Consider the following 288,358-nt stretch of genomic DNA (forward strand, 5'->3'; position numbering starts at 1 on the left):
TTTTTTCAACTTTTTTCAGTTTTACCCCCGTGGGATATATATTCTACCCACACACATTTGGAACTCTACTGGCATACCCTCACACATATTATTCCCTCATTTAGTGGATATTTTCACAAAAAAGTGAAATTTTCAAAAATTCTGAAAATTGGCTGAAAACGACTAAATATGAAGGATTCATCGGGCAAATCGCTCTGGAACTGAAACCGGAACGCTCACTGACATTTCCCCTATCTGAAAGTCTGATAAACGCCAGAAAAATGACTAAGTACAAAAAAATTTTTTTTTCAACTTTTTTCAATTTTACCCCCGTGGGATATATATTCTACCCACACACATTTGGAACTCTACTGGCATACCCTCACACATATTATTCCCTCATTTAGTGGATATTTTCACAAAAAAGTGAAAATTTCAAAAATTCAGAAAATTGGCTGAAAACGACTAAATATGAAGGATTCATTGGGCGAATCGCTCTGGAACTGAAATCGGAATGCTCAATGACATATACCCTATCTGAGTCTTGTAAACGCTGAAAAAATGACTAAGTCCAAAAAAAAAATCTTTTCAACTTTTTTCAATTTTACCCCTGTGGGATATATATTCTACCCACACACATTTGGAACTCTCCTGGCGTACCCTCACACATATTATTCCCTTATTTAGTGGATATTTTCACAAAAAAGTGAAATTTTCAAAAATTCAGAAAATTGGCTGAAAACGACTAAATATGAAGGATTCATCGGGCGAATCGCTCTGGAATTGAAATCGGAACGCTCACTGACATTTCCCCTATCTGAAAGTCTGATAAACGCCAGAAAAATGACTAAGTACAAAAAAAATTTTTTTTCAACTTTTTTCAGTTTTACCCCCGTGGGATATATATTCTACCCACACACATTTGGAACTCTACTGGCATACCCTCACACATATTATTCCCTCATTTAGTGGATATTTTCACAAAAAAGTGAAATTTTCAAAAATTCTGAAAATTGGCTGAAAACGACTAAATATGAAGGATTCATCGGGCAAATCGCTCTGGAACTGAAACCGGAACGCTCACTGACATTTCCCCTATCTGAAAGTCTGATAAACGCCAGAAAAATGACTAAGTACAAAAAAATTTTTTTTTCAACTTTTTTCAATTTTACCCCCGTGGGATATATATTCTACCCACACACATTTGGAACTCTACTGGCATACCCTCACACATATTATTCCCTCATTTAGTGGATATTTTCACAAAAAAGTGAAAATTTCAAAAATTCAGAAAATTGGCTGAAAACGACTAAATATGAAGGATTCATTGGGCGAATCGCTCTGGAACTGAAATCGGAATGCTCAATGACATATACCCTATCTGAGTCTTGTAAACGCTGAAAAAATGACTAAGTCCAAAAAAAAAATCTTTTCAACTTTTTTCAATTTTACCCCTGTGGGATATATATTCTACCCACACACATTTGGAACTCTCCTGGCGTACCCTCACACATATTATTCCCTTATTTAGTGGATATTTTCACAAAAAAGTGAAATTTTCAAAAATTCAGAAAATTGGCTGAAAACGACTAAATATGAAGGATTCATCGGGCGAATCGCTCTGGAATTGAAATCGGAACGCTCACTGACATTTCCCCTATCTGAAAGTCTGATAAACGCCAGAAAAATGACTAAGTACAAAAAAAATTTTTTTTCAACTTTTTTCAATTTTACCCCCATGGGATATATATTCTACCCACACACATTTGGAACTCTCCTGGCTTACCCTCACACATATTATTCCCTCATTTAGTGGATATTTTCACAAAAAAGTGAAATTTTCAAAAATTCTGAAAATTGGCTGAAAACGACTAAATATGAAGGATTCATCGGGCGAATCGCTCTGGAACTGAAATCGGAATGCTCACTGACATTTCCCCTATCTGAAAGTCTGATAAACGCCAGAAAAATGACTAAGTACAAAAAAAATTTTTTTTCAACTTTTTTCAGTTTTACCCCCGTGGGATATATATTCTACCCACACACATTTGGAACTCTACTGGCATACCCTCACACATATTATTCCCTCATTTAGTGGATATTTTCACAAAAAAGTGAAATTTTCAAAAATTCTGAAAATTGGCTGAAAACGACTAAATATGAAGGATTCATCGGGCGAATCGCTCTGGAACTGAAATCGGAATGCTCACTGACATTTCCCCTATCTGAAAGTCTGATAAACGCCGAAAAAATGACTAAGTCCAAAAAAAAAAATCTTTTCAACTTTTTTCAATTTTACCCCCGTGGGATATATATTCTACCCACACACATTTGGAACTCTCCTGTGGTACCCTCACACATATTATTCCCTTATTTAGTGGATATTTTCACAAAAAAGTGAAATTTTCAAAAATTCTGAAAATTGGCTGAAAACGACTAAATATGAAGGATTCATCAGGCGAATCGCTCTGGAACTGAAATCGGAACGCTCACTGACATTTCCCCTATCTGAAAGTCTGATAAACGCCGGAAAAATGACTAAGTACAAAAAAAAAATTTTTTCAACTTTTTTTAATTTTACCCCTGTGGGATATATATTCTACCCACACACATTTGGAACTCTACTGGCGTACCCTCACACATATTATTCCCTCATTTAGTGGATATTTTCACAAAAAAGTGACATTTTCAAAAATTCAGAAAATTGGCTGAAAACGACTAAATATGAAGGATTCATCGGGCGAATCGCTCTGGAACTGAAATCGGAATGCTCACTGACATTTCCCCTATCTGAAAGTCTGATAAACGCCAGAAAAATGACTAAGTACAAAAAAAAATTTTTTTCAACTTTTTTCAATTTTACCCCCATGGGATATATATTCTACCCACACACATTTGGAACTCTCCTGGCTTACCCTCACACATATTATTCCCTCATTTAGTGGATATTTTCACAAAAAAGTGAAATTTTCAAAAATTCAGAAAATTGGCTGAAAACGACTAAATATGAAGGATTCATCGGGCGAATCGCTCTGGAACTGAAATCGGAATGCTCACTGACATTTCCCCTATCTGAAAATCTGATAAACGCCGAAAAAATGACTAAGTCCAAAAAAAAAATCTTTTCAACTTTTTTCAATTTTACCCCCGTGGGATATATATTCTACCCACACACATTTGGAATTCTCCTGTGGTACCCTCACACATATTATTCCCTCATTTAGTGGATATTTTCACAAAAATTGAAATTTTCAAAAATTCAGAAAATTGGCTGAAAACGACTAAATATGAAGGACTCATCGGTCGAATCGCTCTGGAACTGAAATCTGAACGCTCACTGACATTTCCCCTATCTGAAAGTCTGATAAACGCCGGAAAACTGACTAAGTAGAAAAAAAATTTTTTTTCAACTTTTTTCAATTTTACCCCCGTGGGATATATATTCTACCCACACACATTTGGAACTCTCCTGGCGTACCCTCACACATATTATTCCCTCATTTAGTGGATATTTTCACAAAAAAGTGAAATTTTCAAAAATTCAGAAAATTGGCTGAAAACGACTAAATATGAAGGATTCATCGGGCGAATCGCTCTGGAACTGAAATTGGAACGCTCACTGACATTTCCCCTATCTGAAAGTCTTGTAAACGCCGAAAAAATGACTAAGTCCAAAAAAAAATTTTTTTCAACTTTTTTCAATTTTACCCCCATGGGATATATATTCTACCCACACACATTTGGAACTCTCCTGGCGTACCCTCACACATATTATTCCCTCATTTAGTGGATATTTTCACAAAAAAGTGAAATTTTCAAAAATTCAGAAAATTGGCTGAAAACGACTAAATATGAAGGATTCATCGGGCGAATCGCTCTGGAACTGAAATCGGAACGCTCACTGACATTTCCCCTATCTGAAAGTCTTGTAAACGCTGAAAAAATGACTAAGTCCAAAAAAAAATTTTTTTCAACTTTTTTCAATTTTACCCCCATGGGATATATATTCTACCCACACACATTTGGAACTCTCCTGGTGTACCCTCACACATATTATTCCCTAATTTAGTGGATATTTTCACAAAAAAGTGAAATTTTCAAAAATTCTGAAAATTGGCTGAAAACGACTAAATATGAAGGATTCATCGGGCGAATCGCTCTGGAACTGAAATCGGAATGCTCACTGACATTTCCCCTATCTGAAAGTCTGATAAACGCCAGAAAAATGACTAAGTACAAAAAAATTTTTTTTTCAACTTTTTTCAATTTTACCCCCGTGGGATATATATTCTACCCACACACATTTGGAACTCTACTGGCATACCCTCACACATATTATTCCCTCATTTAGTGGTTATTTTCACAAAAAAGTGAAATTTTCAAAAATTCAGAAAATTGGCTGAAAACGACTAAATATGAAGGATTCATCGGGCGAATCGCTCTGGAACTGAAATCGGAACGCTCAATGACATTTCCCCTATCTGAAAGTCTTGTAAACTCTGAAAAAATGACTAAGTCCAAAAAAAAAATCTTTTCAACTTTTTTCAATTTTACCCCCGTGGGATATATATTCTACCCACACACATTTGTAACTCTCCTGTGGTACCCTCACACATATTATTCCCTTATTTAGTGGATATTTTCACAAAAAAGTGAAATTTTCAAAAATTCAGAAAATTGGCTGAAAACGACTAAATATGAAGGACTCATCGGTCGAATCGCTCTGGAACTGAAAACTGAACGCTCACTGACATTTCCCCTATCTGAAAGTCTGATAAACGCCGGAAAACTGACTAAGTAGAAAAAAAATTTTTTTTCAACTTTTTTCAATTTTACCCCCGTGGGATATATATTCTACCCACACACATTTGGAACTCTCCTGGCGTACCCTCACACATATTATTCCCTCATTTAGTGGATGTTTTCACAAAAAAGTGAAATTTTCAAAAATTCAGAAAATTGGCTGAAAACGACTAAATATGAAGGATTCATCGGGCGAATCGCTCTGGAACTGAAATTGGAACGCTCACTGACATTTCCCCTATCTGAAAGTCTTGTAAACGCCGAAAAAATGACTAAGTCCAAAAAAAAATTTTTTTCAACTTTTTTCAATTTTACCCCCATGGGATATATATTCTACCCACACACATTTGGAACTCTCCTGGCGTACCCTCACACATATTATTCCCTCATTTAGTGGATATTTTCACAAAAAAGTGAAATTTTCAAAAATTCAGAAAATTGGCTGAAAACGACTAAATATGAAGGATTCATCGGGCGAATCGCTCTGGAACTGAAATCGGAACGCTCACTGACATTTCCCCTATCTGAAAGTCTTGTAAACGCTGAAAAAATGACTAAGTCCAAAAAAAAAATCTTTTCAACTTTTTTCAATTTTACCCCCGTGGGATATATATTCTACCCACACACATTTGTAACTCTCCTGTGGTACCCTCACACATATTATTCCCTTATTTAGTGGATATTTTCACAAAAAAGTGAAATTTTCAAAAATTCTGAAAATTGGCTGAAAACGACTAAATATGAAGGATTCATCGGGCGAATCGCTCTGGAACTGAAATCGGAATGCTCACTGACATTTCCCCTATCTGAAAGTCTGATAAACGCCGGAAAACTGACTAAGTACAAAAAAAATTTTTTTTCAACTTTTTTCAATTTTACCCCCGTGGGATATATATTCTACCCACACACATTTGGAACTCTCCTGGTGTACCCTCACACATATTATTCCCTTATTTAGTGAATATTTTCACAAAAAAGTGAAATTTTAAAAAATTCTGAAAATTGGCTGAAAACGACTAAATATGAAGGATTCATCAGGCGAATCGCTCTGGAACTGAAATCGGAACGCTCACTGACATTTCCCCTGTCTGAAAGTCTGATAAACGCCGGAAAAATGACTAAGTCCAAAAAAAAATTTTTTTCAACTTTTTTCAATTTTACCCCCATGGGATATATATTCTACCCACACACATTTGGAACTCTCCTGGCTTACCCTCACACACATTATTCCCTCATTTAGTGGATATTTTCACAAAAAAGTGAAATTTTCAAAAATTCAGAAAATTGGCTGAAAACGACTAAATATGAAGGATTCATCGGGCGAATCGCTCTGGAACTGAAATCGGAATGCTCACTGACATTTCTTCTATCTGAAAGTCTGATAAACGCCAGAAAAATGACTAAGTACAAAAAAAAATTTTTTTCAACTTTTTTCAATTTTACCCCCGTGGGATATATATTCTACCCACACACATTTGGAACTCTCCTGGCGTACCCTCACACATATTATTCCCTTATTTAGTGGATATTTTCTCAAAAAAGTGAAATTTTCAAAAATTCAGAAAATTGGCTGAAAACGACTAAATATGAAGGATTCATCGGGCAAATCGCTCTGGAATTGAAATCGGAACGCTCACTGACATTTCCCCTATGTGAAAATCTGATAAACGCCGAAAAAATGACTAAGTCCAAAAAAAAAATCTTTTCAACTTTTTTCAATTTTACCCCCATGGGATATATATTCTACCCACACACATTTGTAACTCTCCTGTGGTACCCTCACACATATTATTCCCTTATTTAGTGGATATTTTCACAAAAAAGTGAAATTTTCAAAAATTCTGAAAATTGGCTGAAAACGACTAAATATGAAGGACTCATCGGTCGAATCGCTCTGGAACTGAAATCGGAATGCTCACTGACATTTCCCCTCTCTGAAAGTCTGATAAACGCCGGAAAAATGACTAAGTCCAAAAAAAATTTTTTTTCAACTTTTTTCAATTTTACCCCCATGGGATATATATTCTACCCACACACATTTGGAACTCTCCTGGCGTACCCTCACACATATTATTCCTTCATTTAGTGGATATTTTCACAAAAAAGTGAAATTTTCAAAAATTCAGAAAATTGGCTGAAAACGACTAAATATGAAGGATTCATCGGGTGAATCACTCTGGAACTGAAATCGGAACGCTCACTGACATTTCCCCTATCTGAAAATCTGATAAACGCCGAAAAAATGACTAAGTCCAAAAAAAAAATCTTTTCAACTTTTTTCAATTTTACCCCCGTGGGATATATATTCTACCCACACACATTTGTAACTCTCCTGTGGTACCCTCACACATATTATTCCCTTATTTAGTGGATATTTTCACAAAAAAGTGAAATTTTCAAAAATTCAGAAAATTGGCTGAAAACGACTAAATATGAAGGATTCATCGGGCGAATCGCTCTGGAACTGAAATCGGAATGCTCACTGACATTTCCCCTATGTGAAAGTCTTGTAAACGCCGAAAAAATGACTAAGTCCAAAAAAAAATTTTTTTCAACTTTTTTCAATTTTACCCCCATGGGATATATATTCTACCCACACACATTTGGAACTCTACTGGCATACCCTCACACATATTATTCCCTCATTTAGTGGATATTTTCACAAAAAAGTGAAAATTTCAAAAATTCAGAAAATTGGCTGAAAACGACTAAATATGAAGGATTCATTGGGCGAATCGCTCTGGAACTGAAATCGGAACGCTCAATGACATTTCCCCTATCTGAAAGTCTTGTAAACTCTGAAAAAATGACTAAGTCCAAAAAAAAATCTTTTCAACTTTTTTCAATTTTACCCCTGTGGGATATATATTCTACCCACACACATTTGGAACTCTCCTGGCGTACCCTCACACATATTATTCCCTTATTTAGTGGATATTTTCACAAAAAAGTGAAATTTTCAAAAATTCAGAAAATTGGCTGAAAACGACTAAATATGAAGGATTCATCGGGCGAATCGCTCTGGAACTGAAATCGGAATGCTCACTGACATTTCTTCTATCTGAAAGTCTGATAAACGCCAGAAAAATGACTAAGTACAAAAAAATTTTTTTTTCAACTTTTTTCAATTTTACCCCCGTGGGATATATATTCTACCCACACACATTTGGAACTCTCCTGGCGTACCCTCACACATATTATTCCCTTATTTAGTGGATATTTTCACAAAAAAGTGAAATTTTCAAAAATTCAGAAAATTGGCTGAAAACGACTAAATATGAAGGATTCATCGGGCAAATCGCTCTGGAATTGAAATCGGAACGCTCACTGACATTTCCCCTATCTGAAAATCTGATAAACGCCGAAAAAATGACTAAGTCCAAAAAAAAAATCTTTTCAAGTTTTTTCAATTTTACCCCCGTGAGATATATATTCTATCCACACACATTTGGAACTCTCCTGTGGTACCCTCACACATATTATTCCCTTATTTAGTGGATATTTTCACAAAAAATTGAAATTTTCAAAAATTCTGAAAATTGGCTGAAAACGACTAAATATGAAGGATTCATCAGGCGAATCGCTCTGGAACTGAAATCGGAACGCTCACTGACATTTCCCCTATCTGAAAATCTGATAAACGCCGAAAAAATGACTAAGTTCAAAAAAAAAAATCTTTTCAACTTTTTTCAATTTTACCCCCGTGGGATATATATTCTACCCACACACATTTGGAACTCTCCTGTGGTACCCTCACACATATTATTCCCTTATTTAGTGGATATTTTCACAAAAAAGTGAAATTTTCAAAAATTCTGAAAATTGGCTGAAAACGACTAAATATGAAGGATTCATCGGGCGAATCGCTCTGGAACTGAAATCGGAACGCTCACCGACATTTCCCCTATCTGAAAATCTGATAAACGCCGAAAAAATGACTAAGTCCAAAAAAAAAATCTTTTCAACTTTTTTCAATTTTACCCCCGTGGGATATAAATTCTACCCACACACATTTGGAACTCTCCTGTGGTACCCTCACACATATTATTCCCTTATTTAGTGGATATTTTCACAAAAAAATGAAATTTTCAAAAATTCAGAAAATTGGCTGAAAACGACTAAATATGAAGGATTCATCAGGCGAATCGCTCTGGAACTGAAATCGGAACGCTCACTGACATTTCCCCTATCTGAAAGTCTGATAAACGCCGGAAAAATGACTAGGTACAAAAAATTTTTTTTTTCAACTTTTTTCAATTTTACCCCCGTGGGATATATATTCTACCCACACACATTTGGAACTCTACTGGCATACCCTCACACATATTATTCCCTCATTTAGTGGATATTTTCACAAAAAAATGAAAATTTCAAAAATTCAGAAAATTGGCTGAAAACGACTAAATATGAAGGATTCATCGGGCGAATCGCTCTGGAACTGAAATCGGAATGCTCACTGACATTTCCCCTATCTAAAAGTCTGATAAACGCCAGAAAAATGACTAAGTCCAAAAAAAAAATTTTTTCAACTTTTTTCAATTTTACCCCCGTGGGATATATATCCTACCCACACACATTTGGAATTCTCCTGTGGTACCCTCACACATATTATTCCCTCATTTAGTGGATATTTTCACAAAAAAATGAAAATTTCAAAAATTCAGAAAATTGGCTGAAAACGACTAAATATGAAGGATTCATCGGGCGATTCGCTCTGGAACTGAAATCGGAACGCTCACTGACAATTCCCCTATCTGAAAGTCTTGTAAACGCTGAAAAAATGACTAAGTCCAAAAAAAAATCTTTTCAACTTTTTTCAATTTTACCCCCGTGGGATATATATTCTACCCACACACATTTGGAACTCTCCTGTGGTACCCTCACACATATTATTCCCTTATTTAGTGGATATTTTCACAAAAAAGTGAAATTTTCAAAAATTCAGAAAATTGGCTGAAAATGACTAAATATGAAGGATTCATCGGGCAAATCGCTCTGGAACTGAAATCGGAACGCTCACTGACATTTCCCCTATCTGAAAATCTGATAAACGCCGAAAAAATGACTAAGTTCAAAAAAAAAAATCTTTTCAACTTTTTTCAATTTTACCCCCGTGGGATATATATTCTACCCACACACATTTGGAACTCTCCTGTGGTACCCTCACACATATTATTCCCTTATTTAGTGGATATTTTCACAAAAAAGTGAAATTTTCAAAAATTCTGAAAATTGGCTGAAAACGACTAAATATGAAGGATTCATCGGGCGAATCGCTCTGGAACTGAAATCGGAACGCTCAACGACATTTCCCCTATCTGAAAATCTGATAAACGCCGAAAAAATGACTAAGTCCAAAAAAAAAATCTTTTCAACTTTTTTCAATTTTACCCCCGTGGGATATAAATTCTACCCACACACATTTGGAACTCTCCTGTGGTACCCTCACACATATTATTCCCTTATTTAGTGGATATTTTCACAAAAAAGTGAAATTTTCAAAAATTCAGAAAATTGGCTGAAAACGACTAAATATGAAGGATTCATCAGGCGAATCGCTCTGGAACTGAAATCGGAACGCTCACTGACATTTCCCCTATCTGAAAGTCTTGTAAACGCTGAAAAAATGACTAAGCACAAAAAAAAATTTTTTTCTACTTTTTTCAATTTTACCCCCGTGGGATATATATTCTACCCACACACATTTGGAATTCTCCTGTGGTACCCTCACACATATTATTCCCTCATTTAGTGGATATTTTCACAAAAAAGTGAAATTTTCAAAAATTCTGAAAATTGGCTGAAAACGACTAAATATGAAGGATTCATCGGGCGAATCGCTCTGGAACTGAAATCGGAATGCTCACTGACATTTCCCCTATCTGAAAGTCTGATAAACGCCGAAAAAATGACTAAGTCCAAAAAAAAAATCTTTTCAACTTATTTCAATTTTACCCCCGTGGGATATATATTCTACCCACACACATTTGTAAATCTCCTGTGGTACCCTCACACATATTATTCCCTTATTTAGTGGATATTTTCACAAAAAAGTGAAATTTTCAAAAATTCTGAAAATTGGCTGAAAACGACTAAATATGAAGGATTCATCAGGCGAATCGCTCTGGAACTGAAATCGGAACGCTCACTGACATTTCCCCTATCTGAAAGTCTGATAAACGCCGGAAAACTGACTAAGTAGAAAAAAAAAAATTTTTTCAACTTTTTTCAATTTTACCCCCGTGGGATATATATTCTACCCACACACATTTGGAACTCTACTGGCATACCCTCACACATATTATTCCCTCATTTAGTGGATATTTTCACAAAAAACTGAAAATTTCAAAAATTCAGAAAATTGGCTGAAAACGACTAAATATGAAGGATTCATCGGGCGAATCGCTCTGGAACTGAAATCGGAATGCTCACTGACATTTCCCCTATCTGAAAGTCTGATAAACGCCAGAAAAATGACTAAGTACAAAAAAATTTTTTTTTTAACTTTTTTCAATTTTACCCCCGTGGGATATATATTCTACCCACACACATTTGGAACTCTACTGGCATACCCTCACACATATTATTCCCTCATTTAGTGGATATTTTCACAAAAAACTGAAAATTTCAAAAATTCAGAAAATTGGCTGAAAACGACTAAATATGAAGGATTCATCGGGCGAATCGCTCTGGAACTGAAATCGGAGTGCTCACTGACATTTCCCCTATCTGAAAGTCTGATAAACGCCAGAAAAATGAATAAGTCCAAAAAAAAATTTTTTTCAACTTTTTTCAATTTTACCCCCGTGGGATATATATTCTACCCACACACATTTGGAACTCTACTGGCATACCCTCACACATATTATTCCCTCATTTAGTGGATATTTTCACAAAAAACTGAAAATTTCAAAAATTCAGAAAATTGGCTGAAAACGACTAAATATGAAGGATTCATCGGGCGAATCGCTCTGGAACTGAAATCGGAATGCTCACTGACATTTCCCCTATCTGAAAGTCTGATAAACGCCAGAAAAATGACTAAGTACAAAAAAATTTTTTTTTCAACTTTTTTCAATTTTACCCCCGTGGGATATATATTCTACCCACACACATTTGTAAATCTCCTGTGGTACCCTCACACATATTATTCCCTTATTTAGTGGATATTTTCACAAAAAAGTGAAATTTTCAAAAATTCAGAAAATTGGCTGAAAACGACTAAATATGAAGGATTCATCGGGCGAATCGCTCTGGAATTGAAATCGGAACGCTCACTGACATTTCCCCTATCTGAAAATCTGATAAACGCCGAAAAAATGACTAAGTCCAAAAAAAAAATCTTTTCAACTTTTTTCAATTTTACCCCCGTGGGATATATATTCTACCCACACACATTTGTAACTCTCCTGTTTTACCCTCACACATATTATTCCCTTATTTAGTGGATATTTTCACAAAAAAGTGAAATTTTCAAAAATTCAGAAAATTGGCTGAAAACGACTAAATATGAAGGATTCATCAGGCGAATCGCTCTGGAACTGAAATCGGAACGCTCACTGACATTTCCCCTGTCTGAAAGTCTGATAACCGCCGGAAAACTGACTAAGTACAAAAAAAAATTTTTTTCAACTTTTTTCAATTTTACCCCCGTGGGATATATATTCTACCCACACACATTTGGAACTCTCCTGGCGTACCCTCACACATATTATTCCCTCATTTAGTGGATATTTTCACAAAAAAGTGAAATTTTCAAAAATTCAGAAAATTGGCTGAAAACGACTAAATATGAAGGATTCATCGGGCGAATCGCTCTGGAACTGAAATCGGAATGCTCACTGACATTTCCCCTATCTGAAAGTCTGATAAACGCCAGAAAAATGACTAAGTCCAAAAAAAAATTTTTTTCAACTTTTTTCAATTTTACCCCCGTGGGATATATATTCCACCCACACACATTTGGAATTCTCCTGTGGTACCCTCACACATATTATTCCCTCATTTAGTGGATATTTTCACAAAAATTTAAATTTTCAAAAATTCAGAAAATTGGCTGAAAACGACTAAATATGAAGGACTCATCGGTCGAATCACTCTGGAACTGAAATCGGAATGCTCACTGACATTTCCCCTCTCTTAAAGTCTGATAAACGCCTGAAAAATGACTAAGTCCAAAAAAAAAATTTTTTTCAACTTTTTTCAATTTTACCCCCATGGGATATATATTCTACCCACACACATTTGGAACTCTCCTGGCTTACCCTCACACATATTATTCCCTCATTTAGTGGATATTTTCACAAAAAAGTGAAATTTTCAAAAATTCTGAAAATTGGCTGAAAACGACTAAATATGAAGGATTCATCGGGCGAATCGCTCTGGAATTGAAATCGCAACGCTCACTGACATTTCCCCTATCTGAAAATCTGATAAACGCCGAAAAAATGACTAAGTCCAAAAAAAAAATCTTTTCAACTTTTTTCAATTTTACCCCCGTGGGATATATATTCTACCCACACACATTTGTAACTCTCCTGTGGTACCCTCACACATATTATTCCCTTATTTAGTGGATATTTTCACAAAAAAGTGAAATTTTCAAAAATTCTGAAAATTGGCTGAAAACGACTAAATATGAAGGATTCATCAGGCGAATCGCTCTGGAACTGAAATCGGAACGCTCACTGACATTTCCCCTGTCTGAAAGTCTGGTAAACGCCGGAAAACTAAGTACAAAAAAAAATTTTTTTCAACTTTTTTCAATTTTACCCCCGTGGGATATATATTCTACCCACACACATTTGGAACTCTCCTGGCGTACCCTCACACATATTATTCCCTCATTTAGTGGATATTTTCACAAAAAAGTGAAATTTTCAAAAATTCAGAAAATTGGCTGAAAACGACTAAATATGAAGGATTCATCGGGCGAATCGCTCTGGAACTGAAATCGGAATGCTCACTGACATTTCCCCTATCTGAAAGTCTGATAAACGCCAGAAAAATGACTAAGTACAAAAATTTTTTTTTTTTAACTTTTTTCAATTTTACCCCCGTGGGATATATATTCTACCCACACACATTTGGAACTCTACTGGCATACCCTCACACATATTATTCCCTCATTTAGTGGATATTTTCACAAAAAACTGAAAATTTCAAAAATTCAGAAAATTGGCTGAAAACGACTAAATATGAAGGATTCATCGGGCGAATCGCTCTGGAACTGAAATCGGAATGCTCACTGACATTTCCCCTATCTGAAAGTCTGATAAACGCCAGAAAAATGAATAAGTCCAAAAAAAAATTTTTTTCAACTTTTTTCAATTTTACCCCCGTGGGATATATATTCTACCCACACACATTTGGAACTCTACTGGCATACCCTCACACATATTATTCCCTCATTTAGTGGATATTTTCACAAAAAACTGAAAATTTCAAAAATTCAGAAAATTGGCTGAAAACGACTAAATATGAAGGATTCATCGGGCGAATCGCTCTGGAACTGAAATCGGAATGCTCACTGACATTTCCCCTATCTGAAAGTCTGATAAACGCCAGAAAAATGACTAAGTACAAAAAAAAATTTTTTTCAACTTTTTTCAATTTTACCCCCGTGGGATATATATTCTACCCACACACATTTGGAAGTCTCCTGGCGTACCCTCACACATATTATTCCCTCATTTAGTGGATATTTTCACAAAAAAGTGAAATTTTCAAAAATTCAGAAAATTGGCTGAAAACGACTAAATATGAAGGATTCATCGGGCGAATCGCTCTGGAACTGAAATCGGAATGCTCACTGACATTTCCCCTATCTGAAAGTCTGATAAACGCCAGAAAAATGACTAAGTACAAAAAAAATTTTTTTTCAACTTTTTTCAATTTTACCCCCGTGGGATATATATTCTACCCACACACATTTGTAACTCTACTGGCATACCCTCACACATATTATTCCCTCATTTAGTGGATATTTTCACAAAAAAGTGAAAATTTCAAAAATTCAGAAAATTGGCTGAAAACGACTAAATATGAAGGATTCATTGGGCGAATCGCTCTGGAACTGAAATCGGAACGCTCAATGACATTTCCCCTATCTGAAAGTCTTGTAAACTCTGAAAAAATGACTAAGTCCAAAAAAAAAATCTTTTCAACTTTTTTCAATTTTACCCCTGTGGGATATATATTCTACCCACACACATTTGGAACTCTCCTGGGGAACCCTCACACATATTATTCCCTTATTTAGTGGATATTTTCACAAAAAAGTGAAATTTTCAAAAATTCAGAAAATTGGCTGAAAACGACTAAATATGAAGGATTCATCGGGCGAATCGCTCTGGAACTGAAATCGGAATGCTCACTGACATTTCTTCTATCTGAAAGTCTGATAAACGCCAGAAAAATGACTAAGTACAAAAAAAATTTTTTTTCAACTTTTTTCAATTTTACCCCCGTGGGATATATATTCTACCCACACACATTTGGAACTCTCCTGGCATACCCTCACACATATTATTCCCTTATTTAGTGGATATTTTCACAAAAAAGTGAAATTTTCAAAAATTCTGAAAATTGGCTGAAAACGACTAAATATGAAGGATTCATCGGGCGAATCGCTCTGGAACTGAAATCGGAACGCTCAATGACATTTCCCCTATCTGAAAGTCTTGTAAACTCTGAAAAAATGACTAAGTCCAAAAAAAAAATCTTTTCAACTTTTTTCAATTTTACCCCTGTGGGATATATATTCTACCCACACACATTTGGAACTCTCCTGGCGTACCCTCACACATATTATTCCCTTATTTAGTGGATATTTTCACAAAAAAGTGAAATTTTCAAAAATTCAGAAAATTGGCTGAAAACGACTAAATATGAAGGATTCATCGGGCGAATCGCTCTGGAACTGAAATCGGAATGCTCACTGACATTTCTTCTATCTGAAAGTCTGATAAACGCCAGAAAAATGACTAAGTACAAAAAAAATTTTTTTTCAACTTTTTTCAATTTTACCCCCGTGGGATATATATTCTACCCACACACATTTGGAACTCTCCTGGCGTACCCTCACACATATTATTCCCTTATTTAGTGGATATTTTCACAAAAAAGTGAAATTTTCAAAAATTCAGAAAATTGGCTGAAAACGACTAAATATGAAGGATTCATCGGGCAAATCGCTCTGGAATTGAAATCGGAACGCTCACTGACATTTCCCCTATCTGAAAATCTGATAAACGCCGAAAAAATGACTAAGTCCAAAAAAAAAATCTTTTCAACTTTTTTCAATTTTACCCCCGTGGGATATATATTCTACCCACACACATTTGTAACTCTCCTGTGGTACCCTCACACATATTATTCCCTTATTTAGTGGATATTTTCACAAAAAAGTGAAATTTTCAAAAATTCTGAAAATTGGCTGAAAACGACTAAATATGAAAGATTCATCGGGCGAATCGCTCTGGAACTGAAATCGGAACGCTCACTGACATTTCCCCTGTCTGAAAGTCTGATCAACGCCGGAAAACTGACTAAGTACAAAAAAAATTTTTTTTCAACTTTTTTCAGTTTTATCCCCGTGGGATATATATTCTACCCACACACATTTGGAACTCTACTGGCATACCCTCACACATATTATTCCCTCATTTAGTGGATATTTTCACAAAAAACTGAAAATTTCAAAAATTCAGAAAATTGGCTGAAAACGACTAAATATGAAGGATTCATCAGGCGAATCGCTCTGGAACTGAAATCGGAACGCTCACTGACATTTCCCCTATCTGAAAATCTGATAAACGCCGAAAAAATGACTAAGTTCAAAAAAAAAAATCTTTTCAACTTTTTTCAATTTTACCCCCGTGGGATATATATTCTACCCACACACATTTGGAATTCTCCTGTGGTACCCTCACACATATTATTCCCTCATTTAGTGGATATTTTCACAAAAAATTGAAATTTTCAAAAATTCAGAAAATTGGCTGAAAACGACTAAATATGAAGGACTCATCGGTCGAATCACTCTGGAACTGAAATCGGAATGCTCACTGAAATTTCCCCTCTCTTAAAGTCTGATAAACGCCGGAAAAATGACTAAGTGCAAAAAAAAATTTTTTTCAACTTTTTTCAATTTTACCCCCGTGGGATATATATCCTACCCACACACATTTGGAACTCTACTGGCATACCCTCACACATATTATTCCCTTATTTAGTGGATATTTTCACAAAAAAGTGAAATTTTCAAAAATTCAGAAAATTGGCTGAAAACGACTAAATATGAAGGATTCATCGGGCAAATCGCTCTGGAACTGAAATCGGAACGCTCACTGACATTTCCCCTATCTGAAAATCTGATAAACGCCGAAAAAATGACTAAGTTCAAAAAAAAAAATCTTTTCAACTTTTTTCAATTTTACCCCCGTGGGATATATATTCTACCCACACACATTTGGAACTCTCCTGTGGTACCCTCACACATATTATTCCCTTATTTAGTGGATATTTTCACAAAAAAGTGAAATTTTCAAAAATTCTGAAAATTGGCTGAAAACGACTAAATATGAAGGATTCATTGGGCGAATCGCTCTGGAACTGAAATCGGAACGCTCAACGACATTTCCCCTATCTGAAAATCTGATAAACGCCGAAAAAATGACTAAGTCCAAAAAAAAAATCTTTTCAACTTTTTTCAATTTTACCCCCGTGGGATATAAATTCTACCCACACACATTTGGAACTCTCCTGTGGTACCCTCACACATATTATTCCCTTATTTAGTGGATATTTTCACAAAAAAGTGAAATTTTCAAAAATTCAGAAAATTGGCTGAAAACGACTAAATATGAAGGATTCATCAGGCGAATCGCTCTGGAACTGAAATCGGAACGCTCACTGACATTTCCCCTATCTGAAAGTCTTGTAAACGCTGAAAAAATGACTAAGCACAAAAAAAAATTTTTTTCTACTTTTTTCAATTTTACCCCCGTGGGATATATATTCTACCCACACACATTTGGAATTCTCCTGTGGTACCCTCACACATATTATTCCCTCATTTAGTGGATATTTTCACAAAAATTGAAATTTTCAAAAATTCAGAAAATTGGCTGAAAACGAATAAATATGAAGGATTCATCGGGCGAATCGCTCTGGAACTGAAATCGGAATGCTCACTGACATTTCCCCTATCTGAAAGTCTGATAAACGCCGAAAAAATGACTAAGTCCAAAAAAAAAATCTTTTCAACTTATTTCAATTTTACCCCCGTGGGATATATATTCTACCCACACACATTTGTAAATCTCCTGTGGTACCCTCACACATATTATTCCCTTATTTAGTGGATATTTTCACAAAAATTTAAATTTTCAAAAATTCAGAAAATTGGCTGAAAACGACTAAATATGAAGGACTCATCGGTCGAATCACTCTGGAACTGAAATCGGAATGCTCACTGACATTTCCCCTCTCTTAAAGTCTGATAAACGCCTGAAAAATGACTAAGTCCAAAAAAAAAATTTTTTTCAACTTTTTTCAATTTTACCCCCATGGGATATATATTCTACCCACACACATTTGGAACTCTCCTGGCTTACCCTCACACATATTATTCCCTCATTTAGTGGATATTTTCACAAAAAAGTGAAATTTTCAAAAATTCTGAAAATTGGCTGAAAACGACTAAATATGAAGGATTCATCGGGCGAATCGCTCTGGAATTGAAATCGCAACGCTCACTGACATTTCCCCTATCTGAAAATCTGATAAACGCCGAAAAAATGACTAAGTCCAAAAAAAAAATCTTTTCAACTTTTTTCAATTTTACCCCCGTGGGATATATATTCTACCCACACACATTTGTAACTCTCCTGTGGTACCCTCACACATATTATTCCCTTATTTAGTGGATATTTTCACAAAAAAGTGAAATTTTCAAAAATTCTGAAAATTGGCTGAAAACGACTAAATATGAAGGATTCATCAGGCGAATCGCTCTGGAACTGAAATCGGAACGCTCACTGACATTTCCCCTGTCTGAAAGTCTGGTAAACGCCGGAAAACTAAGTACAAAAAAAAATTTTTTTCAACTTTTTTCAATTTTACCCCCGTGGGATATATATTCTACCCACACACATTTGGAACTCTCCTGGCGTACCCTCACACATATTATTCCCTCATTTAGTGGATATTTTCACAAAAAAGTGAAATTTTCAAAAATTCAGAAAATTGGCTGAAAACGACTAAATATGAAGGATTCATCGGGCGAATCGCTCTGGAACTGAAATCGGAATGCTCACTGACATTTCCCCTATCTGAAAGTCTGATAAACGCCAGAAAAATGACTAAGTACAAAAATTTTTTTTTTTTAACTTTTTTCAATTTTACCCCCGTGGGATATATATTCTACCCACACACATTTGGAACTCTACTGGCATACCCTCACACATATTATTCCCTCATTTAGTGGATATTTTCACAAAAAACTGAAAATTTCAAAAATTCAGAAAATTGGCTGAAAACGACTAAATATGAAGGATTCATCGGGCGAATCGCTCTGGAACTGAAATCGGAATGCTCACTGACATTTCCCCTATCTGAAAGTCTGATAAACGCCAGAAAAATGAATAAGTCCAAAAAAAAATTTTTTTCAACTTTTTTCAATTTTACCCCCGTGGGATATATATTCTACCCACACACATTTGGAACTCTACTGGCATACCCTCACACATATTATTCCCTCATTTAGTGGATATTTTCACAAAAAACTGAAAATTTCAAAAATTCAGAAAATTGGCTGAAAACGACTAAATATGAAGGATTCATCGGGCGAATCGCTCTGGAACTGAAATCGGAATGCTCACTGACATTTCCCCTATCTGAAAGTCTGATAAACGCCAGAAAAATGACTAAGTACAAAAAAAAATTTTTTTCAACTTTTTTCAATTTTACCCCCGTGGGATATATATTCTACCCACACACATTTGGAAGTCTCCTGGCGTACCCTCACACATATTATTCCCTCATTTAGTGGATATTTTCACAAAAAAGTGAAATTTTCAAAAATTCAGAAAATTGGCTGAAAACGACTAAATATGAAGGATTCATCGGGCGAATCGCTCTGGAACTGAAATCGGAATGCTCACTGACATTTCCCCTATCTGAAAGTCTGATAAACGCCAGAAAAATGACTAAGTACAAAAAAAATTTTTTTTCAACTTTTTTCAATTTTACCCCCGTGGGATATATATTCTACCCACACACATTTGTAACTCTACTGGCATACCCTCACACATATTATTCCCTCATTTAGTGGATATTTTCACAAAAAAGTGAAAATTTCAAAAATTCAGAAAATTGGCTGAAAACGACTAAATATGAAGGATTCATTGGGCGAATCGCTCTGGAACTGAAATCGGAACGCTCAATGACATTTCCCCTATCTGAAAGTCTTGTAAACTCTGAAAAAATGACTAAGTCCAAAAAAAAAATCTTTTCAACTTTTTTCAATTTTACCCCTGTGGGATATATATTCTACCCACACACATTTGGAACTCTCCTGGGGAACCCTCACACATATTATTCCCTTATTTAGTGGATATTTTCACAAAAAAGTGAAATTTTCAAAAATTCAGAAAATTGGCTGAAAACGACTAAATATGAAGGATTCATCGGGCGAATCGCTCTGGAACTGAAATCGGAATGCTCACTGACATTTCTTCTATCTGAAAGTCTGATAAACGCCAGAAAAATGACTAAGTACAAAAAAAATTTTTTTTCAACTTTTTTCAATTTTACCCCCGTGGGATATATATTCTACCCACACACATTTGGAACTCTCCTGGCGTACCCTCACACATATTATTCCCTTATTTAGTGGATATTTTCACAAAAAAGTGAAATTTTCAAAAATTCTGAAAATTGGCTGAAAACGACTAAATATGAAGGATTCATCGGGCGAATCGCTCTGGAACTGAAATCGGAACGCTCAATGACATTTCCCCTATCTGAAAGTCTTGTAAACTCTGAAAAAATGACTAAGTCCAAAAAAAAAATCTTTTCAACTTTTTTCAATTTTACCCCTGTGGGATATATATTCTACCCACACACATTTGGAACTCTCCTGGCGTACCCTCACACATATTATTCCCTTATTTAGTGGATATTTTCACAAAAAAGTGAAATTTTCAAAAATTCAGAAAATTGGCTGAAAACGACTAAATATGAAGGATTCATCGGGCGAATCGCTCTGGAACTGAAATCGGAATGCTCACTGACATTTCTTCTATCTGAAAGTCTGATAAACGCCAGAAAAATGACTAAGTACAAAAAAAATTTTTTTTCAACTTTTTTCAATTTTACCCCCGTGGGATATATATTCTACCCACACACATTTGGAACTCTCCTGGCGTACCCTCACACATATTATTCCCTTATTTAGTGGATATTTTCACAAAAAAGTGAAATTTTCAAAAATTCAGAAAATTGGCTGAAAACGACTAAATATGAAGGATTCATCGGGCAAATCGCTCTGGAATTGAAATCGGAACGCTCACTGACATTTCCCCTATCTGAAAATCTGATAAACGCCGAAAAAATGACTAAGTCCAAAAAAAAAATCTTTTCAACTTTTTTCAATTTTACCCCCGTGGGATATATATTCTACCCACACACATTTGTAACTCTCCTGTGGTACCCTCACACATATTATTCCCTTATTTAGTGGATATTTTCACAAAAAAGTGAAATTTTCAAAAATTCTGAAAATTGGCTGAAAACGACTAAATATGAAAGATTCATCGGGCGAATCGCTCTGGAACTGAAATCGGAACGCTCACTGACATTTCCCCTGTCTGAAAGTCTGATCAACGCCGGAAAACTGACTAAGTACAAAAAAAATTTTTTTTCAACTTTTTTCAGTTTTATCCCCGTGGGATATATATTCTACCCACACACATTTGGAACTCTACTGGCATACCCTCACACATATTATTCCCTCATTTAGTGGATATTTTCACAAAAAACTGAAAATTTCAAAAATTCAGAAAATTGGCTGAAAACGACTAAATATGAAGGATTCATCAGGCGAATCGCTCTGGAACTGAAATCGGAACGCTCACTGACATTTCCCCTATCTGAAAATCTGATAAACGCCGAAAAAATGACTAAGTTCAAAAAAAAAAATCTTTTCAACTTTTTTCAATTTTACCCCCGTGGGATATATATTCTACCCACACACATTTGGAATTCTCCTGTGGTACCCTCACACATATTATTCCCTCATTTAGTGGATATTTTCACAAAAATTGAAATTTTCAAAAATTCAGAAAATTGGCTGAAAACGACTAAATATGAAGGACTCATCGGTCGAATCACTCTGGAACTGAAATCGGAATGCTCACTGAAATTTCCCCTCTCTTAAAGTCTGATAAACGCCGGAAAAATGACTAAGTGCAAAAAAAAATTTTTTTCAACTTTTTTCAATTTTACCCCCGTGGGATATATATCCTACCCACACACATTTGGAACTCTACTGGCATACCCTCACACATATTATTCCCTTATTTAGTGGATATTTTCACAAAAAAGTGAAATTTTCAAAAATTCAGAAAATTGGCTGAAAACGACTAAATATGAAGGATTCATCGGGCAAATCGCTCTGGAACTGAAATCGGAACGCTCACTGACATTTCCCCTATCTGAAAATCTGATAAACGCCGAAAAAATGACTAAGTTCAAAAAAAAAAATCTTTTCAACTTTTTTCAATTTTACCCCCGTGGGATATATATTCTACCCACACACATTTGGAACTCTCCTGTGGTACCCTCACACATATTATTCCCTTATTTAGTGGATATTTTCACAAAAAAGTGAAATTTTCAAAAATTCTGAAAATTGGCTGAAAACGACTAAATATGAAGGATTCATTGGGCGAATCGCTCTGGAACTGAAATCGGAACGCTCAACGACATTTCCCCTATCTGAAAATCTGATAAACGCCGAAAAAATGACTAAGTCCAAAAAAAAAATCTTTTCAACTTTTTTCAATTTTACCCCCGTGGGATATAAATTCTACCCACACACATTTGGAACTCTCCTGTGGTACCCTCACACATATTATTCCCTTATTTAGTGGATATTTTCACAAAAAAGTGAAATTTTCAAAAATTCAGAAAATTGGCTGAAAACGACTAAATATGAAGGATTCATCAGGCGAATCGCTCTGGAACTGAAATCGGAACGCTCACTGACATTTCCCCTATCTGAAAGTCTTGTAAACGCTGAAAAAATGACTAAGCACAAAAAAAAATTTTTTTCTACTTTTTTCAATTTTACCCCCGTGGGATATATATTCTACCCACACACATTTGGAATTCTCCTGTGGTACCCTCACACATATTATTCCCTCATTTAGTGGATATTTTCACAAAAATTGAAATTTTCAAAAATTCAGAAAATTGGCTGAAAACGAATAAATATGAAGGATTCATCGGGCGAATCGCTCTGGAACTGAAATCGGAATGCTCACTGACATTTCCCCTATCTGAAAGTCTGATAAACGCCGAAAAAATGACTAAGTCCAAAAAAAAAATCTTTTCAACTTATTTCAATTTTACCCCCGTGGGATATATATTCTACCCACACACATTTGTAAATCTCCTGTGGTACCCTCACACATATTATTCCCTTATTTAGTGGATATTTTCACAAAAAAGTGAAATTTTCAAAAATTCTGAAAATTGGCTGAAAACGACTAAATATGAAGGATTCATCAGGCGAATCGCTCTGGAACTGAAATCGGAACGCTCACTGACATTTCCCTTATCTGAAAGTCTGATAAACGCCGGAAAACTGACTAAGTAGAAAAAAAAAATTTTTTCAACTTTTTTCAATTTTACCCCCGTGGGATATATATTCTACCCACACACATTTGGAACTCTACTGGCATACCCTCACACATATTATTCCCTCATTTAGTGGATATTTTCACAAAAAACTGAAAATTTCAAAAATTCAGAAAATTGGCTGAAAACGACTAAATATGAAGGATTCATCGGGCGAATCGCTCTGGAATTGAAATCGCAACGCTCACTGACATTTCCCCTATCTGAAAATCTGATAAACGCCGAAAAAATGACTAAGTCCAAAAAAAAAATCTTTTCAACTTTTTTCAATTTTACCCCCGTGGGATATATATTCTACCCACACACATTTGTAACTCTCCTGTGGTACCCTCACACATATTATTCCCTTATTTAGTGGATATTTTCACAAAAAAGTGAAATTTTCAAAAATTCTGAAAATTGGCTGAAAACGACTAAATATGAAGGATTCATCAGGCGAATCGCTCTGGAACTGAAATCGGAACGCTCACTGACATTTCCCCTGTCTGAAAGTCTGGTAAACGCCGGAAAACTAAGTACAAAAAAAAATTTTTTTCAACTTTTTTCAATTTTACCCCCGTGGGATATATATTCTACCCACACACATTTGGAACTCTCCTGGCGTACCCTCACACATATTATTCCCTCATTTAGTGGATATTTTCACAAAAAAGTGAAATTTTCAAAAATTCAGAAAATTGGCTGAAAACGACTAAATATGAAGGATTCATCGGGCGAATCGCTCTGGAACTGAAATCGGAATGCTCACTGACATTTCCCCTATCTGAAAGTCTGATAAACGCCAGAAAAATGACTAAGTACAAAAAAATTTTTTTTTTAACTTTTTTCAATTTTACCCCCGTGGGATATATATTCTACCCACACACATTTGGAACTCTACTGGCATACCCTCACACATATTATTCCCTCATTTAGTGGATATTTTCACAAAAAACTGAAAATTTCAAAAATTCAGAAAATTGGCTGAAAACGACTAAATATGAAGGATTCATCGGGCGAATCGCTCTGGAACTGAAATCGGAATGCTCACTGACATTTCCCCTATCTGAAAGTCTGATAAACGCCAGAAAAATGAATAAGTCCAAAAAAAAATTTTTTTCAACTTTTTTCAATTTTACCCCCGTGGGATATATATTCTACCCACACACATGTGGAACTCTACTGGCATACCCTCACACATATTATTCCCTCATTTAGTGGATATTTTCACAAAAAACTGAAAATTTCAAAAATTCAGAAAATTGGCTGAAAACGACTAAATATGAAGGATTCATCGGGCGAATCGCTCTGGAATTGAAATCGGAACGCTCACTGACATTTCCCCTATCTGAAAATCTGATAAACGCCGAAAAAATGACTAAGTCCAAAAAAAAAATCTTTTCAACTTTTTTCAATTTTACCCCCGTGGGATATATATTCTACCCACACACATTTGTAACTCTCCTGTGGTACCCTCACACATATTATTCCCTTATTTAGTGGATATTTTCACAAAAAAGTGAAATTTTCAAAAATTCTGAAAATTGGCTGAAAACGACTAAATATGAAGGATTCATCAGGCGAATCGCTCTGGAACTGAAATCGGAACGCTCACTGACATTTCCCCTGTCTGAAAGTCTGATAACCGCCGGAAAACTGACTAAGTACAAAAAAAAATTTTTTCAACTTTTTTCAATTTTACCCCCGTGGGATATATATTCTACCCACACACATTTGGAACTCTCCTGGCGTACCCTCACACATATTATTCCCTCATTTAGTGGATATTTTCACAAAAAAGTGAAATTTTCAAAAATTCAGAAAATTGGCTGAAAACGACTAAATATGAAGGATTCATCGGGCGAATCGCTCTGGAACTGAAATCGGAATGCTCACTGACATTTCCCCTATCTGAAAGTCTGATAAACACCAGAAAAATGACTAAGTACAAAAAAATTTTTTTTTCAACTTTTTTCAATTTTACCCCCTTGGGATATATATTCTACCCACACACATTTGGAACTCTACTGGCATACCCTCACACATATTATTCCCTCATTTAGTGGATATTTTCACAAAAAACTGAAAATTTCAAAATTTCAGAAAATTGGCTGAAAACGACTAAATATGAAGGATTCATCGGGCGAATCGCTCTGGAACTGAAATCGGAATGCTCACTGACATTTCCCCTATCTGAAAGTCTGATAAACGCCAGAAAAATGAATAAGTCCAAAAAAAAATTTTTTTCAACTTTTTTCAATTTTACCCCCGTGGGATATATATTCTACCCACACACATTTGGAGCTCTACTGGCATACCCTCACACATATTATTCCCTCATTTAGTGGATATTTTCACAAAAAAGTGAAATTTTCAAAAATTCAGAAAATTGGCTGAAAACGACTAAATATGAAGGATTCATCGGGCAAATCGCTCTGGAATTGAAATCGGAACGCTCACTGACATTTCCCCTATCTGAAAATCTGATAAACGCCGAAAAACTGACTAAGTACAAAAAAAAATTTTTTTCAACTTTTTTCAATTTTACCCCCGTGGGATATATATTCTACCCACACACATTTGGAACTCTCCTGGCATACCCTCACACATATTATTCCCTCATTTAGTGGATATTTTCACAAAAAAGTTAAATTTTCAAAAATTCAGAAAATTGGCTGAAAACGACTAAATATGAAGGATTCATCAGGCGAATCGCTCTGGAACTGAAATTGGAATGCTCACTGACATTTCCCCTATCTGAAAGTCTGATAAACGCCAGAAAAATGACTAAGTCCAAAAAAAAATTTTTTTTAACTTTTTTCAATTTTACCCCCGTGGGATATATATTCTACACACACACATTTGGAATTCTCCTGTGGTACCCTCACACATATTATTCCCTCATTTAGTGGATATTTTCACAAAAATTGAAATTTTCAAAAATTCAGAAAATTGGCTGAAAACGACTAAATATGAAGGACTCATCGGTCGAATCACTCTGGAACTGAAATCGGAATGCTCACTGACATTTCCCCTCTCTTAAAGTCTGATAAACGCCGGAAAAATGACTAAGTCCAAAAAAAAAATTTTTTTCAACTTTTTTCAATTTTACCCCCATGGGATATATATTCTACCCACAACCATTTGGAACTCTCCTGGCTTATCCTCACACATATTATTCCCTCATTTAGTGGATATTTTCACAAAAAAGTGAAATTTTCAAAAATTCTGAAAATTGGCTGAAAACGACTAAATATGAAGGTTTCATCGGGCGAATCGCTCTGGAACTGAAATCGGAATGCTCACTGACATTTCTTCTATCTGAAAGTCTGATAAACGCCAGAAAAATGACTAAGTCCAAAAAAAATTTTTTTTCAACTTTTTTCAATTTTACCCCCGTGGGATATATATTCTACCCACACACATTTGGAATTCTCCTGTGGTACCCTCACACATATTATTCCCTCATTTAGTGGATATTTTCACAAAAATTGAAATTTTCAAAAATTCAGAAAATTGGCTGAAAACGACTAAATATGAAGGACTCATCGGTCGAATCACTCTGGAACTGAAATCGGAATGCTCACTGACATTTCCCCTCTCTTAAAGTCTGATAAACGCCGGAAAAATGACTAAGTCCAAAAAAAAAATTTTTTCAACTTTTTTTAATTTTACCCCCATGGGATATATATTCTACCCACACACATTTGGAACTCTCCTGGCTTACCCTCACACATATTATTCCCTCATTTAGTGGACATTTTCACAAAAAAGTGAAATTTTCAAAAATTCTGAAAATTGGCTGAAAACGACTAAATATGAAGGATTCATCGGGCGAATCGCTCTGGAACTGAAATCGGAATGCTCACTGACATTTCTTCTATCTAAAAGTCTGATAAACGCCAGAAAAATTACTAAGTACAAAAAAAATTTTTTTTCAACTTTTTTCAATTTTACCCCCGTGGGATATATATTCTACCCACACACATTTAGAACTCTACTGGCATACCCTTACACATATTATTCCCTCATTTAGTGGATATTTTCACAAAAAACTGAAAATTTAAAAAATTCAGAATATTGGCTGAAAACGACTAAATATGAAGGATTCATCGGGCGAATCGCTCTGGAACTGAAATCGGAATGCTCACTGACATTTCCCTTATCTGAAAGTCTTGTAAACGCTGAAAAAATGACTAAGCACAAAAAAAAAATTTTTTCAACTTTTTTCAATTTTACCCCCGTGGGATATATATTCTACCCACACACATTTGGAATTCTCCTGTGGTACCCTCACACATATTATTCCCTCATTTAGTGGATATTTTCACAAAAAACTGAAAATTTCAAAAATTCAGAAAATTGGCTGAAAACGACTAAATATGAAGGATTCATCAGGCGAATCGCTCTGGAATTGAAATCGGAACGCTCACTGACATTTCCCCTATCTGAAAATCTGATAAACGCCGAAAAAATGACTAAGTCCAAAAAAAAAATCTTTTCAACTTTTTTCAATTTTACCCCCGTGGGATATATATTCTACCCACACACATTTGTAACTCTCCTGTGGTACCCTCACACATATTATTCCCTTATTTAGTGGATATTTTCACAAAAAAGTGAAATTTTCAAAAATTCTGAAAATTGGCTGAAAACGACTAAATGTGAAGGATTCATCAGGCGAATCGCTCTGGAACTGAAATCGGAACGCTCACTGACATTTCCCCTATCTGAAAGTCTGATAAACGCCGGAAAACTGACTAAGTCCAAAAAAATTTTTTTTCAACTTTTTTCAATTTTACCCCCGTGGGATATATATTCTACCCACACACATTTGGAACTCTACTGGCATACCCTCACACATATTATTCCCTCATTTAGTGGATATTTTCACAAAAAAGTTAAATTTTCAAAAATTCAGAAAATTGGCTGAAAACGACTAAATATGAAGGATTCATTGGGCGAATCGCTCTGGAACTGAAATCGGAATGCTCACTGACATTTCCCCTGTCTGAAAGTCTGATAAACGCCAGAAAAATGACTAACTACAAAAAAATTTTTTTTTCAACTTTTTTCAATTTTACCCCCGTGGGATATATATTCTACCCACACACATTTGGAACTCTACTGGCATACCCTCACACATATTATTCCCTCATTTAGTGGATATTTTCACAAAAAACTGAAAATTTCAAAAATTCAGAAAATTGGCTGAAAACGACTAAATATGAAGGATTCATCGGGCGAATCGCTCTGGAACTGAAATCGGAATGCTCACTGACATTTCCCTTATCTGAAAGTCTTGTAAACGCTGAAAAAATGACTAAGCACAAAAAAAAAATTTTTTCAACTTTTTTCAATTTTACCCCCGTGGGATATATATTCTACCCACACACATTTGGAATTCTCCTGTGGTACCCTCACACATATTATTCCCTCATTTAGTGGATATTTTCACAAAAAACTGAAAATTTCAAAAATTCAGAAAAATGGCTGAAAACGACTAAATATGAAGCATTCATCGGGCGAATCGCTCTGGAATTGAAATCGGAACGCTCACTGACATTTCCCCTATCTGAAAATCTGATAAACGCCGAAAAAATGACTAAGTCCAAAAAAAAAATCTTTTCAACTTTTTTCAATTTTACCCCCGTGGGATATATATTCTACCCACACACATTTGGAACTCTCCAGTGGTACCCTCACACATATTATTCCCTTATTTAGTGGATATTTTCACAAAAAAGTGAAATTTTCAAAAATTCTGAAAATTGGCTGAAAACGACTAAATATGAAGGATTCATCAGGCAAATCGCTCTGGAACTGAAATCGGAACGCTCACTGACATTTCCCCTATCTGAAAGTCTGATAAACGCCGGAAAACTGACTAAGTACAAATAAAATTTTTTTTCAACTTTTTTCAATTTTACCCCCGTGGGATATATATTCTACCCACACACATTTGGAACTCTACTGGCATACCCTCACACATATTATTCCCTCATTTAGTGGATATTTTCACAAAAAAGTGAAAATTTCAAAAATTCAGAAAATTGGCTGAAAACAACTAAATATGAAGGATTCATCGGGCGAATCGCTCTGGAACTGAAATCGGAACGCTCACTGACATTTCCCCTATCTGAAAGTCTTGTAAACGCTGAAAAAATGACTAAGTCCAAAAAAAAAATCTTTTCAACTTTTTTCAATTTTACCCCTGTGGGATATATATTCTACCCACACACATTTGGAACTCTACTGGCATACCCTCACACATATTATTCCCTCATTTAGTGGATATTTTCACAAAAAATTGAAAATTTCAAAAATTCTGAAAATTGGCTGAAAACGACTACATATGAAGGATTCATCGGGCGAATCGCTCTGGAACTGAAATCGGAACCCTCACTGACATTTCCCCTATCTGAAAGTCTTGTAAACGCTGAAAAAATGACTAAGTCCAAAAAAAAAATCTTTTCAACTTTTTTCAATTTTACCCCTGTGGGATATATATTCTACCCACACACATTTGGAACTCTCCTGGCGTACCCTCACACATAATATTCCCTTATTTAGTGGATATTTTCACAAAAAAGTGAAATTTTCAAAAATTCAGAAAATTGGCTGAAAACGACTAAATATGAAGGATTCATCGGGCGAATCGCTCTGGAATTGAAATCGGAACGCTCACTGACATTTCCCCTATCTGAAAATCTGATAAACGCCGAAAAAATGACTAAGTCCAAAAAAAAAATCTTTTCAACTTTTTTCAATTTTACCCCCGTGGGATATATATTCTACCCACACACATTTGTAACTCTCCTGTGGTACCCTCACACATATTATTCCCTTATTTAGTGGATATTTTCACAAAAAAGTGAAATTTTCAAAAATTCTGAAAATTGGCTGAAAACGACTAAATATGAAGGATTCATCAGGCGAATCGCTCTGGAACTGAAATCGGAACGCTCACTGACATTTCCCCTGTCTGAAAGTCTGATAAACGCCGGAAAACTGACTAAGTACAAAAAAAATTTTTTTTCAACTTTTTTCAATTTTACCCCCGTGGGATATATATTCTACCCACACACATTTGGAACTCTCCTGGCGTACCCTCACACATATTATTCCCTCATTTAGTGGATATTTTCACAAAAAAGTGAAATTTTCAAAAATTCAGAAAATTGGCTGAAAACGACTAAATATGAAGGATTCATCGGGCGAATCGCTCTGGAACTGAATTCGGAATGCTCACTGACATTTCCCCTATCTGAAAGTCTGATAAACGCCAGAAAAATGACTAAGGCCAAAAAAAATTTTTTTTCAACTTTTTTCAATTTTACCCCCGTGGGATATATATTCTACCCACACACATTTGGAACTCTACTGGCATACCCTCACACATATTATTCCCTCATTTAGTGGATATTTTCACAAAAAACTGAAAATTTCAAAAATTCTGAAAATTGGCTGAAAACGACTACATATGAAGGATTCATCGGGCGAATCGCTCTGGAACTGAAATCGGAACCCTCACTGACATTTCCCCTCTCTGAAAGTCTTGTAAACGCTGAAAAAATGACTAAGTCCAAAAAAAAAATCTTTTCAACTTTTTTCAATTTTACACCTGTGGGATATATATTCTACCCACACACATTTGGAACTCTCCTGGCGTACCCTCACACATATTATTCCCTTATTTAGTGGATATTTTCACAAAAAAGTGAAATTTTCAAAAATTCAGAAAATTGGCTGAAAACGACTAAATATGAAGGATTCATCGGGCGAATCACTCTGGAATTGAAATCGGAACGCTCACTGACATTTCCCCTATCTGAAAATCTGATAAACGCCGAAAAAATGACTAAGTCCAAAAAAAAAATCTTTTCAACTTTTTTCAATTTTACCCCCGTGGGATATATATTCTACCCACACACATTTGAAACTCTCCTGTGGTACCCTCACACATATTATTCCCTTATTTAGTGGATATTTTCACAAAAAAGTGAAATTTTCAAAAATTCTGAAAATTGGCTGAAAACGACTAAATATGAAGGATTCATCAGGCGAATCGCTCTGGAACTGAAATCGGAACGCTCACTGACATTTCCCCTGTCTGAAAGTCTGATAAACGCCGGAAAACTGACTAAGTACAAAAAAATTTTTTTTTAAACTTTTTTCAATTTTACCCCCGTGGGATATATATTCTACCCACACACATTTGGAACTCTCCTGGCGTACCCTCACACATATTATTCCCTCATTTAGTGGATATTTTCACAAAAAAGTGAAATTTTCAAAAATTCAGAAAATTGGCTGAAAACGACTAAATATGAAGGATTCATCGGGCAAATCGCTCTGGAACTGAAATCGGAATGCTCACTGACATTTCCCCTATCTGAAAGTCTGATAAACGCCAGAAAAATGACTAAGTACAAAAAAATTTTTTTTTCAACTTTTTTCAATTTTACCCCCGTGGGATATATATTCTACCCACTCACATTTGGAACTCTACTGGCATACCCTCACACATATTATTCCCTCATTTAGTGGATATTTTCACAAAAATCTGAAAATTTCAAAAATTCAGAAAATTGGCTGAAAACGACTAAATATGAAGGATTCATCGGGCGAATCGCTCTGGAACTGAAATCGGAATGCTCACTGACATTTCCCTTATCTGAAAGTCTTGTAAACGCTGAAAAAATGACTAAGCACAAAAAAAAAATTTTTTCAACTTTTTTCAATTTTACCCCCGTGGGATATATATTCTACCCACACACATTTCGAATTCTCCTGTGGTACCCTCACACATATTATTCCCTCATTTAGTGGATATTTTCACAAAAAACTGAAAATTTCAAAAATTCAGTAAATTGGCTGAAAACGAATAAATATGAAGGATTCATCGGGCGAATCGCTCTGGAACTGAAATCGGAACGCTCAATGACATTTCCCCTATCTGAAAGTCTTGTAAACGCTGAAAAAATGACTAAGTCCAAAAAAAAAATCTTTTCAACTTTTTTCAATTTTACCCCCGTGGGATATATATTCTACCCACACACATTTGTAACTCTCCTGTGGTACCCTCACACATATTATTCCCTTATTTAGTGGATATTTTCACAAAAAAGTGAAATTTTCAAAAATTCTGAAAATTGGCTGAAAACGACTAAATATGAAGGATTCATCAGGCGAATCGCTCTGGAACTGAAATCGGAACGCTCACTGACATTTCCCCTGTCTGAAAGTCTGATAAACGCCGGAAAACTGACTAAGTACAAAAACATTTTTTTTTAAACTTTTTTCAATTTTACCCCCGTGGGATATATATTCTACCCACACACATTTGGAACTCTCCTGGCGTACCCTCACACATATTATTCCCTCATTTAGTGGATATTTTCACAAAAAAGTGAAATTTTCAAAAATTCAGAAAATTGGCTGAAAACGACTAAATATGAAGGATTCATCGGGCAAATCGCTCTGGAACTGAAATCGGAATGCTCACTGACATTTCCCCTATCTGAAAGTCTGATAAACGCCAGAAAAATGACTAAGTACAAAAAAATTTTTTTTTCAACTTTTTTCAATTTTACCCCCGTGGGATATATATTCTACCCACACACATTTGGAACTCTACTGGCATACCCTCACACATATTATTCCCTCATTTAGTGGATATTTTCACAAAAATCTGAAAATTTCAAAAATTCAGAAAATTGGCTGAAAACGACTAAATATGAAGGATTCATCGGGCGAATCGCTCTGGAACTGAAATCGGAATGCTCACTGACATTTCCCTTATCTGAAAGTCTTGTAAACGCTGAAAAAATGACTAAGCACAAAAAAAAAATTTTTTCAACTTTTTTCAATTTTACCCCCGTGGGATATATATTCTACCCACACACATTTCGAATTCTCCTGTGGTACCCTCACACATATTATTCCCTCATTTAGTGGATATTTTCACAAAAAACTGAAAATTTCAAAAATTCAGTAAATTGGCTGAAAACGAATAAATATGAAGGATTCATCGGGCGAATCGCTCTGGAACTGAAATCGGAACGCTCAATGACATTTCCCCTATCTGAAAGTCTTGTAAACGCTGAAAAAATGACTAAGTCCAAAAAAAAAATCTTTTCAACTTTTTTCAATTTTACCCCCGTGGGATATATATTCTACCCACACACATTTGTAACTCTCCTGTGGTACCCTCACACATATTATTCCCTTATTTAGTGGATATTTTCACAAAAAAGTGAAATTTTCAAAAATTCTGAAAATTGGCTGAAAACGACTAAATATGAAGGATTCATCAGACGAATCGCTCTGGAACTGAAATCGGAACGCTCACTGACATTTCCCCTGTCTGAAAGTCTGATAAACGCCGGAAAACTGACTAAGTACAAAAAAAATTTTTTTTCAACTTTTTTCAATTTTACCCCCGTGGGATATATATTCTACCCACACACATTTGGAACTCTCCTGGCATACCCTCACACATATTATTTCCTCGTTTAGTGGACATTTTCACAAAAAAGTGAAATTTTCAAAAATTCTGAAAATTGGCTGAAAATGACTAAATATGAAGGATTCATCGGGCGAATCACTCTGGAATTAAAATCGGAATGCTCACTGACATTTCCCCTATCTGAAAATCTGATAAACGCCGAAAAAATGACTAAGTAAAAAAAAAAAATATTTTCAACTTTTTTCAATTTTACCCCCGTGGGATATTTATTCTACCCACACACATTTGTAACTCTCCTGTGGTACCCTCACACATATTATTCCCTTATTTAGTGGATATTTTCACAAAAAAGTGAAATTTTCAAAAATTCTGAAAATTGGCAGAAAACGACTAAATATGAAGGATTTATCAGGCGAATCGCTCTGGAACTGAAATCGGAACGCTCACTGACATTTCCCCTATCTGAAAGTCTGATAAACGCCGGAAAACTGACTAAGTCCAAAAAAAATTTTTTTTCAACTTTTTTCAATTTTACCCCCGTGGGATATATATTCTACCCACACACATTTGGAACTCTACTGGCATACCCTCACACATATTATTCCCTCATTTAGTGGATATTTTCACAAAAAAGTGAAAATTTCAAAATTTCAGAAACTTGGCTGAAAACGACTAAATATGAAGGATTCATCGGGCGAATCGCTCTGGAACTGAAATCGGAACGCTCAATGACATTTCCCCTATCTGAAAGTCTTGTAAACGCTGAAAAAATGACTAAGTACAAAAAAAAAAATCTTTTCAACTTTTTTAAATTTTACCCCCGTGGGATATATATTCTACCCACACACATTTGGAACTTTCCTGGCGTACCCTCACACATATTATTCCCTTATTTAGTGGATATTTTCACAAAAAAGTGAAATTTTCAAAAATTCTGAAAATTGGCAGAAAACGACTAAATATGAAGGATTCATCGGGCAAATCGCTCTGGAACTGAAATCGGAATGCTCACTGACATTTCCCCTATCTGAAAGTCTGATAAACGCCAGAAAAATGACTAAGTCCAAAAAAAAATTTTTTTCAACTTTTTTCAATTTTACCCCCGTGGGATATATATTCTACCCACACACATTTGGAACTCTCCTGGCATACCCTCACACATATTATTTCCTCGTTTAGTGGACATTTTCACAAAAAAGTGAAATTTTCAAAAATTCTGAAAATTGGCTGAAAATGACTAAATATGAAGGATTCATCGGGCGAATCGCTCTGGAATTAAAATCGGAATGCTCACTGACATTTCCCCTATCTGAAAATCTGATAAACGCCGAAAAAATGACTAAGTAAAAAAAAAATATATTTTCAACTTTTTTCAATTTTACCCCCGTGGGATATATATTCTACCCACACACATTTGTAACTCTCCTGTGGTACCCTCACACATATTATTCCCTTATTTAGTGGATATTTTCACAAAAAAGTGAAATTTTCAAAAATTCTGAAAATTGGCAGAAAATGACTAAATATGAAGGATTTATCAGGCGAATCGCTCTGGAACTGAAATCGGAACGCTCACTGACATTTCCCCTATCTGAAAGTCTTGTAAACGCTGAAAAAATGACTAAGTACAAAAAAAAAATCTTTTCAACTTTTTTAAATTTTACCCCCGTGGGATATATATTCTACCCACACACATTTGGAACTTTCCTGGCGTACCCTCACACATATTATTCCCTTATTTAGTGGATATTTTCACAAAAAAGTGAAATTTTCAAAAATTCTGAAAATTGGCAGAAAACGACTAAATATGAAGGATTCATCGGGCAAATCGCTCTGGAACTGAAATCGGAATGCTCACTGACATTTCCCCTATCTGAAAGTCTGATAAACGCCAGAAAAATGACTAAGTACAAAAAAATTTTTTTTTCAACTTTTTTCAATTTTACCCCCGTGGGATATATATTCTACCCACACACATTTGGAACTCTACTGGCATACCCTCACACATATTATAACCTCATTTAGTGGATATTTTGACAAAAAAGTGAAAATTTCAAAAATTCTGAAAATTGGCTGAAAACGACTAAATATGAAAGATTCATTGGGCGAATCGCTCTGGAACTGAAATCGGAACGCTCAATGACATTTCCCCTATCTGAAAGTCTTGTAAACGCTGAAAAAATGACTAAGTCCAAAAAAAAAATCTTTTCAACTTTTTTCAATTTTACCCCCGTGGGATATATATTCTACCCACACACATTTGGAACTCTCCTGGCGTACCCTCACACATATTATTCCCTTATTTAGTGGATATTTTCACAAAAAAGTGAAATTTTCAAAAATTCTGAAAATTGGCTGAAAACGACTAAATATGAAGGATTCATCGGGCGAATCGCTCTGGAACTGAAATCGGAATGCTCACTGACATTTCCCCTATCTGAAAGTCTGATAAACGCCAGAAAAATGACTAAGTACCAAAAAATTTTTTTTCAACTTTTTTCAATTTTACCCCCGTGGGATATATATTCTACCCACACACATTTGGAACTCTACTGGCATACCCTCACACATATTATTCCCTCATTTAGTGGATATTTTCACAAAAAAGTGAAAATTTCAAAAATTCAGAAACTTGGCTGAAAACGACTAAATATGAAGGATTCATTGGGCGAATCGCTCTGGAATTAAAATCGGAATGCTCACTGACATTTCCCCTATCTGAAAATCTGATAAACGCCGAAAAAATGACTAAGTAAAAAAAATATATATTTTCAACTTTTTTCAATTTTACCCCCGTGGGATATATATTCTACCCACACACATTTGTAACTCTCCTGTGGTACCCTCACACATATTATTCCCTTATTTAGTGGATATTTTCACAAAAAAGTGAAATTTTCAAAAATTCTGAAAATTGGCAGAAAATGACTAAATATGAAGGATTTATCAGGCGAATCGCTCTGGAACTGAAATCGGAACGCTCACTGACATTTCCCCTATCTGAAAGTCTTGTAAACGCTGAAAAAATGACTAAGTCCAAAAAAAAAATCTTTTCAACTTTTTTCAATTTTACCCCCGTGGGATATATATTCTACCCACACACATTTGGAACTCTCCTGGCGTACCCTCACACATATTATTCCCTCATTTAGTGGATATTTTCACAAAAAACTGAAAATTTCAAAAATTCAGAAAATTGGCTGAAAACGACTAAATATGAAGGATTCATTGGGCGAATCGCTCTGGAACTGAAATCGGAATGCTCACTGACATTTCCCCTATCTGAAAGTCTGATAAACGCCAGAAAAATGACTAAGTCAAAAAAAAAATTTTTTTTTCAACTTTTTTCAATTTTACCCCCGTGGGATATATATTCTACCCACACACATTTGGAACTCTCCTGTGGTACCCTCACACATATTATTCCCTCATTTAGTGGATATTTTCACAAAAATTGAAATTTTCAAAAATTCTGAAAATTGTCTGAAAACTACTAAATATGAAGGACTCATCGGTCGAATCGCTCTGGAACTGAAATCGGAACGCTCACTGACATTTCCCCTATCTGAAAGTCTGATAAACGCCGAAAAATGACTAAGTACAAAAAAAAAATTTTTTCAACTTTTTTCAATTTTACCCCCGTGGGATATATATTCTACCCACACACATTTGGAACTCTCCTGGCGTACCCTCACACATATTATTCCCTTGTTTAGTGGACATTTTCACAAAAAAGTGAAATTTTCAAAAATTCTGAAAATTGGCTGAAAACGACTAAATATGAAGGATTCATCTGGCGAATCGCTCTGGAATTGAAATCGGAATGCTCACTGACATTTCCCCTATCTGAAAGTCTTGTAAACGCTGAAAAAATGACTAAGTCCAAAAAAAAAATCTTTTCAACTTTTTTCAATTTTACCCCCGTGGGATATATATTCTACCCACACACATTTGGAACTCTCCTGTGGTACCCTCACACATATTATTCCCTCATTTAGTGGATATTTTCACAAAAATTGAAATTTTCAAAAATTCTGAAAATTGTCTGAAAACTACTAAATATGAAGGACTCATCGGTCGAATCGCTCTGGAACTGAAATCGGAACGCTCACTGACATTTCCCCTATCTGAAAGTCTGATAAACGCCGAAAAAATGACTAAGTACAAAAAAAAAATTTTTTCAACTTTTTTCAATTTTACCCCCGTGGGATATATATTCTACCCACACACATTTGGAACTCTACTGGCATACCCTCACACATATTATTCCCTCATTTAGTGGATATTTTCACAAAAAACTGAAAATTTCAAAAATTCAGAAATTTGGCTGAAAACGACTAAATATGAAGGATTCATCGGGCGAATCGCTCTGGAACTGAAATCGTAACGCTCACTGACATTTCCCCTATCTGAAAGTCTTGTAAACGCTGAAAAAATGACTAAGTCCAAAAAAAAAATCTTTTCAACTTTTTTCAATTTTACCCCCGTGGGATATATATTCTACCCACACACATTTGGAACTCTCCTGTGGTACCCTCACACATATTATTCCCTCATTTAGTGGATATTTTCACAAAAATTGAAATTTTCAAAAATTCTGAAAATTGTCTGAAAACTACTAAATATGAAGGACTCATCGGTCGAATCGCTCTGGAACTGAAATCGGAACGCTCACTGACATTTCCCCTATCTGAAAGTCTGATAAACGCCGAAAAAATGACTAAGTACAAAAAAAAAATTTTTTCAACTTTTTTCAATTTTACCCCCGTGGGATATATATTCTACCCACACACATTTGGAACTCTACTGGCATACCCTCACACATATTATTCCCTCATTTAGTGGATATTTTCACAAAAAACTGAAAATTTCAAAAATTCAGAAATTTGGCTGAAAACGACTAAATATGAAGGATTCATCGGGCGAATCGCTCTGGAACTGAAATCGTAACGCTCACTGACATTTCCCCTATCTGAAAGTCTTGTAAACGCTGAAAAAATGACTAAGTCCAAAAAAAAAATCTTTTCAACTTTTTTCAATTTTACCCCCGTGGGATATATATTCTACCCACACACATTTGGAACTCTCCTGTGGTACCCTCACACATATTATTCCCTCATTTAGTGGATATTTTCACAAAAATTGAAATTTTCAAAAATTCTGAAAATTGTCTGAAAACTACTAAATATGAAGGACTCATCGGTCGAATCGCTCTGGAACTGAAATCGGAACGCTCACTGACATTTCCCCTATCTGAAAGTCTGATAAACGCCGAAAAAATGACTAAGTACAAAAAAAAAATTTTTTCAACTTTTTTCAATTTTACCCCCGTGGGATATATATTCTACCCACACACATTTGGAACTCTACTGGCATACCCTCACACATATTATTCCCTCATTTAGTGGATATTTTGACAAAAAAGTGAAAATTTCAAAAATTCAGAAAATTGGCTGAAAACGACTAAATATGAAGGATTCATTGGGCGAATCGCTCTGGAACTGAAATCGGAATGCTCACTGACATTTCCCCTATCTGAAAGTCTGATAAACGCTGAAAAAATGACTAAGTCCAAAAAAAAAATCTTTTCAACTTTTTTCAATTTTACCCCCGTGGGATATATATTCTACCCACACACATTTGGAACTCTCCTGTGGTACCCTCACACATATTATTCCCTCATTTAGTGGATATTTTCACAAAAATTGAAATTTTCAAAAATTCTGAAAATTGTCTGAAAACTACTAAATATGAAGGACTCATCGGTCGAATCGCTCTGGAACTGAAATCGGAACGCTCACTGACATTTCCCCTATCTGAAAGTCTGATAAACGCCGAAAAAATGACTAAGTACAAAAAAAAAATTTTTTCAACTTTTTTCAATTTTACCCCCGTGGGATATATATTCTACCCACACACATTTGGAACTCTACTGGCATACCCTCACACATATTATTCCCTCATTTAGTGGATATTTTGACAAAAAAGTGAAAATTTCAAAAATTCAGAAAATTGGCTGAAAACGACTAAATATGAAGGATTCATTGGGCGAATCGCTCTGGAACTGAAATCGGAATGCTCACTGACATTTCCCCTATCTGAAAGTCTTGTAAACGCTGAAAAAATGACTAAGTCCAAAAAAAAAATCTTTTCAACTTTTTTCAATTTTACCCCCTTGGGATATATATTCTACCCACACACATTTGGAACTCTACTGTCATACCCTCACACATATTATTCCCTCATTTAGTGGATATTTTCACAAAAAACTGAAAATTTCAAAAATTCAGAAAATTGGCTGAAAACGACTAAATATGAAGGATTCATTGGGCGAATCGCTCTGGAACTGAAATCGGAATGCTCACTGACATTTCCCCTATCTGAAAGTTTGATAAACGCCAGAAAAATGACTAAGTACAAAAAAAAAATTTTTTCAACTTTTTTCAATTTTACCCCCGTGGGATATATATTCTACCCACACACATTTGGAACTCTACTGGCATACCCTCACACATATTATTCCCTCATTTAGTGGATATTTTCACAAAAAAGTGAAATTTTCAAAAATTCAGAAAATTGGCTGAAAACGACTAAATATGAAGGATTCATCGGGCGAATCGCTCTGGAACTGAAATCGGAACGCTCACTGACATTTCCCCTATCTGAAAGTCTTGTAAACGCTGAAAAAATGACTAAGTCCAAAAAAAAAATCTTTTCAACTTTTTTCAATTTTACCCCCGTGGGATATATATTCTACCCACACACATTTGGAACTCTCCTGTGGTACTTCACACAAATTATTCCGTTATTTAGTGGATATTTTCACAAAAAAGTGAAATTTTCAAAAATTCAGAAAATTGGCTGAAAACGACAAAATAAGAAGGATTCATCAGGCGAATCGCTCTGGAACTGAAATCGGAACGCTCACTGACATTTCCCCTATCTGAAAGTCTTGTAAACGCTGAAAAAATGACTAAGTCCAAAAAAAAAATCTTTTCAACTTTTTTCAATTTTACCCCCTTGGGATATATATTCTACCCACACACATTTGGAACTCTACTGGCATACCCTCACACATATTATTCCCTCATTTAGTGGATATTTTCACAAAAAACTGAAAATTTCAAAAATTCAGAAAATTGGCTGAAAACGACTAAATATGAAGGATTCATTGGGCGAATCGCTCTGGAACTGAAATCGGAATGCTCACTGACATTTCCCCTATCTGAAAGTTTGATAAACGCCAGAAAAATGACTAAGTACAAAAAAAAAATTTTTTCAACTTTTTTCAATTTTACCCCCGTGGGATATATATTCTACCCACACACATTTGGAACTCTACTGGCATACCCTCACACATATTATTCCCTCATTTAGTGGATATTTTCACAAAAAAGTGAAATTTTCAAAAATTCAGAAAATTGGCTGAAAACGACTAAATATGAAGGATTCATCGGGCGAATCGCTCTGGAACTGAAATCGGAACGCTCACTGACATTTCCCCTATCTGAAAGTCTTGTAAACGCTGAAAAAATGACTAAGTCCAAAAAAAAAATTTTTCAACTTTTTTCAATTTTACCCCCGTGGGATATATATTCTACCCACACACATTTGGAACTCTCCTGTGGTACTTCACACAAATTATTCCGTTATTTAGTGGATATTTTCACAAAAAAGTGAAATTTTCAAAAATTCAGAAAATTGGCTGAAAACGACAAAATAAGAAGGATTCATCAGGCGAATCGCTCTGGAACTGAAATCGGAACGCTCACTGACATTTCCCCTATCTGAAAGTCTTGTAAACGCTGAAAAAATGACTAAGTCCAAAAAAAAAATCTTTTCAACTTTTTTCAATTTTACCCCCGTGGGATATATATTCTACCCACACACATTTGGAACTCTCCTGGCGTACCCTCACACATATTATTCCCTTGTTTAGTGGACATTTTCACAAAAAAGTGAAATTTTCAAAAATTCAGAAAATTGGCTGAAAACGACTAAATATGAAGGATTCATCTGGCGAATCGCTCTGGAATTGAAATCGGAATGCTCACTGACATTTCCCCTATCTGAAAGTCTGATAAACGCCGGAAAAATGACTAAGTCCAAAAAAAAATTTTTTTTCAACTTTTTTCAATTTTACCCCCGTGGGATATATATTCTACCAACACACATTTGGAACTCTCCTGGCGTACCCTCACACATATTATTCCCTCATTTAGTGGACATTTTCACAAAAAAGTGAAATTTTCAAAAATTCAGAAAATTGGCTGAAAACGACTAAATATGAAGGATTCATCGGGCGAATCGCTCTGGAACTGAAATCGGAACACTCACTGACATTTCCCCTATCTGAAAGTCTGATAAACGCCGGAAAAATGACTAAGTCCAAAAAAAAATTTTTTTAAACTTTTTTAAATTTTACCCCCGTGGGATATATATTCTACCCACACACATTTGGAACTCTCCTGTGGTACCCTCACACATATTATTCCCTTATTTAGTGGATATTTTCACAAAAAAGTGAAATTTTCAAAAATTCTGAAAATTGGCTGAAAATGACTAAATATGAAGGATTCATCGGGCGAATCGCTCTGGAACTGAAATCGGAATGGTCACTGACATTTCCCCTATCTGAAAGTCTGATAAACGCCAGAAAAATGACTAAGTCCAAAAAAAAATTTTTTTCAACTTTTTTCAATTTTACCCCCGTGGGATATATATTCTACCCACACACATTTGGAACTCTCCTGGCGTACCCTCACACATATTATTCCCTTGTTTAGTGGACATTTTCACAAAAAAGTGAAATTTTCAAAAATTCTGAAAATTGGCTGAAAACGACTAAATATGAAGCATTCATCGGGCGAATCGCTCTGGAACTGAAATCGGAACGCTCACTGACATTTCCCCTATCTGAAAGTCTGATAAACGCCGAAAAAATGACTAAGTGCAAAAAAAATTTTTTTTCAACTTTTTTCAATTTTACCCCCGTGGGATATATATTCTACCCACACACATTTGGAACTCTCCTGGCATACCCTCACACATATTATTCCCTCATTTAGTGGACATTTTCACAAAAAAGTGAAATTTTCAAAAATTCTGAAAATTGGCTGAAAACGACTAAATATGAAGGACTCATCGGTGGAATCGCTCTGGAACTGAAATCGGAACGCTCACTGACATTTCCCCTATCTAAAAGTCTGATAAACGCCGAAAAAATGACTAAGTACAAAAAAAAAATTTTTTCAACTTTTTTCAATTTTACCCCCGTGGGATATATATTCTACCCACACACATTTGGAACTCTACTGGCATACCCTCACACATATTATTCCCTCATTTAGTGGATATTTTCACAAAAAAGTGAAATTTTCAAAAATTCAGAAAATTGGCTGAAAACGACTAAATATGAAGGATTCATCGGGCGAATCGCTCTGGAACTGAAATCGGAATGCTCACTGACATTTCCCCTATCTGAAAGTCTTGTAAACGCTGAAAAAATGACTAAGTCCAAAAAAAAAATCTTTTCAACTTTTTTCAATTTTACCCCCTTGGAATATATATTCTACCCACACACATTTGGAACTCTCCTGTGGTACCCTCACACATTTAGTGTGATATTTAGTGTGATATTTAGTGGATATTTTCACAAAAAAGTGAAATTTTCAAAAATTCAGAAAATTGGCTGAAAACGACTAAATCAGAAGGATTCATCAGGCGAATCGCTCTGGAACTGAAATCGGAATGCTCACTGACATTTCCCCCATCTGAAAATCTGATAAACGCTGGAAAAATGACTAAGTCAAAAAAAAAAATTTTTTCAACTTTTTTCAATTTTACCCCCGTGGGATATATATTCTACCCACACACATTTGGAACTCTCCTGGCGTACCCTCACACATATTATTCCCTTATTTAGTGGATATTTTCACAAAAAAGTGAAATTTTCAAAAATTCTGAAAATTGGCTGAAAATGACTAAATATGAAGGATTCATCGGGCGAATCGCTCTGGAATTGAAATCGGAATGCTCACTGACATTTCCCCTATCTGAAAGTCTGATAAACGCCGGAAAAATGACTAAGTCCAAAAAAAAATTTTTTTCAACTTTTTTCAATTTTACCCCCGTGGGATATATATTCTACCCACACACATTTGGAACTCTACTGGCATACCCTCACACATATTATTCCCTTATTTAGTGGATATTTTCACAAAAAAGTGAAATTTTCAAAAATTCAGAAAATTGGCTGAAAACGACTAAATATGAAGGATTCATCGGGCGAATCGCTCTGGAACTGAAATCGGAACGCTCACTGACATTTCCCCTATCTGAAAGTCTTGTAAACGCTGAAAAAATGACTAAGTCCAAAAAAAAAATCTTTTCAACTTTTTTCAATTTTACCCCCTTGGAATATATATTCTACCCACACACATTTGGAACTCTCCTGTGGTACCCTCACACATATTATTCCCTTATTTAGTGGATATTTTCACAAAAAAGTGAAATTTTCAAAAATTCAGAAAATTGGCTGAAAACGACTAAATCAGAAGGATTCATCAGGCGAATCGCTCTGGAACTGAAATCGGAACGCTCACTGACATTTCCCCCATCTGAAAATCTGATAAACGCCGGAAAAATGAGTAAGTCCAAAAAAAAAAATTTTTCAACTTTTTTCAATTTTACCCCTGTGGGATATATATTCTACCCACACACATTTGGAACTCTCCTGGCGTACCCTCACACATATTATTCCCTCATTTAGTGGACATTTTCACAAAAAAGTGAAATTTTCAAAAATTCAGAAAATTGGCTGAAAACGACTAAATCAGAAGGATTCATCAGGCGAATCGCTCTGGAACTGAAATCGGAACGCTCACTGACATTTCCCCCATCTGAAAATCTGATAAACGCCGGAAAAATGAGTAAGTCCAAAAAAAAAATTTTTTCAACTTTTTTCAATTTTACCCCTGTGGGATATATATTCTACCCACACACATTTGGAACTCTCCTGGCGTACCCTCACACATATTATTCTCTCATTTAGTGGACATTTTCACAAAAAAGTGAAATTTTCAAAAATTCTGAAAATTGGCTGAAAACGACTAAATATGAAGGATTCATTGGGCGAATCGCTCTGGAACTGAAATCGGACGCTCACTGACATTTCCCCTCTCTGAAAGTCTGATAAACGCCAGAAAAATGACTAAGTACAAAAAAAAATTTTTTTCAAATTTTTTCAATTTTACCCCCGTGGGATATATATTCTACCCACACACATTTGGAACTCTACTGGCATACCCTCAAACATATTATTCCCTCATTTAGTGGATATTTTCACAAAAAAGTGAAATTTTCAAAAATTCAGAAAATTGGCTGAAAACGACTAAATATGAAGGATTCATCGAACGAATCGCTCTGGAACTGAAATCGGAACGCTCACTGACATTTCCCCTATCTGAAAGTCTGATAAATGCTGAAAAAATGACTAAGTGCAAAAAAAATTTTTTTCAACTTTTTTCAATTTTACCCCCGTGGGATATATATTCTACCCACACACATTTGGAACTCTCCTGGCGTACCCTCACACATATTATTCCCTTATTTAGTGGATATTTCACAAAAAAGTGAAATTTTCAAAAATTCAGAAAATTGGCTGAAAACGACTAAATATGAAGGATTCATCGGGCGAATCGCTCTGGAACTGAAATCGGAACGCTCACTGACATTTCCCCTATCTGAAAGTCTTGTAAACGTTGAAAAAATGACTAAGTCCAAAAAAAAAATCTTTTCAACTTTTTTCAATTTTACCCCCGTGGGATATATATTCTACCCACACACATTTGGAACTCTCCTGGCGTACCCTCACACATATTATTCCCTTGTTTAGTGGACATTTTCACAAAAAAGTGAAATTTTCAAAAATTCTGAAAATTGGCTGAAAACGACTAAATATGAAGGATTCATCGGGCGAATCGCTCTGGAACTGAAATCGGAACGCTCACTGACATTTCCCCTATCTGAAAGTCTGATAAACGCCGAAAAAATGACTAAGTGCAAAAAAAATTTTTTTTCAACTTTTTTCAATTTTACCCCCGTGGGATATATATTCTACCCACACACATTTGGAACTCTCCTGGCATACCCTCACACATATTATTCCCTCATTTAGTGGATATTTTCACAAAAAAGTGAAATTTTCAAAAATTCTGAAAATTGGCTGAAAACGACTAAATATGAAGGATTCATCGGGCGAATCGCTCTGGAACTGAAATCGGAATGCTCACTGACATTTCCCCTATCTGAAAGTCTGATAAATGCTGAAAAAATGACTAAGTGAAAAAAAATTTTTTTCAACTTTTTTCAATTTTACCCCCGTGGGATATATATTCTACCCACACACATTTGGAACTCTCCTGTGGTACCCTCACACATATTATTCCCTCATTTAGTGGATATTTTCACAAAAAAGTGAAATTTTCAAAAATTCAGAAAATTGGCTGAAAATGACTAAATATGAAGGATTCATCGGGCGAATCGCTCTGGAACTGAAATCGGAATCGTCACTGACATTTCCCCTATCTGAAAGTCTGATAAACGCCAGAAAAATGACTAAGTCCAAAAAAAAATTTTTTTCAACTTTTTTCAATTTTACCCCCGTGGGATATATATTCTACCCACTCACATTTGTAACTCTCCTGGCGTACCCTCACACATATTATTAACTTGTTTAGTGGACATTTTCACAAAAAAGTGAAATTTTCAAAAATTCTGAAAATTGGCTGAAAACGACTAAATATGAAGGATTCATCTGGCGAATCGCTCTGGAATTGAAATCGGAATGCTCACTGACATTTCCCCTATCTGAAAGTCTGATAAACGCCGGAAAAATGACTAAGTCCAAAAAAAATTTTTTTTCAACTTTTTTCAATTTTACCCACGTGGGATATATATTCTACCCACACACATTTGGAACTCTACTGGCATACCCTCACACATATTATTCCCTCATTTAGTGGATATTTTCACAAAAAACTGAAAATTTCAAAAATTCAGAAAATTGGCTGAAAACGACTAAATATGAAGGATTCATCGGGCGAATCGCTCTGGAACTCAAATCGGAACGCTCACTGACATTTCCCCTATCTGAAAGTCTTGTAAACGCTGAAAAAATGACTAAGTCCAAAAAAAATATCTTTTCAACTTTTTTCAATTTTACCCCCTTGGAATATATATTCTACCCACACACATTTGGAACTCTCCTGTGGTACCCTCACACATATTATTCCCTTATTTAGTGGATATTTTCACAAAAAAGTGAAATTTTCAAAAATTCAGAAAATTGGCTGAAAACGACTAAATCAGAAGGATTCATCAGGCGAATCGCTCTGGAACTGAAATCGGAACGCTCACTGACATTTCCCCCATCTGAAAATCTGATAAACGCCGGAAAAATGACTAAGTCCAAAAAAAAAATTTTTTCAACTTTTTTCAATTTTACCCCTGTGGGATATATATTCTACCCACACACATTTGGAACTCTCCTGGCGTACCCTCACACATATTATTCCCTCATTTAGTGGACATTTTCACAAAAAAGTGAAATTTTCAAAAATTCAGAAAATTGGCTGAAAACGACTAAATCAGAAGGATTCATCAGGCGAATCGCTCTGGAACTGAAATCGGAACGCTCACTGACATTTCCCCCATCTGAAAATCTGATAAACGCCGGAAAAATGAGTAAGTCCAAAAAAAAAATTTTTTCAACTTTTTTCAATTTTACCCCTGTGGGATATATATTCTACCCACACACATTTGGAACTCTCCTGGCGTACCCTCACACATATTATTCTCTCATTTAGTGGACATTTTCACAAAAAAGTGAAATTTTCAAAAATTCTGAAAATTGGCTGAAAACGACTAAATGTGAAGGATTCATTGGGCGAATCGCTCTGGAACTGAAATCAGAATGTTCACTTACATTTCCCCTATCTGAAAGTCTTGTAAACGCTGAAAAAATGACTAAGTCCAAAAAAAAGATATCTTTTCAACTTTTTAAAATTTTACCCCCGTGGGATATATATTCTACCCACACACATTTGGAACTCTCCTGGCGTACCCTCACACATATTATTCTCTCATTTAGTGGACATTTTCACAAAAAAGTGAAATTTTCAAAAATTCTGTAAATTGGCTGAAAACGACTAAATATGAAGGATTCATTGGGCGAATCGCTCTGGAACTGAAATCGGAACGCTCACTGACATTTCCCCTCTCTGAAAGTCTGATAAACGCCGGAAAAATGACTAAGCACAAAAAAAATTTTTTTTCAACTTCTTTCAATTTTACCCCCGTGGGATATATATTCTACCCACACACATTTGGAACTCTACTGGCATACCCTCACACATATTATTCCCTCATTTAGTGAATATTTTCACAAAAAAGTGACATTTTCAAAAATTCAGAAAATTGGCTGAAAACGACTAAATATGAAGGATTCATCGCGCGAATCGCTCTGGAACTGAAATCGGAATGTTCACTGACATTTCCCCTATCTGAAAGTCTTGTAAATGCTGAAAAAATGACTAAGTCCAAAAAAAAAATTTTTTCATATTTTTTCAATTTTACCCCCGTGGGATATATATTCTACCCACACACATTTGGAACTCTCCTGTGGTACCCTCACACATATTATTCCCTCATTTAGTGGATATTTTCACAAAAATTGAAATTTTCAAAAATTCTGAAAATTGGCTGAAAACGACTAAATATGAAGGACTCATCGGTTGAATCGCTCTGGAACTGAAATCGGAACGCTCACTGACATTTCCCCAACTGAAAGTCTGATAAACGCCGGAAAAAAGACTAAGTCCAAAAAAAAATTTTTTTCAACTTTTTTCAATTTTACCCCCGTGGGATATATATTTTACCCACACACATTTGGAACTCTCCTGGCGTACCCTCACACATTTTATTCCCTCATTTAGTGGATATTTTCACAAAAAAGTGACATTTTCAAAAATTCAGAAAATTGGCTGAAAACGACTAAATATGAAGGATTCATCGGGCGAATCGCTCTGGAACTGAAATCAGAATGTTCACTTACATTTCCCCTATCTGAAAGTCTTGTAAACGCTGAAAAAATGACTAAGTCCAAAAAAAAGATATCTTTTCAACTTTTTTAAATTTTACCCCCGTGGGATATATATTCTACCCACACACATTTGGAACTCTCCTGGCGTACCCTCACACATATTATTCTCTCATTTAGTGGACATTTTCACAAAAAAGTGAAATTTTCAAAAATTCTGAAAATTGGCTGAAAACGACTAAATATGAAGGATTCATTGGGCGAATCGCTCTGGAACTGAAATCGGAATGCTCACTGACATTTCCCCTCTCTGAAAGTCTGATAAACGCCGGAAAAATGACTAAGTACAAAAAAAATTTTTTTTCAATTTTACCCCCGTGGGATATATATTCTACCCACACACATTTGGAACTCTACTGGCATACCCTCACACATATTATTCCCTCATTTAGTGGATATTTTCACAAAAAAGTGAAATTTTCAAAAATTCAGAAAATTGGCCGAAAACGACTAAATATGAAGGATTCATCGGGCGAATCGCTCTGGAACTGAAATCGGATGCTCACTGACATTTCCCCTATCTGAAAGTCTGATAAACGCCGGAAAAATGACTAAGTACCAAAAAAAATTTTTTTCAACTTTTTTCAATTTTACCCCCGTGGGATATATATTCTACCCACACACATTTGGAACTCTACTGGCATACCCTCACACATATTATTCCCTCATTTAGTGGATATTTTCACAAAAAAGTGAAATTTTCAAAAACTCAGAAAATTGGCTGAAAACGACTAAATATGAAGGATTCATCGGGCGAATCGCTCTGGAACTGAAATCGGAATGTTCACTGACATTTCCCCTATCTGAAAGTCTTGTAAATGCTGAAAAAAGGATTAAGTCCAAAAAAAAAATCTTTTCAACTTTTTTCAATTTTACCCCCGTGGGATATATATTTTACCCACACACATTTGGAACTCACCTGGCGTACCCTCACACATTTTATTCCCTCATTTAGTGGATATTTTCACAAAAAAGTGACATTTTCAAAAATTCAGAAAATTGGCTGAAAACGACTAAATATGAAGGATTCATCGGGCGAATCGCTCTGGAACTGAAATCAGAATGTTCACTTACATTTCCCCTATCTGAAAGTCTTGTAAACGCTGAAAAAATGACTAAGTCCAAAAAAAAGATATCTTTTCAACTTTTTTAAATTTTACCCCCGTGGGATATATATTCTACCCACACACATTTGGAACTCTCCTGGCGTACCCTCACACATATTATTCTCTCATTTAGTGGACATTTTCACAAAAAAGTGAAATTTTCAAAAATTCTGAAAATTGGCTGAAAACGACTAAATATGAAGGATTCATTGGGCGAATCGCTCTGGAACTGAAATCGGAATGCTCACTGACATTTCCCCTCTCTGAAAGTCTGATAAACGCCGGAAAAATGACTAAGTACAAAAAAAATTTTTTTTCAATTTTACCCCCGTGGGATATATATTCTACCCACACACATTTGGAACTCTACTGGCATACCCTCACACATATTATTCCCTCATTTAGTGGATATTTTCACAAAAAAGTGAAATTTTCAAAAATTCAGAAAATTGGCCGAAAACGACTAAATATGAAGGATTCATCGGGCGAATCGCTCTGGAACTGAAATCGGATGCTCACTGACATTTCCCCTATCTGAAAGTCTGATAAACGCCGGAAAAATGACTAAGTACCAAAAAAAATTTTTTTCAACTTTTTTCAATTTTACCCCCGTGGGACATATATTCTACCCACACACATTTGGAACTCTACTGGCATACCCTCACACATATTATTCCCTCATTTAGTGGATATTTTCACAAAAAAGTGAAATTTTCAAAAACTCAGAAAATTGGCTGAAAACGACTAAATATGAAGGATTCATCGGGCGAATCGCTCTGGAACTGAAATCGGAATGTTCACTGACATTTCCCCTATCTGAAAGTCTTGTAAATGCTGAAAAAAGGATTAAGTCCAAAAAAAAAATCTTTTCAACTTTTTTCAATTTTACCCCCGTGGGATATATATTTTACCCACACACATTTGGAACTCACCTGGCGTACCCTCACACATTTTATTCCCTCAATTAGTGGATATTTTCACAAAAAAGTGACATTTTCAAAAATTCAGAAAATTGGCTGAAAACGACTAAATATGAAGGATTCATCGCGCGAATCGCTCTGGAACTGAAATCGGAATGTTCACTGACATTTCCCCTATCTGAAAGTCTTGTAAATGCTGAAAAAAGGACTAAGTCCAAAAAAAAAATCTTTTCAACTTTTTTCAATTTTACCCCCGTGGGATATATATTCTACCCACTCACATTTGGAACTCTCCTGTGGTACCCTCACACATATTATTCCCTCATTTAGTGGATATTTTCACAAAAATTGAAATTTTCAAAAATTCTGAAAATTGGCTGAAAACGACTAAATATGAAGGACTCATCGGTCGAATCGCTCTGGAACTGAAATCGGAATGCTCACTGACATTTCCCATATCTGAAAGTCTGATAAACGCCGGAAAAATGACTAAGTCCAAAAAAATTTTTTTTTCAACTTTTTTCAATTTTACCCCCGTGGGATATATATTCTACCCACACAAATTTGGAACTCTCCTGGCGTACCCTCACACATATTATTCTCTCATTTAGTGGACATTTTCACAAAAAAGTGAAATTTTCAAAAATTCTGAAAATTGGCTGAAAACGACTAAATATGAAGGATTCATTGGGCGAATCGCTCTGGAACTGAAATCGGAACGCTCACTGACATTTCCCCTCTCTGAAAGTCTGATAAACGCCAGAAAAATGACTAAGTACAAAAAAATTTTTTTTTCAACTTTTTTCAATTTTACCCCCATGGGATATATATTCTACCCACACACATTTGGAACTCTACTGGCTTACCCTCACACATATTATTCCCTCATTTAGTGGATATTTTCACAAAAAAGTGAATCGCTCTGGAACTGAAATTGGAATGTTCACTGACATTTCCCCTATCTGAAAGTCTTGTAAATGCTGAAAAAAGGATTAAGTCCAAAAAAAAAATCTTTTCAACTTTTTTCAATTTTACCCCCGTGGGATATATATTTTACCCACACACATTTGGAACTCACCTGGCGTACCCTCACACATTTTATTCCCTCATTTAGTGGATATTTTCAAAAAAAAGTGACATTTTCAAAAATTCAGAAAATTGGCTGAAAACGACTAAATATGAAGGATTCATCGCGCGAATCGCTCTGGAACTGAAATCGGAATGTTCACTGACATTTCCCCTATCTGAAAGTCTTGTAAATGCTGAAAAAAGGAATAAGTCCAAAAAAAAAATCTTTTCAACTTTTTTCAATTTTACCCCCGTGGGATATATATTCTACCCACTCACATTTGGAACTCTCCTGTGGTACCCTCACACATATTATTCCCTCATTTAGTGGATATTTTCACAAAAATTGAAATTTTCAAAAATTCTGAAAATTGGCTGAAAACGACTAAATATGAAGGACTCATCGGTCGAATCGCTCTGGAACTGAAATCGGAATGCTCACTGACATTTCCCCTATCTGAAAGTCTGATAAACGCCGGAAAAATGACAGTCCAAAAAAAATTTTTTTTCAACTTTTTTCAATTTTACCCCCGTGGGATATATATTCTACCCACACAAATTTGGAACTCTCCTGGCGTACCCTCACACATATTATTCTTTCATTTAGTGGACATTTTCACAAAAAAGTGAAATTTTCAAAAATTCTGAAAATTGGCTGAAAACGACTAAATATGAAGGATTCATTGGGCGAATCGCTCTGGAACTGAAATCGGAACGCTCACTGACATTTCCCCTATCTGAAAGTCTGATAAACGCCGGAAAAAAGACTAAGTCCAAAAAAAAATTTTTTTCAACTTTTTTCAATTTTACCTCCGTGGGATATATATTTTACCCACACACATTTGGAACTCTCCTGGCGTACCCTCACACATTTTATTCCCTCATTTAGTGGATATTTTCACAAAAAAGTGACATTTTCAAAAATTCAGAAAATTGGCTGAAAACAACTAAATATGAAGGATTCATCGGGGGAATCACTCTGGAACTGAAATCGGAACGCTCACTGACATTTCCCCTATCTGAAAGTCTGATAAACACCGTAAAAATGACTAAGTCCAAAAAAAATTTTTTTTCAACTTTTTTCAATTTTACCCCCGTGGGATATATATTCTACCCACACACATTTGGAACTCTCCTGGGGTACCCTCACACATATTATTCCCTCATTTAGTGGATATTTTCACAAAAAAGTGAAATTTTCAAAATTCTGAAAATTGGCTGAAAACGACTAAATATGAAGGATTCATCGGGCGAATCGCTCTGGAACTGAAATTGGAATGTTCAATGACATTTCCCCTATCTGAAAGTCTTGTAAACGCTGAAAAAATGACTAAGTCCAAAAAAAAAATCTTTTAAACTTTTTTCAATTTTACCCCCGTGGGATTTATGTTTTACCCACACACATTTGGAACTCTCCTGGCGTACCCTCACACATTTTATTCCCTCATTTAGTGGATATTTTCACAAAAAAGTGACATTTTCAAAAATTCTGAAAATTGGCTGAAAACGACTAAATATGAAGGATTCATCGCGCGAATCGCTCTGGAACTGAAATCGGAACGCTCACTGACATTTCCCCTATCTGAAAGTCTGATAAACGCCGGAAAAATGACTAAATACAAAAAAAATTTTTTTTCAACTTTTTTCAATTTTACCCCCGTGGGATATATATTCTACCCACACACATTTGGAACTCTACTGGCATACCCTCACACATATTATTCCCTCATTTAGTGGATATTTTCACAAAAAAGTGAAATTTTCAAAAATTCAGAAAATTGGCTGAAAACGACTAAATATGAAGGATTCATCAGGCGAATCGCTCTGGAACTGAAATCGGAACGCTCATTGACATTTCCCCTATCTGAAAGTCTGATAAACGCCGGAAAAATGACTAAGTCCAAAAAAAAATTTTTTTCTACTTTTTTCAATTTTACCCCCGTGGGATATATATTCTACCCAAACACATTTGGAACTCTACTGGCGTACCCTCACACATATTATTCCCTCATTTAGTGGATATTTTCACAAAAAAGTGAAATTTTCAAAAATTCAGAAAATTGGCTGAAAACGACTAAATATGAAGGATTCATCGGGCGAATCGCTCTGGAACTGAAATCGGAACGCTCACTGACATTTCCCCTATCTGAAAGTCTTGTAAACGCTGAAAAAATGACTAAGTCCAAAAAAAAAATCTTTTCAACTTTTTTCAATTTTACCCCCGTGGGATATATATTCTACCCACACACATTTGGAACTCTCCTGTGGTACCCTCACACATAACCAGGGGAGGAGTCCTGAGGAGATAATTTGCATATTCCCACTGCATTTTGGGGTAAGTGAAGAGTCTCCGCGAGTTCAAAGAACACTGGATTTTGGCTGTTGGAGCTGAAAAGAGGACATCGGTAAACCAGGGGAGGAGTCCTGAGGAGATAATTTGCATATTCCCTAACGGCGCGTGCATTTTGAAGCATTTTTCACTGTTTTCAGAACATTAACAGTAAGAACATGGAAGAGTCCAGGAGCCATTTGGTGAGCTGCATATCCTGCTACATGTTCACAGACTTGCCAGTGGAAAAGCCAAACTTCACATGCCAGAAATGCAAGCTTGTGTCCCTGTTGGAGGAAAAGTTGCGAAATCTAGAAGAGAGGTTAACTACCTTGAAAATCATTAAGGAAGGTGAAGAGTTCTTAGACAGAGCAGAATTATCTCTTCATGATTCAGAAAGAGAAGAAATTCGAACTGCACCTGACGAAACAGAGGAATGGAAGCATGTGACCCACAGAAGCAGGAGGATCGAGAGGCAGTCAGCACCCATACTGCTCAGGAACCAGTACCAGGCTCTCACGCAGGAGAACCTTGAAGAAATACAGCAAGATAAGACTTTGCCAGCAATGAATAACCTTGTAAGTCCTCAGAATCCTCCTGGATGGAGAAAGAAGAATGTTGTGAAGAAAAAACGAAGAGTGGTGGTCATGGGGGATTCCCTGTTAAGAGGAACAGAGGCCGCTATCTGCAGACCAGACATAACCTCAAGAGAAATGTGCTGTCTTCCTGGAGCAAAAATTAAAGATGTGTCTGACAGGATATCAAGACTCTTCAGACCTACAGATCACTACCCATTCCTGCTAATACATGTGGGGACAAATGACACCGCAAGAAAGGACCTGGAAACCATCTGCAGTGACTTTGAAGACTTAGGCAAGAAAGTGAAAGAATTGGGAGCGCAGGTGGTCTTCTCATCCATCCTCCCAGTGGATGACCATGGAACAATGAGGTGGAATAAGATTCTACAGGTGAACAACTGGCTACGTCGATGGTGCCGTCAACAAGGATTTGGATTTCTGGATCACGGGATGAATTACCTATACGATGGACTACTTGCTAGAGATGGGGTGCACCTTACGAAGACTGGAAAACATGTATTTGGAAGTCGCCTTGCTACACTCATCAGGAGAGCTTTAAACTAGAACAATGTGGGAAGGGAAGCAAAAGGCCAGAAAAAGCCATACAGCTGACAAATACTATTGAGATCTCTGCTACTGGAAGTGGAAAAAATCTAAATAAAAATATGGGAGGAAGAGAAACCAATCACAAACTAAAATGTTTTTATACAAATGCACAAAGCATGGGCAACAAACAAGGAGAATTGGAACTACTAATGCAGGAAAAGAAATATGATGTCATTGGAATCACTGAAACTTGGTGGGACGATACACATGATTGGAATAAAAGGCTAAAAGGATACAACTTATTTGCAAGAAACAGAATTGATAAACGAGGAGGAGGTGTCGCATTGTATGTTAGAAAAGCGTATATCTGCACAGAGATTGAAGCTTCAGAGACTGGGAGTTCTGTGGAAACTGTTTGGGTAAGAATACAAGGAGAGAACAACGGAAAGGACACCATTGTAGGCATTTACTACAGGCCACCTGGGCAAGCTGAAGATATGGATGAACTCTTTATGTATCAAATGACCAAGTTCTCCAAAAATTATGACGTAGTGGTCATGGGAGATTTCAACTATCCAGACATTTGTTGGGAATCTCTCTCAAGTAAAACTAACAGGTCAAGCAAATTCTTATCCTCTCTTGCTGACAACTTTATCTTCCAAAAGGTAGGGGAGAAAACAAGGGGATCTGCTACTTTGGATCTAATCCTTATAAACAGGGAGGAAATGGTTGAGGAGGTAAAGGTGGCTGGGACCCTAGGAGGCAGCGATCATGCTATTATAGAATTTTGGATAACTAGAGGAGGAAGACATGTGAAGACTCAAACTTCAAGGTTAGATTTTAGAAAGGCAGATTTTAAGAGACTCAGAAAGAGAATAGGAGGGATCCAATGGCTGGATGTCCTTAAGGACAAAAATGTCCAGGAAGGATGGGAAATTTTTAAAAATGAGATTCTCAAAGCACAATCGCTAACAATCCTGAAAAGTAGGAAGAATGGGAAGCATTTAAGGAAACCAGGATGGATGAACACAGAACTTAAACACATGCTAAAAAGAAAGAAAGAAATGTTTATTAAATGGAAAGAGGGAGGCATATCTAAAGAAGATTATAATGCAGTCTGCAGATCCTGCAGGGCACGTATCAGGTTAGCTAAAGCTGAAAATGAATTAAGGCTTGCAAGAGATGTCAAAAGCAATAAAAAAGGATTTTGGGGGTATGTCAAAAGTAAAAGAAAAGTCAAAGATGCTATAGGATTTTTACAGGATGAAAATGGAGAAATGGTAAGAGAGGATGTTGAGAAGGCCGAACTTTTTAATTCCTATTTTGCATCTGTTTTCTCTCAGAAAGAAAATGTAACATCAACTGATTTTCACTGTCCTTTTAAAGGAATAGAAGAATCCAAGTTATCTGTAAACAGAAAGATTGTGAGGGAATATTTAGCTAACATAAATGAGTTCAAGTCTCCAGGTCCAGATGAATTACACCCCAGAGTACTGAAGGAGATCGTAGAAGAAATTTTAGAACCACTCTCCATAATCTTTGAAAATTCTTGGAGAACAGGAGAAGTCCCAGAAGACTGGAGAAGAGCAAATGTTGTTCCTATCTTCAAAAAGGGGAAGAAGGTGGACCCAGGGAACTATAGGCCGGTGAGTTTGACTTCTATACCAGGAAAGATCTTTGAACAAATTATTAAACATCATGTATGTAAGTACCTGGATAAGAATGAAGTGATTAACCAGAGTCAGCATGGGTTTGTAACTAACAAGTCATGTCAGACTAACTTAATTTCCTTCTATGACAGAATCACTGACTGGGTGGATCAGGGAAATGCTGTAGATATAGTATATCTTGACTTCAGCAAAGCATTTGACAAAGTATCTCACACCATCCTTATTGAAAAAATGACCAAGTATGCAATGGACCAGGCAACTGTTAGGTGGATTCATAACTGGCTTAGTGATCGGACTCAAAGGGTGGTTGTAAATGGCTTCACATCCAGCTGGATGAATGTCTCAAGTGGGATACCACAGGGCTCTGTCCTGGGACCTGTATTGTTCAACATCTTCATCAATGATTTAGATGAAGGAATTGAGGGTAAACTGATTAAATTTGCTGATGACACAAAGCTAGGAGGGATAGCTAATACTAGAGAAGAGAGAGAGAGGATTCAAAAAGACCTAAATAAACTGGAGCAGTGGGCAGCAACCAACAGAATGGTTTTTAACAGGGGAAAATGCAAAGTACTACATCTGGGCAATAAAAATGAAAAAAGCATATACAGAATGGGAGGAATAGAGCTAAGCAACAGTACATGTGAAAAAGACTTAAGTATACTAATAGATCATAGACTGAACATGAGTCAACAGTGTGATGCAGCAGCAAAAAAGGCAAATACAATTCTGGGATGTATTAACAGAAGCATACAGTCTAGATCACGTGAAGTCATTATCGGTCTTTACTCCTCTTTGGTCAGACCTCATCTGGAATACTGTGTACAGTTTTGGGCACCACATTTTAAAAAAGACATAGACAAACTGGAACAAGTTCAGAGAAGAGCGACCAGAATGGTGACTGGTCTGCAAACCATGTCCTATGAGGAACGGTTGCAGGATTTGGGAATGTTTAGCTTGCAAAAAAGAAGACTGAGAGGAGACTTAATAGCTGTCTACAAATATGTCAAGGGCTGTCACATTGTAGAAGGATCATCTTTATTCTCATTTGCACAGGGAAAGACTAGAAGCAACAGGATGAAACTAAATGGAAGGAGACACAGATTAGATATTAGAAAAATCTTTTTGACAGTTAGGGTGATTAATGAGTGGAACAGGCTGCCACGAGAGGTGGTGAGTTCCCCTTCAATGGACGTCTTCAAACAGAGGCTGGACAGACATCTGTCTGAGATGATTTAGTGAATCCTGCTTTGAGCAGGGGGTTGGACCAGATGACCCAGGAGGTCCCTTCCAACTCTACCATTCTATGATTCTATGATTCTATATTATTCCCTCATTTAGTGGATATTTTCACAAAAATTGAAATTTTCAAAAATTCTGAAAATTGGCTGAAAACGACTAAATATGAAGGACTCATCGGTCGAATCGCTCTGGAACTGAAATCGGAACGCTCACTGACATTTCCCCTATCTGAAAGTCTGATAAACGCCGGAAAAAAGACTAAGTCCAAAAAAAAATGTTTTTCAACTTTTTTCAATTTTACCCCCGTGGGATATATATTTTACCCACACACATTTGGAACTCTCCTGGCGTACCCTCACACATTTTATTCCCTCATTTAGTGGATATTTTCACAAAAAAGTGACATTTTCAAAAATTCAGAAAATTGGCTGAAAACGACTAAATATGAAGGATTCATCGCGCGAATCGCTCTGGAACTGAAATCGGAACGCTCACTGACATTTCCCCTATCTGAAAGTCTGATAAACGCCGGAAAAATGACTAAGTACAAAAAAAATTTTTTTTCAACTTTTTTCAATTTTACCTTGTGGGATATATATTCTACCCACACACATTTGGAACTCTACTGGCATACCCTCACACATATTATTCCCTCATTTAGTGGATATTTTCACAAAAAAGTGAAATTTTCAAAAATTCAGAAAATTGGCTGAAAACGACTAAATATGAAGGATTCATCGGGCGAATCCCTCTGGAACTGAAATCGAAATGCTCACTGACATTTCCCCTATCTGAAAGTCTTGTAAACGCTGAAAAAATGACTAAGTCCAAAAAAAAAATCTTTTCAACTTTTTTCAATTTTACCCCCTTGGGATATATATTCTACCCACACACATTTGGAACTCTCCTGTGGTACTCTCACACATATTATTCCCTTATTTAGTGGATATTTTCACAAAAAAGTGAAATTTTCAAAAATTCAGAAAATTGGCTGAAAACGACTAAATATGAAGGATTCATCAGGCGAATCGCTCTGGAACTGAAATCGGAACGCACACTGACATTTCCCCTATCTGAAAGTCTGATAAACGCCGGAAAAATGACTAAGTCCAAAAAAAATTTTTTTTCAACTTTTTTCAATTTTACCCCCGTGGGATATATATTCTACCCAAACACATTTGGAACTCTACTGGCGTACCCTCACACATATTATTCCCTCATTTAGTGGATATTTTCACAAAAAAGTGAAATTTTCAAAACTTCGGAAAATTGGCTGAAAACGACTAAATATGAAGGATTCATCGGGCGAATCGCTCTGGAACTGAAATCGGATTGTTCACTGACATTTCCCCTATCTGAAAGTCTTGTAAATGCTGAAAAAAGGACTAAGTCCAAAAAAAAAATCTTTTCAACTTTTTTCAATTTTACCCCCGTGGGATATATATTTTACCCACTCACATTTGGAACTCTCCTGTGGTACCCTCACACATATTATTCCCTCATTTAGTGGATATTTTCACAAAAATTGAAATTTTCAAAAATTCTGAAAATTGGCTGAAAACGACTAAATATGAAGGACTCATCAGGCGAATCGCTCTGGAACTGAAATCGGAACGCTCACTGACATTTCCCCTATCTGAAAGTCTGATAAACAGTGAAAAAATGACTAAGTGCAAAAAAAAAATTTTTTTCAACTTTTTTCAATTTTACCCCCGTGGGATATATATTCTACCCACAAACATTTGGAACTCTCCTGGCATACGCTCACACATATTATTCCCTCATTTAGTGGACATTTTCACAAAAAAGTGAAATTTTCAAAAATTCAGAAAATTGGCTGAAAACGACTAAATATGAAGGATTCATCGGGCGAATCGCTCTGGAACTGAAATCAGAACGCTCACTGACATTTCCCCTATCTGAAAGTCTGATAAACGCCGGAAAAAAGACTAAGTCCAAAAAAAAATGTTTTTCAACTTTTTTCAATTTTACCCCCGTGGGATATATATTTTACCCACACACATTTGGAACTCTCCTGGCGTACCCTCACACATTTTATTCACTCATTTAGTGGATATTTTCACAAAAAAGTGACATTTTCAAAAATTCAGAAAATTGGCTGAAAACGACTAAATATGAAGGATTCATCGCGCGAATCGCTCTGGAACTGAAATCGGAACGCTCACTGACATTTCCCCTATCTGAAAGTCTTGTAAACGCTGAAAAAATGACTAAGTCCAAAAAAAAATCTTTTCAACTTTTTTCAATTTTACCCCCTTGGGATATATATTCTACCCACACACATTTGGAACTCTCCTGTGGTACCCTCACATATTATTCCCTTATTTAGTGGATATTTTCACAAAAAAGTGAAATTTTCAAAAATTCAGAAAATTGGCTGAAAACGACTAAATATGAAGGATTCATCAGGCGAATCGCTCTGGAACTGAAATCGGAACGCTCACTGACATTTCCCCTATCTGAAAGTCTGATAAACGCCGGAAAAATGACTAAGTCAAAAAAAAATTTTTTTTTCAACTTTTTTCAATTTTACCCCCGTGGGATATATATTCTACCCACACACATTTGGAACTCTCCTGGGGTACCCTCACACATATTATTCCCTCATTTAGTGGATATTTTCACAAAAAAGTGAAATTTTCAAAAATTCTGAAAATTGGCTGAAAACAACTAAATATGAAGGATTCATCGAGGGAATCACTCTGGAACTGAAATTGGAACGCTCACTGACATTTCCCCTATCTGAAAGTCTGATAAACGCCGGAAAAATGACTAAGTCCCCAAAAAAATTTTTTTAAACTTTTTTCAATTTTACCCCCGTGGGATATATATTCTACCCACACACATTTGGAACTCTCCTGGGGTACCCTCACACATATTATTCCCTCATTTAGTGGATATTTTCACAAAAAAGTGAAATTTTCAAAATTCTGAAAATTGGCTGAAAACGACTAAATATGAAGGATTCATCAGGCGAATCGCTCTGGAACTGAAATCGGAACGCACACTGACATTTCCCCTATCTGAAAGTCTGATAAACGCCGGAAAAATGACTAAGTCCAAAAAAAAATTTTTTTCAACTTTTTTCAATTTTACCCCCGTGGGATATATATTCTACCCAAACACATTTGGAACTCTACTGGCGTACCCTCACACATATTATTCCCTCATTTAGTGGATATTTTCACAAAAAAGTGAAATTTTCAAAACTTCGGAAAATTGGCTGAAAACGACTAAATATGAAGGATTCATCGGGCGAATCGCTCTGGAACTGAAATCGGATTGTTCACTGACATTTCCCCTATCTGAAAGTCTTGTAAATGCTGAAAAAAGGACTAAGTCCAAAAAAAAAATCTTTTCAACTTTTTTCAATTTTACCCCCGTGGGATATATATTTTACCCACTCACATTTGGAACTCTCCTGTGGTACCCTCACACATATTATTCCCTCATTTAGTGGATATTTTCACAAAAATTGAAATTTTCAAAAATTCTGAAAATTGGCTGAAAACGACTAAATATGAAGGACTCATCGGGCGAATCGCTCTGGAACTGAAATCGGAACGCTCACTGACATTTCCCCTATCTGAAAGTCTGATAAACAGTGAAAAAATGACTAAGTGCAAAAAAAAAATTTTTTTCAACTTTTTTCAATTTTACCCCCGTGGGATATATATTCTACCCACACACATTTGGAACTCTCCTGGCATACGCTCACACATATTACTCCCTCATTTAGTGGACATTTTCACAAAAAAGTGAAATTTTCAAAAATTCAGAAAATTGGCTGAAAACGACTAAATATGAAGGATTCATCGGGCGAATCGCTCTGGAACTGAAATCAGAACGCTCACTGACATTTCCCCAATCTGAAAGTCTGATAAACGCCGGAAAAAAGACTAAGTCCAAAAAAAAATGTTTTTCAACTTTTTTCAATTTTACCCCCGTGGGATATATATTTTACCCACACACATTTGGAACTCTCCTGGCGTACCCTCACACATTTTATTCACTCATTTAGTGGATATTTTCACAAAAAAGTGACATTTTCAAAAATTCAGAAAATTGGCTGAAAACGACTAAATATGAAGGATTCATCGGGCGAATCGCTCTGGAACTGAAATCGGAACGCTCACTGACATTTCCCCTATCTGAAAGTCTTGTAAACGCCGGAAAAAAGACTAAGTCCAAAAAAAAATGTTTTCAACTTTTTTCAATTTTACCCCCGTGGGATATATATTCTACCCACTCACATTTGGTACTCTCCTGTGGTACCCTCACACATATTATTCCCTCATTTAGTGGATATTTTCACAAAAATTGAAATTTTCAAAAATTTTGAAAATTGGCTGAAAACGACTAAATATGAAGGACTCATCGGGCGAATCGCTCTGGAACTGAAATCGGAACGCTCACTGACATTTCCCCTATCTGAAAGTCTGATAAACGCCAGAAAAATGACTAAGTCCCCAAAAAAATTTTTTTTCAACTTTTTTCAATTTTACCCCCGTGGGATATATATTCTACCCACACACATTTGGAACTCTCCTGGGGTACCCTCACACATATTATTCCCTCATTTAGTGGATATTTTCACAAAAAAGTGAAATTTTCAAAAATTCTGAAAATTGGCTGAAAACAACTAAATATGAAGGATTCATCGGGGGAATCACTCTGGAACTGAAATTTTAACGCTCACTGACATTTTCCCTATCTGAAAGTCTGATAAACGCCAGAAAATTGACTAAGTCCAAAAAAAATTTTTTTTCAACTTTTTTCAATTTTACCCCCGTGGGATATATATTCTACCCACACACATTTGGAACTCTACTGGCGTACCCTCACACATATTATTCCCTCATTTAGTGGATATTTTCACAAAAAAGTGAAATTTTCAAAAATTCAGAAAATTGGCTGAAAACGACTAAATATGAAGGATTCATCGGGCGAATCGCTCTGGAACTGAAATCGGAACGCTCACTGACATTTCCCCTATCTGAAAATCTGATAAACTCCGAAAAAATGACTAAGTCCAAAAAAAAAATCTTTTCAACTTTTTTCAATTTTACCCCCGTGGGATATATATTCTACCCACACACATTTGGAACTCTCCTGGCGTACCCTCACACATATTATTCCCTCATTTAGTGGATATTTTCACAAAAATTGAAATTTTCAAAAATTCTGAAAATTGGCTGAAAACGACTAAATATGAAGGACACATCGGTCGAATCGCTCTGGAACTGAAATCGGAACGCTCACTGACATTTCCCCTATCTGAAAGTCTGATAAACGCCGAAAAAATGACTAAGTCCAAAAAAAATTTTTTTTCAACTTTTTTCAATTTTACCCCCGTGGGATATATATTCTACCCACACACATTTGGAACTCTACTGGCATACCCTCACACATATTATTCCCTCATTTAGTGGATATTTTCACAAAAAAGTGAAATTTTCAAAAATTCAGAAAATTGGCTGAAAATGACTAAATATGAAGGATTCATCGGGCGAATCGCTCTGGAACTGAAATCGGAATGCTCACTGACATTTCCCCTATCTGAAAGTCTTGTAAATGCTGAAAAAAGGACTAAGTCCAAAAAAAAAATCTTTTCAACTTTTTTCAATTTTACCCCCGTGGGATATATATTCTACCCACACACATTTGGAACTCTCCTGGGGTACCCTCACACATATTATTCCCTCATTTAGTGGATATTTTCACAAAAAAGTGAAATTTTCAAAATTCTGAAAATTGGCTGAAAACGACTAAATATGAAGGATTCATCGGGCGAATCGCTCTGGAACTGAAATCGGAACGCTCACTGACATTTCCCCTATCTGAAAGTCTGATAAACGCCAGAAAAAAGACTAAGTCCCCAAAAAATTTTTTTTCAACTTTTTTCAATTTTACCCCCGTGGGATATATATTCTACCCACACACATTTGGAACTCTCCTGGGGTACCCTCACACATATTATTCCCTCATTTAGTGGATATTTTCACAAAAAAGTGAAATTTTCAAAAATTCTGTAAATTGGCTGAAAACAACTAAATATGAAGGATTCATTGGGGGAATCACTCTGGAACTGAAATTTTAACGCTCACTGACATTTCCCCTATCTGAAAGTCTGATAAACGCCAGAAAATTGACTAAGTCCCCAAAAAAATTTTTTTCAACTTTTTTCAATTTTACCCCCGTGGGATATATATTCTACCCAAACACATTTGGAACTCTACTGGCGTACCCTCACACATATTATTCCCTCATTTAGTGGATATTTTCACAAAAAAGTGAAATTTTCAAAACTTCGGAAAATTGGCTGAAAACGACTAAATATGAAGGATTCATCGGGCGAATCGCTCTGGAACTGAAATCGGATTGTTCACTGACATTTCCCCTATCTGAAAGTCTTGTAAATGCTGAAAAAAGGACTAAGTCCAAAAAAAAAATCTTTTCAACTTTTTTCAATTTTACCCCCGTGGGATATATATTCTACCCACACACATTTGGAACTCTCATGGGGTACCCTCACACATATTATTCCCACATTTAGTGGATATTTCACAAAAAAAGTGAAATTTTCAAAAATTCGGAAAATTGGCTGAAAACTACTAAATATGAAGGACTCATCGGGCGAATCGCTCTGGAACTGAAATCGGAAAGCTCACTGACATTTCCCCTATCTGAATGTCTGATAAATGCCAGAAAAATGACTAAGTCCAAAAAAATTTTTTTTTCAACTTTTTTAAATTTTACCCCCGTGGGATATATATTCTACCCACAGACATTTGGAACTCTCCTGGCGTACCCTCACACATATTATTCCTCATTTAGTGGATATTTTCAGAAAATAGTGAAATTTTCAAAAATTCGGAAAATTGGCTGAAAACGACTAAATATGAAGGACTCATCGGGCGAACCGCTCTGGAACTGAAATCAGAATGCTCACTGACATTTCCCCTATCTGAAAGTCTGAGAAACGCCGGAAAAATGACTAAGTAAAAAAAAAAAATTTTTTTTCAACTTTTTTCAATTTTACCCCCGTGGGATATATATTCTACCCACACACATGTGGAACTCTCCTGGGGTACCCGCACACATATTATTCCCTCATTTAGTGGATATTTTCACAAAAAAGTGAAATTTTCAAAAATTCAGAAAATTGGCTGAAAACGACTAAATATGAAGGAGTTATCGGGCAAATCACTCTGGAACTGAAATCGGAACGCTCACTGACATTTCCCCTAGCTGAAAGTCTGATAAACGCCGGAAAAATGACTAAGTCCAAAAAAAATTTTTTTTCAACTTTTTTCAATTTTACCCCCGTGGGATATATATTCTACCCACACACATTTGGAACTCTCCTGGGGTACCCTCACACATATTATTCCCTCATTTAGTGGATATTTTCACAAAAAAGTGAAATTTCCAGAAATTCAGAAAATTGGGTGAAAATGACTAAATATGAAGGACTCATCGGGCGAATCGCTCTGGAACTGAAATCGGAATGCTCACTGACATTTCCCCTATCTGAAAGTCTGACAAACGCTGAAAAAATGACTAAGTCCAAAAAAAAATTTTTTTCAACTTTTTTCAATTTTACCACTGTGGGATATATATTCTACCCACACACATTTGGAACTTTCCTGGGGTACCCTCACACATATTATTCCCTCATTTATTGGATCTTTTCACAAAAAAGTGAAATTTTCAAAAATTCAGAAAATTGGGTGAAAACGACTAAATATGAAGGACTCATCGGGCGAATCGCTCTGGAACTGAAATCGGAACACTCACTGACATTTCCCCTATCTGATAGTCTGATAAACGCCGGAAAAATGACTGTCTAAAAAAAATTTTTTTTAAACTTTTTTCAATTTAACCCCCGTGGGATATATATTCTACTCACACACATTTGGAACTCTCCTGGGGAACCCTCACACATATTATTCCCTCATTTAGCGGATATTTTCACAAAAAAGTGCAATTTTCAAAAATTCTGAAAATTGTCTGAAAACGACTAAATATGAAGGACTCATCGGGCGAATCGCTCTGGAACTGAAATCGGAACACTCACTGACATTTCCCCTATCTGAAAGTCTGATAAACGCCGGAAAAATGACTAAGTCCAAAAAAAAAATTTTTTCAACTTTTTTAAATTTTACCCCCGTGGGATATATATTCTAGACACACACATTTGGAACTCTCCTGGGGTACCCTCACACATATTATTCCCTCATTTATAGTGGATATTTTCACAAAAAAGTGAAATTTTCAAAAATTCGGAAAATTGGCTGAAAATGACTAAATATGAGGGACTCATCGGGCGAATCGCTCTGGAACTGAAATCGGAACGCTCACTGACATCTCCCCTATCTGAAAGTCTGATAAACGACGGAAAAATGACTAAGTCTAAAAAAAAATTTTTCAACTTTTTTCAATTTTACCCCCGTGGGATATATATTCTACCCACACCCATTTGGAACTCTCCTGGGATACCCTCACACATATTATTCCCTCATTTAGTGGATATTTTCACAAAAAAGTGAAATTTTCAAAAATTCTGAAAATTAGCTGAAAACAACTAAATATGAACGATTCATCAGGGGAATCGCTCTGGAACTGAAATCGGAACGCTCACTGACATTTCCCCTATCTGAAAGTCTGATAAACGCCGGAAAAATGACTGTCTAAAAAAAATTTTTTTAAAACTTTTTTCAATTTTACCCCCGTGGGATATATATTCTACCCACACCCATTTGGAACTCTCCTGGGGTACCTTCACACATATTATTCCCTCTTTTAGTGGATATTTTCACAAAAAAGTGAAATTTTCAAAAATTCTGAAAATTGGCTGAAAACGACTAAATATGAAGGATTCATAGGGCGAATCGCTCTGGAACTGAAATCGGAACGCTCACTGACATTTCCCCTATCTGAAAGTCTGATAAACGCCAGAAAAATTACTAAGTCCCCAAAAAAATTTTTTTTCACTTTTTTCAATTTTACCCCGTGGGATATATATTCTACCCACACACATTTGGAACTCTCCTGGCGTACTTTCACACATATTATTCCCTCTTTTAGTGGATATTTTCACAAAAAAGTGAAATTTTCAAAAATTCTGAAAATTGGGTGAAAACGACTAAATATGAAGGATTCATCGGGCGAATCGCTCTGGAACTGAAATCGGAACACTCACTGAAATTTCCCCTATCTGAAAGTCTGATAAAAGCTGAAAAAATGACTAAGTCCAAAAAAAAAATTATTTTCAACTTTTTTCAATTTTACCCCCATGGGATGTATATTCTACCCACACACATTTGGAACTCTCCTGGGGTACCCTCACACATATTATTCCCTCATTTAGTGGATATTTTCACAAAAAAGTGAAATTTTCAAAAATTCAGAAAATTGGCTGAAGACGACTAAATATGAAGGACTCATCGGGCAAATCGCTCTGGAACTGAAATCGGAACGCTCACTGACATTTCCCCTAACTGAAAGTCTGATAAACGCCGGAAAAATGACTAAGTCCAAAAAAAAAATTGTTTCAACTTTTTTCAATTTTACCCCCGTGGGATATATATTCTACCCACACCCATTTGGAACTCTCCTGGCGTACCTTCACACATATTATTCCCTCTTTTAGTGGATATTTTCACAAAAAAGTGAAATTTTCAAAAATTCTGAAAATTGGCTGAAAACGACTAAATATGAAGGATTCATAGGGCGAATGGCTCTGGAACTGAAATCGGAACGCTCACTGACATTTCCCGTATCTGAAAGTCTGATAAACGCCGGAAAAATGACTAAGTCCCCAAAAAAATTTTTTTCAACTTTTTTCAATTTTACCCCCGTGGGATATATATTCTACCCACACACATTTGGAACTCTCCTGGGGTACCCTCACACATATTATTCCCTCATTTAGTGGATATTTTCACAAAAAAGTGAAATTTTCAAAAATTCAGAAAATTGGCTGAAAACGACTAAATATGAAGGACTCATCAGCGAATCGCTCTGGAACTGAAATCGGAACGCTCACTGACATTTCCCCTATCTGAAAGTCTGATAAACGCCGGAAAAATGACTATGTCCAAAAAAAAAATTGTTTCAACTTTTTTCAATTTTACCCCCGTGGGATATATATTCTACCCACACCCATTTGGAACTCTCCTGGGGTACCCTCACACATATTATTTCCTCATTTATAGTGGATATTTTCACAAATAAGTGAAATTTTCAAAAATTCAGAAAATTGGGTGAAAACGACTAAATATGAAGGACTCATCGTGCGAATCGCTCTGGAACTGAAATCGGAATGCTCACTGACATTTCCCCTATCTGAAAGTCTGATAAACGCCGGAAAAATGACTAAGTCCAAAAAAAAATTTTTTTAAACTTTTTTCAATTTTACCCCCGTGGGATATACATTCTACCCACACACATTTGGAACTCTCCTAGGGTACCCTCACACATATTATTCCCTCATTTATAGTGGATATTTTCACAAAAAAGTGAAATTTTCAAAAATTCAGAAAATTGGGTGAAAACGACTAAATATGAAGGATTCATTGGGCGAATCGCTCTGGTACTGAAATCGGAACACTCACTGACATTTCCCCTATCTGAGTCTGATAAACGCTGAAAAAATGACTAAGTCTAAAAAAAAATTTTTTTAAACTTTTTTCAATTTTAGCCACGTTGGATATATATTCTACCCACACACATTTGGAACTCTCCTGGCGTACCCTCACACATATTATTCCCTCATTTAGTGGATATTTTCACAAAAAAGTGAAATTTTCAAAAATTCAGAAAATTGGCTGAAAACGACTAAATATGAAGGACTCATCGGGCGAATCGCTCTGGAACTGAAATCGAAACGCTCACTGACATTTCCCCTATCTGAAAGTCTGATAAACGCCAGAAAAATGACTAAGTCCCCCAAAAATTTTTTTTTAACTTTTTTCAATTGTACCCCCGTGGGATATCTATTCTACCCACACACATTTGGAACTCTCCTGGGGTACCCTCACACATATTATTCCCTCATTTAGTGGATATTTTCACAAAAAAGTGAAATATTCAAAAATTCAGAAAATTGCCTTAAAACGACTAAATATGAAGGACTCATCGGGCGAATCACTCTGGAACTGAAATCGGAACGCTCACTAAAATTTCCCCTATCTGAGAGTCTGGGAAACGCCGGAAAAAAGACTAAGTCCAAAAAAAAAATTGTTTTAACTTTTTTAAATTTTACCCCCGTGGGATATATTTTCTAGACACACACATTTGGAACTCTCCTGGGGTACCCTCACACATATTATTCCCTCATTTATTGTGGATATTTTCACAAAAAAGTGAAATTTTCAAAAATTCTGAAAATTGGGTGAAAACGACTAAATATGAAGGATTCATCGGGCAAATCGCTCTGGAACTGAAATCGGAATGCTCACTGAAATTTCCCCTATCTGAAAGTCTGACAAACGCTGAAAAAATGACTAAGTCCAAAAAAATAATTTTTTTCAACTTTTTTCAATTTTACCCGCATGGGATACATATTCTACCCACACACATTTGGAACTCTCCTGGGGTACCCTCACACATATTATTCCCTCATTTAGTGGATATTTTCACAAAAAAGTGAAATTTTCAAAAATTCAGAAAATTGGCTGAAAACGACTAAATATGAAGGACTCATCGGGCGAATCGCTCTGGAACTGAAATCGGAATGCTAACTGACATTTCCCCTATCTGAAAGTCTGATAAACGCTGTAAAAATGACTAATTCCAAAAAAAAAATTGTTTCAACTTTTTTAAATTTTACCCCCGTTGGATATATTTTCTAGACACACACATTTGGAACTCTCCTGGGGTACCCTCACACATATTATTCCCTCATTTAGTGGATATTTTCACAAAAAAGTGAAATTTTCAAAAATTCAGAAAATTGGCTGAAAACGACTAAATATGAAGGACTCATCGGGCAAATCACTCTGGAACTGAAATCGGAACGCTCACTAAAATTTCCCCTATCTGAAAGTCTGAGAAACGCCGGAAAAATGACTAAGTCCAAAAAAATAATTTTTTTCAACTTTTTTCAATTTTACCCCGTGGGATATATATTCTACCCACACACATTTTGAACTCTCCTGGCGTACCCTCACACATATTATTTGCTCTTTTAGTGGATATTTTCAAAAAAAAGTGAAATTTTAAAAAATTCTGAAAATTGGCTGAAAACGACTAAATATGAAGGATTCTTAGGGTGAATCGCTCTGGAACTGAAATCGGAACGCTCACTGACATTTCCACTATCTGAAAGTCTGACAAACGCTGAAAAAATGACTAAGTCCAAAAAAAAAGTTTCAACTTTTTTCAATTTTACCCCCGTGGGATATATATTCTACCCACACACATTTGGAACTCTCCTGGGGTACCCTCACACATATTATTCCCTCATTTAGTGGATATTTTCACAAAAAAGTGAAATTTTAAAAAATTCTGAAAATTAGCTGAAAATGACTAAATATGAAGGACTCATCGCGCGAATCACTCTGGAACTGAAATCTGAATGTTCACTGAAATTTCCCCTATCTGAAAGTCTGACAAACGCTGAAAAAATGACTAAGTCCAAAATAAATTTTTTTTAAACTTTTTTAAATTTTAGCTCCGTTGGATATAGATTCTACCCACAAACATTTGGAACTCTCCTGGGGTACCCTCACACATATTATTCCCTCATTTAGTGGATATTTTCACAAAAAAAGTGAAATTTTCAAAAATTCAGAAAATTGGCTGAAAACGACTAAATATGAAGGATTCATCGGGCGAATCGCTCTGGAACTGAAATCGGAACACTCACTGAAATTTCCCCTATCTGAAAGTCTGATAAACGCTGAAAAAATGACTAAGTCTAAAAAAAATTTGTTTAAACTTTTTTCAATTTTAGCCCCATTGGATATATATTCTACCCACACACATTTGGAACTCTCCTGGCGTACCCTCACACATATTATTCCCTCATTTAGTGGATATTTTCACAAAAAAGTGAAATTTTCAAAAATTCAGAAAATTGGCTGAAAACGACTAAATATGAAGGACTCATCGGGCGAATCGCTCTGGAACTGAAATCGGAACGGTCACTGACATTTCCCCTATTTGAAAGTCTGATAAACGCCGGAAAAATGACTAAGTCCAAAAAAAAATGCTTCAACTTTTTTCAATTTTCCCCCGTGGGATATATATTCTACCCACAAACATTTGGAACTCTCCTGGGGTACCCTCACACATATTATTCCCTCATTTAGTGGATATTTTCACAAAAAAGTGAAATTTTCAAAAATTCAGAAAATTGGCTGAAAACGACTAAATATGAAGGACTCATCAGGCGAAATGCTCTGGAACTGAAATCGGAATGCTCACTGAAATTTCCCCTATCTGAAAGTCTGATAAACGCTGAAAAAATGACTAAGTCTAAAAAAAAATTTGTTTAAACTTTTTTCAATTTTACCCCCGTGGGATATATATTCTACCCACACACATTTGGAACTTTCCTGGGGTACCCTCACGCATATTATTCTCTCATTTAGTGGATATTTTCACAAAAAAGTGAAATTTTCAAAAATTCTGAAAATTGGCTGAAAACGACTAAATATGAAGGACTCATCGGGCGAATCGCTCTGGAACTGAAATTGGAATGTTCACTGAAATTTCCCCTATCTGAAAGTCTGACAAACGCTGAAAAAATGACTAAGTCCAAAAAAAATTTTTTTTAAACTTTTTTCAATTTTAGCCCCGTGGGATATATATTCTACCCACACACATTTGGAACTCTCCTGGCGTACCCTCACACGTATTATTCCCTCATTTAGTGGATGTTTTCACAAAAAAGTTAAATTTTCAAAAATTCAGAAAATTGGCTGAAAACGACTAAATATGAAGGACTCATCGGGTGAATCGCTCTGGAACTGAAATCGGAATGCTCACTGAAATTTCTCCTATCTGAAAGTCTGACAAACGCTGAAAAAATGACTAAGTAGAAAAAAAAAATTTTTTTCAACTTTTTTCAATTTTACCCCGTGGGATATATATTCTACCCACACACATTTGGAACTTTCCTGGGGTACCCTCACCCATATTATTCCCTCATTTAGTGGATATTTTCACAAAAAAGTGAAATTTTCAAAAATTCAGAAAATTGGCTGAAAACGACTAAATATGAAGGACTCATGGGGCGAATCGCTCTGGAACTGAAATCGGAACGGTCACTGACATTTCCCCTATCTGAAAGTCTGATAAACGCCGGAAAAATGACTAAGTCCAAAAAAAAATTTTTTTCAACTTTTTTCAATTTTACCCACGTGGGATATAGATTCTACCCACACACATTTGGAACTCTCCTGGGGTACCCTCACACATATTATTCCCTCATTTAGTGGATATTTTCACAAAAAAGTGAAATTTTCAAAAATTCAGAAAATTGGCTGAAAACGACTAAATATGAAGGACTCATCGGGTGAATCGCTCTGGAACTGAAATCGGAATGCTCACTGAAATTTCCCCTATCTGAAAGTCTGACAAACGCTGAAAAAATGACTAAGTAGAAAAAAAATTTTTTTTCAACTTTTTTCAATTTTACCCAGTGGGATATATATTCTACCCACACACATTTGGAACTTTCCTGGGGTACCCTCACGCATATTATTCCCTCATTTAGTGGATATTTTCACAAAAAAGTGAAATTTTCAAAAATTCTGAAAATTGGCTGAAAACGACTAAATAGGAAGGATTCAGCGGGCGAATCGCTCTGGAACTGAAATCGGAACACTCACTGAAATTTCCCCTATCTGAAAGTCTGACAAACGCTGAAAAAATGACTAAGTCCAAAATAAATTTTTTTTAAACTTTTTTCAATTTTAGCCCCGTTGGATATATATTCTACCCACACATATTTGGAACTCTCCTGGCGTACCCTCACACATATTATTCCCTCATTTAGTGGATATTTTCACAAAAAAGTTAAATTTTCAAAAATTCAGAAAATTGGCTGTAAACGACTAAATATGAAGGAGTCATCGGGCGAATCGCTCTGGAACTGAAATCGGAACGCTCACTGACATTTCCCCTATCTCAAAGTCTAATAAACGCCGGAAAAATGACTAAGTCCAAAAAAAAATGCTTCAACTTTTTTCAATTTTACCCCCGTGGGATATATATTCTTATCACAAACATTTGGAACTCTCCTGGGGTACCCTCACACATATTATTCCCTCATTTAGTGGATATTTTCACAAAAAAAGTGAAATTTTCAAAAATTCAGAAAATTGGCTGAAAACGACTAAATATGAAGGATTCATCGGGCGAATCGCTCTGGAACTGAAATCGGAACACTCACTGAAATTTCCCCTATCTGAAAGTCTGATAAACGCTGAAAAAATGAGTAAGTCTAAAAAAAATTTGTTTAAACTTTTTTCAATTTTAGACCCATTGGATATATATTCTACCCACACACATTTGGAACTCTCCTGGCGTACCCTCACACATATTATTCCCTCATTTAGTGGATATTTTCACAAAAAAGTGAAATTTTCAAAAATTCAGAAAATTGGCTGAAAACGACTAAATATGAAGGACTCATCGGGCGAATCGCTCTGGAACTGAAATCGGAACGGTCACTGACATTTCCCCTATCTGAAAGTCTGATAAACGCCGGAAAAATGAATAAGTCCAAAAAAAAATTTTTTTCAACTTTTTTCAATTTTACCCCCGTGGGATATAGATTCTACCCACAAACATTTGGAACTCTCCTGGGGTACCCTCACACATATTATTCCCTCATTTAGTGGATATTTTCACAAAAAAAGTGAAATTTTCAAAAATTCAGAAAATTGGCTGAAAACGACTAAATATGAAGGATTCATCGGGCGAATCGCTCTGGAACTGAAATCGGAACACTCACTGAAATTTCCCCTATCTGAAAGTCTGATAAACGCTGAAAAAATGACTAAGTCTAAAAAAAATTTGTTTAAACTTTTTTCAATTTTAGCCCCATTGGATATATATTCTACCCACACACATTTGGAACTCTCCTGGCGTACCCTCACACATATTATTCCCTCATTTAGTGGATATTTTCACAAAAAAGTGAAATTTTCAAAAATTCAGAAAATTGGCTGAAAACGACTAAATATGAAGGACTCATCGGGCGAATCGCTCTGGAACTGAAATCGGAACGGTCACTGACATTTCCCCTATTTGAAAGTCTGATAAACGCCGGAAAAATGACTAAGTCCAAAAAAAAATGCTTCAACTTTTTTCAGTTTTACCCCCGTGGGATATATATTCTACCCACAAACATTTGGAACTCTCCTGGGGTACCCTCACACATATTATTCCCTCACTTAGTGGATATTTTCACAAAAAAAGTGAAATTTTCAAAAATTCAGAAAATTGGCTGAAAAAGACTAAATATGAAGGACTCATCGGGCGAATCGCTCTGGAACTGAAATCGGAATGCTCACTGAAATTTCCCCTATCTGAAAGTCTGACAAACGCTGAAAAAATGACTAAGTCCAAAAAAAAAATTTTTACAACTTTTTTAAATTTTACCCCCGTGGGATATATATTCTACACACACACATTTGGAACTCTCCTGGCGTACCCTCACACATATTATTCCCTCATTTAGTGGATATTTTCACAAAAAAGTGAAATTTTCAAAAATTCAGAAAATTGGCTGAAAACGACTAAATATGAAGGACTCATCGGGCGAATCGCTCTGGAACTGAAATCGGAACGCTCACTGACATTTCCCCTATCTCAAAGTCTGAAAAACGCCGGAAAAATGACTAAGTCCAAAAAAAAAATTTTTACAACTTTTTTAAATTTTACCCCCGTGGGATATATATTCTACACACACACATTTGGAACTCTCCTGGGGTACCCTCGCACATATTATTCCCTCATTTAGTGGATATTTTCACAAAAAAAGTGAAATTTTCAAAAATTCAGAAAATTGGCTGAAAACGACTAAATATGAAGGACTCATCGTGTGAATCGCTCTGGAACTGAAATCGGAATGCTCACTGAAATTTCCCCTATCTGAAAATCTGACAAACGCTGAAAAAATGACTAAGTAGAAAAAAAAAATTTTTTTCAACTTTTTTCAATTTTACCCCCGTGGGATATATATTCTATCCACACACATTTGGAACTTTCCTGGGGTACCCTCACACATATTATTCCCTCATTTAGTGGATATTTTCACAAAAAAGTGAAATTTTCAAAAATTCTGAAAATTGGCTGAAAACGACTAAATATGAAGGACTCATCGGGCGAATCGCTCTGGAACTGAAATTGGAATGTTCACTGAAATTTCCCCTATCTGAAAGTCTGACAAACGCTGAAAAAATGACTAAGTCCAAAAAAAATTTTTTTTAAACTTTTTTCAATTTTACCCCCATTGGATATATATTCTACCCACACACATTTGGAACTCTCCTGGCGTACCCTCACACATATTATTCCCTCATTTAGTGGATGTTTTCACAAAAAAGTTAAATTTTCAAAAATTCAGAAAATTGGCTGAAAACGACTAAATATGAAGGACTCATCGGGTGAATCGCTCTGGAACTGAAATCGGAATGCTCACTGAAATTTCCCCTATCTGAAAGTCTGACAAACGCCGGAAAAATGACTAAGTCCAAAAAAAAATTTTTTTCAACTTTTTTCAATTTTACCCCCGTGGGATATAGATTCTACCCACACACATTTGGAACTCTCCTGGGGTACCCTCACACATATTATTCCCTCATTTAGTGGATATTTTCACAAAAAAGTGAAATTTTCAAAAATTCAGAAAATTGGCTGAAAACGACTAAATATGAAGGACTCATCGGGCGAATCGCTCTGGAACTGAAATCGGAATGCTCACTGAAATTTCCCCTATCTGAAAGTCTGATAAACGCTGAAAAAATGACTAAGTCTAAAAAAAAATTTGTTTAAACTTTTTTCAATTTTACCCCCGTGGGATATATATTCTACCCACACACATTTGGAACTTTCCTGGGGTACCCTCACGCATATTATTCCCTCATTTAGTGGATATTTTCACAAAAAAGTGAAATTTTCAAAAATTCTGAAAATTGGCTGAAAACGACTAAATATGAAGGACTCATCGGGCGAATCGCTCTGGAACTGAAATTGGAATGTTCACTGAAATTTCCCCTATCTGAAAGTCTGACAAACGCTGAAAAAATGACTAAGTCCAAAAAAAATTTTTTTTAAACTTTTTTCAATTTTAGCCCCGTTGGATATATATTCTACCCACACACATTTGGAACTCTCCTGGCATACCCTCACACATATTATTCCCTCATTTAGTGGATGTTTTCACAAAAAAGTTAAATTTTCAAAAATTCAGAAAATTGGCTGAAAACGACTAAATATGAAGGACTCATCGGGCGAATCGCTCTGGAACTGAAATCGGAACGCTCACTGACATTTCCCCTATCTGAAAGTCTGATAAACGCCGGAAAAATGACTAAGTCCAAAAAAAAATTTTTTTCAACTTTTTTCAATTTTACCCCCGTGGGATATAGATTCTACCCACACACATTTGGAACTCTCCTGGGGTACCCTCACACATATTATTCCCTCATTTAGTGGATATTTTCACAAAAAAGTGAAATTTTCAAAAATTCAGAAAATTGGCTGAAAACGACTAAATATGAAGGACTCATCGGGCGAATCGCTCTGGAACTGAAATCGGAACACTCACTGAAATTTCCCCTATCTGAAAGTCTGATAAACGCTGAAAAAATGACTAAGTCTAAAAAAAATTTGTTTAAACTTTTTTCAATTTTAGCCCCGTTGGATATATATTCTACCCACACACATTTGGAACTCTCCTGGGGTACCCTCACACATATTATTCCCTCATTTAGTGGATATTTTCACAAAAAAAGTGAAATTTTCAAAAATTCAGAAAATTGGCTGAAAACGACTAAATATGAAGGACTCATCGGGCGAATCACTCTGGAACTGAAATCGGAACACTCACTGAAATTTCCCCTATCTGAAAGTCTGATAAACGCTGAAAAAATGACTAAGTCAAAAAAAAATTTTTTTTCAACTTTTTTCAATTTTACACCCGTGGGATATATATTCTACCCACACACATTTGGAACTCTCCTGGGGTACCCTCACACATATTATTCCCTCATTTAGTGGATATTTTCACAAAAAAGTGAAATTTTCAAAAATTCAGAAAATTGGCTGAAAACGACTAAATATGAAGGACTCATCGGGCGAATCGCTCTGGAACTGAAATCGGAACGGTCACTGACATTTCCCCTATCTGAAAGTCTGATAAACGCCGGAAAAATGACTAAGTCCAAAAAAAATTTTTTTTAAACTTTTTTCAATTTTAGCCCCGTTGGATATATATTCTACCCACACACATTTGGAACTCTCCTGGCGTACCCTCACACATATTATTCCCTCATTTAGTGGATGTTTTCACAAAAAAGTTAAATTTTCAAAAATTCAGAAAATTGGCTGAAAACGACTAAATATGAAGGACTCATTGGGCGAATCGCTCTGGAACTGAAATCGGAATGCTCACTGAAATTTCCCCTATCTGAAAGTCTGACAAACGCTGAAAAAATGACTAAGTAGAAAAAAAAATTTTTTTTAAACTTTTTTCAATTTTACCCCCGTGGGATATATATTCTACCCACACACATTTGGAACTTTCCTGGGGTACCCTCACACATATTATTCCCTCATTTAGTGGATATTTTCACAAAAAAGTGAAATTTTCAAAAATTCTGAAAATTGGCTGAAAACGACTAAATATGAAGGATTCATCGGGCGAATCGCTCTGGAACTGAAATCGGAACACTCACTGAAATTTCCCCTATCTGAAAGTCTGATAAACGCTGAAAAAATGACTAAGTCTAAAAAAAATTTGTTTAAACTTTTTTCAATTTTAGCCCCATTGGATATATATTCTACCCACACACATTTGGAACTCTCCTGGCGTACCCTCACACATATTATTCCCTCATTTAGTGGATATTTTCACAAAAAAGTGAAATTTTCAAAAATTCAGAAAATTGGCTGAAAACGACTAAATATGAAGGACTCATCGGGCGAATCGCTCTGGAACTGAAATCGGAACGGTCACTGACATTTCCCCTATCTGAAAGTCTGATAAACGCCGGAAAAATGAATAAGTCCAAAAAAAAATTTTTTTCAACTTTTTTCAATTTTACCCCCGTGGGATATAGATTCTACCCACACACATTTGGAACTTCCCTGGGGTACCCTCACCCATATTATTCCCTCATTTAGTGGATATTTTCACAAAAAAGTGAAATTTTCAAAAATTCAGAAAATTGGCTGAAAACGACTAAATATGAAGGATTCATCGGGCTAATCGCTCTGGAACTTAAATCGGAACACTCACTGAAATTTCTCCTATCTGCGTCTGATAAACGCTGAAAAAATGACTAAGTCTAAAAAAAAATTTTTTTAAACTTTTTTCAATTTTACCCCGTGGGATATAGATTCTACCCACACACATTTGGAACTCTCCTGGGGTACCCTCACACATATTATTCCCTCATTTAGTGGATATTTTCACAAAAAAGTGAAATTTTCAAAAATTCAGAAAATTGGCTGAAAACGACTAAATATGAAGGACTCATCGGGCGAATCGCTCTGGAACTGAAATCGGAATGCTCACTGAAATTTCCCCTATCTGAAAGTCTGATAAACGCTGAAAAAATGACTAAGTCTAAAAAAAAATTTGTTTAAACTTTTTTCAATTTTACCCCCGTGGGATATATATTCTACCCACACACATTTGGAACTTTCCTGGGGTACCCTCACGCATATTATTCCCTCATTTAGTGGATATTTTCACAAAAAAGTGAAATTTTCAAAAATTCTGAAAATTGGCTGAAAACGACTAAATATGAAGGACTCATCGGGCGAATCGCTCTGGAACTGAAATTGGAATGTTCACTGAAATTTCCCCTATCTGAAAGTCTGACAAACGCTGAAAAAATGACTAAGTCCAAAAAAAATTTTTTTTAAACTTTTTTCAATTTTAGCCCCGTTGGATATATATTCTACCCACACACATTTGGAACTCTCCTGGCATACCCTCACACATATTATTCCCTCATTTAGTGGATGTTTTCACAAAAAAGTTAAATTTTCAAAAATTCAGAAAATTGGCTGAAAACGACTAAATATGAAGGACTCATCGGGCGAATCGCTCTGGAACTGAAATCGGAACGCTCACTGACATTTCCCCTATCTGAAAGTCTGATAAACGCCGGAAAAATGACTAAGTCTAAAAAAAATTTGTTTAAACTTTTTTCAATTTTAGCCCCGTTGGATATATATTCTACCCACACACATTTGGAACTCTCCTGGGGTACCCTCACACATATTATTCCCTCATTTAGTGGATATTTTCACAAAAAAAGTGAAATTTTCAAAAATTCAGAAAATTGGCTGAAAACGACTAAATATGAAGGACTCATCGGGCGAATCACTCTGGAACTGAAATCGGAACACTCACTGAAATTTCCCCTATCTGAAAGTCTGATAAACGCTGAAAAAATGACTAAGTCAAAAAAAAATTTTTTTTCAACTTTTTTCAATTTTACACCCGTGGGATATATATTCTACCCACACACATTTGGAACTCTCCTGGGGTACCCTCACACATATTATTCCCTCATTTAGTGGATATTTTCACAAAAAAGTGAAATTTTCAAAAATTCTGAAAATTGGCTGAAAACGACTAAATATGAAGGACTCATCGGGCGAATCGCTCTGGAACTGAAATCGGAACGGTCACTGACATTTCCCCTATTTGAAAGTCTGATAAACACCGGAAAAATGACTAAGTCCAAAAAAAAATGTTTCAACTTTTTTCAATTTTACCCCCGTGGGATATATATTCTACCCACAAACATTTGGAACTCTCCTGGGGTACCCTCACACATATTATTCCCTCATTTAGTGGATATTTTCACAAAAAAAGTGAAATTTTCAAAAATTCAGAAAATTGGCTGAAAACGACTAAATATGAAGGACTCATCGGGCGAATCGCTCTGGAACTGAAATCGGAACACTCACTGAAATTTCCCCTATCTGAAAGTCTGATAAACGCTGAAAAAATGACTAAGTCTAAAAAAAATTTGTTTAAACTTTTTTCAATTTTAGCCCCATTGGATATATATTCTACCCACACACATTTGGAACTCTCCTGGCGTACCCTCACACATATTATTCCCTCATTTAGTGGATATTTTCACAAAAAAAGTGAAATTTTCAAAAATTCAGAAAATTGGCTGAAAACGACTAAATATGAAGGACTCATCGGGCGAATCGCTCTGGAACTGAAATCGGAATGCTCACTGAAATTTCCCCTATCTGAAAGTCTGACAAACGCTGCAAAAATGACTAAGTAGAAAAAAAAAAATTTTTTCAACTTTTTTCAATTTTACCCCGTGGGATATATATTCTACCCACACACATTTGGAACTTTCCTGGGGTACCCTCACCCATATTATTCCCTCATTTAGTGGATATTTTCACAAAAAAGTGAAATTTTCAAAAATTCAGAAAATTGGCTGAAAACGACTAAATATGAAGGACTCATCGGGCGAATCGCTCTGGAACTGAAATCGGAACGGTCACTGACATTTCCCCTATCTGAAAGTCTGATAAACGCCGGAAAAATGACTAAGTTCAAAAAAAATTTTTTTTAAACTTTTTTCAATTTTAGCCCCGTTGGATATATATTCTACCCACACACATTTGGAACTCTCCTGGCGTACCCTCACACATATTATTCCCTCATTAGTGGATGTTTTCACAAAAAAGTTAAATTTTCAAAAATTCAGAAAATTGGCTGAAAACGACTAAATATGAAGGACTCATTGGGCGAATCGCTCTGGAACTGAAATCGGAATGCTCACTGAAATTTCCCCTATCTGAAAGTCTGACAAACGCTGAAAAAATGACTAAGTAGAAAAAAAAATTTTTTTTAAACTTTTTTCAATTTTACCCCCGTGGGATATATATTCTACCCACACACATTTGGAACTTTCCTGGGGTACCCTCACACATATTATTCCCTCATTTAGTGGATATTTTCACAAAAAAGTGAAATTTTCAAAAATTCTGAAAATTGGCTGAAAACGACTAAATATGAAGGACTCATCGGGCGAATCGCTCTGGAACTGAAATCTGAATGTTCACTGAAATTTCCCCTATCTGAAAGTCTGACAAACGCTGAAAAAATGACTAAGTCCAAAATAAATTTTTTTTTAAACTTTTTTCAATTTTAGCCCCATTGGATATATATTCTACCCACACACATTTGGAACTCTCCTGGCGTACCCTCACACATATTATTCCCTCATTTAGTGGATATTTTCACAAAAAAGTTAAATTTTCAAAAATTCAGAAAATTGGCTGAAAACGACTAAATATGAAGGACTCATCGGGCGAATCGCTCTGGAACTGAAATCGGAACGGTCACTGACATTTCCCCTATTTGAAAGTCTGATAAACACCGGAAAAATGACTAAGTCCAAAAAAAAATGTTTCAACTTTTTTCAATTTTACCCCCGTGGGATATATATTCTACCCACAAACATTTGAAACTCTCCTGGGGTACCCTCACACATATTATTCCCTCATTTAGTGGATATTTTCACAAAAAAAGTGAAATTTTCAAAAATTCTGAAAATTGGCTGAAAACGACTAAATATGAAGGATTCATCGGGCGAATCGCTCTGGAACTGAAATCGGAACACTCACTGAAATTTCCCCTATCTGAAAGTCTGATAAACGCTGAAAAAATGACTAAGTCTAAAAAAAATTTGTTTAAACTTTTTTCAATTTTAGCCCCATTGGATATATATTCTACCCACACACATTTGGAACTCTCCTGGCGTACCCTCACACATATTATTCCCTCATTTAGTGGATATTTTCACAAAAAAGTGAAATTTTCAAAAATTCAGAAAATTGGCTGAAAACGACTAAATATGAAGGACTCATCGGGCGAATCGCTCTGGAACTGAAATCGGAACGGTCACTGACATTTCCCCTATCTGAAAGTCTGATAAACGCCGGAAAAATGAATAAGTCCAAAAAAAAATTTTTTTCAACTTTTTTCAATTTTACCCCCGTGGGATATAGATTCTACCCACACACATTTGGAACTTCCCTGGGGTACCCTCACCCATATTATTCCCTCATTTAGTGGATATTTTCACAAAAAAGTGAAATTTTCAAAAATTCAGAAAATTGGCTGAAAACGACTAAATATGAAGGATTCATCGGGCTAATCGCTCTGGAACTTAAATCGGAACACTCACTGAAATTTCTCCTATCTGCGTCTGATAAACGCTGAAAAAATGACTAAGTCTAAAAAAAAATTTTTTTAAACTTTTTTCAATTTTACCCCGTGGGATATAGATTCTACCCACACACATTTGGAACTCTCCTGGGGTACCCTCACACATATTATTCCCTCATTTAGTGGATATTTTCACAAAAAAGTGAAATTTTCAAAAATTCAGAAAATTGGCTGAAATCGACTAAATATGAAGGACTCATCGGGCGAATCGCTCTGGAACTGAAATCGGAATGCTCACTGAAATTTCCCCTATCTGAAAGTCTGACAAACGCTGAAAAAATGACTAAGTAGAAAAAAAAAATTTTTTTCATCTTTTTTCAATTTTACCCCGTGGGATATATATTCTACCCACACACATTTGGAACTTTCCTGGGGTACCCTCACCCATATTTTTCCCTCATTTAGTGGATATTTTCACAAAATAGTGAAATTTTCAAAAATTCTGAAAATTGGCTGAAAACGACTAAATATGAAGGATTCATCGGGCTAATCGCTCTGGAACTTAAATCGGAACACTCACTGAAATTTCTCCTATCTGAGTCTGATAAACGCTGAAAAAATGACTAAGTCTAAAAAAAAATTTTTTTAAACTTTTTTCAATTTTACCCCCGTGGGATATATATTTTACCCACACACATTTGGAACTCTCCTGGGGTACCCTCACACATATTATTCCCTCATTTAGTGGATATTTTCACAAAAAAGTGAAATTTTCAAAAATTCAGAAAATTGGCTGAAAACGACTAAATATGAAGGACTCATCGGGCGAATCGCTCTCGAACTGAAAACGGAACGCTCACTGACATTTCCCCTATCTGAAAGTCTGATAAACGCCGGAAAAATGACTAAGTCCAAAAAAAAATTTTTTTAAACTTTTTTCAATTTTACCCCCGCGGGATATATATTCTACCCACACACATTTGGAACTCTCCTGGGGTACCCGCACACATATTATTCCCTCATTTAGTGGATATTTTCACAAAAAAGTGAAATTTTCAAAAATTCAGAAAATTGGCTGAAAACGACTAAATATCATAGACTCAACGGGCAAATCGCTCTGGAACTGAAATCTGAACGCTCACTGACATTTACCCTATCTGAAAGTCTGATAAACGCTGAAAAAATGACTAAGTCTAAAAAAAATTTGTTTAAACTTTTTTCAATTTTAGCCCCGTTGGATATATATTCTACCCACACACATTTGGAACTCTCCTGGGGTACCCTCACACATATTATTCCCTCATTTAGTGGATATTTTCACAAAAAAAGTGAAATTTTCAAAAATTCAGAAAATTGGCTGAAAACGACTAAATATGAAGGACTCATTGGGCGAATCGCTCTGGAACTGAAATCGGAACGGTCACTGACATTTCCCCTATCTGAAAGTCTGACAAACGCTGAAAAAATGACTAAGTCTAAAAAAAAATTTTTTTAAACTTTTTTTCAATTTTACCCCCGTGGGATATATATTTTACCCACACACATTTGGAACTCTCCTCACACATATTATTCCCTCATTTAGTGGATATTTTCACAAAAAAGTGAAATTTTCAAAAATTCAGGAAATTGGCTGAAAACGACTAAATATGAAGGACTCATCGGGCGAATCGCTCTGGAACTGAAATCGGAACGGTCACTGACATTTCCCCTATCTGAAAGTCTGATAAACGCCGGAAAAATGAATAAGTCCAAAAAAAATTTTTTTTCAACTTTTTTCAATTTTACCCCCGTGGGATATAGATTCTACCCACACACATTTGGAACTCTCCTGGGGTACCCTCACACATATTATTCCCTCATTTAGTGGATATTTTCACAAAAAAAGTGAAATTTTCAAAAATTCAGAAAATTGGCTGAAAATGACTAAATATGAAGGACTCATCGGGCGAATCGCTCTGGAACTGAAATCGGAATGCTCACTAAAATTTCCCCTATCTGAAAGTCTGATAAACACCGGAAAAATGACTAAGTCCAAAAAAAAAATTTTTCAACTTTTTTCAATTTTACCCCCGTGGGATATAGATTCTACCCACACACATTTGGAACTCTCCTGGGGTACCCTCACACATATTATTCCCTCATTTAGTGGATATTTTCACAAAAAAGTGAAATTTTCAAAAATTCAGAAAATTGGCTGAAAACGACTAAATATGAAGGATTCATCGGGCTAATCGCTCTGGAACTTAAATCGGAACACTCACTGAAATTTCTCCTATCTGAGTCTGATAAACGCTGAAAAAATGACTAAGTCTAAAAAAAAATTTTTTTAAACTTTTTTCAATTTTACCCCCGTGGGATATAGATTCTACCCACACACATTTGGAACTCTCCTGGGGTACCCTCACACATATTATTCCCTCATTTAGTGGATATTTTCATAAAAAAGTGAAATTTTCAAAAATTCAGAAAATTGGCTGAAAACGACTAAATATGAAGGACTCATCGGGCGAATCGCTCTGGAACTGAAATCGGAATGCTCACTGAAATTTCCCCTATCTGAAAGTCTGACAAACGCTGAAAAAATGACTAAGTCTAAAAAAAAATTTTTTTCAACTTTTTTCAATTTTACCCCGTGGGATATATATTCTACCCACACACATTTGGAACTTTCCTGGGGTACCCTCACCCATATTATTCCCTCATTTAGTGGATATTTTCACAAAAAAGTGAAATTTTCAAAAATTCAGAAAATTGGCTGAAAACGACTAAATATGAAGGATTCATCAGGCTAATCGCTCTGGAACTTAAATCGGAACACTCACTGAAATTTCTCCTATCTGAGTCTGATAAACGCTGAAAAAATGACTAAGTCTAAAAAAAAATTTTTTTAAACTTTTTTTCAATTTTACCCCCGTGGGATATATATTTTACCCACACACATTTGGAACTCTCCTGGGGTACCCTCACACATATTATTCCCTCATTTAGTGGATATTTTCACAAAAAAGTGAAATTTTCAAAAATTCAGAAAATTGGCTGAAAACGACTAAATATGAAGGACTCATCGGGCGAATCGCTCTGGAACTGAAATCAGAACGCTCACTGACATTTACCCTATCTGAAAGTCTGATAAACACCGGAAAAATGACTAAGTCCAAAAAAAAAATTTTTACAACTTTTTTAAATTTTACCCCCGTGGGATATATATTCTACACACACACATTTGGAACTCTCCTGGGGTACCCTCACACATATTATTCCCTCATTTAGTGGATATTTTCACAAAAAAGGTGAAATTTTCAAAAATTCAGAAAATTGGCTGAAAACGACTAAATATGAACGATTCATCGGGCGAATCGCTCTGGAACTGAAATCGGAACACTCACTGAAATTTCCCCTATCTGAAAGGCTGATAAACGCTGAAAAAATGACTAAGTCTAAAAAAAATTTGTTTAAACTTTTTTCAATTTTAGCCCCGTTGGATATATATTCTACCCACACACATTTGGAACTCTCCTGGGGTACCCTCACACATATTATTCCCTCATTTAGTGGATATTTTCACAAAAAAGTGAAATTTTCAAAAATTCAGAAAATTGGCTGAAAACGACTAAATATCATAGAATCAACGGGCAAATCGCTCTGGAACTGAAATCTGAACGCTCACTGACATTTACCCTATCTGAAAGTCTGATAAACGCTGAAAAAATGACTAAGTCTAAAAAAAATTTGTTTAAACTTTTTTCAATTTTAGCCCCGTTGGATATAGATTCTACCCACACACATTTGGAACTCTTCTGGGGTACCCTCACACATATTATTCCCTCATTTAGTGGATATTTTCACAAAAAAAGTGAAATTTTCAAAAATTCAGAAAATTGGCTGAAAACGACTAAATATGAAGGACTCATCGGGCGAATCGCTCTGGAACTGAAATCGGAACGGTCACTGACATTTCCCCTATCTGAAAGTCTGACAAACGCTGAAAAAATGACTAAGTCTAAAAAAAAATTTTTTTCAACTTTTTTCAATTTTACCCCGTGGGATATATATTCTACCCACACACATTTGGAACTTTCCTGGGGTACCCTCACCCATATTATTCCCTCATTTAGTGGATATTTTCACAAAAAAGTGAAATTTTCAAAAATTCAGAAAATTGGCTGAAAACGACTAAATATGAAGGATTCATCAGGCTAATCGCTCTGGAACTTAAATCGGAACACTCACTGAAATTTCTCCTATCTGAGTCTGATAAACGCTGAAAAAATGACTAAGTCTAAAAAAAAATTTTTTTAAACTTTTTTTCAATTTTACCCCCGTGGGATATATATTTTACCCACACACATTTGGAACTCTCCTCACACATATTATTCCCTCATTTAGTGGATATTTTCACAAAAAAGTGAAATTTTCAAAAATTCAGAAAATTGGCTGAAAACGACTAAATATGAAGGATTCATCAGGCTAATCGCTCTGGAACTTAAATCGGAACACTCACTGAAATTTCTCCTATCTGAGTCTGATAAACGCTGAAAAAATGACTAAGTCTAAAAAAAAATTTTTTTTAACTTTTTTTCAATTTTACCCCCGTGGGATATATATTTTACCCACACACATTTGGAACTCTCCTGGGGTACCCTCACACATATTATTCCCTCATTTAGTGGATATTTTCACAAAAAAGTGAAATTTTCAAAAATTCAGAAAATTGGCTGAAAACGACTAAATATGAAGGACTCATCGGGCGAATCGCTCTGGAACTGAAATCAGAACGCTCACTGACATTTACCCTATCTGAAAGTCTGATAAACACCGGAAAAATGACTAAGTCCAAAAAAAAAATTTTTACAACTTTTTTAAATTTTACCCCCGTGGGATATATATTCTACACACACACATTTGGAACTCTCCTGGGGTACCCTCACACATATTATTCCCTCATTTAGTGGATATTTTCACAAAAAAAGTGAAATTTTCAAAAATTCAGAAAATTGGCTGAAAACGACTAAATATGAACGATTCATCGGGCGAATCGCTCTGGAACTGAAATCGGAACACTCACTGAAATTTCCCCTATCTGAAAGTCTGATAAACGCTGAAAAAATGACTAAGTCTAAAAAAAATTTGTTTAAACTTTTTTCAATTTTAGCCCCGTTGGATATATATTCTACCCACACACATTTGGAACTCTCCTGGGGTACCCTCACACATATTATTCCCTCATTTAGTGGATATTTTCACAAAAAAAGTGAAATTTTCAAAAATTCAGAAAATTGGCTGAAAACGATTAAATATGAAGGACTCATCGGGAGAATCGCTCTGGAAGTGAAAGCGGAACTGTCACTGACATTTCCCCTATCTGAAAGTCTGATAAACGCCGGAAAAATGACTAAGTCCAAAAAAAAATTTTTTTCAACTTTTTTCAATTTTACCCCCGCGGGATATATATTCTACCCACACACATTTGGAACTCTCCTGGGGTACCCGCACACATATTATTCCCTCATTTAGTGGATATTTTCACAAAAAAGTGAAATTTTCAAAAATTCAGAAAATTGGCTGAAAACGACTAAATATCATAGACTCAACGGGCAAATCGCTCTGGAACTGAAATCTGAACGCTCACTGACATTTACCCTATCTGAAAGTCTGATAAACGCTGAAAAAATGACTAAGTCTAAAAAAAATTTGTTTAAACTTTTTTCAATTTTAGCCCCGTTGGATATATATTCTACCCACACACATTTGGAACTCTCCTGGGGTACCCTCACACATATTATTCCCTCATTTAGTGGATATTTTCACAAAAAAAGTGAAATTTTCAAAAATTCAGAAAATTGGCTGAAAACGACTAAATATGAAGGACTCATCGGGCGAATCGCTCTGGAACTGAAATCGGAACGGTCACTGACATTTCCCCTATCTGAAAGTCTGATAAACGCCGGAAAAATGAATAAGTCCAAAAAAAAATTTTTTTCAACTTTTTTCAATTTTTACCCCCGTGGGATATAGATTCTACCCACACACATTTGGAACTCTCCTGGGGTACCCTCACACATATTATTCCCTCATTTAGTGGATATTTTCACAAAAAAAGTGAAATTTTCAAAAATTCAGAAAATTGGCTGAAAATGACTAAATATGAAGGACTCATCGGGCGAATCGCTCTGGAACTGAAATCGGAATGCTCACTAAAATTTCCCCTATCTGAAAGTCTGATAAACACCGGAAAAATGACTAAGTCCAAAAAAAAAATTTTTCAACTTTTTTCAATTTTACCCCCGTGGGATATATATTCTACCAACACACATTTGGAACTCTCCTGGCGTACCCTCACACATATTATTCCCTCATTTAGTGGATATTTTCACAAAAAATTGAAATTTTCAAAAATTCAGAAAATTGGCTGAAAACGACTAAATATGAAGGATTCATCGGGCTAATCGCTCTGGAACTTAAATCGGAACACTCACTGAAATTTCTCCTATCTGAGTCTGATAAACGCTGAAAAAATGACTAAGTCTAAAAAAAAATTTTTTTAAACTTTTTTCAATTTTACCCCCGTGGGATATAGATTCTACCCACACACATTTGGAACTCTCCTGGGGTACCCTCACACATATTATTCCCTCATTTAGTGGATATTTTCATAAAAAAGTGAAATTTTCAAAAATTCAGAAAATTGGCTGAAAACGACTAAATATGAAGGACTCATCGGGCGAATCGCTCTGGAACTGAAATCGGAATGCTCACTGAAATTTCCCCTATCTGAAAGTCTGACAAACGCTGAAAAAATGACTAAGTCTAAAAAAAAAATTTTTTCAACTTTTTTCAATTTTACCCCGTGGGATATATATTCTACCCACACACATTTGGAACTTTCCTGGGGTACCCTCACCCATATTATTCCCTCATTTAGTGGATATTTTCACAAAAAAGTGAAATTTTCAAAAATTCAGAAAATTGGCTGAAAACGACTAAATATGAAGGATTCATCAGGCTAATCGCTCTGGAACTTAAATCGGAACACTCACTGAAATTTCTCCTATCTGAGTCTGATAAACGCTGAAAAAATGACTAAGTCTAAAAAAAAATTTTTTTAAACTTTTTTTCAATTTTACCCCCGTGGGATATATATTTTACCCACACACATTTGGAACTCTCCTGGGGTACCCTCACACATATTATTCCCTCATTTAGTGGATATTTTCACAAAAAAGTGAAATTTTCAAAAATTCAGAAAATTGGCTGAAAACGACTAAATATGAAGGACTCATCGGGCGAATCGCTCTGGAACTGAAATCAGAACGCTCACTGACATTTACCCTATCTGAAAGTCTGATAAACACCGGAAAAATGACTAAGTCCAAAAAAAAAATTTTTACAACTTTTTTAAATTTTACCCCCGTGGGATATATATTCTACACACACACATTTGGAACTCTCCTGGGGTACCCTCACACATATTATTCCCTCATTTAGTGGATATTTTCACAAAAAAAGTGAAATTTTCAAAAATTCAGAAAATTGGCTGAAAACGACTAAATATGAACGATTCATCGGGCGAATCGCTCTGGAACTGAAATCGGAACACTCACTGAAATTTCCCCTATCTGAAAGTCTGATAAACGCTGAAAAAATGACTAAGTCTAAAAAAAATTTGTTTAAACTTTTTTCAATTTTAGCCCCGTTGGATATATATTCTACCCACACACATTTGGAACTCTCCTGGGGTACCCTCACACATATTATTCCCTCATTTAGTGGATATTTTCACAAAAAAAGTGAAATTTTCAAAAATTCAGAAAATTGGCTGAAAACGATTAAATATGAAGGACTCATCGGGAGAATCGCTCTGGAAGTGAAAGCGGAACTGTCACTGACATTTCCCCTATCTGAAAGTCTGATAAACGCCGGAAAAATGACTAAGTCCAAAAAAAAATTTTTTTCAACTTTTTTCAATTTTACCCCCGCGGGATATATATTCTACCCACACACATTTGGAACTCTCCTGGGGTACCCGCACACATATTATTCCCTCATTTAGTGGATATTTTCACAAAAAAGTGAAATTTTCAAAAATTCAGAAAATTGGCTGAAAACGACTAAATATCATAGACTCAACGGGCAAATCGCTCTGGAACTGAAATCTGAACGCTCACTGACATTTACCCTATCTGAAAGTCTGATAAACGCTGAAAAAATGACTAAGTCTAAAAAAAATTTGTTTAAACTTTTTTCAATTTTAGCCCCGTTGGATATATATTCTACCCACACACATTTGGAACTCTCCTGGGGTACCCTCACACATATTATTCCCTCATTTAGTGGATATTTTCACAAAAAAAGTGAAATTTTCAAAAATTCAGAAAATTGGCTGAAAACGACTAAATATGAAGGACTCATCGGGCGAATCGCTCTGGAACTGAAATCGGAACGGTCACTGACATTTCCCCTATCTGAAAGTCTGATAAACGCCGGAAAAATGAATAAGTCCAAAAAAAAATTTTTTTCAACTTTTTTCAATTTTTACCCCCGTGGGATATAGATTCTACCCACACACATTTGGAACTCTCCTGGGGTACCCTCACACATATTATTCCCTCATTTAGTGGATATTTTCACAAAAAAAGTGAAATTTTCAAAAATTCAGAAAATTGGCTGAAAATGACTAAATATGAAGGACTCATCGGGCGAATCGCTCTGGAACTGAAATCGGAATGCTCACTAAAATTTCCCCTATCTGAAAGTCTGATAAACACCGGAAAAATGACTAAGTCCAAAAAAAAAATTTTTCAACTTTTTTCAATTTTACCCCCGTGGGATATATATTCTACCAACACACATTTGGAACTCTCCTGGCGTACCCTCACACATATTATTCCCTCATTTAGTGGATATTTTCACAAAAAAGTGAAATTTTCAAAAATTCAGAAAATTGGCTGAAAACGACTAAATATGAAGGATTCATCGGGCTAATCGCTCTGGAACTTAAATCGGAACACTCACTGAAATTTCTCCTATCTGAGTCTGATAAACGCTGAAAAAATGACTAAGTCTAAAAAAAAATTTTTTTAAACTTTTTTCAATTTTACCCCCGTGGGATATAGATTCTACCCACACACATTTGGAACTCTCCTGGGGTACCCTCACACATATTATTCCCTCATTTAGTGGATATTTTCATAAAAAAGTGAAATTTTCAAAAATTCAGAAAATTGGCTGAAAACGACTAAATATGAAGGACTCATCGGGCGAATCGCTCTGGAACTGAAATCGGAATGCTCACTGAAATTTCCCCTATCTGAAAGTCTGACAAACGCTGAAAAAATGACTAAGTCTAAAAAAAAAATTTTTTCAACTTTTTTCAATTTTACCCCGTGGGATATATATTCTACCCACACACATTTGGAACTTTCCTGGGGTACCCTCACCCATATTATTCCCTCATTTAGTGGATATTTTCACAAAAAAGTGAAATTTTCAAAAATTCAGAAAATTGGCTGAAAACGACTAAATATGAAGGATTCATCAGGCTAATCGCTCTGGAACTTAAATCGGAACACTCACTGAAATTTCTCCTATCTGAGTCTGATAAACGCTGAAAAAATGACTAAGTCTAAAAAAAAATTTTTTTAAACTTTTTTTCAATTTTACCCCCGTGGGATATATATTTTACCCACACACATTTGGAACTCTCCTGGGGTACCCTCACACATATTATTCCCTCATTTAGTGGATATTTTCACAAAAAAGTGAAATTTTCAAAAATTCAGAAAATTGGCTGAAAACGACTAAATATGAAGGACTCATCGGGCGAATCGCTCTGGAACTGAAATCAGAACGCTCACTGACATTTACCCTATCTGAAAGTCTGATAAACACCGGAAAAATGACTAAGTCCAAAAAAAAAATTTTTACAACTTTTTTAAATTTTACCCCCGTGGGATATATATTCTACACACACACATTTGGAACTCTCCTGGGGTACCCTCACACATATTATTCCCTCATTTAGTGGATATTTTCACAAAAAAAGTGAAATTTTCAAAAATTCAGAAAATTGGCTGAAAACGACTAAATATGAACGATTCATCGGGCGAATCGCTCTGGAACTGAAATCGGAACACTCACTGAAATTTCCCCTATCTGAAAGTCTGATAAACGCTGAAAAAATGACTAAGTCTAAAAAAAATTTGTTTAAACTTTTTTCAATTTTAGCCCCGTTGGATATATATTCTACCCACACACATTTGGAACTCTCCTGGGGTACCCTCACACATATTATTCCCTCATTTAGTGGAAATTTTCACAAAAAAAGTGAAATTTTCAAAAATTCAGAAAATTGGCTGAAAACGACTAAATATGAAGGACTCATCGGGCGAATCGCTCTGGAACTGAAAGCGGAACTGTCACTGACATTTCCCCTATCTGAAAGTCTGATAAACGCCGGAAAAATGACTAAGTCCCAAAAAAAAAATTTTTCAACTTTTTTCAATTTTACCCCCGTGGGATATAGATTCTACCCACACACATTTGGAACTCTCCTGGGGTACCCTCACACATATTATTCCCTCATTTAGTGGATATTTTCACAAAAAAGTGAAATTTTCAAAAATTCAGAAAATTGGCTGAAAACGACTAAATATGAAGGACTCATTGGGCGAATCGCTGTGGAACTGAAATCGGAATGCTCACTGAAATTTCCCCTATCTGAAAGTCTGACAAACGCTGAAAAAATGACTAAGTAGAAAAAAAAAAATTTTTTCAACTTTTTTCAATTTTACCCCCGTGGGATATATATTCTACACACACACATTTGGAACGCTCCTGGGGTACCCTCACACATATTATTCCCTCATTTAGTGGATATTTTCACAAAAAAAGTGAAATTTTCAAAAATTCAGAAAATTGGCTGAAAACGAATAAATATGAACGATTCATCGGGCGAATCGCTCTGGAACTGAAATCGGAACACTCACTGAAATTTCCCCTATCTGAAAGCCTGATCAACGCTGAAAAAATGACTAAGTCTAAAAAAAATTGGTTTAAACTTTTTTCAATTTTAGCCCCGTTGGATATATATTCTACCCACACACATTTGGAACTCTCCTGGCGTACCCTCACACATATTATTCCCTCATTTAGTGGATATTTTCACAAAAAAGTTAAATTTTCAAAAATTCAGAAAATTGGCTGAAAACGACTAAATATGAAGGACTCATCGGGCGAATCGCTCTGGAACTGAAATCGGAACGCTCACTGACATTTCCCCTATCTGAAAGTCTGATAAACGCTGGAAAAATGACTAAGTCCAAAAAAAAATTTTTTTCAACTTTTTTCAATTTTACCCCCGTGGGATATAGATTCTACCCACACACATTTGGAACTCTCCTGGGGTACCCTCACACATATTATTCCCTCATTTAGTGGATATTTTCACAAAAAAGTGAAATTTTCAAAAATTCAGAAAATTGGCTGAAAACGACTAAATATGAAGGACTCATAGGGCGAATCGCTCTGGAACTGAAATCGGAACACTCACTGAAATTTCCCCTATCTGAAAGTCTGATAAACGCTGAAAAAATGACTAAGTCCAAAAAAAATTTTTTTTAAACTTTTTTCAATTTTACCCCCGTGGGATATATATTCGACCCACACACATTTGGAACTTTCCTGGGGTACCCTCACACATATTATTCCCTCATTTAGTGGATATTTTCACAAAAAAGTGAAATTTTCAAAAATTCTGAAAATTGGCTGAAAACGACTAAGTATGAAAGACTCATCGGGCAAATCGCTCTGGAACTGAAATCGGAACGCTCACTGACATTTACCCTATCTGAAAGTCTGATAAACACCGGAAAAATGACTAAGTCCAAAAAAAAATTTTTTTCAACTTTTTTCAATTGTACCCCCGTGGGATATATATTCTACCCACACACATTTGGAACTCTCCTGGGGTACCCTCACACATATTATTCCCTCATTTAGTGGATATTTTCACAAAAAAGTGAAATTTTCAAAAATTCAGAAAATTGTCTGAAAACGACTAAATATGTAGGACTCATCGGGCGAATCGCTCTGGAACTGAAATCGGAATGCTCACTGACATTTACCCTATCTGAAAGTCTGATAAACGCCAGAAAAATGACTAAGTCCAAAAAAAAAATTTTTTCAACTTTTTTCAATTTTACCCCCGTGGGATATATATTCTACCCACACACATTTGGAACTCTCCTGGGGTACCCTCACACATGTTATTCCCTCATTTAGTGGATATTTTCACAAAAAAGTGAAATTTTCAAAAATTTAGAAAGTTGGCTGAAAACGACTAAATATGAAGGATTCATCGGGCGAATCGCTCTGGAACTGAAATCGGAACACTCACTGAAATTTCCCCTATCTGATAGTCTGATAAATGCTGAAAAAATGACTAAGTCCAAAAAAAAAATTTTTTTAAACTTTTTTCAATTGTACCCCCGTGGGATATATATTCTACCCACACACATTTGGAACTCTCCTGGGGTACCCTCACACATATTATTCCCTCATTTAGTGGATATTTTCACAAAAAAGTGAAATTTTCAAAAATTCAGAAAATTGTCTGAAAACGACTAAATATGTAGGACTCATCGGGCGAATCGCTCTGGAACTGAAATCGGAACACTCACTGACATTTCCCCTATCTGAAAGTCTGATAAACGCCGGAAAAATGACTAAGTCCAAAAAAAAATTTTTCAACTTTTTTCAATTTTACCCCCGTGGGATATATATTCTACCCACACACATTTGGAACTCTCCTGGCGTACCCTCACACATATTATTCCCTCATTTAGTGGATATTTTCACAAAAAAGTGAAATTTTCAAAAATTCAGAAAATTGGCTGAAAACGACTAAATATGAAGGACTCATCGGGTGAATCGCTCTGGAACTGAAATCGGAATGCTCACTGACATTTCCCCTATCTGAAAGTCTGAAAAACGCCAGAAAAATGACTAAGTCCAAAAAAAAAATTTTTTTAAACTTTTTTCAATTTTACCCCCGTGGGATATATATTCTACCCACACACATTTGGAACTCCCTGGGGTACCCTCACACATATTATTCCCTCATTTAGTGGATATTTTCACAAAAAAGTGAAATTTTTCAAAAATGTAGAAAGTTGGCTGAAAATGACTAAATATGAAGGACTCATCGGGCGAATCGCTCTGGAACTGAAATCGGAACGCTCACTGACATTTCCCCTATCTGAAAGTCTGATAAAAGCCGGAAAAATGACTAAGTCCAAAAAAAAATTTTTTTCAACTTTTTTCAATTGTACCCCCGTGGGATATATATTCTACCCACACACATTTGGAACTCTCCTGGGGTACCCTCACACATATTATTCCCTCATTTAGTGGATATTTTCACAAAAAAGTGAAATTTTCAAAAATTCAGAAAATTGTCTGAAAACGACTAAATATGTAGGACTCATCGGGCGAATCGCTCTGGAACTGAAATCGGAATGCTCACTGACATTTACCCTATCTGAAAGTCTGATAAACGCCAGAAAAATGACTAAGTCCAAAAAAAAATTTTTTTCAACTTTTTTCAATTTTACCCCCGTGGGATATATATTCTACCCACACACATTTGGAACTCTCCTGGGGTACCCTCACACATATTATTCCCTCATTTAGTGGATATTTTCACAAAAAAGTGAAATTTTCAAAAATTCAGAAAATTGTCTGAAAACGACTAAATATGTAGGACTCATCGCTCTGGAACTGAAATCGGAATGCTCACTGACATTTACCCTATCTGAAAGTCTGATAAACGCCAGAAAAATGACAAAGTCCAAAAAAAAAATTTTTTTAAACTTTTTTCAATTTTACCCCCGTGGGATATATATTCTACCCACACACATTTGGAACTCCCTGGGGTACCCTCACACATATTATTCCCTCATTTAGTGGATATTTTCACAAAAAAGTGAAATTTTCAAAAATGTAGAAAGTTGGCTGAAAATGACTAAATATGAAGGACTCATCGGGCGAATCGCTCTGGAACTGAAATCGGAACGCTCACTGACATTTCCCCTATCTGAAAGTCTGATAAAAGCCGGAAAAATGACTAAGTCCAAAAAAAAATTTTTTTCAACTTTTTTCAATTGTACCCCCGTGGGATATATATTCTACCCACACACATTTGGAACTCTCCTGGCGTACCCTCACGCATATTATTCCCTCATTTAGTGAATATTTTCACAAAAAAATGAAATTTTCAAAAATTCTGAAAATTGTCTGAAAACGACTAAATATGTAGGACTCATCGGGCGAATCGCTCTGGAACTGAAATCGGAATGCTCACTGACATTTACCCTATCTGAAAGTCTGATAAACGCCAGAAAAATGACTAAGTCCAAAAAAAAAATTTTTTCAACTTTTTTCAATTTTACCCCCGTGGGATATATATTCTACCCACACACATTTGGAACTCTCCTGGGGTACCCTCACACATGTTATTCCCTCATTTAGTGGATATTTTCACAAAAAAGTGAAATTTTCAAAAATTTAGAAAGTTGGCTGAAAACGACTAAATATGAAGGATTCATCGGGCGAATCGCTCTGGAACTGAAATCGGAACACTCACTAAAATTTCCCCTATCTGAAAGTCTGATAAATGCTGAAAAAATGACTAAGTCTAAAAAAAAATTTTTTTCAATTTTTTTCAATTTTAGCCCCGTTGGATATATCTTCTACCCACACACATTTGGAACTCTCCTGGCGTACCCTCACACATATTATTCCCTCATTTAGTGGATATTTTCACAAAAAAGTGAAATTTTCAAAAATTCAGAAAATTGGCTGAAAACGACTAAATATGAAGGACTCATCGGGCGAATTGCTCTGGAACTGCAATCGGAACGGTCACTGACATTTCCCCTATCTGAAAGTCTGATAAACGCCGGAAAAATGACTAAGTCCAAAAAAAAATTTTTTTCAACTTTTTTCAATTTTACCCCCGTGGGATATATATTCTACCCACACACATTTGGAACTCTCCTGGGGTACCCTCACACATATTATTCCCTCATTTAGTGGATATTTTCACAAAAAAGTGAAATTTTCAAAAATTCAGAAAATTGGCTGAAAACGACTAAATATGAAGGACTCATCGGGCGAATCGCTCTGGAACTGAAATCGGAATGCTCACTGACATTTCCCCTATCTGAAAGTCTGATAAACGCCAGAAAAATGACTAAGTCCAAAAAAAAAATTTTTTTAAACTTTTTTCAATTTTACCCCCGTGGGATATATATTCTACCCACACACATTTGGAACTCTCCTGGGGTACCCTCACACATATTATTCCCTCATTTAGTGGATATTTTCACAAAAAAGTGAAATTTTCAAAAATTCTGAAAATTGGCTGAAAACGACTAAGTATGAAGGACTCATTGGGCGAATCGCTCTGGAACTGAAATCGGAACGCTCACTGACATTTCCCCTATCTAAAAGTCTGATAAACGCCGGAAAAATGACTAAGTCCAAAAAAAAAATTTTTACAACTTTTTTAAATTTTACCCCCGTGGGATATATATTCTACCCACACACATTTGGAACTCTCCTGGCGTACCCTCACGCATATTATTCCCTCATTTAGTGAATATTTTCACAAAAAAAGTGAAATTTTCAAAAATTCTGAAAATTGGCTGAAAACGACTAAATATGAAGGACTCATCGGGCGAATCGCTCTGGAACTGAAATCGGAACGCTCACTGACATTTCCCCTATCTGAAAGTCTGATAAACGCCGGAAGAATGACTAAGTCCAAAAAAAAATTTTTCAACTTTTTTCAATTTTACCCCCGTGGGATATATATTCTACCCACACACATTTGGAACTCTCCTGGTGTACCCTCACACATATTATTCCCTCATTTAGTGGATATTTTCACAAAAAAGTGAAATTTTCAAAAATTCTGAAAATTGGCTGAAAACGACTAAGTATGAAGGACTCATCGGGCGAATCGCTCTGGAACTGAAATCGGAACGCTCACTGACATTTCCCATATCTGAAAGTCTGATAAACGCCGGAAAAATGACTAAGTCCAAAAAAAAAATTTTTACAACTTTTTTAAATTTTACCCCCGTGGGATATATATTCTACCCACACACATTTGGAACTCTCCTGGCGTACCCTCACGCATATTATTCCCTCATTTAGTGAATATTTTCACAAAAAAAGTGAAATTTTCAAAAATTCTGAAAATTGGCTGAAAACGACTAAATATGAAGGACTCATCAGGTGAATCGCTCTGGAACTGAAATCGGAACGCTCACTGACATTTCCGCTATCTGAAAGTCTGATAAACGCCGGAAAAATGACTGAGACTAAAAAAAATGTTTTTAAAATTTTTTTCAATTTTAGCCCCGTTGGATATATATTCTACCCACACACATTTGGAACTCTCCTGGCGTACCCTCACACATATTATTCCCTCATTTAGTGGATATTCTCACAAAAAAGTGAAATTTTCAAAAATTCAGAAAATTGGCTGAAAACGACTAAATATGAAGGACTCATCGGGCGAATCGCTCTGGAACTGAAATCGGAACGCTCACTGACATTTCCCCTATCTGAAAGTCTGATAAACGCCGGAAAAATGACTAAGTCCAAAAAAAAATTTTTTCAACTTTTTTCAATTTTACCCCAGTGATATATATATTCTACCCACACACATTTCGAACTCTCCTGGGGTACCCTCACACATGTTATTCCCTCATTTAGTGGATATTTTCACAAAAAAGTGAAATTTTCAAAAATTTAGAAAGTTGGCTGAAAACGACTAAATATGAAGGATTCATCGGGCGAATCGCTCTGGAACTGAAATCGGAACACTCACTGAAATTTCCCCTATCTGAAAGTCTGATAAATGCTGAAAAAATGACTAAGTCTAAAAAAAAATTTTTTTCAATTTTTTTCAATTTTAGCCCCGTTGGATATATCTTCTACCCACACACATTTGGAACTCTCCTGGCGTACCCTCACACATATTATTCCCTCATTTAGTGAATATTTTCACAAAAAAAGTGAAATTTTCAAAAATTCTGAAAATTGGCTGAAAACGACTAAATATGAAGGACTCATCGGGCGAATCGCTCTGGAACTGAAATCGGAACGCTCACTGACATTTCCCCTATCTGAAAGTCTGATAAACGCCGGAAAAATGACTAAGTCCAAAAAAAAAATTTTTACAACTTTTTTAAATTTTACCCCCGTGGGATATATATTCTACCCACACACATTTGGAACTCCCTGGGGTACCCTCACGCATATTATTCCCTCATTTAGTGGATATTTTCACAAAAAAGTGAAATTTTCAAAAATGTAGAAAGTTGGCTGAAAACGACTAAATATGAAGGACTCATCGGGCGAATCGCTCTGGAACTGAAATCGGAACGCTCACTGACATTTCCCCTATCTGAAAGTCTGATAAACGCCGGAAAAATGACTGAGACTAAAAAAAATGTTTTTAAAATTTTTTTCAATTTTAGCCCCGTTGGATATATATTCTACCCACACATATTTGGAACTCTCCTGGCGTACCCTCACACATATTATTCCCTCATTTAGTGGATATTTTCACAAAAAAGTGAAATTTTCAAAAATTCAGAAAATTGGCTGAAAACGACTAAATATGAAGGACTCATCGGGCGAATCGCTCTGGAACTGAAATCGGAACGCTCACTGACATTTCCCCTATCTGAAAGTCTGATAAACGCCGGAAAAATGACTAAGTCCAAAAAAAAAATTTTTTCAACTTTTTTCAATTTTACCCCAGTGGGATATATATTCTACCCACACACATTTGGAACTCTCCTGGGGTACCCTCACACATATTATTCCCTCATTTAGTGGATATTTTCACAAAAAAAGTGAAATTTTCAAAAATTCTGAAAATTGGCTGAAAACGACTAAATATGAAGGACTCATCGGGCAAATCGCTCTGGAACTGAAATCGGAACGCTCACTGACATTTCCGCTATCTGAAAGTCTGATAAACGCCGGAAAAATGACTACGTCCAAAAAAAAAATTTTTACAACTTTTTTAAATTTTACCCCCGTGGGATATATATTCTACACACACACATTTGGAACTTTCCTGGGGTACCCTCACACATATTATTCCCTCATTTAGTGGATATTTTCACAAAAAAAGTGAAATTTTCAAAAATACAGAAGATTGGCTGAAAACGACTAAATATGAAGGATTCATCGGGCGAATCGCTCTGGAACTGAAATCGGAACACTCACTGAAATTTCCCCTATCTGAAAGTCTGATAAACGCTGAAAAAATGACTAAGTCTAAAAAAAATTTTTTTTAAACTTTTTTCAATTTTACCCCCGTGGGATATATATTCTACCCACACACATTTGGAACTCTCCTGGCGTACCCTCACACATATTATTCCCTCATTTAGTGGATATTTTCACAAAAAAGTGAAATTTTCAAAAATTCAGAAAATTGGCTGAAAACGACTAAATATGAAGGACTCATCGGGCGAATCGCTCTGGAACTGAAATCGGAACGCTCACTGACATTTCCCCTATCTCAAAGTCTGATAAACGCCGGAAAAATGACTAAGTCCAAAAAAAAATGTTTCAACTTTTTTCAATTTTACCCCCGTGGGATATATATTCTACCCACACACATTTGGAACTCTCCTGGGGTACCCTCACACATATTATTCCCTCATTTAGTGGATATTTTCAAAAAAAAGTGAAATTTTTAAAATTCTGAAAATTGGCTGAAAATGACTAAATATGAAGGACTCATCGGGCGAATCGCTCTGGAACTGAAATCGGAACACGCACTGAAATTTCCCCTATCTGAAAGTCTGATAAACGCTGAAAAAATGACTAAGTCTAAAAGAAAATTTTTTTCAATGTTTTTCAATTTTAGCCCCGTTGGATATATATTCTACCCACACACATTTGGAACTCTCCTGGCGTACCCTCACACATATTATTCCCTCATTTAGTGGATATTTACACAAAAAAGTGAAATTTTCAAAAATTTAGAAAATTGGCAGAAAACGACTAAATATGAAGGACTCATCGGGCGAATCGCTCTGGAACTGAAATCGGAATGCTCACTGACATTTCCCCTATCTGAAAGTCTGATAAACGCCGGAAAAATGACTAAATCCAAAGAAAAAAATTTTTCAACTTTTTTCAATTTTACCCCCGTGGGATATGTATTCTACCCACACACATTTGGAACTCTCCTGGGGTACCCTCACACATATTATTCCCTCATTTAGTGGATATTTTCACAAAAAAGTGAAATTTTCAAAAATTCAGAAAATTGGCTGAAAACGACTAAATATGAAGGACTCATCGGGCGAATGGCTCTGGAACTGAAATCGGAATGCTCACTGAAATTTCCCCTATCTGAAAGTCTGACAAACGCTGAAAAAATGACTGAGTCCAAAAAAAAAATTTTTTAAACTTTTTTCAATTTTAGCCCCGTGGGATATATATTCTACCCACACACATTTGGAACTCTCCTGGCGTACCCTCACTCATATTATTCCCTCATTTAGTGGATATTTACACAAAAAAGTGAAATTTTCAAAAATTTACAAAATTGGCAGAAAACGACTAAATATGAAGGACTCATCGGGCGAATCGCTCTGGAACTGAAATCGGAATGCTCACTGACATTTCCCCTATCTGAAAGTCTGATAAACGCCGGAAAAATGACTAAGTCCAAAAAAAATTTTTTTTCAACTTTTTTCAATTTTACCCCCGTGGGATATATATTCTACCCACACACATTTGGAACTCTCCTGGGGTACCCTCACACATATTATTTCCTCATTTAGTGGATATTTTCACAAAAAAGTGAAATTTTCAAAAATTCAGAAAATTGGCTGAAAACGACTAAATATGAAGGACTCATCGGACGAATCGCTCTGGAACTGAAATCGGAATGCTCACTGAAATTTCTCCTATCTGAAAGTCTGACAAACGCTGAAAAAATGACTAAGTCCAAAAAAAATTTTTTTTCAACTTTTTTCAATTTTACCCCCGTGGGATATATATTCTAACCACACACATTTGGAACTCTCCTGGGGTACCCTCACACATGTTATTCCCTCATTTAGTGGATATTTTCACAAAAAAGTGAAATTTTCAAAAATTTAGAAAGTTGGCTGAAAACGCCTAAATATGAAGGATTCATCGGGCGAATCGCTCTGGAACTGAAATCGGAACACTCACTGAAATTTCCCCTATCTGAAAGTCTGATAAACGCTGAAAAAATGACAGTCTAAAAAAAATTTGTTTAAACTTTTTTCAATTTTAGCCCCGTTGGATATATATTCTACCCACACACATTTGGAACTCTCCTGGCGTACCCTCACACATATTATTCCCTCATTTAGTGGATATTTTCACAAAAAAGTGAAATTTTCAAAAATTCTGAAAATTGGCCGAAAACGACTAAATATGAAGGACTCATCGGGCGAATCTCTCTGGAACTGAAATCGGAACGCTGACTGACATTTCCCCTATCTGAAAGTCTGATATACGCCGGAAAAATGACTAAGTCCAAAAAAAAAATTTTTACAACTTTTTTAAATTTTACCCCCGTGGGATATATCTTCTACCCACACACATTTGGAACTCTCCTGGCGTACCCTCACACATATTATTCCCTCATTTAGTGGATATTTTCACAAAAAAGTGAAATTTTCAAAAATTCAGAAAATTGGCTGAAAACGACTAAATATGAAGGACTCATCGGGCGAATCGCTCTGGAACTGAAATCGGAACGGTCACTGACATTTCCCCTATCTGAAAGTCTGATAAACGCCGGAAAAATGACTAAGTTCAAAAAAAAATTTTTTTCAACTTTTTTCAATTTTACTCCCGTGGGATATATATTCTACCCACACACATTTGGAACTTTCCTGGGGTACCCTCACACATATTATTCCCTCATTTAGTGGATATTTTCACTAAAAAGTGAAATTTTCAAAAATTCAGGAAATTGGCTGAAAATGACTAAATATGAAGGACTCATCGGGCGAATCGCTCTGGAACTGAAATCGGAATGCTCACTGAAACTTCCCCTATCTGAAAGTCTGACAAACGCTGAAAAAATGACTGAGTCCAAAAAAAAATTTTTTTAAACTTTTTACAATTTTAGCCCCGTTGGATATATATTCTACCCACACACATTTGGAACTCTCCTGGCGTACCCTCACACATATTATTCCCTCATTTAGTGGATATTTACACAAAAAAGTGAAATTTTCAAAAATTTAGAAAATTGGCAGAAAACGACTAAATATGAAGAACTCATCGGGCGAATCGCTCTGGAACTGAAATCGGAACGCTCACTGACATTTCCCCTATCTGAAAGTCTGATAAACGCCGGAAAAATGACTAAATCCAAAGAAAAAAATTTTTCAACTTTTTTCAATTTTACCCCCGTGGGATATGTATTCTACCCACACACATTTGGAACTCTCCTGGGGTACCCTCACACATATTATTCCCTCATTTAGTGGATATTTTCACAAAAAAAGTGAAATTTTCAAAAATTCTGAAAATTGTCTGAAAACGACTAAATATGAAGGACTCATCGGGCGAATCGCTCTGGAACTGAAATCGGAACGCTCACTGACATTTCCGCTATCTGAAAGTCTGATAAACGCCGGAAAAATGACAGAGACTAAAAAAAATGTTTTTAAAATTTTTTTCAATTTTAGCCCCGTTGGATATATATTCTACCCACACACATTTGGAACTCTCCTGGCGTACTCTCACACATATTATTCCCTCATTTAGTGGATATTTTCACAAAAAAGTGAAATTTTCAAAAATTCTGAAAATTGGCTGAAAACGACTAAATATGAAGGACTCATCGGGCGAATCGCTCTGGAACTGAAATCGGAACGCTCACTGACATTTCCCCTATCTGAAAGTCTGATAAACGCCGGAAAAATGACTGAGACTAAAAAAAATGTTTTTAAAATTTTTTTCAATTTTAGCCCCGTTGGATATATATTCTACCCACACACATTTGGAACTCTCCTGGCGTACCCTCACACATAATATTCCCTCATTTAGTGGATATATTCACAAAAAAGTGAAATTTTCAAAAATGTAGAAAGTTGGCTGAAAACGACAAAATATGAAGGACTCATCGGGCGAATCGCTCTGGAACTGAAATCGGAACGCTCACTGACATTTCCCCTATCTGAAAGTCTGATAAAAGCCGGAAAAATGACTAAGTCCAAAAAAAAGAATTTTTACAACTTTTTTAAATTTTACCCCCGTGGGATATATATTCTACACACACACATTTGGAACTCTCCTGGGGTACCCTCACACATATTATTCCCTCATTTAGTGGATATTTTCACAAAAAAGTGAAATTTTCAAAAATTCAGAAAATTGGCTGAAAACGACTAAATATGAAGGATTCATAGGGCGAATCGCCCTGGAACTGAAATTGGAACACTCACTGAAATTTCCCCTATCTGAAAGTCTGATAAACGCTGAAAAAATGACTAAGTCTAAAAGAAAATTTTTTTCAATGTTTTTCAATTTTAGCCCCGTTGGATATATATTCTACCCACACACATTTGGAACTCTCCTGGCGTACCCTCACACATATTATTCCCTCATTTAGTGGATATTTTCACAAAAAAGTGAAATTTTCAAAAATTCTGAAAATTGGCCGAAAACGACTAAATATGAAGGACTCATCGGGCGAATCTCTCTGGAACTGAAATCGGAACGCTGACTGACATTTCCCCTATCTGAAAGTCTGATATACGCCGGAAAAATGACTAAGTCCAAAAAAAAAATTTTTACAACTTTTTTAAATTTTACCCCGTGGGATATATATTCTACACACACACATTTGGAACTCTCCTGGTGTACCCTCACACATATTATTCCCTCATTTAGTGGATATTTTCACAAAAAAGTGAAATTTTCAAAAATTCAGAAAATTGGCTGAAAACGACTAAATATGAAGGACTCATCGGGCGAATCGCTCTGGAACTGAAATCGGAACGGTCACTGACATTTCCCCTATCTGAAAGTCTGATAAACGCCGGAAAAATGACTAAGTCCAAAAAAAAATTTTTTTCAACTTTTTTCAATTTTACCCCCGTGGGATATATATTCTACCCACACACATTTGGAACTCTCCTGGGGTACCCTCACACATATTATTCCCTCATTTAGTGGATATTTTCACAAAAAAAGTGAAATTTTCAAAAATTCTGAAAATTGTCTGAAAACGACTAAATATGAAGGACTCATCGGGCGAATCGCTCTGGAACTGAAATCGGAACGCTCACTGACATTTCCGCTATCTGAAAGTCTGATAAACGCCGGAAAAATGACAGAGACTAAAAAAAATGTTTTTAAAATTTTTTTCAATTTTAGCCCCGTTGGATATATATTCTACCCACACACATTTGGAACTCTCCTGGCGTACTCTCACACATATTATTCCCTCATTTAGTGGATATTTTCACAAAAAAGTGAAATTTTCAAAAATTCTGAAAATTGGCTGAAAACGACTAAATATGAAGGACTCATCGGGCGAATCGCTCTGGAACTGAAATCGGAACGCTCACTGACATTTCCCCTATCTGAAAGTCTGATAAACGCCGGAAAAATGACTGAGACTAAAAAAAATGTTTTTAAAATTTTTTTCAATTTTAGCCCCGTTGGATATATATTCCACCCACACACATTTGGAACTCTCCTGGCGTACCCTCACACATATTATTCCCTCATTTAGTGGATATTTTCACAAAAAAGTGAAATTTTCAAAAATTCTGAAAATTGGCTGAAAACGACTAAATATGAAGGACTCATCGGGCGAATCGCTGTGGAACTGAAATCGGAACGCTCACTGACATTTCCCCTATCTGAAAGTCTGATAAACGCCGGAAAAATGACTAAGTCCAAAAAAAAAAATTTTTACAACTTTTTTAAATTTTGCCCCCGTGGGATATATATTCTACCCACACACATTTGGAACTCTCCTGGCGTACACTCACACATATTATTCCCTCATTTACTGGATATTTTCACAAAAAAGTGAAATTTCCAAAAATTCAGAAAATTGGCTGAAAACGACTAAATATGAAGGATTCATAGGGAGAATCGCTCTGGAACTGAAATCGGAACGCTCACTGACATTTCTCCTATCTGAAAGTCTGATAAACGCTGAAAAAATGACTAAGTCCAAAAAAAAATTTTTTCAACTTTTTTCAATTTTACCCCCGTGGGATATATATTCTACCCACACACATTTGGAACTCTCCTGGCGTACCCTCACGCATATTATTCCCTCATTTAGTGGATATTTTCACAAAAAAGTGAAATTTTCAAAAATTCAGAAAGTTGGCTGAAAACGACTAAATATGAAGGATTCATCGGGCGAATCGCTCTGGAACTGAAATCGGAACACTCACTGAAATTTCCCCTATCTGAAAGTCTGATAAACGCTGAAAAAATGACTAAGTCTAAAAAAAAATTTGTTTAAACTTTTTTCAATTTTAGCCCCGTTGGATATATATTCTACCCACACACATTTAGAACTCTCCTGGCGTACCCTCACACATATTATTCCCTCATTTAGTGGATATTTTCACAAAAAAGTGAAATTTTCAAAAATTCAGAAAATTGGCTGAAAACGACTAAATATGAAGGACTCATCGGGCGAATCGCTCTGGAACTGAAATCGGAACGCTCACTGACATTTCCCCTATCTGAAAGTCTGATAAACGCCGGAAAAATGACTAAGTCCAAAAAAAAAAAAATTTTTCAACTTTTTTCAATTTTACCCCCGTGGGATATATATTCTACCCACACACATTTGGAACTCTCCGGGGGTACCCTCACACATATTATTCCCTCATTTAGTGGATATTTTCACAAAAGAGTGAAATTTTCAAAAATTCAGAAAATTGGCTGAAAACGACTAAATATGAAGGATTCATAGGGCGAATCGCTCTGGAACTGAAATTGGAACACTCACTGAAATTTCCCCTATCTGAAAGTCTGATAAACGCTGAAAAAATGACTAAGTCTAAAAAAAAATTTTTTTTAATTTTTTTCAATTTTAGCCCCGTTGGATATATATTCTACCCACACACATTTGGAACTCTCCTGGCGTACCCTCACACATATTATTCCCTCATTTAGTGGATATTTTCACAAAAAAGTGAAATTTTCAAAAATTCAGAAAATTGGCTGAAAACGACTAAATATGAAGGACTCCTCAGGCAAATCGCTCTGGAACTGAAATCGGAACGCTCACTGACATTTCCCCTATCTGAAAGTCTGATAAACGCCGGAAAAATGACTAAGTCCAAAAAAAATAATTTTTACAACTTTTTTAAATTTTGCCCCCGTGGGATATATATTCTACCCACACACATTTGGAACTCTCCTGGCGTACCCTCACGCATATTATTCCCTCATTTAGTGGATATTTTCACAAAAAAGTGAAAATTTCAAAAATTCAGAAAGTTGGCTGAAAACGACTAAATATGAAGGACTCATCAGGCGAATCGCTCTGGAACTGAAATCGGAATGCTCACTGACATTTCCCCTATCTGAAAGTCTGATAAACACCAGAAAAATGACTAAGTCCAAAAAAAAAATTTTTTTAAACTTTTTTCAATTTTACCCCGTGGGATATATATTCTACCCACACACATTTGGAACTCCCTGGGGTACCCTCACACATATTATTCCCTCATTTAGTGGATATTTTCACAAAAAAGTGAAATTTTCAAAAATTCAGAAAGTTGGCTGAAAACGACTAAATATGAAGGACTCATCGGGCGAATCGCTCTGGAACTGAAATCGGAATGCTCACTGACATTTCCCCTATCTGAAAGTCTGATAAACGCCAGAAAAATGACTAAGTCCAAAAAAAAAATTTTTTTAAACTTTTTTCAATTTTACCCCGTGGGATATATATTCTACCCACACACATTTGGAACTCCCTGGGGTACCCTCACACATATTATTCCCTCATTTAGTGGATATTTTCACAAAAAAGTGAAATTTTCAAAAATGTAGAAAGTTGGCTGAAAACGACTAAATATGAAGGACTCATCGGGCGAATCGCTCTGGAACTGAAATCGGAACGCTCACTGACATTTCCCCTATCTGAAAGTCTGATAAAAGCCGGAAAAATGACTAAGTCCAAAAAAAAAATTTTTACAATATTTTTAAATTTTACCCCCGTGGGATATATATTCTACACACACACATTTGGAACTCTCCTGGGGTACCCTCACACATATTATTCCCTCATTTAGTGGATATTTTCACAAAAAAGTGAAATTTTCAAAAATTCAGAAAATTGGCTGAAAACGACTAAATATGAAGGATTCATAGGGCGAATCGCTCTGGAACTGAAATTGGAACACTCACTGAAATTTCCCCTATCTGAAAGTCTGATAAACGCTGAAAAAATGACTGAGACTAAAAAAAATGTTTTTAAATTTTTTTTCAATTTTAGCCCTTTGGATATATATTCCACCCACACACATTTGGAACTCTCCTGGCGTACCCTCACACATATTATTCCCTCATTTAGTGGATATTTTCACAAAAAAGTGAAATTTTCAAAAATTCTGAAAATTGGCTGAAAACGACTAAATATGAAGGACTCATCGGGCGAATCGCTGTGGAACTGAAATCGGAACGCTCACTGACATTTCCCCTATCTGAAAGTCTGATAAACGCCGGAAAAATGACTAAGTCCAAAAAAAAAAATTTTTACAACTTTTTTAAATTTTGCCCCCGTGGGATATATATTCTACCCACACACATTTGGAACTCTCCTGGCGTACACTCACACATATTATTCCCTCATTTACTGGATATTTTCACAAAAAAGTGAAATTTCCAAAAATTCAGAAAATTGGCTGAAAACGACTAAATATGAAGGATTCATAGGGAGAATCGCTCTGGAACTGAAATCGGAATGCTCACTGACATTTCTCCTATCTGAAAGTCTGATAAACGCTGAAAAAATGACTAAGTCCAAAAAAAAATTTTTTCAACTTTTTTCAATTTTACCCCCGTGGGATATATATTCTACCCACACACATTTGGAACTCTCCTGGCGTACCCTCACGCATATTATTCCCTCATTTAGTGGATATTTTCACAAAAAAGTGAAATTTTCAAAAATTCAGAAAGTTGGCTGAAAACGACTAAATATGAAGGATTCATCGGGCGAATCGCTCTGGAACTGAAATCGGAACACTCACTGAAATTTCCCCTATCTGAAAGTCTGATAAACGCTGAAAAAATGACTAAGTCTAAAAAAAAATTTGTTTAAACTTTTTTCAATTTTAGCCCCGTTGGATATATATTCTACCCACACACATTTAGAACTCTCCTGGCGTACCCTCACACATATTATTCCCTCATTTAGTGGATATTTTCACAAAAAAGTGAAATTTTCAAAAATTCAGAAAATTGGCTGAAAACGACTAAATATGAAGGACTCATCGGGCGAATCGCTCTGGAACTGAAATCGGAACGCTCACTGACATTTCCCCTATCTGAAAGTCTGATAAACGCCGGAAAAATGACTAAGTCCAAAAAAAAAAAAATTTTTCAACTTTTTTCAATTTTACCCCCGTGGGATATATATTCTACCCACACACATTTGGAACTCTCCGGGGGTACCCTCACACATATTATTCCCTCATTTAGTGGATATTTTCACAAAAGAGTGAAATTTTCAAAAATTCAGAAAATTGGCTGAAAACGACTAAATATGAAGGATTCATAGGGCGAATCGCTCTGGAACTGAAATTGGAACACTCACTGAAATTTCCCCTATCTGAAAGTCTGATAAACGCTGAAAAAATGACTGAGTCTAAAAAAAAATTTTTTTTAATTTTTTTCAATTTTAGCCCCGTTGGATATATATTCTACCCACACACATTTGGAACTCTCCTGGCGTACCCTCACACATATTATTCCCTCATTTAGTGGATATTTTCACAAAAAAGTGAAATTTTCAAAAATTCAGAAAATTGGCTGAAAACGACTAAATATGAAGGACTCATCGGGCGAATCGCTCTGGAACTGAAATCGGAATGCTCACTGACATTTCCCCTATCTGAAAGTCTGATAAACACCAGAAAAATGACTAAGTCCAAAAAAAAAATTTTTTTAAACTTTTTTCAATTTTACCCCGTGGGATATATATTCTACCCACACACATTTGGAACTCCCTGGGGTACCCTCACACATATTATTCCCTCATTTAGTGGATATTTTCACAAAAAAGTGAAATTTTCAAAAATGTAGAAAGTTGGCTGAAAACGACTAAATATGAAGGACTCATCGGGCGAATCGCTCTGGAACTGAAATCGGAACGCTCACTGACATTTCCCCTATCTGAAAGTCTGATAAAAGCCGGAAAAATGACTAAGTCCAAAAAAAAAATTTTTACAATATTTTTAAATTTTACCCCCGTGGGATATATATTCTACACACACACATTTGGAACTCTCCTGGGGTACCCTCACACATATTATTCCCTCATTTAGTGGATATTTTCACAAAAAAGTGAAATTTTCAAAAATTCAGAAAATTGGCTGAAAACGACTAAATATGAAGGATTCATAGGGCGAATCGCTCTGGAACTGAAATTGGAACACTCACTGAAATTTCCCCTATCTGAAAGTCTGATAAACGCTGAAAAAATGACTGAGACTAAAAAAAATGTTTTTAAATTTTTTTTCAATTTTAGCCCTTTGGATATATATTCCACCCACACACATTTGGAACTCTCCTGGCGTACCCTCACACATATTATTCCCTCATTTAGTGGATATTTTCACAAAAAAGTGAAATTTTCAAAAATTCTGAAAATTGGCTGAAAACGACTAAATATGAAGGACTCATCGGGCGAATCGCTGTGGAACTGAAATCGGAACGCTCACTGACATTTCCCCTATCTGAAAGTCTGATAAACGCCGGAAAAATGACTAAGTCCAAAAAAAAAAATTTTTACAACTTTTTTAAATTTTGCCCCCGTGGGATATATATTCTACCCACACACATTTGGAACTCTCCTGGCGTACACTCACACATATTATTCCCTCATTTACTGGATATTTTCACAAAAAAGTGAAATTTCCAAAAATTCAGAAAATTGGCTGAAAACGACTAAATATGAAGGATTCATAGGGAGAATCGCTCTGGAACTGAAATCGGAACGCTCACTGACATTTCTCCTATCTGAAAGTCTGATAAACGCTGAAAAAATGACTAAGTCCAAAAAAAAATTTTTTCAACTTTTTTCAATTTTACCCCCGTGGGATATATATTCTACCCACACACATTTGGAACTCTCCTGGCGTACCCTCACGCATATTATTCCCTCATTTAGTGGATATTTTCACAAAAAAGTGAAATTTTCAAAAATTCAGAAAGTTGGCTGAAAACGACTAAATATGAAGGATTCATCGGGCGAATCGCTCTGGAACTGAAATCGGAACACTCACTGAAATTTCCCCTATCTGAAAGTCTGATAAACGCTGAAAAAATGACTAAGTCTAAAAAAAAATTTGTTTAAACTTTTTTCAATTTTAGCCCCGTTGGATATATATTCTACCCACACACATTTAGAACTCTCCTGGCGTACCCTCACACATATTATTCCCTCATTTAGTGGATATTTTCACAAAAAAGTGAAATTTTCAAAAATTCAGAAAATTGGCTGAAAACGACTAAATATGAAGGACTCATCGGGCGAATCGCTCTGGAACTGAAATCGGAACGCTCACTGACATTTCCCCTATCTGAAAGTCTGATAAACGCCGGAAAAATGACTAAGTCCAAAAAAAAAAAAATTTTTCAACTTTTTTCAATTTTACCCCCGTGGGATATATATTCTACCCACACACATTTGGAACTCTCCGGGGGTACCCTCACACATATTATTCCCTCATTTAGTGGATATTTTCACAAAAGAGTGAAATTTTCAAAAATTCAGAAAATTGGCTGAAAACGACTAAATATGAAGGATTCATAGGGCGAATCGCTCTGGAACTGAAATTGGAACACTCACTGAAATTTCCCCTATCTGAAAGTCTGATAAACGCTGAAAAAATGACTAAGTCTAAAAAAAAATTTTTTTTAATTTTTTTCAATTTTAGCCCCGTTGGATATATATTCTACCCACACACATTTGGAACTCTCCTGGCGTACCCTCACACATATTATTCCCTCATTTAGTGGATATTTTCACAAAAAAGTGAAATTTTCAAAAATTCAGAAAATTGGCTGAAAACGACTAAATATGAAGGACTCCTCAGGCAAATCGCTCTGGAACTGAAATCGGAACGCTCACTGATATTTACCCTATCTGAAAGTCTGATAAACGCCGGAAAAATGACAGTCCAAAAAAAATTTTTTTTTAACTTTTTTCAATTTTACCCTCGTGGGATATATATTCTACCCACACACATTTGGAACTCTCCTAGCGTACCCTCACACATAATATTCCCTCATTTAGTGGATATTTTCACAAAAAAGTGAAATTTTCAAAAATTCAGAAAATTGGCTGAAAACGACTAAATATGAAGGATTCATCAGGCGAATCGCTCTGGAACTGAAATCGGAACACTCACTGACATTTCCCCTATCTGAAAGTCTGATAAACGCCGGAAAAATGACTAAGTCCAAAAAAAAATTTTTTTCAACTTTTTTCAATTTTACCACCGTGGGATATATATTCTACCCACACACATTTGGAACTCTCCTGGCGTACCCTCACACATATTATTCCCTCATTTAGTGGATATTTTCACAAAAAAGTGAAATTTTCAAAAATTCTGAAAATTGGCTGAAAACGACTAAATATGAAGGATTCATCGGGCGAATCGCTCTGGAACTGAAATCGGAATGCTCACTGACATTTCCCCTATCTGAAAGTCTGATAAACGCCGGAAAAATGACTAAGTCCAAAAAAAAATTTTTTTCAACTTTTTTCAATTTTACCACCGTGGGATATATATTCTACCCACACACATTTGGAACTCTCCTGGCATACCCTCACACATATTATTCCCTCATTTAGTGGATATTTTCACAAAAAAGTGAAATTTTCAAAAATTCAGAAAATTGGCTGAAAACGACTAAATATGAAGGATTCATCAGGCGAATCGCTCTCGAACTGAAATCGGAACGCTCACTGACATTTCCCCTATCTGAAAGTCTGATAAACGCCGGAAAAATGACTAAGTCCAAAAAAAAAAAAATTTTTCAACTTTTTTCAATTTTACCCCCGTGGGATATATATTCTACCCACACACATTTGGAACTCTCCGGGGGTACCCTCACACATATTATTCCCTCATTTAGTGGATATTTTCACAAAAGAGTGAAATTTTCAAAAATTCAGAAAATTGGCTGAAAACGACTAAATATGAAGGATTCATAGGGCGAATCGCTCTGGAACTGAAATTGGAACACTCACTGAAATTTCCCCTATCTGAAAGTCTGATAAACGCTGAAAAAATGACTAAGTCTATAAAAAAAAATTTTTTTTAATTTTTTTCAATTTTAGCCCCGTTGGATATATATTCTACCCACACACATTTGGAACTCTCTTGGCGTACCCTCACACATATTATTCCCTCATTTAGTGGATATTTTCACAAAAAAGTGAAATTTTCAAAAATTCAGAAAATTGGCTGAAAACGACTAAATATGAAGGACTCCTCAGGCAAATCGCTCTGGAACTGAAATCGGAACGCTCACTGATATTTACCCTATCTGAAAGTCTGATAAACGCCGGAAAAATGACTAAGTCCAAAAAAAAATGTTTCAACTTTTTTCAATTTTACCCCCGTGGGATATATATTCTACCCACACACATTTGGAACTCTCCTGGGGTACCCTCACACATATTATTCCCTCATTTAGTGGATATTTTCACAAAAAAAGTGAAATTTTCAAAAATTCAGAAAATTGGCTGAAAACGACTAAATATGAAGGATTCATCGGGCGAATCGCTCTGGAACTGAAATCGGAACACTCACTGAAATTTCGCCTATCTGAAAGTCTGATAAACGCTGAAAAAATGACTAAGTCTAAAAAAAAATTTGTTTAAACTTTTTCAATTTTAGCCCCGTTGGATATATATTCTACCCACACACATTTAGAACTCTCCTGGCGTACCCTCACACATATTATTCCCTCATTTAGTGGATATTTTCACAAAAAAGTGAAATTTTCAAAAATTCAGAAAATTGGCTGAAAACGACTAAATATGAAGGACTCATCGGGCGAATCGCTCTGGAACTGAAATCGGAACGCTCACTGACATTTCCCCTATCTGAAAGTCTGATAAACGCCGGAAAAATGACTAAGTCCAAAAAAAAAAATTTTTAGAACTTTTTTAAATTTTGCCCCCGTGGGATATATATTCTACACACACACATTTGGAACTCTCCTGGGGTACCCTCACACATATTATTCCCTCATTTAGTGGATATTTTCACAAAAAAGTGAAATTTTCAAAAATTCAGAAAATTGGCTGAAAACGACTAAATATGAAGGATTCATAGGGCGAATCGCTCTGGAACTGAAATCGGAACACTCACTGAAAGTTACCCTATCTGAAAGTCTGATAAACGCTGAAAAAATGACTAAGTCTAAAAAAAAATTTTTTTAAATTTTTTTTCAATTTTAGCCCCGTTGGATACATATTCTACCCACACACATTTGGAACTCTCGTGGCGTACACTCACACATATTATTCCCTCATTTACTGGATATTTTCACAAAAAAGTGAAATTTTCAAAAATTCAGAAAATTGGCTGAAAGCGACTAAATATGAAGGATTCATCGGGCGAATCGCTCTGGAACTGAAATCGGAACGCTCACTGACATTTCTCCTATCTGAAAGTCTGATAAACGCTGAAAAAATGACTAAGTCCCAAAAAAAATTTTTTCAACTTTTTTCAATTTTACCCCCGTGGGATATATATTCTACCCACACACATTTGGAACTCTCCTGGCGTACCCTCACACATATTATTCCCTCATTTAGTGGATATTTTCACAAAAAAGTGAAATTTTAAAAAATTCAGAAAATTGACTGAAAACGACTAAATATGAAGGACTCATCGGGCGAATCGCTCTGGAACTGAAATCGGAACGCTCACTGACATTTCCCCTATCTGAAAGTCTGATAAAAGCCGGAAAAATGACTAAGTCCAAAAAAAAAATTTTTACAATATTTTTAAATTTTACCCCCGTGGGATATATATTCTACACACACACATTTGGAACTCTCCTGGGGTACCCTCACACATATTATTCCCTCATTTAGTGGATATTTTCACAAAAAAGTGAAATTTTCAAAAATTCAGAAAATTGGCTGAAAACGACTAAATATGAAGGATTCATAGGGCGAATCGCTCTGGAACTGAAATTGGAACACTCACTGAAATTTCCCCTATCTGAAAGTCTGATAAACGCTGAAAAAATGACTGAGACTAAAAAAAATGTTTTTAAATTTTTTTTCAATTTTAGCCCTTTGGATATATATTCCACCCACACACATTTGGAACTCTCCTGGCGTACCCTCACACATATTATTCCCTCATTTAGTGGATATTTTCACAAAAAAGTGAAATTTTCAAAAATTCTGAAAATTGGCTGAAAACGACTAAATATGAAGGACTCATCGGGCGAATCGCTGTGGAACTGAAATCGGAACGCTCACTGACATTTCCCCTATCTGAAAGTCTGATAAACGCCGGAAAAATGACTAAGTCCAAAAAAAAAAATTTTTACAACTTTTTTAAATTTTGCCCCCGTGGGATATATATTCTACCCACACACATTTGGAACTCTCCTGGCGTACACTCACACATATTATTCCTTCATTTAGTGGATATTTTCATAAAAGAGTGAAATTTTCAAAAATTCAGAAAATTGGCTGAAAACGACTAAATATGAAGGATTCATAGGGCGAATCGCTCTGGAACTGAAATTGGAACACTCACTGAAATTTCCCCTATCTGAAAGTCTGATAAACGCTGAAAAAATTACTAAGTCTAAAAAAAAATTTTTTTTAATTTTTTTCAATTTTAGCCCCGTTGGATATATATTCTACCCACACACATTTGGAACTCTCCTGGCGTACCCTCACACATATTATTCCCTCATTTAGTGGATATTTTCACAAAAAAGTGAAATTTTCAAAAATTCAGAAAATTGGCTGAAAACGACTAAATATGAAGGACTCCTCAGGCAAATCGCTCTGGAACTGAAATCGGAACGCTCACTGATATTTACCCTATCTGAAAGTCTGATAAACGCCGGAAAAATGACTAAGTCCAAAAAAAATTTTTTTTTAACTTTTTTCAATTTTACCCTCGTGGGATATATATTCTACCCACACACATTTGGAACTCTCCTAGCGTACCCTCACACATATTATTCCCTCATTTAGTGGATATTTTCACAAAAAAGTGAAATTTTCAAAAATTCAGAAAATTGGCTGAAAACGACTAAATATGAAGGATTCATCAGGCGAATCGCTCTGGAACTGAAATCGGAACACTCACTGACATTTCCCCTATCTGAAAGTCTGATAAACGCCGGAAAAATGACTAAGTCCAAAAAAAAATTTTTTTCAACTTTTTTCAATTTTACCACCGTGGGATATATATTCTACCCACACACATTTGGAACTCTCCTGGGGTACCCTCACACATATTATTCCCTCATTTAGTGGATATTTTCACAAAAAAAGTGAAATTTTCAAAAATTCAGAAAATTGGCTGAAAACGACTAAATATGAAGGATTCATCGGGCGAATCGCTCTGGAACTGAAATCGGAACACTCACTGAAATTTCGCCTATCTGAAAGTCTGATAAACGCTGAAAAAATGACTAAGTCTAAAAAAAAATTTGTTTAAACTTTTTTCAATTTTAGCCCCGTTGGATATATATTCTACCCACACACATTTAGAACTCTCCTGGCGTACCCTCACACATATTATTCCCTCATTTAGTGGATATTTTCACAAAAAAGTGAAATTTTCAAAAATTCAGAAAATTGGCTGAAAACGACTAAATATGAAGGACTCATCGGGCGAATCGCTCTGGAACTGAAATCGGAACGCTCACTGACATTTCCCCTATCTGAAAGTCTGATAAACGCCGGAAAAATGACTAAGTCCAAAAAAAAAAATTTTTACAACTTTTTTAAATTTTGCCCCCGTGGGATATATATTCTACACACACACATTTGGAACTCTCCTGGGGTACCCTCACACATATTATTCCCTCATTTAGTGGATATTTTCACAAAAAAGTGAAATTTTCAAAAATTCAGAAAATTGGCTGAAAACGACTAAATATGAAGGATTCATAGGGCGAATCGCTCTGGAACTGAAATCGGAACACTCACTGAAAGTTAACCTATCTGAAAGTCTGATAAACGCTGAAAAAATGACTAAGTCTAAAAAAAAATTTTTTAAAATTTTTTTTCAATTTTAGCCCCGTTGGATATATATTCTACCCACACACATTTGGAACTCTCCTGGCGTACACTCACACATATTATTCCCTCATTTAGTGGATATTTTCACAAAAAAGTGAAATTTTCAAAAATTCAGAAAATTGGCTGAAAACGACTAAATATGAAGGATTCATCGGGCGAATCGCTCTGGAACTGAAATCGGAACGCTCACTGACATTTCCCCTATCTGAAAGTCTGATAAACGCCGGAAAAATGACTAAGTCCAAAAAAAAAAAATTTTTCAACTTTTTTCAATTTTACCCCCGTGGGATATATATTCTACCCACACACATTTGGAACTCTCCGGGGGTACCCTCACACATATTATTCCCTCATTTAGTGGATATTTTCACAAAAGAGTGAAATTTTCAAAAATTCAGAAAATAGGCTGAAAATGACTAAATATGTAGGATTCATAGGGCGAATCGCTCTGGAACTGAAAATGGAACACTCACTGAAATTTCCCCTATCTGAAAGTCTGATAAACGCTGAAAAAATGACTGAGACTAAAAAAAATGTTTTTAACATTTTTTTCAATTTTAGCCCCGTTGGATATATATTCTACCCACACACATTTGGAACTCTCCTGGCGTACCCTCACACATATTATTCCCTCATTTAGTGGATATTTTCACAAAAAAGTGAAATTTTCAAAAATTCTGAAAATTGGCTGAAAACGACTAAATATGAAGGATTCATCGGGCGAATCGCTCTGGAACTGAAATCGGAACGCTCACTCACATTTCTCCTATCTGAAAATCTGATAAACGCTGAAAAAATGACTAAGTCCAAAAAAAAAAATTTTCACAACTTTTTTAAATTTTACCCCCGTGGGATATATATTCTACCCACACACATTTGGAACTCTCCTGGTGTACCCTCACGCATATTATTCCCTCATTTAGTGGATATTTTCACAAAAAAGTGAAATTTTCAAAAATTCAGAAAATTGGCTGAAAACGACTAAATACGAATCGCTCTGGAACTGAAATCGGAATGCTCACTGACATTTCCCCTATCTGAAAGTCTGATAAACGCCAGAAAAATGACTAAGTCCAAAAAAAAAATTTTTTTAAACTTTTTTCAATTTTACCCCCGTGGGATATATATTCTACCCACACAAATTTGGAACTCCCTGGGGTACCCTCACACATATTATTCCCTCATTTAGTGGATATTTTCACAAAAAAGTGAAATTTTCAAAAATGTAGAAAGTTGGCTGAAAACGACTAAATATGAAGGACTCATCGGGCGAATCGCTCTGGAACTGAAATCGGAACGCTCACTTACATTTCCCCTATCTGAAAGTCTGACAAAAGCCGGAAAAATGACTAAGTCCAAAAAAAAATTTTTTTCAACTTTTTTCAATTGTACCCCCGTGGGATATATATTCTACCCACACACATTTGGAACTCTCCGGGGGTACCCTCACACATATTATTCCCTCATTTAGTGGATATTTTCACAAAAGAGTGAAATTTTCAAAAATTCAGAAAATTGGCTGAAAACGACTAAATATGAAGGATTCATAGGGCGAATCGCTCTGGAACTGAAATTGGAACACTCACTGAAATTTCCCCTATCTGAAAGTCTGATAAACGCTGAAAAAATGACTAAGTCTAAAAAAAAATTTTTTTTAATTTTTTTCAATTTTAGCCCCGTTGGATATATATTCTACCCACACACATTTGGAACTCTCCTGGCGTACCCTCACACATATTATTCCCTCATTTAGTGGATATTTTCACAAAAAAGTGAAATTTTCAAAAATGTAGAAAGTTGGCTGAAAACGACTAAATATGAAGGACTCATCGGGCGAATCGCTCTGGAACTGAAATCGGAACGCTCACTGACATTTCCCCTATCTGAAAGTCTGATAAACGCCGGAAAAATGACTAAGTCCAAAAAAAAAAATTTTTACAAGTTTTTTAAATTTTACCACCGTGGGATATATATTCTACACACACACATTTGGAACTCTCCTGGGGTACCCTCACACATATTATTCCCTCATTTAGTGGATATTTTCACAAAAAAGTGAAATTTTCAAAAATTCAGAAAATTGGCTGAAAACGACTAAATATGAAGGATTCATAGGGCGAATCGCTCTGGAACTGAAATTGGAACACTCACTGAAATTTCCCCTATCTGAAATTCTGATAAACGCTGAAAAAATGACTGAGACTAAAAAAAATGTTTTTAACATTTTTTTCAATTTTAGCCCCGTTGGATATATATTCTACCCACACACATTTGGAACTCTCCTGGCGTACCCTCACACATATTATTCCCTCATTTAGTGGATATTTTCACAAAAAAGTGAAATTTTCAAAAATTCTGAAAATTGGCTGAAAACGACTAAATATGAAGGACTCATCGGGCGAATCGCTCTGGAACTGAAATCGGAACGCTCACTGACATTTCCCCTATCTGAAAGTCTGATAAACGCCAGAAAGTTGACTAAGTCCAGAAAAAATTTTTTTTCAACTTTTTCCAATTTTACCCCCGTGGGATATATATTCTACCCACACACATTTGGAACTCTCCTGGCGTACCCTCACGCATATTATTCCCTCATTTAGTGGATATTTTCACAAAAAAGTGAAATTTTCAAAAATTCAGAAAATTGGCTGAAAACGACTAAATATGAAGGACTCATTGAGCGAATCGCTCTGGAACTGAAATCGGAATGCTCACTGACATTTCCCCTATCTGAAAGTATGATAAACGCCAGAAAAATGACTAAGTCCAAAAAAAAAATTTTTTTAAACTTTTTTCAATTTTACCCCCGTGGGATATATATTCTACCCACACACATTTGGAACTCCCTGGGGTACCCTCACACATATTATTCCCTGATTTAGTGGATATTTTCACAAAAAAGTGAAATTTTCAAAAATGTAGAAAGTTGGCTGAAAACGACTAAATATGAAGGACTCATCGGGCGAATCGCTCTGGAACTGAAATCGGAACGCTCACTGACATTTCCCCTATCTGAAAGTCTGACAAAAGCCGGAAAAATGACTAAGTCTAAAAAAAAATTTTTTTAATTTTTTTCAATTTTAGCCCCGTTGGATATATATTCTACCCACACACATTTGGAACTCTCCTGGCGTACCCTCACACATATTATTCCCTCATTTAGTGGATATTTTCACAAAAAAGTGAAATTTTCAAAAATTCAGAAAATTGGCTGAAAACGACTAAATATGAAGGACTCCTCAGGCAAATCGCTCTGGAACTGAAATCGGAACGCTCACTGATATTTACCCTATCTGAAAGTCTGATAAACGCCGGAAAAATGACTAAGTCCAAAAAAAAAATTTTTACAAGTTTTTTAAATTTTACCACCGTGGGATATATATTCTACACACACACATTTGGAACTCTCCTGGGGTACCCTCACACATATTATTCCCTCATTTAGTGGATATTTTCACAAAAAAGTGAAATTTTCAAAAATTCAGAAAATTGGCTGAAAACGACTAAATATGAAGGACTCATTGAGCGAATTGCTCTGGAACTGAAATCGGAATGCTCACTGACATTTCCCCTATCTGAAAGTCTGATAAACGCCAGAAAAATGACTAAGTCCAAAAAAAAAATTTTTTTAAACTTTTTTCAATTTTACCCCCGTGGGATATATATTCTACCCACACAAATTTGGAACTCCCTGGGGTACCCTCACACATATTATTCCCTCATTTAGTGGATATTTTCACAAAAAAGTGAAATTTTCAAAAATGTAGAAAGTTGGCTGAAAACGACTAAATATGAAGGACTCATCGGGCGAATCGCTCTGGAACTGAAATCGGAACGCTCACTGACATTTCCCCTATCTGAAAGTCTGACAAAAGCCGGAAAAATGACTAAGTCCAAAAAAAAATTTTTTTCAACTTTTTTCAATTGTACCCCCGTGGGATATATATTCTACCCACACAAATTTGGAACTCCCTGGGGTACCCTCACACATATTATTCCCTCATTTAGTGGATATTTTCACAAAAAAGTGAAATTTTCAAAAATTCAGAAAATTGGCTGAAAACGACTAAATATGAAGGACTCCTCAGGCAAATCGCTCTGGAACTGAAATCGGAACGCTCACTGATATTTACCCTATCTGAAAGTCTGATAAACGCCGGAAAAATGACTAAGTCCAAAAAAAAATGTTTCAACTTTTTTCAATTTTACCCCCGTGGGATATATATTCTACCCACACACATTTGGAACTCTCCTGGCGTACCCTCACGCATATTATTCCCTCATTTAGTGGATATTTTCACAAAAAAGTGAAATTTTCAAAAATTCAGAAAATTGGCTGAAAACGACTAAATATGAAGGACTCATTGAGCGAATCGCTCTGGAACTGAAATCGGAACGCTCACTGACATTTCCCCTATCTGAAAGTCTGATAAACGCCGGAAAAATGACTAAGTCCAAAAAAAAAATTTTTACAAGTTTTTTAAATTTTACTACCGTGGGATATATATTCTACACACACACATTTGGAACTCTCCTGGGGTACCCTCACACATATTATTCCCTCATTTAGTGGATATTTTCACAAAAAAGTGAAATTTTCAAAAATTCAGAAAATTGGCTGAAAACGACTAAATATGAAGGATTCATAGGGCGAATCGCTCTGGAACTGAAATTGGAACACTCACTGAAATTTCCCCTATCTGAAATTCTGATAAACGCTGAAAAAATGACTGAGACTAAAAAAAATGTTTTTAACATTTTTTTCAATTTTAGCCCCGTTGGATTTATATTCTACCCACACACATTTGGAACTCTCCTGGCGTACCCTCACACATATTATTCCCTCATTTAGTGGATATTTTCACAAAAAAGTGAAATTTTCAAAAATTCTGAAAATTGGCTGAAAACGACTAAATATGAAGGACTCATCGGGCGAATCGCTCTGGAACTGAAATCGGAATGCTCACTGACATTTCCCCTATCTGAAAGTCTGATAAACGCCAGAAAATTGACTAAGTCCAGAAAAAATTTTTTTTCAACTTTTTTCAATTTTACCCCCGTGGGATACATATTCTACCCACACACATTTGGAACTCTCCTGGCGTACCCTCACGCATATTATTCCCTCATTTAGTGGATATTTTCACAAAAAAGTGAAATTTTCAAAAATTCAGAAAATTGGCTGAAAACGACTAAATATGAAGGACTCATTGAGCGAATCGCTCTGGAACTGAAATCGTAATGCTCACTGACATTTCCCCTATCTGAAAGTCTGATAAACGCCAGAAAAATGACTAAGTCCAAAAAAAAAATTTTTTTCAACTTTTTTCAATTGTACCCCCGTGGGATATATATTCTACCCACACACATTTGGAACTCTCCTGGGGTACCCTCACACATATTATTCCCTCATTTAGTGGATATTTTCACAAAAAAGTGAAATTTTCAAAAATTCTGAAAATTGGCTGAAAACGACTAAATATGAAGGACTCATCGGGCGAATCGCTCTGGAACTGAAATCGGAACGCTCACTGACATTTCCCCTATCTGAAAGTCTGATAAACGCCGGAAAAATGACTAAGTCCAAAAAAAAAATTTTTACAAGTTTTTTAAATTTTACCACCGTGGGATATATATTCTACACACACACATTTGGAACTCTCCTGGGGTACCCTCACACATATTATTCCCTCATTTAGTGGATATTTTCACAAAAAAGTGAAATTTTCAAAAATTCAGAAAATTGGCTGAAAACGACTAAATATGAAGGATTCATAGGGCGAATCGCTCTGGAACTGAAATTGGAACACTCACTGAAATTTCCCCTATCTGAAATTCTGATAAACGCTGAAAAAATGACTGAGACTAAAAAAAATGTTTTTAACATTTTTTTCAATTTTAGCCCCGTTGGATATATATTCTACCCACACACATTTGGAACTCTCCTGGCGTACCCTCACACATATTATTCCCTCATTTAGTGGATATTTTCACAAAAAAGTGAAATTTTCAAAAATTCTGAAAATTGGCTGAAAACGACTAAATATGAAGGACTCATCGGGCGAATCGCTCTGGAACTGAAATCGGAACGCTCACTGACATTTCCCCTATCTGAAAGTCTGATAAACGCCAGAAAATTGACTAAGTCCAGAAAAAAATTTTTTTCAACTTTTTTCAATTGTACCCCCGTGGGATATATATTCTACCCACACACATTTGGAACTCTCCTGGCGTACCCTCACGCATATTATTCCCTCATTTAGTGGATATTTTCACAAAAAAGTGAAATTTTCAAAAATTCAGAAAATTGGCTGAAAACGACTAAATATGAAGGACTCATTGAGCGAATCGCTCTGGAACTGAAATCGGAATGCTCACTGACATTTCCCCTATCTGAAAGTCTGATAAACGCCAGAAAAATGACTAAGTCCAAAAAAAAAAATTTTTTAAACTTTTTTCAATTTTACCCCCGTGGGATATATATTCTACCCACACACATTTGGAACTCCCTGGGGTACCCTCACACATATTATTCCCTGATTTAGTGGATATTTTCACAAAAAAGTGAAATTTTCAAAAATGTAGAAAGTTGGCTGAAAACGACTAAATATGAAGGACTCATCGGGCGAATCGCTCTGGAACTGAAATCGGAACGCTCATTGACATTTCCCCTATCTGAAAGTCTGACAAAAGCCGGAAAAATGACTAAGTCCAAAAAAAAATTTTTTTCAACTTTTTTCAATTGTACCCCCGTGGGATATATATTCTACCCACACACATTTGGAACTCTCCGGGGGTACCCTCACACATATTATTCCCTCATTTAGTGGATATTTTCACAAAAGAGTGAAATTTTCAAAAATTCAGAAAATTGGCTGAAAACGACTAAATATGAAGGATTCATAGGGCGAATCGCTCTGGAACTGAAATTGGAACACTCACTGAAATTTCCCCTATCTGAAAGTCTGATAAACGCTGAAAAAATGACTAAGTCTAAAAAAAAATTTTTTTTAATTTTTTTCAATTTTAGCCCCGTTGGATATATATTCTACCCACACACATTTGGAACTCTCCTGGCGTACCCTCACACATATTATTCCCTCATTTAGTGGATATTTTCACAAAAAAGTGAAATTTTCAAAAATGTAGAAAGTTGGCTGAAAACGACTAAATATGAAGGACTCATCGGGCGAATCGCTCTGGAACTGAAATCGGAACGCTCACTGACATTTCCCCTATCTGAAAGTCTGACAAAAGCCGGAAAAATGACTAAGTCCAAAAAAAAATTTTTTTCAACTTTTTTCAATTTTACCCCCGTGGGATATATATTCTACCCACACACATTTGGAACTCCCTGGGGTACCCTCACACATATTATTCCCTGATTTAGTGGATATTTTCACAAAAAAGTGAAATTTTCAAAAATGTAGAAAGTTGGCTGAAAACGACTAAATATGAAGGACTCATCGGGCGAATCGCTCTGGAACTGAAATCGGAACGCTCACTGACATTTCCCCTATCTGAAAGTCTGACAAAAGCCGGAAAAATGACTAAGTCTAAAAAAAAATTTTTTTTAATTTTTTTCAATTTTAGCCCCGTTGGATATATATTCTACCCACACACATTTGGAACTCTCCTGGCGTACCCTCACACATATTATTCCCTCATTTAGTGGATATTTTCACAAAAAAGTGAAATTTTCAAAAATTCAGAAAATTGGCTGAAAACGACTAAATATGAAGGACTCCTCAGGCAAATCGCTCTGGAACTGAAATCGGAACGCTCACTGATATTTACCCTATCTGAAAGTCTGATAAACGCCGGAAAAATGACTAAGTCCAAAAAAAAATGTTTCAACTTTTTTCAATTTTACCCCCGTGGGATATATATTCTACCCACACACATTTGGAACTCTCCTGGCGTACCCTCACGCATATTATTCCCTCATTTAGTGGATATTTTCACAAAAAAGTGAAATTTTCAAAAATTCAGAAAATTGGCTGAAAACGACTAAATATGAAGGACTCATTGAGCGAATCGCTCTGGAACTGAAATCGGAACGCTCACTGACATTTCCCCTATCTGAAAGTCTGATAAACGCCGGAAAAATGACTAAGTCCAAAAAAAAAATTTTTACAAGTTTTTTAAATTTTACCACCGTGGGATATATATTCTACACACACACATTTGGAACTCTCCTGGGGTACCCTCACACATATTATTCCCTCATTTAGTGGATATTTTCACAAAAAAGTGAAATTTTCAAAAATTCAGAAAATTGGCTGAAAACGACTAAATATGAAGGATTCATAGGGCGAATCGCTCTGGAACTGAAATTGGAACACTCACTGAAATTTCCCCTATCTGAAATTCTGATAAACGCTGAAAAAATGACTGAGACTAAAAAAAATGTTTTTAACATTTTTTTCAATTTTAGCCCCGTTGGATTTATATTCTACCCACACACATTTGGAACTCTCCTGGCGTACCCTCACACATATTATTCCCTCATTTAGTGGATATTTTCACAAAAAAGTGAAATTTTCAAAAATTCTGAAAATTGGCTGAAAACGACTAAATATGAAGGACTCATCGGGCGAATCGCTCTGGAACTGAAATCGGAATGCTCACTGACATTTCCCCTATCTGAAAGTCTGATAAACGCCAGAAAATTGACTAAGTCCAGAAAAAATTTTTTTTCAACTTTTTTCAATTTTACCCCCGTGGGATACATATTCTACCCACACACATTTGGAACTCTCCTGGCGTACCCTCACGCATATTATTCCCTCATTTAGTGGATATTTTCACAAAAAAGTGAAATTTTCAAAAATTCAGAAAATTGGCTGAAAACGACTAAATATGAAGGACTCATTGAGCGAATCGCTCTGGAACTGAAATCGGAATGCTCACTGACATTTCCCCTATCTGAAAGTCTGATAAACGCCAGAAAAATGACTAAGTCCAAAAAAAAAATTTTTTTAAACTTTTTTCAATTTTACCCCCGTGGGATATATATTCTACCCACACACATTTGGAACTCCCTGGGGTACCCTCACACATATTATTCCCTGATTTAGTGGATATTTTCACAAAAAAGTGAAATTTTCAAAAATGTAGAAAGTTGGCTGAAAACGACTAAATATGAAGGACTCATCGGGCGAATCGCTCTGGAACTGAAATCGGAACGCTCACTGACATTTCCCCTATCTGAAAGTCTGACAAAAGCCGGAAAAATGACTAAGTCTAAAAAAAAATTTTTTTTAATTTTTTTCAATTTTAGCCCCGTTGGATATATATTCTACCCACACACATTTGGAACTCTCCTGGCGTACCCTCACACATATTATTCCCTCATTTAGTGGATATTTTCACAAAAAAGTGAAATTTTCAAAAATTCAGAAAATTGGCTGAAAACGACTAAATATGAAGGACTCCTCAGGCAAATCGCTCTGGAACTGAAATCGGAACGCTCACTGATATTTACCCTATCTGAAAGTCTGATAAACGCCGGAAAAATGACTAAGTCCAAAAAAAAATGTTTCAACTTTTTTCAATTTTACCCCCGTGGGATATATATTCTACCCACACACATTTGGAACTCTCCTGGGGTACCCTCACACATAGTATTCCCTCATTTAGTGGATATTTTCACAAAAAAAGTGAAATTTTCAAAAATTCAGAAAATTGACTGAAAACGACTAAATATGAAGGACTCATCGGGCGAATCGCTCTGGAACTGAAATCGGAACGCTCACTGACATTTCCCCTATCTGAAAGTCTGATAAACGCCGGAAAAATGACTAAGTCCAAAAAAAAAATTTTTACAAGTTTTTTAAATTTTACCACCGTGGGATATATATTCTACACACACACATTTGGAACTCTCCTGGGGTACCCTCACACATATTATTCCCTCATTTAGTGGATATTTTCACAAAAGAGTGAAATTTTCAAAAATTCTGAAAATTGGCTGAAAACGACTAAATATGAAGGATTCATAGGGCGAATCGCTCTGGAACTGAAATCGGAACACTCACTGAAATTTCGCCTATCTGAAAGTCTGATAAACGCTGAAAAAATGACAGTCTAAAAAAAAATTTGTTTAAACTTTTTTCAATTTTAGCCCCGTTGGATATATATTCTACCCACACACATTTAGAACTCTTCTGGCATACCCTCACACATACCCTCATTTAGTGGATATTTTCACAAAAAAGTGAAATTTTCAAAAATTCAGAAAATTGGCTGAAAACGACTAAATATGAAGGACTCATCGGGCGAATCGCTCTGGAACTGAAATCGGAACGCTCACTGACATTTCCCCTATCTGAAAGTCTGATAAACGCCGGAAAAATGACTAAGTCCAAAAAAAAAAAATTTTTCAACTTTTTTCAATTTTACCCCCGTGGGATATATAATCTACCCACACACATTTGGAACTCTCCGGGGGTACCCTCACACATAGTATTCCCTCATTTAGTGGATATTTTCACAAAAGAGTGAAATTTTCAAAAATTCAGAAAATTGGCTGAAAACGACTAAATATGAAGGATTCATGGGGCGAATCGCTCTGGAACTGAAATTGGAACACTCACTGAAATTTCCCCTATCTGAAAGTCTGATAAACGCTGAAAAAATGACTAAGTCTAAAAAAAAATTTTTTTTAATTTTTTTCAATTTTAGCCCCGTTGGATATATATTCTACCCACACACATTTGGAACTCTCCTGGCGTACCCTCACACATATTATTCCCTCATTTAGTGGATATTTTCACAAAAAAGTGAAATTTTCAAAAATTCAGAAAATTGGCTGAAAACGACTAAATATGAAGGACTCCTCAGGCAAATCGCTCTGGAACTGAAATCGGAACGCTCACTGATATTTACCCTATCTGAAAGTCTGATAAACGCCGGAAAAATGACTAAGTCCAAAAAAAAATGTTTCAACTTTTTTCAATTTTACCCCCGTGGGATATATATTCTACCCACACACATTTGGAACTCTCCTGGCGTACCCTCACGCATATTATTCCCTCATTTAGTGGATATTTTCACAAAAAAGTGAAATTTTCAAAAATTCAGAAAATTGGCTGAAAACGACTAAATATGAAGGACTCATTGAGCGAATCGCTCTGGAACTGAAATCGGAACGCTCACTGACATTTCCCCTATCTGAAAGTCTGATAAACGCCGGAAAAATGACTAAGTCCAAAAAAAAAATTTTTACAAGTTTTTTAAATTTTACCACCGTGGGATATATATTCTACACACACACATTTGGAACTCTCCTGGGGTACCCTCACACATATTATTCCCTCATTTAGTGGATATTTTCACAAAAAAGTGAAATTTTCAAAAATTCAGAAAATTGGCTGAAAACGACTAAATATGAAGGATTCATAGGGCGAATCGCTCTGGAACTGAAATTGGAACACTCACTGAAATTTCCCCTATCTGAAATTCTGATAAACGCTGAAAAAATGACTGAGACTAAAAAAAATGTTTTTAACATTTTTTTCAATTTTAGCCCCGTTGGATTTATATTCTACCCACACACATTTGGAACTCTCCTGGCGTACCCTCACACATATTATTCCCTCATTTAGTGGATATTTTCACAAAAAAGTGAAATTTTCAAAAATTCTGAAAATTGGCTGAAAACGACTAAATATGAAGGACTCATCGGGCGAATCGCTCTGGAACTGAAATCGGAATGCTCACTGACATTTCCCCTATCTGAAAGTCTGATAAACGCCAGAAAATTGACTAAGTCCAGAAAAAATTTTTTTTCAACTTTTTTCAATTTTACCCCCGTGGGATACATATTCTACCCACACACATTTGGAACTCTCCTGGCGTACCCTCACGCATATTATTCCCTCATTTAGTGGATATTTTCACAAAAAAGTGAAATTTTCAAAAATTCAGAAAATTGGCTGAAAACGACTAAATATGAAGGACTCATTGAGCGAATCGCTCTGGAACTGAAATCGGAATGCTCACTGACATTTCCCCTATCTGAAAGTCTGATAAACGCCAGAAAAATGACTAAGTCCAAAAAAAAAATTTTTTTAAACTTTTTTCAATTTTACCCCCGTGGGATATATATTCTACCCACACACATTTGGAACTCCCTGGGGTACCCTCACACATATTATTCCCTGATTTAGTGGATATTTTCACAAAAAAGTGAAATTTTCAAAAATGTAGAAAGTTGGCTGAAAACGACTAAATATGAAGGACTCATCGGGCGAATCGCTCTGGAACTGAAATCGGAACGCTCACTGACATTTCCCCTATCTGAAAGTCTGACAAAAGCCGGAAAAATGACTAAGTCTAAAAAAAAATTTTTTTTAATTTTTTTCAATTTTAGCCCCGTTGGATATATATTCTACCCACACACATTTGGAACTCTCCTGGCGTACCCTCACACATATTATTCCCTCATTTAGTGGATATTTTCACAAAAAAGTGAAATTTTCAAAAATTCAGAAAATTGGCTGAAAACGACTAAATATGAAGGACTCCTCAGGCAAATCGCTCTGGAACTGAAATCGGAACGCTCACTGATATTTACCCTATCTGAAAGTCTGATAAACGCCGGAAAAATGACTAAGTCCAAAAAAAAATGTTTCAACTTTTTTCAATTTTACCCCCGTGGGATATATATTCTACCCACACACATTTGGAACTCTCCTGGGGTACCCTCACACATAGTATTCCCTCATTTAGTGGATATTTTCACAAAAAAAGTGAAATTTTCAAAAATTCAGAAAATTGACTGAAAACGACTAAATATGAAGGACTCATCGGGCGAATCGCTCTGGAACTGAAATCGGAACGCTCACTGACATTTCCCCTATCTGAAAGTCTGATAAACGCCGGAAAAATGACTAAGTCCAAAAAAAAAATTTTTACAAGTTTTTTAAATTTTACCACCGTGGGATATATATTCTACACACACACATTTGGAACTCTCCTGGGGTACCCTCACACATATTATTCCCTCATTTAGTGGATATTTTCACAAAAGAGTGAAATTTTCAAAAATTCTGAAAATTGGCTGAAAACGACTAAATATGAAGGATTCATAGGGCGAATCGCTCTGGAACTGAAATCGGAACACTCACTGAAATTTCGCCTATCTGAAAGTCTGATAAACGCTGAAAAAATGACAGTCTAAAAAAAAATTTGTTTAAACTTTTTTCAATTTTAGCCCCGTTGGATATATATTCTACCCACACACATTTAGAACTCTTCTGGCATACCCTCACACATACCCTCATTTAGTGGATATTTTCACAAAAAAGTGAAATTTTCAAAAATTCAGAAAATTGGCTGAAAACGACTAAATATGAAGGACTCATCGGGCGAATCGCTCTGGAACTGAAATCGGAACGCTCACTGACATTTCCCCTATCTGAAAGTCTGATAAACGCCGGAAAAATGACTAAGTCCAAAAAAAAAAAATTTTTCAACTTTTTTCAATTTTACCCCCGTGGGATATATAATCTACCCACACACATTTGGAACTCTCCGGGGGTACCCTCACACATAGTATTCCCTCATTTAGTGGATATTTTCACAAAAGAGTGAAATTTTCAAAAATTCAGAAAATTGGCTGAAAACGACTAAATATGAAGGATTCATGGGGCGAATCGCTCTGGAACTGAAATTGGAACACTCACTGAAATTTCCCCTATCTGAAAGTCTGATAAACGCTGAAAAAATGACTAAGTCTAAAAAAAAATTTTTTTTAATTTTTTTCAATTTTAGCCCCGTTGGATATATATTCTACCCACACACATTTGGAACTCTCCTGGCGTACCCTCACACATATTATTCCCTCATTTAGTGGATATTTTCACAAAAAAGTGAAATTTTCAAAAATTCAGAAAATTGGCTGAAAACGACTAAATATGAAGGACTCCTCAGGCAAATCGCTCTGGAACTGAAATCGGAACGCTCACTGATATTTACCCTATCTGAAAGTCTGATAAACGCCGGAAAAATGACTAAGTCCAAAAAAAAATGTTTCAACTTTTTTCAATTTTACCCCCGTGGGATATATATTCTACCCACACACATTTGGAACTCTCCTGGCGTACCCTCACGCATATTATTCCCTCATTTAGTGGATATTTTCACAAAAAAGTGAAATTTTCAAAAATTCAGAAAATTGGCTGAAAACGACTAAATATGAAGGACTCATTGAGCGAATCGCTCTGGAACTGAAATCGGAACGCTCACTGACATTTCCCCTATCTGAAAGTCTGATAAACGCCGGAAAAATGACTAAGTCCAAAAAAAAAATTTTTACAAGTTTTTTAAATTTTACCACCGTGGGATATATATTCTACACACACACATTTGGAACTCTCCTGGGGTACCCTCACACATATTATTCCCTCATTTAGTGGATATTTTCACAAAAAAGTGAAATTTTCAAAAATTCAGAAAATTGGCTGAAAACGACTAAATATGAAGGATTCATAGGGCGAATCGCTCTGGAACTGAAATTGGAACACTCACTGAAATTTCCCCTATCTGAAATTCTGATAAACGCTGAAAAAATGACTGAGACTAAAAAAAATGTTTTTAACATTTTTTTCAATTTTAGCCCCGTTGGATTTATATTCTACCCACACACATTTGGAACTCTCCTGGCGTACCCTCACACATATTATTCCCTCATTTAGTGGATATTTTCACAAAAAAGTGAAATTTTCAAAAATTCTGAAAATTGGCTGAAAACGACTAAATATGAAGGACTCATCGGGCGAATCGCTCTGGAACTGAAATCGGAATGCTCACTGACATTTCCCCTATCTGAAAGTCTGATAAACGCCAGAAAATTGACTAAGTCCAGAAAAAATTTTTTTTCAACTTTTTTCAATTTTACCCCCGTGGGATACATATTCTACCCACACACATTTGGAACTCTCCTGGCGTACCCTCACGCATATTATTCCCTCATTTAGTGGATATTTTCACAAAAAAGTGAAATTTTCAAAAATTCAGAAAATTGGCTGAAAACGACTAAATATGAAGGACTCATTGAGCGAATCGCTCTGGAACTGAAATCGGAATGCTCACTGACATTTCCCCTATCTGAAAGTCTGATAAACGCCAGAAAAATGACTAAGTCCAAAAAAAAAATTTTTTTAAACTTTTTTCAATTTTACCCCCGTGGGATATATATTCTACCCACACACATTTGGAACTCCCTGGGGTACCCTCACACATATTATTCCCTGATTTAGTGGATATTTTCACAAAAAAGTGAAATTTTCAAAAATGTAGAAAGTTGGCTGAAAACGACTAAATATGAAGGACTCATCGGGCGAATCGCTCTGGAACTGAAATCGGAACGCTCACTGACATTTCCCCTATCTGAAAGTCTGACAAAAGCCGGAAAAATGACTAAGTCTAAAAAAAAATTTTTTTTAATTTTTTTCAATTTTAGCCCCGTTGGATATATATTCTACCCACACACATTTGGAACTCTCCTGGCGTACCCTCACACATATTATTCCCTCATTTAGTGGATATTTTCACAAAAAAGTGAAATTTTCAAAAATTCAGAAAATTGGCTGAAAACGACTAAATATGAAGGACTCCTCAGGCAAATCGCTCTGGAACTGAAATCGGAACGCTCACTGATATTTACCCTATCTGAAAGTCTGATAAACGCCGGAAAAATGACTAAGTCCAAAAAAAAATGTTTCAACTTTTTTCAATTTTACCCCCGTGGGATATATATTCTACCCACACACATTTGGAACTCTCCTGGGGTACCCTCACACATAGTATTCCCTCATTTAGTGGATATTTTCACAAAAAAAGTGAAATTTTCAAAAATTCAGAAAATTGACTGAAAACGACTAAATATGAAGGACTCATCGGGCGAATCGCTCTGGAACTGAAATCGGAACGCTCACTGACATTTCCCCTATCTGAAAGTCTGATAAACGCCGGAAAAATGACTAAGTCCAAAAAAAAAATTTTTACAAGTTTTTTAAATTTTACCACCGTGGGATATATATTCTACACACACACATTTGGAACTCTCCTGGGGTACCCTCACACATATTATTCCCTCATTTAGTGGATATTTTCACAAAAGAGTGAAATTTTCAAAAATTCTGAAAATTGGCTGAAAACGACTAAATATGAAGGATTCATAGGGCGAATCGCTCTGGAACTGAAATCGGAACACTCACTGAAATTTCGCCTATCTGAAAGTCTGATAAACGCTGAAAAAATGACAGTCTAAAAAAAAATTTGTTTAAACTTTTTTCAATTTTAGCCCCGTTGGATATATATTCTACCCACACACATTTAGAACTCTTCTGGCATACCCTCACACATACCCTCATTTAGTGGATATTTTCACAAAAAAGTGAAATTTTCAAAAATTCAGAAAATTGGCTGAAAACGACTAAATATGAAGGACTCATCGGGCGAATCGCTCTGGAACTGAAATCGGAACGCTCACTGACATTTCCCCTATCTGAAAGTCTGATAAACGCCGGAAAAATGACTAAGTCCAAAAAAAAAAAATTTTTCAACTTTTTTCAATTTTACCCCCGTGGGATATATAATCTACCCACACACATTTGGAACTCTCCGGGGGTACCCTCACACATAGTATTCCCTCATTTAGTGGATATTTTCACAAAAGAGTGAAATTTTCAAAAATTCAGAAAATTGGCTGAAAACGACTAAATATGAAGGATTCATGGGGCGAATCGCTCTGGAACTGAAATTGGAACACTCACTGAAATTTCCCCTATCTGAAAGTCTGATAAACGCTGAAAAAATGACTAAGTCTAAAAAAAAATTTTTTTTAATTTTTTTCAATTTTAGCCCCGTTGGATATATATTCTACCCACACACATTTGGAACTCTCCTGGCGTACCCTCACACATATTATTCCCTCATGTAGTGGATATTTTCACAAAAAAGTGAAATTTTCAAAAATTCAGAAAATTGGCTGAAAACGACTAAATATGAAGGACTCCTCAGGCAAATCGCTCTGGAACTGAAATCGGAACGCTCACTGATATTTACCCTATCTGAAAGTCTGATAAACGCCGGAAAAATGACTAAGTCCAAAAAAAAATGTTTCAACTTTTTTCAATTTTACCCCCGTGGGATATATATTCTACCCACACACATTTGGAACTCTCCTGGGGTACCCTCACACATATTATTCCCTCATTTAGTGGATATTTTCACAAAAAAAGTGAAATTTTCAAAAATTCTGAAAATTGGCTGAAAATGACTAAATATGAACGATTCATAGGGCGAATCTCTCTGGAACTGAAATCGGAACGCTCACTGACATTTCCCCTATCTGAAAGTCTGATAATCGCCGGAAAAATGACTAAGTCCAAAAAAAAAATTTTTACAACTTTTTTAAATTTTACCCCCGTGGGATATATATTCTACACACACACATTTGGAACTCTCCTGGGGTACCCTCACACATATTATTCCCTCATTTAGTGGATATTTTCACAAAAAAAGTGAAATTTTCAAAATTTCTGAAAATTGGCTGAAAACGACTAAATATGAAGGATTCATCGGGCGAAACGCTCTGGAACTGAAATTGGAACACTCACTGAAATTTCCCCTATCTGAAAGTCTGATAAACGCTGAAAAAATGACTAAGTCTAAAAAAAAATTTTTTTAAATTTTTTTCAATTTTAGCCCCGTTGGATATATATTCTACCCACACACTTTTGGAACTCTCCTGGCGTACCCTCACACATATTATTCCCTCATTTAGTGGATATTTTCACAAAAAAGTGAAATTTTCAAAAATTCAGAAAATTGGCTGAAAACGACTAAATATGAAGGAATCCTCAGGCAAATCGCTCTGGAACTGAAATCGGAATGCTCACTGATATTTACCCTATCTGAAAGTCTGATAAACGCCGGAAAAATGACTAAGTCCAAAAAAAAATTTTTCAACTTTTTTTAATTTTACCCCCGTGGGATATATATTCTACCCACACACATTTGGAACTCTCCTGGGGTACCCTCACACATATTATTCCCTCATTTAGTGGATATTTTCACAAAAAAAGTGAAATTTTCCAAAATTCTGAAAATTGGCTGAAAACGACTAAATATGAAAGACTCATCGGGCGAATCGCTCTGGAACTGAAATTGGAACACTCACTGAAATTTCCCCTATCTGAAATTCTGATAAACGCTGAAAAAATGACTGAGACTAAAAAAAATGTTTTTAAAATTTTTTTCAATTTTAGCCCCGTTGGATATATATTCTACCCACACACATTTGGAACTCTCCTGGCGTACCCTCACACATATTATTCCCTCATTTAGTGGATATTTTCACAAAAAAGTGAAATTTTCAAAAATTCTGAAAATTGGCTGAAAACGACTAAATATGAAGGACTCATCGGGCGAATCGCTCTGGAACTGAAATCGGAACGCTCACTGACATTTCCCCTATCTGAAAGTCTGATAAACGCCAGAAAATTGACTAAGTCCAGAAAAAAATTTTTTTCAACTTTTTTCAATTTTACCCCCGTGGGATATATATTCTACCCACACACATTTGGAACTCTCCTGGCGTACCCTCACGCATATTATTCCCTCATTTAGTGGATATTTTCACAAAAAAGTGAAATTTTCAAAAATTCAGAAAATTGGCTGAAAATGACTAAATATGAACGATTCATAGGGCGAATCGCTCTGGAACTGAAATCGTAACGCTCACTGACATTTACCCTATCTGAAAGTCTGATAAACGAAAGAAAAATGACTAAGTCCAAAAAAAAATTTTTTAAAACTTTTTTCAATTTTACCCCCGTGGGATATATATTCTACCCACACACATTTGGAACTCTCCTGGGGTACCCTCACACATATTATTCCCTCATTTAGTGGATATTTTCACAAAAAGTGAAATTTTCAAAAATTCAGAAAATTGGCTGAAAACGACTAAATATGAAGGATTCATAAGGCGAATCGCTCTGGAACTGAAATCGTAACGCTCACTGACATTTCCCCTAGCTGAAAGTCTGATAAACGCCAGAAAAATGACTAAGACCAAAAAAAAATTTTTTTAAACTTTTTTCAATTTTACCCCCGTGGGATATATATTCTACCCACACACATTTGGAACTCTCCTGGGGTACCCTCACACATATTATTCCCTCATTTAGTGGATATTTTCAGAAAAAAGTGAAATTTTCAAAAATTTAGAAAGTCGGATGAAAACGACTAAATATGAAGGATTCATAGGGCGAATCGCTCTGGAACTGAAATCGTAATGCTCACTGACATTTCCCCTATCTGAAAGTCTGATAAACGCCAGAAAAATGACTAAGTCCAAAAAAAAATTTTTTTCAACTTTTTTCAATTTTACCCCCGTGGGATATATATTCTACCCACACACATTTGGAACTCTCCTGGCGTACACTCACACATATTATTCCCTCATTTAGTGGATATTTTCACAAAAAAAGTGAAATTGTCAAAAATTCAGAAAATTGGCTGAAAACGACTAAATATGAAGGATTTATCGGGCGAATCGCTCTGGAACTGAAATCGGAATGCTCACTGACATTTCTCCTATCTGAAATTCTGATAAACGCCAGAAAAATGACTAAGTTAAAAAAAAAATGTTTTTCAACTTTTTTCAATTTTACCCCCGTGGGATATATATTCTACCCACACACATTTGGAACTCTCCTGGCATACCCTCACACATATTATTCCCTCATTTAGTGGATATATTCAAAAAAAGTGAAATTTTCAAAAATTCTGAAAATTGGCTGAAAACGACTAAATATGAAAGATTCATCGGGCGAATCGCTCTGGAACTGAAATCGGAACGCTCACTGACATTTCTCCTATCTGAAAGTCTGATAAACGCTGAAAAAATGACTAAGTCCAAAAAAAAATTTTTTCAACTTTTTTCAATTTTACCCCCGTGGGATATATATTTTACCCACACACATTTGGAACTCTCCTGGCGTACCCTCACACATATTATTCCCTCATTTAGTGGATATTTTCACAAAAAAGTGAAATTTTCAAAAATTCAGAAAATTGGCTGAAAACGACTAAATATGAGGGATTCATCGGGCGAATCCCTCTGGAACTGAAATCGGAACGCTCACTGACATTTCCCCTATCTGGAAGTCTGATAAACGCCGGAAAAATGACTAAGTCCAGAAAAAAATTTTTTTCAACTTTTTTCAATTTTACCCCCGTGGGATATATATTCTACCCACACACATTTGGAACTCTCCTGGTGTACCCTCACACATATTATTCCCTCATTTAGTGGATATTTTCACAAAAAAGTGAAATTTTCAAAAATTCAGAAAATTGGCTGAAAACGACTAAATATGAGGGATTCATCGGGCGAATCCCTCTGGAACTGAAATCGGAACGCTCACTGACATTTCCCCTATCTGAAAGTCTGATAAACGCCGGAAAAATGACTAAGTCCAGAAAAAATTTTTTTTCAACTTTTTTCAATTTTACCCCCGTGGGATATATATTCTACCCACACACATTTGGAACTCTCCTGGCGTACCCTCAGACATATTATTCCCTCATTTAGTGGATATTTTCACAAAAAAGTGAAATTTTCAAAAATTCAGAAAATTGGCTGAAAACGACTAAATATGAAGGAATCCTCAGGCAAATCGCTCTGGATCTGAAATCGGAACGCTCACTGATATTTACCCTATCTGAAAGTCTGATAAACGCCGGAAAAATGACTAAGTCCAAAAAAAAATTTTTCAACTTTTTTCAATTTTACCCCCGTGGGATATATATTCTACCCACACACATTTGGAACTCTCCTGGGGTACCCTCACACATATTATTCCCTCATTTAGTGGATATTTTCACAAAAAAGTGAAATTTTCAAAAATTCAGAAAATTGGCTGAAAATGACTAAATATGAAAGACTCATCGGGCGAATCGCTCTGGAACTGAAATCGGAACGCTCACTGACATTTCCCCAATCTGAAAGTCTGATAAACGCCGGAAAAATGACTAAGTCCAAAAAAAAAATTTTTTCACGTTTTTTCAATTTTACCCCCGTGGGATATATATTCTACCCACAAACATTTGGAACTCTCCTGGCGTACCCTCACACATATTATTCCCTCATTTAGTGGATATTTTCACAAAAAAGTGAAATTTTCAAAAATTCTGAAAATTGGCTGAAAACGACTAAATATGAAGGACTCATCGGGCGAATCGCTCTGGAACTGAAATCGGAACGCTCACTGACATTTCCCCTATCTGAAAGTCTGATAAACGCCAGAAAATTGACTAAGTCCAGAAAAAAATTTTTTTCAACTTTTTTCAATTTTACCCCCGTGGGATATATATTCTACCCACACACATTTGGAACTCTCCTGGCGTACCCTCACACATATTATTCCCTCATTTAGTGGATATTTTCACAAAAAAGTGAAATTTTCAAAAATTCTGAAAATTGGCTGAAAATGACTAAATATGAACGATTCATAGGGCGAATCGCTCTGGAACTGAAATCGTAACGCTCACTGACATTTACCCTATCTGAAAGTCTGATAAACGAAAGAAAAATGACTAAGTCCAAAAAAAATTTTTTTAAAACTTTTTTCAATTTTACCCCCGTGGGATATATATTCTACCCACACACATTTGGAACTCTCCTGGGGTACCCTCACACATATTATTCCCTCATTTAGTGGATATTTTCACAAAAAAGTGAAATTTTCAAAAATTCAGAAAATTGGCTGAAAACGACTAAATATGAAGGATTCATAAGGCGAATCGCTCTGGAACTGAAATCGTAACGCTCACTGACATTTCCCCTAGCTGAAAGTCTGATAAACGCCAGAAAAATGACTAAGACCAAAAAAAAATTTTTTTAAACTTTTTTCAATTTTACCCCCGTGGGATATATATTCTACCCACACACATTTGGAACTCTCCTGGGGTACCCTCACACATATTATTCCCTCATTTAGTGGATATTTTCACAAAAAAAGTGAAATTGTCAAAAATTCAGAAAATTGGCTGAAAACGACTAAATATGAAGGATTTATCGGGCGAATCGCTCTGGAACTGAAATCGGAATGCTCACTGACATTTCCCCTATCTGAAATTCTGATAAACGCCAGAAAAATGACTAAGTTAAAAAAAAAATGTTTTTCAACTTTTTTCAATTTTACCCCCGTGGGATATATATTCTACCCACACACATTTGGAACTCTCCTGGCATACCCTCACACATATTATTCCCTCATTTAGTGGATATATTCAAAAAAAGTGAAATTTTCAAAAATTCTGAAAATTGGCTGAAAACGACTAAATATGAAAGATTCATCGGGCGAATCGCTCTGGAACTGAAATCGGAACGCTCACTGACATTTCTCCTATCTGAAAGTCTGATAAACGCTGAAAAAATGACTAAGTCCAAAAAAAAATTTTTTCAACTTTTTTCAATTTTACCCCCGTGGGATATATATTTTACCCACACACATTTGGAACTCTCCTGGCGTACCCTCACACATATTATTCCCTCATTTAGTGGATATTTTCACAAAAAAGTGAAATTTTCAAAAATTCAGAAAATTGGCTGAAAACGACTAAATATGAGGGATTCATCGGGCGAATCCCTCTGGAACTGAAATCGGAACGCTCACTGACATTTCCCCTATCTGAAAGTCTGATAGACGCCGGAAAAATGACTAAGTCCAGAAAAAAAATTTTTTCAACTTTTTTCAATTTTACCCCCGTGGGATATATATTCTACCCACACACATTTGGAACTCTCCTGGTGTACCATCACACATATTATTCCCTCATTTAGTGGATATTTTCACAAAAAAGTGAAATTTTCAAAAATTCAGAAAATTGGCTGAAAACGACTAAATATGAAGGATTCATAGGGCGAAGCGCTCTGGAACTGAAATCGGAACGCTCACTGACATTTCCCCTATCTGAAAGTCTGAGAAACGCTGGAAAAATGACTAAGTCCAAAAAAAAAATGTTTTCAACTTTTTTCAATTTTACCCCCGTGGGAAATATATTCTACCCACAAACATTTGGAACTCTCCTGGCGTACCCTCACACATATTATTCCCTCATTTAGTGGATATTTTCACAAAAAAGTGAAATTTTCAAAAATTCAGAAAATTGGCTGAAAACGACTAAATATGAGGGATTCATCGGGCGAATCCCTCTGGAACTGAAATCGGAATGCTCACTGACATTTCCCCTATCTGAAAGTCTGATAAACGCCGGAAAAATGACTAAGTCCAGAAAAAATTTTTTTTCAACTTTTTTCAATTTTACCCCCGTGGGATATATATTCTACCCACACACATTTGGAACTCTCCTGGCGTACCCTCACACATATTATTCCCTCATTTAGTGGATATTTTCACAAAAAAGTAAAATTTTCAAAAATTCAGAAAATTGGCTAAAAATGACTAAATATGAAAGACTCATCGAGCGAATCGCTCTGGAACTGAAATCGGAATGCTCACTGACATTTCCCCAATCTGAAAGTCTGATAAACGCCGGAAAAATGACTAAGTCCAAAATAAAAATTTTTTCACCTTTTTTCACTTTTACCCCCCGTGGGATATATATTCTACCCACACACATTTGGAACTCTCCTGGGGTACCCTCACACATATTATTCCCTCATTTAGTGGATATTTTCACAAAAAAGTGAAATTTTCAAAAATTCAGAAAATTGGCTGAAAACGACTAAATATGAAGGACTCATCGGGCGAATCGCTCTGGAACTGAAATCGGAATGCTCACTGACATTTCCCCTATCTGAAAGTCTGATAAAAGCCGGAAAAATGACTAAGTCCAAAAAAAATTTTTTTTCAACTTTTTTCAATTGTACCCCCGTGGGATATATATTCTACCCACACACATTTGGAACTCTCCTGGGGTACCCTCACACATATTATTCCCTCATTTAGTGGATATTTTCACAAAAAAGTGAAATTTTCAAAAATTCAGAAAATTGGCTGAAAACGACTAAATATGAAGGATTCATAGGGCGAATCGCTCTGGAACTGAAATTGGAACACTCACTGAAATTTCCCCTATCTGAAAGTCTGATAAACGCTGAAAAAATGACTAAGTCTAAAAAAAAATTTTTCAACTTTTTTCAATTTTAGCCCCGTTGGATATATATTCTACCCACACACATTTGGAACTCTCCTGGCGTACCCTCAGACATATTATTCCCTCATTTAGTGGATATTTTCACAAAAAAGTGAAATTTTCAAAAATTCAGAAAATTGGCTGAAAACGACTAAATATGAAGGAATCCTCAGGCAAATCGCTCTGGAACTGAAATCGGAACGCTCACTGATATTTACCCTATCTGAAAGTCTGATAAACGCCGGAAAAATGACTAAGTCCAAAAAAAAATTTTTCAACTTTTTTCAATTTTACCCCCGTGGGATATATATTCTACCCACACACATTTGGAACTCTCCTGGGGTACCCTCACACATATTATTCCCTCATTTAGTGGATATTTTCACAAAAAAGTGAAATTTTCAAAAATTCAGAAAATTGGCTGAAAATGACTAAATATGAAAGACTCATCGGGCGAATCGCTCTGGAACTGAAATCGGAACGCTCACTGACATTTCCCCAATCTGAAAGTCTGATAAACGCCGGAAAAATGACTAAGTCCAAAAAAAAAATGTTTTCAACTTTTTTCAATTTTACCCCCGTGGGAAATATATTCTACCCACAAACATTTGGAACTCTCCTGGCGTACCCTCACACATATTATTCCCTCATTTAGTGGATATTTTCACAAAAAAGTGAAATTTTCAAAAATTCAGAAAATTGGCTGAAAACGACTAAATATGAGGGATTCATCGGGCGAATCCCTCTGGAACTGAAATCGGAACGCTCACTGACATTTCCCCTATCTGAAAGTCTGATAAACGCCGGAAAAATGACTAAGTCCAGAAAAAAATTTTTTTCAACTTTTTTCAATTTTACCCCCGTGGGATATATATTCTACCCACACACATTTGGAACTCTCCTGGCGTACCCTCACACATATTATTCCCTCATTTAGTGGATATTTTCACAAAAAAGTAAAATTTTCAAAAATTCAGAAAATTGGCTAAAAATGACTAAATATGAAAGACTCATCGAGCTAATCGCTCTGGAACTGAAATCGGAATGCTCACTGACATTTCCCCAATCTGAAAGTCTGATAAACGCCGGAAAAATGACTAAGTCCAAAAAAAAAATTTTTTCACCTTTTTTCACTTTTACCCCCCGTGGGATATATATTCTACCCACACACATTTGGAACTCTCCTGGGGTACCCTCACACATATTATTCCCTCATTTAGTGGATATTTTCACAAAAAAGTGAAATTTTCAAAAATTCAGAAAATTGGCTGAAAACGACTAAATATGAAGGACTCATCGGGCGAATCGCTCTGGAACTGAAATCGGAATGCTCACTGACATTTCCCCTATCTGAAAGTCTGATAAAAGCCGGAAAAATGACTAAGTCCAAAAAAAATTTTTTTTCAACTTTTTTCAATTGTACCCCCGTGGGATATATATTCTACCCACACACATTTGGAACTCTCCTGGGGTACCCTCACACATATTATTCCCTCATTTAGTGGATATTTTCACAAAAAAGTGAAATTTTCAAAAATTCAGAAAATTGGCTGAAAACGACTAAATATGAAGGATTCATAGGGCGAATCGCTCTGGAACTGAAATTGGAACACTCACTGAAATTTCCCCTATCTGAAAGTCTGATAAACGCTGAAAAAATGACTAAGTCTAAAAAAAAATTTTTCAACTTTTTTCCATTTTAGCCCCGTTGGATATATATTCTACCCACACACATTTGGAACTCTCCTGGCGTACCCTCAGACATATTATTCCCTCATTTAGTGGATATTTTCACAAAAAAGTGAAATTTTCAAAAATTCAGAAAATTGGCTGAAAACGACTAAATATGAAGGAATCCTCAGGCAAATCGCTCTGGAACTGAAATCGGAACGCTCACTGATATTTACCCTATCTGAAAGTCTGATAAACGCCGGAAAAATGACTAAGTCCAAAAAAAAATTTTTCAACTTTTTTCAATTTTACCCCCGTGGGATATATATTCTACCCACACACATTTGGAATTCTCCTGGCGTACCCTCACACATATTATTCCCTCATTTAGTGGATATTTTCACAAAAAAGTGAAATTTTCAAAAATTCAGAAAATTGGCTGAAAACGACTAAATATGAAGGAATCCTCAGGCGAATCGCTCTGGAACTGAAATCGGAACGCTCACTGACATTTCCCCAATCTGAAAGTCTGATAAACGCCGGAAAAATGACTAAGTCCAAAAAAAAAATTTTTTCACCTTTTTTCAATTTTACCCCCGTGGGATATATATTCTACCCACAAACATTTGGAACTCTCCTGGCGTACCCTCACACATATTATTCCCTCATTTAGTGGATATTTTCACAAAAAAGTGAAATTTTAAAAAATTCAGAAAATTGGCTGAAAACGACTAAATATGAACGATTCATAGGGCGAATCGCTCTGGAACTGAAATCATAAGGCTCACTGACATTTACCCTATCTGAAAGTCTGATAAACGAAAGAAAAATGACTAAGTCCAAAAAAAAATTTTTTAAAACTTTTTTCAATTTTACCCCCGTGGGATATATATTCTACCCACACACATTTGGAACTCTCCTGGGGTACCCTCACACATATTATTCCCTCATTTAGTGGATATTTTCACAAAAAAGTGAAATTTTCAAAAATTCAGAAAATTGGCTGAAAACGACTAAACATGAAGGATTCATAAGGCGAATCGCTCTGGAACTGAAATGGTAACGCTCACTGACATTTCCCCTAGCTGAAAGTCTGATAAACGCCAGAAAAATGACTAAGACCAAAAAAAAATTTTTTTAAACTTTTTTCAATTTTACCCCCGTGGGATATATATTCTACCCACACACATTTGGACCTCTCCTGGGGTACCCTCACACATATTATTCCCTCATTTAGTGGATATTTTCAGAAAAAAGTGAAATTTTCAAAAATTTAGAAAGTCGGATGAAAACGACTAAATATGAAGGATTCATAGGGCGAATCGCTCTGGAACTGAAATCGTAATGCTCACTGACATTTCCCCTATCTGAAAGTCTGATAAACGCCAGAAAAATGACTAAGTCCAAAAAAAAAATTTTTTCACCTTTTTTCAATTTTACCCCCGTGGGATATATATTCTACCCACAAACATTTGGAACTCTCCTGGCGTACCCTCACACATATTATTCCCTCATTTAGTGGAAATTTTCACAAAAAAGTGAAATTTTCAAAAATTCAGAAAATTGGCTGAAAACGACTAAATTTGAACGATTCATTGGGCGAATCGCTCTGGAACTGAAATCGTAACGCTCACTGACATTTACCCTATCTGAAAGTCTGATAAACGAAAGAAAAATGACTAAGTCCAAAAAAAAATTTTTTAAAACTTTTTTCAATTTTACCCCCGTGGGATATATATTCTACCCACACACATTTGGAACTCTCCTGGCATACCCTCACACATATTATTCCCTCATTTAGTGGATATATTCAAAAAAAGTGAAATTTTCAAAAATTCTGAAAATTGGCTGAAAACGACTAAATATGAAAGATTCATCGGGCGAATCGCTCTCGAACTGAAATCGGAACGCTCACTGACATTTCTCCTATCTGAAAGTCTGATAAACGCTGAAAAAATGACTAAGTCTAAAAAAAAATTTTTTTGAATTTTTTTCAATTTTAGCCCCGTTGGATATATATTCTACCCACACACATTTGGAATTCTCCTGGCGTACCCTCACACATATTATTCCCTCATTTAGTGGATATTTTCACAAAAAAGTGAAATTTTCAAAAATTCAGAAAATTGGCTGAAAACGACTAAATATGAAGGAATCCTCAGGCGAATCGCTCTGGAACTGAAATCGGAACGCTCACTGACATTTCCCCAATCTGAAAGTCTGATAAACGCCGGAAAAATGACTAAGTCCAAAAAAAAAATTTTTTCACCTTTTTTCAATTTTACCCCCGTGGGATATATATTCTACCCACAAACATTTGGAACTCTCCTGGCGTACCCTCACACATATTATTCCCTCATTTAGTGGATATTTTCACAAAAAAGTGAAATTTTAAAAAATTCAGAAAATTGGCTGAAAACGACTAAATATGAACGATTCATAGGGCGAATCGCTCTGGAACTGAAATCGTAAGGCTCACTGACATTTACCCTATCTGAAAGTCTGATAAACGAAAGAAAAATGACTAAGTCCAAAAAAAAATTTTTTAAAACTTTTTTCAATTTTACCCCCGTGGGATATATATTCTACCCACACACATTTGGAACTCTCCTGGGGTACCCTCACACATATTATTCCCTCATTTAGTGGATATTTTCACAAAAAAGTGAAATTTTCAAAAATTCAGAAAATTGGCTGAAAACGACTAAATATGAAGGATTCATAGGGCGAATCGCTCTGGAACTGAAATTGGAACACTCACTGAAATTTCCCCTATCTGAAAGTCTGATAAACGCTGAAAAAATGACTAAGTCTAAAAAAAAATTTTTCAACTTTTTTCAATTTTAGCCCCGTTGGATATATATTCTACCCACACACATTTGGAACTCTCCTGGCGTACCCTCAGACATATTATTCCCTCATTTAGTGGATATTTTCACAAAAAAGTGAAATTTTCAAAAATTCAGAAAATTGGCTGAAAACGACTAAATATGAAGGAATCCTCAGGCAAATCGCTCTGGAACTGAAATCGGAACGCTCACTGATATTTACCCTATCTGAAAGTCTGATAAACGCCGGAAAAATGACTAAGTCCAAAAAAAAATTTTTCAACTTTTTTCAATTTTACCCCCGTGGGATATATATTCTACCCACACACATTTGGACCTCTCCTGGGGTACCCTCACACATATTATTCCCTCATTTAGTGGATATTTTCAGAAAAAAGTGAAATTTTCAAAAATTTAGAAAGTCGGATGAAAACGACTAAATATGAAGGATTCATAGGGCGAATCGCTCTGGAACTGAAATCGTAATGCTCACTGACATTTCCCCTATCTGAAAGTCTGATAAACGCCAGAAAAATGACTAAGTCCAAAAAAAAAATTTTTTCACCTTTTTTCAATTTTACCCCCGTGGGATATATATTCTACCCACAAACATTTGGAACTCTCCTGGCGTACCCTCACACATATTATTCCCTCATTTAGTGGATATTTTCACAAAAAAGTGAAATTTTCAAAAATTCAGAAAATTGGCTGAAAATGACTAAATATGAACGATTCATAAGGCGAATCGCTCTGGAACTGAAATCGTAACGCTCACTGACATTTCCCCTAGCTGAAAGTCTGATAAACGCCAGAAAAATGACTAAGACCAAAAAAAAATTTTTTTAAACTTTTTTCAATTTTACCCCCGTGAGATATATATTCTACCCACACACATTTGGAACTCTCCTGGGGTACCCTCACACATATTATTCCCTCATTTAGTGGATATTTTCACAAAAAAGTGAAATTTTCAAAAATTTAGAAAGTCGGATGAAAACGACTAAATATGAAGGATTCATAGGGCGAATCGCTCTGGAACTGAAATCGTAATGCTCACTGACATTTCCCCTATCTGAAAGTCTGATAAACGCCAGAAAAATGACTAAGTCCAAAAAAAAATTTTTTTCACCTTTTTTCAATTTTACCCCCGTGGGATATATATTCTACCCACAAACATTTGGAACTCTCCTGGCGTACCCTCACACATATTATTCCCTCATTTAGTGGATATTTTCACAAAAAAGTGAAATTTTCAAAAATTCAGAAAATTGGCTGAAAACGACTAAATATGAAGGATTTATCGGGCAAATCGCTCTGGAACTGAAATCGGAATGCTCACTGACATTTCCCCTATCTGAAATTCTGATAAACGCCAGAAAAATGACTAAGTAAAAAAAAAAATTTTTTTCAACTTTTTTCAATTTTACCCCCGTGGGATATATATTCTACCCACACACATTTGGAACTCTCCTGGCATACCCTCACACATATTATTCCCTCATTTAGTGGATATATTCAAAAAAAGTGAAATTTTCAAAAATTCTGAAAATTGGCTGAAAACGACTAAATATGAAAGATTCATCGGGCGAATCGCTCTCGAACTGAAATCGGAACGCTCACTGACATTTCTCCTATCTGAAAGTCTGATAAACGCTGAAAAAATGACTAAGTCCAAAAAAAAATTTTTTTCAACTTTTTACAATTTTACCCCCGTGGGATATATATTCTACCGACACACATTTGGAACTCTCCTGGCGTACACTCACACATATTATTCCCTCATTTACTGGATATTTTCACAAAAAAGTGAAATTTTCAAAAATTCAGAAAATTGGCTGAAAACGACTAAATATGAAGGATTCATAGGGCGAATCGCTCTGGAACTGAAATTGGAACACTCACTGAAATTTCCCCTATCTGAAAGTCTGATAAACGCTGAAAAAATGACTAAGTCTAAAAAAAAATTTTTTTGAATTTTTTTCAATTTTAGCCCCGTTGGATATATATTCTACCCACACACATTTGGAATTCTCCTGGCGTACCCTCACACATATTATTCCCTCATTTAGTGGATATTTTCAGAAAAAAGTGAAATTTTCAAAAATTTAGAAAGTCGGATGAAAACGACTAAATATGAAGGATTCATAGGGCGAATCGCTCTGGAACTGAAATCGTAATGCTCACTGACATTTCCCCTATCTGAAAGTCTGATAAACGCCAGAAAAATGACTAAGTCCAAAAAAAAAATTTTTTCACCTTTTTTCAATTTTACCCCCGTGGGATATATATTCTACCCACAAACATTTGGAACTCTCCTGGGGTACCCTCACACATATTATTCCCTCATTTAGTGGATATTTTCACAAAAAAGTGAAATTTTCAAAAATTCTGAAAATTGGCTGAAAACGACTAAATTTGAAGGATTCATCGGGCGAATCGCTCTGGAACTGAAATCGGAACGCTCACTGACATTTCCCCTATCTGAAAGTCTGATAAACGCCAGAAAAATGACTAAGTCCAAAAAAAAATTTTTAAAAACTTTTTTCAATTTTACCCCGTGGGATATATATTCTACCCACACACATTTGGAACTCTCCTGGGGTACCCTCACACATATTATTCCCTCATTTAGTGGATATTTTCAGAAAAAAGTGAAATTTTCAAAAATTTAGAAAGTCGGATGAAAACGACTAAATATGAAGGATTTATCGGGCGAATCGCTCTGGAACTGAAATCGGAATGCTCACTGACATTTCCCCTATCTGAAATTCTGATAAACGCCAGAAAAATGACTAAGTTAAAAAAAAAATTTTTTTCAACTTTTTTCAATTTTACCCCTGTGGGATATATATTCTACCCACACACATTTGGAACTCTCCTGGGTTACCCTCACACATATTATTCCCTCATTTAGTGGATATTTTCACAAAAAAGTGAAATTTTCAAAAATTCAGAAAATTGGCTGAAAACGACTAAATATGAAGGACTCATCGGGCGAATCGCTTAGGAACTGAAATCGGAACGCTCACTGACATTTCCCCTATCTGAAAGTCTGATAAACGCTGGAAAAATGACTAAGTCCAAAAAAAAAATGTTTTCAACTTTTTTCAATTTTACCCCCGTGGGATATATATTCTATCCACAAACATTTGGAACTCTCCTGGCGTACCCTCACACATATTATTCCCTCATTTAGTGGATATTTTCACAAAAAAGTGAAATTTTCAAAAATTCAGAAAATTGGCTGAAAACGACTAAATATGAAGGATTCATAGGTCGAATCGCTCTGGAACTGAAATCGGAACGCTCACTGACATTTCCCCTATCTGAAAGTCTGATAAATGCCAGAAAAATGACTAAGTCCAAAAAAAAATTTTTTAAACTTTTTCAATTTTACCCCCATGGGATATATATTCTACCCACACACATTTGGAACTCTCCTGGGGTACCCTCACACATATTATTCCCTCATTTAGTGGATATTTTCACAAAAAAGTAAAATTTTCAAAAATTCAGAAAATTGGCTAAAAATGACTAAATATGAAAGACTCATCGAGCGAATCGCTCTGGAACTGAAATCGGAATGCTCACTGACATTTCCCCAATCTGAAAGTCTGATAAACGCCGGAAAAATGACTAAGTTCAAAAAAAAAAATTTTTCACCTTTTTTCACTTTTACCCCCGTGGGATATATATTCTACCCACACACATTTGGAACTCTCCTGGGGTACCCTCACACATATTATTCCCTCATTTAGTGGATATTTTCACAAAAAAGTGAAATTTTCAAAAATTCTGAAAATTGGCTGAAAACGACTAAATATGAAGGATTCATCGGGCGAATCGCTATGGAACTGAAATTGGAACGCTCACTGATATTTCCCCTAGCTGAAAGTCTGATAAACACCAGAAAAATGACTATGTCCAAAAAAAAATTTTTTTAAACTTTTTTCAATTTTACCCCCGTGGGATATATATTCTACCCACACACATTTGGAACTCTCCTGGGGTACCCTCACACATATTATTCCCTCATTTAGTGGATATTTTCAGAAAAAAGTGAAATTTTCAAAAATTTAGAAAGTCGGATGAAAACAACTAAATATGAAGGATTCATAGGGCGAATCACTCTGGAACTGAAATCGTAATGCTCACTGATATTTCCCCTATCTGAAATTCTGATAAACGCCAGAAAAATGACTAAGTTAAAAAAAAAAATGTTTTCAACTATTTTCAATTTTACCCCCGTGGGATATATATTCTACCCACACACATTTGGAACTCTCCTGGCATACCCTCACACATATTATTCCCTCATTTAGTGGATATATTCACAAAAAAGTGAAATTTTCAAAAATTCTGAAAATTGGCTGAAAACGACTAAATATGAAAGATTCATCGGGCGAATCGCTCTGGAACTGAAATCGGAACGCTCACTGACATTTACCCTATCTGAAAGTCTGATAAACGCCAGAAAAATGACTAACTCCAAAAAAAAAATTTTTTAAACTTTTTTCAATTTTACCCCCGTGGGATATATATTTTACCCACACACATTTGGAACTCTCCTGGCGTACCCTCACACATATTATTCCCTCATTTAGTAGATATTTTCACAAAAAAGTGAAATTTTCAAAAATTCTGAAAATTGGCTGAAAACGACTAAATATGAAGGATTCATAAGGCGAATCGCTCTGGAACTGAAATCGTAACGCTCACTGACATTTCCCCTAGCTGAAAGTCTGATAAACGCCAGAAAAATGACTAAGACCAAAAAAAAATTTTTTAAAACTTTTTTCAGTTTTACCCCGTGGGATATATATTCTACCCACACACATTTGGAACTCTCCTGGGGTACCCTCACACATATTATTCCCTCATTTAGTGGATATTTTCACAAAAAAGTGAAATTTTCAAAAATTCAGAAAATTGGCTGAAAACGACTAAATATGAAGGATTCATAAGGCGAATCGCTCTGGAACTGAAATCGTAACGCTCACTGACATTTCCCCTAGCTGAAAGTCTGATAAACGCCAGAAAAATGACTAAGACCAAAAAAAAATTTTTTTAAACTTTTTTCAATTTTACCCCCATGGGATATATATTCTACCCACACACATTTGGAACTCTCCTGGGGTACCCTCACACATATTATTCCCTCATTTAGTGGATATTTTCAGAAAAAAGTGAAATTTTCAAAAATTTAGAAAGTCGGATGAAAACGACTAAATATGAAGGATTCATAGGGCGAATCGCTCTGGAACTGAAATCGTAATGCTCACTGACATTTCCCCTATCTGAAAGTCTGATAAACGCCAGAAAAATGACTAAGTCCAAAAAAAAATTTTTTTCACCTTTTTTCAATTTTACCCCCGTGGGATATATATTCTACCCACAAACATTTGGAACTCTCCTGGCGTACCCTCACACATATTATTCCCTCATTTAGTGGATATTTTCACAAAAAAGTGAAATTTTCAAAAATTCAGAAAATTGGCTGAAAACGACTAAATATGAAGGATTTATCGGGCGAATCGCTCTGGAACTGAAATCGGAATGCTCACTGACATTTCCCCTATCTGAAATTCTGATAAACGCCAGAAAAATGACTAAGTTAAAAAAAAATTTTTTTTCAACTTTTTTCAATTTTACCCCCGTGGGATATATATTCTACCCACACACATTTGGAACTCTCCTGGCATACCCTCACACATATTATTCCCTCATTTAGTGGATATATTCAAAAAAAGTGAAATTTTCAAAAATTCAGAAAATTGGCTGAAAATGACTAAATATGAAAGACTCATCGGGCGAATCGCTCTGGAACTGAAATCGGAACGCTCACTGACATTTCCCCAATCTGAAAGTCTGATAAACGCCGGAAAAATGACTAAGTCCAAAAAAAAAATTTTTTCACCTTTTTTCAATTTTACCCCCGTGGGATATATATTCTACCCACAAACATTTGGAACTCTCCTGGCGTACACTCACACATATTATTCCCTCATTTAGTGGATATTTTCACAAAAAAGTGAAATTTTCAAAAATTCTGAAAATTGGCTGAAAACGACTAAATATGAACGATTCATAGGGCGAATCGCTCTGGAACTGAAATCGTAACGCTCACTGACATTTACCCTATCTGAAAGTCTGATAAACGAAAGAAAAATGACTAAGTCCAAAAAAAAATTTTTTAAAACTTTTTTCAATTTTACCCCCGTGGGATATATATTCTACCCACACACATTTGGAACTCTCCTGGGGTACCCTCACACATATTATTCCCTCATTTAGTGGATATTTTCAGAAAAAAGTGAAATTTTCAAAAATTTAGAAAGTCGGATGAAAACGACTAAATATGAAGGATTCATAGGGCGAATCGCTCTGGAACTGAAATCGTAATGCTCACTGACATTTCCCCTATCTGAAAGTCTGATAAACGCCAGAAAAATGACTAAGTCCAAAAAAAAAATTTTTTCACCTTTTTTCAATTTTACCCCCGTGGGATATATATTCTACCCACAAACATTTGGAACTCTCCTGGCGTACCCTCACACATATTATTCCCTCATTTAGTGGATATTTTCACAAAAAAGTGAAATTTTCAAAAATTCAGAAAATTGGCTGAAAACGACTAAATATGAAGGATTCATAAGGCGAATCGCTCTGGAACTGAAATCGTAACGCTCACTGACATTTCCCCTAGCTGAAAGTCTGATAAACGCCAGAAAAATGACTAAGACGAAAAAAAAATTTTTTTAAACTTTTTTCAATTTAACCCCCGTGGGATATATATTCTACCCACACACATTTGGAACTCTCCTGGGGTACCCTCACACATATTATTCCCTCATTTAGTGGATATTTTCAGAAAAAAGTGAAATTTTCAAAAATTTAGAAAGTCGGATGAAAACGACTAAATATGAAGGATATATAGGGCGAATCGCTCTGGAACTGAAATCGTAATGCTCACTGACATTTCCCCTATCTGAAAGTCTGATAAACGCCAGAAAAATGACTAAGTTAAAAAAAAAAATTTTTTCAACTTTTTTCAATTTTACCCCCGTGGGATATATATTCTACCCACACACATTTGGAACTCTCCTGGCATACCCTCACACATATTATTCCCTCATTTAGTGGATATATTCAAAAAAAGTGAAATTTTCAAAAATTCTGTAAATTGGCTGAAAACGACTAAATATGAAAGATTCATCGGGCGAATCGCTCTCGAACTGAAATCGGAACGCTCACTGACATTTCTCCTATCTGAAAGTCTGATAAACGCTGAAAAAATGACTAAGTCCAAAAAAAAATTTTTTTCAACTTTTTTCAATTTTACCCCCGTGGGATATATATTCTACCCACACACATTTGGAACTCTCCTGGGGTACCCTCACACATATTATTCCCTCATTTAGTGGATATTTTCACAAAAAAGTGAAATTTTCAAAAATTTAGAAAGTCGGATGAAAACGACTAAATATGAAGGATTAATAGGGCGAATCGCTCTGGAACTGAAATCGTAATGCTCACTGACATTTCCCCTATCTGAAAGTCTGATAAACGCCAGAAAAATGACTAAGTTAAAAAAAAAATTTTTTTCAACTTTTTTCAATTTTACCCCCGTGGGATATATATTCTACCCACACACATTTGGAACTCTCCTGGCATACCCTCACACATATTATTCCCTCATTTAGTGGATATATTCAAAAAAAGTGAAATTTTCAAAAATTCAGAAAATTGGCTGAAAACAACTAAATATGAGGGATTCATCGGGCGAATCCCTCTGGAACTGAAATCGGAACGCTCACTGACATTTCCCCTATCTGAAAGTCTGATAAACGCCGGAAAAATGACTAAGTTCAGAAAAAAATTTTTTTCAACTTTTTTCAATTTTACCCCCGTGGGATATATATTCTACCCACACACATTTGGAACTCTCCTGGCGTACCCTCACACATATTATTCCCTCATTTAGTGGATATTTTCACAAAAAAGTGAAATTTTCAAAAATTCAGAAAATTGGCTGAAAACGACTAAATATGAACGATTCATAGGTCGAATCGCTCTGGAACTGAAATCGGAACGCTCACTGACATTTCCCCTATCTGAAAGTCTGATAAATGCCAGAAAAATGACTAAGTCCAAAAAAAAATTTTTTAAACTTTTTTCAATTTAACCCCCGTGGGATATATATTCTACCCACACACATTTGGAACTCTCCTGGCATACCCTCACACATATTATTCCCTCATTTAGTGGATATTTTCACAAAAAAGTGAAATTTTCAAAAATTCAGAAAATTGGCTGAAAACGACTAAATATGAAAGATTCATCGGGCGAATCGCTCTGGAACTGAAATTGGAACGCTCACTGATGTTTCCCCTATCTGAAAGTCTGATAAACGCTGAAAAAATGACTAAGTCCAAAAAAAATTTTTTTTCAACTTTTTTCAATTGTACCCCCGTGGGATATATATTCTACCCACACACATTTGGAACTCTCCTGGCATACCCTCACACATATTATTCCCTCATTTAGTGGATATTTTCACAAAAAAGTGAAATTTTCAAAAATTCAGAAAATTTGCTGAAAACGACTAAATATGAAGGACTCATCGGGCGAATCGCTCAGGAACTGAAATCGGAACGCTCACTGACATTTCCCCTATCTGAAAATCTGATAAACGCTGGAAAAATGACTAAGTCCAAAAAAAAAATGTTTTCAACTTTTTTCAATTTTACCCCGTGGGATATATATTCTACCCACAAACATTTGGAACTCTCCTGGCGTACCCTCACACATATTATTCCCTCATTTAGTGGATATTTTCACAAAAAAGTGAAATTTTCAAAAATTCAGAAAATTGGCTGAAAACGACTAAATATGAAGGATTCATAGGGCGAATCGCTCTGGAACTGAAATCGTAACGCTCACTGACATTTACCCTATCTGAAAGTCTGATAAACGCCAGAAAAATGACTAAGTCCAAAAAAAACTTTTTTTAAACTTTTTTCAATTTTACCCCCGTGGGATATATATTTTACCCACACACATTTGGAACTCTCCTGGCGTACCCTCACACATATTATTCCCTCATTTAGTAGATATTTTCACAAAAAAGTGAAATTTTCAAAAATTCTGAAAATTGGCTGAAAACGACTAAATTTGAAGGATTCATCGGGCGAATCGCTCTGGAACTGAAATCGGAATGCTCACTGACATTTCCCCTATCTGAAATTCTGATAAACGCCAGAAAAATGACTAAGTTAAAAAAAAAATTTTTTTCAACTTTTTTCAATTTTACCCCTGTGGGATACATATTCTACCCACACACATTTGGAACTCTCCTGGCATACCCTCACACATATTATTTCCTTATTTAGTGGATATATTCACAAAAAAGTGAAATTTCAAAAATTCTGAAAATTGGCTGAAAACGACTAAATATGAAAGATTCATCGGGCGAATCGCTCTGGAACTGAAATCGGAACGCTCACTGACATTTCTCCTATCTGAAAGTCTGATAAACGCTGAAAAAATGACTAAGTCCAAAAAAAATTTTTTTTAAACTTTTTTCAATTTTACCCCCGTGGGATATATATTCTACCCACACACATTTGGAACTCTCCTGGGGTACCCTCACACATATTATTCCCTCATTTAGTGGATATTTTCAGAAAAAAGTGAAATTTTCAAAAATTTAGAAAGTCGGATGAAAACGACTAAATATGAAGGATTTATCGGGCGAATCGCTCTGGAACTGAAATCGGAATGCTCACTGACATTTCCCCTATCTGAAATTGTGATAAACGCCAGAAAAATGACTAAGTTAAAAAAAAAATTTTTTTCAACTTTTTTCAATTTTACCCCTGTGGGATATATATTCTACCCACACACATTTGGAACTCTCCTGGCATACCCTCACACATATGATTTCCTCATTTAGTGGATATATTCACAAAAAAGTGAAATTTCAAAAATTCTGAAAATTGGCTGAAAACGACTAAATATGAAAGATTCATCGGGCGAATCGCTCTGGAACTGAAATCGGAACGCTCACTGACATTTCTCCTATCTGAAAGTCTGATAAACGCTGAAAAAATGACTAAGTCCAAAAAAAAATTTTTTCACCTTTTTTCAATTTTACCCCCGTGGGATATATATTCTACCCACACACATTTGGAACTCTCCTGGGTTACCCTCACACATATTATTCCCTCATTTAGTGGATATTTTCACAAAAAAGTGAAATTTTCAAAAATTCAGAAAATTGGCTGAAAACGACTAAATATGAAGGACTCATCGGGCGAATCGCTTAGGAACTGAAATCGGAACGCTCACTGACATTTCCCCTATCTGAAAGTCTGATAAACGCTGGAAAAATGACTAAGTCCAAAAAAAAAATGTTTTCAACTTTTTTCAATTTTACCCCCGTGGGATATATATTCTATCCACAAACATTTGGAACTCTCCTGGGGTACCCTCACACATATTATTCCCTCATTTAGTGGATATTTTCACAAAAAAGTGAAATTTTCAAAAATTCAGAAAATTGGCTGAAAACAACTAAATATGAAGGATTCATAGGGCGAATCGCTCTGGAACTGAAATCGTAACGCTCACTGACATTTCCCCTACCTGAAAGTCTGATAAACGCCAGAAAAATGACTAAGTCCAAAAAAAAATTTTTTAAAACTTTTTTCAATTTTACCCCCGTGGGATATATATTCTACCCACACACATTTGGAACTCTCCTGGGGTACCCTCACACATATTATTCCCTCATTTAGTGGATATTTTCACAAAAAAGTGAAATTTTCAAAAATTTAGAAAGTCGGCTGAAAACGACTAAATATGAAGGATTCATAGGGCGAATCGCTCTGGAACTGAAATCGTAATGCTCACTGACATTTCCCCTATCTGAAAGTCTGATAAACGCCAGAAAAATGACTAAGTCCAAAAAAAAATTTTTTAAAACTTTTTTCAATTTTACCCCCGTGGGATATATATTCTACCCACACACATTTGGAACTCTCCTGGGGTACCCTCACACATATTATTCCCTCATTTAGTGGATATTTTCACAAAAAAGTGAAATTTTCAAAAATTTAGAAAGTCGGCTGAAAACGACTAAATATGAAGGATTCATAAGGCGAATCGCTCTGGAACTGAAATCTTAATGCTCACTGACATTTCCCCTATCTGAAAGTCTGATAAACGTCAGAAAAATGACTAAGTCCAAAAAAAAATTTTTTAAAACTTTTTTCAATTGTACCCCCGTGGGATATATATTCTACCCACACACATTTGGAACTCTCCTGGCATACCCTCACACATATTATTCCCTCATTTAGTGGATATATTCACAAAAAAGTGAAATTTTCAAAAATTCTGAAAATTGGCTGAAAACGACTAAATATGAAAGATTCATCGGGCGAATCGCTCTGGAACTGAAATAGGAATGCTCACTGACATTTCTCCTATCTGAAAGTCTGATAAATGCTGAAAAAATGACTAAGTCTAAAAAAAAATTTTTTTCAACTTTTTTCAATTGTACCCCCGTGGGATATATATTCTACCCACACACATTTGGAACTCTCCTGGCGTACCCTCACACATATTATTCCCTCATTTAGTGGATATTTTCACAAAAATTGAAATTTTCAAAAATTCAGAAAATTGGCTGAAAACGACTAAATATGAAGGATTCATAGGGCGAATCGCTCTGGAACTGAAATCGTAACGCTCACTGACATTTACCCTATCTGAAAGTCTGATAAACGCCAGAAAAATGACTAAGTCCAAAAAAAAATTTTTTTAAACTTTTTTCAATTTTACCCCCGTGGGATATATATTCTACCCACACACATTTGGAACTCTCCTGGGGTACCCTCACACATATTTTTCCCTCATTTAGTGGATATTTTCACAAAAAAGTAAAATTTTCAAAAATTCAGAAAATTGGCTGAAAATGACTAAATATGAAAGACTCATCGGGCGAATCGCTCTGGAACTGAAATCATAACGCTCACTGACATTTCCCCTAGCTGAAAGTCTGATAAACGCCAGAAAAATGAGTAAGTCCAAAAAAAAATTTTTTAAAACTTTTTTCAGTTTTACCCCGTGGGATATATATTCTACCCACACACATTTGGAACTCTCCTGGGGTACCCTCACACATATTATTCCCTCATTTAGTGGATATTTTCAGAAAAAAGTGAAATTTTCAAAAATTTAGAAAGTCGGATGAAAACGACTAAATATGAAGGATTTATCGGGCGAATCGCTCTGGAACTGAAATCGGAATGCTCACTGACATTTCCCCTATCTGAAATTCTGATAAACGCCAGAAAAATGACTAAGTTAAAAAAAAATTTTTTTTCAACTTTTTTCAATTTTACCCCTGTGGGATATATATTCTACCCACACACATTTGGAACTCTCCTGGCATACCCTCACACATATTATTTGTTCATTTAGTGGATATATTCACAAAAAAGTGAAATTTCAAAAATTCTGAAAATTGGCTGAAAACGACTAAATATGAAAGATTCATCGGGCGAATCGCTCTGGAACTGAAATCGGAATGCTCACTGACATTTCTCCTATCTGAAAGTCTGATAAACGCTGAAAAAATGACTAAGTCCAAAAAAAAATTTTTTCACCTTTTTTCAATTTTACCCCCGTGGGATATATATTCTACCCACACACATTTGGAACTCTCCTGGGTTACCCTCACACATATTATTCCCTCATTTAGTGGATATTTTCACAAAAAAGAGAAATTTTCAAAAATTCAGAAAATTGGCTGAAAACGACTAAATATGAAGGACTCATCGGGCGAATCGCTTAGGAACTGAAATCGGAACGCTCACTGACATTTCCCCTATCTGAAAGTCTGATAAACGCTGGAAAAATGACTAAGTCCAAAAAAAAAATGTTTTCAACTTTTTTCAATTTTACCCCCGTGGGATATATATTCTATCCACAAACATTTGGAACTCTCCTGGGGTACCCTCACACATATTATTCCCTCATTTAGTGGATATTTTCACAAAAAAGTGAAATTTTCAAAAATTCAGAAAATTGGCTGAAAACGACTAAATATGAAGGATTCATAGGGCGAATCGCTCTGGAACTGAAATCGTAACGCTCACTGACATTTCCCCTAGCTGAAAGTCTGATAAACGCCAGAAAAATGACTAAGTCCAAAAAAAAATTTTTTAAAACTTTTTTCAATTTTACCCCGTGGGATATATATTCTACCCACACACATTTGGAACTCTCCTGGGGTACCCTCACACATATTATTCCCTCATTTAGTGGATATTTTCAGAAAAAAGTGAAATTTTCAAAAATTTAGAAAGTCGGATGAAAACGACTAAATATGAAGGATTTATCGGGCGAATCGCTCTGGAACTGAAATCGGAATGCTCACTGACATTTCCCCTATCTGAAATTCTGATAAACGCCAGAAAAATGACTAAGCTAAAAAAAAAATTTTTTTCAACTTTTTTCAATTTTACCCCCGTGGGATATATATTCTACCCACACACATTTGGAACTCTCCTGGCATACCCTCACACATATTATTTCCTCATTTAGTGGATATATTCACAAAAAAGTGAAATTTCAAAAATTCTGAAAATTGGCTGAAAACGACTAAATATGAAAGATTCATCGGGCGAATTGCTCTGGAACTGAAATCGGAACGCTCACTGACATTTCTCCTATCTGAAAGTCTGATAAACGCTGAAAAAATGACTAAGTCCAAAAAAAAATTTTTTTAAACTTTTTTCAATTTTACCCCCGTGGGATATATATTCTACCCACACACATTTGGAACTCTCCTGGGGTACCCTCACACATATTATTCCCTCATTTAGTGGATATTTTCACAAAAAAGTGAAATTTTCAAAAATTTAGAAAGTCGGCTGAAAACGACTAAATATGAAGGATTCATAGGGCGAATCGCTCTGGAACTGAAATCGTAATGCTCACTGACATTTCCCCTATCTGAAAGTCTGATAAACGCCAGAAAAATGACTAAGTCCAAAAAAAAATTTTTTAAAACTTTTTTCAATTTTACCCCCGTGGGATATATATTCTACCCACACACATTTGGAACTCTCCTGGGGTACCCTCACACATATTATTCCCTCATTTAGTGGATATTTTCACAAAAAAGTGAAATTTTCAAAAATTTAGAAAGTCGGCTGAAAACGACTAAATATGAAGAATTCATAAGGCAAATCGCTCTGGAACTGAAATCTTAATGCTCACTGACATTTCCCCTATCTGAAAGTCTGATAAACGCCAGAAAAATGACTAAGTCCAAAAAAAAATTTTTTAAAACTTTTTTCAATTGTACCCCCGTGGGATATATATTCTACCCACACACATTTGGAACTCTCCTGGCATACCCTCACACATATTATTCCCTCATTTAGTGGATATATTCACAAAAAAGTGAAATTTTCAAAAATTCTGAAAATTGGCTGAAAACGACTAAATATGAAAGATTCATCGGGCGAATCGCTCTGGAACTGAAATAGGAATGCTCACTGACATTTCTCCTATCTGAAAGTCTGATAAACGCTGAAAAAATGACTAAGTCTAAAAAAAAATTTTTTTCAACTTTTTTCAATTGTACCCCCGTGGGATATATATTCTACCCACACACATTTGGAACTCTCCTGGCGTACCCTCACACATATTATTCTCTCATTTAGTGGATATTTTCACAAAAATTGAAATTTTCAAAAATTCAGAAAATTGGCTGAGAACGACTAAATATAAACGACTCATCGGGCGAATCACTCTGGAACTGAAATCGGAACGCTAACTGACATTTCCCCTATCTGAAAGTCTGATAAACGCTGGAAAAATGACAGTCCAAAAAAAAAATTTTTTTAAACTTTTTTCAATTTTACCCTCGTGGGATATATATTCTACCCACACACATTTGGAACTCTCCTGGCGTACCCTCACACATACAGTACAGACCAAAAGTTTGGACACACCTTCTCATTTAAAGATTTTTCTGTATTTTCATGACTATGAAAATTGTATATTCACACTGAAGGCATCAAATCTATGAATTAACACATGTGGAATTATATACTTAACAAAAAAGTGTGAAACAACTGAAAATATGTCTTATATTCTAGGTTCTTCAAAGTAGCCACCGTTTGCTTTGATGACTGCTTTGCACACTCTTGGCATTCTCTTGATGAACTTCAAGAGGTAGTCACCGGAAATGGTCTTCCAACAATCTTGAAGGAGTTCCCAGAGATGCTTAGCACTTGTTGGCCCTTTTTGCCAGCTCACCCCAAACCATCTCGATTGGGTTCAGGTCTTGTGACTGTGGAGGCCAGGTCATTTGGCGTAGCACCCCATCACTCTCCTTCTTGGTCAAATAGCCCTTACACAGCCTGGAGGTTTGTTTGGGGTCATTGTCCTGTTGAAAAATAAATGATGGTCCATCTAAAGGCAAATCGGATGGAATAGCATGCCGCTGCAAGATGCTTTGGTAGCCATGCTGGTACAGTATGCCTTAAATTTTAAATAAATCCCCAACAGTGTCACCAGCAAAGCACCCCCACACCATGACACCTCCTCCTCCTTGCTTCACGGTGGGAACCAGGCATGTAGAGTCCATCCATTCACCCTTTTCTGCGTCGCACAAAGACACGGTGGTTGGAACCAAAGATCTCAAATTTGGACTCATCATACCAAAGCACAGATTTCCACTGGTCTAATGTCCATTACTTGTGTTCTTTAGCCCGAACAAGTCTCTTCTGCTTGTTGCCTGTCCTTAGCAGTGGTTTCCTAGCAGCTATTTTACCATGAAGGCCTGCTGCACAAAGTCTCCTCTTAACAGTTGTTGAAGAGATGTGTCTGCTACTAGAACTCTGTGTGGCATTAACCTGGTCTCTAATCTGAGCTGCTGTTAACCTGCGATTTCTGAGGCTGGTGACTCGGATAAACTTATCCTCAGAAGCAGAGGTGACTCTTGGTCTTCCTTTCCTCGGGCGGTCCTCATGTGAGCCAGTTTCTTTGTAGCGCTTGATGGTTTTTGCAACTGCACTTGGGGACACTTTCAAAGTTTTCCCAATTTTTCGCACTGACTGACCTTCATTTCGTAAAGTAATGATGGCCACTCGTTTTTCTTTACTTAGCTGCTTTTTTCTTGCCATAATACAAATTCTAACAGTCTATTCAGTAGGACTATCAGCTGTGTATCCACCAGACTTCTGCACAACAGAACTGATGGTCCCAACCCCATTTATAAGCCAAGAAATCCCACTTATTAAACCTGACAGGCACACCTGTGAAGTGAAAACCATTTTCGGTGACTACCTCTTGAAGCTCATCAAGAGAATGCCAAGAGTGTGCAAAGCAGTCATCAAAGCAAAAGGTGGCTACTTTGAAGAACCTAGAATATAAGACATATTTTCAGTTGTTTCACACTTTTTTGTTAAGTATATAATTCCACATGTGTTAATTCACAGCTTTGATGCCTTCAGTGTGAATGTACAATTTTCATAGTCATGAAAATACAGAAAAATCTTTAAATGAGAAGGTGTGTCCAAACTTTTGGTCTGTACTGTATTATTCCCTCATTTAGTGGATATTTTCACAAAAAAGTGAAATTTTCAAAAATTCAGAAAATTGGCTGAAAACGACTAAATATGAAGGATTCATCGGGCGAATCGCTCGGGAACTGAAATCGGAATGCTCACTGACATTTCCCCTATCTGAAAGTCTGATAAACGCCGGATAAATGACTAAGTTCAAAAAAAAATTTTTTTCAACTTTTTTCAATTTTACCCCCGTGGGATATATATTCTACCCACACACATTTGGAACTCTCCTGGGGTACCCTCACACATATTATTCCCTCATTTAGTGGATATTTTCACAAAAATTGAAATTTTCAAAAATTCAGAAAATTGGCTGAAAACTACTAAATATGAAGGACTCAACAGGCGAATCGCTTTGGAACTGAAATCGGAACGCTAACTGACATTTCCCCTATCTGAAAGTCTGATAAAGGCCGGAAAAATGACTAAGTCCAAAAAAAATTTTTTTCAACTTTTTTCAATTTTACCCCCGGGGGATATATATTCTACCCACACACATTTGGAACTCTCCTGGTGTACCCTCACACATATTATTCCCTCATTTAGTGGATATTTTCACAAAAAAGCAAAATTTTCAAAAATTCAGAAAATTGGCTGAAAACGACTAAATATGAAGGATTCATCGGGCGAATCGCTCTGGAACTGAAATCGGAACGCTCACTGACATTTCCCCTATCTGAAAGTCTGATAAACGCCGGAAAAATGACAGTCCAAAAAAAAATTTTTTTCAACTTTTTTCAATTTTACCCTCGTGGGATATATATTCTACCAACACACATTTGGAACTCTCCTGGCATACCCTCACACATATTATTCCCTCATTTAGTGGATATTTTCACAAAAAAGCGAAATTTTCAAAAATTCAGAAAATTGGCTGAAAACGACTAAATATGAAGGATTCATCGGGCGAATCGCTCTGGAACTGAAATCGGAACGCTCACTGACATTTCCCCTATCTGAAAGTCTGATAAACGCCGGAAAAATGACAGTCCAAAAAAAAATTTTTTTCAACTTTTTTCAATTTTACCCTCGTGGGATATATATTCTACCCACACACATTTGGAACTCTCCTGGCGTACCCTCACACATATTATTCCCTCATTTAGTGGATATTTTCACAAAAAAGTGAAATTTTCAAAAATTCAGAAAATTGGCTGAAAACGACTAAATATGAAGGACTCATCGGGCGAATCGCTCTGGAACTGAAATCGGAACGCTAACTGACATTTCCCCTATCTTGAAAGTCTGATAAATGCCGGAAAAATGACTAAGTCAAAAAAAAATTTTTTTTCAACTTTTTTCAATTTTACCCCCGTGGGATATATATTCTACCCACACACATTTGGAACTCTCCTGGCGTACCCTCACACATATTATTCCCTCATTTAGTGGATATTTTCACAAAAAAGTGAAATTTTCAAAAATTCAGAAAATTGGCTGAAAACGACTAAATATGAAGGATTCATCGGGCGAATCGCTCGGGAACTGAAATCGGAATGCTCACTGACATTTCCCCTATCTGAAAGTCTGATAAACGCCGGATAAATGACTAAGTTCAAAAAAAAAATTTTTTCAACTTTTTTCAATTTTACCCCCGTGGGATATATATTCTACCCACACACATTTGGAACTCTCCTGGCATACCCTCACACATATTATTCCCTCATTTAGTGGATATATTCACAAAAAAGTGAAATTTTCAAAAATTCTGAAAATTGGCTGAAAACGACTAAATATGAAGGACTCAACAGGCGAATCGCTCTGGAACTGAAATCGGAACGCTCACTGACATTTCCCCTATCTGAAAGTCTGATAAACGCCGGAAAAATGACTAAGTCCAAAAAAAAATTTTTTTCAACTTTTTTCAATTTTACCCCCGTGGGATATATATTCTACCCACACACATTTGGAACTCTCCTGGCGTACCCTCACACATATTATTCCCTCATTTAGTGGATATATTCACAAAAAAGTGAAATTTTCAAAAATTCTGAAAATTGGCTGAAAACGACTAAATATGAAGGACTCATCGGGCGAATCGCTCTGGAACTGAAATCGGAACGCTAACTGACATTTCCCCTATCTGAAAGTCTGATAAACGCCGGAAAAATGACTAAGTCAAAAAAAAATTTTTTTTCAACTTTTTTCAATTTTACCCCCGTGGGATATATATTCTACCCACACACATTTGGAACTCTCCTGGGGTACCCTCACACATATTATTCCCTCATTTAGTGGATATTTTCACAAAAATTGAAATTTTCAAAAATTCAGAAAATTGGCTGAAAACGACTAAATATGAAGGATTCATCGGACGAATCGCTCTGGAACTGAAATCGGAACGCTCACTGACATTTCCCCTATCTGAAAGTCTGACAAACGCCGGAAAAATGACTAAGTCCAAAAAAAAATTTTTTTTAACTTTTTTCAATTTTACCCCCGTGGGATATATATTCTACCCACACACATTTGGAACTCTCCTGGTGTACCCTCACACATATTATTCCCTCATTTAGTGGATATTTTCACAAAAAAGTGAAATTTTCAAAAATTCTGAAAATTGGCTGAAAACGACTAAATATGAAGGATTCATCGGGCGAATCGCTCTCGAACTGAAATCGGAACGCTCACTGACATTTCCCCTATCTGAAAGTCTGATAAACGCCGGAAAAATGACTAAGTCCAAAAAAAAATTTTTTTAAACTTTTTTCAATTTTACCCCCGTGGGATATATATTCTACCCACACACATTTAGAACTCTCCTGGCGTACCCTCACACATATTATTCCCTCATTTAGCGGATATTTTCACAAAAAAGTGAAATTTTCAAAAATTCTGAAAATTGGCTGAAAACGACTAAATATGAAGGATTCATCGGGCGAATCGCTCTGGAACTGAAATCGGAACGCTCACTGACATTTCCCCTATCTGAAAGTCTGATAAACGCCGGAAAAATGACTAATTCCAAAAAAAAATTTTTTTAAACTTTTTTCAATTTTACCCCCGTGGGATATATATTCTACCCACACACATTTAGAACTCTCCTGGCGTACCCTCACACATATTATTCCCTCATTTAGTGGATATTTTCACAAAAAAGTGAAATTTTCAAAAATTCAGAAAATTGGCTGAAAACGACTAAATATGAAGGATTCATCGGGCGAATCGCTCTGGAACTGAAATCGGAACACTCACTGACATTTCCCCTATCTGAAAATCTGATAAACGCCGGAAAAATGACTAAGTCCAAAAAAAAATTTTTTTCAACTTTTTTCAATTTTACCACCGTGGGATATATATTCTACCCACACACATTTTGAACTCTCCTGGCGTACCCTCACACATATTATTCCCTCATTTAGTGGATATTTTCACAAAAAAGTGAAATTTTCAAAAATTCTGAAAATTGGCTGAAAACGACTAAATATGAAGGATTCATCGGGCGAATCGCTCTGGAACTGAAATCGGAACGCTCACTGACATTTCCCCTATCTGAAAGTCTGATAAACGCCGGAAAAATGACTAAGTCCAAAAAAAAATTTTTTTAAACTTTTTTCAATTTTACCCCCGTGGGATATATATTCTACCCACACACATTTAGAACTCTCCTGGCGTACCCTCACACATATTATTCCCTCATTTAGTGGATATTTTCACAAAAAAGTGAAATTTTCAAAAATTCTGAAAATTGGCTGAAAACGACTAAATATGAAGGATTCATCGGGCGAATCGCTCTGGAACTGAAATCGGAACGCTCACTGACATTTCCCCTATCTGAAAGTCTGATAAACGCCGGAAAAATGACTAAGTCCAAAAAAAAATTTTTTTAAACTTTTTTCAATTTTACCCCCGTGGGATATATATTCTACCCACACACATTTAGAACTCTCCTGGCATACCCTCACACATATTATTCCCTCATTTAGTGGATATTTTCACAAAAAAGTGAAATTTTCAAAAATTCTGAAAATTGGCTGAAAACGACTAAATATGAAGGATTCATCGGGCGAATCGCACTCGAACTGAAATCGGAACGCTCACTGACATTTCCCCTATCTGAAAGTCTGATAAACGCCGGAAAAATGACTAAGTCCAAAAAAAAATTTTTTTAAACTTTTTTCAATTTTACCCCCGTGGGATATATATTCTACCCACACACATTTGGAACTCTCCTGGCATACCCTCACACATATTATTCCCTCATTTAGTGGATATTTTCACAAAAAAGTGAAATTTTCAAAAATTCTGAAAATTGGCTGAAAACGACTAAATATAAAGGATTCATCGGGCGAATCGCTCTGGAACTGAAATCGGAACGCTCAATGACATTTCCCCTATCTGAAAGTCTGATAAAAGCCGGAAAAATGACTAAGTCCAAAAAAAAATTTTTTTCAACTTTTTTCAATTTTACCACCGTGGGATATTTATTCTACCCACACACATTTGGAACTCTCCTGGCGTACCCTCACACATATTATTCCCTCATTTAGTGGATATTTTCACAAAAAGTGAAATTTTCAAAAATTCAGAAAATTGGCTGAAAACGACTAAATATGAAGGATTCATCAGGCGAATCGCTCTCAAACTGAAATCGGAACGCTCACTGACATTTCCCCTATCTGAAAGTCTGATAAACGCTGGAAAAATGACTAAGTCCAAAAAAAAATTTTTTTCAACTTTTTTCAATTTTACCCCCGTGGGATATATATTCTACCCACACACATTTGGAACTCTCCTCTCGTACCCTCACACATATTATTCCCTCATTTAGTGGATATTTTCACAAAAAAGTGAAATTTTCAAAAATTCAGAAAATTGGCTGAAAACGACTAAATATGAAGGATTCATCAGGCGAATCGCTCTCGAACTGAAATTGGAATGCTCACTGACATTTCCCCTATCTGAAAGTCTGATAAACGCCGGAAAAATGACTAAGTCCAAAAAAAAATTTTTTTAAACTTTTTTCAATTTTACCCCCGTGGGATATATATTCTACCCACACACATTTAGAACTCTCCTGGCATACCCTCACACATATTATTCCCTCATTTAGTGGATATTTTCACAAAAAAGTGAAATTTTCAAAAATTCTGAAAATTGGCTGAAAACGACTAAATATGAAGGATTCATCGGGCGAATCGCACTCGAACTGAAATCGGAACGCTCACTGACATTTCCCCTATCTGAAAGTCTGATAAACGCCGGAAAAATGACTAAGTCCAAAAAAAAATTTTTTTCAACTTTTTTCAATTTTACCACCGTGGGATATATATTCTACCCACACACATTTGGAACTCTCCTGGCGTACCCTCACACATATTATTCCCTCATTTAGTGGATATTTTCACAAAAAAGTGAAATTTTCAAAAATTCTGAAAATTGGCTGAAAACGACTAAATATGAAGGATTCATCGGGCGAATCGCTCTCGAACTGAAATCGGAATGCTCACTGACATTTCACCTATCTGAAAGTCTGATAAACGCCGGAAAAATGACTAAGTCCAAAAAAAAAATTTTTTAAACTTTTTTCAATTTTACCCCCGTGGGATATATATTCTACCCACACACATTTAGAACTCTCCTGGCATACCCTCACACATATTATTTCCTCATTTAGTGGATATTTTTACAAAAAAGTGAAATTTTCAAAAATTCTGAAAATTGGCTGAAAACGACTAAATATGAAGGATTCATCGGGCGAATCGCTCTGGAACTGAAATCGGAACGCTCACTGACATTTCCCCTATCTGAAAGTCTGATAAACGCCGGAAAAATGACTAAGTCCAAAAAAAAATTTTTTTAAACTTTTTTCAATTTTACCCCCGTGGGATATATATTCTACCCACACACATTTAGAACTCTCCTGGCGTACCCTCACACATATTATTCCCTCATTTAGTGGATATTTTCACAAAAAAGTGAAATTTTCAAAAATTCTGAAAATTGGCTGAAAACGACTAAATATGAAGGATTCATCGGGCGAATCGCTCTGGAACTGAAATCGGAACGCTCACTGACATTTCCCCTATCTGAAAGTCTGATAAACGCCGGAAAAATGACTAAGTCCAAAAAAAAATTTTTTTAAACTTTTTTCAATTTTACCCCCGTGGGATATATATTCTACCCACACACATTTAGAACTCTCCTGGCATACCCTCACACATATTATTCCCTCATTTAGTGGATATTTTCACAAAAAAGTGAAATTTTCAAAAATTCTGAAAATTGGCTGAAAACGACTAAATATGAAGGATTCATCGGGCGAATCGCACTCGAACTGAAATCGGAACGCTCACTGACATTTCCCCTATCTGAAAGTCTGATAAACGCCGGAAAAATGACTAAGTCCAAAAAAAAATTTTTTTAAACTTTTTTCAATTTTACCCCCGTGGGATATATATTCTACCCACACACATTTGGAACTCTCCTGGCATACCCTCACACATATTATTCCCTCATTTAGTGGATATTTTCACAAAAAAGTGAAATTTTCAAAAATTCTGAAAATTGGCTGAAAACGACTAAATATGAAGGATTCATCGGGCGAATCGCTCTCGAACTGAAATCGGAACGCTCACTGACATTTCCCCTATGTGAAAGTCTGATAAACGCCGGAAAAATGACTAAGTCCAAAAAAAAATTTTTTTAAACTTTTTTCAATTTTACCCCCGTGGGATATATATTCTACCCACACACATTTGGAACTCTCCTGGCGTACCCTCACACATATTATTCCCTCATTTAGTGGATATTTTCACAAAAAAGTGAAATTTTCAAAAATTCAGAAAATTGGCTGAAAACGACTAAATATAAAGGATTCATCGGGCGAATCGCTCTGGAACTGAAATCGGAACGCTCAATGACATTTCCCCTATCTGAAAGTCTGATAAAAGCCGGAAAAATGACTAAGTCCAAAAAAAAATTTTTTTAAACTTTTTTCAATTTTACCACCGTGGGATATATATTCTACCCACACACATTTGGAACTCTCCTGGCGTACCCTCACACATATTATTCCCTCATTTAGTGGATATTTTCACAAAAAAGTGAAATTTTCAAAAATTCTGAAAATTGGCTGAAAACGACTAAATATGAAGGATTCATCGGGCGAATCGCTCTCGAACTGAAATCGGAATGCTCACTGACATTTCACCTATCTGAAAGTCTGATAAACGCCGGAAAAATGACTAAGTCCAAAAAAAAATTTTTTTAAACTTTTTTCAATTTTACCCCCGTGGGATATATATTCTACCCACACACATTTAGAACTCTCCTGGCATACCCTCACACATATTATTCCCTCATTTAGTGGATATTTTCACAAAAAAGTGAAATTTTCAAAAATTCAGAAAATTGGCTGAAAACGACTAAATATGAAGGATTCATCGGGCGAATCGCTCTGGAACTGAAATCGGAACGCTCACTGACATTTCCCCTATCTGAAAGTCTGATAAACGCCGGAAAAATGACTAAGTCCAAAAAAAAATTTTTTTAAACTTTTTTCAATTTTACCCCCGTGGGATATATATTCTACCCACACACATTTAGAACTCTCCTGGCATACCCTCACACATATTATTCCCTCATTTAGTGGATATTTTCACAAAAAAGTGAAATTTTCAAAAATTCTGAAAATTGGCTGAAAACGACTAAATATGAAGGATTCATCGGGCGAATCGCTCTCGAACTGAAATCGGAACGCTCACTGACATTTCCCCTATGTGAAAGTCTGATAAACGCCGGAAAAATGACTAAGTCCAAAAAAAATTTTTTTTAAACTTTTTTCAATTTTACCCCCGTGGGATATATATTCTACCCACACACATTTGGAACTCTCCTGGCGTACCCTCACACATATTATTCCCTCATTTAGTGGATATTTTCACAAAAAAGTGAAATTTTCAAAAATTCAGAAAATTGGCTGAAAACGACTAAATATGAAGGATTCATCGGGCGAATCGCTCTCGAACTGAAATTGGAACGCTCACTGACATTTCCCCTATCTGAAAGTCTGATAAACGCCGGAAAAATGACTAAGTCCAAAAAAAAATTTTTTTAAACTTTTTTCAATTTTACCACCGTGGGATATATATTCTACCCACACACATTTAGAACTCTCCTGGCATACCCTCACACATATTATTCCCTCATTTAGTGGATATTTTCACAAAAAAAGTGAAATTTTCAAAAATTCAGAAAATTGGCTGAAAACGACTAAATATGAAGGATTCATCGGGCGAATCGCTCTGGAACTGAAATCGGAACGCTCACTGACATTTCCCCTATCTGAAAGTCTGATAAACGCCGGAAAAATGACTAAGTCCAAAAAAAAATTTTTTTAAACTTTTTTCAATTTTACCCCCGTGGGATATATATTCTACCCACACACATTTAGAACTCTCCTGGCGTACCCTCACACATATTATTCCCTCATTTAGTGGATATTTTCACAAAAAAGTGAAATTTTCAAAAATTCTGAAAATTGGCTGAAAACGACTAAATATGAAGGATTCATCGGGCGAATCGCTCTGGAACTGAAATCGGAACGCTCACTGACATTTCCCCTATCTGAAAGTCTGATAAACGCCGGAAAAATGACTAAGTCCAAAAAAAAATTTTTTTAAACTTTTTTCAATTTTACCCCCGTGGGATATATATTCTACCCACACACATTTAGAACTCTCCTGGCATACCCTCACACATATTATTCCGTCATTTAGTGGATATTTTCACAAAAAAGTGAAATTTTCAAAAATTCTGAAAATTGGCTGAAAACGACTAAATATGAAGGATTCATCGGGCGAATCGCACTCGAACTGAAATCGGAACGCTCACTGACATTTCCCCTATCTGAAAGTCTGATAAACGCCGGAAAAATGACTAAGTCCAAAAAAAAATTTTTTTAAACTTTTTTCAATTTTACCCCCGTGGGATATATATTCTACCCACACACATTTGGAACTCTCCTGGCATACCCTCACACATATTATTCCCTCATTTAGTGGATATTTTCACAAAAAAGTGAAATTTTCAAAAATTCTGAAAATTGGCTGAAAACGACTAAATATAAAGGATTCATCGGGCGAATCGCTCTGGAACTGAAATCGGAACGCTCAATGACATTTCCCCTATCTGAAAGTCTGATAAAAGCCGGAAAAATGACTAAGTCCAAAAAAAAATTTTTTTCAACTTTTTTCAATTTTACCACCGTGGGATATTTATTCTACCCACACACATTTGGAACTCTCCTGGCGTACCCTCACACATATTATTCCCTCATTTAGTGGATATTTTCACAAAAAGTGAAATTTTCAAAAATTCAGAAAATTGGCTGAAAACGACTAAATATGAAGGATTCATCAGGCGAATCGCTCTCGAACTGAAATCGGAACGCTCACTGACATTTCCCCTATCTGAAAGTCTGATAAACGCTGGAAAAATGACTAAGTCCAAAAAAAAATTTTTTTCAACTTTTTTCAATTTTACCCCCGTGGGATATATATTCTACCCACACACATTTGGAACTCTCCTGGCGTACCCTCACACATATTATTCCCTCATTTAGTGGATATTTTCACAAAAAAGTGAAATTTTCAAAAATTCTGAAAATTGGCTGAAAACGACTAAATATGAAGGATTCATCGGGCGAATCGCTCTGGAACTGAAATCGGAACGCTCACTGACATTTCCCCTATCTGAAAGTCTGATAAACGCCGGAAAAATGACTAAGTCCAAAAAAAAATTTTTTTAAACTTTTTTCAATTTTACCCCCGTGGGATATATATTCTACCCACACACATTTAGAACTCTCCTGGCGTACCCTCACACATATTATTCCCTCATTTAGTGGATATTTTCACAAAAAAGTGAAATTTTCAAAAATTCTGAAAATTGGCTGAAAACGACTAAATATGAAGGATTCATCGGGCGAATCGCTCTGGAACTGAAATCGGAACGCTCACTGACATTTCCCCTATCTGAAAGTCTGATAAACGCCGGAAAAATGACTAAGTCCAAAAAAAAATTTTTTTAAACTTTTTTCAATTTTACCCCCGTGGGATATATATTCTACCCACACACATTTAGAACTCTCCTGGCATACCCTCACACATATTATTCCCTCATTTAGTGGATATTTTCACAAAAAAGTGAAATTTTCAAAAATTCTGAAAATTGGCTGAAAACGACTAAATATGAAGGATTCATCGGGCGAATCGCACTCGAACTGAAATCGGAACGCTCACTGACATTTCCCCTATCTGAAAGTCTGATAAACGCCGGAAAAATGACTAAGTCCAAAAAAAAATTTTTTTAAACTTTTTTCAATTTTACCCCCGTGGGATATATATTCTACCCACACACATTTGGAACTCTCCTGGCATACCCTCACACATATTATTCCCTCATTTAGTGGATATTTTCACAAAAAAGTGAAATTTTCAAAAATTCTGAAAATTGGCTGAAAACGACTAAATATGAAGGATTCATCGGGCGAATCGCTCTCGAACTGAAATCGGAACGCTCACTGACATTTCCCCTATGTGAAAGTCTGATAAACGCCGGAAAAATGACTAAGTCCAAAAAAAAATTTTTTTAAACTTTTTTCAATTTTACCCCCGTGGGATATATATTCTACCCACACACATTTGGAACTCTCCTGGCGTACCCTCACACATATTATTCCCTCATTTAGTGGATATTTTCACAAAAAAGTGAAATTTTCAAAAATTCAGAAAATTGGCTGAAAACGACTAAATATAAAGGATTCATCGGGCGAATCGCTCTGGAACTGAAATCGGAACGCTCAATGACATTTCCCCTATCTGAAAGTCTGATAAAAGCCGGAAAAATGACTAAGTCCAAAAAAAAATTTTTTTAAACTTTTTTCAATTTTACCCCCGTGGGATATATATTCTACCCACACACATTTGGAACTCTCCTGGCGTACCCTCACACATATTATACCCTCATTTAGTGGATATTTTCACAAAAAAGTGAAATTTTCAAAAATTCAGAAAATTGGCTGAAAACGACTAAATATGAAGGATTCATCGGGCGAATCGCTCTCGAACTGAAATTGGAACGCTCACTGACATTTCCCCTATCTGAAAGTCTGATAAACGCCGGAAAAATGACTAAGTCCAAAAAAAAATTTTTTTAAACTTTTTTCAATTTTACCCCCGTGGGATATATATTCTACCCACACACATTTAGAACTCTCCTGGCATACCCTCACACATATTATTCCCTCATTTAGTGGATATTTTCACAAAAAAGTGAAATTTTCAAAAATTCTGAAAATTGGCTGAAAACGACTAAATATGAAGGATTCATCGGGCGAATCGCTCTCGAACTGAAATCGGAACGCTCACTGACATTTCCCCTATGTGAAAGTCTGATAAACGCCGGAAAAATGACTAAGTCCAAAAAAAATTTTTTTTAAACTTTTTTCAATTTTACCCCCGTGGGATATATATTCTACCCACACACATTTGGAACTCTCCTGGCGTACCCTCACACATATTATTCCCTCATTTAGTGGATATTTTCACAAAAAAGTGAAATTTTCAAAAATTCAGAAAATTGGCTGAAAACGACTAAATATGAAGGATTCATCGGGCGAATCGCTCTCGAACTGAAATTGGAACGCTCACTGACATTTCCCCTATCTGAAAGTCTGATAAACGCCGGAAAAATGACTAAGTCCAAAAAAAAATTTTTTTCAACTTTTTTCAATTTTACCACCGTGGGATATATATTCTACCCACACACATTTGGAACTCTCCTGGCGTACCCTCACACATATTATTCCCTCATTTAGTGGATATTTTCACAAAAAAGTGAAATTTTCAATAATTCTGAAAATTGGCTGAAAACGACTAAATATGAAGGATTCATCGGGCGAATCGCTCTCGAACTGAAATCGGAATGCTCACTGACATTTCACCTACCTGAAAGTCTGATAAACGCCGGAAAAATGACTAAGTCCAAAAAAAAATTTTTTTAAACTTTTTTCAATTTTACCCCCGTGGGATATATATTCTACCCACACACATTTAGAACTCTCCTGGCATACCCTCACACATATTATTCCCTCATTTAGTGGATATTTTCACAAAAAAGTGAAATTTTCAAAAATTCAGAAAATTGGCTGAAAACGACTAAATATGAAGGATTCATCGGGCGAATCGCTCTGGAACTGAAATCGGAACGCTCAATGACATTTCCCCTATCTGAAAGTCTGATAAACGCCGGAAAAATGACTAAGTCCAAAAAAAAATTTTTTTAAACTTTTTTCAATTTTACCCCCGTGGGATATATATTCTACCCACACACATTTAGAACTCTCCTGGCATACCCTCACACATATTATTCCCTCATTTAGTGGATATTTTCACAAAAAAGTGAAATTTTCAAAAATTCAGAAAATTGGCTGAAAACGACTAAATATGAAGGATTCATCGGGCGAATCGCTCTGGAACTGAAATCGGAACGCTCAATGACATTTCCCCTATCTGAAAGTCTGATAAACGCCGGAAAAATGACTAAGTCCAAAAAAAAATTTTTTTCAACTTTTTTCAATTTTACCACCGTGGGATATATATTCTACCCACACACATTTAGAACTCTCCTGGCATACCCTCACACATATTATTCCCTCATTTAGTGGATATTTTCACAAAAAAGTGAAATTTTCAAAAATTCTGAAAATTGGCTGAAAACGACTAAATATGAAGGATTCATCGGGCGAATCGCTCTCGAACTGAAATCGGAACGCTCACTGACATTTCCCTTATCTGAAAGTCTGATAAACGCCGGAAAAATGACTAAGTCCAAAAAAAAATTTTTTTCAACTTTTTTCAATTTTACCACCGTGGGATATATATTCTACCCACACACATTTGGAACTCTCCTGGCGTACCCTCACACATATTATTCCCTCATTTAGTGGATATTTTCACAAAAAAGTGAAATTTTCAAAAATTCAGAAAATTGGCTGAAAACGACTAAATATGAAGGATTCATCGGGCGAATTGCTCTCGAACTGAAATCGGAACGCTCACTGACATTTCCCCTATCTGAAAGTCTGATAAACGCCGGAAAAATGACTAAGTCCAAAAAAAAATTTTTTTAAACTTTTTTCAATTTTACCCCCGTGGGATATATATTCTACCCACACACATTTAGAACTCTCCTGGCATACCCTCACACATATTATTCCCTCATTTAGTGGATATTTTCACAAAAAAGTGAAATTTTCAAAAATTCAGAAAATTGGCTGAAAACGACTAAATATGAAGGATTCATCGGGCGAATCGCTCTGGAACTGAAATCGGAACGCTCACTGACATTTCCCCTATCTGAAAGTCTGATAAACGCCGGAAAAATGACTAAGTCCAAAAAAAAATTTTTTTAAACTTTTTTCAATTTTACCCCCGTGGGATATATATTCTACCCACACACATTTAGAACTCTCCTGGCATACCCTCACACATATTATTACCTCATTTAGTGGATATTTTCACAAAAAAGTGAAATTTTCAAAAATTCTGAAAATTGGCTGAAAACGACTAAATATGAAGGATTCATCGGGCGAATCGCTCTCGAACTGAAATCGGAACGCTCACTGACATTTCCCCTATGTGAAAGTCTGATAAACGCCGGAAAAATGACTAAGTCCAAAAAAAATTTTTTTTAAACTTTTTTCAATTTTACCCCCGTGGGATATATATTCTACCCACACACATTTGGAACTCTCCTGGCGTACCCTCACACATATTATTCCCTCATTTAGTGGATATTTTCACAAAAAAGTGAAATTTTCAAAAATTCAGAAAATTGGCTGAAAACGACTAAATATGAAGGATTCATCGGGCGAATCGCTCTCGAACTGAAATTGGAACGCTCACTGACATTTCCCCTATCTGAAAGTCTGATAAACGCCGGAAAAATGACTAAGTCCAAAAAAAAATTTTTTTCAACTTTTTTCAATTTTACCACCGTGGGATATATATTCTACCCACACACATTTGGAACTCTCCTGGCGTACCCTCACACATATTATTCCCTCATTTAGTGGATATTTTCACAAAAAAGTGAAATTTTCAAAAATTCTGAAAATTGGCTGAAAACGACTAAATATGAAGGATTCATCGGGCGAATCGCTCTCGAACTGAAATCGGAATGCTCACTGACATTTCACCTATCTGAAAGTCTGATAAACGCCGGAAAAATGACTAAGTCCAAAAAAAAATTTTTTTAAACTTTTTTCAATTTTACCCCCGTGGGATATATATTCTACCCACACACATTTAGAACTCTCCTGGCATACCCTCACACATATTATTCCCTCATTTAGTGGATATTTTCACAAAAAAGTGAAATTTTCAAAAATTCAGAAAATTGGCTGAAAACGACTAAATATGAAGGATTCATCGGGCGAATCGCTCTGGAACTGAAATCGGAACGCTCAATGACATTTCCCCTATCTGAAAGTCTGATAAACGCCGGAAAAATGACTAAGTCCAAAAAAAAATTTTTTTAAACTTTTTTCAATTTTACCCCCGTGGGATATATATTCTACCCACACACATTTAGAACTCTCCTGGCATACCCTCACACATATTATTCCCTCATTTAGTGGATATTTTCACAAAAAAGTGAAATTTTCAAAAATTCAGAAAATTGGCTGAAAACGACTAAATATGAAGGATTCATCGGGCAAATCGCTCTCGAACTGAAATCGGAACGCTCACTGACATTTCCCCTATCTGAAAGTCTGATAAACGCCGGAAAAATGACTAAGTCCAAAAAAAAATTTTTTTCAACTTTTTTCAATTTTACCCCCGTGGGTTATATATTCTACCCACACACATTTAGAACTGTCTTGGCGTACCCTCACACATATTATTCCCTCATTTAGTGGATATTTTCACAAAAAAGTGAAATTTTCAAAAATTCAGAAAATTGGCTGAAAACGACTAAATATGAAGGATTCATCGGGCAAATCGCTCTCGAACTGAAATCGGAACGCTCACTGACATTTCCCCTATCTGAAAGTCTGATAAACGCCGGAAAAATGACTAAGTCCAAAAAAAAATTTTTTTTAACTTTTTTCAATTTTACCCCCGTGGGATATATATTCTACCCACACACATTTGGAACTCTCCTGGCGCACCCTCACACATATTATTCCCTCATTTAGTGGATATTTTCACAAAAAAAGTGAAATTTTCAAAAATTCAGAAAATTGGCTGAAAACGACTAAATATGAAGGATTCATCGGGCGAATCGCTCTGGAACTGAAATCGGAACGCTCAATGACATTTCCCCTATCTGAAAGTCTGATAAACGCCGGAAAAATGACTAAGTCCAAAAAAAAATTTTTTTAAACTTTTTTCAATTTTACCCCCGTGGGATATATATTCTACCCACACACATTTAGAACTCTCCTGGCATACCCTCACACATATTATTTCCTCATTTAGTGGATATTTTTACAAAAAAGTGAAATTTTCAAAAATTCTGAAAATTGGCTGAAAACGACTAAATATGAAGGATTCATCGGGCGAATCGCTCTGGAACTGAAATCGGAACGCTCACTGACATTTCCCCTATCTGAAAGTCTGATAAACGCCGGAAAAATGACTAAGTCCAAAAAAAAATTTTTTTAAACTTTTTTCAATTTTACCCCCGTGGGATATATATTCTACCCACACACATTTAGAACTCTCCTGGCGTACCCTCACACATATTATTCCCTCATTTAGTGGATATTTTCACAAAAAAGTGAAATTTTCAAAAATTCTGAAAATTGGCTGAAAACGACTAAATATGAAGGATTCATCGGGCGAATCGCTCTGGAACTGAAATCGGAACGCTCACTGACATTTCCCCTATCTGAAAGTCTGATAAACGCCGGAAAAATGACTAAGTCCAAAAAAAAATTTTTTTAAACTTTTTTCAATTTTACCCCCGTGGGATATATATTCTACCCACACACATTTGGAACTCTCCTGGCATACCCTCACACATATTATTCCCTCATTTAGTGGATATTTTCACAAAAAAGTGAAATTTTCAAAAATTCTGAAAATTGGCTGAAAACGACTAAATATGAAGGATTCATCGGGCGAATCGCTCTCGAACTGAAATCGGAACGCTCACTGACATTTCCCCTATGTGAAAGTCTGATAAACGCCGGAAAAATGACTAAGTCCAAAAAAAAATTTTTTTAAACTTTTTTCAATTTTACCCCCGTGGGATATATATTCTACCCACACACATTTGGAACTCTCCTGGCGTACCCTCACACATATTATTCCCTCATTTAGTGGATATTTTCACAAAAAAGTGAAATTTTAAAAAATTCAGAAAATTGGCTGAAAACGACTAAATATAAAGGATTCATCGGGCGAATCGCTCTGGAACTGAAATCGGAACGCTCAATGACATTTCCCCTATCTGAAAGTCTGATAAAAGCCGGAAAAATGACTAAGTCCAAAAAAAAATTTTTTTAAACTTTTTTCAATTTTACCCCCGTGGGATATATATTCTACCCACACACATTTGGAACTCTCCTGGCGTACCCTCACACATATTATACCCTCATTTAGTGGATATTTTCACAAAAAAGTGAAATTTTCAAAAATTCAGAAAATTGGCTGAAAACGACTAAATATGAAGGATTCATCGGGCGAATCGCTCTCGAACTGAAATTGGAACGCTCACTGACATTTCCCCTATCTGAAAGTCTGATAAACGCCGGAAAAATGACTAAGTCCAAAAAAAAATTTTTTTCAACTTTTTTCAATTTTACCACCGTGGGATATATATTCTACCCACACACATTTGGAACTCTCCTGGCGTACCCTCACACATATTATTCCCTCATTTAGTGGATATTTTCACAAAAAAGTGAAATTTTCAAAAATTCTGAAAATTGGCTGAAAACGACTAAATATGAAGGATTCATCGGGCGAATCGCTCTCGAACTGAAATCGGAATGCTCACTGACATTTCACCTATCTGAAAGTCTGATAAACGCCGGAAAAATGACTAAGTCCAAAAAAAAATTTTTTTAAACTTTTTTCAATTTTACCCCCGTGGGATATATATTCTACCCACACACATTTAGAACTCTCCTGGCATACCCTCACACATATTATTCCCTCATTTAGTGGATATTTTCACAAAAAAGTGAAATTTTCAAAAATTCAGAAAATTGGCTGAAAACGACTAAATATGAAGGATTCATCGGGCGAATCGCTCTGGAACTGAAATCGGAACGCTCACTGACATTTCCCCTATCTGAAAGTCTGATAAACGCCGGAAAAATGACTAAGTCCAAAAAAAAATTTTTTTAAACTTTTTTCAATTTTACCCCCGTGGGATATATATTCTACCCACACACATTTAGAACTCTCCTGGCATACCCTCACACATATTATTCCCTCATTTAGTGGATATTTTCACAAAAAAGTGAAATTTTCAAAAATTCTGAAAATTGGCTGAAAACGACTAAATATGAAGGATTCATCGGGCGAATCGCTCTCGAACTGAAATCGGAACGCTCACTGACATTTCCCCTATGTGAAAGTCTGATAAACGCCGGAAAAATGACTAAGTCCAAAAAAAATTTTTTTTAAACTTTTTTCAATTTTACCCCCGTGGGATATATATTCTACCCACACACATTTAGAACTCTCCTGGCATACCCTCACACATATTATTCCCTCATTTAGTGGATATTTTCACAAAAAAGTGAAATTTTCAAAAATTCAGAAAATTGGCTGAAAACGACTAAATATGAAGGATTCATCGGGCGAATCGCTCTGGAACTGAAATCGGAACGCTCAATGACATTTCCCCTATCTGAAAGTCTGATAAACGCCGGAAAAATGACTAAGTCCAAAAAAAAATTTTTTTAAACTTTTTTCAATTTTACCCCCGTGGGATATATATTCTACCCACACACATTTAGAACTCTCCTGGCATACCCTCACACATATTATTCCCTCATTTAGTGGATATTTTCACAAAAAAGTGAAATTTTCAAAAATTCTGAAAATTGGCTGAAAACGACTAAATATGAAGGATTCATCGGGCGAATCGCTCTGGAACTGAAATCGGAACGCTCACTGACATTTCCCCTATCTGAAAGTCTGATAAACGCCGGAAAAATGACTAAGTCCAAAAAAAAATTTTTTTAAACTTTTTTCAATTTTACCCCCGTGGGATATATATTCTACCCACACACATTTAGAACTCTCCTGGCATACCCTCACACATATTATTCCCTCATTTAGTGGATATTTTCACAAAAAAGTGAAATTTTCAAAAATTCTGAAAATTGGCTGAAAACGACTAAATATGAAGGATTCATCGGGCGAATCGCACTCGAACTGAAATCGGAACGCTCACTGACATTTCCCCTATCTGAAAGTCTGATAAACGCCGGAAAAATGACTAAGTCCAAAAAAAAATTTTTTTAAACTTTTTTCAATTTTACCCCCGTGGGATATATATTCTACCCACACACATTTGGAACTCTCCTGGCATACCCTCACACATATTATTCCCTCATTTAGTGGATATTTTCACAAAAAAGTGAAATTTTCAAAAATTCTGAAAATTGGCTGAAAACGACTAAATATGAAGGATTCATCGGGCGAATCGCTCTCGAACTGAAATCGGAACGCTCACTGACATTTCCCCTATGTGAAAGTCTGATAAACGCCGGAAAAATGACTAAGTCCAAAAAAAAATTTTTTTAAACTTTTTTCAATTTTACCCCCGTGGGATATATATTCTACCCACACACATTTGGAACTCTCCTGGCGTACCCTCACACATATTATTCCCTCATTTAGTGGATATTTTCACAAAAAAGTGAAATTTTAAAAAATTCAGAAAATTGGCTGAAAACGACTAAATATAAAGGATTCATCGGGCGAATCGCTCTGGAACTGAAATCGGAACGCTCAATGACATTTCCCCTATCTGAAAGTCTGATAAAAGCCGGAAAAATGACTAAGTCCAAAAAAAAATTTTTTTAAACTTTTTTCAATTTTACCCCCGTGGGATATATATTCTACCCACACACATTTGGAACTCTCCTGGCGTACCCTCACACATATTATACCCTCATTTAGTGGATATTTTCACAAAAAAGTGAAATTTTCAAAAATTCAGAAAATTGGCTGAAAACGACTAAATATGAAGGATTCATCGGGCGAATCGCTCTCGAACTGAAATTGGAACGCTCACTGACATTTCCCCTATCTGAAAGTCTGATAAACGCCGGAAAAATGACTAAGTCCAAAAAAAAATTTTTTTCAACTTTTTTCAATTTTACCACCGTGGGATATATATTCTACCCACACACATTTGGAACTCTCCTGGCGTACCCTCACACATATTATTCCCTCATTTAGTGGATATTTTCACAAAAAAGTGAAATTTTCAAAAATTCTGAAAATTGGCTGAAAACGACTAAATATGAAGGATTCATCGGGCGAATCGCTCTCGAACTGAAATCGGAATGCTCACTGACATTTCACCTATCTGAAAGTCTGATAAACGCCGGAAAAATGACTAAGTCCAAAAAAAAATTTTTTTAAACTTTTTTCAATTTTACCCCCGTGGGATATATATTCTACCCACACACATTTAGAACTCTCCTGGCATACCCTCACACATATTATTCCCTCATTTAGTGGATATTTTCACAAAAAAGTGAAATTTTCAAAAATTCAGAAAATTGGCTGAAAACGACTAAATATGAAGGATTCATCGGGCGAATCGCTCTGGAACTGAAATCGGAACGCTCACTGACATTTCCCCTATCTGAAAGTCTGATAAACGCCGGAAAAATGACTAAGTCCAAAAAAAAATTTTTTTAAACTTTTTTCAATTTTACCCCCGTGGGATATATATTCTACCCACACACATTTAGAACTCTCCTGGCATACCCTCACACATATTATTCCCTCATTTAGTGGATATTTTCACAAAAAAGTGAAATTTTCAAAAATTCTGAAAATTGGCTGAAAACGACTAAATATGAAGGATTCATCGGGCGAATCGCTCTCGAACTGAAATCGGAACGCTCACTGACATTTCCCCTATGTGAAAGTCTGATAAACGCCGGAAAAATGACTAAGTCCAAAAAAAATTTTTTTTAAACTTTTTTCAATTTTACCCCCGTGGGATATATATTCTACCCACACACATTTAGAACTCTCCTGGCATACCCTCACACATATTATTCCCTCATTTAGTGGATATTTTCACAAAAAAGTGAAATTTTCAAAAATTCAGAAAATTGGCTGAAAACGACTAAATATGAAGGATTCATCGGGCGAATCGCTCTGGAACTGAAATCGGAACGCTCAATGACATTTCCCCTATCTGAAAGTCTGATAAACGCCGGAAAAATGACTAAGTCCAAAAAAAAATTTTTTTAAACTTTTTTCAATTTTACCCCCGTGGGATATATATTCTACCCACACACATTTAGAACTCTCCTGGCATACCCTCACACATATTATTCCCTCATTTAGTGGATATTTTCACAAAAAAGTGAAATTTTCAAAAATTCAGAAAATTGGCTGAAAACGACTAAATATGAAGGATTCATCGGGCGAATCGCTCTGGAACTGAAATCGGAACGCTCAATGACATTTCCCCTATCTGAAAGTCTGATAAACGCCGGAAAAATGACTAAGTCCAAAAAAAAATTTTTTTCAACTTTTTTCAATTTTACCACCGTGGGATATATATTCTACCCACACACATTTAGAACTCTCCTGGCATACCCTCACACATATTATTCCCTCATTTAGTGGATATTTTCACAAAAAAGTGAAATTTTCAAAAATTCTGAAAATTGGCTGAAAACGACTAAACATGAAGGATTCATCGGGCGAATCGCTCTCGAACTGAAATCGGAACGCTCACTGACATTTCCCTTATCTGAAAGTCTGATAAACGCCGGAAAAATGACTAAGTCCAAAAAAAAATTTTTTTAAACTTTTTTCAATTTTACCACCGTGGGATATATATTCTACCCACACACATTTGGAACTCTCCTGGCGTACCCTCACACATATTATTCCCTCATTTAGTGGATATTTTCACAAAAAAGTGAAATTTTCAAAAATTCAGAAAATTGGCTGAAAACGACTAAATATGAAGGATTCATCGGGCGAATCGCTCTCGAACTGAAATCGGAACGCTCACTGACATTTCCCCTATCTGAAAGTCTGATAAACGCCGGAAAAATGACTAAGTCCAAAAAAAAATTTTTTTAAACTTTTTTCAATTTTACCCCCGTGGGATATATATTCTACCCACACACATTTAGAACTCTCCTGGCGTACCCTCACACATATTATTCCCTCATTTAGTGGATATTTTCACAAAAAAGTGAAATTTTCAAAAATTCAGAAAATTGGCTGAAAACGACTAAATATGAAGGATTCATCGGGCAAATCGCTCTCGAACTGAAATCGGAACGCTCACTGACATTTCCCCTATCTGAAAGTCTGATAAACGCCGGAAAAATGACTAAGTCCAAAAAAAAATTTTTTTCAACTTTTTTCAATTTTACCACCGTGGGATATATATTCTACCCACACACATTTGGAACTCTCCTGGCGTACCCTCACACATATTATTCCCTCATTTAGTGGATATTTTCACAAAAAAGTGAAATTTTCAAAAATTCAGAAAATTGGCTGAAAACGACTAAATATGAAGGATTCATCGGGCGAATCGCTCTCGAACTGAAATCGGAACGCTCACTGACATTTCCCCTATCTGAAAGTCTGATAAACGCCGGAAAAATGACTAAGTCCAAAAAAAAATTTTTTTAAACTTTTTTCAATTTTACCCCCGTGGGTTATATATTCTACCCACACACATTTAGAACTCTCTTGGCGTACCCTCACACATATTATTCCCTCATTTAGTGGATATTTTCACAAAAAAGTGAAATTTTCAAAAATTCAGAAAATTGGCTGAAAACGACTAAATATGAAGGATTCATCGGGCAAATCGCTCTCGAACTGAAATCGGAACGCTCACTGACATTTCCCCTATCTGAAAGTCTGATAAACGCCGGAAAAATGACTAAGTCCAAAAAAAAATTTTTTTTAACTTTTTTCAATTTTACCCCCGTGGGATATATATTCTACCCACACACATTTGGAACTCTCCTGGCATACCCTCACACATATTATTCCCTCATTTAGTGGATATTTTCACAAAAAAGTGAAATTTTCAAAAATTCTGAAAATTGGCTGAAAACGACTAAATATGAAGGATTCATCGGGCGAATCGCTCTCGAACTGAAATCGGAACGCTCACTGACATTTCCCCTATGTGAAAGTCTGATAAACGCCGGAAAAATGACTAAGTCCAAAAAAAAATTTTTTTAAACTTTTTTCAATTTTACCCCCGTGGGATATATATTCTACCCACACACATTTGGAACTCTCCTGGCGTACCCTCACACATATTATTCCCTCATTTAGTGGATATTTTCACAAAAAAGTGAAATTTTAAAAAATTCAGAAAATTGGCTGAAAACGACTAAATATAAAGGATTCATCGGGCGAATCGCTCTGGAACTGAAATCGGAACGCTCAATGACATTTCCCCTATCTGAAAGTCTGATAAAAGCCGGAAAAATGACTAAGTCCAAAAAAAAATTTTTTTAAACTTTTTTCAATTTTACCCCCGTGGGATATATATTCTACCCACACACATTTGGAACTCTCCTGGCGTACCCTCACACATATTATACCCTCATTTAGTGGATATTTTCACAAAAAAGTGAAATTTTCAAAAATTCAGAAAATTGGCTGAAAACGACTAAATATGAAGGATTCATCGGGCGAATCGCTCTCGAACTGAAATTGGAACGCTCACTGACATTTCCCCTATCTGAAAGTCTGATAAACGCCGGAAAAATGACTAAGTCCAAAAAAAAATTTTTTTCAACTTTTTTCAATTTTACCACCGTGGGATATATATTCTACCCACACACATTTGGAACTCTCCTGGCGTACCCTCACACATATTATTCCCTCATTTAGTGGATATTTTCACAAAAAAGTGAAATTTTCAAAAATTCTGAAAATTGGCTGAAAACGACTAAATATGAAGGATTCATCGGGCGAATCGCTCTCGAACTGAAATCGGAATGCTCACTGACATTTCACCTATCTGAAAGTCTGATAAACGCCGGAAAAATGACTAAGTCCAAAAAAAAATTTTTTTAAACTTTTTTCAATTTTACCCCCGTGGGATATATATTCTACCCACACACATTTAGAACTCTCCTGGCATACCCTCACACATATTATTCCCTCATTTAGTGGATATTTTCACAAAAAAGTGAAATTTTCAAAAATTCAGAAAATTGGCTGAAAACGACTAAATATGAAGGATTCATCGGGCGAATCGCTCTGGAACTGAAATCGGAACGCTCAATGACATTTCCCCTATCTGAAAGTCTGATAAACGCCGGAAAAATGACTAAGTCCAAAAAAAAATTTTTTTCAACTTTTTTCAATTTTACCACCGTGGGATATATATTCTACCCACACACATTTAGAACTCTCCTGGCATACCCTCACACATATTATTCCCTCATTTAGTGGATATTTTCACAAAAAAGTGAAATTTTCAAAAATTCTGAAAATTGGCTGAAAACGACTAAACATGAAGGATTCATCGGGCGAATCGCTCTCGAACTGAAATCGGAACGCTCACTGACATTTCCCTTATCTGAAAGTCTGATAAACGCCGGAAAAATGACTAAGTCCAAAAAAAAATTTTTTTAAACTTTTTTCAATTTTACCACCGTGGGATATATATTCTACCCACACACATTTGGAACTCTCCTGGCGTACCCTCACACATATTATTCCCTCATTTAGTGGATATTTTCACAAAAAAGTGAAATTTTCAAAAATTCAGAAAATTGGCTGAAAACGACTAAATATGAAGGATTCATCGGGCGAATCGCTCTCGAACTGAAATCGGAACGCTCACTGACATTTCCCCTATCTGAAAGTCTGATAAACGCCGGAAAAATGACTAAGTCCAAAAAAAAATTTTTTTAAACTTTTTTCAATTTTACCCCCGTGGGATATATATTCTACCCACACACATTTAGAACTCTCCTGGCGTACCCTCACACATATTATTCCCTCATTTAGTGGATATTTTCACAAAAAAGTGAAATTTTCAAAAATTCAGAAAATTGGCTGAAAACGACTAAATATGAAGGATTCATCGGGCAAATCGCTCTCGAACTGAAATCGGAACGCTCACTGACATTTCCCCTATCTGAAAGTCTGATAAACGCCGGAAAAATGACTAAGTCCAAAAAAAAATTTTTTTCAACTTTTTTCAATTTTACCACCGTGGGATATATATTCTACCCACACACATTTGGAACTCTCCTGGCGTACCCTCACACATATTATTCCCTCATTTAGTGGATATTTTCACAAAAAAGTGAAATTTTCAAAAATTCAGAAAATTGGCTGAAAACGACTAAATATGAAGGATTCATCGGGCGAATCGCTCTCGAACTGAAATCGGAACGCTCACTGACATTTCCCCTATCTGAAAGTCTGATAAACGCCGGAAAAATGACTAAGTCCAAAAAAAAATTTTTTTAAACTTTTTTCAATTTTACCCCCGTGGGTTATATATTCTACCCATACACATTTAGAACTCTCTTGGCGTACCCTCACACATATTATTCCCTCATTTAGTGGATATTTTCACAAAAAAGTGAAATTTTCAAAAATTCAGAAAATTGGCTGAAAACGACTAAATATGAAGGATTCATCGGGCAAATCGCTCTCGAACTGAAATCGGAACGCTCACTGACATTTCCCCTATCTGAAAGTCTGATAAACGCCGGAAAAATGACTAAGTCCAAAAAAAAATTTTTTTTAACTTTTTTCAATTTTACCCCCGTGGGATATATATTCTACCCACACACATTTGGAACTCTCCTGGCGCACCCTCACACATATTATTCCCTCATTTAGTGGATATTTTCACAAAAAAAGTGAAATTTTCAAAAATTCAGAAAATTGGCTGAAAACGACTAAATATGAAGGATTCATCGGGCGAATCGCTCTGGAACTGAAATCGGAACACTCACTGACATTTTCCCTATCTGAAAGTCTGATAAACGCCGGAAAAATGACTAGGTGCAAAAAAAATTTTTTTTCAACTTTTTTCAATTTTACCCCCGTGGGATATATATTCTACCCACACACATTTGGAACTCTCCTGGCGTACCCTCACACATATTATTCCCTCATTTAGTGGATATTTTCAGAAAAAAAGTGAAATTTTCAAAAATTCAGAAAATTGGCTGAAAACGACTAAATATGAAGGATTCATCGGGCGAATCGCTCTGGAACTGAAATCGGAACGCTCACTGACATTTCCCCTATCTGAAAGTCTGATAAACGCCGGAAAAATGACTAAGTCCAAAAAAAATTTTTTTTCAACTTTTTTCAATTTTACCCCCGTGGGATATATATTCTACCCATACACACTTAGAACTCTCCTGGCATACCCTCGCACATATTATTCCCTCATTTAGTGGATATTTTCACAAAAAAGTGAAATTTTCAAAAATTCTGAAAATTGGCTGAAAACGTCTAAATATGAAGGATTCATCTGGTGAATCGCTCTGGAACTGAAATCGGAACGCTCACTGACATTTCCCCTATCTGAAAGTCTGATAAACGCCGGAAAAATGACTAAGTCCAAAAAAAATTTTTTTTAAACTTTTTTCAATTTTACCCCCGTGGGATATATATTCTACCCACACACATTTAGAACTCTCCTGGCATACCCTCACACATATTATTCCCTCATTTAGTGGATATTTTCACAAAAAAGTGAAATTTTCAAAAATTCAGAAAATTGGCTGAAAACGACTAAATATGAAGGATTCATCGGGCGAATCGCTCTGGAACTGAAATCGGAACGCTCACTGACATTTCCCCTATCTGAAAGTCTGATAAACGCCGGAAAAATGACTAAGTCCAAAAAAAAATTTTTTTAAACTTTTTTCAATTTTACCCCCGTGGGATATATATTCTACCCACACACATTTAGAACTCTCCTGGCGTACCCTCACACATATTATTCCCTCATTTAGTGGATATTTTCACAAAAAAGTGAAATTTTCAAAAATTCAGAAAATTGGCTGAAAACGACTAAATATGAAGGATTCATCGGGCAAATCGTTCTCGAACTGAAATCGGAACGCTCACTGACATTTCCCCTATCTGAAAGTTTGATAAACGCCGGAAAAATGACTAAGTCCAAAAAAAAATTTTTTTCAACTTTTTTCAATTTTACCACCGTGGGATATATATTCTACCCACACACATTTGGAACTCTCCTGGCGTACCCTCACACATATTATTCCCTCATTTAGTGGATATTTTCACAAAAAAGTGAAATTTTCAAAAATTCAGAAAATTGGCTGAAAACGACTAAATATGAAGGATTCATCGGGCGAATCGCTCTGGAACTGAAATCGGAACACTCACTGACATTTCCCCTATCTGAAAGTCTGATAAACGCCGGAAAAATGACTAGGTGCAAAAAAAATTTTTTTTCAACTTTTTTCAATTTTACCCCCGTGGGATATATATTCTACCCACACACATTTGGAACTCTCCTGGCGTACCCTCACACATATTATTCCCTCATTTAGTGGATATTTTCAGAAAAAAAGTGAAATTTTCAAAAATTCAGAAAATTGGCTGAAAACGACTAAATATGAAGGATTCATCGGGCGAATCGCTCTGGAACTGAAATCGGAACGCTCACTGACATTTCCCCAACTGAAAGTCTGATAAACGCCGGGAAAATGACTAAGTCCAAAAAAAATTTTTTTTCAACTTTTTTCAATTTTACCCCCGTGGGATATATATTCTACCCATACACACTTAGAACTCTCCTGGCATACCCTCGCACATATTATTCCCTCATTTAGTGGATATTTTTACAAAAAAGTGAAATTTTCCAAAAATTCTGAAAATTGGCTGAAAACGTCTAAATATGAAGGATTCATCTGGCGAATCGCTCTGGAACTGAAATCGGAACGCTCACTGACATTTCCCCTATCTGAAAGTCTGATAAACGCCGGAAAAATGACTAAGTCCAAAAAAAAATTTTTTTCAACTTTTTTCAATTTTACCACCGTGGGATATATATTCTACCCACACACATTTGGAACTCTCCTGGCGTACCCTCACACATATTATTCCCTCATTTAGTGGATATTTTCACAAAAAAGTGAAATTTTCAAAAATTCAGAAAATTCCCTGAAAACGACTAAATATGAAGGATTCATCGGGCGAATCGCTCTGGAACTGAAATCGGAACGCTCACTGACATTTCCCCTATCTGAAAGTCTGATAAACGCCGGAAAAATGACTAAGTCCAAAAAAAAATTTTTTTAAACTTTTTTCAATTTTACCCCCGTGGGATATATATTCTACCCACACACATTTAGAACTCTCCTGGCATACCCTCACACATATTATTCCCTCATTTAGTGGATATTTTCACAAAAAAGTGAAATTTTCAAAAATTCTGAAAATTGGCTGAAAACGACTAAATATGAAGGATTCATCGGGCGAATCGCACTCGAACTGAAATCGGAACGCTCACTGACATTTCCCCTATCTGAAAGTCTGATAAACGCCGGAAAAATGACTAAGTCCAAAAAAAAATTTTTTTAAACTTTTTTCAATTTTACCCCCGTGGGATATATATTCTACCCACACACATTTGGAACTCTCCTGGCATACCCTCACACATATTATTCCCTCATTTAGTGGATATTTTCACAAAAAAGTGAAATTTTCAAAAATTCTGAAAATTGGCTGAAAACGACTAAATATGAAGGATTCATCGGGCGAATCGCTCTCGAACTGAAATCGGAATGCTCACTGACATTTCACCTATCTGAAAGTCTGATAAACGCCGGAAAAATGACTAAGTCCAAAAAAAAATTTTTTTAAACTTTTTTCAATTTTACCCCCGTGGGATATATATTCTACCCACACACATTTAGAACTCTCCTGGCATACCCTCACACATATTATTCCCTCATTTAGTGGATATTTTCACAAAAAAGTGAAATTTTCAAAAATTCAGAAAATTGGCTGAAAACGACTAAATATGAAGGATTCATCGGGCAAATCGCTCTCGAACTGAAATCGGAACGCTCACTGACATTTCCCCTATCTGAAAGTCTGATAAACGCCGGAAAAATGACTAAGTCCAAAAAAAAATTTTTTTTAACTTTTTTCAATTTTACCCCCGTGGGATATATATTCTACCCACACACATTTGGAACTCTCCTGGCGCACCCTCACACATATTATTCCCTCATTTAGTGGATATTTTCACAAAAAAAGTGAAATTTTCAAAAATTCAGAAAATTGGCTGAAAACGACTAAATATGAAGGATTCATCGGGCGAATCGCTCTGGAACTGAAATCGGAACACTCACTGACATTTTCCCTATCTGAAAGTCTGATAAACGCCGGAAAAATGACTAGGTGCAAAAAAAATTTTTTTTCAACTTTTTTCAATTTTACCCCCGTGGGATATATATTCTACCCACACACATTTGGAACTCTCCTGGCGTACCCTCACACATATTATTCCCTCATTTAGTGGATATTTTCAGAAAAAAAGTGAAATTTTCAAAAATTCAGAAAATTGGCTGAAAACGACTAAATATGAAGGATTCATCGGGCGAATCGCTCTGGAACTGAAATCGGAACGCTCACTGACATTTCCCCTATCTGAAAGTCTGATAAACGCCGGAAAAATGACTAAGTCCAAAAAAAATTTTTTTTCAACTTTTTTCAATTTTACCCCCGTGGGATATATATTCTACCCATACACACTTAGAACTCTCCTGGCATACCCTCGCACATATTATTCCCTCATTTAGTGGATATTTTCACAAAAAAGTGAAATTTTCAAAAATTCTGAAAATTGGCTGAAAACGTCTAAATATGAAGGATTCATCTGGCGAATCGCTCTGGAACTGAAATCGGAACGCTCACTGACATTTCCCCTATCTGAAAGTCTGATAAACGCCGGAAAAATGACTAAGTCCAAAAAAAATTTTTTTTAAACTTTTTTCAATTTTACCCCCGTGGGATATATATTCTACCCACACACATTTAGAACTCTCCTGGCATACCCTCACACATATTATTCCCTCATTTAGTGGATATTTTCACAAAAAAGTGAAATTTTCAAAAATTCAGAAAATTGGCTGAAAACGACTAAATATGAAGGATTCATTGGGCGAATCGCTCTGGAACTGAAATCGGAACGCTCACTGACATTTCCCCTATCTGAAAGTCTGATAAACGCCGGAAAAATGACTAAGTCCAAAAAAAAATTTTTTTAAACTTTTTTCAATTTTACCCCCGTGGGATATATATTCTACCCACACACATTTAGAACTCTCCTGGCGTACCCTCACACATATTATTCCCTCATTTAGTGGATATTTTCACAAAAAAGTGAAATTTTCAAAAATTCAGAAAATTGGCTGAAAACGACTAAATATGAAGGATTCATCGGGCAAATCGTTCTCGAACTGAAATCGGAACGCTCACTGACATTTCCCCTATCTGAAAGTCTGATAAACGCCGGAAAAATGACTAAGTCCAAAAAAAAATTTTTTTCAACTTTTTTCAATTTTACCACCGTGGGATATATATTCTACCCACACACATTTGGAACTCTCCTGGCGTACCCTCACACATATTATTCCCTCATTTAGTGGATATTTTCACAAAAAAGTGAAATTTTCAAAAATTCAGAAAATTGGCTGAAAACGACTAAATATGAAGGATTCATCGGGCGAATCGCTCTGGAACTGAAATCGGAACACTCACTGACATTTCCCCTATCTGAAAGTCTGATAAACGCCGGAAAAATGACTAGGTGCAAAAAAAATTTTTTTTCAACTTTTTTCAATTTTACCCCCGTGGGATATATATTCTACCCACACACATTTGGAACTCTCCTGGCGTACCCTCACACATATTATTCCCTCATTTAGTGGATATTTTCAGAAAAAAAGTGAAATTTTCAAAAATTCAGAAAATTGGCTGAAAACGACTAAATATGAAGGATTCATCGGGCGAATCGCTCTGGAACTGAAATCGGAACGCTCACTGACATTTCCCCAACTGAAAGTCTGATAAACGCCGGAAAAATGACTAAGTCCAAAAAAAATTTTTTTTCAACTTTTTTCAATTTTACCCCCGTGGGATATATATTCTACCCATACACACTTAGAACTCTCCTGGCATACCCTCGCACATATTATTCCCTCATTTAGTGGATATTTTCACAAAAAAGTGAAATTTTCAAAAATTCTGAAAATTGGCTGAAAACGTCTAAATATGAAGGATTCATCTGGCGCATCGCTCTGGAACTGAAATCGGAACGCTCACTGACATTTCCCCTATCTGAAAGTCTGATAAACGCCGGAAAAATGACTAAGTCCAAAAAAAAATTTTTTTCAACTTTTTTCAATTTTACCACCGTGGGATATATATTCTACCCACACACATTTGGAACTCTCCTGGCGTACCCTCACACATATTATTCCCTCATTTAGTGGATATTTTCACAAAAAAGTGAAATTTTCAAAAATTCAGAAAATTGGCTGAAAACGACTAAATATGAAGGATTCATCGGGCGAATCGCTCTCGAACTGAAATCGGAACGCTCACTGACATTTCCCCTATCTGAAAGTCTGATAAACGCCGGAAAAATGACTAAGTCCAAAAAAAAATTTTTTTAAACTTTTTTCAATTTTACCCCCGTGGGATATATATTCTACCCACACACATTTAGAACTCTCCTGGCGTACCCTCACACATATTATTCCCTCATTTAGTGGATATTTTCACAAAAAAGTGAAATTTTCAAAAATTCAGAAAATTGGCTGAAAACGACTAAATATGAAGGATTCATCGGGCGAATCGCTCTGGAACTGAAATCGGAACACTCACTGACATTTCCCCTATCTGAAAGTCTGATAAACGCCGGAAAAATGACTAGGTGCAAAAAAAATTTTTTTCAACTTTTTTCAATTTTACCCCCGTGGGATATATATTCTACCCACACACATTTGGAACTCTCCTGGCGTACCCTCACACATATTATTCCCTCATTTAGTGGATATTTTCAGAAAAAAAGTGAAATTTTCAAAAATTCAGAAAATTGGCTGAAAACGACTAAATATGAAGGATTCATCGGGCGAATCGCTCTGGAACTGAAATCGGAACGCTCACTGACATTTCCCCTATTTGAAAGTCTGATAAACGCCGGAAAAATGACTAAGTCCAAAAAAATTTTTTTTTAAACTTTTTTCAATTTTACCCCCGTGGGATATATATTCTACCCACACACTTTGGAACTCTCCTGGCGTACCCTCACACATATTATTCCCTCATTTAGTGGATATTTTCACAAAAAAGTGAAATTTTCAAAAATTCAGAAAATTGGCTGAAAACGACTAAATATGAAGGATTCATTGGGCGAATCGCTCTGGACCTGATATCGGAACACTCACTGACATTTCCCCTATCTGAAAGTCTGATAAATGCCGGAAAAATGACTAGGTGCAAAAAAATTTTTTTTTCAACTTTTTTCAATTTTACCCCCGTGGGATATATATTCTACCCACACACATTTGGAACTCTCCTGGCGTACCCTCACACATATTATTCCCTCATTTAGTGGATATTTTCAGAAAAAAAGTGAAATTTTCAAAAATTCAGAAAATTGGCTGAAAACGACTAAATATGAAGGATTCATCGGGCGAATCGCTCTGGAACTGAAATCGGAACGCTCACTGACATTTCCCCTATCTGAGAGTCTGATAAACGCCGGAAAAATGACTAGGTGCAAAAAAATTTTTTTTTCAACTTTTTTCAATTTTACCCACGTGGGATATATATTCTACCCACACACATTTGGAACTCTCCTGGCGTACCCGCACACATATTATTCCCTCATTTAGTGGATATTTTCACAAAAAAGTGAAATTTTCAAAAATTCAGAAAATTGGCTGAAAACGACTAAATATGAAGGATTCATCGGGCGAATCGCTCTGGAACTGAAATCGGAACGCTCACTGACATTTCCCCTATCTGAAAGTCTGATAAACGCCGGAAAAATGACTAAGTCCAAAAAAAAATTTTTTTCAACTTTTTTCAATTTTACCCCCGTGGGATATATATTCTACCCATACACGCTTAGAACTCTCCTGGCGTACCCTCGCACATATTATTCCCTCATTTAGTGGATATTTTCACAAAAAAGTGAAATTTTGTAAAATTCAGAAAATTGGCTGAAAACAACTAAATATGAAGGATTCATCGGGCAAATCGCTCTGGAACTGAAATCGGAATGCTCACTGACATTTCCCCTATCTGAAAGTCTGATAAACGCCGGAAAAATGACTAAGTCCAAAAAAAAATTTATTTCAACTTTTTTCAATTTTACCCCCGTGGGATATATATTCTACCCACACACATTTGGAACTCTCCTGGTGTACCCTCACACATATTATTCCCTCATTTAGTGGATATTTTCACAAAAAAGTGAAATTTTCAAAAATTATGAAAATTGGCTGAAAACGACTAAATATGAAGGATTCATCGGGCAAATCGCTCTGGAACTGAAATCGGAACACTCACTGACATTTCCCCTATCTGAAAGTCTGATAAACGCCGGAAAAATGACTAGGGGCAAAAAAAATTTTCTTTCAACTTTTTTCAATTTTACCCCCGTGGGATATATATTCTACCCACACACATTTGGAACTCTCCTGTCGTACCCTCACACATATTATTCCCTCATTTAGTGGATATTTTCACAAAAAAGTGAAATTTTCAAAAATTCAGAAAATTGGCTGAAAACGACTAAATATGAAGGATTCATCGGGCGAATCGCTCTGGAACTGAAATCGGAACGCTCACTGACATTTCCCCTATCTGAAAGTCTGATAAACGCCGGAAAAATGACTAAGTCCAAAAAAAATTTTTTTTAAACTTTTTTCAATTTTACCCCCGTGGGATATATATTGTACCCATACACGCTTAGAACTCTCCTGGCGTACCCTCGCACATATTATTCCCTCATTTAGTGGATATTTTCACAAAAAAGTGAAATTTTCAAAAATTCAGAAAATTGGCTGAAAACGACTAAATATGAAGGATTCATCGGGCGAATCGCTCTGGAACTGAAATCGGAACGCTCACTGACATTTCCCCTATCTGAAAGTCTGATAAACGCCGGAAAAATGACTAAGTCCAAAAAAAAAATTATTTCAACTTTTTTCAATTTTACCCCCGTGGGATATATATTCTACCCACACACATTTGGAACTCTCCTGGCATACCCTCACACATATTATTCCCTCATTTAGTGGATATTTTTACAAAAAAGTGAAATTTTCAAAAATTCAGAAAATTGGCTGAAAACGTCTAAATATGAAGGATTCATCGGGCGAATCGCTATGGAATTGAAATCGGAACGCTCACTGACATTTCCCCTATCTGAAAGTCTGATAAACGCCGGAAAAATGACTAGGGGCAAAAAAAAATTTTTTTCAACTTTTTTCAATTTTACCCCCGTGGGATATATATTCTACCCACACACATTTGGAACTCTCCTGGCGTACCCTCACACATATTATTCCCTTATTTAGTGGATATTTTCACAAAAAAGTGAAATTTTCAAAAATTCAGAAAATTGGCTGAAAACGACTAAATATGAAGGATTCATCGGGCGAATCGCTCTGGAACTGAAATCGGAACGCTCACTGACATTTCCCCTATCTGAAAGTCTGATAAACGCCGGAAAAATGACTAAGTCCAAAAAAAATTTTTTTTAAACTTTTTTCAATTTTACCCCCGTGGGATATATATTCTACCCACACACATTTGGAACTCTCCTGGCATACCCTCGCACATATTATTCCCTCATTTAGTGGATATTTTCACAAAAAAGTGAAATTTTGTAAAATTCAGAAAATTGGCTGAAAACAACTAAATATGAAGGATTCATCGGGCAAATCGCTCTGGAACTGAAATCGGAACGCTCACTGAAATTTCCCCTATCTGAAAGTCTGATAAACGCCGGAAAAATGACTAAGTCCAAAAAAAATTTTTTTTAAACTTTTTTCAATTTTACCCCCGTGGGATATATATTGTACCCATACACGCTTAGAACTCTCCTGGCGTACCCTCGCACATATTATTCCCTCATTTAGTGGATATTTTCACAAAAAAGTGAAATTTTCAAAAATTCAGAAAATTGGCTGAAAACGACTAAATATGAAAGATTCATCGGGCGAATCGCTCTGGAACTGAAATCGGAACTCTCACTGACATTTCCCCTATCTGAAAGTCTGATAAACGCCCGAAAAATGACTAAGTCCAAAAAAAAAATTATTTCAACTTTTTTCAATTTTACCCCCGTGGGATATATATTTTACCCACACACATTTGGAACTCTCCTGGCATACCCTCACACATATTATTCCCTCATTTAGTGGATATTTTCACAAAAAAGTGAAATTTTCAAAAATTCAGAAAATTGGCTGAAAGCGACTAAATATGAAGGATTCATCGGGCGAATCGCTCTGGGACTGAAATCGGAACGCTCACTGACATTTCCCCAATCTGAAAGTCTGATAAACGCCGGAAAAATGACTAAGTCCAAAAAAAATTTTTTTTCAACTTTTTTCAATTTTACCCCCGTGGGATATATATTCTACCCATACACACTTAGAACTCTCCTGGCATACCCTCGCACATATTATTCCCTCATTTAGTGGATATTTTCACAAAAAAGTGAAATTTTCAAAAATTCTGAAAATTGGCTGAAAACGTCTAAATATGAAGGATTCATCTGGCGCATCGCTCTGGAACTGAAATCGGAACGCTCACTGACATTTCCCCTATCTGAAAGTCTGATAAACGCCGGAAAAATGACTAAGTCCAAAAAAAAATTTTTTTCAACTTTTTTCAATTTTACCACCGTGGGATATATATTCTACCCACACACATTTGGAACTCTCCTGGCGTACCCTCACACATATTATTCCCTCATTTAGTGGATATTTTCACAAAAAAGTGAAATTTTCAAAAATTCAGAAAATTGGCTGAAAACGACTAAATATGAAGGATTCATCGGGCGAATCGCTCTGGAACTGAAATCGGAACACTCACTGACATTTCCCCTATCTGAAAGTCTGATAAACGCCGGAAAAATGACTAGGTGCAAAAAAAATTTTTTTCAACTTTTTTCAATTTTACCCCCGTGGGATATATATTCTACCCACACACATTTGGAACTCTCCTGGCGTACCCTCACACATATTATTCCCTCATTTAGTGGATATTTTCAGAAAAAAAGTGAAATTTTCAAAAATTCAGAAAATTGGCTGAAAACGACTAAATATGAAGGATTCATCGGGCGAATCGCTCTGGAACTGAAATCGGAACGCTCACTGACATTTCCCCTATTTGAAAGTCTGATAAACGCCGGAAAAATGACTAAGTCCAAAAAAATTTTTTTTTAAACTTTTTTCAATTTTACCCCCGTGGGATATATATTCTACCCACACACTTTGGAACTCTCCTGGCGTACCCTCACACATATTATTCCCTCATTTAGTGGATATTTTCACAAAAAAGTGAAATTTTCAAAAATTCAGAAAATTGGCTGAAAACGACTAAATATGAAGGATTCATTGGGCGAATCGCTCTGGACCTGATATCGGAACACTCACTGACATTTCCCCTATCTGAAAGTCTGATAAATGCCGGAAAAATGACTAGGTGCAAAAAAATTTTTTTTTCAACTTTTTTCAATTTTACCCCCGTGGGATATATATTCTACCCACACACATTTGGAACTCTCCTGGCGTACCCTCACACATATTATTCCCTCATTTAGTGGATATTTTCAGAAAAAAAGTGAAATTTTCAAAAATTCAGAAAATTGGCTGAAAACGACTAAATATGAAGGATTCATCGGGCGAATCGCTCTGGAACTGAAATCGGAACGCTCACTGACATTTCCCCTATCTGAGAGTCTGATAAACGCCGGAAAAATGACTAGGTGCAAAAAAATTTTTTTTTCAACTTTTTTCAATTTTACCCACGTGGGATATATATTCTACCCACACACATTTGGAACTCTCCTGGCGTACCCGCACACATATTATTCCCTCATTTAGTGGATATTTTCACAAAAAAGTGAAATTTTCAAAAATTCAGAAAATTGGCTGAAAACGACTAAATATGAAGGATTCATCGGGCGAATCGCTCTGGAACTGAAATCGGAACGCTCACTGACATTTCCCCTATCTGAAAGTCTGATAAACGCCGGAAAAATGACTAAGTCCAAAAAAAAATTTTTTTCAACTTTTTTCAATTTTACCCCCGTGGGATATATATTCTACCCATACACGCTTAGAACTCTCCTGGCGTACCCTCGCACATATTATTCCCTCATTTAGTGGATATTTTCACAAAAAAGTGAAATTTTGTAAAATTCAGAAAATTGGCTGAAAACAACTAAATATGAAGGATTCATCGGGCAAATCGCTCTGGAACTGAAATCGGAATGCTCACTGACATTTCCCCTATCTGAAAGTCTGATAAACGCCGGAAAAATGACTAAGTCCAAAAAAAAATTTATTTCAACTTTTTTCAATTTTACCCCCGTGGGATATATATTCTACCCACACACATTTGGAACTCTCCTGGTGTACCCTCACACATATTATTCCCTCATTTAGTGGATATTTTCACAAAAAAGTGAAATTTTCAAAAATTATGAAAATTGGCTGAAAACGACTAAATATGAAGGATTCATCGGGCAAATCGCTCTGGAACTGAAATCGGAACACTCACTGACATTTCCCCTATCTGAAAGTCTGATAAACGCCGGAAAAATGACTAGGGGCAAAAAAAATTTTCTTTCAACTTTTTTCAATTTTACCCCCGTGGGATATATATTCTACCCACACACATTTGGAACTCTCCTGTCGTACCCTCACACATATTATTCCCTCATTTAGTGGATATTTTCACAAAAAAGTGAAATTTTCAAAAATTCAGAAAATTGGCTGAAAACGACTAAATATGAAGGATTCATCGGGCGAATCGCTCTGGAACTGAAATCGGAACGCTCACTGACATTTCCCCTATCTGAAAGTCTGATAAACGCCGGAAAAATGACTAAGTCCAAAAAAAATTTTTTTTAAACTTTTTTCAATTTTACCCCCGTGGGATATATATTGTACCCATACACGCTTAGAACTCTCCTGGCGTACCCTCGCACATATTATTCCCTCATTTAGTGGATATTTTCACAAAAAAGTGAAATTTTCAAAAATTCAGAAAATTGGCTGAAAACGACTAAATATGAAGGATTCATCGGGCGAATCGCTCTGGAACTGAAATCGGAACGCTCACTGACATTTCCCCTATCTGAAAGTCTGATAAACGCCGGAAAAATGACTAAGTCCAAAAAAAAAATTATTTCAACTTTTTTCAATTTTACCCCCGTGGGATATATATTCTACCCACACACATTTGGAACTCTCCTGGCATACCCTCACACATATTATTCCCTCATTTAGTGGATATTTTTACAAAAAAGTGAAATTTTCAAAAATTCAGAAAATTGGCTGAAAACGTCTAAATATGAAGGATTCATCGGGCGAATCGCTATGGAATTGAAATCGGAACGCTCACTGACATTTCCCCTATCTGAAAGTCTGATAAACGCCGGAAAAATGACTAGGGGCAAAAAAAAATTTTTTTCAACTTTTTTCAATTTTACCCCCGTGGGATATATATTCTACCCACACACATTTGGAACTCTCCTGGCGTACCCTCACACATATTATTCCCTTATTTAGTGGATATTTTCACAAAAAAGTGAAATTTTCAAAAATTCAGAAAATTGGCTGAAAACGACTAAATATGAAGGATTCATCGGGCGAATCGCTCTGGAACTGAAATCGGAACGCTCACTGACATTTCCCCTATCTGAAAGTCTGATAAACGCCGGAAAAATGACTAAGTCCAAAAAAAATTTTTTTTAAACTTTTTTCAATTTTACCCCCGTGGGATATATATTCTACCCACACACATTTGGAACTCTCCTGGCATACCCTCGCACATATTATTCCCTCATTTAGTGGATATTTTCACAAAAAAGTGAAATTTTGTAAAATTCAGAAAATTGGCTGAAAACAACTAAATATGAAGGATTCATCGGGCAAATCGCTCTGGAACTGAAATCGGAACGCTCACTGAAATTTCCCCTATCTGAAAGTCTGATAAACGCCGGAAAAATGACTAAGTCCAAAAAAAATTTTTTTTAAACTTTTTTCAATTTTACCCCCGTGGGATATATATTGTACCCATACACGCTTAGAACTCTCCTGGCGTACCCTCGCACATATTATTCCCTCATTTAGTGGATATTTTCACAAAAAAGTGAAATTTTCAAAAATTCAGAAAATTGGCTGAAAACGACTAAATATGAAAGATTCATCGGGCGAATCGCTCTGGAACTGAAATCGGAACTCTCACTGACATTTCCCCTATCTGAAAGTCTGATAAACGCCGGAAAAATGACTAAGTCCAAAAAAAAAATTATTTCAACTTTTTTCAATTTTACCCCCGTGGGATATATATTTTACCCACACACATTTGGAACTCTCCTGGCATACCCTCACACATATTATTCCCTCATTTAGTGGATATTTTCACAAAAAAGTGAAATTTTCAAAAATTCAGAAAATTGGCTGAAAGCGACTAAATATGAAGGATTCATCGGGCGAATCGCTCTGGGACTGAAATCGGAACGCTCACTGACATTTCCCCAATCTGAAAGTCTGATAAACGCCGGAAAAATGACTAAGTCCAAAAAAAAAATTTTTTCAACTTTTTTCAATTTTACCCCCGTGGGATATATATTCTACCCACACACATTTGGAACTCTCCTGGTGTACCCTCACACATATTATTCCCTCATTTAGTGGATATTTTCACAAAAAAGTGAAATTTTGTAAAATTCAGAAAATTGGCTGAAAACAACTAAATATGAAGGATTCATCGGGCAAATCTCTCTGGAACTGAAATCGGAATGCTCACTGACATTTCCCCTGTCTGAAAGTCTGATAAACGCCGGAAAAATGACTAAGTCCAAAAAAAAATTTTTTTCAACTTTTTTCAATTTTACCCCCGTGGGATATATATTCTACCCACACACATTTGGAACTCTCCTGGCATACCCTCACACATATTATTCCCTCATTTAGTGGATATTTTTACAAAAAAGTGAAATTTTCAAAAATTCAGAAAATTGGCTGAAAACGTCTAAATATGAAGGATTCATCGGGCGAATCGCTATGGAATTGAAATCGGAACGCTCACTGACATTTCCCCTATCTGAAAGTCTGATAAACGCCGGAAAAATGACTAAGTCCAAAAAAAAATTTATTTCAACTTTTTTCAATTTTACCCCCGTGGGATATATATTCTACCCACACACATTTGGAACTCTCCTGGTGTACCCTCACACATATTATTCCCTCATTTAGTGGATATTTTCACAAAAAAGTGAAATTTTCAAAAATTATGAAAATTGGCTGAAAACGACTAAATATGAAGGATTCATCGGGCGAATCGCTCTGGAACTGAAATCGGAACACTCACTGACATTTCCCCTATCTGAAAGTCTGATAAACGCCGGAAAAATGACTAGGGGCAAAAAAAAAATTTTTTCAACTTTTTTCAATTTTATCCCCGTGGGATATATATTCTACCCACACACATTTGGAACTCTCCTGGCATACCCTCACACATATTATTCCCTCATTTAGTGGATATTTTTACAAAAAAGTGAAATTTTCAAAAATTCAGAAAATTGGCTGAAAACGTCTAAATATGAAGGATTCATCGGGCGAATCGCTATGGAATTGAAATCGGAACGCTCACTGACATTTCCCCTATCTGAAAGTCTGATAAACGCCGGAAAAATGACTAAGTCCAAAAAAAAATTTATTTCAACTTTTTTCAATTTTACCCCCGTGGGATATATATTCTACCCACACACATTTGGAACTCTCCTGGTGTACCCTCACACATATTATTCCCTCATTTAGTGGATATTTTCACAAAAAAGTGAAATTTTCAAAAATTATGAAAATTGGCTGAAAATGACTAAATATGAAGGATTCATCGGGCGAATCGCTCTGGAACTGAAATCGGAACACTCACTGACATTTCCCCTATCTGAAAGTCTGATAAACGCCGGAAAAATGACTAGGGGCAAAAAAAAATTTTTTTCAACTTTTTTCAATTTTACCCCCGTGGGATATATATTCTACCCACACACATTTGGAACTCTCCTGGCGTACCCTCACACATATTATTCCCTTATTTAGTGGATATTTTCACAAAAAAGTGAAATTTTCAAAAATTCAGAAAATTGGCTGAAAACGACTAAATATGAAGGATTCATCGGGCGAATCGCTCTGGAACTGAAATCGGAACGCTCACTGACATTTCCCCTATCTGAAAGTCTGATAAACGCCGGAAAAATGACTAAGCCCAAAAAAAATTTTTTTTAAACTTTTTTCAATTTTACCCCCGTGGGATATATATTCTACCCACACACATTTGGAACTCTCCTGGCATACCCTCACACATATTATTCCCTCATTTAGTGGATATTTTCACAAAAAAGTGAAATTTTCAAAAATTCAGAAAATTGGCTGAAAGCGACTAAATATGAAGGATTCATCGGGCGAATCGCTCTGGAACTGAAATCGGAACGCTCACTGACATTTCCCCAATCTGAAAGTCTGATAAACGCCGGAAAAATGACTAAGTCCAAAAAAAAAATTTTTTCAACTTTTTTCAATTTTACCCCCGTGGGATATATATTCTACCCACACACATTTGGAACTCTCCTGGTGTACCCTCGCACATATTATTCCCTCATTTAGTGGATATTTTCACAAAAAAGTGAAATTTTGTAAAATTCAGAAAATTGGCTGAAAACAACTAAATATGAAGGATTCATCGGGCAAATCGCTCTGGAACTGAAATCGGAATGCTCACTGACATTTCCCCTATCTGAAAGTCTGATAAACGCCGGAAAAATGACTAAGTCCAAAAAAAAATTTATTTCAACTTTTTTCAATTTTACCCCCGTGGGATATATATTCTACCCACACACATTTGGAACTCTCCTGGTGTACCATCACACATATTATTCCCTCATTTAGTGGATATTTTCACAAAAAAGTGAAATTTTCAAAAATTATGAAAATTGGCTGAAAACGACTAAATATGAAGGATTCATCGGGCGAATCGCTCTGGAACTGAAATCGGAACACTCACTGACATTTCCCCTATCTGAAAGTCTGATAAACGCCGGAAAAATGACTAGGGGCAAAAAAAATTTTTTTTCAACTTTTTTCAATTTTACCCCCGTGGGATATATATTCTACCCACACACATTTGGAACTCTCCTGTCGTACCCTCACACATATTATTCCCTCATTTAGTGGATATTTTCACAAAAAAGTGAAATTTTCAAAAATTCAGAAAATTGGCTGAAAACGACTAAATATGAAGGATTCATCGGGCGAATCGCTCTGGAACTGAAATCGGAAGACTCACTGCCATTTCCCCTATCTGAAAGTCTGATAAACGCCATAAAAATGACTAAGTCCAAAAAAATTTTTTTTTAAACTTTTTTCAATTTTACCCCCGTGGGATATATATTCTACCCACACACATTTGGAACTCTCCTGGCGTACCCTCAGACATATTATTCCCTCATTTAGTGGATATTTTAACAAAAAAGTGAAATTTTCAAAAATTCAGAAAATTGGCTGAAAGCGACTAAATATGAAGTAATCATCGGGCGAATCGCTCTGGAACTGAAATCGGAACGCTCACTGACATTTCCCCTATCTGAAAGTCTGATAAACGCTGAAAAAATGACTAAGTCCAAAAAAAAATTTTTTTAAACTTTTTTCAATTTTACCCCTGTGGGATATATATTCTACCCACACACATTTGGAACTCTCCTGGGGTACCCTCACACATATTATTCCCTCATTTAGTGGATATTTTCACAAAAATTGAAATTTTCAAAAATTCAGAAAGTTGGCTGAAAACGACTAAATATGAAGAATTCATCGGTCGAATCGCTCTGAATTGTGGGTAGAATATAAATCCAACGGGGCTAAAATTGAAAAAAGTTTAAAAAAATTTTTTTTTGGACTTAGTCATTTTTTCAGCGTTTGTCAGTCTTTCAGATAGCGGAAATTTCAGTGAGCATTCCAATTTCAGTTCCAGAGCGATTCGCCCGATGAGTCCTTCATATTTAGTCGTTTTCACCCAATTTTCTGAATTTTTGAAAAGTTCACTTTTTTGTGAAAATATCCACTATAAATGAGGGAATAATATGTGTGAGGGTACCCCAGGAGAGTTCCAAATGTGTGTGTCTAGAAAGTATATCCCACGGGGGTAAAATTTAAAAAAGTTGAAACAATTTTTTTTTTGGACTTAGTCATTTTTCCGGCGTTTATCAGACTTTCAGATAGGGGAAATGTCAGTGAGCATTCCGATTTCTGTTCCAGAGCGATTAGCCTGATGAGTCCTTCATATTTAGTCGTTTTCAGCCAATTTTCTGAATTTTTGAAAATTTCACTTTTTTGTGAAAATATCCACTAAATGAGGGAATAATATGTGTGAGGGTACCCCAGGAGAGTTCCAAATGTGTGTGGGTAGAATATATATCCCACGGGGGTAAAATTGAAAAAAGTTGAAAAAAATTTTTTTTTGGACTTAGTCATTTTTCCGGCGTTTATCAGACTTTCAGATAGGGGAAATGTCAGTGAGCGTTCCGATTTCAGTTCCAGAGCGATTCGCCCTATGAATACTTCATATTTAGTCGTTTTCAGCCAATTTTCTGAATTTTTGAAAATTTCACTTTTTTGTGAAAATATCCACTAAATGAGGGAATAATATGTGTGAGGGTACCCCAGGAGAGTTCCAAATGTGTGTGGGTAGAATATATATCCCGCGGGGGTAAAATTGAAAAAAGTTTAAAAAATTTTTTTTTGGACTTAGTCATTTTTCCGGCATTTATCAGACTTTCAGATAGGGGAAATGTCAGTGAGCGTTCCGATTTCAGTTCCAGAGCATTTCGTCCGATGAATCCTTCATATTTAGTCGTTTTCAGCCAATTTTCTGAATTTTTGAAAATTTCACTCTTTTGTGAAAATATCCACTAAATGTGGGAATAATATGTGTGAGGGTACCCCACGAGAGTTCCACATGTGTGTGGGTAGAATATATATCCCACGGGGGTAAAATTGAAAAAAGTTGAAAAAATTTTTTTTTTGGACTTAGTCATTTTTTCAGCGTTTATCAGACTTTCAGATAGGGGAAATTTCAGTGAGTGTTCCGTTTTCAGTTCCAGAGCGATTCGCCCTATGAATCCTTCATATTTAGTCGTTTTCAGCCAATTTTCTGAATTTTTGAAAATTTCACTCTTTTGTGAAAATATCCACTAAATGAGGGAATAATATGTGTGAGGGTACCCCAGGAGAGTTTCAAATGTGTGTGGGTAGAATATATATCCCACGGGGGTAAAATTGAAAAAAGTTGAAAAAAAATTTTTTGGGGACTTAGTCATTTTTCTGGCGTTTATCAGACTTTCAGATAGGGGAAATTTCAGTGAGCATTCCGATTTCAGTTCCAGAGCGATTCGCCCGATGAGTCCTTCATATTTAGTCGTTTTCAGCCAATTTTCTGAATTTCTGGAAATTTCACTTTTTTGTGAAAATATCCACTAAAAGAGGGAATAATATGTGTGAGGGTACGCCAGGAGAGTTCCAAATGTGTGTGGGTAGAATAGATATCCCACGGGGGTAAGATTGAAAAAAGTTGAAAAAATATTTTTTATGGACTTAGTCATTTTTTTAGCATTTATCAGACTTTCAGAGAGGGGAAATGTCAGTGAACGTTCCGATTTCAGTTCCAGAGCGATTCCCCCGATGAATCCTTCATATTTAGTTGTTTTCAGCCAATTTTCAGAATTTTTGAAAATTTCACTTTTTTGTGAAAATATCCACTAAATGAGGGAATAATATGTGTGAGGGTATCCCAGGAGAGTTCCAAATGGGTGTGGGTAGAATATATATCCCACGGCGGTAAAATTGAAAAAAGTTGAAACATTTTTTTTTAGACTTAGTCATTTTTTCAGCGTTTATCAGACTTTCAGATAGGGGAAATTTCAGTGAGTGTTCCGATTTCAGTTCCAGAGCGATTCGCCCGATGAATCCTTCATATTTAGTAGTTTTCAGCCAATTTTCTGAATTTTTGAAAATTTCACTTTTTTGTGAAAATATCCACTAAATGAGGGAATAATATGTGTGAGGGTATCCCAGGAAAGTTTCAAATGTGTGTGGATAGAATATATATCCCACGGGGGTAAAATTGAAAAAAGTTGAAAAAAATTTTTTTTTGGACTTAGTCATTTTTTCAGCATTTGTCAGACTTTCAGATAGGGGAAATTTTAGTGAGCGTTCCGATTTCAGTTCCAGAGCGATTCGTCCGATGAGTCCTTCATATTTAGTTGTTTTCAGCCAATTTTCTGAATTTTTGAAAATTTCACTTTTTTGTGAGATATCCACTAAATGAGGGAATAATATGTGTGAGGGTACCCCAGGAGAGTTCCAAATGTGTGTGGGTAGAATATATATCCCACGGGGGTTAAATTGAAAAAAGTTTAAAAAAAATTTTTTTTAGACTTAGTCATTTTTCCGGCGTTTATCAGACTTTCAGCTAGGGGAAATGTCAGTGAGCATTCCGATTTCAGTTCCAGAGCGATTCGCCCGATGAGTCTTTCATATTTAGTTGTTTTCACCCAATTTTCTGAATTTTTGAAAATTTCACTCTTTTGTGAAAATATCCACTAAATGAGGGAATAATATGTGTGAGGGTACGCCAGGAGAGTTCCAAATGTGTGTGGGTAGAATATATATCCCACGGGGGTAAAATTGAAAAAAGTTGAAAAAAAATTTTTTGGGTACTTAGTCATTTTTCTGGCGTTTATCAGACTTTCAGCTAGGGGAAATGTCAGTGAGCGTTCCGATTTCAGTTCCCGAGCGATTCCCCCGATGAATCCTTCATATATAGTTGTTTTCAGCCAATTTTCAGAATTTTTGAAAATTTCACTTTTTTGTGAAAATATCCACTAAATGAGGGAATAATATGTGTGAGGGTACCCCAGGAGAGTTCCAAATGTGTGTGGTTAGAATATATATCCCACGGGGGTAAAATTGAAAAAAGTTGAAAAAAAATTTTTTTTGGACTTAGTCATTTTTTCAGCATTTGTCAGACTTTCAGATAGGGGAAATTTCAGTGAGCATTCCGATTTCAGTTCCAGAGCGATTCGCCCGATGAGTCCTTCATATTTAGTCGTTTTCACCCAATTTTCTGAATTTTTGGAAATTTCACTTTTTTGTGAAAATATCCACTAAATGAGGGAATAATATGTGTGAGGGTACCCCAGGAGAGTTCCAAATGTGTGTGGGTAGCATATATATCCCACGGGGGTAAAATTGAAAAAAGTTGAAAAAATTTTTTATTGGACTTAGTAATTTTTCCGGCGTTTATCAGACTTTCAGCTAGGGGAAATGTCAGTGAGCGTTCCGATTTCAGTTCCAGAGCGATTCGCCCGATGAGTCCTTCATATTTAGTCGTTTTCAGCCAATTTTCTGAATTTTTGAAAATTTCACTTTTTTGTGAAAATATCCACTAAATGAGGGAATAATAGGTGTGCGGGTACCCCAGAAGAGTTCCACATGTGTGTGGGTAGAGAATATATCCCACGGGGGTAAAATGTAAAAAAGTTTTAAAAAATTTTTTTTTGGACTTAGTCATTTTTCCGGCGTTTCTCAGACTTTCAGCTAGGGGAAATGTCAGTGAGCGTTCCGATTTCAGTTCCAGAGCAATTCGCCCGATGATTCCTTCATATTTAGTCGTTTTCAGCCAATTTTCTGAATTTTTGAAAATTTCACTTTTTTGTGAAAATATCCACTAAATGAGGGAATAATATGTGTGAGGGTACCCCAGGAAAGTTCCAAATGTGTGTGGGTAGAATATATATCCCACGGGGGTAAAATTTAAAAAAGTTTTAAAAATTTTTTCTTTGGACTTAGTCATTTTTCCGGCGTTTATCAGACTTTCAGCTAGGGGAAATTTTTGTGAGCGTTCCGATTTCAGTTCCAGAGCGATTCGCCCGATGAGTCCTTCATATTTAGTCGTTTTCAGCCAATTTTCTGAATTTTTGAAAATTTCACTTTTTTGTGAAAATATCCACTAAATGAGGGAATAATATGTGTGAGGGTACCCCAGGAGAGTTCCAAATGTGTGTGGTTAGAATATATATCCCAACGGGGGTAAAATTGAAAAAAGTTGAAAAAATTTTTTTTAGGGACTTAGTCATTTTTCTGGCGTTTATCAGACTTTCAGATAGGGGAAATGTCAGTGAGCGTTCCGATTTCAGTTCCAGAATGATTCGCCTGATGAATCCTTCATATTTAGTTGTTTTCAGCCAATTTTCTGAATTTTTGAAAATTTCACTTTTTTGTGAAAATATCCACTAAATGAGGGAATAATATGTGTGAGGGTACCCCAGGAGAGTTCCAAATGTGTGTGGGTAGAATATATATCCCACGGGGGTTAAATTGAAAAAAGTTTAAAAATTTTTTTTATTAGACTTAGTCATTTTTCCGGCGTTTGTCAGACTTTCAGATAGGGGAAATTTCAGTGAGCGTTCCGATTTCAGTTCCAGAGTGATTCGACCCATGAGTCCTTCATATTTAGTCGTTTTCAGCCAATTTTCTGAATTTTTGAAAATTTCACTTTTTTGTGAAAATATCCACTAAATGAGGGAATAATATGTGTGAGGGTACCCCAGGAGAGTTCCAAATGTGTGTGGGTAGAATATATATCCCACGGGGGTTAAATTGAAAAAAGGTTAAAAAAAATTTTTTTTAGACTTAGTCATTTTTCCGCCGTTTATCAGACTTTCAGAGAGGGGAAATGTCAGTGAGCATTCCGATTTCAGTTCCAGAGCGATTCGCCCGATGAGTCCTTCATATTTAGTCGTTTTCAGCCAATTTTCTGAATTTTTGAAAATTTCACTTTTTTGTGAAAATATCCACTAAATGAGGGAATAATATGTGTGCGGGTACCCCAGGAAAGTTCCAAATGTGTGTGGGTAGAATATATATCCCACGGGGGTAAAATTTAAAAAAGTTGAAAAAAATTTTTTTAGGGACTTAGTCATTTTTCTGGCGTTTATCAGACTTTCAGATAGGGGAAATGTCAGTGAGCGTTCCGATTTCAGTTCCAGAGCGATTCGCCCGATGAATCCTTCATATTTATTTGTTTTCTGCCAATTTTCAGAATTTTTGAAAATTTCACTTTTTTGTGAAAATATCCACTTCCACTAAATGAGGGAATAATATGCGTGAGGGTACCCCAGGAGAGTTCCACATGTGTGTGGGTAGAATATATATCCCACAGGGGTAAAATTGAAAAAAGTTTAAAAAGTTTTTTTTTGGACTTAGTCATTTTTACGCCGTTTATCAGACTTTCAGACAGGGGAAATGTCAGTGAGCGTTCCGATTTCAGTTCCAGAGCGATTCGCCCGATGAGTCTTTCATATTTAGTCGTTTTCAGCCAATTTTCAGAATTTTTGAAAATTTGACTCTTTTGTGAAAATATCCACTAAATGAGGGAATAATATGTGTGAGGGTACCCCAGGAGAGTTCCAAATGTGTGTGGGTAGAATATATATCCCACGGGGGTAAAATTGAAAAAAGTTTAAAACATTTTTTTTTTGGACTTAGTCATTTTTTCAGCGTTTATCAGACTTTCAGATAGGGGAAATTGCAGTGAGTGTTCCGATTTCAGTTCCAGAGCGATTCGCCCGATGAATCCTTCATATTTAGTCGTTTTCAGCCAATTTTCTGAATTTTTGAAAATTTCACTCTTTTGTGAAAATATCCACTAAATGAGGGAATAATATGTTTGAGGGTACCCCAGGAGAGTTCCACATGTGTGTGGGTAGAATATATATCCCACGGGGGTAAAATTGAAAAAAGTTTAAAAAAATTTTTTTTTGGAATTAGTCATTTTTCCGGCGTTTATCAGACTTTCAGGTAGGGGAAATGTCATTGAGCGTTCCGATTTCAGTTCCAGAGCGATTCGCCTGATGAATCCTTCATATTTAGTCGTTTTCAGCCAATTTTCTGAATTTTTGAAAATTTCACTTTTTTTCTGAAAATATCCACTAAATGTGGGAATAATATGCATGAGGGTACCCCAGGAAAGTTCCAAATGTGTGTGGGTAGAATATATATCCCACGGGGGTAAAATTGAAAAGAGTTAAAAAAAAATTTTTTTTGGACTTAGTCATTTTTTCAGCGTTTGTCAGACTTTCAGATAGGGGAAATTTCAGTGAGCAATCCGATTTCAGTTCCAGACCGATTCGCCCGATGAGTCCTTCATATTTAGTCGTTTTCACCCAATTTTCTGAATTTTCGGAAATTTCACTTTTTTGTGAAAATATCCAAAAAATGAGGGCATAATATGTGTGAGGGTACGCCAGGAGAGTTCCAAATGTGTGTGGGTAGAATATATATCCCACGGGGGTAAAATTGAAAAAAGTTGAAAAAAAATTTTTTGGGTACTTAGTCATTTTTCTGGCGTTTATCAGACTTTCAGCTAGGGGAAATGTCAGTGAGCGTTCCGATTTCAGTTCCCGAGCGATTCCCCCGATGAATCCTTCATATATAGTTGTTTTCAGCCAATTTTCAGAATTTTTGAAAATTTCACTTTTTTGTGAAAATATCCACTAAATGAGGGAATAATATGTGTGAGGGTACCCCAGGAGAGTTCCAAATGTGTGTGGTTAGAATATATATCCCACGGGGGTAAAATTGAAAAAAGTTGAAAAAAAATTTTTTTTGGACTTAGTCATTTTTTCAGCATTTGTCAGACTTTCAGATAGGGGAAATTTCAGTGAGCATTCCGATTTCAGTTCCAGAGCGATTCGCCCGATGAGTCCTTCATATTTAGTCGTTTTCACCCAATTTTCTGAATTTTTGGAAATTTCACTTTTTTGTGAAAATATCCACTAAATGAGGGAATAATATGTGTGAGGGTACCCCAGGAGAGTTCCAAATGTGTGTGGGTAGCATATATATCCCACGGGGGTAAAATTGAAAAAAGTTGAAAAAATTTTTTATTGGACTTAGTAATTTTTCCGGCGTTTATCAGACTTTCAGCTAGGGGAAATGTCAGTGAGCGTTCCGATTTCAGTTCCAGAGCGATTCGCCCGATGAGTCCTTCATATTTAGTCGTTTTCAGCCAATTTTCTGAATTTTTGAAAATTTCACTTTTTTGTGAAAATATCCACTAAATGAGGGAATAATAGGTGTGCGGGTACCCCAGGAGAGTTCCACATGTGTGTGGGTAGAATATATATCCCACGGGGGTAAAATTTAAAAAAGTTTTAAAAAATTTTTTTTTGGACTTAGTCATTTTTCCGGCGTTTCTCAGACTTTCAGCTAGGGGAAATGTCAGTGAGCGTTCCGATTTCAGTTCCAGAGCAATTCGCCCGATGATTCCTTCATATTTAGTCGTTTTCAGCCAATTTTCTGAATTTTTGAAAATTTCACTTTTTTGTGAAAATATCCACTAAATGAGGGAATAATATGTGTGAGGGTACCCCAGGAAAGTTCCAAATGTGTGTGGGTAGAATATATATCCCACGGGGGTAAAATTTAAAAAAGTTTTAAAAATTTTTTCTTTGGACTTAGTCATTTTTCCGGCTTTCATCAGACTTTCAGATAGGGGAAATGTCAGTGAGCGTTCCGATTTCAGTTCCAGAGCGATTCGCCCGATGAATCCTTCATATTTAGTTGTTTTCAGCCAATTTTCTGAATTTTTGAAAATTTCACTTTTTTGTGAAAATATCCACTAAATGAGGGAATAATATGTGTGAGGGTACCCCAGGTGAGTTCCAAATGTGTGTGGGTAGAATATATATCCCACGGGGTTAAATTGAAAAAAGTTTAAAAAAATTTTTTTTTAGACTTAGTCATTTTTCCGGCGTTTATCAGACTTTCAGCTAGGGGAAATTTTTGTGAGCGTTCCGATTTCAGTTCCAGAGCGATTCGCCCGATGAGTCCTTCATATTTAGTCGTTTTCAGCCAATTTTCTGAATTTTTGAAAATTTCACTTTTTTGTGAAAATATCCACTAAATGAGGGAATAATATGTGTGAGGGTACCCCAGGAGAGTTCCAAATGTGTGTGGTTAGAATATATATCCCAACGGGGGTAAAATTGAAAAAAGTTGAAAAAATTTTTTTTAGGGACTTAGTCATTTTTCTGGCGTTTATCAGACTTTCAGATAGGGGAAATGTCAGTGAGCGTTCCGATTTCAGTCCCAGAATGATTCGCCTGATGAATCCTTCATATTTAGTTGTTTTCAGCCAATTTTCTGAATTTTTGAAAATTTCACTTTTTTGTGAAAATATCCACTAAATGAGGGAATAATATGTGTGAGGGTACCCCAGGAGAGTTCCAAATGTGTGTGGGTAGAATATATATCCCACGGGGGTTAAATTGAAAAAAGTTTAAAAATTTTTTTTATTAGACTTAGTCATTTTTCCGCCGTTTGTCAGACTTTCAGATAGGGGAAATTTCAGTGAGCGTTCCGATTTCAGTTCCAGAGTGATTCGACCCATGAGTCCTTCATATTTAGTCGTTTTCAGCCAATTTTCTGAATTTTTGAAAATTTCACTTTTTTGTGAAAATATCCACTAAATGAGGGAATAATATGTGTGAGGGTACCCCAGGAGAGTTCCAAATGTGTGTGGGTAGAATATATATCCCACGGGGGTTAAATTGAAAAAAGGTTAAAAAAAATTTTTTTTAGACTTAGTCATTTTTCCGCCGTTTATCAGACTTTCAGAGAGGGGAAATGTCAGTGAGCATTCCGATTTCAGTTCCAGAGCGATTCGCCCGATGAGTCCTTCATATTTAGTCGTTTTCAGCCAATTTTCTGAATTTTTGAAAATTTCACTTTTTTGTGAAAATATCCACTAAATGAGGGAATAATATGTGTGCGGGTACCCCAGGAAAGTTCCAAATGTGTGTGGGTAGAATATATATCCCACGGGGGTAAAATTTAAAAAAGTTGAAAAAAATTTTTTTAGGGACTTAGTCATTTTTCTGGCGTTTATCAGACTTTCAGATAGGGGAAATGTCAGTGAGCGTTCCGATTTCAGTTCCAGAGCGATTCGCCCGATGAATCCTTCATATTTATTTGTTTTCTGCCAATTTTCAGAATTTTTGAAAATTTCACTTTTTTGTGAAAATATCCACTTCCACTAAATGAGGGAATAATATGCGTGAGGGTACCCCAGGAGAGTTCCACATGTGTGTGGGTAGAATATATATCCCACAGGGGTAAAATTGAAAAAAGTTTAAAAAGTTTTTTTTTGGACTTAGTCATTTTTACGCCGTTTATCAGACTTTCAGACAGGGGAAATGTCAGTGAGCGTTCCGATTTCAGTTCCAGAGCGATTCGCCCGATGAGTCTTTCATATTTAGTCGTTTTCAGCCAATTTTCAGAATTTTTGAAAATTTGACTCTTTTGTGAAAATATCCACTAAATGAGGGAATAATATGTGTGAGGGTACCCCAGGAGAGTTCCAAATGTGTGTGGGTAGAATATATATCCCACGGGGGTAAAATTGAAAAAAGTTTAAAACATTTTTTTTTTGGACTTAGTCATTTTTTCAGCGTTTATCAGACTTTCAGATAGGGGAAATTGCAGTGAGTGTTCCGATTTCAGTTCCAGAGCGATTCGCCCGATGAATCCTTCATATTTAGTCGTTTTCAGCCAATTTTCTGAATTTTTGAAAATTTCACTCTTTTGTGAAAATATCCACTAAATGAGGGAATAATATGTTTGAGGGTACCCCAGGAGAGTTCCACATGTGTGTGGGTAGAATATATATCCCACGGGGGTAAAATTGAAAAAAGTTTAAAAAAATTTTTTTTTGGACTTAGTCATTTTTCCGGCGTTTATCAGACTTTCAGGTAGGGGAAATGTCATTGAGCGTTCCGATTTCAGTTCCAGAGCGATTCGCCCGATGAATCCTTCATATTTAGTCGTTTTCAGCCAATTTTCTGAATTTTTGAAAATTTCACTTTTTTTCTGAAAATATCCACTAAATGTGGGAATAATATGCATGAGGGTACCCCAGGAAAGTTCCAAATGTGTGTGGGTAGAATATATATCCCACGGGGGTAAAATTGAAAAGAGTTAAAAAAAAATTTTTTTTGGACTTAGTCATTTTTTCAGCGTTTGTCAGACTTTCAGATAGGGGAAATTTCAGTGAGCAATCCGATTTCAGTTCCAGACCGATTCGCCCGATGAGTCCTTCATATTTAGTCGTTTTCACCCAATTTTCTGAATTTTCGGAAATTTCACTTTTTTGTGAAAATATCCAAAAAATGAGGGCATAATATGTGTGAGGGTACCCCAGGAGAGTTCCAAATGTGTGTGGGTAGAATATATATCCCACGGGGGTAAAATTGAAAAAAGTTGAAAAAAAATTTTTTTGGGACTTAGTCATTTTTCTGGCGTTTATCAGACTTTCAGATAGGTGAAATGTCAGTGAGTGTTCCGATTTCAGTTCCAGAGCGATTCGCCCGATGAATCCTTCATATTTAGTCGTTTTCAGCCAATTTTCTGAATTTTTGAAAATTTCACTTTTTTGTGAAAATATCCACTAAATGTGGGAATAATATGGGTGAGGGTACCCCAGGAGAGTTCCAAATGTGTGTGGGTAGAATATATATCCCACGGGGGTTAAATTGAAAAAAGTTTTTAAAAAATTTTTTTTAGACTTAGTCATTTTTCCGGCGTTTATCAGACTTTCAGCTAGGGGAAATGTCAGTGAGCGTTCCGATTTCAGTTCCAGAGCGATTTGCCCGATGAGTCCTTCATATTTAGTCGTTTTCAGCCAATTTTCAGAATTTTTGAAAATTTCACTTTTTTGTGAAAATATCCACTAAATGAGGGAATAATATGTGTTAGGGTACCCCAGGAGAGTTCCAAATGTGTGTGGGTAGAATATATATCCCACGGGGGTTAAATTGAAAAAAGTTAAAAAAAATTTTTTTTTAGACTTAGTCATTTTTCCGGCGTTTATCAGACTTTCAGCTAGGGGAAATGTCAGTGAGCATTCTGATTTCAGTTCCAGAGCGATTCGCCCGACGAGTCCTTCATATTTAGTCGTTTTCAGCCAATTTTCTGAATTTTTGAAAATTTCACTTTTTTGTGAAAATATCCACTAAATGAGGGAATAATATGTGTGAGGGTACCCCAGGAGAGTTCCAAATGTGTGTGGGTAGAATATATATCCCACGGGGGTAAAATTGAAAAAAGTTGAAAAAAAAATTTTTTTTGGACTTAGTCATTTTTCCTGCGTTTATCAGACTTTCAGCTGGGGGAAATGTCAGTGAGCGTTCCGATTGCAGTTCCAGAGCGATTCGCCCGATGAGTCCTTCATATTTAGTCATTTTCAGCCAATTTTCTGAATTTTTGAAAATTTCACTTTTTTGTTAAAATATCCACTAAATGAGGGAATAATATGTGTGAGGGTACCCCAGGAGAGTTCCAAATGTGTGTGGGTAGAATATATATCCCACGGGGGTAAAATTGAAAAAAGTTGAAAAAAAAATTTTTTTGGACTTAGTCATTTTTCCGGCGTTTATCAGACTTTCAGATAGGGGAAATGTCAGTGAGCATTCCGATTTCAGTTCCAGAGCAATTCGCCTTATGAATCCTTCATATTTAGTCGTTTTCAGCCAATTTTCAGAATTTTTGAAAATTTCACTTTTTTGTGAAAATATCCACTAAATGAGGGAATAATATGTGTGAGGGTACGCCAGGAGAGTTCCAAATTTGTGTGGGTAGAATATATATCCCACGGGGGTAAAATTGAAAAAAGTTGAAAAAAAATTTTTTTTTGGACTTAGTCATTTTTCCTGCGTTTATCAGACTTTCAGCTGGGGGAAATGTCAGTGAGCATTCCGATTTCAGTTCCAGAGCGATTCGCGCAATGAATCCTTCATATTTAGTCATTTTCAGCCAATTTTCTGAATTTTTGAAAATTTCACTTTTTTGTGAAAATATCCACTAAATGAGGGAATAATATGTGTGAGGGTACCCCAGGAGAGTTCCACATGTGTGTGGGTAGAATATATATCCCACGGGGGTAAAATTGAAAAAAGTTTAAAAAAAATTTTTTTTGGACTTAGTCATTTTTCCGCCGTTTATCAGACTTTCAGATAGGGGAAATGTCAGTGAGCGTTCCGATTTCAGTTCCAGAGCGATTAGCCCGATGAGTCCTTCATATTTAGTCGTTTTCAGCCAATTTTCTGAATTTTTGAAAATTTCACTTTTTTGTGAAAATATCCACTAAATGAGGGAATAATATGTGTGAGGGTACCCCAGGAGAGTTCCAAATGTGTGTGGGTAGAATATATATCCCACGGGGGTTAAATTGAAAAAAGTTTTAAAAAAAATTTTTTTAGACTTAGTCTTTTTTCCGGCGTTTATCAGACTTTCAGCTAGGTGAAATGTCAGTGAGCGTTCCGATTTCAGTTCCAGAGCGATTCGCCCGATGAATCCTTCATATTTAGTTTTTTTCAGCCAATTTTCTGAATTTTTGAAAATTTCACTTTTTTGTGAAAATATCCACTAAATGAGGGAATAATATGTGTGAGGGTACCCCAGGAGAGTTCCAAATGTGTGTGGGTAGAATATATATCCCACGGGGGTAAAATTGAAAAAAGTAAAAAAAAAATTTTTTTTGGACTTAGTCATTTTTTCAGCGTTTGTCAGACTTTCAGATAGGGGAAATATCAGTGAGCGTTCCGATTTCAGTTCCAGAGCGATTCGCCCGATGAATCCTACATATTTAGTTGTTTTCAGCCAATTTTCTGAATTTTTGAAAATTTCACTTTTTTGTGAAAATATCCACTAAATGAGGGAATAATATGTGTGAGGGTACCCCAGGAGAGTTCCAAATGTGTGTGGGTAGAATATATATCCCACGGGGGTTAAATTGAAAAAAGTTTTTAAAAAATTTTTTTTAGACTTAGTCATTTTTCCGGCGTTTATCAGACTTTCAGCTAGGGGAAATGTCAGTGAGCGTTCCGATTTCAGTTCCAGAGCGTTTCGCCCGATGAGTCCTTCATATTTAGTCGTTTTCAGCCAATTTTCAGAATTTTTGAAAATTTCACTTTTTTGTGAAAATATCCACTAAATGAGGGAATAATATGTGTGAGGGTACCCCAGGAGAGTTCCAAATGTGTGTGGGTAGAATATATATCCCACGGGGGTTAAATTGAAAAAAGTTAAAAAAAATTTTTTTTTAGACTTAGTCATTTTTCCGGCGTTTATCAGACTTTCAGCTAGGGGAAATGTCAGTGAGCATTCTGATTTCAGTTCCAGAGCGATTCGCCCGATGAGTCCTTCATATTTAGTCGTTTTCAGCCAATTTTCTGAATTTTTGAAAATTTCACTTTTTTGTGAAAATATCCACTAAATGAGGGAATAATATGTGTGAGGGTACCCCAGGAGAGTTCCAAATGTGTGTGGGTACAATATATATCCCACGGGGGTAAAATTAAAAAAAGTTGAAAAAATTTTTTTTTTGGACTTAGTCATTTTTCCGGCGTTTATCAGACTTTCAGATAGGGGAAATGTCAGTGAGCATTCCGATTTCAGTTCCAGAGCGATTCGCGCTATGAATCCTTCATATTTAGTCGTTTTCAGCCAATTTTCTGAATATTTGAAAATTTCACTTTTTTGTGAAAATATCCACTAAATGAGGGAATAATATGCGTGAGGGTACCCCAGGAAAGTTCCAAATGTGTGTGGGTAGAATATATATCCCACGGGGGTAAAATTGAAAAAAGTTAAAAAAAAATTTTTTTTGGACTTAGTCATTTTTTCAGCGTTTGTCAGACTTTCAGATAGGGGAAATTTCAGTGAGCATTCCGATTTCAGTTCCAGAGCGATTCGCCCGATGAGTCCTTCATATTTAGTCGTTTTCACCCAATTTTCTGAATTTTTGGAAATTTCACTTTTTTGTGAAAATATCCACTAAATGAGGGAATAATATGTGTGAGGGTACCCCAGGAGAGTTCCAAATGTGTGTGGGTAGAATATATATCCCACGGGGGTAAAATTGAAAAAAGTTGAAAAAATTTTTTTTAGGGACTTAGTCATTTTTCTGGTGTTTATCAGACTTTCAGATAGGGGAAATGTCAGTGAGCGTTCCGATTTCAGTTCCAGAGCGATTCGCCCGATGAATCCTTCATATTTAGTTGTTTTCAGCCAATTTTCTGAATTTTTGAAAATTTCACTTTTTTGTGAAAATATCCACTAAATGAGGGAATAATATGTGTGAGGGTACCCCAGGAGAGTTCCAAATGTGTGTGGGTAGAATATATATCCCACGGGGGTTAAATTGAAAAAAGTTTAAAAAAAAATTTTTTTAGACGTAGTCATTTTTCCGACGTTTATCAGACTTTCAGCTAGGGGAAATGTCAGTGAGCGTTCCGATTTCAGTTCCAGAGCGATTCGCCCGATGAGTCCTTCATATTTAGTCGTTTTCAGCCAATTTTCTGAATTTTTGAAAATTTCACTTTTTTGTGAAAATATCCACTAAATGAGGGAATAATATGTGTGAGGGTACCCCAGGAGAGTTCCAAATATGTGTGGGTAGAATATATATCCCACGGGGGGTAAAATTGAAAAAAGTTGAAAAAATTTTTTTTTTGGACTTAGTCATTTTTCCGGCGTTTATCAGACTTTCAGATAGGGGAAATGTCAGTGAGCATTCCGATTTCAGTTCCAGAGCGATTCGCGCTATGAATCCTTCATATTTAGTCGTTTTCAGCCAATTTTCAGAATTTTTGAAAATTTCACTTTTTTGTGAAAATATCCACTAAATGAGGGAATAATATGTGTGAGGGTACCCCAGGAGAGTTCCACATGTGTGTGGGTAGAATATATATCCCACGGGGGTAAAATTGAAAAAAGTTTAAAAAAAATTTTTTTTGGACTTAGTCATTTTTCCGCCGTTTATCAGACTTTCAGATAGGGGAAATGTCAGTGAGCGTTCCGATTTCAGTTCCAGAGCGATTAGCCCGATGAGTCCTTCATATTTAGTCGTTTTCAGCCAATTTTCTGAATTTTTGAAAATTTCACTTTTTTGTGAAAATATCCACTAAATGAGGGAATAATATGTGTGAGGGTACCCCAGGAGAGTTCCAAATGTGTGTGGGTAGAATATATATCCCACGGGGGTTAAATTGAAAAAAGTTTTAAAAAAAATTTTTTTAGACTTAGTCTTTTTTCCGGCGTTTATCAGACTTTCAGCTAGGTGAAATGTCAGTGAGCGTTCCGATTTCAGTTCCAGAGCGATTCGCCCGATGAATCCTTCATATTTAGTTTTTTTCAGCCAATTTTCTGAATTTTTGAAAATTTCACTTTTTTGTGAAAATATCCACTAAATGAGGGAATAATATGTGTGAGGGTACCCCAGGAGAGTTCCAAATGTGTGTGGGTAGAATATATATCCCACGGGGGTTAAATTGAAAAAAGTTTAAAAAAAAATTTTTTTAGACGTAGTCATTTTTCCGACGTTTATCAGACTTTCAGCTAGGGGAAATGTCAGTGAGCGTTCCGATTTCAGTTCCAGAGCGATTCGCCCGATGAGTCCTTCATATTTAGTCGTTTTCAGCCAATTTTCTGAATTTTTGAAAATTTCACTTTTTTGTGAAAATATCCACTAAATGAGGGAATAATATGTGTGAGGGTACCCCAGGAGAGTTCCAAATATGTGTGGGTAGAATATATATCCCACGGGGGGTAAAATTGAAAAAAGTTGAAAAAATTTTTTTTTTGGACTTAGTCATTTTTCCGGCGTTTATCAGACTTTCAGATAGGGGAAATGTCAGTGAGCATCCGATTTCAGTTCCAGAGCGATTCGCGCTATGAATCCTTCATATTTAGTCGTTTTCAGCCAATTTTCTGAATTTTTGAAAATTTCACTTTTTTGTGAAAATATCCACTAAATGAGGGAATAATATGCGTGAGGGTACCCCAGGAAAGTTCCAAATGTGTGTGGGTAGAATATATATCCCACGGGGCTAAAATTGAAAAAAGTTAAAAAAAAATTTTTTTTGGACTTAGTCATTTTTTCAGCGTTTGTCAGACTTTCAGATAGGGGAAATTTCAGTGAGCATTCCGATTTCAGTTCCAGAGCGATTCGCCCGATGAGTCCTTCATATTTAGTCGTTTTCAGCCAATTTTCTGAATTTTTGGAAATTTCACTTTTTTGTGAAAATATCCACTAAATGAGGGAATAATATGTGTGAGGGTACCCCAGGAGAGTTCCAAATGTGTGTGGGTAGAATATATATCCCACGGGGGTAAAATTGAAAAAAGTTGAAAAAATTTTTTTTAGGGACTTAGTCATTTTTCTGGTGTTTATCAGACTTTCAGATAGGGGAAATGTCAGTGAGCGTTCCGATTTCAGTTCCAGAGCGATTCGCCCGATGAATCCTTCATATTTAGTTGTTTTCAGCCAATTTTCTGAATTTTTGAAAATTTCACTTTTTTGTGAAAATATCCACTAAATGAGGGAATAATATGTGTGAGGGTACCCCAGGAGAGTTCCAAATGTGTGTGGGTAGAATATATATCCCACGGGGGTTAAATTGAAAAAAGTTTTAAAAAAAATTTTTTTAGACTTAGTCTTTTTTCCGGCGTTTATCAGACTTTCAGCTAGGTGAAATGTCAGTGAGCGTTCCGATTTCAGTTCCAGAGCGATTCGCCCTATGAGTCCTTCATATTTAGTCATTTTCAGCCAATTTTCTGAATTTTTGAAAATTTCACTTTTTTGTGAAAATATCCACTAAATGAGGGAATAATATGTGTGAGGGTACGCCAGGAGAGTTCCAAATGTGTGTGGGTAGAATATATATCCCACGGGGGTAAAATTGAAAAAAGTTGAAAAAAAATTTTTTTTTGGACTTAGTCATTTTTCCTGCGTTTATCAGACTTTCAGCTGGGGGAAATGTCAGTGAGCGTTCCGATTTCAGTTCCAGAGCGTTTCGCCCGATGAGTCCTTCATATTTAGTCGTTTTCAGCCAATTTTCTGAATTTTTGAAAATTTCACTTTTTTGTGAAAATATCCACTAAATGAGGGAATAATATGTGTGAGGGTACCCCAGGAGAGTTCCACATGTGTGTGGGTAGAATATATATCCCACGGGGGTAAAATTGAAAAAAGTTTAAAAAAATTTTTTTTTGGACTTAGTCATTTTTCCGCCGTTTATCAGACTTTCAGATAGGGGAAATGTCAGTGAGCGTTCCGATTTCAGTTCCAGAGCGATTAGCCCGATGAGTCCTTCATATTTAGTCGTTTTCAGCCAATTTTCTGAATTTTTGAAAATTTCACTTTTTTGTGAAAATATCCACTAAATGAGGGAATAATATGTGTGAGGGTACCCCAGGAGAGTTCCAAATGTGTGTGGGTAGAATATATATCCCACGGGGGTTAAATTGAAAAAAGTTTAAAAAAAAATTTTTTTAGACTTAGTCATTTTTCCGGCGTTTATCAGACTTTCAGCTAGGGGAAATGTCAGTGAGCGTTCCGATTTCAGTTCCAGAGCGTTTCGCCCGATGAGTCCTTCATATTTAGTCGTTTTCAGCCAATTTTCAGAATTTTTGGAAATTTCACTTTTTTGTGAAAATATCCACAAAATGAGGGCATAATATGTGTGAGGGTACCCCAGGAGAGTTCCAAATGTGTGTGGGTAGAATATATATCCCACGGGGGTAAAATTGAAAAAAGTTGAAAAAAATTTTTTTGGGACTTAGTCATTTTTCTGGCGTTTATCAGACTTTCAGATAGGGGAAATGTCAGTGAGTGTTCCGATTTCAGTTCCAGAGCGATTCGCCCGATGAATCCTTCATATTTAGTCATTTTCAGCCAATTTTCTGAATTTTTGAAAATTTCACTTTTTTGTGAAAATATCCACAAAATGTGGGAATACTATGGGTGAGGGTACCCCAGGAGAGTTCCAAATGTGTGTGGGTAGAATATATATCCCACGGGGGTTAAATTGAAAAAAGTTTTTAAAAAATTTTTTTTAGACTTAGTCATTTTTCCGGCGTTTATCAGACTTTCAGCTAGGGGAAATGTCAGTGAGCGTTCCGATTTCAGTTCCAGAGCGATTCGCCCGATGAGTCCTTCATATTTAGTCGTTTTCAGCCAATTTTCAGAATTTTTGAAAATTTCACTTTTTTGTGAAAATATCCACTAAATGAGGGAATAATATGTGTGAGGGTACCCCAGGAGAGTTCCACATGTGTGTGGGTAGAATATATATCCCACGGGGGTAAAATTGAAAAAAGTTTAAAAAAATTTTTTTTTGGACTTAGTCATTTTTCCGCCGTTTATCAGACTTTCAGATAGGGGAAATGTCAGTGAGCGTTCCGAGTTCAGTTCCAGAGCGATTAGCCCGATGAGTCCTTCATATTTAGTCGTTTTCAGCGAATTTTCTGAATTTTTGAAAATTTCACTTTTTTGTGAAAATATCCACTAAATGAGGGAATAATATGTGTGAGGGTACCCCAGGAGAGTTCCAAATGTGTGTGGGTAGAATATATATCCCACGGTGGTTAAATTGAAAAAAGTTTAAAAAAAAATTTTTTTAGACGTAGTCATTTTTCCGACGTTTATCAGACTTTCAGCTAGGGGAAATGTCAGTGAGCGTTCCGATTTCAGTTCCAGAGTGATTCACCCGATGAGTCCTACATATTTAGTCGTTTTCAGCCAATTTTCAGAATTTTTGGAAATTTCACTGTTTTGTGAAAATATCCACAAAATGAGGGCATAATATGTGTGAGGGTACCCCAGGAGAGTTCCAAATGTGTGTGGGTAGAATATATATCCCACGGGGGTAAAATTGAAAAAAGTTGAAAAAAATTTTTTTTGGGACTTAGTCATTTTTCTGGCGTTTATCAGACTTTCAGATAGGGGAAATGTCAGTGAGTGTTCCGATTTCAGTTCCAGAGCGATTCGCCCGATGAATCCTTCATATTTAGTCATTTTCAGCCAATTTTCTGAATTTTTGAAAATTTCACTTTTTTGTGAAAATATCCACAAAATGTGGGAATAATATGGGTGAGGGTACCCCAGGAGAGTTCCAAATGTGTGTGGGTAGAATATATATCCCACGGGGGTTAAATTGAAAAAAGTTTTTAAAAAATTTTTTTTAGACTTAGTCATTTTTCCGGCGTTTATCAGACTTTCAGCTAGGGGAAATGTCAGTGAGCGTTCCGATTTCAGTTCCAGAGCGATTCGCCCGATGAGTCCTTCATATTTAGTCGTTTTCAGCCAATTTTCAGAATTTTTGAAAATTTCACTTTTTTGTGAAAATATCCACTAAATGAGGGAATAATATGTACCCCAGGAGAGTTCCACATGTGTGTGGGTAGAATATATATCCCACGGGGGTAAAATTGAAAAAAGTTTAAAAAAATTTTTTTTTGGACTTAGTCATTTTTCCGCCGTTTATCAGACTTTCAGATAGGGGAAATGTCAGTGAGCGTTCCGAGTTCAGTTCCAGAGCGATTAGCCCGATGAGTCCTTCATATTTAGTCGTTTTCAGCCAATTTTCTGAATTTTTGAAAATTTCACTTTTTTGTGAAAATATCCACTAAATGAGGGAATAATATGTGTGAGGGTACCCCAGGAGAGTTCCAAATGTGTGTGGGTAGAATATATATCCCACGGGGGTTAAATTGAAAAAAGTTTAAAAAAAAATTTTTTTAGACTTAGTCTTTTTTCCGGCGTTTATCAGACTTTCAGCTAGGTGAAATGTCAGTGAGCGTTCCGATTTCAGTTCCAGAGCGATTCGCCTATGAGTCCTTCATATTTAGTCGTTTTCAGCCAATTTTCAGAATTTTTGAAAATTTCACTTTTTTGTGAAAATATCCACTAAATGAGGGAATAATATGTGTGAGGGTACCCCAGGAGAGTTCCAAATGTGTTTGGGTAGAATATATATCCCACGGGGGTTAAATTGAAAAAAGTTAAAAAAAAATTTTTTTTAGACTTAGTCATTTTTCCGGCGTTTATCAGACTTTCAGCTAGGGGAAATGTCAGTGAGCATTCCGATTTCAGTTCCAGAGTGATTCGCCCGATGAGTCCTTCATATTTAGTCGTTTTCAGCCAATTTTCAGAATTTTTGAAAATTTCACTTTTTTGTGAAAATATCCACTAAATGAGGGAATAATATGTGTGAGGGTACCCCAGGAGAGTTCCACATGTGTGTGGGTAGAATATATATCCCACGGGGGTAAAATTGAAAAAAGTTTAAAAAAAATTTATTTTGGACTTAGTCATTTTTCTGGCGTTTATCAGACTTTCGGATAGGGGAAATGTCAGTGAGCGTTCCGATTTCAGTTCCAGAGCGATTCCCCCGATGAATCCTTCATATTTAGTTGTTTTCAGCCAATTTTCAGAATTTTTGAAAATTTCACTTTTTTGTGAAAATATCCACTAAATGAGGGAATAATATGTGTGAGGGTACCCCAGGAGAGTTCCACATGTGTGTGGGTAGAATATATATCCCACGGGGGTAAAATTGAAAAAAGTTTAAAAAAAATTTATTTTGGACTTAGTCATTTTTCTGGCGTTTATCAGACTTTCGGATAGGGGAAATGTCAGTGAGCGTTCCGATTTCAGTTCCAGAGCGATTCCCCCGATGAATCCTTCATATTTAGTTGTTTTCAGCCAATTTTCTGAATTTTTGAAAATTTCACTTTTTTGTGAAAATATCCACTAAATGAGGGAATAATATGTGTGAGGGTACCCCAGGAGAGTTCCAAATGTGTGTGGGTAGAATATATATCCCACGGGGGTAAAATTGAAAAAAGTTGAAAAAAAATTTATTTTGGACTTAGTCATTTTTCTGGCGTTTATCAGACTTTCAGATAGGGGAAATGTCAGTGAGCATTCCGATTTCAGTTCCAGAGCGATTCGCCCGATGAGTCCTTCATATTTAGTCGTTTTCAGCCAATTTTCTGAATTTTTGAAAATTTCACTTTTTTGTGAAAATATCCTCTAAATGAGGGAATAATATGTGTGAGGGTACCCCAGGAGAGTTCCAAATGTGTGTGGGTAGAATATATATCCCACGGGGGTAAAATTGAAAAAAGTTGAAAAAAAATTTTTTTGGGACTTAGTCATTTTTCTGGCGTTTATCAGACTTTCAGATAGGGGAAATTTTAGTGAGCGTTCCGATTTCAGTTCCAGAGCGATTCGCCCGATGAGTCCTTCATATTTAGTCGTTTTCAGCCAATTTTCTGAATTTTTGAAAATTTCACTTTTTTGGGAAAATATCCACTAAATGAGGGAATAATATGTATGAGGGTACCCCAGGAGAGTTCCAAATGTGTGTGGGTAGAATATATATCCCATGGGGGTAAAATTGAAAAAAGTTGAAAAAAAATTTTTTTTGGACTTAGTCATTTTTCTGGCGTTTATCAGACTTTCAGATAGGGGAAATGTCAGTGAGCGTTCCGATTTCAGTTCCAGAGCGATTCGCCCGATGAGTCCTTCATATTTAGTCGTTTTCAGCCAATTTTCTGAATTTTTGAAAATTTCACTTTTTTTTGAAAATATCCACTAAATGAGGGAATAATATGTGTGAGGGTACCCCAGGAGAGTTCCAAATGTGTGTGGGTAGAATATATATCCCATGGGGGTAAAATTGAAAAAAGTTGAAAAAAATTTTTTTTTTGGACTTAGTCATGTTTTCAGCATTTGTCAGACTTTCAGATAGGGGAAATTTTAGTGAGCGTTCCGATTTCAGTTCCAGAGCGATTCGCCCGATGAGTCCTTCATATTTAGTCGTTTTCAGCCAATTTTCTGAAATTTTGAAAATTTCACTTTTTTGGGAAAATATCCATTAAATGAGGGAATAATGTGTATGAGGGTACCCCAGGACAGTTCCAAATGTGTGTGGGTAGAATATATATCCCACGGGGGTTAAATTGAAAAAAGTTTAAAAAAAATTTTTTTTAGACTTAGTCATTTTTCCGGCGTTTATCAGACTTTCAGCTAGGGGAAATGTCAGTGAGCATTCCGATTTCAGTTCCAGAGTGATTCGCCCGATGAGTCCTTCATATTTAGTCGTTTTCAGCCAATTTTCAGAATTTTTGAAAATTTCACTTTTTTGTGAAAATATCCACTAAATGAGGGAATAATATGTGTGAGGGTACCCCAGGAGAGTTCCACATGTGTGTGGGTAGAATATATATCCCGCGGGGGTAAAATTGAAAAAAGTTTAAAAATTTTTTATTTTGGACTTAGTCATTTTTCTGGCGTTTATCAGACTTTCGGATAGGGGAAATGTCAGTGAGCGTTCCGATTTCAGTTCCAGAGCGATTCCCCCGATGAATCCTTCATATTTAGTTGTTTTCAGCCAATTTTCAGAATTTTTGAAAATTTCACTTTTTTGTGAAAATATCCACTAAATGAGGGAATAATATGTGTGAGGGTACCCCAGGAGAGTTCCAAATGTGTGTGGGTAGAATATATATCCCACGGGGGTTAAATTGAAAAAAGTTTAAAAAAAAATTTTTTTGGACTTAGTCATTTTTCTGGCGTTTATCAGACTTTCAGATAGGGGAAATGTCAGTGAGTGTTCCGATTTCAGCTCCAGAGCGATTCCCCCGATGAATCCTTCATATTTAGTTGTTTTCAGCCAATTTTCTGAATTTTTGAAAATTTCACTTTTTTGTGAAAATATCCTCTAAATGAGGGAATAATATGTGTGAGGGTACCCCAGGAGAGTTCCAAATGTGTGTGGGTAGAATATATATCCCACGGGGGTAAAATTGAAAAAAGCTGAAAAAAAATTTATTTTGGACTTAGTCATTTTTCTGGCGTTTATCAGACTTTCAGATAGGGGAAATGTCAGTGAGCATTCCGATTTCAGTTCCAGAGCGATTCGCCCGATGAGTCCTTCATATTTAGTCGTTTTCAGCCAATTTTCTGAATTTTTGAAAATTTCACTTTTTTGTGAAAATATCCTCTAAATGAGGGAATAATATGTATGAGGGTACCCCAGGAGAGTTCCAAATGTGTGTGGGTAGAATATATATCCCACGGGGGTAAAATTGAAAAAAGTTGAAAAAAATTTTTTTTGGACTTAGTCATTTTTCTGGCGTTTATCAGACTTTCAGATAGGGGAAATGTCAGTGAGCGTTCTGATTTCAGTTCCAGAGCGCTTCCCCCGATGAATCCTTCATATTTAGTTGTTTTCAGCCAATTTTCTGAATTTTTGAAAATTTCACTTTTTTGTGAAAATATCCACTAAATGAGGGAATAATATGTGTGAGGGTATCCCAGGAGAGTTCCAAATGTGTGTGGGTAGAATATATATCCCACGGGGGTAAAATTGAAAAAAGTTGAAAAAAAATTTTTTTTGGACTTAGTCATTTTTCTGGCGTTTATCAGACTTTCAGATAGCGTTCAGATAGACTTTCAGTCAGCGTTCTGATTTCAGTTCCAGAGCGATTCCCCGATGAATTCTTCATATTTAGTCGTTTTCAGCCAATTTTCAGAATTTTTGGAAATTTCACTTTTTTGTGAAAATATCCACTAAATGAGGGAATAATATGTGTGAGGGTACCCCAGGAGAGTTCCAAATGTGTGTGGGTAGAATATATATCCCACGGGGGTTAAATTGAAAAAAGTTTAAAAAAAAATTTTTTTAGACTTAGTCATTTTTCCGGCGTTTATCAGACTTTCAGCTAGGGGAAATGTCAGTGAGCGTTCCGATTTCAGTTCCAAAGTGATTCGCCCGATGAGTCCTTCATATTTAGTCGTTTTCAGCCAATTTTCAGAATTTTTGAAAATTTCACTTTTTTGTGAAAATATCCACTAAATGAGGGAATAATATGTGTGAGGGTACCCCAGGAGAGTTCCACATGTGTGTGGGTAGAATATATATCCCACGGGGGTAAAATTGAAAAAAGTTTAAAAAATTTTTATTTTGGACTTAGTCATTTTTCTGGCGTTTATCAGACTTTCAGATAGGGGAAATGTCAGTGAGCGTTCTGATTTCAGTTCCAGAGCGATTTCCCCGATGAATCCTTCATATTTAGTTGTTTTCAGCCAATTTTCAGAATTTTTGAAAATTTCACTTTTTTGTGAAAATATCCACTAAATGAGGGAATAATATGTGTGAGGGTACCCCAGGAGAGTTCCAAATGTGTGTGCGTAGAATATATATCCCACGGGGGTAAAATTGAAAAAAGTTAAAAAAAATTTTTTTTGGACTTAGTCATTTTTTCAGCGTTTGTCAGACTTTCAGATAGGGGAAATTTCAGTGAGTGTTCCGATTTCAGTTCCAGAGCGATTCGCCCGATGAGTCCTTCATATTTAGTCGTTTTCAGCCAATTTTCTGAAATTTTGAAAATTTCACTTTTTTGGGAAAATATCCACTAAATGAGGGAATAATGTGTATGAGGGTACCCCAGGAGAGTTCCAAATGTGTGTGGGTAGAATATATATCCCACGGGGGTTAAATTGAAAAAAGTTTAAAAACATTTTTTTTTAGACTTAGTCATTTTTCCGGCGTTTATCAGACTTTCAGCTAGGGGAAATGTCAGTGAGCATTCCGATTTCAGTTCCAGAGTGATTCGCCCGATGAGTCCTTCATATTTAGTCGTTTTCAGCCAATTTTCAGAATTTTTGAAAATTTCACTTTTTTGTGAAAATATCCACTAAATGAGGGAATAATATGTGTGAGGGTACCCCAGGAGAGTTCCACATGTGTGTGGGTAGAATATATATCCCACGGGGGTAAAATTGAAAAAAGTTTAAAAAAAATTTTTTTTGGACTTAGTCATTTTTCTGGCGTTTATCAGACTTTCAGCTAGGGGAAATGTCAGTGAGCGTTCCGATTTCAGTTCCAGAGTGATTCGCCCGATGAGTCCTTCATATTTAGTCGTTTTCAGCCAATTTTCAGAATTTTTGAAAATTTCACTTTTTTGTGAAAATATCCACTAAATGAGGGAATAATATGTGTGAGGGTACCCCAGGAGAGTTCCACATGTGTGTGGGTAGAATATATATCCCACGGGGGTAAAATTGAAAAAAGTTTAAAAATTTTTTATTTTGGACTTAGTCATTTTTCTGGCGTTTATCAGACTTTCAGATAGGGGAAATGTCAGTGAGCGTTCTGATTTCAGTTCCAGAGCGATTTCCCCGATGAATCCTTCATATTTAGTTGTTTTCAGCCAATTTTCAGAATTTTTGAAAATTTCACTTTTTTGTGAAAATATCCACTAAATGAGGGAATAATATGTGTGAGGGTACCCCAGGAGAGTTCCAAATGCGTGTGGGTAGAATATATATCCCATGGGGGTAAAATTGAAAAAAGTTGAAAAAAAATTTTTTTTTGGACTTAGTCATGTTTTCAGCATTTGTCAGACTTTCAGATAGGGGAAATTTTAGTGAGCGTTCCGATTTCAGTTCCAGAGCGATTCGCCCGATGAATCCTTCATATTTAGTCGTTTTCAGCCAATTTTCTGAAATTTTGAAAATTTCACTTTTTTGGGAAAATATCCACTAAATGAGGGAATAATGTGTATGAGGGTACCCCAGGAGAGTTCCAAATGTGTGTGGGTAGAATATATATCCCACGGGGGTTAAATTGAAAAAAGTTTAAAAACATTTTTTTTTAGACTTAGTCATTTTTCCGGCGTTTATCAGACTTTCAGCTAGGGGAAATGTCAGTGAGCATTCCGATTTCAGTTCCAGAGTGATTCGCCCGATGAGTCCTTCATATTTAGTCGTTTTCAGCCAATTTTCAGAATTTTTGAAAATTTCACTTTTTTGTGAAAATATCCACTAAATGAGGGAATAATATGTGTGAGGGTACCCCAGGAGAGTTCCACATGTGTGTGGGTAGAATATATATCCCACGGGGGTAAAATTGAAAAAAGTTTAAAAAAAATTTTTTTTGGACTTAGTCATTTTTCTGGCGTTTATCAGACTTTCAGATAGGGGAAATGTCAGTGAGAGTTCCGATTTCAGCTCCAGAGCGATTCCCCCGATGAATCCTTCATATTTAGTTGTTTTCAGCCAATTTTCAGAATTTTTGAAAATTTCACTTTTTTGTGAAAATATCCACTAAATGAGGGAATAATATGTGTGAGGGTACCCCAGGAGAGTTCCAAATGCGTGTGGGTAGAATATATATCCCATGGGGGTAAAATTGAAAAAAGTTGAAAAAAAATTTTTTTTTGGACTTAGTCATGTTTTCAGCATTTGTCAGACTTTCAGATAGGGGAAATTTTAGTGAGCGTTCCGATTTCAGTTCCAGAGCGATTCGCCCGATGAATCCTTCATATTTAGTCGTTTTCAGCCAATTTTCTGAAATTTTGAAAATTTCACTTTTTTGGGAAAATATCCACTAAATGAGGGAATAATGTGTATGAGGGTACCCCAGGAGAGTTCCAAATGTGTGTGGGTAGAATATATATCCCACGGGGGTTAAATTGAAAAAAGTTTAAAAACATTTTTTTTTAGACTTAGTCATTTTTCCGGCGTTTATCAGACTTTCAGCTAGGGGAAATGTCAGTGAGCATTCCGATTTCAGTTCCAGAGTGATTCGCCCGATGAGTCCTTCATATTTAGTCGTTTTCAGCCAATTTTCAGAATTTTTGAAAATTTCACTTTTTTGTGAAAATATCCACTAAATGAGGGAATAATATGTGTGAGGGTACCCCAGGAGAGTTCCACATGTGTGTGGGTAGAATATATATCCCACGGGGGTAAAATTGAAAAAAGTTTAAAAAAAATTTTTTTTGGACTTAGTCATTTTTCTGGCGTTTATCAGACTTTCAGATAGGGGAAATGTCAGTGAGAGTTCCGATTTCAGCTCCAGAGCGATTCCCCCGATGAATCCTTCATATTTAGTTGTTTTCAGCCAATTTTCTGAATTTTTGAAAATTTCACTTTTTTGTGAAAATATCCTCTAAATGAGGGAATAATATGTGTGAGGGTACCCCAGGAGAGTTCCAAATGTGTGTGGGTAGAATATATATCCCATGGGGGTAAAATTGAAAAAAGTTGAAAAAAATTTTTTTTTTGGACTTAGTCATGTTTTCAGCATTTGTCAGACTTTCAGATAGGGGAAATTTTAGTGAGCGTTCCGATTTCAGTTCCAGAGCGATTCGCCCGATGAGTCCTTCATATTTAGTCGTTTTCAGCCAATTTTCTGAAATTTTGAAAATTTCACTTTTTTGGGAAAATATTCACTAAATGAGGGAATAATGTGTATGAGGGTACCCCAGGAGAGTTCCAAATGTGTGTGGGTAGAATATATATCCCACGGGGGTTAAATTGAAAAAAGTTTAAAAAAAATTTTTTTTAGACTTAGTCATTTTTCCGGCGTTTATCAGACTTTCAGCTAGGGGAAACGTCAGTGAGCATTCCGATTTCAGTTCCAGAGTGATTCGCCCGATGAGTCCTTCATATTTAGTCGTTTTCAGCCAATTTTCAGAATTTTTGAAAATTTCACTTTTTTGTGAAAATATCCACTAAATGAGGGAATAATATGTGTGAGGGTACCCCAGGAGAGTTCCACATGTGTGTGGGTAGAATATATATCCCACGGGGGTAAAATTGAAAAAAGTTTAAAAAAATTTTATTTTGGACTTAGTCATTTTTCTGGCGTTTATCAGACTTTCGGATAGGGGAAATGTCAGTGAGCGTTCCGATTTCAGTTCCAGAGCGATTCCCCCGATGAATCCTTCATATTTAGTTGTTTTCAGCCAATTTTCAGAATTTTTGAAAATTTCACTTTTTTGTGAAAATATCCACTAAATGAGGGAATAATATGTGTGAGGGTACCCCAGGAGAGTTCCAAATGTGTGTGGGTAGAATATATATCCCACGGGGGTTAAATTGAAAAAAGTTTAAAAAAAAATTTTTTTAGACTTAGTCATTTTTCCGGCGTTTATCAGACTTTCAGCTAGGGGAAATGTCAGTGAGCGCTCCGATTTCAGTTCCAGAGCGATTCGCCCGATGAGTCCTTCATATTTAGTCGTTTTCAGTCAATTTTCTGAATTTTTGAAAATTTCACTTTTTTGTGAAAATATCCACTAAATGAGGGAATAATATGTGTGAGGGTACCCCAGGAGAGTTCCAAATGTGTGTGGGTAGAATATATATCCCACGGGGGTTAAATTGAAAAAAGTTTTAAAAAATTTTTTTTTAGACTTAGTCATTTTTCCAGCGTTTATCAGACTTTCAGCTAGGGGAAATGTCAGTGAGCGTTCCGATTTCAGTTCCAGAGTGATTCGCCCGATGAGTCCTTCATATTTAGTCGTTTTCAGCCAATTTTCAGAATTTTTGAAAATTTCACTTTTTTGTGAAAATATCCACTAAATGAGGGAATAATATGTGTGAGGGTACCCCAGGAGAGTTCCAAATGCGTGTGGGTAGAATATATATCCCATGGGGGTAAAATTGAAAAAAGTTGAAAAAAAATTTTTTTTTGGACTTAGTCATGTTTTCAGCATTTGTCAGACTTTCAGATAGGGGAAATTTTAGTGAGCGTTCCGATTTCAGTTCCAGAGCGATTCGCCCGATGAATCCTTCATATTTAGTCGTTTTCAGCCAATTTTCTGAAATTTTGAAAATTTCACTTTTTTGGGAAAATATCCACTAAATGAGGGAATAATGTGTATGAGGGTACCCCAGGAGAGTTCCAAATGTGTGTGGGTAGAATATATATCCCACGGGGGTTAAATTGAAAAAAGTTTAAAAACATTTTTTTTTAGACTTAGTCATTTTTCCGGCGTTTATCAGACTTTCAGCTAGGGGAAATGTCAGTGAGCATTCCGATTTCAGTTCCAGAGTGATTCGCCCGATGAGTCCTTCATATTTAGTCGTTTTCAGCCAATTTTCAGAATTTTTGAAAATTTCACTTTTTTGTGAAAATATCCACTAAATGAGGGAATAATATGTGTGAGGGTACCCCAGGAGAGTTCCAAATGTGTGTTGGTAGAATATATATCCCACAGGGGTAAAATTGAAAAAAGTTGAAAAAATATTTTTTTTGGACTTAGTCATTTTTCTGGCGTTTATCAGACTTTCAGATAGGGGAAATGTCAGTGAGCGTTCTGATTTCAGTTCCAGAGCGATTCCCCCGATGAATCCTTCATATTTGTTGTTTTCAGCCAATTTTCAGAATTTTTGAAAATTTCATTTTTTTGTGAAAATATCCACTAAATGAGGGAATAATATGTGTGAGGGTAGCCCAGGAGAGTTCCAAATGTGTGTGGGTAGAATATATATCCCATGGGGGTAAAATTGAAAAAAGTTGAAAAAAAATTTTTTTTGGACTTAGTCATTTTTCTGGCGTTCATCAGACTTTCAGATAGGGGAAATGTCAGTGAGTGTTCCGATTTCAGCTCCAGAGCGATTCCCCCGATGAATCCTTCATATTTAGTTGTTTTCAGCCAATTTTCTGAATTTTTGAAAATTTCACTTTTTTGTGAAAATATCCTCTAAATGAGGGAATAATATGTGTGAGGGTACCCCAGGAGAGTTCCAAATGTGTGTGGGTAGAATATATATCCCATGGGGGTAAAATTGAAAAAAGTTGAAAAAAAATTTTTTTTGGACTTAGTCATTTTTCTGGCGTTCATCAGACTTTCAGATAGGGGAAATGTCAGTGAGTGTTCCGATTTCAGCTCCAGAGCGATTCCCCCGATGAATCCTTCATATTTAGTTGTTTTCAGCCAATTTTCTGAATTTTTGAAAATTTCACTTTTTTGTGAAAATATCCACTAAATGAGGGAATAATATGTGTGAGGGTACCCCAGGAGAGTTCCAAATGTGTGTGCGTGGAATATATATCCCACGGGGGTAAAATTGAAAAAAGTTAAAAAAAATTTTTTTTGGACTTAGTCATTTTTTCAGCGTTTGTCAGACTTTCAGATAGGGGAAATTTCAGTGAGCATTCCGATTTCAGTTCCAGAGCGATTCGCCCGATGAGTCCTTCATATTTAGTCGTTTTCACCCAATTTTCTGAATTTTTGAAAATTTCACTTTTTTGTGAAAATATCCACTAAATGAGGGAATAATATGTGTGAGGGTACCCCAGGAGAGTTCCAAATGTGTGTGGGTAGAATATATATCCCACGGGGGTAAAATTGAAAAAAGTTGAAAAAAAATTTTTTTTTGGACTTAGTCATTTTTTCAGCATTTGTCAGACTTTCAGATAGGGGAAATTTTAGTGAGCGTTCCGATTTCAGTTCCAGAGCGATTCGCCCGATGAGTCCTTCATATTTAGTCGTTTTCAGCCAATTTTCTGAATTTTTGAAAATTTCACTTTTTTGGGAAAATATCCACTAAATGAGGGAATAATATGTGTGAGGGTACCCCAGAAGAGTTCCAAATGTTTGTGGGTAGAATATAAATCCCACGGGGGTTAAATTGAAAAAAGTTTAAAAAAAATTTTTTTTAGACTTAGTCATTTTTCCGGCGTTTATCAGACTTTCAGCTAGGGGAAATGTCAGTGAGCGTTCTGATTTCAGTTCCAGAGCGATTCCCCCGATGAATCCTTCATATTTAGTTGTTTTCAGCCAATTTTCAGAATTTTTGAAAATTTCACTTTTTTGTGAAAATATCCACTAAATGAGGGAATAATATGTGTGAGGGTACCCCAGGAGAGTTCCAAATGTGTGTGGGTAGAATATATATCCCACGGGGGTAAAATTGAAAAAAGTTGAAAAAAAATTTTTTTTGGACTTAGTCATTTTTCTGGCGTTTATCAGACTTTCAGATAGGGGAAATGTCAGTGAGCGTTCCGATTTCAGTTCCAGAGCGATTCCCCCGATGAATCCTTCATATTTAGTTGTTTTCAGGCAATTTTCTGAATTTTTGAAAATTTCACTTTTTTGTGAAAATATCCACTAAATGAGGGAATAATATGTGTGAGGGTATCCCAGGAGAGTTCCAAATGTGTGTGGGTAGAATATATATCCCACGGGGGTAAAATTGAAAAAAGTTGAAAAAAAATTTTTTTTGGACTTAGTCATTTTTCTGGCGTTTATCAGACTTTCAGATAGCGTTCAGATAGACTTTCAGTGAGCGTTCTGATTTCAGTTCCAGAGCAATTCCCCAGATGAATTCTTCATATTTAGTCGTTTTCACCCAATTTTCTGAATTTTTGGAAATTTCACTTTTTTGTGAAAATATCCACTAAATGAAGGAATAATATGTGTGAGGGTACCCCAGGAGAGTTCCAAATGTGTGTGGGTAGAATATATATCCCACGGGGGTTAAATTGAAAAAAGTTGAAAAAAAATTTTTTTTGGACTTAGTCATTTTTCTAGCGTTTATCAGACTTTCAGATAGGGGAAATGTCAGTGAGCGTTCTGATTTCAGTTCCAGAGCGATTCCCCCAATGAATCCTTCATATTTAGTTGTTTTCAGCCAATTTTAAGAATTTTCGAAAATTTCACTTTTTTGTGAAAATATCCACTAAATGAGGGAATAATATGTGTGAGGGTACCCCAGGAGAGTTCCACATGTGTGTTGGTAGAATATATATCCCACGGGGGTAAAATTGAAAAAAGTAAAAAAAAAATTTTTTTGGACTTAGTCATTTTTTCAGCGTTTGTCAGACTTTCAGATAGGGGAAATTTCAGTGAGCATTCCGATTTCAGTTCCAGAGCGATTCGCCCGATGAGTCCTTCATATTTAGTCGTTTTCACCCAATTTTCTGAATTTTTGGAAATTTCACTTTTTTGTGAAAATATCCACTAAATGAGGGAATAATATGTGTGAGGGTACCCCAGGAGAGTTCCAAATGTGTGTGGGTAGAATATATATCCCACGGGGGTAAAATTGAAAAAAGTTGAAAAAAATTTTTTTTGGGACTTAGTCATTTTTTCAGCATTTGTCAGACTTTCAGCTAGGGGAAATGTCAGTGAGCGTTCCGATTTCAGTTCCAGAGCGATTCGCCCGATGAGTCCTTCATATTTAGTCGTTTTCAGCCAATTTTCTGAATTTTTGAAAATTTCACTTTTTTGTGAAAATATCCACTAAATGAGGGAATAATATGTGTGAGGGTACCCCAGGAGAGTTCCAAATGTGTGTGGGTAGAATATATATCCCACGGGGGTAAAATTGAAAAAAGTTAAAAAAAATTTTTTTTGGACTTAGTCATTTTTCTGGCGTTTATCAGACTTTCAGATAGCGTTCAGATAGACTTTCAGTGAGCGTTCTGATTTCAGTTCCAGAGCAATTCCCCAGATGAATTCTTCATATTTAGTCGTTTTCACCCAATTTTCTGAATTTTTGGAAATTTCACTTTTTTGTGAAAATATCCACTAAATGAGGGAATAATATGTGTGAGGGTACCCCAGGAGAGTTCCACATGTGTGTGGGTAGAATATATATCCCACGGGGGTAAAATTGAAAAAACTTTAAAAAAATTTTATTTTGGACTTAGTCATTTTTCTGGCGTTTATCAGACTTTCAGATAGGGGAAATGTCAGTGAGCGTTCCGATTTCAGTTCCAGAGCGATTCGCCCAATGAGTCCTTCATATTTAGTCGTTTTCAGCCAATTTTCAGAATTTTTGAAAATTTCACTTTTTTGTGAAAATATCCACTAAATGAGGGAATAATATGTGTGAGGGTAGCCCAGGAGAGTTCCAAATGTGTGTGGGTAGAATATATATCCCATGGGGGTAAAATTGAAAAAAGTTGAAAAAAAATTTTTTTTGGACTTAGTCATTTTTCTGGCGTTCATCAGACTTTCAGATAGGGGAAATGTCAGTGAGTGTTCCGATTTCAGCTCCAGAGCGATTCCCCCGATGAATCCTTCATATTTAGTTGTTTTCAGCCAATTTTCTGAATTTTTGAAAATTTCACTTTTTTGTGAAAATATCCTCTAAATGAGGGAATAATATGTGTGAGGGTACCCCAGGAGAGTTCCAAATGTGTGTGGGTAGAATATATATCCCATGGGGGTAAAATTGAAAAAAGTTGAAAAAAAATTTTTTTTGGACTTAGTCATTTTTCTGGCGTTCATCAGACTTTCAGATAGGGGAAATGTCAGTGAGTGTTCCGATTTCAGCTCCAGAGCGATTCCCCCGATGAATCCTTCATATTTAGTTGTTTTCAGCCAATTTTCTGAATTTTTGAAAATTTCACTTTTTTGTGAAAATATCCACTAAATGAGGGAATAATATGTGTGAGGGTACCCCAGGAGAGTTCCAAATGTGTGTGCGTGGAATATATATCCCACGGGGGTAAAATTGAAAAAAGTTAAAAAAAATTTTTTTTGGACTTAGTCATTTTTTCAGCGTTTGTCAGACTTTCAGATAGGGGAAATTTCAGTGAGCATTCCGATTTCAGTTCCAGAGCGATTCGCCCGATGAGTCCTTCATATTTAGTCGTTTTCACCCAATTTTCTGAATTTTTGAAAATTTCACTTTTTTGTGAAAATATCCACTAAATGAGGGAATAATATGTGTGAGGGTACCCCAGGAGAGTTCCAAATGTGTGTGGGTAGAATATATATCCCACGGGGGTAAAATTGAAAAAAGTTGAAAAAAAATTTTTTTTTGGACTTAGTCATTTTTTCAGCATTTGTCAGACTTTCAGATAGGGGAAATTTTAGTGAGCGTTCCGATTTCAGTTCCAGAGCGATTCGCCCGATGAGTCCTTCATATTTAGTCGTTTTCAGCCAATTTTCTGAATTTTTGAAAATTTCACTTTTTTGGGAAAATATCCACTAAATGAGGGAATAATATGTGTGAGGGTACCCCAGAAGAGTTCCAAATGTTTGTGGGTAGAATATAAATCCCACGGGGGTTAAATTGAAAAAAGTTTAAAAAAAATTTTTTTTAGACTTAGTCATTTTTCCGGCGTTTATCAGACTTTCAGCTAGGGGAAATGTCAGTGAGCGTTCTGATTTCAGTTCCAGAGCGATTCCCCCGATGAATCCTTCATATTTAGTTGTTTTCAGCCAATTTTCAGAATTTTTGAAAATTTCACTTTTTTGTGAAAATATCCACTAAATGAGGGAATAATATGTGTGAGGGTACCCCAGGAGAGTTCCAAATGTGTGTGGGTAGAATATATATCCCACGGGGGTAAAATTGAAAAAAGTTGAAAAAAAATTTTTTTTGGACTTAGTCATTTTTCTGGCGTTTATCAGACTTTCAGATAGGGGAAATGTCAGTGAGCGTTCCGATTTCAGTTCCAGAGCGATTCCCCCGATGAATCCTTCATATTTAGTTGTTTTCAGGCAATTTTCTGAATTTTTGAAAATTTCACTTTTTTGTGAAAATATCCACTAAATGAGGGAATAATATGTGTGAGGGTATCCCAGGAGAGTTCCAAATGTGTGTGGGTAGAATATATATCCCACGGGGGTAAAATTGAAAAAAGTTGAAAAAAAATTTTTTTTGGACTTAGTCATTTTTCTGGCGTTTATCAGACTTTCAGATAGCGTTCAGATAGACTTTCAGTGAGCGTTCTGATTTCAGTTCCAGAGCAATTCCCCAGATGAATTCTTCATATTTAGTCGTTTTCACCCAATTTTCTGAATTTTTGGAAATTTCACTTTTTTGTGAAAATATCCACTAAATGAAGGAATAATATGTGTGAGGGTACCCCAGGAGAGTTCCAAATGTGTGTGGGTAGAATATATATCCCACGGGGGTTAAATTGAAAAAAGTTGAAAAAAAATTTTTTTTGGACTTAGTCATTTTTCTAGCGTTTATCAGACTTTCAGATAGGGGAAATGTCAGTGAGCGTTCTGATTTCAGTTCCAGAGCGATTCCCCCAATGAATCCTTCATATTTAGTTGTTTTCAGCCAATTTTAAGAATTTTCGAAAATTTCACTTTTTTGTGAAAATATCCACTAAATGAGGGAATAATATGTGTGAGGGTACCCCAGGAGAGTTCCACATGTGTGTTGGTAGAATATATATCCCACGGGGGTAAAATTGAAAAAAGTAAAAAAAAAATTTTTTTGGACTTAGTCATTTTTTCAGCGTTTGTCAGACTTTCAGATAGGGGAAATTTCAGTGAGCATTCCGATTTCAGTTCCAGAGCGATTCGCCCGATGAGTCCTTCATATTTAGTCGTTTTCACCCAATTTTCTGAATTTTTGGAAATTTCACTTTTTTGTGAAAATATCCACTAAATGAGGGAATAATATGTGTGAGGGTACCCCAGGAGAGTTCCAAATGTGTGTGGGTAGAATATATATCCCACGGGGGTAAAATTGAAAAAAGTTGAAAAAAATTTTTTTTGGGACTTAGTCATTTTTTCAGCATTTGTCAGACTTTCAGCTAGGGGAAATGTCAGTGAGCGTTCCGATTTCAGTTCCAGAGCGATTCGCCCGATGAGTCCTTCATATTTAGTCGTTTTCAGCCAATTTTCTGAATTTTTGAAAATTTCACTTTTTTGTGAAAATATCCACTAAATGAGGGAATAATATGTGTGAGGGTACCCCAGGAGAGTTCCAAATGTGTGTGGGTAGAATATATATCCCACGGGGGTAAAATTGAAAAAAGTTAAAAAAAATTTTTTTTGGACTTAGTCATTTTTCTGGCGTTTATCAGACTTTCAGATAGCGTTCAGATAGACTTTCAGTGAGCGTTCTGATTTCAGTTCCAGAGCAATTCCCCAGATGAATTCTTCATATTTAGTCGTTTTCACCCAATTTTCTGAATTTTTGGAAATTTCACTTTTTTGTGAAAATATCCACTAAATGAGGGAATAATATGTGTGAGGGTACCCCAGGAGAGTTCCACATGTGTGTGGGTAGAATATATATCCCACGGGGGTAAAATTGAAAAAACTTTAAAAAAATTTTATTTTGGACTTAGTCATTTTTCTGGCGTTTATCAGACTTTCAGATAGGGGAAATGTCAGTGAGCGTTCCGATTTCAGTTCCAGAGCGATTCGCCCAATGAGTCCTTCATATTTAGTCGTTTTCAGCCAATTTTCTGAATTTTTGAAAATTTCACTTTTTTGTGAAAATATCCACTAAATGAGGGAATAATATGTGTGAGGGTACCCCAGGAGAGTTCCAAATGTGTGTGGGTAGAATATATATCCCACGGGGGTTAAATTGAAAAAAGTTTAAAAAAAATTTTTTTTAGACTTAGTCATTTTTCCGGCGTTTATCAGACTTTCAGCTAGGGGAAATGTCAGTGAGCATTCCGATTTCAGTTCCAGAGCGATTCGCCCGATGAGTCCTTCATATTTAGTCGTTTTCAGCCAATTTTCTGAATTTTTGAAAATTTCACTTTTTTGTGAAAATATCCACTAAATGAGGGAATAATATGTGTGAGGGTACCCCAGGAGAGTTCCACATGTGTGTGGGTAGAATATATATCCCATGGGGGTAAAATTGAAAAAAGTAAAAAAAAATTTTTTTTGGACTTAGTCATTTTTTCAGCGTTTGTCAGACTTTCAGCTAGGGGAAATTTCAGTGAGCGTTCCGATTTCAGTTCCAGAGTGATTCGCCCGATGAGTCCTTCATATTTAGTCGTTTTCAGCCAATTTTCAGAATTTTTGAAAATTTTACTTTTTTGTGAAAATATCCACTAAATGAGGGAATAATATGTGTGAGGGTACCCCAGGAGAGTTCCACATGTGTGTGGGTAGAATATATATCCCACAGGGGTAAAATTGAAAAAAGTTTAAAAAAATTTTATTTTGGACTTAGTCATTTTTCTGGCGTTTATCAGACTTTCAGATAGGGGAAATGTCAGTGAGCGTTCCGATTTCAGTTCCAGAGCGATTCGCCCGATGAGTCCTTCATATTTAGTCGTTTTCAGCCAATTTTCTGAATTTTTGAAAATTTCACTTTTTTGGGAAAATATCCACTAAATGAGGGAATAATATGTGTGAGGGTACCCCAGGAGAGTTCCACATGTGTGTGGGTAGAATATATATCCCACGGGGGTAAAATTGAAAAAAGTAAAAAAAAATTTTTTTTGGACTTAGTCATTTTTTCAGCGTTTGTCAGACTTTCAGATAGGGGAAATGTCAGTGAGCGTTCCGATTTCAGTTCCAGAGCGATTCGCCCGATGAGTCCTTCATATTTAGTCGTTTTCAGCCAATTTTCTGAATTTTTGAAAATTTCACTTTTTTGGGAAAATATCCACTAAATGAGGGAATAATATGTGTGAGGGTACCCCAGGAGAGTTCCACATGTGTGTGGGTAGAATATATATCCCACGGGGGTAAAATTGAAAAAAGTAAAAAAAAATTTTTTTTGGACTTATTCATTTTTCTGGTGTTTATCAGACTTTCAGCTAGGGGAAATGTCAGTGAGCGTTCCGATTTCAGTTCCAGAGCAATTCGCCCAATGAGTCCTTCATATTTAGTCGTTTTCAGCCAATTTTCTGAATTTTTGAAAACTTCACTTTTTTGTGAAAATATCCACTAAATGAGGGAATAATATGTGTGAGGGTACCCCAGGAGAGTTCCAAATGTGTGTGGGTAGAATATATATCCCATGGGGGTAAAATTGAAAAAAGTTGAAAAAAAATTTTTTTTGGGACTTAGTCATTTTTTCAGCATTTGTCAGACTTTCAGATAGGGGAAATTTTAGTGAGCGTTCCGATTTCAGTTCCAGAGCGATTCGCCCGATGAGTCCTTCATATTTAGTCGTTTTCAGCCAATTTTCTGAATTTTTGAAAATTTCACTTTTTTGTGAAAATATCCACTAAATGAGGGAATAATATGTATGAGGGTACCCCAGGAGAGTTCCAAATGTGTGTGGGTAGAATATATATCCCACGGGGGTAAAATTGAAAAAAGTTTAAAAAAAAATTTTTTTAGACTTAGTCATTTTTCCGGCGTTTGTCAGACTTTCAGCTAGGGGAAATGTCAGTGAGCGTTCCGATTTCAGTTCCAGAGCGATTCACCCGATGAGTCCTTCATATTTAGTCGTTTTCAGCCAATTTTCTGAATTTTTGAAAATTTCACTTTTTTGTGAAAATATCCACTAAATGAGGGAATAATATGTGTGAGGGTACCCCAGGAGAGTTCCAAATGTGTGTGGGTAGAATATATATCCCACGGGGGTTAAATTGAAAAAAGTTTTAAAAAAATTTTTTTTAGACTTAGTCATTTTTCCGGCATTTATCAGACTTTCAGCTAGGGGAAATGTCAGTGAGCGTTCCGATTTCAGTTCCAGAGTGATTCACCCGATAAGTCCTTCATATTTACTCGTTTTCAGACAATTTTCAGAATTTTTGAAAATTTTACTTTTTTGTGAAAATATCCACTAAATGAGGGAATAATATGTGTGAGGGTACCCCAGGAGAGTTCCACATGTGTGTGGGTAGAATATATATCCCACGGGGGTAAAATTGAAAAAAGTTTAAAAAATTTTTATTTTGGACTTAGTCATTTTTCTGGCGTTTATCAGACTTTCAGATAGGGGAAATGTCAGTGAGCGTTCCGATTTCAGTTCCAGAGCGATTCGCCCGATGAGACCTTCATATTTAGTCATTTTCAGCCAATTTTCTGAATTTTTGAAAATTTCACTTTTTTGTGAAAATATCCACTAAATGAGGGAATAATATGTGTGAGGGTACCCCAGGAGAGTTCCAAATGTGTGTGGGTAGAATATATATCCCACGGGGGTTAAATTGAAAAAAGTTTAAAAAAAAATTTTTTTAGACTTAGTCATTTTTCCGGTGTTTATCAGACTTTCAGCTAGGGGAAATGTCAGTGAGCGTTCCGATTTCAGTTCCAGAGCGATTCGCCCGATGAGTCCTTCATATTTAGTCGTTTTCAGCCAATTTTCAGAATTTTTGAAAATTTCACTTTTTTGTGAAAATATCCACTAAATGAGGGAATAATATGTGTGAGGGTACCCCAGGAGAGGTCCAAATATGTGTGGGTAGAATATATATCCCACGGGGGTAAAATTGAAAAAAGTTGAAAAAAATTTTTTTAGGGACTTATTCATTTTTCTGGTGTTTATCAGACTTTCAGCTAGGGGAAATGTCAGTGAGCGTTCCGATTTCAGTTCCAGAGCAATTCGCCCAATGAGTCCTTCATATTTAGTCGTTTTCAGCCAATTTTCTGAATTTTTGAAAACTTCACTTTTTTGTGAAAATATCCACTAAATGAGGGAATAATATGTGTGAGGGTACCCCAGGAGAGTTCCAAATGTGTGTGGGTAGAATATATATCCCATGGGGGTAAAATTGAAAAAAGTTGAAAAAAAATTTTTTTTGGGACTTAGTCATTCTTTCAGCATTTGTCAGACTTTCAGATAGGGGAAATTTTAGTGAGCGTTCCGATTTCAGTTCCAGAGCGATTCGCCCGATGAGTCCTTCATATTTAGTCGTTTTCAGCCAATTTTCTGAATTTTTGAAAATTTCACTTTTTTGGGAAAATATCCACTAAATGAGGGAATAATATGTATGAGGGTACCCCAGGAGAGTTCCAAATGTGTGTGGGTAGAATATATATCCCACGGGGGTTAAATTGAAAAAAGTTTAAAAAAAAATTTTTTTAGACTTAGTCATTTTTCCGGCGTTTGTCAGACTTTCAGCTAGGGGAAATGTCAGTGAGCGTTCCGATTTCAGTTCCAGAGCGATTCACCCGATGAGTCCTTCATATTTAGTCGTTTTCAGCCAATTTTCAGAATTTTTGAAAATTTCACTTTTTTGTGAAAATATCCACTAAATGAGGGAATAATATGTGTGAGGGTACCCCAGGAGAGTTCCAAATGTGTGTGGGTAGAATATATATCCCACGGGGGTTAAATTGAAAAAAGTTTTAAAAAAATTTTTTTTAGACTTAGTCATTTTTCCGGCATTTATCAGACTTTCAGCTAGGGGAAATGTCAGTGAGCGTTCCGATTTCAGTTCCAGAGCGATTCGCCCGATGAGTCCTTCATATTTAGTCATTTTCAGCCAATTTTCTGAATTTTTGAAAATTTCACTTTTTTGTGAAAATATCCACTAAATGAGGGAATAATATGTGTGAGGGTACCCCAGGAGAGGTCCAAATATGTGTGGGTAGAATATATATCCCACGGGGGTAAAATTGAAAAAAGTTGAAAAAAATTTTTTTAGGGACTTATTCATTTTTCTGGTGTTTATCAGACTTTCAGCTAGGGGAAATGTCAGTGAGCATTCCGATTTCAGTTCCAGAGCAATTCGCCCAATGAGTCCTTCATATTTAGTCGTTTTCAGCCAATTTTCTGAATTTTTGAAAACTTCACTTTTTTGTGAAAATATCCACTAAATGAGGGAATAATATGTGTGAGGGTACCCCAGGAGAGTTCCAAATGTGTGTGGGTAGAATATATATCCCATGGGGGTAAAATTGAAAAAAGTTGAAAAAAAATTTTTTTTGGGACTTAGTCATTTTTTCAGCATTTGTCAGACTTTCAGATAGGGGAAATTTTAGTGAGCGTTCCGATTTCAGTTCCAGAGCGATTCGCCCGATGAGTCCTTCATATTTAGTCGTTTTCAGCCAATTTTCTGAATTTTTGAAAATTTCACTTTTTTGGGAAAATATCCACTAAATGAGGGAATAATATGTATGAGGGTACCCCAGGAGAGTTCCAAATGTGTGTGGGTAGAATATATATCCCACGGGGGTTAAATTGAAAAAAGTTTAAAAAAAAATTTTTTTAGACTTAGTCATTTTTCCGGCGTTTGTCAGACTTTCAGCTAGGGGAAATGTCAGTGAGCGTTCCGATTTCAGTTCCAGAGCGATTCACCCGATGAGTCCTTCATATTTAGTCGTTTTCAGCCAATTTTCTGAATTTTTGAAAATTTTACTTTTTTGTGAAAATATCCACTAAATGAGGGAATAATATGTGTGAGGGTACCCCAGGAGAGTTCCAAATGTGTGTGGGTAGAATATATATCCCACGGGGGTTAAATTGAAAAAACTTTTAAAAAAATTTTTTTAGACTTAGTCATTTTTCCGGCATTTATCAGACTTTCAGCTAGGGGAAATGTCAGTGAGCGTTCCGATTTCAGTTCCAGAGTGATTCGCCCGATGAGTCCTTCATATTTAGTCGTTTTCAGACAATTTTCAGAATTTTTGAAAATTTCACTTTTTTGTGAAAATATCCACTAAATGAGGGAATAATATGTGTGAGGGTACCCCAGGAGAGTTCCAAATGTGTGTGGGTAGAATATATATCCCATGGGGGTAAAATTGAAAAAAGTAAAAAAAAATTTTTTTTGGACTTAGTCATTTTTTCAGCGTTTGTCAGACTTTCAGATAGGGGAAATTTCAGTGAGCATTCCGATTTCAGTTCCAGAGTGATTCGCCCGATGAGTCCTTCATATTTAGTCGTTTTCAGCCAATTTTCAGAATTTTTGAAAATTTTACTTTTTTGTGAAAATATCCACTAAATGAGGGAATAATATGTGTGAGGGTACCCCAGGAGAGTTCCAAATGTGTGTGGGTAGAATATATATCCCACGGGGGTTAAATTAAAAAAAGTTTTAAAAAAAATTTTTTTAGACTTAGTCATTTTTCCGGCATTTATCAGACTTTCAGCTAGGGGAAATGTCAGTGAGCGTTCCGATTTCAGTTCCAGAGTGATTCGCCCGATGAGTCCTTCATATTTAGTCGTTTTCAGCCAATTTTCAGAATTTTTGAAAATTTTACTTTTTTGTGAAAATATCCACTAAATGAGGGAATAATATGTGTGAGGGTACCCCAGGAGAGTTCCACATGTGTGTGGGTAGAATATATATCCCACAGGGGTAAAATTGAAAAAAGTTTAAAAAAATTTTATTTTGGACTTAGTCATTTTTCTGGCGTTTATCAGACTTTCAGATAGGGGAAATGTCAGTGAGCGTTCCGATTTCAGTTCCAGAGCGATTCGCCCGATGAGTCCTTCATATTTAGTCGTTTTCAGCCAATTTTCTGAATTTTTGAAAATTTCACTTTTTTGGGAAAATATCCACTAAATGAGGGAATAATATGTGTGAGGGTACCCCAGGAGAGTTCCACATGTGTGTGGGTAGAATATATATCCCACGGGGGTAAAATTGAAAAAAGTAAAAAAAAATTTTTTTTGGACTTAGTCATTTTTTCAGCGTTTGTCAGACTTTCAGATAGGGGAAATTTCAGTGAGCATTCCGATTTCAGTTCCAGAGCGATTCGCCCGATGAGTCCTTCATATTTAGTCGTTTTCAGCCAATTTTCTGAATTTTTGAAAATTTCACTTTTTTGTGAAAATATCCACTAAATGAGGGAATAATATGTGTGAGGGTACCCCAGGAGAGGTCCAAATATGTGTGGGTAGAATATATATCCCACGGGGGTAAAATTGAAAAAAGTTGAAAAAAATTTTTTTAGGGACTTATTCATTTTTCTGGTGTTTATCAGACTTTCAGCTAGGGGAAATGTCAGTGAGCGTTCCGATTTCAGTTCCAGAGCAATTCGCCCAATGAGTCCTTCATATTTAGTCGTTTTCAGCCAATTTTCTGAATTTTTGAAAACTTCACTTTTTTGTGAAAATATCCACTAAATGAGGGAATAATATGTGTGAGGGTACCCCAGGAGAGTTCCAAATGTGTGTGGGTAGAATATATATCCCATGGGGGTAAAATTGAAAAAAGTTGAAAAAAAATTTTTTTTGGGACTTAGTCATTTTTTCAGCATTTGTCAGACTTTCAGATAGGGGAAATTTTAGTGAGCGTTCCGATTTCAGTTCCAGAGCGATTCGCCCGATGAGTCCTTCATATTTAGTCGTTTTCAGCCAATTTTCTGAATTTTTGAAAATTTCACTTTTTTGGGAAAATATCCACTAAATGAGGGAATAATATGTATGAGGGTACCCCAGGAGAGTTCCAAATGTGTGTGGGTAGAATATATATCCCACGGGGGTTAAATTGAAAAAAGTTTAAAAAAAAATTTTTTTAGACTTAGTCATTTTTCCGGCGTTTGTCAGACTTTCAGCTAGGGGAAATGTCAGTGAGCGTTCCGATTTCAGTTCCAGAGCGATTCACCCGATGAGTCCTTCATATTTAGTCGTTTTCAGCCAATTTTCTGAATTTTTGAAAATTTCACTTTTTTGTGAAAATATCCACTAAATGAGGGAATAATATGTGTGAGGGTACCCCAGGAGAGTTCCAAATGTGTGTGGGTAGAATATATATCCCACGGGGGTTAAATTGAAAAAAGTTTTAAAAAAATTTTTTTTAGACTTAGTCATTTTTCCGGCATTTATCAGACTTTCAGCTAGGGGAAATGTCAGTGAGCGTTCCGATTTCAGTTCCAGAGTGATTCGCCCGATGAGTCCTTCATATTTAGTCGTTTTCAGACAATTTTCAGAATTTTTGAAAATTTTACTTTTTTGTGAAAATATCCACTAAATGAGGGAATAATATGTGTGAGGGTACCCCAGGAGAGTTCCACATGTGTGTGGGTAGAATATATATCCCACGGGGGTAAAATTGAAAAAAGTTTAAAAAAATTTTATTTTGGACTTAGTCATTTTTCTGGCGTTTATCAGACTTTCAGATAGGGGAAATGTCAGTGAGCGTTCCGATTTCAGTTCCAGAGCGATTCGCCCGATGAGTCCTTCATATTTAGTCATTTTCAGCCAATTTTCAGAATTTTTGAAAATTTCACTTTTTTGTGAAAATATCCACTAAATGAGGGAATAATATGTGTGAGGGTACCACAGGAGAGTTCCAAATGTGTGTGGGTAGAATATATATCCCACGGGGGTAAAATTGAAAAAAGTTGAAAAAAATTTTTTTTAGACTTAGTCATTTTTCCGGCGTTTATCAGACTTTCAGCTAGGGGAAATGTCAGTGAGCGTTCCGATTTCACTTCCAGAGCGATTCGCCCGATGAGTCCTTCATGTTTAGTCGTTTTCAGCCAATTTTCTGAATTTTTGAAAATTTCACTTTTTTGTGAAAATATCCACTAAATGAGGGAATAATATGTGTGAGGGTACCCCAGGAGAGTTCCACATGTGTGTGGGTAGAATATATATCCCACGGGGGTAAAATTGAAAAAAGTTGAAAAAAATTTTTTTAGGGACTTATTCATTTTTCTGGTGTTTATCAGACTTTCAGCTAGGGGAAATGTCAGTGAGTGTTCCGATTTCAGTTCCAGAGCAATTCGCCCAATGAGTCCTTCATATTTAGTCGTTTTCAGCCAATTTTCTGAATTTTTGAAAACTTCACTTTTTTGTGAAAATATCCACTAAATGAGGGAATAATATGTGTGAGGGTACCCCAGGAGAGTTCCAAATGTGTGTGGGTAGAATATATATCCCATGGGGGTAAAATTGAAAAAAGTTGAAAAAAAATTTTTTTTGGGACTTAGTCATTTTTTCAGCATTTGTCAGACTTTCAGATAGGGGAAATTTTAGTGAGCGTTCCGATTTCAGTTCCAGAGCGATTCGCCCGATGAGTCCTTCATATTTAGTCGTTTTCAGCCAATTTTCTGAATTTTTGAAAATTTCACTTTTTTGGGAAAATATCCACTAAATGAGGGAATAATATGTATGAGGGTACCCCAGGAGAGTTCCAAATGTGTGTGGGTAGAATATATATCCCACGGGGGTTAAATTGAAAAAAGTTTAAAAAAAAATTTTTTTAGACTTAGTCATTTTTCCGGCGTTTGTCAGACTTTCAGCTAGGGGAAATGTCAGTGAGCGTTCCGATTTCAGTTCCAGAGCGATTCACCCGATGAGTCCTTCATATTTAGTCGTTTTCAGCCAATTTTCTGAATTTTTGAAAATTTCACTTTTTTGTGAAAATATCCACTAAATGAGGGAATAATATGTGTGAGGGTACCCCAGGAGAGTTCCACATGTGTGTGGGTAGAATATATATCCCACGGGGGTAAAATTGAAAAAAGTTGAAAAAATTTTTTTTAGGGACTTATTCATTTTTCTGGTGTTTATCAGACTTTCAGCTAGGGGAAATGTCAGTGAGCGTTCCGATTTCAGTTCCAGAGCAATTCGCCCAATGAGTCCTTCATATTTAGTCGTTTTCAGCCAATTTTCTGAATTTTTGAAAACTTCACTTTTTTGTGAAAATATCCACTAAATGAGGGAATAATATGTGTGAGGGTACCCCAGGAGAGTTCCAAATGTGTGTGGGTAGAATATATATCCCATGAGGGTAAAATTGAAAAAAGTTGAAAAAAAATTTTTTTTGGGACTTAGTCATTTTTTCAGCATTTGTCAGACTTTCAGATAGGGGAAATTTTAGTGAGCGTTCCGATTTCAGTTCCAGAGCGATTCGCCCGATGAGTCCTTCATATTTAGTCGTTTTCAGCCAATTTTCTGAATTTTTGAAAATTTCACTTTTTTGGGAAAATATCCACTAAATGAGGGAATAATATGTATGATGGTACCCCAGGAGAGTTCCAAATGTGTGTGGGTAGAATATATATCCCACGGGGGTTAAATTGAAAAAAGTTTAAAAAAAAATTTTTTTAGACTTAGTCATTTTTCCGGCGTTTGTCAGACTTTCAGCTAGGGGAAATGTCAGTGAGCGTTCCGATTTCAGTTCCAGAGCGATTCACCCGATGAGTCCTTCATATTTAGTCGTTTTCAGCCAATTTTCTGAATTTTTGAAAATTTCACTTTTTTGTGAAAATATCCACTAAATGAGGGAATAATATGTGTGAGGGTACCCCAGGAGAGTTCCAAATGTGTGTGGGTAGAATATATATCCCACGGGGGTTAAATTGAAAAAAGTTTTAAAAAATTTTTTTTTAGACTTAGTCATTTTTCCGGCATTTATCAGACTTTCAGCTAGGGGAAATGTCAGTGAGCGTTCCGATTTCAGTTCCAGAGTGATTCGCCCGATGAGTCCTTCATATTTAGTCGTTTTCAGACAATTTTCAGAATTTTTGAAAATTTCACTTTTTTGTGAAAATATCCACTAAATGAGGGAATAATATGTGTGAGGGTACCCCAGGAGAGTTCCAAATGTGTGTGGGTAGAATATATATCCCACGGGGGTTAAATTGAAAAAAGTTTTAAAAAAATTTTTTTTAGACTTAGTCATTTTTCCGGCATTTATCAGACTTTCAGCTAGGGGAAATGTCAGTGAGCGTTCCGATTTCAGTTCCAGAGTGATTCGCCCGATGAGTCCTTCATATTTAGTCGTTTTCAGCCAATTTTCAGAATTTTTGAAAATTTTACTTTTTTGTGAAAATATCCACTAAATGAGGGAATAATATGTGTGAGGGTACCCCAGGAGAGTTCCACATGTGTGTGGGTAGAATATATATCCCACAGGGGTAAAATTGAAAAAAGTTTAAAAAAATTTTATTTTGGACTTAGTCATTTTTCTGGCGTTTATCAGACTTTCAGATAGGGGAAATGTCAGTGAGCGTTCCGATTTCAGTTCCAGAGCGATTCGCCCGATGAGTCCTTCATATTTAGTCGTTTTCAGCCAATTTTCTGAATTTTTGAAAATTTCACTTTTTTGTGAAAATATCCACTAAATGAGGGAATAATATGTGTGAGGGTACCCCAGGAGAGGTCCAAATATGTGTGGGTAGAATATATATCCCACGGGGGTAAAATTGAAAAAAGTTGAAAAAAATTTTTTTAGGGACTTATTCATTTTTCTGGTGTTTATCAGACTTTCAGCTAGGGGAAATGTCAGTGAGCGTTCCGATTTCAGTTCCAGAGCAATTCGCCCAATGAGTCCTTCATATTTAGTCGTTTTCAGCCAATTTTCTGAATTTTTGAAAACTTCACTTTTTTGTGAAAATATCCACTAAATGAGGGAATAATATGTGTGAGGGTACCCCAGGAGAGTTCCAAATGTGTGTGGGTAGAATATATATCCCATGGGGGTAAAATTGAAAAAAGTTGAAAAAAAATTTTTTTTGGGACTTAGTCATTTTTTCAGCATTTGTCAGACTTTCAGATAGGGGAAATTTTAGTGAGCGTTCCGATTTCAGTTCCAGAGCGATTCGCCCGATGAGTCCTTCATATTTAGTCGTTTTCAGCCAATTTTCTGAATTTTTGAAAATTTCACTTTTTTGTGAAAATATCCACTAAATGAGGGAATAATATGTGTGAGGGTACCCCAGGAGAGTTCCAAATGTGTGTGGGTAGAATATATATCCCACGGGGGTTAAATTGAAAAAAGTTTTAAAAAAATTTTTTTTAGACTTAGTCATTTTTCCGGCATTTATCAGACTTTCAGCTAGGGGAAATGTCAGTGAGCGTTCCGATTTCAGTTCCAGAGCGATTCGCCCGATGAGTCCTTCATATTTAGTCATTTTCAGCCAATTTTCTGAATTTTTGAAAATTTCACTTTTTTGTGAAAATATCCACTAAATGAGGGAATAATATGTGTGAGGGTACCCCAGGAGAGGTCCAAATATGTGTGGGTAGAATATATATCCCACGGGGGTAAAATTGAAAAAAGTTGAAAAAAATTTTTTTAGGGACTTATTCATTTTTCTGGTGTTTATCAGACTTTCAGCTAGGGGAAATGTCAGTGAGCGTTCCGATTTCAGTTCCAGAGCAATTCGCCCAATGAGTCCTTCATATTTAGTCGTTTTCAGCCAATTTTCTGAATTTTTGAAAACTTCACTTTTTTGTGAAAATATCCACTAAATGAGGGAATAATATGTGTGAGGGTACCCCAGGAGAGTTCCAAATGTGTGTGGGTAGAATATATATCCCACGGGGGTTAAATTGAAAAAAGTTTAAAAAAAAATTTTTTTAGACTTAGTCATTTTTCCGGCGTTTGTCAGACTTTCAGCTAGGGGAAATGTCAGTGAGCGTTCCGATTTCAGTTCCAGAGCGATTCACCCGATGAGTCCTTCATATTTAGTCGTTTTCAGCCAATTTTCTGAATTTTTGAAAATTTCACTTTTTTGTGAAAATATCCACTAAATGAGGGAATAATATGTGTGAGGGTACCCCAGGAGAGTTCCACATGTGTGTGGGTAGAATATATATCCCACGGGGGTAAAATTGAAAAAAGTTGAAAAAATTTTTTTTAGGGACTTATTCATTTTTCTGGTGTTTATCAGACTTTCAGCTAGGGGAAATGTCAGTGAGCGTTCCGATTTCAGTTCCAGAGCAATTCGCCCAATGAGTCCTTCATATTTAGTCGTTTTCAGCCAATTTTCTGAATTTTTGAAAACTTCACTTTTTTGTGAAAATATCCACTAAATGAGGGAATAATATGTGTGAGGGTACCCCAGGAGAGTTCCAAATGTGTGTGGGTAGAATATATATCCCATGAGGGTAAAATTGAAAAAAGTTGAAAAAAAATTTTTTTTGGGACTTAGTCATTTTTTCAGCATTTGTCAGACTTTCAGATAGGGGAAATTTTAGTGAGCGTTCCGATTTCAGTTCCAGAGCGATTCGCCCGATGAGTCCTTCATATTTAGTCGTTTTCAGCCAATTTTCTGAATTTTTGAAAATTTCACTTTTTTGGGAAAATATCCACTAAATGAGGGAATAATATGTATGAGGGTACCCCAGGAGAGTTCCAAATGTGTGTGGGTAGAATATATATCCCACGGGGGTTAAATTGAAAAAAGTTTAAAAAAAAATTTTTTTAGACTTAGTCATTTTTCCGGCGTTTGTCAGACTTTCAGCTAGGGGAAATGTCAGTGAGCGTTCCGATTTCAGTTCCAGAGCGATTCACCCGATGAGTCCTTCATATTTAGTCGTTTTCAGCCAATTTTCTGAATTTTTGAAAATTTCACTTTTTTGTGAAAATATCCACTAAATGAGGGAATAATATGTGTGAGGGTACCCCAGGAGAGTTCCAAATGTGTGTGGGTAGAATATATATCCCACGGGGGTTAAATTGAAAAAAGTTTTAAAAAAATTTTTTTTAGACTTAGTCATTTTTCCGGCATTTATCAGACTTTCAGCTAGGGGAAATGTCAGTGAGCGTTCCGATTTCAGTTCCAGAGTGATTCGCCCGATGAGTCCTTCATATTTAGTCGTTTTCAGACAATTTTCAGAATTTTTGAAAATTTCACTTTTTTGTGAAAATATCCACTAAATGAGGGAATAATATGTGTGAGGGTACCCCAGGAGAGTTCCAAATGTGTGTGGGTAGAATATATATCCCACGGGGGTTAAATTGAAAAAAGTTTTAAAAAAATTTTTTTTAGACTTAGTCATTTTTCCGGCATTTATCAGACTTTCAGCTAGGGGAAATGTCAGTGAGCGTTCCGATTTCAGTTCCAGAGTGATTCGCCCGATGAGTCCTTCATATTTAGTCGTTTTCAGCCAATTTTCAGAATTTTTGAAAATTTTACTTTTTTGTGAAAATATCCACTAAATGAGGGAATAATATGTGTGAGGGTACCCCAGGAGAGTTCCACATGTGTGTGGGTAGAATATATATCCCACAGGGGTAAAATTGAAAAAAGTTTAAAAAAATTTTATTTTGGACTTAGTCATTTTTCTGGCGTTTATCAGACTTTCAGATAGGGGAAATGTCAGTGAGCGTTCCGATTTCAGTTCCAGAGCGATTCGCCCGATGAGTCCTTCATATTTAGTCGTTTTCAGCCAATTTTCTGAATTTTTGAAAATTTCACTTTTTTGTGAAAATATCCACTAAATGAGGGAATAATATGTGTGAGGGTACCCCAGGAGAGGTCCAAATATGTGTGGGTAGAATATATATCCCACGGGGGTAAAATTGAAAAAAGTTGAAAAAAATTTTTTTAGGGACTTATTCATTTTTCTGGTGTTTATCAGACTTTCAGCTAGGGGAAATGTCAGTGAGCGTTCCGATTTCAGTTCCAGAGCAATTCGCCCAATGAGTCCTTCATATTTAGTCGTTTTCAGCCAATTTTCTGAATTTTTGAAAACTTCACTTTTTTGTGAAAATATCCACTAAATGAGGGAATAATATGTGTGAGGGTACCCCAGGAGAGTTCCAAATGTGTGTGGGTAGAATATATATCCCATGGGGGTAAAATTGAAAAAAGTTGAAAAAAAATTTTTTTTGGGACTTAGTCATTTTTTCAGCATTTGTCAGACTTTCAGATAGGGGAAATTTTAGTGAGCGTTCCGATTTCAGTTCCAGAGCGATTCGCCCGATGAGTCCTTCATATTTAGTCGTTTTCAGCCAATTTTCTGAATTTTTGAAAATTTCACTTTTTTGTGAAAATATCCACTAAATGAGGGAATAATATGTGTGAGGGTACCCCAGGAGAGTTCCAAATGTGTGTGGGTAGAATATATATCCCACGGGGGTTAAATTGAAAAAAGTTTTAAAAAAATTTTTTTTAGACTTAGTCATTTTTCCGGCATTTATCAGACTTTCAGCTAGGGGAAATGTCAGTGAGCGTTCCGATTTCAGTTCCAGAGCGATTCGCCCGATGAGTCCTTCATATTTAGTCATTTTCAGCCAATTTTCTGAATTTTTGAAAATTTCACTTTTTTGTGAAAATATCCACTAAATGAGGGAATAATATGTGTGAGGGTACCCCAGGAGAGTTCCACATGTGTGTGGGTAGAATATATATCCCACGGGGGTAAAATTGAAAAAAGTTGAAAAAATTTTTTTTAGGGACTTATTCATTTTTCTGGTGTTTATCAGACTTTCAGCTAGGGGAAATGTCAGTGAGCGTTCCGATTTCAGTTCCAGAGCAATTCGCCCAATGAGTCCTTCATATTTAGTCGTTTTCAGCCAATTTTCTGAATTTTTGAAAACTTCACTTTTTTGTGAAAATATCCACTAAATGAGGGAATAATATGTGTGAGGGTACCCCAGGAGAGTTCCAAATGTGTGTGGGTAGAATATATATCCCATGAGGGTAAAATTGAAAAAAGTTGAAAAAAAATTTTTTTTGGGACTTAGTCATTTTTTCAGCATTTGTCAGACTTTCAGATAGGGGAAATTTTAGTGAGCGTTCCGATTTCAGTTCCAGAGCGATTCGCCCGATGAGTCCTTCATATTTAGTCGTTTTCAGCCAATTTTCTGAATTTTTGAAAATTTCACTTTTTTGGGAAAATATCCACTAAATGAGGGAATAATATGTATGAGGGTACCCCAGGAGAGTTCCAAATGTGTGTGGGTAGAATATATATCCCACGGGGGTTAAATTGAAAAAAGTTTAAAAAAAAATTTTTTTAGACTTAGTCATTTTTCCGGCGTTTGTCAGACTTTCAGCTAGGGGAAATGTCAGTGAGCGTTCCGATTTCAGTTCCAGAGCGATTCACCCGATGAGTCCTTCATATTTAGTCGTTTTCAGCCAATTTTCTGAATTTTTGAAAATTTCACTTTTTTGTGAAAATATCCACTAAATGAGGGAATAATATGTGTGAGGGTACCCCAGGAGAGTTCCAAATGTGTGTGGGTAGAATATATATCCCACGGGGGTTAAATTGAAAAAAGTTTTAAAAAAATTTTTTTTAGACTTAGTCATTTTTCCGGCATTTATCAGACTTTCAGCTAGGGGAAATGTCAGTGAGCGTTCCGATTTCAGTTCCAGAGTGATTCGCCCGATGAGTCCTTCATATTTAGTCGTTTTCAGACAATTTTCAGAATTTTTGAAAATTTCACTTTTTTGTGAAAATATCCACTAAATGAGGGAATAATATGTGTGAGGGTACCCCAGGAGAGTTCCAAATGTGTGTGGGTAGAATATATATCCCACGGGGGTTAAATTGAAAAAAGTTTTAAAAAAATTTTTTTTAGACTTAGTCATTTTTCCGGCATTTATCAGACTTTCAGCTAGGGGAAATGTCAGTGAGCGTTCCGATTTCAGTTCCAGAGTGATTCGCCCGATGAGTCCTTCATATTTAGTCGTTTTCAGCCAATTTTCAGAATTTTTGAAAATTTTACTTTTTTGTGAAAATATCCACTAAATGAGGGAATAATATGTGTGAGGGTACCCCAGGAGAGTTCCACATGTGTGTGGGTAGAATATATATCCCACAGGGGTAAAATTGAAAAAAGTTTAAAAAAATTTTATTTTGGACTTAGTCATTTTTCTGGCGTTTATCAGACTTTCAGATAGGGGAAATGTCAGTGAGCGTTCCGATTTCAGTTCCAGAGCGATTCGCCCGATGAGTCCTTCATATTTAGTCGTTTTCAGCCAATTTTCTGAATTTTTGAAAATTTCACTTTTTTGTGAAAATATCCACTAAATGAGGGAATAATATGTGTGAGGGTACCCCAGGAGAGGTCCAAATATGTGTGGGTAGAATATATATCCCACGGGGGTAAAATTGAAAAAAGTTGAAAAAAATTTTTTTAGGGACTTATTCATTTTTCTGGTGTTTATCAGACTTTCAGCTAGGGGAAATGTCAGTGAGCGTTCCGATTTCAGTTCCAGAGCAATTCGCCCAATGAGTCCTTCATATTTAGTCGTTTTCAGCCAATTTTCTGAATTTTTGAAAACTTCACTTTTTTGTGAAAATATCCACTAAATGAGGGAATAATATGTGTGAGGGTACCCCAGGAGAGTTCCAAATGTGTGTGGGTAGAATATATATCCCATGGGGGTAAAATTGAAAAAAGTTGAAAAAAAATTTTTTTTGGGACTTAGTCATTTTTTCAGCATTTGTCAGACTTTCAGATAGGGGAAATTTTAGTGAGCGTTCCGATTTCAGTTCCAGAGCGATTCGCCCGATGAGTCCTTCATATTTAGTCGTTTTCAGCCAATTTTCTGAATTTTTGAAAATTTCACTTTTTTGTGAAAATATCCACTAAATGAGGGAATAATATGTGTGAGGGTACCCCAGGAGAGTTCCAAATGTGTGTGGGTAGAATATATATCCCACGGGGGTTAAATTGAAAAAAGTTTTAAAAAAATTTTTTTTAGACTTAGTCATTTTTCCGGCATTTATCAGACTTTCAGCTAGGGGAAATGTCAGTGAGCGTTCCGATTTCAGTTCCAGAGCGATTCGCCCGATGAGTCCTTCATATTTAGTCATTTTCAGCCAATTTTCTGAATTTTTGAAAATTTCACTTTTTTGTGAAAATATCCACTAAATGAGGGAATAATATGTGTGAGGGTACCCCAGGAGAGTTCCACATGTGTGTGGGTAGAATATATATCCCACGGGGGTAAAATTGAAAAAAGTTGAAAAAATTTTTTTTAGGGACTTATTCATTTTTCTGGTGTTTATCAGACTTTCAGCTAGGGGAAATGTCAGTGAGCGTTCCGATTTCAGTTCCAGAGCAATTCGCCCAATGAGTCCTTCATATTTAGTCGTTTTCAGCCAATTTTCTGAATTTTTGAAAACTTCACTTTTTTGTGAAAATATCCACTAAATGAGGGAATAATATGTGTGAGGGTACCCCAGGAGAGTTCCAAATGTGTGTGGGTAGAATATATATCCCATGAGGGTAAAATTGAAAAAAGTTGAAAAAAAATTTTTTTTGGGACTTAGTCATTTTTTCAGCATTTGTCAGACTTTCAGATAGGGGAAATTTTAGTGAGCGTTCCGATTTCAGTTCCAGAGCGATTCGCCCGATGAGTCCTTCATATTTAGTCGTTTTCAGCCAATTTTCTGAATTTTTGAAAATTTCACTTTTTTGGGAAAATATCCACTAAATGAGGGAATAATATGTATGAGGGTACCCCAGGAGAGTTCCAAATGTGTGTGGGTAGAATATATATCCCACGGGGGTTAAATTGAAAAAAGTTTAAAAAAAAATTTTTTTAGACTTAGTCATTTTTCCGGCGTTTGTCAGACTTTCAGCTAGGGGAAATGTCAGTGAGCGTTCCGATTTCAGTTCCAGAGCGATTCACCCGATGAGTCCTTCATATTTAGTCGTTTTCAGCCAATTTTCTGAATTTTTGAAAATTTCACTTTTTTGTGAAAATATCCACTAAATGAGGGAATAATATGTGTGAGGGTACCCCAGGAGAGTTCCAAATGTGTGTGGGTAGAATATATATCCCACGGGGGTTAAATTGAAAAAAGTTTTAAAAAAATTTTTTTTAGACTTAGTCATTTTTCCGGCATTTATCAGACTTTCAGCTAGGGGAAATGTCAGTGAGCGTTCCGATTTCAGTTCCAGAGTGATTCGCCCGATGAGTCCTTCATATTTAGTCGTTTTCAGACAATTTTCAGAATTTTTGAAAATTTCACTTTTTTGTGAAAATATCCACTAAATGAGGGAATAATATGTGTGAGGGTACCCCAGGAGAGTTCCAAATGTGTGTGGGTAGAATATATATCCCACGGGGGTTAAATTGAAAAAAGTTTTAAAAAAATTTTTTTTAGACTTAGTCATTTTTCCGGCATTTATCAGACTTTCAGCTAGGGGAAATGTCAGTGAGCGTTCCGATTTCAGTTCCAGAGTGATTCGCCCGATGAGTCCTTCATATTTAGTCGTTTTCAGCCAATTTTCAGAATTTTTGAAAATTTTACTTTTTTGTGAAAATATCCACTAAATGAGGGAATAATATGTGTGAGGGTACCCCAGGAGAGGTCCAAATATGTGTGGGTAGAATATATATCCCACGGGGGTAAAATTGAAAAAAGTTGAAAAAAATTTTTTTAGGGACTTATTCATTTTTCTGGTGTTTATCAGACTTTCAGCTAGGGGAAATGTCAGTGAGCGTTCCGATTTCAGTTCCAGAGCAATTCGCCCAATGAGTCCTTCATATTTAGTCGTTTTCAGCCAATTTTCTGAATTTTTGAAAACTTCACTTTTTTGTGAAAATATCCACTAAATGAGGGAATAATATGTGTGAGGGTACCCCAGGAGAGTTCCAAATGTGTGTGGGTAGAATATATATCCCATGGGGGTAAAATTGAAAAAAGTTGAAAAAAAATTTTTTTTGGGACTTAGTCATTTTTTCAGCATTTGTCAGACTTTCAGATAGGGGAAATTTTAGTGAGCGTTCCGATTTCAGTTCCAGAGCGATTCGCCCGATGAGTCCTTCATATTTAGTCGTTTTCAGCCAATTTTCTGAATTTTTGAAAATTTCACTTTTTTGTGAAAATATCCACTAAATGAGGGAATAATATGTGTGAGGGTACCCCAGGAGAGTTCCAAATGTGTGTGGGTAGAATATATATCCCACGGGGGTTAAATTGAAAAAAGTTTTAAAAAAATTTTTTTTAGACTTAGTCATTTTTCCGGCATTTATCAGACTTTCAGCTAGGGGAAATGTCAGTGAGCGTTCCGATTTCAGTTCCAGAGCGATTCGCCCGATGAGTCCTTCATATTTAGTCATTTTCAGCCAATTTTCTGAATTTTTGAAAATTTCACTTTTTTGTGAAAATATCCACTAAATGAGGGAATAATATGTGTGAGGGTACCCCAGGAGAGGTCCAAATATGTGTGGGTAGAATATATATCCCACGGGGGTAAAATTGAAAAAAGTTGAAAAAAATTTTTTTAGGGACTTATTCATTTTTCTGGTGTTTATCAGACTTTCAGCTAGGGGAAATGTCAGTGAGCGTTCCGATTTCAGTTCCAGAGTGATTCGCCCGATGAGTCCTTCATATTTAGTCGTTTTCAGACAATTTTCAGAATTTTTCAAAATTTCACTTTTTTGTGAAAATATCCACTAAATGAGGGAATAATATGTGTGAGGGTACCCCAGGAGAGTTCCAAATGTGTGTGGGTAGAATATATATCCCACGGGGGTTAAATTGAAAAAAGTTTTAAAAAAATTTTTTTTAGACTTAGTCATTTTTCCGGCATTTATCAGACTTTCAGCTAGGGGAAATGTCAGTGAGCGTTCCGATTTCAGTTCCAGAGTGATTCGCCCGATGAGTCCTTCATATTTAGTCGTTTTCAGACAATTTTCAGAATTTTTGAAAATTTCACTTTTTTGTGAAAATATCCACTAAATGAGGGAATAATATGTGTGAGGGTACCCCAGGAGAGTTCCACATGTGTGTGGGTAGAATATATATCCCATGGGGGTAAAATTGAAAAAAGTAAAAAAAAATTTTTTTTGGACTTAGTCATTTTTTCAGCGTTTGTCAGACTTTCAGATAGGGGAAATTTCAGTGAGCGTTCCGATTTCAGTTCCAGAGTGATTCGCCCGATGAGTCCTTCATATTTAGTCGTTTTCAGCCAATTTTCAGAATTTTTGAAAATTTTGCTTTTTTGTGAAAATATCCACTAAATGAGGGAATAATATGTGTGAGGGTACCCCAGGAGAGTTCCAAATGTGTGTGGGTAGAATATATATCCCACGGGGGTTAAATTGAAAAAAGTTTTAAAAAAAATTTTTTTAGACTTAGTCATTTTTCCGGCATTTATCAGACTTTCAGCTAGGGGAAATGTCAGTGAGCGTTCCGATTTCAGTTCCAGAGTGATTCGCCCGATGAGTCCTTCATATTTAGTCGTTTTCAGCCAATTTTCAGAATTTTTGAAAATTTTACTTTTTTGTGAAAATATCCACTAAATGAGGGAATAATATGTGTGAGGGTACCCCAGGAGAGTTCCACATGTGTGTGGGTAGAATATATATCCCACAGGGGTAAAATTGAAAAAAGTTTAAAAAAATTTTATTTTGGACTTAGTCATTTTTCTGGCGTTTATCAGACTTTCAGATAGGGGAAATGTCAGTGAGCGTTCCGATTTCAGTTCCAGAGCGATTCGCCCGATGAGTCCTTCATATTTAGTCGTTTTCAGCCAATTTTCTGAATTTTTGAAAATTTCACTTTTTTGTGAAAATATCCACTAAATGAGGGAATAATATGTGTGAGGGTACCCCAGGAGAGGTCCAAATATGTGTGGGTAGAATATATATCCCACGGGGGTAAAATTGAAAAAAGTTGAAAAAAATTTTTTTAGGGACTTATTCATTTTTCTGGTGTTTATCAGACTTTCAGCTAGGGGAAATGTCAGTGAGCGTTCCGATTTCAGTTCCAGAGCAATTCGCCCAATGAGTCCTTCATATTTAGTCGTTTTCAGCCAATTTTCTGAATTTTTGAAAACTTCACTTTTTTGTGAAAATATCCACTAAATGAGGGAATAATATGTGTGAGGGTACCCCAGGAGAGTTCCAAATGTGTGTGGGTAGAATATATATCCCATGGGGGTAAAATTGAAAAAAGTTGAAAAAAAATTTTTTTTGGGACTTAGTCATTTTTTCAGCATTTGTCAGACTTTCAGATAGGGGAAATTTTAGTGAGCGTTCCGATTTCAGTTCCAGAGCGATTCGCCCGATGAGTCCTTCATATTTAGTCGTTTTCAGCCAATTTTCTGAATTTTTGAAAATTTCACTTTTTTGTGAAAATATCCACTAAATGAGGGAATAATATGTGTGAGGGTACCCCAGGAGAGTTCCAAATGTGTGTGGGTAGAATATATATCCCACGGGGGTTAAATTGAAAAAAGTTTTAAAAAAATTTTTTTTAGACTTAGTCATTTTTCCGGCATTTATCAGACTTTCAGCTAGGGGAAATGTCAGTGAGCGTTCCGATTTCAGTTCCAGAGCGATTCGCCCGATGAGTCCTTCATATTTAGTCATTTTCAGCCAATTTTCTGAATTTTTGAAAATTTCACTTTTTTGTGAAAATATCCACTAAATGAGGGAATAATATGTGTGAGGGTACCCCAGGAGAGGTCCAAATATGTGTGGGTAGAATATATATCCCACGGGGGTAAAATTGAAAAAAGTTGAAAAAAATTTTTTTAGGGACTTATTCATTTTTCTGGTGTTTATCAGACTTTCAGCTAGGGGAAATGTCAGTGAGCGTTCCGATTTCAGTTCCAGAGTGATTCGCCCGATGAGTCCTTCATATTTAGTCGTTTTCAGACAATTTTCAGAATTTTTAAAAATTTCACTTTTTTGTGAAAATATCCACTAAATGAGGGAATAATATGTGTGAGGGTACCCCAGGAGAGTTCAAAATGTGTGTGGGTAGAATATATATCCCACGGGGGTTAAATTGAAAAAAGTTTTAAAAAAATTTTTTTTAGACTTAGTCATTTTTCCGGCATTTATCAGACTTTCAGCTAGGGGAAATGTCAGTGAGCGTTCCGATTTCAGTTCCAGAGTGATTCGCCCGATGAGTCCTTCATATTTAGTCGTTTTCAGACAATTTTCAGAATTTTTGAAAATTTCACTTTTTTGTGAAAATATCCACTAAATGAGGGAATAATATGTGTGAGGGTACCCCAGGAGAGTTCCACATGTGTGTGGGTAGAATATATATCCCATGGGGGTAAAATTGAAAAAAGTAAAAAAAAATTTTTTTTGGACTTAGTCATTTTTTCAGCGTTTGTCAGACTTTCAGATAGGGGAAATTTCAGTGAGCGTTCCGATTTCAGTTCCAGAGTGATTCGCCCGATGAGTCCTTCATATTTAGTCGTTTTCAGCCAATTTTCAGAATTTTTGAAAATTTTGCTTTTTTGTGAAAATATCCACTAAATGAGGGAATAATATGTGTGAGGGTACCCCAGGAGAGTTCCAAATGTGTGTGGGTAGAATATATATCCCACGGGGGTTAAATTGAAAAAAGTTTTAAAAAAAATTTTTTTAGACTTAGTCATTTTTCCGGCATTTATCAGACTTTCAGCTAGGGGAAATGTCAGTGAGCGTTCCGATTTCAGTTCCAGAGTGATTCGCCCGATGAGTCCTTCATATTTAGTCGTTTTCAGCCAATTTTCAGAATTTTTGAAAATTTTACTTTTTTGTGAAAATATCCACTAAATGAGGGAATAATATGTGTGAGGGTACCCCAGGAGAGTTCCACATGTGTGTGGGTAGAATATATATCCCACAGGGGTAAAATTGAAAAAAGTTTAAAAAAATTTTATTTTGGACTTAGTCATTTTTCTGGCGTTTATCAGACTTTCAGATAGGGGAAATGTCAGTGAGCGTTCCGATTTCAGTTCCAGAGCGATTCGCCCGATGAGTCCTTCATATTTAGTCGTTTTCAGCCAATTTTCTGAATTTTTGAAAATTTCACTTTTTTGGGAAAATATCCACTAAATGAGGGAATAATATGTGTGAGGGTACCCCAGGAGAGTTCCACATGTGTGTGGGTAGAATATATATCCCACGGGGGTAAAATTGAAAAAAGTAAAAAAAAATTTTTTTTGGACTTAGTCATTTTTTCAGCGTTTGTCAGACTTTCAGATAGGGGAAATTTCAGTGAGCATTCCGATTTCAGTTCCAGAGCGATTCGCCCGATGAGTCCTTCATATTTAGTAGTTTTCAGCCAATTTTCTGAATTTTTGAAAATTTCACTTTTTTGTGAAAATATCCACTAAATGAGGGAATAATATGTGTGAGGGTACCCCAGGAGAGGTCCAAATATGTGTGGGTAGAATATATATCCCACGGGGGTAAAATTGAAAAAAGTTTAAAAAAATTTTATTTTGGACTTAGTCATTTTTCTGGCGTTTATCAGACTTTCAGATAGGGGAAATGTCAGTGAGCGTTCCGATTTCAGTTCCAGAGCGATTCGCCCGATGAGTCCTTCATATTTAGTCATTTTCAGCCAATTTTCTGAATTTTTGAAAATTTCACTTTTTTGTGAAAATATCCACTAAATGAGGGAATAATATGTGTGAGGGTACCCCAGGAGAGGTCCAAATATGTGTGGGTAGAATATATATCCCACGGGGGTAAAATTGAAAAAAGTTGAAAAAAATTTTTTTGGGACTTATTCATTTTTCTGGTGTTTATCAGACTTTCAGCTAGGGGAAATGTCAGTGAGCGTTCCGATTTCAGTTCCAGAGCAATTCGCCCAATGAGTCCTTCATATTTAGTCGTTTTCAGCCAATTTTCTGAATTTTTGAAAACTTCACTTTTTTGTGAAAATATCCACTAAATGAGGGAATAATATGTGTGAGGGTACCCCAGGAGAGTTCCAAATGTGTGTGGGTAGAATATATATCCCATGGGGGTAAAATTGAAAAAAGTTGAAAAAAAATTTTTTTTGGGACTTAGTCATTTTTTCAGCATTTGTCAGACTTTCAGATAGGGGAAATTTTAGTGAGCGTTCCGATTTCAGTTCCAGAGCGATTCGCCCGATGAGTCCTTCATATTTAGTCGTTTTCAGCCAATTTTCTGAATTTTTGAAAATTTCACTTTTTTGGGAAAATATCCACTAAATGAGGGAATAATATGTGTGAGGGTACCCCAGGAGAGGTCCAAATATGTGTGGGTAGAATATATATCCCACGGGGGTAAAATTGAAAAAAGTTGAAAAAAATTTTTTTAGTGACTTATTCATTTTTCTGGTGTTTATCAGACTTTCAGCTAGGGGAAATGTCAGTGAGCGTTCCGATTTCAGTTCCAGAGTGATTCGCCCGATGAGTCCTTCATATTTAGTCGTTTTCAGACAATTTTCAGAATTTTTGAAAATTTCACTTTTTTGTGAAAATATCCACTAAATGAGGGAATAATATGTGTGAGGGTACCCCAGGAGAGTTCCAAATGTGTGTGGGTAGAATATATATCCCACGGGGGTTAAATTGAAAAAAGTTTTAAAAAAATTTTTTTTAGACTTAGTCATTTTTCCGGCATTTATCAGACTTTCAGCTAGGGGAAATGTCAGTGAGCGTTCCGATTTCAGTTCCAGAGTGATTCGCCCGATGAGTCCTTCATATTTAGTCGTTTTCAGACAATTTTCAGAATTTTTGAAAATTTCACTTTTTTGTGAAAATATCCACTAAATGAGGGAATAATATGTGTGAGGGTACCCCAGGAGAGTTCCACATGTGTGTGGGTAGAATATATATCCCATGGGGGTAAAATTGAAAAAAGTAAAAAAAAATTTTTTTTGGACTTAGTCATTTTTTCAGCGTTTGTCAGACTTTCAGATAGGGGAAATTTCAGTGAGCGTTCCGCTTTCAGTTCCAGAGTGATTCGCCCGATGAGTCCTTCATATTTAGTCGTTTTCAGCCAATTTTCAGAATTTTTGAAAATTTTGCTTTTTTGTGAAAATATCCACTAAATGAGGGAATAATATGTGTGAGGGTACCCCAGGAGAGTTCCAAATGTGTGTGGGTAGAATATATATCCCACGGGGGTTAAATTGAAAAAAGTTTTAAAAAAAATTTTTTTAGACTTAGTCATTTTTCCGGCATTTATCAGACTTTCAGCTAGGGGAAATGTCAGTGAGCGTTCCGATTTCAGTTCCAGAGTGATTCGCCCGATGAGTCCTTCATATTTAGTCGTTTTCAGCCAATTTTCAGAATTTTTGAAAATTTTACTTTTTTGTGAAAATATCCACTAAATGAGGGAATAATATGTGTGAGGGTACCCCAGGAGAGTTCCACATGTGTGTGGGTAGAATATATATCCCACAGGGGTAAAATTGAAAAAAGTTTAAAAAAATTTTATTTTGGACTTAGTCATTTTTCTGGCGTTTATCAGACTTTCAGATAGGGGAAATGTCAGTGAGCGTTCCGATTTCAGTTCCAGAGTGATTCGCCCGATGAGTCCTTCATATTTAGTCATTTTCAGCCAATTTTCTGAATTTTTGAAAATTTCACTTTTTTGTGAAAATATCCACTAAATGAGGGAATAATATGTGTGAGGGTACCCCAGGAGAGGTCCAAATATGTGTGGGTAGAATATATATCCCACGGGGGTAAAATTGAAAAAAGTTGAAAAAAATTTTTTTGGGACTTATTCATTTTTCTGGTGTTTATCAGACTTTCAGCTAGGGGAAATGTCAGTGAGCGTTCCGATTTCAGTTCCAGAGCAATTCGCCCTATGAGTCCTTCATATTTAGTCGTTTTCAGCCAATTTTCTGAATTTTTGAAAACTTCACTTTTTTGTGAAAATATCCACTAAATGAGGGAATAATATGTGTGAGGGTACCCCAGGAGAGTTCCAAATGTGTGTGGGTAGAATATATATCCCATGGGGGTAAAATTGAAAAAAGTTGAAAAAAAATTTTTTTTGGGACTTAGTCATTTTTTCAGCATTTGTCAGACTTTCAGATAGGGGAAATTTTAGTGAGCGTTCCGATTTCAGTTCCAGAGCGATTCGCCCGATGAGTCCTTCATATTTAGTCGTTTTCAGCCAATTTTCTGAATTTTTGAAAATTTCACTTTTTTGGGAAAATATCCACTAAATGAGGGAATAATATGTATGAGGGTACCCCAGGAGAGTTCCAAATGTGTGTGGGTAGAATATATATCCCACGGGGGTTAAATTGAAAAAAGTTTAAAAAAAAATTTTTTTAGACTTAGTCATTTTTCCGGCGTTTGTCAGACTTTCAGCTAGGGGAAATGTCAGTGAGCGTTCCGATTTCAGTTCCAGAGCGATTCACCCGATGAGTCCTTCATATTTAGTCGTTTTCAGAAAATTTTCTGAATTTTTGAAAATTTCACTTTTTTGTGAAAATATCCACTAAATGAGGGAATAATATGTGTGAGGGTACCCCAGGAGAGTTCCAAATGTGTGTGGGTAGAATATATATCCCACGGGGGTTAAATTGAAAAAAGTTTTAAAAAAATTTTTTTTAGACTTAGTCATTTTTCCGGCATTTATCAGACTTTCAGCTAGGGGAAATGTCAGTGAGCGTTCCGATTTCAGTTCCAGAGTGATTCGCCCGATGAGTCCTTCATATTTAGTCGTTTTCAGACAATTTTCAGAATTTTTGAAAATTTTATTTTTTGTGAAAATATCCACTAAATGAGGGAATAATATGTGTGAGGGTACCCCAGGAGAGTTCCACATGTGTGTGGGTAGAATATATATCCCACGGGGGTAAAATTGAAAAAAGTTTAAAAAAATTTTATTTTGGACTTAGTCATTTTTCTGGCGTTTATCAGACTTTCAGATAGGGGAAATGTCAGTGAGCGTTCCGATTTCAGTTCCAGAGCGATTCGCCCGATGAGTCCTTCATATTTAGTCATTTTCAGCCAATTTTCAGAATTTTTGAAAATTTCACTTTTTTGTGAAAATATCCACTAAATGAGGGAATAATATGTGTGAGGGTACCACAGGAGAGTTCCAAATGTGTGTGGGTAGAATATATATCCCACGGGGTAAAATTGAAAAAAGTTGAAAAAAATTTTTTTTAGACTTAGTCATTTTTCCGGCGTTTATCAGACTTTCAGCTAGGGGAAATGTCAGTGAGCGTTCCGATTTCACTTCCAGAGCGATTCGCCCGATGAGTCCTTCATGTTTAGTCGTTTTCAGCCAATTTTCTGAATTTTTGAAAATTTCACTTTTTTGTGAAAATATCCACTAAATGAGGGAATAATATGTGTGAGGGTACCCCAGGAGAGTTCCACATGTGTGTGGGTAGAATATATATCCCACGGGGGTAAAATTGAAAAAAGTTGAAAAAATTTTTTTTAGGGACTTAGTCATTTTTCTGGCGTTTATCAGACTTTCAGATAGGGGAAATGTCAGTGAGCGTTCCGATTTCAGTTCCAGAGCGATTCGCCCGATGAGTCCTTCATATTTAGTCGTTTTCAGCCAATTTTCTGAATTTTTGAAAATTTCACTTTTTTGGGAAAATATCCACTAAATGAGGGAATAATATGTGTGAGGGTACCCCAGGAGAGTTCCACATGTGTGTGGGTAGAATATATATCCCACGGGGGTAAAATTGAAAAAAGTAAAAAAAAATTTTTTTTGGACTTAGTCATTTTTTCAGCGTTTGTCAGACTTTCAGATAGGGGAAATTTCAGTGAGCATTCCGATTTCAGTTCCAGAGCGATTCGCCCGATGAGTCCTTCATATTTAGTCGTTTTCAGCCAATTTTCTGAATTTTAGAAAATTTCACTTTTTTGTGAAAATATCCACTAAATGAGGGAATAATATGTGTGAGGGTACCCCAGGAGAGTTCCACATGTGTGTGGGTAGAATATATATCCCACGGGGGTAAAATTGAAAAAAGTTTAAAAAATTTTTATTTTGGACTTAGTCATTTTTCTGGCGTTTATCAGACTTTCAGATAGGGGAAATGTCAGTGAGCGTTCCGACTTCAGTTCCAGAGCGATTCGCCCGATGAGTCCTTCATATTTAGTCATTTTCAGCCAATTTTCTGAATTTTTGAAAATTTCACTTTTTTGTGAAAATATCCACTAAATGAGGGAATAATATGTGTGAGGGTACCCCAGGAGAGTTCCAAATGTGTGTGGGTAGAATATATATCCCACGGGGGTTAAATTGAAAAAAGTTTAAAAAAATTTTTTTTTAGACTTAGTCATTTTTCCGGCGTTTATCAGACTTTCAGCTAGGGGAAATGTCAGTGAGCGTTCTGATTTCAGTTCCAGAGCGATTCGCCCGATGAGTCCTTCATATTTAGTCGTTTTCAGCCAATTTTCTGAATTTTTGAAAATTTCACTTTTTTGTGAAAATATCCACTAAATGAGGGAATAATATGTGTGAGGGTACCCCAGGAGAGTTCCAAATGTGTGTGGGTAGAATATATATCCCATGGGGGTAAAATTGAAAAAAGTTGAAAAAAAATTTTTTTTGGGACTTAGTCATTTTTTCAGCATTTGTCAGACTTTCAGATAGGGGAAATTTTAGTGAGCGTTCCGATTTCAGTTCCAGAGCGGTTCGCCCGATGAGTCCTTCATATTTAGTCGTTTTCAGCCAATTTTCTGAATTTTTGAAAATTTCACTTTTTTGGGAAAATATCCACTAAATGAGGGAATAATATGTATGAGGGTACCCCAGGAGAGTTCCAAATGTGTGTGGGTAGAATATATATCCCACGGGGGTTAAATTGAAAAAAGTTTAAAAAAAAATTTTTTTAGACTTAGTCATTTTTCCGGCGTTTGTCAGACTTTCAGCTAGGTGAAATGTCAGTGAGCGTTCCGATTTCAGTTCCAGAGCGATTCACCCGATGAGTCCTTCATATTTAGTCGTTTTCAGCCAATTTTCTGAATTTTTGAAAATTTCACTTTTTTGTGAAAATATCCACTAAATGAGGGAATAATATGTCTGAGGGTACCCCAGGAGAGTTCCAAATGTGTGTGGGTAGAATATATATCCCACGGGGGTTAAATTGAAAAAAGTTTAAAAAAATTTTTTTTTAGACTTAGTCATTTTTCCGGCGTTTATCAGACTTTCAGCTAGGGGAAATGTCAGTGAGCGTTCCGATTTCAGTTCCAGAGCGATTCGCCCGATGAGTCCTTCATATTTAGTCGTTTTCAGCCAATTTTCTGAATTTTTGAAAATTTCACTTTTTTGGGAAAATATCCACTAAATGAGGGAATAATATGTGTGAGGGTACCCCAGGAGAGTTCCACATGTGTGTGGGTAGAATATATATCCCACGGGGGTAAAATTGAAAAAAGTAAAAAAAAATTTTTTTTGGACTTATTCATTTTTCTGGTGTTTATCAGACTTTCAGCTAGGGGAAATGTCAGTGAGCGTTCCGATTTCAGTTCCAGAGCAATTCGCCCAATGAGTCCTTCATATTTAGTCGTTTTCAGCCAATTTTCTGAATTTTTGAAAACTTCACTTTTTTGTGAAAATATCCACTAAATGAGGGAATAATATGTGTGAGGGTACCCCAGGAGAGTTCCAAATGTGTGTGGGTAGAATATATATCCCACGGGGGTTAAATTGAAAAAAGTTTTAAAAAAATTTTTTTTAGACTTAGTCATTTTTCCGGCATTTATCAGACTTTCAGCTAGGGGAAATGTCAGTGAGCGTTCCGATTTCAGTTCCAGAGTGATTCGCCCGATGAGTCCTTCATATTTAGTCGTTTTCAGACAATTTTCAGATTTTTGAAAATTTTACTTTTTTGTGAAAATATCCACTAAATGAGGGAATAATATGTGTGAGGGTACCCCAGGAGAGTTCCACATGTGTGTGGGTAGAATATATATCCCACGGGGGTAAAATTGAAAAAAGTTTAAAAAATTTTTATTTTGGACTTAGTCATTTTTCTGGCGTTTATCAGACTTTCAGATAGGGGAAATGTCAGTGAGCGTTCCGATTTCAGTTCCAGAGCGATTCGCCCGATGAGTCCTTCATATTTAGTCATTTTCAGCCAATTTTCTGAATTTTTGAAAATTTCACTTTTTTGTGAAAATATCCACTAAATGAGGGAATAATATGTGTGAGGGTACCCCAGGAGAGTTCCAAATGTGTGTGGGTAGAATATATATCCCACGGGGGTTAAATTGAAAAAAGTTTAAAAAAATTTTTTTTTAGACTTAGTCATTTTTCCGGCGTTTATCAGACTTTCAGCTAGGGGAAATGTCAGTGAGCGTTCCGATTTCAGTTCCAGAGCGATTCGCCCGATGAGTCCTTCATATTTAGTCGTTTTCAGCCAATTTTCTGAATTTTTGAAAATTTCACTTTTTTGTGAAAATATCCACTAAATGAGGGAATAATATGTGTGAGGGTACCCCAGGAGAGTTCCACATGTGTGTGGGTAGAATATATATCCCACGGGGGTAAAATTGAAAAAAGTAAAAAAAAAATTTTTTTGGACTTAGTCATTTTTTCAGCGTTTGTCAGACTTTCAGATAGGGGAAATTTCAGTGAGCATTCCGATTTCAGTTCCAGAGCGATTCGCCTGATGAGTCCTTCATATTTAGTCGTTTTCAGCCAATTTTCAGAATTTTTGAAAATTTCACTTTTTTGTGAAAATATCCACTAAATGAGGGAATAATATGTATGAGGGTACCCCAGGAGAGTTCCAAATGTGTGTGGGTAGAATATATATCCCACGGGGGTTAAATTGAAAAAAGTTTAAAAAAAAATTTTTTTAGACTTAGTCATTTTTCCGGCGTTTATCAGACTTTCAGCTAGGGGAAATGTCAGTGAGCGTTCCGATTTCAGTTCCAGAGCGATTCGCCCGATGAGTCCTTCATATTTAATCGTTTTCAGCCAATTTTCTGAATTTTTGAAAATTTCACTTTTTTGTGAAAATATCCACTAAATGAGGGAATAATATGTGTGAGGGTACCCCAGGAGAGTTCCAAATGTGTTTTGGTAGAATATATATCCCACGGGGGATAAATTGAAAAAAGTTTTAAAAAATTTTTTTTTAGACTTAGTCATTTTTCCGGCATTTATCAGACTTTCAGCTAGGGGAAATGTCAGTGAGCGTTCCGATTTCAGTTCCAGAGTGATTCGCCCGATGAGTCCTTCATATTTAGTCGTTTTCAGCCAATTTTCAGAATTTTTGAAAATTTTACTTTTTTGTGAAAATATCCACTAAATGAGGGAATAATATGTGTGAGGGTACCCCAGGAGAGTTCCACATGTGTGTGGGTAGAATATATATCCCACGGGGGTAAAATTGAAAAAAGTTTAAAAAAAATTTATTTTGGACTTAGTCATTTTTCTGGCGTTTATCAGACTTTCAGATAGGGGAAATGTCAGTGAGCGTTCCGATTTCAGTTCCAGAGCGATTCGACCGATGAGTCCTTCATATTTAGTCATTTTCAGCCAATTTTCTGAATTTTTGAAAATTTCACTTTTTTGTGAAAATATCCACTAAATGAGGGAATAATATGTGTGAGGGTACCCCAGGAGAGTTCCACATGTGTGTGGGTAGAATATATATCCCACGGGGGTAAAATTGAAAAAAGTAAAAAAAAATTTTTTTTGGACTTAGTCATTTTTTCAGCGTTTGTCAGACTTTCAGATAGGGGAAATGTCAGTGAGCATTCTGATTTCAGTTCCAGAGCGATTCCCCCGATGAATCCTTCATATTTAGTTGTTTTCAGCCAATTTTCAAAATTTTTGAAAATTTCACTTTTTATGTGAAAATATCCACTAAATGAGGGAATAATATGTGTGAGGGTACCCCAGGAGAGTTCCAAATGTGTGTGGGTAGAATATATATCCCACGGGGGTAAAATTGAAAAAAGTTGAAAAAAAATTTTTTTTAGACTTAGTCATTTTTCCGGCATTTATCAGACTTTCAGCTAGGGAAATGTCAGTGAGCGTTCCGATTTCAGTTTCAGAGTGATTCGCCCGATGAGTCCTTCATATTTAGTCGTTTTCAGCCAATTTTCAGAATTTTGAAAATTTTACTTTTTTGTGAAAATATCCACTAAATGAGGGAATAATATGTGTGAGGGTACCCCAGGAGAGTTCCACATGTGTGTGGGCAGAATATATATCCCACGGGGGTAAAATTGAAAAAAGTTGTAAAAAAATTTTTTTTGGACTTAGTCATTTTTCTGGCGTTTATCAGACTTTCAGATAGGGGAAATGTCAGTGAGCATTCTGATTTCAGTTCCAGAGCGATTCCCCCGATGAATCCTTCATATTTAGTTGTTTTCAGCCAATTTTCAGAATTTTTGAAAATTTCACTTTTTTTGTGAAAATATCCACTAAATGAGGGAATAATATGTGTGAGGGTACCCCAGGAGAGTTCCACATGTGTGTGGGTAGAATATATATCCCACGGGGGTAAAATTGGAAAAAGTAAAAAAAAATTTTTTTTGGACTTAGTCATTTTTTCAGCGTTTGTCAGACTTTCAGATAGGGGAAATTTCAGTGAGCATTCCGATTTCAGTTCCAGAGCGATTCGCCCGATGAGTCCTTCATATTTAGTCGTTTTCACCCAATTTTCTGAATTTTTGGAAATTTCACTTTTTTGTGAAAATATCCACTAAATGAGGGAATAATATGTGTGAGGGTACCCCAGGAGAGGTCCAAATATGTATGGGTAGAATATATATCCCACGGGGGTAAAATTGAAAAAAGTTGAAAAAAATTTTTTTAGGGACTTATTCATTTTTCTGGTGTTTATCAGACTTTCAGCTAGGGGAAATGTCAGTGAGCGTTCCGATTTCAGTTCCAGAGCAATTCGCCCAATGAGTCCTTCATATTTAGTCGTTTTCAGCCAATTTTCAGAATTTTTGAAAATTTCACTTTTTTGTGAAAATATCCACTAAATGAGGGAATAATATGTGTGAGGGTACCCCAGGAGAGTTCCAAATGTGTGTGGGTAGAATATATATCCCATGGGGGTTAAATTGAAAAAAGTAAAAAAAAAATTTTTTTTAGACTTAGTCATTTTTCCGGCGTTTATCAGACTTTCAGCTAGGGGAAATGTCAGTGAGCGTTCCGATTTCAGTTCCAGAGTGATTCGCCCGATGAGTCCTTCATATTTAGTCATTTTCAGCCAATTTTCAGAATTTTGAAAATTTTACTTTTTTGTGAAAATATCCACTAAATGAGGGAATAATATGTGTGAGGGTACCCCAGGAGAGTTCCACATGTGTGTGGGCAGAATATATATCCCACGGGGGTAAAATTGAAAAAAGTTGAAAAAAAAATTTTTTTGGACTTAGTCATTTTTCTGGCGTTTATCAGACTTTCAGATAGGGGAAATGTCAGTGAGCATTCTGATTTCAGTTCCAGAGCGATTCCCCCGATGAATCCTTCATATTTAGTTGTTTTCAGCCAATTTTCAGAATTTTTGAAAATTTCACTTTTTTTGTGAAAATATCCACTAAATGAGGGAATAATATGTGTGAGGGTACCCCAGGAGAGTTCCAAATGTGTGTGGGTAGAATATATATCCCACGGGGGTTAAATTGAAAAAAGTTTAAAAAAAATTTTTTTTAGACTTAGTCATTTTTCCGGCGTTTATCAGACTTTCAGCTAGGGGAAATGTCAGTGAGCGTTCCGATTTCAGTTCCAGAGCGATTCGCCCGATGAGTCCTTCATATTTAGTCGTTTTCAGCCAATTTTCAGAATTTTTGAAAATTTCACTTTTTTGGGAAAATATCCACTAAATGAGGGAATAATATGTGTGAGGGTACCCCAGGAGAGGTCCAAATATGTATGGGTAGAATATATATCCCACGGGGGTAAAATTGAAAAAAGTTGAAAAAAAATTTTTTTAGGGACTTATTCATTTTTCTGGTGTTTATCAGACTTTCAGCTAGGGGAAATGTCAGTGAGCGTTCCGATTTCAGTTCCAGAGCGATTTGCCCGATGAGTCCTTCATATTTAGTCGTTTTCAGCCAATTTTCTGAATTTTTGAAAATTTCACTTTTTTGTGAAAATATCCACTAAATGATTGAATAATATGTGTGAGGGTACCCCAGGAGAGTTCCAAATGTGTGTGGGTAGAATATATATCCCACGGGGGTAAAATTGAAAAAAGTAAAAAAAAATTTTTTTTGGACTTAGTCATTTTTTCAGCGTTTGTCAGACTTTCAGATAGGGGAAATTTCAGTGAGCATTCCGATTTCAGTTCCAGAGCGATTCGCCCGATGAATCCTTCATATTTAGTCGTTTTCAGCCAATTTTCAGAATTTTTGAAAATTTCACTTTTTTGTGAAAATATCCACTAAATGAGGGAATAATAAGTGTGAGGGTACCCCAGGAGAGGTCCATATATGTGTGGGTAGAATATATATCCCACGGGGGTAAAATTGAAAAAAGTTGAAAAAAATTTTTTTAGGGACTTATTCATTTTTCTGGTGTTTATCAGACTTTCAGCTAGGGGAAATGTCAGTGAGTGTTCCGATTTCAGTTCCAGAGCAATTCGCCCAATGAGTCCTTCATATTTAGTCGTTTTCAGCCAATTTTCTGAATTTTTGAAAACTTCACTTTTTTGTGAAAATATCCACTAAATGAGGGAATAATATGTGTGAGGGTACCCCAGGAGAGTTCCAAATGTGTGTGGGTAGAATATATATCCCACGGGGGTTAAATTGAAAAAAGTTTAAAAAAAAATTTTTTTAGACTTAGTCATTTTTCCGGCATTTATCAGACTTTCAGCTAGGGGAAATGTCAGTGAGCGTTCCGATTTCAGTTCCAGAGTGATTCGCCCGATGAGTCCTTCATATTTAGTCGTTTTCAGCCAATTTTCTGAATTTTTGAAAATTTCACTTTTTTGTGAAAATATCCACTAAATGAGGGAATAATATGTGTGAGGGTACCCCAGGAGAGTTCCAAATGTGTGTGGGTAGAATATATATCCCACGGGGGTTAAATTGAAAAAAGTTTTAAAAAAATTTTTTTTAGACTTAGTCATTTTTCCGGCGTTTATCAGACTTTCAGCTAGGGGAAATGTCAGTGAGCGTTCCGATTTCAGTTCCAGAGCGATTCGCCCGATGAGTCCTTCATATTTAGTCGTTTTCAGCCAATTTTCAGAATTTTTGAAAATTTCACTTTTTTGGGAAAATATCCACTAAATGAGGGAATAATATGTGTGAGGGTACCCCAGGAGAGTTCCACATGTGTGTGGGTAGAATATATATCCCATGGGGGTAAAATTGAAAAAAGTTGAAAAAAAATTTTTTTTGGACTTAGTCATTTTTCTGGCGTTTATCAGACTTTCAGATAGGGGAAATGTCAGTGAGCGTTCCGATTTCAGTTCCAGAGCGATTTGCCCGATGAGTCCTTCATATTTAGTCGTTTTCAGCCAATTTTCTGAATTTTTGAAAATTTCACTTTTTTGTGAAAATATCCACTAAATGAGGGAATAATATGTGTGAGGGTACCCCAGGAGAGTTCCAAATGTGTGTGGGTAGAATATATATCCCACGGGGGTAAAATTGAAAAAAGTAAAAAAAAATTTTTTTTGGACTTAGTCATTTTTTCAGCGTTTGTCAGACTTTCAGATAGGGGAAATTTCAGTGAGCATTCCGATTTCAGTTCCAGAGCGATTCGCCCAATGAGTCCTTCATATTTAGTTGTTTTCAGCCAAATTTCTGAATTTTTGAAAATTTCACTTTTTTGTGAAAATATCCACTAAATGAGGGAATAATATATGTGAGGGTACCCCAGGAGAGTTCCAAATGTGTGTGGGTAGAATATATATCCCATGGGGGTAAAATTGAAAAAAGTTGAAAAAAAAATTTTTTTCGACTTAGTCATTTTTTCAGCATATGTCAGACTTTCAGATAGGGGGAAATTTTAGTGAGCGTTCCGATTTCAGTTCCAGAGCGATTCGCCCGATGAGTCCTTCATATTTAGTCGTTTTCAGCCAATTTTCTGAATTTTTGAAAATTTCACTTTTTTGTGAAAATATCCACTACATGAGGGAATAATATGTGTGAGGGTACCCCAGGAGAGTTCCACATGTGTGTGGGTAGAATATATATCCCACGGGGGTAAAATTGAAAAAAGTTGAAAAAAAATTTTTTTTGGACTTAGTCATTTTTCTGTTGTTTATCAGACTTTCAGATAGGGGAAATGTCAGTGAGCGTTCCGATTTCAGTTCAAGAGCGATTCGCCCGATGAGTCCTTCATATTTAGTCGTTTTCAGCCAATTTTCTGAATTTTTGAAAATTTCACTTTTTTGTGAAAATATCCACTAAATGAGGGAATAATATGTGTGAGGGTACCCCAGGAGAGTTCCAAATGTGTGTGGGTAGAATATATATCCTATGGGGGTAAAATTGAAAAAAGTTGAAAAAAAATTTTTTTTTGGACTTAGTCATTTTTTCAGCATTTGTCAGACTTTCAGATAGGGGAAATTTTAGTGAGCGTTCCGATTTCAGTTCCAGAGCGATTCGCCCGATGAGTCCTTCATATTTAGTCGTTTTCAGCCAATTTTCTGAATTTTTGAAAATTTCACTTTTTTGTGAAAATATCCACTAAATGAGGGAATAATATGTGTGAGGGTACCCCAGGAGAGTTCCAAATGTGTGTGGGTAGAATATATATCCCACGGGGGTAAAATTGAAAAAAGTTGAAAAAAAATTTTTTTTGGACTTAGTCATTTTTCTGGCGTTTATCAGACTTTCAGATAGGGGAAATGTCAGTGAGCATTCTGATTTCAGTTCCAGAGCGATTCGCCCGATGAATCCTTCATATTTAGTTGTTTTCAGCCAATTTTCTGAATTTTTGAAAATTTCACTTTTTTTGTGAAAATATCCACTAAATGAGGGAATAATATATGTGAGCGTACCCCAGGAGAGTTCCAAATGTGTGTGGGTAGAATATATATCCCACGGGGGTAAAATTGAAAATAGTTGAAAAAATTTTTTTTAGGGACTTAGTCATTTTTCTGACGTTTATCAGACTTTCAGATAGGGGAAATGTGAGTGAGCGTTCCAATTTCAGTTCCTGAGCGATTCGCCCAATGAATCCTTCATATTTAGTTGTTTTCAGCCAATTTTCTGAATTTTTGAAAATTTCACTTTTTTGTGAAAATATCCACTAAATGAGGGAATAATATGCGTGAGGGTACCCCAGGAAAGTTCCAAATGTGTGTGGGTAGAATATATATCCCACGGGGGTTAAATTGAAAAAAGTTTAAAAAAAATTTTTTTTAGTCTTAGTCATTTTTCCGGCGTTTATCAGACTTTCAGCTAGGGGAAATGTCAGTGAGCGTTCCGATTTCAGTTCCAGAGTGATTCGACCGATGAGTCCTTCATATTTAGTCGTTTTCAGCCAATTTTCTTAATTTTTGAAAATTTCACTCTTTTGTGAAAATATCCACTAAATGAGGGAATAATATGTGAGAGGGTACCCCAGGAGAGTTCCAAATGTGTGTGGGTAGAATATATATCCCATGGGGGTAAAATTGAAAAAAGTTTAAAAAAATTTTTTTTTAGACTTAGTCATTTTTTCAGCATATGTCAGACTTTCAGATAGGGGGAAATTTTAGTGAGCGTTCCGTTTTCAGTTCCAGAGCGATTCGCCCGATGAGTCCTTCATATTTAGTCGTTTTCAGCCAATTTTCTGAATTTTTGAAAATTTCACTTTTTTGTGAAAATATCCACTAAATGAGGGAATAATATGTGTGAGGGTACCCCAGGAGAGTTCCACATGTGTGTGGGTAGAATATATATCCCACGGGGTTAAAATTGAAAAAAGTTGAAAAAAAATTTTTTTTGGGCTTAGTCATTGTTCTGGCGTTTATCAGACTTTCAGATAGGGGAAATGTCAGTGAGCGTTCCGATTTCAGTTCCAGAGCAATTCCCCCAATGAATCCTTCATATTTAGTTGTTTTCAGCCAATTTTCTGAATTTTTGAAAATTTCACTTTTTTGTGAAAATATCCACTAAATGAGGGAATAATATGCGTGAGGGTACCCCAGGAAAGTTCCAAATGTGTGTGGGTAGAATATATATCCCACGGGGGTTAAATTGAAAAAAGTTTAAAAAAATTTTTTTTAGACTTAGTCATTTTTCTGGCGTTTATCAGACTTTCAGCTAGGGGAAATGTCAGTGAGCGTTCCGATTTCAGTTCCAGAGTGATTCGACCGATGAGTCCTTCATATTTAGTCGTTTTCAGCCAATTTTCTGAATTTTTGAAAATTTCACTCTTTTGTGAAAATATCCACTAAATGAGGGAATAATATGTGAGAGGGTACCCCAGGAGAGTTCCAAATGTGTGTGGGTAGAATATATATCCCATGGGGGTAAAATTGAAAAAAGTTGAAAAAATTTTTTTTTGGACTTATTCATTTTTTCAGCATATGTCAGACTTTCAGATAGGGGGAAATTTTAGTGAGCGTTCCGATTTCAGTTCCAGAGCGATTCGCCCCATGAGTCCTTCATATTTAGTCGTTTTCAGCCAATTTTCTGAATTTTTGAAAATTTCACTTTTTTGTGAAAATATCCACTAAATGAGGGAATAATATGTGTGAGGGCACCCCAGGAGAGTTCCAAATGTGTGTGGGTAGAATATATATCCCAATGGGGTAAAATTGAAAAAAGTTGAAAAAAAATTTTTTTTGGACTTAGTCATTTTTCTGGCGTTTATCAGACTTTCAGATAGGGTAAATGTCAGTGAGCCTTCCGATTTCAGTTCCAGAGCGATTCCCCCGATGAATCCTTCATATTTAGTTGTTTTCAGCCAATTTTCTGAATTTTTGAAAATTTCACTTTTTTGTGAAAATATCCACTAAATGAGGGAATAATATGCGTGAGGGTACCCCAGGAAAGTTCCAAATGTGTGTGGGTAGAATATATATCCCACGGGGGTAAAATTGAAAAAAGTTGAAAAGAATTCTTTTTTGGACTTAGTCATTTTTTCAGCGTTTGTCAGACTTTCAGATAGGGGAAATGTCAGTGAGCATTCCGATTTCAGTTCCAGAGCGATTCGCCCTATGAGTCCTTCATATTTAGTTGTTTTCAGCCAATTTTATGAATTTTTGAAAATTTCACTTTTTTGTGAAAATATCCACTAAATGAGGGAATAATATGCGTGAGGGTACCCCAGGAAAGTTCCAAATGTGTGTGGGTAGAATATATATCCCACGGGGGTAAAATTGAAAAAAGTTGAAAAAATTTTTTTTAGGGACTTAGTCATTTTTTCAGCATATGTCAGACTTTCAGATAGGGGGAAATTTTAGTGAGCGTTCCGATTTCAGTTCCAGAGCGATTCGCCCGATGAGTCCTTCATATTTAGTCGTTTTCAGCCAATTTTCTGAATTTTTGAAAATATCACTTTTTTGTGAAAATATCCACTAAATGAGGGAATAATATTTGTAAGGGTACCCCAGGATAGTTCCAAATGTGTGTGGGTAGAATATATATCCCACGGGGGTAAAATTGAAAAAAGTTGAAAAAATTTTTTTTAGGGACTTAGTCATTTTTCTGGCGTTTATCAGACTTTCAGATAGGGGAAATGTCAGTGAGCGTTCCGATTTCAGTTCCAGAGCGATTCGCCCGATGAATCCTTCATATTTAGTTGTTTTCAGCCAATTTTCTGAATTTTTGAAAATTTCACTTTTTTGTGAAAATATCCACTAAATGAGGGAATAATATGTGTGAGGGTACCCCAGGAGAGTTCCAAATGTGTGTGGGTAGAATATATATCCCACGGGGGTTAAATTGAAAAAAGTTGAAAAAAAATTTTTTTTAGACTTAGTCATTTTTTCGCCGTTTCTCAGACTTTCAGATAGGGGAAATGTCAGTGAGCATTCCGATTTCAGTTCCAGAGCAATTCACCCGATGAGTCCTTCATATTTAGTCGTTTTCACCCAATTTTCTGAATTTTTGGAAATTTCACTTTTTTGTGAAAATATCCACTAAATGAGGGAATAATATGCGTGAGGGTACCCCAGGAGAGTTCCAAATGTGTGTGGGTAGAATATATATCCCACGGGGGTAAAATTGAAAAAAGTTGAAAAAAATTTTTTTAGGGACTTAAGTCATTTTTCTGGCGTTTATCAGACTTTCAGAGAGGGGAAATGTCAGTGAGCGTTCCGATTTCAGTTCCAGAGCGATTCGCCCGATGAATCCTTCATATTTACATGTTTTCAGCCAATTTTCTGAATTTTTTAAAATTTCACTTTTTTGTGAAAATATCCACTAAATGAGGGAATAATATGTGTGGTAATGAGGGGTAATATGTACCCCAGGAGAGTTCCAAATGTGTGTGGGTAGAATATATATCCCACGGGCGTTAAATTGAAAAAAGTTTTAAAAAAAATTTTTTACACTTAGTCATTTTTCCGGCGTTTATCAGACTTTCAGCTAGGGGAAATGTCAGTGAGCGTTCCGATTTCAGTTCCAGAGCGATTCGCCCGATGAATCCTTCATATTTAGTCGTTTTCAGCCAATTTTCCGAATTTTTGAAAATTTCACTTTTTTGCGAAAACATCCACTAAATGAGGGAATAATATGTGTGAGGGTACCCCAGGAGAGTTCCAAATGTGTGTGTGTAGAATATATATCCCACGGGGGTAAAATGGAAAAAGTTGAAAAAAAATTTTTTTGGACTTAGTCATTTTTCTGGCGTTTATCAGACTTTCAGATAGGGGAAATGTCAGTGAGCGTTCCGATTTCAGTTCCAGAGCGATTCGCCCGATGAATGCTTCATATTTAGTCGTTTTCAGCCAATTTTCTGAATTTTTGAAAATTTCACTTTTTTGTAAAAATATCCACTAAATGAGGGAATAATATGTGTGAGGGTACCCCAGGAGAGTTCCACATGTGTGTGGGTAGAATATATCCCACGGGGGTTAAATTGAAAAAAGTTAAAAAAAAATTTTTTTTGGACTTAGTCATTTTTCCGGTTTTTATCAGACTTTCAGATAGGGGAAATGTCAGTGAGCGTTCCGATTTCAGTTCCAGAGCGATTCGCCCGATGAGTCCTTCATATTTAGTCGTTTTCAACCAATTTTCTGAATTTTTGAAAATTTCACTTTTTTGTGAAAATATCCACTAAATGAGGGAATAATATGTGTGAGGGTACCCCAGGAGAGTTACAAATGTGTGTGGGTAGAATATATATCCCACGGGGGTAAAATTGAAAAGGTTGAAAAAAAATTTTTTGGACTTAGTCATTTTTCTGGCGTTTATCAGACTTTCAGATAGGGTAAATGTCAGTGAGCCTTCCGATTTCAGTTCCAGAGCGATTCGCCCTATGAGTCCTTCATATTTAGTTGTTTTCAGCCAATTTTATGAATTTTTGAAAATTTCACTTTTTTGTGAAAATATCCACTAAATGAGGGAATAATATGCGTGAGGGTACCCCAGGAAAGTTCCAAATGTGTGTGGGTAGAATATATATCCCACGGGGGTAAAATTGAAAAAAGTTGAAAAAATTTTTTTTAGGGACTTAGTCATTTTTTCAGCATATGTCAGACTTTCAGATAGGGGGAAATTTTAGTGAGCGTTCCGATTTCAGTTCCAGAGCGATTCTCCCGATGAGTCCCTCATATTTAGTCGTTTTCAGCCAATTTTCTGAATTTTTGAAAATATCACTTTTTTGTGAAAATATCCACTAAATGAGGGAATAATATTTGTAAGGGTACCCCAGGATAGTTCCAAATGTGTGTGGGTAGAATATATATCCCACGGGGGTAAAATTGAAAAAAGTTGAAAAAAATTTTTTTAGGGACTTAGTCATTTTTCCGGTTTTTATCAGACTTTCAGATAGGGGAAATGTCAGTGAGCATTCCGATTTCAGTTCCAGAGCGATTCGCCCGATGAGTCCTTCATATTTAGTCGTTTTCAACCAATTTTCTGAATTTTTGAAAATTTCACTTTTTTGTGAAAATATCCACTAAATGAGGGAATAATATGTGTGAGGGTACCCCAGGAGAGTTCCAAATGTGTGTGGGTAGAATATATATCCCACGGGGGTTAAATTGAAAAAAGTTGAAAAAAAATTTTTTTTAGACTTAGTCATTTTTTCACCGTTTCTCAGACTTTCAGATAGGGGAAATGTCAGTGAGCGTTCCGATTTCAGTTCCAGAGCGATTCGCCCGATGAATCCTTCATATTTACATGTTTTCAGCCAATTTTCTGAAATTTTTAAAATTTCACTTTTTTGTGAAAATATCCACTAAATGAGGGAATAATATGTGTGGTAATGAGGGGTAATATGTACCCCAGGAGAGTTCCAAATGTGTGTGGGTAGAATATATATCCCACGGGCGTTAAATTGAAAAAAGTTTTAAAAAAAATTTTTTAGACTTAGTCATTTTTCCGGCGTTTATCAGACTTTCAGCTAGGGGAAATGTCAGTGAGCGTTCCGATTTCAGTTCCAGAGCGATTCGCCCGATGAATCCTTCATATTTAGTCGTTTTCAGCCAATTTTCCGAATTTTTGAAAATTTCACTTTTTTGCGAAAACATCCACTAAATGAGGGAATAATATGTGTGAGGGTACCCCAGGAGAGTTCCAAATGTGTGTGTGTAGAATATATATCCCACGGGGGTAAAATGGAAAAAGTTGAAAAAAAATTTTTTTGGACTTAGTCATTTTTCTGGCGTTTATCAGACTTTCAGATAGGGGAAATGTCAGTGAGCATTCCGATTTCAGTTCCAGAGCGATTCGCCCGATGAATGCTTCATATTTAGTCGTTTTCAGCCAATTTTCCGAATTTTTGAAAATTTCACTTTTTTGCGAAAATATCCACTAAATGAGGGAATAATATGTGTGAGGGTACGCCAGGAGAGTTCCAAATGTGTGTGGGTAGAATATATATCCCACGGGGTTAAAATTGAAAAAAGTTTAAAAAAATTTTTTTTTGGACTTAGTCATTTTTTCGGCGTTTCTCAGACTTTCAGATAGGGGAAATGTCAGTGAGCGTTCCGATTTCAGTTCCAGAGCAGTTCACCCGATGAGTCCTTCATATTTAGTCGTTTTCAGCCAATTTTCTGAATTTTTGAAAATTTCACTTTTTTGTAAAAATATCCACTAAATGAGGGAATAATATGTGTGAGGGTACCCCAGGAGAGTTCCAAATGTGTGTGGGTAGAATATATCCCACGGGGGTTAAATTGAAAAAAGTTAAAAAAAAATTTTTTTTGGACTTAGTCATTTTTCCGGTTTTTATCAGACTTTCAGATAGGGGAAATGTCAGTGAGCATTCCGATTTCAGTTCCAGAGCGATTCGCCCGATGAGTCCTTCATATTTAGTCGTTTTCAACCAATTTTCTGAATTTTTGAAAATTTCACTTTTTTGTGAAAATATCCACTAAATGAGGGAATAATATGTGTGAGGGTACCCCAGGAGAGTTACAAATGTGTGTGGGTAGAATATATATCCCACGGGGGTAAAATTGAAAAGGTTGAAAAAAAATTTTTTGGACTTAGTCATTTTTCTGGCGTTTATCAGACTTTAAGAAAGGGGAAATGTCAATGAGCGTTCCGATTTCAGTTCCAGAGCGATTCCCCCGATGAATCCTTCATATTTAGTTGTTTTCAGCCAATTTTCAGAATTTTTGAAAATTTCACTTTTTTGTGAAAATATCCACTAAATGAGGGAATAATATGTGTGAGGGTACCCCAGGAGAGTTCCAAATGTTTGTGGGTAGAATATATATCCCACGGGGGTTAAATTGAAAAAAGTTTAAAAAAAATTTTTTTTAGACTTAGTCATTTTTCCGGCGTTTATCAGACTTTCAGATAGGGGAAATGTCAGTGAGCGTTCCGATTTCAGTTCCAGAGCGATTCGCCCTATGAATCCTTCATATTTAGTTGTTTTCAGCCAATTTTCTGAATTTTTTGAAATTTCACTTTTTTGTGAAAATATCCACTAAATAAGGGAATAATATGTGTGAGGGTACCCCAGGAAAATTCCAAATGTGTGTGGGTAGAATATATATCCCACGGGGGTAAAATTGAAAAAAGTTTAAAAAAATTTTTTTTTGGACTTAGTCATTTTTTCAGCATATGTCAGACTTTCAGATAGGGGAAATTTTAGTGAGCGTTCCGATTTCAGTTCCTGAGCGATTTGCCCGATGAGTCCTTCATATTTAGTCGTTTTCAGCCAATTTTCTGAATTTTTGAAAATTTCACTTTTTTGTGAAAATATCCACTAAATGAGGGAATAATATGCGTGAGGGTACACCAGGAAAGTTCCAAATGTGTGTGGGTAGAGGATATATCCCACGGGGGTTAAATTGAAAAAAGTTTAAAAAAAATTTTTTTAGACTTAATCATTTTTTCGCCGTTTCTCAGACTTTCAGATAGGGGAAATGTCAGTGATCATTCCGATTTCAGTTCCAGAGCAATTCCCCCGATGAATCCTTCATATTTAGTTGTTTTCAGCCAATTTTCTGAATTTTTGAAAATTTCACTTTTTTGTGAAAATATCCACTAAATGAGGGAATAATATGCGTGAGGGTACACCAGGAAAGTTCCAAATGTGTGTGGGTAGAATATATATCCCACGGGGGTTAAATTGAAAAAAGTTTAAAAAAAATTTTTTTTAGACTTAGTCATTTTTCCGGCGTTTATCAGACTTTCAGGTAGGGGAAATGTCAGTGAGCGTTCCGATTTCAGTTCCAGAGTGATTCGACCGATGAGTCCTTCATATTTAGTCGTTTTCAGCCAATTTTCTGAATTTTTGAAAATTTCACTCTTTTGTGAAAATATCCACTAAATGAGGGAATAATATGTGAGAGGGTACCCCAGGAGAGTTCCAAATGTGTGTGGGTAGAATATATATCCCATGGGGGTAAAATTGAAAAAAGTTTAAAAAAATTTTTTTTTGGACTTAGTCATTTTTTCAGCATATGTCAGACTTTCAGATAGGGGGAAATTTTAGTGAGCGTTCCGATTTCAGTTCCAGAGCGATTCGCCCGATGAGTCCTTCATATTTAGTCGTTTTCAGCCAATTTTCTGAATTTTTGAAAATTTCACTTTTTTGTGAAAATATCCACTAAATGAGGGAATAATATGTGTGAGGGTACCCCAGGAGAGTTCTACATGTGTGTGGGTAGAATATATATCCCATGGGGGTAAAATTGAAAAAAGTTGAAAAAAATTTTTTTTTGGACTTAGTCATTTTTCTAGCGTTTATCAGACTTTCAGATAGGGGAAATGTGAGTGAGCGTTCCGATTTCAGTTCCAGAGCGATTCGCCCAATTAATCCTTCATATTTAGTTGTTTTCAGCCAATTTTCTGAATTTTTGAAAATTTCACTTTTTTGTGAAAATATCCACTAAATGAGGGAATAATACGCGTGAGGGTACCCCAGGAAAGTTCCAAATGTGTGTGGGTAGAATATATATCCCACGGGGGTTAAATTGAAAAAAGTTTTAAAAAAATTTTTTTTAGACAGTCATTTTTCCGGCGTTTATCAGACTTTCAGCTAGGGAAAATGTCAGTGAGCGTTCCGATTTCAGTTCCAGAGTGATTCGCCCGATGAGTCCTTCATATTTAGTTGTTTTCAGCCAATTTTCTGAATTTTTGAAAATTTCACTTTTTTGTGAAAATATCCACTAAATGAGGGAATAATATGCGTGAGGGTACCCCAGGAAAGTTCCAAATGTGTGTGGGTAGAATATATATCCCACGGGGGTAAAATTGAAAATAGTTGAAAAATTTTTTTTTAGGGACTTAGTCATTTTTCTGACGTTTATCAGACTTTCAGATAGGGGAAATGTGAGTGAGCGTTCCAATTTCAGTTCCTGAGCGATTCGCCCAATGAAGCCTTCATATTTAGTTGTTTTCAGCCAATTTTCTGAATTTTTGAAAATTTCACTTTTTTGTGAAAATATCCACTAAATGAGGGAATAATATATGTGAGGGTACCCCAGGAGCGTTCCAAATGTGTGTGGGTA

The sequence above is a fragment of the Phyllobates terribilis genome, unplaced genomic scaffold (assembly GCF_046119375.1).
Source record: "Phyllobates terribilis strain yellow unplaced genomic scaffold, ASM4611937v1 Scaffold_8__6_contigs__length_399053987, whole genome shotgun sequence".
Classification (NCBI taxonomy): Eukaryota; Metazoa; Chordata; class Amphibia; order Anura; family Dendrobatidae; genus Phyllobates; species Phyllobates terribilis.